Consider the following 288,358-nt stretch of genomic DNA (forward strand, 5'->3'; position numbering starts at 1 on the left):
AACAGGAGAAGAGAAGAGAAGAATAGAACAGAATAGAATAGAACAGGAGAAGAGAAGAGAAAAGAAGAATAGAACAGAATAGAATAGAACAGAAGAGAAAAGAAGAATAGAACAGAATAGAACAGGAGAAGAGAAGAATAGAACAGAATAGAATAGAACAGGAGAAGAGAAAAGAAGAATAGAACAGAATAGAATAGAACAGAAGAGAAGAGAAAAGAAGAATAGAACAGAATAGAATAGAACAGGAGAAGAGAAGAGGAAAGGAGAATAGAACAGAAGAGAATAGAACAGAAGAGAAGAGGAAAGAAGAATAGAATAGAACAGAAGAAGAGAAAAGAAGAATAGAATAGAACAGGAGAAGAGAAGAGAAAAGAAGAATAGAACAGAATAGAATAGAACAGGAGAAGAGAAGAGAAGAATAGAACAGAATAGAATAGAACAGGAGAAGAGAAGAGAAAAGAAGAATAGAACAGAATAGAATAGAACAGAAGAGAAAAGAAGAATAGAACAGAATAGAACAGGAGAAGAGAAGAATAGAACAGAATAGAATAGAACAGGAGAAGAGAAGAGAAAAGAAGAATAGAATAGAACAGGAGAAGAGAAGAGAAAAGAAGAATAGAACAGAATAGAATAGAACAGAAGAGAAGAGAAAAGAAGAATAGAACAGAATAGAACAGGAGAAGAGAAGAATAGAACAGAATAGAACAGGAGAAGAGAAAAGAAGAATAGAACAGAATAGAATAGAACAGAAGAGAAGAGAAAAGAAGAATAGAACAGAATAGAACAGGAGAAGAGAAGAATAGAACAGAATAGAATAGAACAGGAGAAGAGAAAAGAAGAATAGAACAGAATAGAATAGAACAGAAGAGAAGAGAAAAGAAGAATAGAACAGAATAGAATAGAACAGGAGAAGAGAAGAATAGAACAGAATAGAATAGAACAGGAGAAGAGAAAAGAAGAATAGAACAGAATAGAATAGAAGAGAAGAGAAGAGAAAAGAAGAATAGAACAGAATAGAACAGGAGAAGAGAAGAATAGAACAGAATAGAATAGAACAGGAGAAGAGAAAAGAAGAATAGAATAGAACAGAAGAGAAGAGGAAAGAAGAATAGAACAGAATAGAATAGAACAGAAGAGAAGAGGAAAGGAGAATAGAACAGAAGAGAATAGAACAGAAGAGAAGAGGAAAGAAGAATAGAATAGAACAGAAGAAGAGAAAAGAAGAATAGAATAGAACAGGAGAAGAGAAGAGAAAAGAAGAATAGAACAGAATAAAATAGAACAGAAGAACAGAAGAGAACAGAAGAGAATAGAATAGAGCTGGAAGGGACCTTGGAAGTCTTCTAATTCAGCCTCCTGCTCAAGCAGGAGAACCTATATCATTTCTGTCCAGTCTCTTCTTTGAAAACAAAACCCCAGTGAAGAGGCACCCACAACCTCTGGAGACAAGATGTTCCACTGCTTAATTGTCCTCACTGTTAGGAAGTTTCTCCTTAATCCCAGGCTGCTTCTCTCCTTGATGTGTTTCCATCCGTTGTTTCCTGTCCTGCCCTCAGGTGCTTTGGAGAATAATTTGGCTTTGTCTTCTTTGTGGCAGCCCTTCAAATACTGAAATATGCTACCATGTCACCCCTTAATTCTTCTTTTCTTTAGACCAGCCAAACCCAAAAACCTGAAGCAATTCTTCATATGGTTTAGTCTCCAAGCTTTTGATCATCTTAATTGCTCTTCTTTGCACTTTTTCCAAAGCCTCGACATTTTTTTTTTTGTAGTGTGGTGACCAAAGTTGGTTGCAGTATTTATTCCAGGTGTGGTTTTCCTAGGGTTTTGTAAAGTGGCACTAATACTCCACTGAACTTGGTTCTATGCCTCTGTTTATACAACCTGGGATTGCAGTAGCTCTTTTGGCTGCTGCAGCACATTGCTGGCTCATATACAGTAGTTTGGTTTTTTTCCCCCTCCTTTTTGGGGTGTCCTTGATGCTCCCTCAAGATGGTTGTCTTCTTGAAGATGTTTCAGGACCCAGCTAAGTAACATAATCAGTGCTAGGAGATAGCGTGGCAAGACAAAACCGCGCTCGACTAAGCCGCGCCCGATTAAACCGCGTTGCTGACGTCATCAACAGGGCGACAACAGCGAGCACGGAGAAAGAAGGGCGCTTTAAATAGCGCTTTGAAAGCAAGCCGATTCAACTTAAGGTAAGGGTTAGCTTTAGGGTTAGCTTTAGGGTTAGGTTTAGGGTTAGGTTAAGGGTTAGGATTAGGTTTAGGGTTAGGTTAAGGGTTAGGGTTAGGGTTAGGGTTAGGGTTAGGATTAGGTTTAGGGGGGTTAGGTTTAGGTTTAGGGGTTAATTTTAGGTTTAGCGTTTACAGCGTGCTTTTTTCTCCGCGCTGTTGTCCGCTGTGATGACATCAGCTACGCGGTTTCGTCGAGCGCCCTTTAGTCGAACGCAGTTTTGTGGTGGAACCAGGAGATAGTGGGGCTTAGAGAAAGGAGGATGGCGGCGACAAAAACAAAAATTGTGCAGTCCTTGATGTTCATTGCAGACATTTCATGACCCAATTAGGTATCAGCATCAGTGCTAGAAGTGAATAGGGTTTGCTCTTTATTTATATACAAGTGGCTAGACCTGTCAGTGTTGGTGGCAGTGTCCTTAGCGGTTCCTTGATTAGGCTGCTGTTTACTGTTAGCTTGTTTGCCATTTCCTGAATGAGGTATTGTTTGCAGATAAACAGAGATTAGCAGCAAGATTAACATTAGACCAACAATGTGTGTGTGTGTGTGTGTGTGTGTGTGTTCCATTTTTGCTGATAAATAAATAAAGGGAGACTAGTATAGATCTATTTCAAGCTATTTAGCTCTCATCAGCTAGCCATACCCTTACTGGGAATTGAACCTGGGCTGTATTACATATCAGGCAGTTATGTTAGCCACTAAGCCACAGGATCTCTTCCTTTATCAGCTAGGCCAGGGAAATAGGTATGTATTAAAAATAATGGCTTTCTGTTGTGATGGCCTCTTGTGACGAGCCGATAGACAGAGAAAGAAAGCAGTAGGCTTCCTCCCATATTTGGGCATACCAGGGGTTGTGACATAATACATACCTATTTCCCTGGCCTAGCTGATAAAGATAAATATATATATTGTTCCATATATATATATATGTATATGTATATGTATATGTATATGTATATGTATATGTATATGTATATGTATATGTATATGTATATGTATATGTATATGTATATGTATGTATGTATGTATGTATGTATGTATGTATATATATACTTAAAGTCACAACCCCTGGTATGCCCAAGTATGGGAGGAAGGTCACACTTCCACTCTCTGTCATTAGGCTCGTCACAAGAGACCATCCAGACAGAAACCCAATATTTTTTACTGTTGCCTTTTTTGTTACATTTGTTATATTTATGCTGATAAATAAATAAAGGGAGACTAGTATAGAGCTATTTCTAGCTGATGAGAGCTAAATAGCTTGAAATAGATCTATACTAGTCTCCCTTTATTTATTTATCAGATATCTACAAATATCCTCTTCTATCAATTTCACCTTTTTGCAGTACGTTTTTAATATTTCCCTCTTTGGCTAATAAACTTGGATCTCCCCGTTGTCTCCACTCCAGTGCTAAGCAGACAGATAACAGAGTTGGAAGGGGCCTTGGAAGTCTTCTAGTCTATCCCACTGCCCAAGCAGGAGACTCTCTACTGTTTCAGAAAAACGGGTGTCTAATCACTTCTTAAAAACCTCCAGTGTTGGCACACCTACAACTTCTGCAGGTAACACATACACACACACACACACAAACACACCAAAAGGAAGGAAGTGTTGATCTGTCTTAATTTGGGGGTAGAATTTGAGTCAAGTCAGTTCTGGGTCCCTGATAGCTTCATGCACAATCAGTTTTAAATTGCATCCATTTGCATTTTGAAACAAGCTGTTTTAACGCTATAAATCTTTTCCAGAAATATCAAGATTTTTCCATTAGGAGAAAATGAACAATTTCTCCAGTGGTTTGTTAGTGGGTGGTGTGGGGTTTTTTTTCTCTCTTTTTTTCTTTTTGCACACATATGTTTTTCATTTGTGTAAAGGCAAGGAAAAGCAAGTCTATAATCTGGCGTCTGTGAAATCAAACCCTATTTTATAAAATATGTACGTTGTAAGCTAGGACTTCAGGCAAATTCAGAACATTTTAAACAAAAGTTGATTGGAGCTCTTCGTTTTTACGATTCTGAGTTTTATTGAGCAAAAAATTAAATCAATGCTAATAGGCATTTTTCAAAATCCTGAAATGTGTTTTATGAGATGTTGTTTAGAAATACATACACATAGTCCTTGACTTACAACCACAACCAAAATTTAGGTTGCTAAGGGAAGTTGTTAAATGGATTAAATATTAAATAATAAGGCAGGTTAGCCTGTCCCCTCACAGTGGCATAGTAACAAAACAGAAAAGTGATTTCATTAAGAAAAAAATAGCAATAGCAATAGCAATAGCAGTTAGACTTATATACTGCTTCATAGGGCTTTCAGCCCTCTCTAAGCGGTTTACAGAGAGTCAGCATATTGCCCCCAACAACAATCCGGGTCCTCATTTTACCCACCTCGGAAGGATGGAAGGCTGAGTCAACCCTGAGCCGGTGAGATTTGAACAGCCGAACTGCAGAACTGCAGTCAGCTGAAGTAGCCTGCAGTGCTGCATTTAACCACTGCGCCACCTCGAAAATAAGACCTCCCTGGATAATAAGCCCAATCGGGCTTTTGAACCACGCACCAAAATAAGCCCTCCCCAAAAAATAAGCCCTCCCCAAAAATAAGCCCTCCCTGACAATATTGCAGCACAGCAGCAGCCATGAGGTGACCACGCTCTCCACCTCCTGCACCTCAAAAATAATAAGACCTCCCCAAAAATAAGGCCAAGTGCTTATTTCGGGAGTCAGGGGAAACACAGTAGTATTTCATTTATTGTCGACTAGATAATCTCTTACAGATTGTCCTCAATTTATGCCCATAACTGGACCCAAAATGACCATTTGAAGTTACAACGACACTGAGAAGAGTGACATGACCTGTTTTCACAGTTACAACAGTTGTAGCATCTCCATGGTCATGTGATCCTAAATTCAGATGCTTGACGACTGACTCGTATTTATGATGGTTGCAGTGCCCCCTGGGTTATATAATTCCCCTTTTGTAGCCTTCTGACAAGCAAAGACAATGGGGAAACCGGATTGACTTAACGACAGTGTTACAAATTTAACAATGCATTGATTCACTTAACAATGAAAAAGGTTGTAAAATGGGGCAAAACTTACCCCATAAATTACTCACTTAGCAACATAAGCTTAATTGTCGCCAAAGGGAGAGGCCTATCTGCATTGTTTTTTTACTCCATTTACTGAAGCATGAAAATCACTGTAATCTCCATTCTAGGCTCTCTTTTGGCACAGAATTTGGGTGCTAAAGTTCTAACACATCTGGAAATATTCAGGTTAGAGAAAACCATGTTATTCTATCTTGTCTATCTAGTGTGATAAGGCCACTGTTGGGATCCTACATCCAGTTTTGGTCGCCACGATGTAGAAAAGATGTGGAGACTCTAGAAAGAGTGCAGAGAAGAGCAACAAAGAGGATTAGGGGACTGGAGACTAAAACATATGAAGAACGGTTGCAGGAACTGGGTATGTCTAGTTTAATGGAAAGAAGGACATGGAGACACATCATAGCAGTCTTCCAATATCTCAGGGGCTGCCACAAAGAAGAGGGAGTAAAGCTATTCTCCAAGGCACCTGAGGGTAGAACAAGAAGCAATGGGTGGAAACTAATCAAGGACAGAAGCAACTTAGAACTAGTGAGAAATTTCCTGACAGTTAGAACATTTAATCAATGGAACGACTTGCCTCCAGAAGTTGTGAATTCCCCAACACTGGAAGTTTTTTAGAAGATGTTGGATATCCATTTGTGGTGTAGGGTTTCCTGCCTCAGCAAGGGGTTGGACTAGAAGACCTCCAATGTCCCTCCCAACTCTGTTATTCTAATTCTAATCATTGGTTGTACGAGTGCTGTACGTTTCTCTACTCTGTTCCCCGGTGATGGGTGTTAAGATCTGGAGATCCCTCCTGGTGACATCTGTCTTTTATTAAATGGGATGTGGCTGGCGAAAGGTTTGTTCCTTCAAGTGATTCACCGTTTTGAGTGACTCAAGAGGCATTTCTTGAGTTTAAGGACCGAAAGGAAGCCCTGCTCAAAGGATCGGAAGGCTGGAGAAATTCCATGGGAGCTGTAATGTGGTTGAATTCAATGCGCATGAGCCTCATTAGCCATCAGAAAGAATGCTGCGGCCTTTGGGGAGATCCCTGACCAAGTAATGCTTCTGTCCTGGAATGAACTAACGAAGAGATCGGTCTGCTCCGGTTTGTACACAAAGTACCACAGAGAACTACTACTTTGATTGAGGAGAAGGGTGGGGAAATTTTGGACAATAGTCTTCGGGCTTCTGCAAGATTGCCATGGAACTAATTAGAGTTATAGTAGAGCAGGAGTGACAGAAGCCGTCTCTATCTTGGCTTGAGGATAAGCTGGACTGAAAATTAGAGCCATGCTTAACCAATGCGAGAAAATATTTGTACCTCAAGGTTGAACTGCAGAGTCCTTGGTGCTCTCTGAACTTGGTGGTTTTCATGCAGACATTTCGTGACCCAACTAGGTAACATCATGAGTGCTAGAAAGGAGAGGAGGTTTGTGGAGAGGAGGAAGAGTATTCTGACTGAGGTTTCCCAAGAGCATGAAACAAACTCCTTGTCCTGACAAAAAAACCCTTTTATTAATTGACTGTGAATTCTGCTCCTTCGCATCCGGCAAAGTCTTTCAAGGGAGTATTTACAGTCACAGACCTTCTCTGGCTTGGAGAGCTGCCAGGCCGATCTCTGTAGAACTTGGCAAGGAGTCTTGGAGAGTCACGAACCAATGAAACACATTAATGATCTCCTGCAAACTCCACTCCCCTTTCTCTCCTCTTTTATTCCCTCTGGGAGGGGCCATTCATCGTCCACCTTACTCCCAAGTCGATCCCTGTTGTTTAGCTGTTCCCTTCATCTGGCAACTCTGTGTATGTGCACACTGGGAACAGGCTCCAGCTGTTCCTCTGCCTCACTGATAACTGTCAGAGGGCCCTGGCCCCCTCTCTGCCTCCGACACAGAGGCCTCATCAGAGCCTTCCCCAGACTCCAGGACTGGCCCATCTTCCTCCCCAACTTCCTCACTGTCCGAATCTCCTGCCAGCAGCTGGCCACGGGCCACAACAAGGAGGGGGAAGGGGGAGGGGAGGAGGGGGAGTGACCTGAAGTATGTGTTGCCACCACCACATATATTAAAAAGAAGCAGAGCTCCAATTATGTGGTCATCAGCATCTTTTCACTTGTTTGAAGTGGAAATGATGGGAATATACATTATCTGTCCCAGATTTCCTTTTTGTTTACTTGCAAGATAAGAAAGTACCACAAAAATAATTGTGAGGCCAGAACTTCAACCACAAATGACGATAAGGGCCCCAGCTCTTCTATAAAGTTCTATACCCTCTTTTCTTCTGTGGCACCCTTGGAATTTCATTTTAAGTGACCCGTAAAAGTCGAACCACCAGATTAAACATATGGGGATGATTATAATGCTCAGCCTTGTAGAATTACTAATGTGATCCGTTCATTCTCCTCCTTTTTCATTCTCTTCGTCTCTATCTCCTTCTATTTATTCCCCTCGTTTTCCTTCTATTCTTCTGTCTCTTTGTCTTCCCCTTCTTCTTCTCTCCTAATTCTCTTTCTCTTGTCTACTTACTTTTTTATTCTCCCTGTCCTTCTCTTTATTTCTTTCTCCTCCTTTCTTTTTCCTTCATCACTCTTTTTTCTCCTTCTCTTCCTCTACCATCTCTTCCTCTTCCACTTTTTCTTTCATTTCCTTTTTTCCATCCCTATTTCTCCTTTTCTTTCTCCTTTCTTTTGCCCCCATATCTCTCCTTTATTTCTCCTTCTCTCCCTGCACCATCTCTTCCTCTTTGTCTTTCATTTCCCTTTTCCCATCTCTAATTCTCCTTCCCATTTTCCTCCTTGTCTTCATACTTTCCTTCTTCGTTCACTTCTTCCTCTTGATGTTCATTTTCTTTTTTTTTACCTCCATTTCCTTCTCCTGCCCATCTTTCCCTTCCTTCTTCTCTTTCTCTTCTCTTCCCCTTCTCTTCTCACATACACACATACAAGAATATCAATACAGGTAGTTCTCGACCTACAATGACAATTGAATTAGCCCAACATTTCTGTTGCTAAGTGAGACAGTTGTTAAGGGAGTTTTGCCCCTTTCTTGCCACAGTTGTTAAATGAATTGTGGCAGTTCTTAAGTTAGTAACCAGGTTGTTAAGTGAATCTGGTTTCCCCATTGTCTTTATTTTTATTTTATTTATTTATTTGGTTTGTCACTCATGAGCCGAGGTGGCGCAGTGGTTAAATGCAGCACTGCAGGCTACTTCAGCTGACTGCAGTTCTGCAGTTCGGCTGTTCAAATCTCACCGGCTCAGGGTTGACTCAGCCTTTCATCCTTCCGAGGTGGGTAAAATCTGGTACCAGATTGTTGTTGGGGACAATATGCTTACTCTATAAACTGCTTAGAGAGGGCTGAAAGCCCTATGAAGCGGTATATAAGTCTAACTGCTATTGCTATTGCTATGTGCAAAATAACAGGAATAAGAATAAACGCAAATAAGAACACAGGAAATAGATATAAATAAATGGGGACAGTGGAACAGGGACATTAGGCATACTGGTGTGCTTATGCATGCCCCTTGTCAGGTGACCCCAGGGACACTGCAACCGTCATAAAATGAGTCAGTTGCCAACCATCTGAATTTTGATCACGTAACCTGTAAGGGTCGTAAGTGAAAACCAGTCGTAAGTCGTTATAACTTTGAACAATCACTAAATGAACTGTTTGTAAGTTGAGGACACCTATACTTGAATCAGGTACACTACTCAATTGTGGGTCTCCCTAAAACCCCACATACTAGGACCACTGAAGAATTCAAAATCCAACAGCCCAATTTGTTATAATTTGGAATTCCACAACCCAGGAAGAAATTTCAAAAAAAGAAAAAAAAGTCAGATGGGTTTGTCAGTCTTACGGGACAGAATTAATTGCTTGTTTTACCCATTGAGATCAGGTCAAGGACATCACAATAGCTTGAAGGTTTAGAAGGAATCATCGCGAGGTTTGGCAACATGGGAAGAACTCGAGTGGATGACGGATTCCAGATGTGGAGGTAAGTACAGCAAGGATATCTTTCTCCAACATGTCCTTGCATACAATGGACAACTGTAAACATACCGAAACAGCAGATTTCCTTGACTGGAAGTTCTTCAGGATCTCCTGGCATCTACTAAGCTTCTACTTCCTCCTCCTAATCTCTTCAGCCATCCGTATCTTCAAAGCACAAGTATTTTATGAGGGACCCACATTCCATGCTTGCGTCCTGCATACTCTTCAGTGTCAATGACCTTCTCACGGCTAGTCAATTCCGGTAAATGAGTATATGGCATGTTCTTTGAGAAGGAAATACCAAAATGGCTTCCTCTCGGTTGATATTCTATCTATCAAGAAGGCCCCATCTGGTAGAATTAGCGGAAGGCCTCTTGGTCACCATCAGTATTGACCTTAATCGGCATCACAACGAAGTCCATCAAAGTCAACTTATTCTCCAAAGCAACTGAAGGCAGGACAAGAAGCAATGGATGAAGACTAGTCAAGGAGAGATGCAACCTAGAACTAAGGAGAAATTTCCTAACAGTGAGAACAGAGGAAGGGCTTCAGACATGGAGGGTGCTCCATCACCAGAGATTTTAAAGAAAAGATTGGACAACTATAAAACAAAGACAATTGTCAGAAATAGCAATAGCAATAGCAGTAGACTTATATACCGCTTCATAGGCCTTTCAGGCCTCTCTAAGCGGTTTACAGAGAGTCAGCATATTGCCCCCAACAATCTGGGTCCTCATTTTACCCACCTCAGAAGGATGGAAGGCTGAGTCAACCCTGAGCCGGTGAGATTTGAACCGCTGAACTGCTGATCTAGCAGTAGCCTGCAGTGCTGCATTTAACCACTGCGCCACCTTGGCTCTTCTGGTATAGGGTCTCCTGCTTGAGTAAGGAGTTGGACTAGAAGACCTCCAAGTTCTCTTCCAAATCTTGTAATGTTGTTATTCTGGCATGCTGGAAGATCCAGGACTCCATAAAGGTTGGAAAACCGATAGTTGGTTGCATTTGCCAAATGTGACAAGCTAGACCAAAATGGGATATAGCTTGACATGCACAAACCAGGCTATGACAATAAAGCATAATACTTTGAGTTATATGATGCTGTGATATTTCAGCATCATGCGTCAGGCAAACAGAGAAATGGTGTCTACAAGTTAATTAATTCAAACACAGTGTGTGAATTAAACTTGCCGTCATGTAGATCAGGATTTCTTAACCTTGGCAACTTTAAGATGAGTGGACTTCAACACCCAGAATTCCCCCAGCTGGCATGACTGATTGGGGAATTCTTGGAATTGAAGTGTACATGACTGAGATAGATGATACTAGAATGGTATAATTTCTAATACTTTTTGGTTTTGCTGGAAGATCATATATCAAGAAAGATGAACCAACAAACACCATCAAGGTGTCAACTTATCTATCATCCTTTTGCTCACTTAAACGTTCAGTTTTGCAAATATTTCCTGACATCAATCAAAACAATCTTCTATATATATAAAAATGGCAGTGTGTGTGTGTTCCAGTGTGTGTTCCAGCATAACTCTGGAACGCCTCAAGCAATTTCAACTAAACCTGGTCCACAGGTGGCTTACTCCATGGGGATAAGACACCTCTAACACCCCCTTGGGGAGGTGTTCTGTTATGATACAGCCTGTTGTGCCTCTAAATGGTTTCTACTGCACAGCGCTATGGAGTTGCCATGGTAACGGCTTCACAGTACTTCACAAGGGGGCACCCTCTGGCAAGGGGGAAAATCTAACATTAGAAATTATGTTTGGTCCGGACATTTTCCCCCTATAAATAAATAGCTGGGCAACGACGTGTTATCAGCGAGTAAGAAATATAAAAGGAAATGCAGAACAGCTAAGTTCCATTAGAAACATCAAGTAAAAATGGTGACTCCATCTTCAGAAGCCGGGTTGAAGAGAAAAACGTTGGTTCCTTTCCTGATGGTGGAAAGAAGATTGCCAACTGAGAAGATGAGTTCCATTGTTTGGAAGGGTTGCAGAAGGGCCACCAAGAGCTTATCAAAAATGTAAGTGAGGGCCTTGGAAGTTTCCATGCATTCGACCACCTGACGTTGACATCAATAGAGCAATGTTATAGGAAGAAGATCCTGTCCATGAGGAATGGAACACTTAGAAGTTCTGCAGAAAACCTTTGGTGTGGTTTCCTATCTACTGCAGCAAACCCACCACTACATCAACTATGCCTCTACGTTCAGGCTGCTCAGGAGGTGATCCTGAATTTCCCCAAAGGTCCTGGGTAGAAGTAACTGCTGTTCAGAAGATGTCTCTCATCAAAAATATGGCCCAGAGAAGTTCAAATTGAGATCGGTGGTCCTCTAATGGAGAAACCATAACTTCTATAAGGCTTTGTAGCTCCAGACCAACAGTGTGAATTGTGGGGACCTTGTTGCTGTTCGAGCTTGCTTGGTGTGTCACTACTGTGAATTGTCTCCAGAAAATATCTCGTTACTAGGGAAGATCTTCCAATGCCCAGTCTTCTAACATGACCAACATCTTCCAAAAAGACCAACATTTTCTGGTTCCATACTCTGATTAGTTTCACACCAACTGAAGCTGTGAGATGTTATTCAAGAGTCATTCAGTCACTCGGCAAAAAGATATTGGAGAATTGCACAGCTATGGCTGGAACAAATGGTGGGAGATCAAATTCTGTTGAAACCAGAAATTTTCCTCCTAGGCGTAATACCAGAGGATATGTATAAGAAGTAGGTGCTTTATTTAGTCATCCATGTATTGACAGCAGCACGAATAACCTATGTGCAGTGTTGGAAAAAAGAAAGTATCCCATTAGAGTTGGACACAACTAGGAAAATTTTGGCCTGTGCGGAAGCAGATACGCTCAGCCTAGAATTAAAAAATAAAGGGGGGAGTCGGAATATTATGAAGTTTGGAACAGATTTCATTATTGGGATAAGACAACGTGACAAGACTGGAACAAATTGTCAATAATGTGATTGGATAGAAGGATAGAAAATATACTAAGTAGACTGACAGTTAATGGATGAGATTATCTGTATATACTGTGATTGTAGGGCCATAACAGCTTCGCTGCGGTGCATTATTTTAAATGCAAAAACTGTACACACACACACACACACACACACACACACACATATATTAAAAAAGAGTCATTCCATGTTGGTGCACTGCACAAATACCAATCTCAATTTATTTCAGATGCTGTCATTGACACCTTTTTTTTTTTTAAATTTCCTTGGTTTTAATATATCTTAGACTGTGTTTGATAAAAAGTTATACCGTGTACAGGCTCTGGGAAGCTGGGGGGGGGGAAAGGGAGGTGGGGTCATAGGGGGGAGGGGGGAGGGGGGAAATATAGTATGTGCTAGATTTTAAAGTAACATGATTGCACTTGTATACTGTTGCCTTTTTAATTCTAGTGTAAAAATAAGAAGCTGAATATATCGATAGATAGTAGAAATACACCGAAGGGAGGAGCAGAGGGAAAGAAGAAAGAGGGGTAGAGAGGGTGGGAGAGAGGATCGGAGGGAGGGTGAGAAGGAAGGGAGGGAGTGTATTGGGAGAGAGGAGTGATAGAGGGGGAGGGGAAGTAGGAAAGGGGAATGTTGGAGGGGAGAAAGGAAAGTTGGAGGGGGGTGAAAGAAAGGGTGTATGGAGGGTTGAAGTGGTATATCCGGTTTGTATTTTGGGGAGTATTTTTGACAAGGATGGCTGTGTTTATTGCTCAATGTTATATGGCCCCGGTTATGCACAGTATACATGTGACTGTATGAAATGAAAATGAAAATAAAACATATTTGAATAAGACATGGGAGGTGAGACACATAATTAAAGAGTTTGATCAATATCCTGATGCTGCCGACATATCAAATGTTCTCTTGACTGGCTTGGACAACATCCCAAGGAAGAAACCTGACCCACTTAATACTATCAAGCTGCAAAACAGATCAGCGGGAAAGATTGAGGAACCTTCATATTTCAGGACTAAAAAGAAGCAGGAGTCCCACTGCTTCTCTGGTGGATTATTTACAGCAATTCTCTCACATGGGTTTGTATTCCTGCCAAGAATGATGGAATTGGTGGTCTTGGGTTGAATGAAGTAGAAGGCTCCTTTTTTTTTCTGTATTAAGCAAAAAAAATGTACATCGAGAATCACTTATGGGCGGCTCCATTTCCCTGAACTATTAAGAGGAGATGCTGAAACAGCATTCTTGATAAATTTGAAACACATTTGTGGGCCGTAGGAATTTGAGCAGGAGACACCTAAACAGAAGCTGTCAAAGATTAGACAGCCTCTTCCAGTTTATCTCAATTCTTTGTTGAAATAGTAAATAAAGCTAAGGAATCCTGAATCCTGTTTCTGTCTAAGAGCTTAGCCCCCCCCTCCCCCCGAAGCCCACCACCAGGAGACTTATCCTACTTCAGCCCTGCATTAGCACAAACATGTCCAAATGATACAAAGATTACCTTCTGTTTATCATGTCCTGGTTCTTACTGAATGTTTGGCAGATTTCTTAGCAGATTTCCACGTATCTAACTCAAAATGTGCAGCCGCCATTTCTAAGTTGTCCGTGAAGTTCCCTCAAGACACTGTAGGAAGTTAAAGCCCACCTCTCTGCTCGAAAAACGAAATATCCTGGGGAATGTTGAAAAGGCAGAATATTGTATCTCCCTGGATCAGGAATGGAGAAACATGTTTTTAGGCAGGAAGCAGGCTCACTCTTAATAGCCCCCCACCTTTGTCAATGGGCCATTTAAAAAAAGCCTGGGTCAATCTATTCTACATAACAAAGATATCCCCCTTCAGCTCCAGGGTGATGGGATTAAGTCATGATAGTATTATAGCCGTTTACCCATCTCAACCACAGGGCAACTGGGAAGAAGCAAGGCTCACCCAAACATGGACTCAAAACACAGCCTAGAGAGTTGCCCCTGCATGGCCCCCTGGGAGTCTGACAACCAATCAGAATACAAGCTCAAGATCAAAGGCCAGAGAGGGCATAAAACCAGGGACTTTCAGCATCTCTGCCCTCTTTTCTTCTTCCCCAAACATCTGGAAGCATCTGATCCCCCTTTTTCTGTTCAGGAGCTCAAGCCATGGGATCCTGTCCACCATTAAAATAATCTTTCCAAGCAGCCTCCATGTTTCCAGTGTCTTTCCCCCCGCTTGAAATGGAAGACTTTCCTTCCAACAACATGAAGATATATCCGTACAGAGCAGTATTTTCTAACCTGAACACCTTGAAAAATGTGCGGACTTCCATTCCCAGAATTCCCCAGTCAATATGCTGGCTGGGGAATTGTGGGAGTTGAAGTTCACACGTCTCCAAGGTGCTGAGGTAGAGAAATACTGATATTAAAGACAAGCAAAAAAAAAAAAGGACACGGGTGTTTAGTTTTTTTTCCTAAATCCATCATTGTAGCCATTTGCCCATCCACTGCAGGACGAAGGTGTCTTCTGCATGTTTTCCAACCCATTACAATCCTAAGCTTCCTTTTGACAATTGGGCCCACAGTATCTGATCTGAGCTTAGTGCGCAAGATAATCTGCCATAACGTTCTACCTGTTAATGACTAATTTTACTTCAGCCGCAATAACAGAAGGACTATATCGATAAAGATACAAACTAAATGTAATCCGCTCTAATCTTGATTGCAGGAAAAACGATTTCAGCAAGAGAGTAGTAAATGTGTGGAGCACTGCCTGGTCCTGTTGTTAGTTCCTCTAACCCCCATATCTTACACCGTGGACCTTATGCATTTCTTAAGAGGTCCCTAAGGGGACATGCATAAGCGCACCAGCGTGCCTACTATCCAGTGGTGGGTTTCAAAAATTGTTGGAACCTACTCTGTGGGTGTGGCCTCCTTTGTGGGAGTGGCTTGCCGCCAATGTGACCAGATGGGAGTAGCTTGCTGCCCATGTGACCGGGTGGGAGTGGCTTGCCACCCATGTGACCGGATATGAAATTATGAATTAGTACTTAGGTCGGTCCAAGTAGCTATTCAGAAGTTAGTAGTTAGAAGCAATCGTAGATCAAGATATGGAATTAAAATCAGAAATATTTTGTTGGCTATTTGAAAGGGAGTATAATATATATTTAATTTTACACATGTTAGCAGCTGCTGGAATTGTGTTTGCACAACAGTGGAAAAACAGAGATGTGTAAATGAACAAATATTACAATGTGCAGGAATAAATAAACTGACAATTAAAATCAAGAAGGCTTTGAATACTTTTTCACGTGGGATTGGTTTTAGCAATTGCCAACTAACGGAAACAGAAATTAGAAATCCAGAAGCATGAAAGAAAACACCAATTATGTAAGGAAAGGTCCCTAAAATGTATAAGGAAATATTACTAGATCATTATTAATGCATAGATAACTGCGGGACATTACACACCCACCAGTGATGGGTTTCAAAAAATTTTGGAACCTCTTCTGTAGGTGTGGCCTGCTTTCCGGGTCCACTGGTGGAACCTCTTCTAACCGGTTCGGTAGATTTGACGAACAGGTTCTACCGAATAGGTGCGAACTGGTAGGAACCCACCTCTGCTACTATCCCTGTCCCACTGTCCCATTTATATCTCCTCTTTTTATGTGTTCATGGCTAAGTTTTGCTTATTTATACCCATTTGTTTGTGCTATTTTTTCATGTGTTTTTCCTACTTGTTTCCTTGTACTTGTTGACAATAAAATAAAATGAAATAATTCTTTTTTATGTATATTGGAATGGAATTATAAATACCATCAACACAAAAGGGAGTTTGCTCAGAGGCTGAAATACACCAAGTGAATTAGAGGAAGAGTGGGAAGCAGAGGAGAGAAGAAAGATAGGAAGAGAGGGACAGGAGAGAGGGGGAGGGGGGAAGATGAGGTTTATAAGGAGGAGTGGTAAGGGGAGAGAGGAGAAAGGTAGGGGAAGTAGAGTAGAAAATGATGGAGGGAAGACAGGATGTAGAAGAGTGGGAAGCAGAGGAGAGAAGAAAGATAGGAAGAGAGGGACAGGAGAGAGGGTGAGGTGGGAAGGTGAGGTTTATAAGGAGGAGTGGTAAGGGGAGAGAGGAGAAGGAGAAAGGAAGGGGGAGTAGAGTAGAAAATGATGGAGGGAAGACAGGATGTAGAAGAGTGGGAAGCAGAGGAGAGAAAAAAGATAGGAAGAGAGGGATAGGAGAGAGGGTGAGGGGGGGAAGATGAGGTGTATAAGGAGGAGTGGTAAGGGGAGAGAGGAGAAGGAGAAAGGAAGGGGAAGTAGAGTAGAAAATGATGGAGAGAAGAAAGGATGTAGAAAGTAGGAGAAGAGAGGGGGAAGAAAGTGTCGTATAAGGTATAAATATGGTGTATGGAGAGCAGAAGAGCCAATAACTGGGTTTTTCTTTTCTTTTTTTCCTTTGGTAGTTGATGGTAAGATGAATTGATATAATTACTTAATAATACAATGTCATATTGACTATGTAATAGTATACATGTGATTATATGCTATGAAAATGGAAAATAAAAAAAATTCTATCTATGAAATAAATAAGTAAATAAATAAATACTTGCTGATGTCATCCTCTGTCTTGTTTTAGGTCTCTTTCACTTTTTAGCGTGGGATCGATTTTATGTGTGCCTTGATCCATCTTCCATCCAGTTCTTCTACTTCCTAAAGTAAATCGACCTACACCCGCTGTGAGTTTATACTGTATCTTCTCTCTTATCTATTATTATTTTATTTTTCTTTTACTAATTTCTTGAAATTATTTGCCACCCATCTCGTAGCAAACTATTCTGGGAGGCTCCAGCAGTAAAAAAAAAGGACAAACCTAACAATGAAATGGCTTTTAAAAAATATCATGTTGACTGTAGAAATTGCCTCTGAGAGATGGCGCAAACAATACGTCTCTGCGTTTTGCCATCCAAGATCAGCAGGATGGCTCTTTTCCTGAATATTAGATTAGTCCAGTGATGGCTAACCTTATTTTGCACCGGGCAGCGCACATGCATGCACAGCGGAGCTGAGCTGGGGCAACAGCCCACATGCCCGCAGAGAGGGCTCTGTATGCCACCTGTGGCATTGTGCCATAGGTTCACCATCATGGGATTAGTCTATCACAGGGGTCAGCAAACTGCGGCTCTGGAGCCGCATGTGGCTCTTTCCTCCCTCTGCTGCGGCTCCCTCACCAGTCGGCGCCACAATTTTGAGAGGAGCTTCCGGTAGGGAGGGGAAGAGAGAGAAGCAGAGTGCGCCAAGAGAAGACTCTATGGCAAGGGGCGGGTTTTCCAGTTGTCTCCACAATTGATAGGGCTTTCAGTTGGGACAGATAGAGGAAAAAGTATGCCGTGCTAGGAGGAGACTCTATGGTGGGGGAACCGAACTTCTGGTCAGCTCCAGAATTGAACAGGGGGCTTCCGGTTAGGACCTTTGTGGCTCCGGGTGTTTTCTTTTCTGTGCGAAATGGGTCCAAATGGCTCTTTGAGTGTTTAAGTTTGCCGACCCCTGGTCTATCAGAAAAGAGAGCAGCATGTAAAGCAATTAAATAGTAACAGTAATAGAGTTGGAAGCAGTGGTGGGATTCAAATAATTTAACAACCGGTCCTCTGCCCTAATGACCAGCTGGGTAGGCGTGGTTTGGTGGTCATGTGACCGGGTGGGTTTGGCCAATTCAAGGTCACTCAGTCGATGGGCGCTTCTCCTTAGCTGTTGCAATGTTAATAAGGGTTAACTGGTGGGGCAGTTTCTGTAAGCAGGTCAAGAAAGATGAGGCTAGAAACAACACCAGAATGTTTCCTTCCTGCCTTCCTTCCTTACAGGATTAGCCCTGGAAAGTGGAAACAAACAAAAGGAGATTTCTTCCAACAACCGGTTCTCCAAACTACTTAGAAAGTTAGCAACTGGTTCTCCCAGACAGGTGCAAACTGGCTGAATCCCATCACTGGTTGGAAGGGACCATAGAGCAGAGTTGGGTTCCTACTGTTTCAGACTGGTTCAGCTGAGTAGGTAGCAACTTGGCCTGCCATGCCCACAACCAGCTCTATTGATGGCACCATATGTGCTGCCATATTGCTTTTTTTAGTACTGTGCATGTTGCCCCCGCTCCGCCCAGTCTCTGCTCTGCAGCTTGCCTGCCTGAAGCACTGCACCCCTGATCAGTCCGTCAGGAAAGCCTGCGAGCCGTGGCTTAGCTAGCTGCTCCTGCCCCCTTCCCCACAGCCCACAGCCCTGCCGTGCTTCTCTGCCTTCCACGCAGCCTTCCCAGCAGCCCGCTGTGCCTGCTTGCCTTCCAAGATCGGCGTCCATCCCAGTCTAGCGGCCCTTGGTAGAAACGCAGATGCTGTGCTGGGGTTGAGAGGGGCGGCGGAAGCGGTGCTCCAGGAGGGCAAGCGGATGTCCCAGGGCTGCTGCACATGTACCCGCTCCGTTTCTGCAAAGACAGAGCCCCCACTACAGGATGAGCCAAAGAGTGGAGGGGAATGCTGCAGAAAAGGATGCCTTCCATCCGGGACCATGTGTCTCTAGTGGTGGCTCCACAGGGCTTCGGGCTCCGAAGCAGCCCGTTGGCTTCCCACCCGGCCACCTGCCTGCTTTCTTTGCAGATTGGCCCAGCCGGCTTCTGGCACCACTCCGGGAATTTGGTCTGTGGAGTCCGGCACTCCGGGGGAAGGAGAGTAGGCTGCCGTGGTGCTTCCCGCTGGGCTAGTGCCGAAAAATGCCTAGAGTGGTCCATATGCATAAGGCAATTGTCTGGCTCCGGCTGTACCAGAGCTGGAGCTGAAGGAGGCTGTGAAGCCTCGGGGCTCCCAGAGCGGCCCATGTGCGCTCCTCCAGCCCAGCTGGAGCCATACGGGCCACTCTGGGAGCCCCGAAACCTCAGTTCGAAGGCACGCACCCAGGCTGGAGGAAGAACTGCTGCAACCAACTGCCCATCACCAGAAAGACCCAGGGAGGGTTCCCAGCACAGGTGAGACGCACTTGGCCTGGCGGGGTGTGTGTGTGTGTGTGTGCCAGGAGCGGACGAGCATGCCACCCCACCAAGTGGAGCACTTTCCACCATTGGGTCCGTTGCCTGCAAAGGATGCTGGGCGGTACCGCCTGAACAGCCATTATCTTCCTCCCTGGGCTCCATATCGCAGACGGAGCGTCCCAGGCAGACAGAGTGAGAGCCCAGGGCCAAGCCCATTGGCCACAGCCAGGCTCGCCCCCAGTGCCGTCTGGGAGGCAACTAAGAGAACTGGCCTGGCGATCCTCCTCCCTTGTCAAAAATGTTCGCCACCATTTCAGTGAATGCAGCTTGGTGGGGGGGAGAAGGTGTCATGTGGGGGGGAGAGGGTGTCATGTGACTAAGTGTGCATAAGTGATGTCAAGTCAGCCACGCCCACTCAGTCACATGCCCCCACCTAGCCACACCCACTGAACCGGTAGTAAAAATATTTGAAACCCACTCCTGCCTTGGAGGTCCACTAATCCAATCCCTTGCTCTCACAGGAGACGCTTTACCAGTGATGACGAACCAATGTGCCAGAAGTGGCACCCAGAGCCATCTCTCCGAGAACACCAGCCATTGCCCGTTGGTCTTCCGGGTTCCGGCCCACATGCACACCAGCCGGCTGGTCTTTGTGCATGCAGGAGTGCTGGAAACTAGAAGAGCTGTCCCTGGCACACATGTGCACACCGCAGTAGTGGGTCTCGGCTCCCGTTGGGAGCGGGATGTTGCAATGGGAACCGGGCATGCACCATGAGCAAGTGTGCTGCTCACACATGTGCAACCACTGCCTGCGACGCTCCAACTGCTCGGAGGAGGGTCGCACAGGTGCTGTACGCTGTGTACGCATGCACAGATGGCCAGTTTCCTTCAAATACAGGTAAGGAATGAAGGCGGGCGGGCCCTCCAAAGCACCACTCCAGTACGGTGGCTGCTGCTTCCAGCATTCACTGGTACGTGCGTACCAGGGCGTACCGCCTGCAATCCACTACTGGCACACCAGGAAGCTGAGCTTTTGCTCAGCTTTTGGCTGATTTTCGCGCACACATGCAAGGCAAAAACCGGAAGACCAGATGACCAGCATTTATGTATGCCAGGAAACTGCTTTCCCAGTTTCCGGCACTCCCCTGTATATGGGTGCACACTCCCATTTCAGCACTCGGTGTTTGCCAATACTGCCCTATACCATTTCAGATAAGTGGTTGTCCAGTCTCTTCTTAAAAGCCTCCAGTGATGAAACAACGTCTGGTGGCAAGCAGTTAGCAATAGCAATAGCAATTAGACTTATATACCGCTTCATAGGGCTTTCAGCCCTCTCTAAGCGGTTTACAGAGTCAGCATATTGCCCCCAACAACAATCTGGCTCCTCATTTCCCCCACCTCGGAAGGATGGAAGGCTGAGTCAACCCTGAGCCGGTGAGATTAGAACCGCTGAACTGCAGATAGCAGTCAGCTGAAGTGGCCTGCAGTACTGCACTCTAACCACTGCGCCACATCGGCTCCAGTTCCACTGGTTAATTGTCTTCACTGTAAGGAAGGTTCTCCTTAATTCAAGGTTGCTTCTCTCCTTGATTAGTGTCCATATCGTATCTAATCATCTATTATCTAATTATCTATTGATCTAATGAGTGGCTTCTAAAAGCTACAGGAAAAATAATTGGTGGTCTTTGTTGCTCGAAGTGTTGTTTGATTCCCTCCTAGAGGTTACGTAGAACTTTTCTTAAATTTATCAGAATAAATTTAAATAAAGGGACCTTGGAAATCTTCTAGACCAACCTCCTGCTCAGGCAGGAAACCTATGCAATTTCAGACAAATGGCTCTCCAGCCTCTTTTTAAAAACTTTAAACATTGTTGGAGCACCCACAACTTCTGGTGGCAAGTCGTTCCGCGGGTTTATTGTCCTCACTGTCACATTTCTCCATGGTTCTAGCTTGCTGCTTCTCTCCTTGATTTAGTTTTCATCCGTTGCTTCTTGTTCTACCTTCAGATGCATTGGGGAATAAGTCAAACCCCCCCCCCCTCTTCTTTGCAGCACCACTTAGATTATGGCAAATGCATAAAACTATTTTTTTAAAAAGTGGAAAACTTGTACTTTCAAACTTGCAAGTTTCTGTTAATGCAGCCCCATAATTAAATAGAATTAACTCATTTGATCATCTCTTCTCTCCGGTCTTACCTGAGGAGCCTGGCATTCCCTGACATAATAGTCTTCTTCGCTGCCAGAGAGCGGCAATAAAATTGTCCCTTCCACATGGTTGTGTCAACATCCAGGAAATCATTTTATGACAAGGCCATAAAATCGGGTTTACGAGGTCCCAGAATAGCCTTGACCTTGACCTCATTTTAATAGGGAAGTTTGCGGACTTACAGCATCTGTTTTGATGATGCTTTTGGGGGTGGCGCAGGGAGAAAAGGAAGTTTCCTTCTTCTTGGACTAGCAACATTTAAAACAAAAATAGTAGAAAAACAATCATAGAGCCAGATAACAGGGGTGGGGTCCCCAATATCCTGAGACTTGTGAGATTTGTGGGGTTTGGCTTGCATGTGGTCCCGAGTCTTTGAAACTCAAGAGATGGATAGACGGATTCAAAAGCCAGTTGTCAGCATTCCAAATAGCATCCAAAATTAAATCAGAGTCCAAGGCAAAGTATTGCTCAAAGTCCAAATTTATGAAGAGAGCCATGTTGGCACATCTGAGAAAACCTGAATCTGAAATCTTCCCAGTTTTCCCCACCCAGTTGAAAGTTCAAGAACTTGCCCCACACACCCACCAGTCCATCACATGGGCCAATCTCCCACTGCCATGCCTGCAGTTCCATCCACCCAATTCCGGTCAGGTGCAGAGGTGCAGAGACAAAGGATGACCTTGGCTTTCTAGAAAGAATGTTGTTATGGCTACATAGCATCTAACTCCGTACAATAGAAACTCCCACAATAGAAAATGCATAGCAGAATAATAGAAAGTGTGATAGGCCTGAGATCCAAAAGAAAAGATGGCTGCAGGCCTGTTGGATCGCCTGAGACTTCAAGGTTGTCTTCTTCAGGTTATAAACCGAGGGTGCCCAAGCCCCTGTCTGTCGACACCCTCTCCCCCCCAGGATGTGGCATGCCAGAAACCGGAAGGTGCAAATAAGTGAAACCCTCATCGTGGGATGCAGTCAGGATATGAAATCACAGCCCCTATGGCCCAGGGAAAAACCATCTGACAGTTCTCAGCTGCCTTTGGAGTTGGAGATCGGTGGGGCAGAAGAACAGTTGGAGCCTGTTCCCAGTGTGTGCATGCACAGAGCTGCCAGGAGAAGGGAACAGCTAAGGAACAAGGGTTGACTCAGGAGTAAAGGCACAGGTGGACAGTGAATGGCCCCCTCTCCCAGAAGGAATAAAGAGGAGTGAAAGGGGAAGAGAATTTGCAGGAGACAATTAGATCCATTCATTCGGGGGAAGATCTGTTCCTGACTTCTTGCCAAGTAATTGCTGCTACAGCGTGGCGTTTGGAAGATATCGGCATGGCAGTTCTCCTAGCCTGATAAAGGTCTGTAGTTGTGAAATCTCATGAAGGACTATTTTCCAGGACTTTGCTGGATTTAACCTAATTAAAAGAGGTTTTACTGGGGCAAAGAGTCCACTTCATGATCTTGGGAAGCCTAGGTCAGAACAGGAAGCATGTGCATCGGCTACTTGCCTGGAACCATTCCCCCTCCCCCTCCCACCAGTGTGAAAAACTGGAAAGGTTGAAGACCCCCTGCTCTACTGCTCCTCCAGAGTGTCACAACGTTCCCTGCAAAAGGAGTCAATCTATGTCGTAGGACTGGAAATATGGCAGGTGTGCTATTCTCCTCCATAAATGGAAAAAGTTCTCCTCTGTGGAATAAACACCAAAGATAAAAACACCCAGGAACAAACTGAGCAACGGGGTATATGCAGTACAATGCAGTGAGACATGACAGATGACAGACAGACAGACAGACAGACAGACAGACAAATAGATAGGGATGGATGGATGGATGGATGGATGGATGGATGGATGGATGGAAGGGGATGTATGGATGGACAGAGAGAGAGGGATGATAGATAGATAGATAGATAGATAGATAGATAGATAGATAGATAGATAGATAGATAGAAAGAAAGAAAGAAAGATAGATAGAGATGGATGGATGGATAGAGAGAAGATAGATAGATAGATAGATAGATAGATAGATAGATAGATAGATAGATAGATAGATAGATAGATATGGATGGATGGATGGATGGATGGAAGGGGATGGATGGATGGACAGAGAGAGAGAGGGATGATAGATAGATAGAAAGAAAGATAGAAAGAAAAATAGATAGAGATGGATGGACAGAGAGAAGATGATAGACAGACAGACAGACAGACAGACAGACAGACAGACAGACAGATAGATAGATATGGATGGATGAATGGATGGATGGAAGGGGATGGATGGATGGACAGAGAGAGAGAGGGATGATAGATAGATAGATAGATAGATAGATAGATAGATAGATAGAGATAGATAGATAGATAGAAAGATAGAAAGATAGAAAGATAGAAAGAAAAATAGATAGAGATGGATGGACAGAGAGAGAGATGATAGATAGATAGATAGATAGATAGATAGATAGATAGATAGATAGATAGATAGATAGATATGGATGGATGGATGGATGAAAGGGGATGTATGGATGGACAGAGAGAGGGATGATAGATAGATAGATAGATAGATAGATAGATAGATAGATAGATAGATAGAAAGAAAGATAGAAAGAAAGATAGAAAGAAAGATAGAAAGAAAGATAGAAAGAAAGATAGAGATGGATGGACAGAGAGAGAGATGATAGATAGATAGATAGATAGATAGATAGATAGATAGATAGATAGATAGATAGATAGATAGATATGGATGGATGGATAGATAGATAGTTATGGATGGATAGATAGATAGTTATGGATGGATGGATGGATGGATGGATGGATGGATGGATGGATGGATAGATAGATAGATAGATAGATAGATAGATAGATAGATATGGATGGATGGATGGATGGATGGATGGATGGATGGATGGATGGATGGATGGATGGATAGATAGATAGATAGATATAGATGGATAGATAGATTATCTATTTAACAGAGAGAGAGAAAGAGAGAGAGAAAGAGATGGATGGATAAATAGATAGACAGAGAGAGATTATTCTTTCTCTCAAAAAAAGAACACGGAGGAGGAAGAGGGGAGCAGAGGGGAAGAACATAACAGGAGAAGGAGAAAGAGAAGGAGGGGGAGAAGGAGTACATAAGATCAAAAAGAAGAACACTGAGGAGGAGGAGGAGGAGGAGGAGGAGGAGGAAGGAAGGAAGGAAGGAAGGAAGGAAGGACGAAGGAAGAAAAAAAGAAATAAAAGGAGAAGACGAGAGAGGAGAGAAGGCTCCTAGCAATTAAAGTCTAGCAATTAAAGTCAAGAGAACCATTAGGGCAGGAATTCAAATACATTCGCAAAGGATGCCAACAATTACCAAAAAAACAGGAAGCCCATTTTGACATCGGCAGAAAATTTTTATTTGAAAAGGTCATCTGTTTCAGTTCAGCTCCATACATGCATACTGTCAGTTGGTGATGGATAGTGTTCTCAAAAACATGTTTTTATTATTATCATCATATCCAAATCCTCCTCCAAATGTCTTGGGAAAAGAAGGCTGGGCGGATGGGCTGTGTCCTCTTCTGTTCCAGGTCATTTCAAATGAGTGGATAACCTTTCCTGGGGAGTTCAGCAAACAGAGAGCCTTTAGGATCCTTGCCAGGGCCTGTTGACCTCAGGGCTCAGCATTTCTCTGCAACCTCACAAAACCTACGCGGACCAAAAATGGCTCCCCAAAGCATTTATTTTGCTTGTTCTATTCTATTCTATTCAATTCTTTATTTTCTTTCTTTATTTTACTGGGGTATTCTGCCTGCCTAGTCATCATCTGTCTGTCCCAGACTTCAAGGGATAGTTGTTGTTAGTTGCAAAGTCATCTCCGACCCATCGCGACCCCATGGACAATGTTCCTCCAGGCCTTCCTGTCCTCTACCATCCTCTGGAGTCCATTGAAGCTCACGCCGGCTGCTTCGGTGACTCCATCCAGCCACCTCCTTCTCTGCCGTCCCCTTCTTCTTCTTTTGCCCTCCGTCTTTCCCAGCATGAGGCTCTTCTCCAGGGAGTCCTTCCTTCTCATCAGGTGGCCAAAGTCTTTGAGTTTCCTCTTTAGGATCTGGCCTTCTAAAGAGCAGCTAGGATTGATCTCCTCTAGGACTGATAGTTAGAACTGCAGAAAAAACCAATTACTGCCAACCTGCCTTCCATTGAGGACCTGGACACTGCACGAGTCAAAAAGACGGCTGTGAAAATATCTACAGACTCCTCCCATCCTAGACATAAATTGTTTCAACTCCTACTCTCAAAACAATGCTATGCAACACTGCACACCAGAACAACTAGACACAAGGACAGTTTTCTCCCGAATGCCATCATTTTGTTTAGCAGAACAGTTAGTTAGTTAGTTAGCTAAACAACTAATTCCCACAACACTGTCAAATTATTCACTGTATTACTATTATCCTTCTCATCATTCCTATTACCTATATCCTTATCTTCTTATGACTATAACTTTGTTGCTTGTGTCTTACGAGTTATATTGTTATATTTAATTTCCTAGTACAATTTGTGTTGATTGCTCATTTAGTATCCTATGACTAACACTAAGTGTTATGATTTATGATGAATGTGTTTTTACGATAACCATGATTATGATTTATCACTTATATCTTTTATGTGCACGGACAACTTCTGCACGGGAGACAAATTCCTTGTGTGTTCAATCACACTTGGCCAATAAAGAATTCTATTCCTATTCCTATTCCTATTCCTATTCCTATTCCTATTCCTATTCCTATTCCTATTCCTATTCCTATCCATTCCATCTCATCTCATTCTATTCTATTCGTCCCAAGGTGGCGCAGTGGTTAAATGCAGCACTGCAGGCTACTTCAGCTGACTGCAGTTCTGCAGTTCGGCTGTTCAAATCTCACCGGCTCAGGGTTGATTCAGCCTTCCATCCTTCCAAGGTGGGTAAAATGAGGACCCGGATTATTGTTGGGGGCGATATGCTGACTCTGTAAACCGCTTAGAGAGGGCTGAAAGCCCTATGAAGCGGTATATAAGTCTAACTGCTATTGCTATTCTATTCCTATTCCTATTGTATCCCACCCCACCCCATCCAATTCCTATTCCTTTCCATCCCATCCCTCCCTCCCTCCCTCTCTCTCTCTCTCTGTCTCTCTGTCTACCTACCTACCTACCTACCTATCTATATCGGGGGGAGGGAATAAATGGAGGGTTTTGGGAAGGAAGGGGAGGAGACAGGAGGAATGCAAGGAGAGGAAGGAGGACCTCGCCTGGGAGGAAGCATGGGGAGAGGAGGTGAGAGGAAGGGGACCCAAGCCTAAGGGAGGGAAGAGTTTGAGTGAAAGAAGGCAAGCAGAGGAAACACCGAAGGAGCAGAGGCTGTGGAAGGAGATCCCAGCAGGCAGTTCAAGAGAAAGTGAAGGTAGAGGAAGAGGAAGAAACTCCAACCAGCCACCTGAATACCACCCTATCCGTGACCTGCCTGCTAAGAGGAGGCTGACCACCACCCCATCACGTGAGCCTGGCAAGTAGAAGTGCATCAGAGAGGGACCAGGTTGGACTGGCAGCCATACGAAGAGGGCCAGGAGAACCAGACTACAGAGGCACTTGCGAGGGTAAGCACTACACATATACATACATACATACAACATACATACATACATACATGCGTGTTCTGACCCCCCCCTCCGACCTGCAAATCACGAATTTATCGACTCCTTTGGCTGAAGGCCCAGACAAGACTCACATGCAAGAATAGTTGGCAGCAACCCAAAATCCAACAGGCACAGATACAAGACGGACAGAGTATTCCAATACTGTTTCAAACGGTTGTGTCCTGCAAATGTCCCCTCCCAACTTCTCCACTTATATATTCTCTTGGGAGGGGCCAAGCCACAGCCACCTGGGCTTAATTATCGTCGCTGAGTCTGCCTCCGGAGCTGCTCTTTCCGTTTCTCCGCCCGTCTTAATCGTGCGTCAGGAACAAACTGCCTTGAATCCTCCCCACTGCTCCATGCCTCAGGCGCTTCCTGGTGGCCAACCAGTCTCTCTGGTCCCTGCTCTGAGTCTGAACCCTGCCCAGGGTCCTCCACATCTTCCCTGGCAGACTCAGATGGTTCCTCGGTATCTGAGTCCATCAGTAGCTCAACCGGATCCTGCTGGGCCACAACACACATGTGTGTGTGTGTGTGTGTGTGTGTGTGTGTGTGTGTGTGTGTGTGTGTAAATTGAACCTTAAAAGAACATGAGGAGGTTAGTATTAAGACCCGTCAGTCAACTGCCTGTGCTAAAAATTTAACAGAAGATCATTTTCATCTTCTAATACAGGTAGTCCTCGAGTTACGACCACAATTGAGCCCAATATTTATGTTGCTAAGTGAAACATTCTTTAAGTGAATTTGCCCCATTTTAACTTTTTATGTCACAGTTCTTAAGTGAATCATTGTGTTCGTTAAGTGAGTCACACGGTTGTTAAGGGAATGTGAATTCCCCATTGCCTTTGCTTTTCAGAAGGTTGCAAAAGAGGATCACATGACCACAGGACATTGCACGAGTCATAAATACGAGTCAGTTGCCAAGCACCTGAATTTTGACCATGCGAGCAAAGATCATAAGTGTGAAAAATGATCATAAGTCAGCACTGTTGCAACTTTGAATGGTCACTAAATGGACTGTTGTAAGTCGAGGATTACCTTATGAATATTACCTATTTTTCTTCTTGCATTTTTTTAAGTGCTTTCGAACTGTTAGGTTGGCAGAAGTGGGACATATTAACAGCAATAGCAATAGCAATAGTTAGACATATACCGCTTCATAGGGCTTTCAGCCCTCTCTAAGCGGTTTACAGAGTCAGCATATTGCCCCCAACAACAATCCGGGTCCTCATTTTACCCACCTCCGAAGGATGGAAGGCTGAGTCAACCTTTGAGCCTGGTGGGATTTGAACAGCCGAACTGCAGAACTGCAGTCAGCTGAAGTAGCCTGCAGTGCTGCATTTAACCACTGCGCCACCTCGGCTCAACAGGAGCTCACTCGGTTACAGTGGCCCTAGAGATTCAAACCGCTGAACTTCCAACCTTTCTGATTGACAAGCTCAGCTTACAGTAGTTCATTTAATGACCATTCGAAGTTGCAACCAAGAGAGAGTTGAATCCAGGAATGCCAATTGGGTGATTCTGGTAGTCTACACATCTTAAAGCGGCCAAGTTTTGAAAAACAGTGATCCGTTTCATAAAGTCCCCTACTCCTCAGGGGGGGGGGGGGTGGCGGAATTGTGGCAGAAAATATAGAAAGGGATGGAAAACATCCAGCAGCAGAAGAAGAAGAAGAAAAAATCAGCAGAGGACAACCGGATAGACCAATATAAAAAGTGACAATCCCCTTTTGAATTCCCAGCCAGTTAAACTGAAAAGTGCTAAATTGTTCCCATCGTTGGTCATAAACAGCTGCGGGAGCATCAAGGGAAAAAAAGCCTCAGAAACTCATTTTTCTCATTGTGTTGGCAATTTTTGGGATATAAAAGGTGTCATTTTTCCTCGAAAGCGGAGCTGGCCCCAAGGACTTCAGCACTGCCAAAAATAAATTCCGTGTGCGTGTGTGTTTGTGCGTGTGTTTGTACGAAGTGTGCCTGGTGTTTACAGCCTTGCTGCGAATGTGGATCATGCCCAATGGTGAAATTTATTTATTTATTACTACCGGTTCTGTGGGCGTGGCTTGGTAGGAGTGGCAGGGGAAGGATACCGCAAAATCCCCATTCCCACCCCATTCTGGGGCCAGCCAGAGGTGGCATTTGCCGGTTCTCCAAACTACCCAAAATTTCCTCTACCCGTTCTCCAGAACCTGTCAGAACCGGCTGGATTTCACCCCTCGTCATGCCCATGCTTAGCAAAGGGACATTTCTCAGAAAGTTAAGGGCACCATAATATAATCCAAGGGATGCAGTGGCTCAGTGGCTAAGACGCTGAACTTTTCAATCAGAAAGGTTGGCAGTTTGGTGATTCGAATCCCTAGCAATGCATAACTTTTCAATCAGAAAGGTTGGCAGTTTGGTGATTCGAATCCCTAGCAATGCATAACTTTTCAATCAGAAAGGTTGGCAGTTTGGTGGTTCGAATCCCTAGCGATGCATAACGGAGTGAGCTCCCGTTACTTGTCCCAGCTTCTGCCAACCTAGCAGCTCGAAAGCACGTAAAAAAAAAAATTCAGGTAGAAAAATAGGAACCACCTTTGATAGGAAGGTAACAGCGTTCCATGCGCCTTCGGCGTTAATTCATGCCAGCCACATGACCACGGAGACGTCTTTGGACAGCGCTGGCTCTTCGGCTTTGAAACAGAGATGAGCACTGCCCCCTAGAGCTGGGAATGACTATCACATATATGCGAGGGGAAACCTTTACCTTTAATAAAATCCAAAAAGGCGAGGGACTTTTTAAACTTGCTTTCTGGTAAAATCAAGATTCCATCATCCTCAACACAGGGGTCTTTGCACAGTAAAATAGCAATCTGGACAGGTTGTCCTTGACTTACAACCATTTGTTTAGTGACCGCTCAGAGTTACAACTGCACTGAAAAAACTGACATGGCCATTTTTCATACTTACCTCCCCACGGTCACACGGTCAAAAGATCAGATGCTGGACAAGTGACTCATATTTATGATGGTTGCAGTGTCCTAGGTTCATGTGACCTTCTGACAAGCAAGCTAAGTCAACAACTGCAGTGATTCACTTAACTGTGGCAAGAAAGATCCTAAAATGGGGGGGGGGAGGAGAGAAGGGAAAGGTGAGGAGGAAGGAAGGAAGGAGAGAAGAAAGAGAAGAAAGGGGGGAAGGAAGGAGGGAAGGAAGGAGGGAGGGAAGCAAGGAGGGAAGGAAGGAGGGAAGGAAGGAGAGAAGGAGAGAAGAAAGGAGGGAAGGAAGGAGGGAATGTAGGAGAGAAGGAAGGGGGAAGGAAGGAGGAAAGGAAGGGGGAAAGGAAGGAGAGGAAGAGGGAAGAAAGGAGGGAAGGAAGGAGGGAAGGAAACAGGGAAGGAGGAGGGAAGGAGAGAAGGAGAGAAGAAAGGGGGAGGGAAGGGGGGAGGGAAGGAGGGAAGGAAGGAGAGTAGGAGAGAAGAAAGGAGGGAAGGAAGGAGGGAAGGAAGGAAGAAGAAGTAGGAATGTTGTAAGATAAGATGGAGTTATGGGATGGTAAGAAAGCAATTTCAAGTATATTGTCAACTGCAGGGGAAAAATTGTTATAAATACATATTATTAATAACAGTTATGTGATCATATAATTGTGAATGTATATATGAAATTAATAAAATTTTCAAAAATAAAATAAAATGGGGGGGGGCAGTCTCATTTAATAACTGTTTCACTTAGCAACAGAAATATTGGGCTCAATTGTGATTGAAAGTTGAGGACCACTGTAGCACCAGGCCAGCTCTTGTCTGCCGGTCGATGTATTATCATGTCTGATGGCCTCTCAAGACCAAATATTGTTCTTAAAATCGATTCCTAAAGCAAAGAAGAGCCCTTAACTATGAGCCTTTGAAAAGCTGCTTCCTCTGCACTTCATCTATCTTTTTTTAATTTAATTTTAATTGAAGAAAGTTTTACAGAATAAAAACAAAGGTGATAAGTCAAGAAGCAAATAACAAAGAAATGAAAGAGAAATTAATATATATATATATTCAGGAAGTGGCTTCCAATCTGCTGTGTTTCAGTTCCATATGCTTTAGTATTTAATTCTTTATAGTGGCTCTCTTCTTTCCATGTTCTCTCCTTTCTAATCATCGAACCCATAAATCACAAGCTCATTCCCGCCCCACATTTTCAGCAAAAAAAACTCATTAAAGGTTTCCACTCACTGATATAGTTATCGTGTTTTCTCTGATCACAAACTATTTTTCTTCTTCTCTGCTAATTGTTGTCTTTCCCAACAGTTCCTCCTTTCTGGGTATTTCAAAGACTTTCCATCCATCTTACTTCACAAGTCCTCATTGTGTTTTGTGTATGTGCTGAGCCTATTACTTGTTGCGCACTGAAAAATTCTTATTAGTGCATCACCTCCAATATTTTCTTTCAGTCATTAAGGCAGTTGTAATTTTAGCAAGGTTGAAAATCCTAAATGTTTGTGACTTTTCCTACAGTTGTATTAAATCAGCTTTTCCTCTTTCTTCCTCCCAATAAAGGCAAAGGTTCTAATCGTGCTAATCGTTCCTGACTCTAGGGGGTGGTGCTCATCTCTGTTTCAAAGCTAAAGAGCCAGCGCTGTCTGAAGACGTCTCTGTGGTCATGTGGCCGGCATGACTCAACGCCCGAAGGCACACGGAACTTTCCCACCAAAGGTGGTTCCTATTTTTCTACTTGCATTTTTTACATGATTTCGAACTGCTAGTTTGGTAGAAGCTGAGACAAGTCACGGGAGCTCACTCCGTTATGTGGCGCTAGGGATTCGAACCGCTGAACTGCCGACTTTTCTGATTGACAAGCTCAGCGTCTTAGTCACTGAGCCACTCCCAATACAGACCCACATACAAATAGGCAGTATAATACAGTCTTGGCAGTCATAAATGTGACGGGACCTGATTTTATTACCCTTTTCTTTGCTATAGTCATTAAGCAAACACCATGTCATAGTGTGAATACTGTGACATTAAATGAACGCGACAATCACTAAGCGATTGCCATGATCATTTAGTGTACAATGAAGTTGTTACAATACAATAATACAATAGCAGAGTTGGAAGGGACCTTGGAGGTCTTCTAGTCCAACCCCCTGCCTAGGCAGGAAACCCTATACCATTTCAGACAAATGGCTACCCAACATCTTTTTAAAAACTTCCAGTGTTGGGGCATTCACAACTTCTGAAGGCAACTTCTGTTCCACTGATTAATTGTTCTAACTCTCAGGAAATTTCTCCTCAGTTCTAAGTTGTTTCTCTCCTTGATTAGTTTCCACGCATTACTTCTTGTTCTACCCTCAGGTGCCTTGACTCCCTCTTCTTTGTGGAGACCCCTGAGATATTGGAAGGCTGCTATCATGTCTCCCCTAGTCCTTCTTTCTATTAAACTAGACATACCCAATTCCTGCAACTGTTCTTCATATGTTTTAGCCTCCAACCCCCTAATCATCTTTGTTGCTCTTCTCTGCACTCTTTCTAGAGTCTCCACATTTTTCCTACATCGTGGCGACCAAAACTGAATGTCATTTTGTTAAATAAAATGAGGCTATTTTTGTGGGAAACTAGCGAATAAGTACTAGTTTCTGGGGAAAACATAATAATCTGAAATAGTGTGATTTTCAGGGTGCTAAAAACAGCCATAAGTGGGATCCTATCGCTACCTCTTAAATAAAGTGAAGTGACCATAGGATGAGGACAGTGTTGGAAACTTGGAACCTAGTTCTATGTAGGTTTTGTGGTCTCAGTCATAACTCCGGCTTGTCATAAGTTGAGGAAATTCAACCTGAAATTCTCCCATGTTGTTCATTATATAGGTGGTTCTCGCCTTTTAATCACAATCGAGACCAAAATTTCTGTGTGAAGCAAAACAATTTGGCCTTCCGAAAGGCTATTAAGACCTGGCTATTCCGGCAGGCCCTGGGCTGTTGACCTCATGACTGAGATCCAGCCCCGATTAGACTGGGTGTATGTTGTGGCTTTTTAAATCTATGTTTCTTTGTTTTTAGCTTTTCGATTTTTTAAATGTATTTGTTGTAAGCCGCCCGGAGTCCTTCGGGATTGGGCGGCCTATAAATTCATTAAATCTAATCTAATCTAATCAGTGAGTTTGCCCCATTTCACCCCCTTTCCAGTGTTGAAAGAAATGTCCTTCTGGGTTCAGCTCCAAGTGGGGAAGAAGACACTGGAGACATGGAGGCTGCTTGGAAAGATGGTTTATTGGTGGACAGGACCACATGGCTTGAGCCCTGTACAGAAAAGGTGATCACATGCTTCAATGTTGATGGAGAAGAAGAGAGAAGGGCTGAGGGAGGGGCTTGCTAGGCTTTTATACCCTGTTCAGTCCCACCTCTCTGTTTCCTGTTCCTGTGTAAGAAATGTATTCTGACTGGTTGTCAGACTCCCATGGTGCCATGCAGGGGGCTACTCTCTAGGCTGCGATGAGTTCTCAGTTGCCTTGTGGTCAGTTGAGTAATATCCCTTCCCCCTACAGCTGCAGTGAGGAGAAGTCTTTATTATGTAAAGTGGGCTGGCCTGGCCATCTTAATGGCCGATTAGCTGGGGATGGGCAGAAAGCTATAGGCAACTATTCTGTCTTTTGAAACATGTTTCTTTTCACATCCAGAGAAATATTCTGCCTTTTCAATATTTCCTAGGATATTTCATTTTTCTTGGAGAGGACTGGATGATAACTTCCCACACCAGCTATAGTTGTTAAGCGAATCGGGTTTCCCCATTGACTGTGCTTGTCAGAAGGTCGCAAAAGGGGATGGGTGACCCCAGGACACAGCAACGGTCATAAATGTGAACCAGTTTCCAAGTGCCTGAATTTTGATCACCTGACCATAGTGAGTTGTAAGTGTGAAAAACGGTCATAAGCCACTTTTTTCAGTGCCCTTGTGACTTTGAATGATCACTAAACAAACTTTTTGTAAGCGGAGAACTATCTGTATTCTCAGTTGGGTCCTTGCAGACTTAGAAGCATGGCAATAAATGATGGCATCCACGCACTTATTAGGAATGCGGGTCCATGCCACAAAATTCGCCACGCGCTTAAATTAAAAACAACGGAACAGCCCCGGTTGTAAGGAAAGAGACAATTCGCCACTTGGCTGAAAAAAGCAGAAAATCAGTTATTTTTCTGGCAAATAAACTGTCTCTTTCCACACAGCGAGGAACTAGAAACTCCTTTTTTTCTCTCCCAACTGAGTACAAAACAAAAAAAACTCAAAATGACCAAACAATTCTGTTCAGTTCAATTGGTCAAAAAAAGCGCATTTTTTCCCCTTGCCTTTCGCAGCTCATAGAAATGAACCCAAGTAACAAGAACAGAGTTCACCACCATCAGGAAAATCGGGGTTAAAGAAAAGAAAACCAGGAGAAGAAATATAACAATATGCCTGGCAGTTTTTTTTAAAATCCAGGTAGTCTTTGACTTATGACCATAATTGAGGCCCAGGTTTTTGTTGCTAAGTGAGACATTTGCTAAGTGAATTTTTGCTCCATTTTAACCACCTTTCTGGCCCCCGTTGTTAAGGGACTCACTGCAGTTGTTAAGTGAGTCACACAATTGTTAAGTGAACCTGGCATCCCCCTTGTCAGGAGGTTACAAAAAGGGATCATGTGACCCTCCCCCCCGACACTACAATAGTCATAAATGTGAGTCAGTTACCAAGCAATCTGAATTTTGACCATGTGACTATAAGGTAAAGGTTCCTCTTGCATGTATGTGCTAGTCGTTCCTGACTCTAGGGGACGGTGCTCATCTCTGTTTCAAAGCCAAAGAGCCAGCGCTGTCCGAAGACGTCTCCGTAGTCATTTGGCCCCGGCATGACTAAACACCGAAGGTGCATGGAACACTGTTCCCTTCCCACCAAAGGTGGTTCCTATTTTTCTACTTGCATTTTTTACGTGCTTTCGAACTGCTAGGTTGGCAGAAGCTGGGACAAGTCACGGGAGCTCACTCCATTACGCAGCGTCTAGGGATTCGAACCGCCGAACTGTGACTATAGGGATGTGACTATAGGGATGCTGAAATGGTGATAGCTGTGAAAACCAGTCAAAAGTGACTTTTTCTGCTGCTGTTGTAAAAAAATGAACTGATGTAAGTCTAGGACTATCTCTGTAGATTCCTTTCACTTGTAGCTTCAGAGAAATCGAAGATTGTCCCCCTCCAGATTTTTCTTTCAGTGGGTCAGTTCACTTTTCCCCGACGCCAGGAATTAAATTCAGGAGGAAGAACAATTTTGATTCACGCATGGCCCACGCCTGTCCCTGTCCGAGCAGGAGTTGGACGCGATGAAAATAAAAAAAACCCCACAAAGGCATCATGTACTTCCTTAATTTTATCGCCCTTATTCACTTCATGTCATGCCAGGAAGCCTTGATTCAGGAAACTGAAATCATAAAGCGCTGATGTATTTTTAATGCTCTTTCCCCAAAGTTTGCCAAGGTCTCTGAAATCTATCCCTAGGCAGTTTAGCCTGGAACACTGAAGAAAAAAAAGAAATTAGAATAGATTCTCTTCATCTCCCTGAACTGTAGATTGGCTGGCATTTCTTTTTCTTTTTGTCATTGTGTCCTTTTTCTTTTTCTTTTGGTGAAACCATAAACACGATTAGTCTTTGTTTATAAAGCATTAAATACCTTTTTTGTCATTTTAACAATCTGTTTCCTTTCTGTTTCGGGGGACTCGGGTAGCCTGCTTTTGTAAATCAGATTATCCACTGATAATAAACACGTCTCCATAATGAGCTCTCTTGCCATATATGACCCGTAAGAAGCCGTGTGCCCAAACAATCATTTTATTTCCTTCAATATTTTTCTTTTTTTTTTTTAATGCAAACGTCTCTGAAATTCCCATCAGCCAGACTTTCCTGGACCTGCAGTAAAGCCAAATATGAAATTTAATTCCTATTGTAATCCTGCAATATTTACCCAGGCGCAGATCCCAGAGAAGTGAAAGCAGATCACATATGGTCATAAGCCTTTTTTTTTTTGTACAAAACGGTACAAAAAATGACCTATGAACGTTTTTCACACTTATGACCGTTTGAACATCCCTAGGGGTCATGTGATCAAAATTCGGATACTTGGCAACTGATTCATATTTATGACGGTTGCAGTGCCTCGGGGTGATGGGATTCCCATTATATGACCAGCAAAGTCAATGGGAAGCCATATTCACTTAACAATCATGTCACTAATTTAAGAACTGCAGTGATTCGCTTAACAACTGCGACCAAAAAGGTAGTAAAACGGAGCAAAATTCACTTTTAGAAAAATGTTTCATTTAGCAACAAAGATTTTCTGGTCCTGGTGATCGACCCAGATTGGATCCTGCAACACTACAATGGCTCGGGTTAGTTGAGAAGATGACCTAATGGAGGATTAGAACTCGCCAGCCAATAGCTCTAACCACTACACCAGGCTGCTCCTTGGTACATCATTAAAATTATTAAAACCCCTTCTGCAATTGCAATGCCATTTTATCTAATAAGACGATATGAAATGGTATATATATAATATTTCCTGCCTAAGCAGGGGCTGGTCTAGAAGACCTCTAAGGTTTCTTTCAACTCCTGTTTATTTTATTCTATATGCAAATTAAAGTTAAACATCATTATGTGTGGCCATATCAGGATTTCTTCATATGGAATCATCCAAAGAGGGCTGTCTTCGTTTTGTGGAAACCTTTTGGGAAAAGTGTACAGTATTTTTGAGGTTTGATGGCTAATAACTTTTTTTTAGAGTAGTACCATGAAATTATATATCAGTGGAAAGATAATTTAATCAGTAATGTAATGCAGTAACTTTTATGAAGGATTTACCATTAGAATAATAGTTATAAAGAAGAAAAGTGAAACATGTAGAAAAAATGAGATATACAAAAATTATCACCATGTCAGTTAATACTTAGTTGGGTAACCTTTAACCTTACAACATCTTCCCATGGAGTGAACCAAGTCTTTTAATTCTGCAGTTCTTATAATGTGAAACCAAGATTGCTCCTATTAACTGGATTTTATTGCTGGCTAAATTTGGCTATATATTTTCATAGAATACAGATAATTGAACAAACCTTGTTGCATTACATTCTTGATTAAATTATATTTCCATCGATGTATAATTTTATGGTATTACTCAAACACAAAGTGATGTTATCAGCCATCAAACCTCAAAAATACATTTTTGAGGCCATTTTGAGATTCATAAAGTAATGGAAGAAGAATCTTTGTACAGAAATTTGTAGGTTTTCCAATCCTGGAGGTATTTAAAAAGTTTTTCAAACTTTATCCAAACTACCTGGAGAAGCTGAACTGGCTGAACCAAAGCTCTCCACAAAGTTTTCTAATCAAGCAGGAACGTCAAGAATCTGTCTCTTCAGGGAAGGGGATGAAGCCGTAAATAATTGCACAATATTTAAGACGGTATAATACACCACCTAAAATAGAGAATGGAAGGGAGATAAAGAGGGGGAAAGAGGGAGAAAGGAGACAGGAGAGAGGGAAGTAGAAGGGAAGGAAAGAACAGGAGAGAGGGAAGGTGTGGAAAGAGAGGAGAGGAGAGGGAGAAAGCAAGGGGAAGTAGAGAAGAAAGGGCAGAGGGAAAAAGAAGGTAGGGAGGAGAAGAGAAGGAGAGCTGAAGATGAAATAGACTATAATATGGTGCATAGAAAGCAGAAGAGCAAATAAAATTGAAGAGGCTTAATGGCAAAAGGAATTGATATACTATTGAATACTCGAAAAATGCTTTTTCAGATGTATAGGTATGCTTTGGATTATATTATATGTATCATAAAAAAAATTTAAAAAAACTTTTGACCAACCCCACCCACCCACCCCCCCAAAAAAACAAGGAAAGCAGAGGAAGAGCTTTAAGCCTAGGACAAAGAATAGGAAAACTAACAATTAAAACATTATTTAAACATACCGAGAGTAATAAGGCCAGACTGGGTGTTGGCTGGACTTTTAAGATAAGAGGATTGTTTAAAATGTGTATAGGAAGGATAAGGAAATTTTAAGGAGAAGGTCGATGAGTTTTTTACGTGTTTTCACAATGAATGATGTGACAGGACTGCTTGTAGTGCCTTTTCTCAAGTTCCAAATAAATTGTGGTTTTGTTATGCCTGTCAACATCTCAGCTTTGGAATCTTTTAGCTGTTATTCAAACCCAAATAACCAGGACCAAATACATGTTTTATGCGCTTGGATGCGTACAAAGTTTAGGCGGGGACAGAACAAGCTTGTCCTGTACGTTCTCCCGTGCATTTTATGAATTCCTTGCGGCTTCTTTAAAAGCAGGGCAGAGAAAATCCAGCGTGTTTTCTTGCTAATGATCAAGGGGTCTGGTGCCAGGAAGGATTTTTTTTTTCAAAATTTGGAATGGAGCCTAAATCCACACAAAGACAGACGAACACGTTCCCGTGTTTTAAAGTTTGGGGGGGGTGAAAAAGAGCCTCGCCTTCAAACATTGCAAGAAGCAGCTTTTTGGCACAAAAGAAGGACTCCGTTTGCAGACTGCTTGCCAAAGGTTATCATTTTTAGCCAGATGCTTGTTCTTTTTCAAGGCTGTTTTAATTTTTATGACCTGGTCTTGGACCTTAATAAATTATTCACTGCTTCATCTCTCCTCTGAAGAGACAAATTCTTGAGATCCCTGCTTGACTGGAAAAATTCGCGGGAGAGTTTTCGTTTAAGCCAGTGCAATCTCCTCCGGGAAGTTTTGATAAAGATTGAAGACAGTGAAAGGAAAAACAACAACAACAACAAACAATTTGGAGTTGAAGAACGAGGACCAAATGAGATTTGGAGGCAGCCATGACAAGGTTCTAGTCCACAATGCTGTTGCAGTGGAGATTTCTAAATTATATCAGCAACGAAATCTGCATATCTAGAGGCAGCATATATACCATGCTTCCCCAAAAATAAGACAGGGTCTTATTTTCTTTTGATCCCTGAAACAAGTGCTTGGTCTTATTTTCGGGGAGGTCTTATTATTTTTGAGGTGCAGGAGATGGTGAACGTGGTCACCTCATGGCTGCTGCTGTGTTGCAATATTTTCAGGGAGGGCTTATTTTGGCACATGCGCTCAAAACATGGTAGGTAGTCCTCAACTTACGACTGTTGTTTAGTGACTATTTGAACTTCCAATGGATACCCTGAAAGGTACCTATTTCCCAGTTCCAAAGTTCACCCCTCTCGGTCATGTGATTATATTTTGGGGCACTTAGAAACTGGTCTCAATGTCTGTGATTTATATTTTTGCTTTTCTGGTTCCCATCAAAAACAATCCATGGTGAATGATGGGGTCTTTTGGGGGTGTGTGCGTTTTGCTTAATGGCCATGGATTCATTTAATAATGAACTGCATTCACCTAACATCCTGCTGTAAAAAAAAGGGCCATAAATACAGGTCCAGTTATCTAGTGACAGACTTATGACTGATGTGACTTATAAGCATAATGTGTAGGCCACGTTATGGTCGTAAGCCAGGGACTACCTGTATGTATAAATTGAGGGTGACCAGATTAATTGATTATGAACCATCCAGTTGTTTTCAACTCCTAGCAGTCCCATAAATTTATTTTTCCCCATGATGATTTACTCCAGGGATCCCCAAACTTGGCAACTTTAAGACTTGTGGACTTCAACTCCCAGAATTCTCCAGCTGGCTGGAGAATTCTGGGAGTTGAAGTCCACAAGTCTTAAAGTTGCCAAGTTTGAAGACCTCTGATCTAAGTGGAGAAATTGCAGAGGAAGGGGTTGCAAGAGAGTAAGTTATGCTGGCTGGAGAATTCTGGGAGTTGAAGTCCACAAGTCTTAAAGTTGCCAAGTTTAAAGACCTCTGATCTATTCCTATCTTGCTCTTTCTGGTCTCTCAACAGATACTTACCGATATTTGTTCGCTTAATAACCAAAGCCAAAAAAAGAGAGAACCAGCCAAAGTCATAACTCTACCTCTGTCACATAATGGCTCACTTCATGACTTAGGATCATAATAGGCACGCCCTATGGTTGTCATAAACCAAAGATCTGTACTTAAAAGGATGAGGTATCTTAAGTTGATTCTTTAGCACTTCCAACAATGTTGTCATTGCCACTGTAGCTGAGTCCATCCACCGAGTTTCTATTCTTCTCCTATTCTTCTCTTTCCTTCCGCCTTTCCCGCCATATTATGGACTTTTCAAGAGATCTGGGCAATTGATTGATTATTGGCCATCATCTTGGTGTCAAGTCTTGGATAGCCCCGATAGACCTTCTCCAGGCTGACCTGTCCCCAATCTGGTCCACTTCTGGTCCATTTCCAATCATGGATGCACCACCTTGTAACTGAGTCTCTCCATCTTGTTCCTCTTCTTCTCTGTCCTTCCGTCTTTTCTACCATTGTGATTCTCCTCGGAGGGCTAAGTTTTTGCATTGAAAGATTTTACCTGCCATCCAATGTGTGAGGAATCCAGCGTAGATCGAACTTCCACATGACAATCTGCCTTGGTCCTTCAAGACTTCCAATGATGCACTTACTGCTACGGTAACTGAGTTTGGTTGTCCTCTTCTGCTGGTCGTCTTCTTCTCCTCTTTCTTTCCATCTTTCCCAGCATTATGGACTTCTTAAGGGATCTGGTTTTTTTCCTAATTGATGAGTTGGAAAGTACCTTGGAGGTCATCTAGTCCATCCCCCTACTCAAGCAGGAAACCCTACACCCTTCTGGACAAGTGGTGGTCCCATCTCTTCTTGAAAACCTCCAGCGATGGAGCACCAAACACCATGAAATCAAACTGAGGTTTACTTTCTAATTCCTGCACGGATTGTAAATTGTTTTCTATGTTTACCAATTGCCTGGTAATCTTTTTTTTTTTTTTTAAATCACAAGGTATATAAAAACAGCTGCTACTACATAGGGTGTCAGTTTAAGCAGATGCCAATGGGAACATCCTCTTCCAGTGTGTATAGCAAACAGGAACTTGGTATTGTGTTTTAGCAGTTAGGGGAAGGATTGTTCTCCTACGGGTGGCCTTGGCCCTGGCCTTGACAATGCATGCAACAGAACAATTATAATATAGACCGATTCACATCATTAACTCAGAAAACAGACTAAGAGGAGAGGTCATTTGGTGGTGTGAAAACTTGCAAAGGTTTGTCTTGATGATGCAGTCAAAGAGGAGATCAAAAAGTGTCCAAGAATGCCCAAGTAAATGAGATGAAGAGTGTGAAGTAGAGGAGAGAGGTAAGGGAAGAAGAGAGGGATAGGAGAGAGAAGAGGGGAAGAGGAGAGAAGGGAGGAGTGGCAAGGGGAGAGAGGAGAAGGAGAGAGGTAAGGGAAGAAAAGAGGGATAGGAGAGAACATAGGGGGGAAGAGGAGGAGAGAAAGGATGAGTGGAAAGAGGAGAGAGGAGAAGGAGAGAGGAATGGGAAGTAGAAAGAGGACAACAGAGGGAAGAAAGGAAGAAGAAAGTGATGGATAAGGTAAAAAATATGGTGTATGGAGAGCAGAAGAGCCAATAATTGGTTTTTGGGAGTTGATGGTAAGATGAACTGATGTAAACATTTAATAATACAATGCAGTGTTGGCTATGTAATAGCATACATGTGATTTGTATGTTATGAAAATGAAAAAATAAAAAAAACCCTTTATAACAAAAAAAAGTGCAAAAATGATTTTAAGGATCAGTCATGCCAATGGTGCTGAGGACCACCGAGTTTTCAACTCAGTCTCTGCCATTTAACAGAGTTGGAAGGGACCTCAGGGGGGGCAGGAATGGGTTTCAAATTTTTTTACCTGTTCTGTGGGCTGGCTAGATGTGTGGGGGGAGCATGGGACTCAGTGGGCGTGGCCAACTTGACATCACTCACGCACACTCAGTCACATGACCCCCTCACCAAGCCACGCCCACCGAAACGGTGGTGAAAAGTTTTGACTGCATGGGAGGAGGGATGTCTCCAGCCTAATTGGAGCTAATGGAGCGTCTGCAAACTACCCAGTAAGAAAATAAAAGTTTTTGTCCTCCCCAGCCCCCAGGAACACTCTGCAGGCCTCTGCAGGGCTGGGAGAAAGGAACCCCCCCTCCTTATTGTAAAAAATGGGCAGAAAATTGGCCGTTTTTCGCAAAAACAGAGGCATTTTTGCCTTTCCCTGGCCCTGCTGAAGCCTGCAAAGTGCTGCTGGAGGCTGGGGGAAGGCAAAAACTCCTCAGTTTTTGCAAAAAATGGCCCATCTCTGGGGCTTCTCTGGTACTGGCATACACATGCCATTAAAAAAGTGGAAAAATTACTTTTTTCCCCCATGAAGTTTGTTCTGCGCATGTGCAGAACAGAAAATAAAGATGACGGTGCCCAGGATAGAACTGGTAACAGTCACGTGTCTGGCTGAGTTACTACCTATTTGGCCGAACCGGTTCAAACCAGTAGGAACCCACCTCTGCTTGGGGATCTTCTAGCCCAACCCCATCCCATCAATTCTTGAAAAGCTCTGGTGTTTTGAGATTTAATTCAACAGTTGATTCAGTCAACGTGCTCACACTGAAGTGCATTAGAGAAATAACAGCTGTGCATCGCAGATGTAAACTAGAAAGCAAGGGGTTTCTGATTGTGCAAGCTGTCAGCCAGTGAAACAGACTGCCACATGACATGAAAGAGGATTAGAAAGTCCTCTGTTTGAAGGGCTCTAACCCAATTTTATTCCAACAGGTCCAGCTTTCTGCTATAGCTACCAGCAGCTCACTTGAGAGACCGCCTGCTGCCAATTACCTCCCAAAGACCCATTAGATCACACAGGGTTGGCCTCCTCCGGGTTCCGTCTACCAGCCAATGCCATCTGGCTACCACCCGGGGGAGGGCCTTCTCTGTGGCAGCTCCGGCCCTTTGGAACAAACTCCCCGCAGAGATCCGGACCCTCACCTCTCTCCAGGCCTTCCGAAAAGCCGTTAAAACCTGGCTGTGTCGGCAGGCCTGGGGTTGATGAGTTCCCTCCCCCTCTCGACTTGTGTGGCTGTGTGACTCTTGGCTATTTTAACTACTTGTATTGTACTTTTGTGTTCCCTATCCCCCTTGAGTTGTTTGCCACCCTGAGTCCCGCTGGGAATAGGGCGGCATATAAATAAAACAAACTTCAAATCTCAAATCTCACTTAACACGTTTGTTATGTGAATCTGGGTTCTCCTTCTGACTTTGCATGTCAGAAAGTCACAAAAGGTGATTACATAACCACAGGTCATTAATTGAGTCAGCTGCCAACTGACTGAATTTTGATCATATGATCATGGGAATCCTGCAATAGTTGTAAATGTGAAAAACGGTCATATCACTTTTTCAATGATGAAACTTGATAAAACTGCTGCGGTAAACTTGAATGGTCACTAAGTGAAATGTTGTAAATCGAGGACTATCTGTACCACTCTGTAATGCCTTGGTAAGCCCACACTTGGAATATAGTCATCACTATATAAAAGAGATATTGATATTCTAAAAAGAGTGCAGAGAAGAGCAACAGAGAGGATTAGGGGACTGGAGGCTGAAACACATGAAGAACGGTTGCAGGAACTGGGTATTTCTAGTTTTATGAAATGAAGGACCAGGGGAGACATGATAGCAGCCTTCCAATGTCTCAGGAGTTGCCACAAAGAAGAGGGAGTCAAGCTATTCTCCAAGGCACCTGAGGGCAGAACAAGAAGCAATGGGTGGAAACTAATAAAGGAGAGAAGCAACTTAGAACTAAGGAGAAATGTCCTAACAGTTAGAACAATTAACCAGAAGTTAATTGCGTCCAGAAGTTGTGAATGCTCCAACATTGGAAGTTTCTAAGAAGAGACTGGATGGCCACATGCCTGGAATGATATAGGATCTCATACTTGAGCCGGGGGTTGGACTAGAAGACCTCCAAGTTCCCTTCCAACTCTGTTATTCTGTAAACTTTGTGGGCATTTGAGACCAGTAATCCAAATAGCATTTTTCAAACAGGATTTTCCTAAACAGGCAAAAGTTCTCTGTTAGGATTTTATGAATCAACTCTAGGAATAGCCTGAAAAAAGTTTTTTCTGGGCACTCTAAAACTGGGCTGGATGGATTTTAATCTCAGCCTTCAGAATGTTGGGGGAGCCCAGGGTGTATTTCGTGTCAAAACAGTCAAGATGGCAGCCATGACTACAGAGATGAAGCCCCTCCCCTCTTCCCCTGGGCTTCAGTTGTGCAGATGTAGCAGCCATCTTGACTTTTTTGACCTTGCTCCCCTCTACAGCCACCTCTAATCGGGTTTGGGATTTGTTTTGTGTGAGAAAAAGAAAAAGAGAATTTTTTTTTCCATATTAAGCCTTCTCTTTTTATTTACTCCGTGACACATAATAATCCTTACATTCGTTTTAAGTCTACAATAATGGGGAGGGAAGGAAGATCCAGGAAGCACCACTTACATCCGTGTTTCTCAACCTTGGCAACTTGAAGATGTCCGGATTTCAACTCCCAGAATTCCCCTGTCAGCGAATGCCAAGGTTGAAAAACACTGACTTACATTATACACAACAGTCTTGCAATCTGTTTAACATGCTCATGACAGCTGATGGGGGAAAAAAGAATTTTAATCTTACTGAAATAAGAAGTTCAAGACAAAATCTGATTGGAAAAAAAGAATCCAGAGGCAACCCTACTTATTGTGGTTCTGAAACTTAAGGCACAGAAAGGAGCATAAAATCTAGTTTTTTCCTATCTTGTCCCTTCTCGAAATCAAATTAGGTCTCCAATCATGGGCCCCAAAATTCCTAGCATTTTTTCGGGCTATCAGTTGATTGATCTGCGAAATATGTCAACATTTGCATGGTGACGAAGGAAAATTGGTAGTTTGTGGCATAATTTCCATTATCAACTTCATCACTTCAATGGGGAATGGATTATCCTGGATAGTGTTTCTCAAAACTTTGGGAATTTTTAAGATGGGTGGACTTCAGCTCCCAGAATTCCCCAGCCAGCATGACTAGACTACAATTCCCAGAATTCCCCAGTCAGCATGAGTCGGCTTCATTATTTGAACTGGTGAATTCTGGGAGTTGAAGTCCACACATCCTTGAGAAACACTGCCTAAATAGTGCAAACTCATGTAACAGAGAGAAACTCAGTATGATATATTCAAATAGAAACCACTGTTTCTCCACAGAGATAAAATAATAAACAGACGGCAGGCCTTTTATTTCTAGAACACAGAACTATAGGTCCAGAATTGTCTTGGCAAACTAGATTTTGAGTCTAAAAACCCAAGCTTCGGTTACAGAAATTAAAAGAAGAGATAGCCCTACCGGTTCAGTTCTCTGGTAGCCGAGAGTTCCAAGGACTGAATTAAAAACAGATGACAATTCAATTTTTTAAAACAAAATTTTTTTTAAAAAGGAAAGGAAAGAATCGGCAGTGATGTTTTTGGTCCCAAACTATTTTGGGAGACCCAAAAGAAATGTCCTTGGGAACCAGAGCTTAATTGCTCTCTTTTTGTTGTTGTTGTTGTTGTTGTTCTGTTTTTTGCTTTAATTTTGGCTTTCTAGCTTTAAAATGGACCCAGGGATTGTTATCATCACTTGTTTTGGTTTTTTTTTTTAAAACAAGAAAGGGGGCTGCCATCGGTATTGTTCAACTAATATAATCACAGGATGTGGCAGGGATTCAGCAACGGAATTTGATGGGATGTCGACAGATTTACTATTCTCTCTTTTTTTCCCCCCTTCTTGGTTCGGGGGTGAACCTTCCCATTTCCAAATGTTGGAAGCTCCACGGAGAAATCGAGCCGTCTTCGGATAAGCCTCAAGGAAGGGTGTGAGGAGTCACGATGAAGGTGGGTTTTGCATCCAATCGGGCCAGGGGACGAGAAACGCCCGGGGCTCCCTCTCCGGGGGTGAAACCTGGCTTTGCTGGGAGAAATCGGTCACAAGATGGGTTCTGTGCCATTCCAGCTGACCACGGCTCCTTTCCACCTGGAACACCCAAAGAGGCAGAGTTTCATTTTTTGGTGGTTTCCCCAAAAGAACAATCCCTTTAAAGCTAGAATCAAGAAAGTCTTAAAAGCGGGCAGGAGTTTGTAAGAGGCTGCTGGCTGTAGTCAAGAAAGTAGAAGGGAGATACGGGCAGCCCCTTGACTTTCGACCACAACTGGGCCCAAAATGTACGCCGCTAAACGAGGCAGTTGTTAAGTGAGCTCTGCCCTGTTTCTTGCCACAGTTGTTAAGTGAATCATTGCCAATTGTGAAGTCAGAAGCACGGAGGTTTCCCCTTTGACTTTGCTCATCAGAAGGTCACAAAAAGGGGACCACGTGACACACACACACACCCCCGCCCAGACACTGCAACCGGCATAAATATGAGTCAGTTGCCAAGCCTCTGAATTTTGATCACGTGATCATGGGAAATGCTGCGATGGTGGTAAAACGGTCATAAGTCACTTTTTTTCAGTGCCCATTGTAACTTTGGTCACTAAATGAACTGTTGTAGGTCGAGAACTACCTGCATACTGTAATATCATTTAAAAAAAAAAAAACACAAGAAAATCACCCAGTTGTTGGGGAAGGTTGTGTGCACCACAGGCTGTTTCTTGTGGGCAGTAATTTTTGGACTGCCTATGGGACTCCCCTGCACTCTGTCATCCCAAGGTCACTCCCAAGAAGGGCAACAATGCGCCCTCTAAATCAGCCCTCGTAGACAAGTAGTCCTCAACTTACAGCGATCGCTTAGCGGCTGTTCCAATGCGCCCGCCTGCAGTCTAGAGACATGGATTTGAAGCTACGACAAATCGGGATCTCCCCTGCAGTCACATGACCAAACCCCAGACGCTCAGCACTTGGACCGCCCTTAGAGACGTCCGCAGCAGTCACATTTCGCGCCAGTTTTACCAAAACCCAGCATTTATTCCCAGTTTTCGGCAAAACGAGTAAATAACTGGTTCGCTTAACAACCGTGGCATTTGCTTTACAACTGCATTATTCACTTAGTGGCCATTACAAAAAACTTCATAGAGATGAGCTGGTCTGTTTCCTGACCACCACGACATAGAATAGAATATAGAATAGAATAGAATATAGAATAGCATAGAATTACAATAGAATTAGAATAGAATAAAATATCAAATCGAATCAAATATAGAATATAGAATAGAATTACAATAGAATATAAAATATAAATAGAAAATAGAATAGTAGAATAGAATATAGAATACAATAGAATAGAATATAGCATAGAATAACATATAATATAGAATAGAATAGAATATAGAATAGGATAGAATTACAATAGAATTAGAATAGAATAAAATATAGAATCAAATAGAATAGAATATAGAACAGAATATAGAATAGAATATAGAATAGGATAGAATATAGAATATAGCAGTGTTTTTCAACCTTTTTTGTGCAAAGGCACACTTTTTTCATGAAAAAAATCACGAGGCACACCACCATTAGAAAATGTTAAAAAAATTTAACTCTGTGCCTATATTGACTATAGGCGGGTGTTTTTCCCACGGCACACCTTACACTATGTCACGGCACACTAGTGTGCCGCGGCACAGTGGTTGAAAAACACTGGAATATAGAATATAATTAGAATAGTATAGTATAGAATAGAATATAGAATCGAATATAGAATAGAATTACAATAGAATAGAATAGAATATAGAATAGTAGAGTAGAATAGAATTACAATAGAATAGAATAGAATATAGAATAGAATAGAATATAGAATATAGAATAGAATTATAATAGAATAGAATATAGAATAGAATATAGAATAGTAGAGTAGAATAGAATTACAGAATAGTAGAATAGAATATAGTAGAATAGAATTACAATAGAATATAAATAGAAAATAGATTAGTAGAATAGAATAGAATAGAATTCTTTATTCTTTATTGGCCAAGTGTGATTGGACACACAAGGAATTTGTCTTTGGTTCATAAGCTCACAGTGTACATAAAGAAAAATAAAATAAAATACATTTATCAAGAATCATAAGATACAATCCTTAGTGATAGGTTAGTAATAAGCAATCAAATCATACTAGAAAACAAATATAAATTGTAGAGATACAAGCAACATGGTTATAGTTATAAGCGGGAGGAGATAGGTAATAGGAAGAATGAGAAGAATAATAGTAATACAGTCTTAGTACGTAATATGACAATGTTCTGGGAATTAGTTATTAAGCAGACTGATGACATTCGGGGGGGGGGGGAAACTGCCCTTGTGTCTAGTTGTTCTTATGATCCTGATGGGCAGTTTTTGTTACAGTCATAAATCGAGGACTACCTGTAATTTTCAACACACACACACACACACACACACACACACACACACACATGGTGGGTTGCTCCGGATCGGCCGAACAGGTCGTAGCGGTGGCAGGAGGCTCCGCACATCCACCCGAATGCTTCTGCGCATGTGCAAGAAGCGTTCTGAGAGAGACAGCGAACCCGAAGTAAAAAAAAAAATTGGAAATCCTCCACGGACACACACACACACACCCCTAGATGTTTCTTCTGAGCAAGGAAAGATCCTCACAGGGCTTGTTCTTTGGACAAACAGACGTGATATAAATCTTGCACACTGTGTTCCTGGCTGGCCCTTCCTCTCTTCCATGGACCGGGAGTGAAAACTCACGGTTGGCCTCCGCAGAATCCATGATGGCGTCTGCAACTCTCAGCAAGCCTGTTTTTTTTAATGATTTTTGTAAGGCAACCAGGCCTCTGGAAGGAACAACTAGCAGCCGTTTAACAGCCCAGCTTCTGTGTCTCGGGCCGGGACAATGGGGCTTAGTTGGCATCTCCTAATTGGCGCCCTTCGCCTGCAGGATGGAGGCTCCTAACAGCCCCGACTGGCTGTTCTCTTAACAAGCCCACCATTCATGCTTATTTATGGCCCCAGCTTCAAGCAGAGCCAAATTGACGAGAGCTATTGAAATCTTTCTTGGGAAGCAGAGAAAAGAGGAAGAAAGCAGGGCAGGAGAACGCAGTTCTCCGGAACAATATTGCTTGCCACCTTAACTGAACTCTAAGGGACCCCTCCGAAGGGGGGTCAGCAGTGGCCGTTTCCCCCTCCCCACTTGCTCCCTCCTAATTTTAAAAAGTCAAGGAAAGCCACGAAAAAGTTCAGGCCTCTTCCTGAACCCTCAGGACGGTTGCAAGGAGGGGCCGTACGCAATGATGGTGGTGTTTGTATCGGAAGGTGATTTATTTCTCCTGGAAAAAAATAGGAGTTTTAGAAGAAATGCAGAAATAATTCGGTTCCACGGCACAGATGGTTTCTTTTTTTTCTTTTTTAAACTAAAGCCAAATATATCAGTCTTATAAAGCATGCCATTCTTGGTTTTTATTTTAAAAAAAACAAAACCCTAGCCAATAACCCGGCATTGCCTGGTATTTATTTATAGGGGGAAAATGTCTGGACCAAATGTAATTTCTACTGTTGGATTTTCCCCCTTACCAGAAGGAGCCCCCTTGTGGAGTACTGTGAAGCCGCTACCATGACAACTCCACTGCACTGTACAGTAGAAGCCATTTTACGGCAGTATGGTAAAAGCCGTTTTAAGGCACAACTGGCTGTATATTAACAGAACACGGACCCTGAGGGGTTTTAGGGTGTCACGCCCACAAAAAATCATCATCTGTGTACCCCCACACACACACACTAATAGTAATAATAATAATAATAATAATAATAATGGCACAAACCAGCAGTGATAATTCCAGTGGTAATCGGCACACTGGGTGCTATTCCAAAAGCACTGGAATTACATTTAAAACAGTTAAAAATTGACAAAATCACCATCAGTCAAATGCAAAAAGCTGCACTGCTTGGATCTGCACGCATATTACGAAAATACGTTACGACGTCCGAGACCCCTGGGTGGGGCCCGACTAGTAACCAATTGCCAAATCCGGCGAAACAACTGGCCGCTGTGATACAATTGTATAATAATAATAATTAATTGAAAGCACAAAAGAATTCAGCCAAGACATTGGTATGCGGTTTGGAATTGACAAATGTGCAGCAATGGCAACCAAAGCAGGCAAGAGGATAGAAGATGATGGAACAGAACTTGAGAATGAAGAAATGATAAAGGCAATAAAACCAGAAGAAGGCTACAAGTAGTTGGGGATTTTAGAGGCCTCTGACTTAATGCATAATAAAGTCAAGGAATTAACTTCACCCAAGTACATTCGACAAATTCGCAAGATATTAAAGACCCAATTGAATGGAGGAAACATCATAAAAGCCATAAATACCGGGGCTATACCTGTGATTCGATACTCTGCAGGAATAATTGACTGGACCCAGATGGAGTTGGACAATTTGGACAGAAAAACAAGGAAGCTTATGACAATGAATCATGCTTTGCACCCTAAAAGTGATGTTGACCGATTATACCTGCCAAGAGCAGAGGGTGGTCGAGGACTCCTACAAGTAAAACAGACTGTGGAAGAAGAAAACACAGCTTGAATGATTACATCCAGAAAAGTGAAGAACCAATGATTAAGGAAGTAAATAAAGGAGGCCTTTTAAAGACAACTAAGTCAAAAGCTGAATATAAGAAAGAAGTAATTGAGAAACGAGCTGAAAATTGGAAAAACAAAGCTATGCATAGCCAATACGTGAAAAGTATTGAAGGCAAAGCTGACCAAAAGCTAACTTGGAACTGGTTAAGATCAGGAGCACTGAAAAAAGAAACAGAAGGCTTTATTTTGGCAGCTCAAGAACAAGCCTTAGCCACAAACTGCATGAAGGCAAAAATTCAACATGTTACCACCAACAGCAAATGTCGCCTCTGTAATGAGAAAGACGAGACAGTCGACCACTTGATCAGTGGGTGCAGCAAATTTTCACAAACTGACTACCTACAATGCCATAACTGCGTAGCTAAGATCATTCACTGGAAATTGTGCCAAAAGTTTGCATTTGAGTGTACAGCAAAAACCACTGGGACCATCAGGTTGAAAAGGTTTTAGAGACTGAGAAAGTCAAGATCTTGTGGGACTTCAGAATCCAGACCGACAAGCACTTGGCCCACAACACACCTGACATAATAATAGTTGAAAAGAAGAAAGTATAGTTCATTGACATTGTAATATCTGGAGACGCACGAATTGAAGATAAACAGCAAGAAAAAAGTCACAAAGTACCAGGACTTGCAAATTGAAGTTGAGCGACTGTGGAAAAAGAAATTGTGTGTTGTCCCGATTCTAATTGGAGCCCTTGGAGCAATATCTAAAGGCCTACCTCTCTATTTGGAAATTCTAAATTTATCAGACTTGAATATTCTGGTTCTACAAAAAACCACCCTACTTGGAACAGCTTATATCCTCCGATGTTACCTTAACAGTTCCTAGGTCCTTGGTTAGGACTCGAGCTGTTGAGCTACCAACCAGCCCCAAAGGCTGTGAATCTCACCAAAGATTAACCACATAATAATAGTAGAATTTTAAAGCAAAAGATAAAAACTAACAAATGCTGAGAATGAAAAAGAAAAGGAAAAGAACAAAAGTTCAGAAATCAAAGAGAAAGGGAACATTAAAAAATGATGTCTGGTTTTCTTTTGGAGAAACCAGTGGAAGAGAATTTGCCTTTGAAGGTTGTGGGAGCTTCATCCCTGGAAGCTTCTAGACTGTGTTGAAATATTCATGATTGGGAGAGACATGGGAACAAGGTCAGCCAATGAATAGGCATAGCAGCTAAGTTAGCCAAAGGGAGCTTAAGCAGATCTGTGTCTATGCAGAGAATTGAAACAGAAACTTAAATCTGCTGCTCTGAGAAGTAAACTAGCAGTCAGTCTGAGCTTGTCTGCTGAAATGAAACTAACTGCTCATGTTTCCTGTAGCTCTCCTGCCTTGTGTTTACTTGGAAGAATCACCTGTTGGTATTGTACATTTATTCATCTATTCTTATGTAGATAAAGAAGTTAATGAATCCAGTTGAAACAGTTATCTGTGTGTGCTTTCTGGATTTGATTTTTCTGCAACAAACTCTGGACTGCCATCTGTCAGAAATGGTGTAGGATCTCCTGCTCGGATCTCCGAAGGGGTTGGATTAGATGACCTACAAGGTCCCTTCCAACTCTGTTAATCTCATCTGATCTTTTACAGCAGCCATAAGTATAAATATAAATTCATACAAATCTCTGTGGCTACAACATCGTTTAAGTCTTTTCTACAATCTCTTTTTTTCCTAATCATGAAAACCATGTATAATTTCATTTTTTTTCTATTTTGTGCAAAAAGATCAATACGTGAGCATGCATAAATTCCCAGAATTCCCCAGCCAGAATATGTGGACATCAATCCCAGAATTCCCAAGGCATCGTGTATAGACCAACTCCTAGAATTCCCTGGACAGAATGTGTGAACATCAATTCCCAAACTGATCCTTTTAACTCCCTAAATTCCCTGGGCAGCAAATGAGGACTTCAACATCCAGAATTTCCCAGTGTTCTTGAAATTCCCTAGCTAGCATGTTCAAACTTCGATTCCCAGAATTCCCCAAAGGTTACCTGAAGGGAGAGAATAAAAATACGCAAAGTGTAATTTATTTAGGTGCTATTGATCATCCATAAAGCCCTACATGGCAGTGGATCTGGATACTTGAGAGACCGCCTTCTGCCAATTACCTCCCTACGACCTATAAGATCCCATAGATTAGGCCTCCTCCGCATTCCATCGGCCAGCCAGTGTCGGCTGGCAACCACAAGGAGGAGGGCCTTCTCAGCAGTGGCCCCGACCCTTTGGAACGAGCTCCCCGTAGAGATTCGTACCCTCTCCACCGTCCAAGCCTTCCGCACAGCCTTGAAGAACTGGCTCGCCCGTCAGGCCTGGGGATAAGGATTCCTACCCCGCCCGAATGTTGTATGCATGTTGCCCATTATTTTATTATGTGTTGTTGTCTCAATGTTGTATTTCCCCCTTCCCTGGTTTTCTGTGAGCCGCCCTGAGTCCCCTCAGGGAAAAGGGCGGCCTACAAATGCAAATAAAACCTATTAAACCTAAACCTATCTGGTTTTATTAAACACTGCTAGGAAGCATCAGCCATCAAATATATATTTTATTTCATTTTATCTTTATTTATTTTTTCCCTTTAAGGTCTGTGAACTTTGGTGGGAATTTTTTTATGGAAGATAACATGTATTGTCCCTGAAAACAAATCTTTGCATCGAACAGATTTGAATTCAAGCAGAGTGGATAAAAATCGGATTTTTAATTTTTAAATGGGATTTTTTTTAAAAAAAAACTTTTTATCACATTTATTTTAATAAAATGCCTTTGGAGTAAAAAAAAAATCTAAAGATAGTTTTCTATTTAAGATATATTAATAATTTAGTTTATTGGGCATGAAATGGAGCTTAGTTATGTAGCACGAGGCTGCAGATTCTGCAATATTTACATTTTGGTTAAACCCATTCAATGACTCCAAGCTCTGCAAACTGAGATAACATGCATTGCATTGATGAATTCACACAATTTCACAGTAATCATCAGATAAATCATAAAACAAAATCCAGGAATATTCCTTCATCCCGTTGCTTTGCAAATCTATGCACACTACAAACTCTGTGATTGTTTGAAGAGAAACGCATCTGTTACCACCACAGGCTCTTAAGAGTGAGGAGGAAGGGAAAGCAGTAAAAATGAAAGTGAAACCTTCTCAGCAGCTTATAAATATAATCTTAAAGAGCACCTGTCATTTCAGGTCCATCATGGGCAGCCCCTGTTAGCGGACATCCACTCACCTGCTGCCTGCCACGCAGGGGTGGGCTTCAAAAATTTCAGCAACGAGTTCTCCGCCCAGTTGCTGGGTGAACATGACCATGGGGGGGGGGGGGCATTTTCACCTTCCCCAGGCTCCAAAGGCTTTCTCCGAGCCCCTGGGAGAGCGAAAACTGCCTCTCCCATGCTTTGGAGGCCTTGCGGGAGGCCTGTTTTTCCCTGGGAGAGGCGGGACGGACGGGGTAGGATGGGATTTGGAGGTTCTCTGAATCTGCCCTAATGTTAGCTACGGGTTCTCCCGAACTTTTGCAACCCGTAGCAGCCTACTCCTGCTGCTACGTCCCTCACCGTGTGGTGTCACTGCCACATCACCAGCCGTCCCTTCAAAGTGAATGGGTCTGTCGGTGAGTCAAAGGAGGTCAAGGGAGGAGCCAGTGTGGGACAGAGATGACAGCCGCTCTTTAAAAATTATGATTTAATACAATACAACACAATAGCAGAGTTGGAAGGGACCTTGGAGGTCTTCTAGTCCAACCCCCTGCCTAGGCAGGAAACCTCTAAGATTTCAGACAAATGGCTATCCAGCATCTTCTTAAAGACTTCCAGTGTTGGGGCATCCACAACTTCTGGAGGCAACTTCTATTCCACTGATTAATTGTTCTCCCTGTCAGGAAATTTCTCCTCAGTTCTAAGTTGCTTCTCTCCTTGATTAGTTTCCACCCATTGTGCCCTCAGGTGCCTTGGAGAATAGCTTGACTCCCTCTTATTTGTGGCAGCCCCTGAGATATTGGAAGACTGCTATCATGTCTCCCCTAGTCCTTCTTTTCATTGAACTAGACATACCTAGTTCCTGCAACCGTTCTTCATATGTTTTAGCCTCCAGTCCCCTAATCCTCTTTGTTGCTCTTCTCTGTGCTCTTTCCAGAGTCTCCACATCTTTTCTACATCGTGGTGACCCAAACTGAAAGCTGTATTCCAAGTGTGGCCTTTCCAAGACCTTATAAAGTGGTATTAAGCCTTCACATGATCTTGATTCTATCCCTCTGTTTATGCAGCCTAGAACTGTGTTGGCTTTTTTGGCAGCTGCTGCCCACGGCTGGCTCCTATTTAAATGGTTCTCCACTAGGACTCCAAGATCCCACTCACAGTTCCTATTGTTGAGCAAGGTACCACCTATACTGTACCTGTGCATTTCGTTAAATCAACTTAAATCAAGCCTTTTTACCAGTGATTTAAATCGTGATTTAAATTGACTTGATTTAAAATCAAACCCACCTTGAGTTCAAGGCAAGATAAATGCTAACAGAGGCAGGTCTTCATTTTGGGAGTGGGGGAGTGGGAGGGCTGGCGCTTTTCGAATGCAAGATTGAGAAAAATAAGCAAAAAAAAACCCTCTGTCTGGAGAGGGTAGGGTTAACCCAAGTTATTTCCTCCACCGGAGACAGAAAACAAGGAAGGATTAAGAGGGCAAGACAAGTCTTCCTTCGGGGCAACGAAATGTATTCGCCCGACCAAAAAAAATAATAAAAAAATAAAAAGATCAAGGAAACCCACATTCCATTTCCCCTTCGATCTTAATTCAACTTCTTAACGCATATTTTGGAGACTTGAGTTAAGAGGGGCAGCCGAGAATCTTAAGCCAAGCAGCCTTAAAGGAATGTGAAGGTGCTAAATGACCTCGCCATGGTGAGCCCAGGAGCCCAGGGGAAATGTTTCTGAAAGGTTATCAATCACAAGGAGAACAAAAATTAAAAGTTTCTCCAGGCAAAGGTGCCGCAGACATTCCAAAGTAGTGTTGGGAAAGAAAAACACCCCTGTTTTAAAAAAACATAAAAATGCATTCTGCAATCTGTAAGCTCCGGAGGCCGTTAGGAAATTTATGACATCCCCACCACCACCCAAAAAAAAATCAGCCGCAATTGCTAAACGGGCCAGCAATTTCCACCCCTTTGTAGGATTTTAAGTAAACAAAAAACAGGAAATAATTGGTAATAGAGGTGAATGGAGCCATGCAGCTTCTCAGTTGTCATAGAAGCCTTTTTTTTTTTTTTAATGGTAGCTATAGTGTCGGATGTATATATCTTTAATGTATATGGGGATTTACAATGAGGGAAAAAGATCTATTTATCTGCACCCACGTTTGCAAGGGAGGGAGGGTGGGGGGGGTTTGGCCTGGAAAGCAAGAAGGGACTTGCGATTGTGTGACCTACATCGATGCTGCGCGCTGGTACAAAGGGACAGGGCTTTAACTGAATAGATGCAACAGTGTAGTAATTGCATAGTAGTAGGCTGCAGAGCAGAATAGATATTCTGCAGAAGGGCACTTTTGGAAGAAGAAAAAAAAAAAAGGAAAAAAATATGCCCTCGACTTAACCACCACAATTTAACCTAAAATTTCTGTTGCTAAATGAGACATTTGTTCTATGGATTTTGCCCCATTTTACGACCTTAAGAAAACAAACTGTTGTAAGTCAAGGACTACCTATAGTAGACTACAGAACAGAAGAGAAATTCTGTATAAGGCCATGGAATACACACATACACACACAGAGAGAAACACACATATAGGAACACACACACACGCACACACAGGGAGGGAGGGAGGGAGGGAGGGAGGGAGGGGGAGAGAGAGAGATATATTATTCAAGCAAAGAAGAGGGGCAGAGAAGAGCAACGAAGGTGATTAGGGGACTTGTTGTGGCCCAGCAGGAGCCGTTGGAGCTGCCGCCAGACTCCGACAGCGAGGGGACTTATGAATCGGCCCTGGAGGAGGTGGAGGACCCTGGACAGGGTTCCGACTCCGAGCAGGGCAAGGAGAGACTGGTTGGCCACCAGGTGACGTCTGAGCCTTGGATCAGTGGAGACAAGAGAGAGTGATCCAGAAACCACCTGTGAGTTGTTCCGGGATGCACGCCGTCGAAGGGCTACTCGGCGTCAAGAACAACGGCGTAATTACAAGAGGTGATTACGCTCAGCTGATGCTCATTAAGATCCTCTCCTGATTATAAAAGAGACTGCTTGTGCCACGCCTCTCTGCAGAAGTCAACGTTAGGGATTAACAAGAAACAAACCTGGCAGGCTGGATTGCTGCCAGAGTTTGTTTGCATTGCTGCCAAGTTTTGTAGGACTTGCTGCCAGAGTGCTTATCTCCTTGTTTGTGTGGCTTGCAGCCAACGAGAGTCTGGACTGATTAAAAGGAACATTCTCGTTTACGTTGGTTTCGGCTTTCGTTCCTGGACGGAGGGGGGGGGGTCAGAACAGGGACTGGAGGCTAAAATATGTATATAATGAACGGTTGAGGGCACTAGGAGAAGGACTAGGAGTTGACACCGTAGCAGTCTTCCAACATTTGAAGGCTTTTCACAAAAAAAGAAGGGGTCAAATTATTCTCCAAAGCCCCTGAAGAAGGCAGGAGAAAAACCAACGGATGGGAACTAATCAAGGAGAGAAGCAATCTAGAACTAGGAATTTCCCGAACACTGAGAACAATTAACCAGGGAAACAGAAGTTGCCTCCGGAAGTTGTGGGTCACTGGAGGTTTCTAAGAAGGTTTCTAAGAAGAGACAGACTGGGCCGCCATTTGCCTAAAAGGATGGATGGCTAACTTTTTTGTCCTTGCATGACGAAAGCCGGTATGTGCGCGACCACACCCATAATGCAATGCGCACATGGAACACACACCCATGTTCCCCCCTCCCCCATGCCTGCACGTGTGATGCCTCCCCCCAATTCTGGACCCAGCAGGCCTCCCTGCAGCCCCGTGGGACAAAAACAGGGTGTGGGAAGTGCACCACACACATACACCCCCACATATGCGTAGGCAACCTCCCGCGGATGCACGCATGACCACCCGACCCCACGCATGCACGCACATCTCCCGCATGCGCACCAGAGACCCAAAGATCAGCTGGCTGGTGGGAGGCATGCAGTCATGTGGGGTGGAGCTGAAGGTTGGACTAGAAGACTTCTAATGTCCCTCCCAGCTCTGTTGTTCTCTTAAGCTAAAGCGGGGGGCGGGCACTTACTTCGTGCGAATGCAATGCTCCAAAGGGGAAACGAGGTCATTCTCTGGGTTTCCCACGTACAGCTGCGAGGTGTCTGTGGAGAGAAGGAAGGTCAGCATTCATTCCCATCAATTAACGATCCTATTTTGACCCATCTGCCCACAACGACATGGAGATGGACGACGGAATTCACTTCACGGCCATTTAAAAGGAAACTTGGGGGGGGGGGGACGACTGGAATGTCAGCGGTTATAAACCTGGATAGATATACCGGTAATCCTTGACTTAACAACAGCTCCTCTGGTGACGGTTCAAAGTTACGGCACTGAAGAAAGTCACTTATGACCGTTTTTTCACACTTACGACCGTTGCAGCATCCCCATGGGCACACGATTGAAATTCAGGCGCTTGGCAACTCACTTGTATTTATGGCGGTTGCAAGTGTTCCCGGGGCGGGGTGGGTGGGATGGGGGGTGTCGGTTTCGCGTAATCCCCTTTTGCGACCTTCTGACACGCAAACTCAGTGGGGAAGCCAGATCCGTTTAACGACCGCGTGACTAACTTCACAACTGCAGGGTTCAATTAACACGTGTGTGGGGGGAAAGTCTTAAAATGGGGGCAAAACTCACTTAACAAATGTCTCACTTAGGACATAAATGTTGGGCTCAGTCGTGGTCACAAGTCAAGACTCTAGAAAGAGTGCAGAGAAGAGCAACCAGGATGATTAGGGGACTGGAGGCTAGAACATATGAAGAACGGTTGCAGGAACTGGGGATGTCTAGTACAGAAGTCGGCAAACTTAAACACTCAAAGAACCATTTGGACCCGTTTCCCACAGAAAAGAAAACTCCGGGAGCCACAAAGGTCCTAACCGGAAGCCCCCTGTTCAATTCTGGAGCTGACAGGAAGTTCGGTTCCCCCACCATAGAGTCTCCTCCTAGCGCGGCGTACTTTTTCCTCTACCTGTCCTAACCGGAAGCCCTATCAATTGTGGAGACAACTGGAAAACCCTCCCCTTGCCATAGAGTCTTCTCCTGGCGCACTCTGCTTCTCTCCCCCCCTCACCCCACCGGAAGCTACTCTCAAAATTGTGGCGCCGACCGGTGACGGAGCCGCAGCAGAGGGAGGAAAGAGCCACATGCGGCTCCAGAGCCACAGTTTGCTGACCCCTGGTCTAATTTAATGAAATGGAGGAGTAAGGGAGACATGATAGCAGTGTTCCAATATCTCAGGGGTTGCCACAAAGAAGAGGGAGTCAAACTATTCTCCAAGGCACCTGAGGGTAGAACAAGAAACAATGGGTGGAAACTAATCAAGGAGAGAAGCAACTTAGAACCGAGGAGAACTTTCCTGATAGTTAGAACAATTAATCAGTGTAGGATGGATCCTGAAGTTGAAGCTCAAATATTTTGGTCACCAAATGAAAAAGAGGATTCCTTGGAGAAGACCCTGAGTTGGGAAAGATGGAAGGTGAAAGGAGAAGGGGCTGGCAGAAGATGAGATGAGAGACAGTGGAAGACACTGGCATGTCCTGGCATGAAAAGATGGTCACCTTTTTCATAAGACACTTTTCAGGAACTTTGACTGGTCACCTGTTGTAAACTGAGGATTACCTGTAGTCTGTCGTAACTTTTGACCCTCACTCAGCGGTTATTAAGTGAGGACTTCCTGTACTTTTCATTAACTTCAGCTGCTCTGTCTCCCCCCACCCTCGCCGTACAATCTTCGCGTTGTGCATAACCAAAGGTGAGTTTGGCCAAGAAAGCATCTTTTAAGAGTCGCGGTGGCGCAGTGGTCAGAGTGCAGTACTGCAGGATACTTCTGCTGATCACCAGCTACCAGCAGTTTGGCAGTTCGATTCTTACCAGGCTCAAGGTTGACTCAGCCTTCCATCCTTCCGAGGTGGGTAAAATGAGAACCCAGATTATTGGGGCAAATAGGCTGACTCTGAAAACCACTTAGAGAGGGCTGTAAAGCACTGTGAAGCGGTATATAAGTCTAAATGTTAGTCCTTCCTTCTTTCCTCCTTCCCCCCTTCTTTCCTTCCTTCCTTCTGTGGTGGCGCAGTGGTTAGAACGCAGTATTGCAGGCTAATTCTGCTGACTGCCAGCAGTTCGATTCTCACCAGGCTCAAGGGTGACTCAGCCTTCCATCCTTCCGAGGTGGGTAAAATGAGAACCCAGATTGTTGGGGGCAAATAGGATGACTCTGTAAACCGCTTAGAGAGGGTTGTAAAGCTCTGTGAAGTGGTATATAAGTCTAAGTGTTAGTCCTTTCTTCCTTCTTTCCTTCCTTCCCCTTCCTTCTTTCCTCCCTTCCTTCTGTGGTGGCGCAGTGGTTAGAATGCAGTATTGCAAGCTAATTCTGCTGACTGCCAGCAGTTCGATTCTCACCAGGCTCAAGGGTGACTCAGCCTTCCATCCTTCCGAGGTGGGTAAAATGAGGACCCAGATTGTTGGGGGCAAATAGGATGACTCTGTAAACCGCTTAGAGAGGGTTGTAAAGCTCTGTGAAGTGGTATATAAGTCTAAGTGTTAGTCCTTTCTTCCTTCTTTCCTTCCTTCCCCTTCCTTCTTTCCTCCCTTCCTTCTGTGGTGGCGCAGTGGTTAGAATGCAGTATTGCAAGCTAATTCTGCTGACTGCCAGCAGTTCGATTCTCACCAGGCTCAAGGGTGACTCAGCCTTCCATCCTTCCGAGGTGGGTAAAATGAGGACCCAGATTGTTGTGGGCAAATAGGCTGACTCTGTAAACCGCTTAGAGAGGGCAGTAGAAGCACTGTGAAGCGGTTTATAAGTCTAAGTGTTATTGCTATTGCTATCTTTTGAGGGACAGGAGATGCTGGGAAAAGATGAATCACACAACTTCTGGCCCGAAGGTTGCCCCAAATCCAGGAAGGAGGAGAACCAATTGCAGCAGCAAAAAGCAGCAAATTCCACCCCCATTTATTTCAAAACAAGTTAATGCCACACACACACACACGTATATCAGGAAGTTGTGGGGAGAGGAGGGAGACATAAGGCATGGTTAGGTCTGTGAGTATCCTGGGAAAACAAAACTTTTAAGCTGTCACAGATGACAATAGGCTAACCAAGTGGGGGGGGGGTGCTCAGGGGCGCAAGGAAGATGAAAATGTCAGGCCTCTCCCCAGCTCTGCAATTACACCGCGGAGGGTGAGAAATAAACAGGAGGGCCAGGAAGGAAAATAAGAGGGGGAAAACGGGGCAAGAAAGACTTGATGGCGTCCCGCATTGTAAATGTGGCGGTTTTTGATAAAAGGGCCTTTCAAACAGAGCTCCTGCCTCTTTGGAATTGAGAGCTAATGGACAGCGGAGGTTAAAGAAATAAAAATAAAACTGCCCGAAATTTACTACAATGGGCATTTCTTTTGAAAATTTAATGGCGTGCCATTTTCCTGCAATTTCCGTAAGTTCTTGAGTTAGCGGCCGTGGCTTGCAAATTGGCAGAACTTCCAGAAAGCGATGGCCCGGTCCGATTCCGTTCGTTCTATTTATTTATTAAATGTTTATGAACCCCCCCACCCCGCCTCCGCTGTAAGGAGACTACAGGGCTCCATTTTATGACTTCTTTTTTTTTTTTTTGCCACGGTGGTTGAGCAACCCATTGCAGTCGCTAAGTGAATTAATTCCCTGGTGTTTAAATGAAGGGGGTCGCAAAATTGTGTGGTGGAATTGTGAGAGTAGCGTTTGCGACCCTAACCCAGCTGATTTCTCACACGTTGGTGAGGAAGTCAGGAGGGAATTCACCCGTTGCCATCATGCAGTGTCTTGCTTAATGACTCTGGCGACTCGCTTAACAACTGTGCTTAAAAAGAAGCTGGTAAAACTGCAGGACAGCTCACTTAATTACCACACAATTATAAAGTTTTGGTCCCAACTGTACTCCTCGACTTACGACCACAGCTGAGCCAAACATTTCTCTTGTTGAGGGAGTTTTGCCCCATTTTACGACCTTTCTTGCCTCAGCTGTTAAAGTGAACCATTGCAGTTGTTAAGTTGATAACACGGTTGTTAAGCGAATCTGGATTCCCTCACAGACTTTGCTTGTCAGAAGGTCGTAAAAAGGGATCACGTGACCCTTTTTACACTAAAATTGTCACAGGTATGAAAAGGTTGCCAAGCATCTAAATTTTGATCATGTGATAACAGGAATGCTGCAACGGGCATAGGTGTGAAAAACAGTCATAAGTCCTTTTTTCAGTATTGTAATTTCAAACAGTTGCTATACGAATAGTTCTAAATTGAGGAATAGTTATATTGATAACTTGCACCTGTTGACACTCATATACATAAACAGGAGAGAGAGAGAGAGAGAGAGATGGAGAGACAGAGACAGAAAGAAGAATAGATACAGAGAGAGATTAGAGAGAGAGAGAAAGAAACAGAGAAGAGATGATAGATAGACAGACAGACAGACAGACAGACAGAAGGATACAGAGATGAGAGAGAGAGACAGAGACAGAGAGAGACAGAAGGAAGAGAAAGATACAGAGAGAGATGGAGAGACAGAGACAGAAAGAAGAATAGATACAGAGAGATATTAGAGAGAGGGAGAGAGAGAGAGAGAGAGAGAAAGAAAGAAAGAGGATAAAGACGGAGAGAGACAGAGAAATAGAAGATAGACAGAACGAGAAGATAGAAAAATGATAGAGAGAGAGAGAGAGACAGAAAGAAACAAAAGATAGATACAGAGGGAAAAGAGAGAGAGAGAAATAGAGAGATTCACTTAACAATTGTGGCAGGAAACATTGTAAAATGGGGTAAAATTTAGGTAGGCGTGTTTGTGTATTGATTTGACTGAAGTAAAAGGATGAAATGAAATTAAGACTTGTTGGGGTGTTGTTATTGTTATCCCCCCCCCCCCCCTGGCTCGCTCCTTTTTCTTCATTTTCTTTAGAAAAATGCCCCTGGCATTTCATTCGAAGGCTGAGTGTTCTAGATAAAAATGCAGATCGCAGCATAACCGGATTTTGCCCTCCCCCCAAATATTTCACCTGGAATGACCTGTAATTTTGGTGACCTGTAGTTTTGTTTTCATAACTGTCCCAGGGAGTGAAGATGTATTATTATGATTAATGAAACGTAGAGAGTACTCTAAACAACTCTGGGTGGCTTACACTTAAAAAGTTAGTGCAGAAATAAACTGGCTAAGGGGAAGAGAAAGAAAGTAGGCAAAAATCATTTCTCTGTCTAAAGACTCCGGAAGCTAATTAAATGCCTTCCTATCAGTAGAAGTGTGAGGTCCTCGGTGCTTTGTGAGTTCAGCGGTTTTCTTGCAGACATTTCATGACCCAACTAGGTAACATTATCAATGCTGGAAGGGAGGGAAATTTGCAGAGAGGAGGAAGATGAGGACTGTGGAGTCCTTGGTGCTCTCGTTTGCTTTCCTGTAGACATCTCAGGACCCAACTAGATAACATCATCAGTGCTAGAAGGAGGTGGCATTTGCTCTATGCTTATATACCAGTGAGTTGCCTCTCAGTGTTGGTGGGAATATTTCGTTCTTGGTGATCCTTGATTAGGCTTTTGTTTACTGTTATCTTGTTTATCTGAATTGGTAGTTTCTTTATTGGGGTATTGTTTACTTTTTGCTTGTTAGCCAATATTAATCTCTAGATTGTTCCATTACCCCTAGTTGGATCATTGTCTGCAAGAAAACCACCACCAAGGATCTCACAATCCTCCTCCTCCTCCTCTCTCCAACTTTTTCTTCTCCTCCTTCTCCCTTTCTTCTTCTCTTCCTTCTCCTGCTCCTCCTCTTTCTTCGCCTTCTCCCTCTCTTTCTTATCCTCTTCCTCTTTCTCTTTCTTCTCCTTCTCCCTCTTTCTTCTCTTCCTTCTCTTCCTCCCTTTCTTCTCCTTCTCCCTTTCTTTCCTTGTCTTCCTCCTCCTTTCTTCTCCTTCTCCCTCTTTCTTCTCCTCTTCCTCCTGTTTCTCCTCCTCCTTCTTCTTTCTCCTCTTCCCTCTCTTCCTCCCTTTCTTCTCCTCCCTGTCTTTCTTGTCTTCCTCCTGTCTTCTCCTCCTCCCTCTCTTTCTTCCCCTCTTCCTCCTTCCCTCTCCTTTTTCTTCTCCTCCTTCTCCCTCTCTTCCTTCTCCTCTTCCTCCTCTTCTTTCATCTCTTTCTCCCTCTGTTTCTTCTCCTCCTCCTCCTCCCACCCTGTAGCACTGATGATATTACCTAGCTTGGTAATGAAATGTCTGCAAGAAAACCCTCACGCTTAGAAAGTACCCAGGGGACCCACAGTTCATTCCCAAACTACAAATATTTTGTTTTATCCATATGAATAATATCTGTGGAAACCACAACTTCCAGAATTCCTGACTAGCACGGATGAAATCTGAGAAGCCTGTAAGTCAGTGGTTCCCAAACTTGGCAACTTTAAGACTTGTGGACTTCAACTCCCAGAATTCTCCAGCCAGCTCCAGCTGGCTGGAGAATTCTGGGAGTTGAAGTCCACAAGTCTTAAAGTTGCCAAGTTTGGGAACCACTGCTGTAAGTGATGCTACTAATAAGGAGGAAGAAAATTATGGATTATGACCTGCCAAGCACACAGGGAAGGCTACATTGGTCACATGTTCAACACTCCCTGGACCTGGTCCATCTTTCTTGAAAGGTTTTTTTTTAATCTCCTACCGATGGTTAGGCGGATCTCCTCTTGCTGATTGGCTAAACCGTCGTAATAATAGAGGTCGAACCGCCGCTCCGTCCTCCAATCCCCCAGCAAATCCTTCCGCAAGCAGAAGAGGACGCTGAAGTGGCTCTCACTGCACACCACCCAAATTGGAAACCGGGGGGTCTTCAGGTAACAGCCCACCTGAGCAAAACGAAAAGAGGAGGATGGGGGAAAAGTGTGCTTCTTTAATTGTCTGTGGAGATTCTCAGCCATCCAGTTGTTTCATAGGTGCACAACATGGGACAGTGATGATGTAACCTTTTTGCCATCGCATGCCAAAAGCGGGGGGAGCATGGTGTGTGTGTCATGTGCATGCGTGCCCACACCCATAATTTTATGCGTCCTCTTCCTGCGTATGCGCAGAACCCCCCACACCATGTGTGCAGAACCCCGGCGCATGCGCATGCAATTCCCCCAACCCTCCAACCAGTCCCCACAGCACTCTATAAGCCTCCATAAGGCCATGCGTGGAATTTTGTTTATAACAAACGGGCCAGTTTTTGCGAAAAAAGGGCTGTGTTTGCTCATTTTTGCGGGGGGGAGGGGCAGAAGCACTCTGCAAGCCCCCCCCCCCCCCCGGCAAGGCTATTCATGCCTTTTTTTGGGAAAAAAGCAGGCTCGTTTTTGCGAAAAACGGACCATTTTTGGGAGGTTTTCAGAGTGCAAAAAAAAAAATCCTTTTGGAAAGCTTTTTAAGTGATTGATGAGAATTATATTGATCAAGCGCTGTGCCAGCAGAAAAAAGAGGTGGTGCAGATTGTCAGCTATTTCCTTCTCCATCACATGGATAAATACACCTGGAAGCATCTACCTACCTATCTATTGACTCTCTCTCTCTCCCTACCTACCTACAATATTTCTCTCTCTTTCTTTCTCCCTCTATCTACCTACCTACATACTCTCACTCTCCCTACCTACCTACTGTATTTCTCTCTCTCTCTCTCTCTCTCTCTCTCTCTCTCTATCTATCTATCTATCTATCTATCTATCTATCTATCTATCTATCTATCTACTCTCCCTCTCTCCCCCTCTATCTACTTATATACCTACCTATCTACCTAACTACTCTTTCTCTCTCTTTACCAACCTACTGTATTTTTCTATCTTTCTCTCCCTCTCTATCCCTCTACCTACCTACCTATTTTTTTAAAAAATTGCCCCTTCAAAACCTTGGTGCATCTTATACTCCGGTGCGTCTTATACTCTGAAAAATACGGTATTTTAAAAGCCATTATTCAACTCTCCCCAATTATTCTAGTTTGTTTCCTGGGTTGCATAAATTCTTGGTGAAGAGAGATCCCAGTTTAGAGTGATGCTCTCCAAAGGGGGAAAAAGGGGCTTGTTCAGCTGGGGAAGATAAAATCGGACGGATTTCCTTTCTAAGCGCTGGCAGGGGGTAACACTTTGCAAGGCGAAGGTGGCCTTCTGGCTCCCTTGTGCCCCAACCTCAGATTCTCTTTGATGTCCAATTAGAAACACACTGGGGCATTTCTTTGGAGGGAAGCCAAACTCTGCATGCCCCATTTTTCACGAAAAACGAGATGTGCAGAGGGTTTGGGAGGCCTGCAGAGTGCAAAAACTTTTCTTATTTTATTTACCTCTTCAAAATCTTGGTGCGTCTTATAGTCTGAAAAATACGGTATATGTTACATATGGGCCACTTGGAAACATCTAAATCTTCCTCCAGGAAGTGTTGACAGGTGAGTCTTATGTCCACAACTGAGCTGAACGTTTCCAATGCCAAGCAAAGCAGTTATTAAGTATTATCCCATTTCACAACCCTTTTTTGTCATGGTAGTTAAGTGAGTCATTACATGAATCAGGTGGTTGTTAAGCGGATCTGGCTTTCCACGGTGACTTTGCTTGTCAGGAGCAGCCTAGCGGTATTGGTTTATACCCGTGTTTTTCATCCTCAGCTACTTTAAGATTTGTGGACTTCAACTCTTAGTATTCCCCAGCTGGCTTCTTGAGTTTTGGGGTGTTTTGTGGGTTTTTTAAGAGAAACCGGCCCTAAAACCAACATTCGTTTTGATCCCCAAAGGGTTACAATTCTAGAGAGAAGATCCAGAGAGCGATATGCGTGTCAGGCGCCGAGAAGAGGGGGAAAAATAGGATACGGATGGAAATCAGATCACGGCAGAACAAAATGTACACTAAGGAATAAACTAGAGTAAAGTAAATTGTAAAGTATAAATTAAAAGTAAAAAGTAAAAACTCAGCAAAGGGTAAAGTAAAGAATAACATAAACAGTGAAGGAAAGAATAATGTAAAGAGTAAAAAGTAAAGTAAAATAAAGAGTAATATAAACAGTAAAGTAAAAAAGAAAGTATAAAGTAAAAGGAAAGTAAAAAAGGAAAGTAAGAAATAAAGAGTAAAATAAAGAGTAAAATAGAGTAAAGAGTAAAATGAAGAGTAAAATAGAATAAAGAGTAAAATGAAGAGTAAAATAGAATAAAGAGTAAAATGAAGAGTAAAATAGAGTAAAGAGTAAAATGAAGAGTAAAATAGAATAAAGAGTAAAATGAAGAGTAAAATAGAGTAAAGAGTAAAATGAAGAGTAAAATAGAGTAAAGAGTAAAATGAAGAGTAAAATAGAGTAAAGAGTAAAGTGAAGAGTAAAATAGAGTAAAGAGTAAAGTGAAGAGTAAAATAGAGTAAAGAGTAAAATGAAGAGTAAAATAGAGTAAAGAGTAAAATGAAGAGTAAAATAGAGTAAAGAGTAAAATGAAGAGTAAAATAGAGTAAAGAGTAAAATGAAGAGTAAAATAGAGTAAAGAGTAAAATGAAGAGTAAAATAGAGTAAAGAGTAAAATGAAGAGTAAAATAGAGTAAAGAGTAAAATGAAGAGTAAAATAGAGTAAAGAGTAAAATGAAGAGTAAAATAGAGTAAAGAGTAAAATGAAGAGTAAAATAGAGTAAAGAGTAAAATGAAGAGTAAAATAGAGTAAAGAGTAAAATGAAGAGTAAAATAAAGAGTAAAGTGAAGAGTAAAATAGAGTAAAGAGTAAAGTGAAGAGTAAAATAGAGTAAAGAGTAAAATGAAGAGTAAAATAGAGTAAAGAGTAAAATGAAGAGTAAAATAGAGTAAAGAGTAAAATGAAGAGTAAAATAGAGTAAAGAGTAAAATGAAGAGTAAAATAGAGTAAAGAGTAAAATGAAGAGTAAAATAGAGTAAAGAGTAAAATGAAGAGTAAAATAGAGTAAAGAGTAAAATAAAGAGTAAAATGAAGAGTAAAATAAAGTAAAGAGTAAAATAAAGAGTAAGTAAAAAGCAAAGTATAAAGTAAAAGTAAAGAATTAAGTAAAAAGCAAAGTAAATAAAGAAGTAAAGAGTAAAGCAAAGAGTAAGATAAAGCAAAGTATAAAGTAAAATAAAGAGTAAAGAGCAAAGAAAGGAGCAAAGATTAAAGTAATGTAAAGCATAAAGTTAAGAGAAAAGCAAAGAGTAAAGTAGAAGAGGAGCGTTATGGAGGCCGCCTATTGTTGCACAAAGTAAGAAACACGCAAAGTGGAGGAGAAATGATTCACCTCAGGGGTTTTCCACTTTCTAGAACCTGCAGTATTTCTCTGGGGATTTAATCTCTTTTAGCTTTGGACAAGAGGAATGTCTGCATTTCTGGGTGGATAATTGCGAGGGATTGGATTCCACCTTGGCTTCTGGCCGTGCCAACATCAACACAAAACAGCTCAAAAAGGGTATTTCCGAGATTTTTTTTTCCATGCTCCTCCAGCAAATAGAGTTGCCCTCCCTCACTTCAAAACCCATCAAAATACAGGCAAAGCCCTTAATTTTTTTTAAAAAAAATATTTTGTTATCTCTTCTGTGTACAGAGGTACATTTCAAACCAAGTCCTATTAAGAATACTGGCATGCTTTCAGTTACATTTTGTGTTTGTGTGTGTGTGTGTGTGTGTGTGTGTGTATTTCCGTCTGTCTGTCGGTCTGTCTCAGCATAACTCTAGAACGCCTTGAGCAATTTCAACCAAACTTGGTACACAGATAACTTACTATGTGGAGAAAAACACTGTGGGAGTAAGACACCCCTAAAACCCCTTGGTGTGTGTGTTCTGTTAAGATAGAGCCTGTTGTGCCTTAAAATGACTTCTACCGTACCGCCATAAAATGGCTTCTACCGTACAAGTGCAGTGGAGTTGCCATGATAATAATGGCTTCACAGTACTCCACAAGGGGGCTCCCTCTGGTAAGGGGGAAAATCCAACATTAGAAATTACGTTTGTTCCGGACATTTCCCCCCTATAAATAAATATCTGGGCAATGCTGGGTTATCAGCTAATTAATTATAAAGTTCTCATTTAGGGAGAGAAAGAAACCGGAATGACTGACAAACAATTCCCCGAAGACTCAAGCCTTCAAAATCAATGTTTCTTTGGCAACTTGAAGATGTGTGGACTTCAATTCCCAGAATTCCCAGTAAAGCTGGCTGGAGAATTCTGGGAATTGAAGTCCACACACCTCCAAGGTAAGAAGGCTGGGAATCGTTGCTGTCGAATACAGATTGACGTAGGAACCGTTTTGATTCCAATTTTGCAATTTATAAGTAATCTTCGACTTCCAACAATTCGTTTACCGATTGTTCGAAACTATGACAGCACTAAAAAAAAAGTGATTTATGACCATTTTTTCACACTTACGACCGCTGCACCATCTCCATGGTCACGTGGTCAGAATCCAAATGCTAACCATCTGGCTCATATTTATGACGGTTGCAGTGTCTTTGGAGGGGGTGGGGGGTCACGTGATCCTCTTTTGCGACTTACTTGCAAGCAAAGTCAATGGGGGAAGCCAGATTCACTTAACAACTGTGTTACTAACTTAACAACTGCAGTGATTTACTTAGCAACTGCGGCAAGGAAGGTCGTAAAATGAGGCAAAACCCATTTACAAGTGTCTTGTTTAGCAACATAAATTTTGGGGCTCAGTTATGGTTGTTATAGCGAGGATTAGCTTTTATTAGAAAACAGTTAAGTTAGTTCAAATGGAATTAAGGGAAAAACTGGCATACAGAACAAGGTAAAAAGACAGAGAGAAATGTTGGCCAGGAGAACCGATGTTTGTGTTGACTTCAGCGGCAACCGAAATCTTGTTCGCTCGACTCAAATGAAGTCCTCCTTTTGAATTCCCTGATGGATTGATTTGCTTGGGATAACAGAATAACAGAGCTGGAAGGAACCCTGGAGATCTTCTAGTCCAACCCCATTGCTTAGGCAAGAGTGCATGGGCGCACTGGGCCAACTGGTCTTCGGGTTTCTGGCATGCACATGCACGCTGGCCAGCTCGTCTTTGGGGAGCACCAGAAAGTCAAAGACTAGCTGGCCAATGTGGACATGCCTATTTTTGGGGCTGTTATAGGTTCACCTTCAGGCCCTATTCAATTCCAGACATATGGCTATCCAACATCTTCTTAAGGACTTCCAGTGTTGGAGCATTCACAACTTCTGGAGGCAACTTCTGTTCCACTGATTCATTGTTCTCCCTGTCAGGAAATTTCTCCTCAGTTCTAAGTTGCTTCTCTCCTTGATTAGTTTCCATCCATTGCTTCTTGTTCCGCTCTCAGGTGCCTTGGAGAATAGTTTGACTCCCTCTTCCTTGTGGCAGCCCCTGAGATATTGGAATAGCAATAGCAGTAGACTTATATACCGCTTCATAGGGCTTTCAGCCCTCTCTAAGCGGTTTACAGAGAGTCAGCATATTGCCCCCAACAATCTGGGTCCTCATTTTACCCACCTCGGAAGGATGGAAGGCTGAGTCAACCCTGAGCCGGTGAGATTTGAACCGCTGAACTGCTGATCTAGCAGTAGCCTGCAGTGCTGCATTTAACCACTGCGCCACCTTGGAAGACTATTATGTCTCCCCTAGTCCTTCTTTCTATTAAATTAGACATCCCCAGTTCCTGCAACCGTTCTTCATATGTCTTAGCCTCCAGTCCCCTAATCCTCTTTGTTGCTCTTCTCTGCAGTCTTTCTAGAGTCTCCACATCTTTTCTACATTGTGGCGACCAAAACTGAATGCCATATTCCAAGTGTGGCCTTGTCAAGGCCTTATAAAGTGGTATTAACACTTCACGTAATCTTGATTCTATCCCTCTGTTTATGTAGCCTAGAACTGTGTTGGCTTTTTTGGCAGCTGCTGCACATGGCTGGCTCCTATTTAAATGGTTGCCCACTGGGATTCCAAGATCCCTATAAACTAGACATACCCAGTTCCTGAAACTGTTCTTCAACTCCTGATCGTCTTTGTTGCTCTTCCCTGCACTCTTTCTAGAGTCCTTTTTTATGTCATGGCGGCCAAAACTGGTTGCAGTATCCCAAGTTTGGTCTTGCCAGGGCCTTATAGAGCTGTAACATCCCTTCACAAGATTGCAGGCAAAGGGGCGTTAATACCAACTTTCCCCCAAGCCTTCTCCATACCTGGCAGACGTCATAATGCTCAAAGAGGGACAGTAAGCCGATGTTGCTGCGGCCAGCAATGCCTTTCAGGATGGTGATGTTTCCGTTTCCTGAGTCCAGCTCCATCACATCGTTGAAGACGTTGGAGGCGGCCTTGCCAGTCAGTAGCAAGTTGACCAGTTCCTAGTTTCAGGAGAACAAAAGGGTGGATGGATTAGGTCAGTGATGGCATGTTGGTTTTGTTTTTAATATGTTGTCTTTGTCTCGTTTTCCCCCTTTCCCTTGTCTTTTGTGAGCCGCCCGGAGTCCTCCGGGAGTGGGCGGCATACAAGACAAATAAATAAATAAATAAACATTTCTTGTCCTCGCATGCCGAAATCGCGCATGCGCATGGGCTAGCACATACGTGCCCACACTCATAATGTAATTTGCCCCACAACCCCCCCATTCTCCCCCCACCCTGTGCATGTGCATGCCACCCCTGCATTCCCCCACGCATGTTCGTGATTTCCCCCCCCACCGTGCTTCGTTTTGGGCTAACAGGCCTCCCTGAAGCCTCCTGAAACCAAAAATGGGACATGGGGGGCGCCACACCCCCATGCCTGTTTCCAGCCTCCGGAGCCCAGGGGAGACTGTTTTCGCCCTCCCAGAGGTGCAAGGAAACCCTCCGGAGCCTGTGGAGACCAAAAGCGTCATCGCGCTACCCTGCCATGGTGCAGGAGTCCGACTAGGCCACGCCCACCATGGCCACACCCAGCCAGCCACCAGGTGTCAGGCCGGCTGCAGCCATCTTTTCTTTTAAGTATTTGGTCTGCCACACTGTTATGCATTTTCTATTGTGGGAAAATGGGAGGGGTGATTGTATGGAGTTAGATGATATGCAGCCATAACAAAATCCTTTCTAGAAAGCCAAGGTCATCCTTTGTCTCTGCACCTCTGCACTTGACTGGAATTGGATGGGTGGAAGCTGCCAGCGTGGCAGTGGGAGATTGGACTATATCAGTGTTTCTCAACGTTGGCAACTTGAAGATGTCCCGACTTCAACTCCCAGAATTCCCCAGCCAGCGAATGCTGGCTGGGGAATTCTGGGAGTTGAAGTCCGGACATCTTCAAGTTGCCAACGTTGAGAAACACTGGACTATATGATGGACTTGTGGGTGTGGGGGGCAAGATCTTGAACTTTCAACTGGGTGGGGAAAACCAGGAAGCTTTCAGATTTGGGTTCTCCCAGATGTGCCAACATGGCTCTCTTAATAAATTGGAACGTTGAGCAAAATTTTGCCTTGGACTCTGATTTAATTTTGGATACTATTCGGAACCCTGAACACCGGGCAGAGAACTGAAAGAGTTGCTGAAATTTTTGAAGCTCACCCCTGGTTCTGATTCAGAAAAGAAGTATTAAAAATAGTGACATCCAACTTTCATCACAGCAGATACACACAACCCCCCCCCCCCTAAACCTTAGTAATCCTATATTCCTAAAAGCTACAAGCATCTTCTTCCCATAATCCACCCCACATCAAAATCCACACATTTTTTTCTTTTCCTCTTTCTCATTTTTTACTTTTCTCTTCCCCTTTTCTTTCTTTCTTTTTCCCTTTCCTTCCTCCCTACCTCCCTTTTCCTTCTTAATTAACTTCATGTTGCATTTTAAAAATGTTTTTAATTCAATTGAATTATTCAATTGATCAATTGATTCAAGTGATCTCCAGGCTGGAATACTGTAATGTGCTCTACATGGGGCTGCCCTTGAAGAGCATCCGAAGACTTCAGCTAGTCCAGAATGCGGCCGCGCGAGTGATCGTGGGCGCACCACGGTTCGCCCACATAACACCGATCCTCCGTGAGCTGCACTGGCTACCTGTTGATCTCCGGGTGCACTTCAAGGTCCTACTCACCACCTATAAAGCGCTCCATGGTAGTGGATCTGGCTATTTGAGAGACCGCCTTCTACCAATTACCTCCCTGCGTCCCATCAGATCGCATAGAGTTGGCCTCCTCCGTATTCCATCCGCCAGTCAGTGCCGACTGGCGACTACTCGGAGGAGAGCCTTCTCTGTTGCGGCTCCGACACTATGGAACAATCTCCCCGTGGAGATTCGTACCCTCACCACCGTCCAGGCCTTCCGCACAGCCCTCAAGAACTGGCTAGCCCGTCAGGCCTGGGGATAATCTTATTTTTGCCCCTCCCGAATGCTGAGTGAATGTTGAGTTTTACTGTCTAATTTACTTTGTGCACATTTCTTTTTTTGTATTGTCCTACACTCCCCTTCCTTTTTTGATTGTAAGCCGCCCTGAGTCCCCTCAGGAAAAAGGGCGACCTATAAATAAATAAATCCAAATCCAAATCCAATTCTTTTGAAAGAAAGAAAAAAGTTATGTCTGCTTCTATTCATGTAACAAGTAAATCAAAATGTATCAAAAGGCATGATTGATGTAATTGTTGATGTGTGAAAGACAGAAGGTATTAGCGAAAGACAAAAGCGTGCTGAAAAGTTACAAATCTGCGACAAATTGATTGATTGATTGATTGGCTGATTGCAGGGGGTGGATGCATCAAGACCAGATTTTGGATTTTGGGTTTTCTACCAAGAAAGCAATTATAACACAAATACTACAGATAAAAGATTGTACTACTACTGGATGGATACAGGATGATGTAATGAAATGCTATAATAAAAAAATAATTTAAATTTACTTAAAACGTGGAATACACATAAAATGAAGTAATAATAGTTATAGTGAAATAAATGATTAACAATAATAATAATGTATACATATACATATACATATATACATATACTAGATTGATAATATGAGATTTTATATAAATTGTGAGGACTATGGAAAGGATGCACAAAAGTTTTGTAACGATAAACAATTTTATACAGAATATAATGTAAACATGTATTCTACTATTGAATGGTTTTAGGATGATGTAATGAAATGCCATAATATAAATTTATTCCAAATTTAGAATATCTCACATAAAAGGAAGTAGTAATAGTTATAGTCAATTAAAGGCTTAACAATGATAATAATTGTACACATATATAGCAGATTGATAATATGAGATTCTATATAAATTGTAAATGAAGACTATCAGAGCACAAAAGTTTTGAAACCAATCGACACACTATATGTAACTGGAAGATGGTTTTATGTTTTATGTTTGTCTGTGCTTGTTTGTTTAAAAATTAAAAAATATAATATAATATATAATATAATATAATAAATATAATATAATAAATATAATATAATATAATATAATATAATATAATATAATATAATATAATATAATAATATAATAATATAATAATATAATAATATAATAATATAATAATATAATAATATAATAATATAATAATATAATAATATAATATAATATGTGTGTGTGTTGCATTTGTGCTGATAAATAAATAAAGGGAGACTAGTATAGATCTATTTCAAGCTATTTAGCTCTCATCAGCTAGCCATACCCTTACTGGGATTCGAACCTGGGCTGTATTACATATTAGGCAGCTGCATTAGCCACTAGGCCACAGGTTCCTCCTTTATCAGCTGTGTATATACATACATAGATACATACATAGATACACACACACACAATATATATATATATATATATATTGTCAGGCCTGCAATTATATTCCTTTTAGAATTTTGGCCTCCTACACTCTCTCTTATTTCATTATGCTGTTTCATTAGTGTAGTAATTGGGAGGGAGGAATAGAAAGGAGTAGGATTGTGGAATGTGTTGTTGTCATTCTTTTCTAGAAGACCAAGGTCATCTTTTGTCTCCGCACTTTTACACTTGATGGGAAGCAGCTGGGTGTAGATACCAGCATGGAAGATTGGACCATGTGATGGATTGTGGGGGTGGGGACAAGATCATGAACTTTTAACTGGGTGGGATTCTGATGTCATTTCCAGAATTGGGATTAACACAGATGTGCAAAGATGTCTGCTTTATTACATTGGAACTTTAAGGATCGTTTTGCCTTGGACTCTGATTTAATTCTACTTGATACTTGGAACGCTAACACACACACACACATATGTGTATGTGTATGTGTATGTGTATGTGTATGTATATGTATATGTATATGTATATGTATATGATGTATATGTAAAGACCAGATCTTGGGTGATAAAATGGAAGAAAAGCATAGAAGAAATTAAAATGAAAGTGGAATTACAGGTATTCCTTATAGCAATAGCAATAGCAGTAGACTTATATACCGCTTCATAGGGCTTTCAGCCCTCTCTAAGCGGTTTACAGAGAGTCAGCATATTGCCCCCAACAATCTGGGTCCTCATTTTACCCACCTCGGAAGGATGGAAGGCTGAGTCAACCCTGAGCCGGTGAGATTTGAACTGCTGAACTGCTGATCTAGCAGTAGCCTGCAGTGCTGCATTTAACCACTGCGCCACCTTGGCTCTTTCCTTGACTTACGATCACAATTGACCTCCAAAATTTCTGTTGCTAAGTGAAACATTTATTAAGTGAATTTTGCCCAATTTTACGACCTTTCTTGCCACAGTTGCTGAGTGAATCCCTGCGGTTGATTAATAATTAACCCGATTTCTATCTGAATCTGGCTTCCCCATTCACTTGGCTTGTCAGAAGGTTGCAAAAGGGGACCACATTATTTCAGGACATTGCAATCATCATAAAAGTGAGTCAGCTGCAATGGATGAAACTCTGAAAAATAGTCATAAGTCACTTTTTTTCAGTGCCCTTCTTATGCTGAACGGTCGCTCAATGAGTCACTGTTGCAAAATGACCTGTTCTGCAGGATGGGTAAAGCTGACTTTAATCACTCTCCCTTAGCCTGACCAACCTTAAAGGGTTAGTTGTTGTGGGGAAAATTAAGAGGAAAGTGTGTTGGATATGTTTATCACCTTAAACTATTCCTAAAATGCTAAAGTGGAATATAAAATGTTTAATGTGAAAAATAATAAAATAAAATGGAAGGTAATATAAAATAAAATATTAAATGAAATAATAAAATGAAATAAAATGTTAAGCAAGAAAATAAAATAAAAAATAGGAAGATAAAGTAAAATGTAAAATAAATAAAATATAAAATAAATTATAAAAGGAAATAATAAAAGGAAATATTAAAATAAAATTTAAATAATAAAAAAAATAAAAAAAAATGTAAAATAAAATAAAAGGCAGGTCAGACCTTAAGTTCCTAAAAATGTGCCACAAAGAAGCCATATTTGAAACTTTCGGCAAGTAGGAAGGCGGCTGACTGACATGTTCCACAGAAAAGGGCCACCACCGAGAAGGCTGCGTTATGGGCCCCTATGGGCTTAATCGCCTCGAGGACAGCTCAGTGAGTTGATGACCCTTCCAGAGTGACACTGATCAGGTAATTTACCCTCATGTGGGACCTGGGACCTTGACTTGACCCCTTGGTAACTACCGTGTTTCCCCCAAAATAAGACAGGGTCTTATTTTCTTTTGAACCCCACAATAAGCACTTTTGCCTTATTTTCGGGGAGGTCTTATTATTTTTGAGGTGGCTAGTGTGGTCACCACATGGCGGCTGCTGTGTTGGAATATTTTCAGGGAGGGCTTATTTTGGGGGGAGGGCTTATTTTAGCGCATGCGCTCAAAAGCCCGATTGGGCTTATTATCCGGGGAAGTCTTATTTTCAGGGAAACAGGGTAACAACTCCGGAGGGACAGGTTCTTTAGTTGCACCTTCCAACTCATGGTCCCTGCTCCGCTGTGTACCTGCGTGCAGTATCCGTGCGCCCCGATCAGTGTGTTTGTGGTGACGTCCACATCTCCACGGACTCTGTTGGGGAGAAAAACAAGATCCTCATCAAAATTAAATTGACGAAACTGGTGTGCCTTTCTCCTTTCCCTGCTTGAAATCTGGTTATCTCCCTCGGAAGGTGAACAGAGCACAGAACAATGAAACAGTGAAAACGAAATGCCAGGGGAAGGATAGAAGGAGAAAGATGCTGTATCAACACAGAGAGTCCTCGACTTATGACCGCAATTGAGGCCAACGTTTCTGTTGATAACCAAGCCAGCTGTTAAGTGAGTTTTGCCCTCTTTCACGACCAAGCAATCAGATTTTGATCACATGACCACGGGGAATGCTGCAACGGTCGTTAAGTGGGAAAACAGTCCTAAGTCCCTTTTCTTCAGTGCCATTGTAACTTCGAATGGTCAATAAACGAATGGTTGTAAGTTGAGGACTGCCTGTAATGATGGATGACCTTGAGGGATGTGGGAAGGAGATACTGCAGAGAAAACAATCAGGTAAAGAGCCTGCAGTCACTAAACCGTGAGAGGAAAAAACTTGGGAGATCTCACCCCAAGCAGTTAAAATGGCGGAGGGAAGTTTGCATTATCAGACCTCCAAGATTTTTGTTAATGTAGCCTTGCAATGAAACAGATTATTATAAATTACCAGCCGATAACTCAGGATTGCTTCAGGTATTTATTTATAGGGGGGAAATGTCCGGACCAAACATAATTTCTAATGTTAGGAGCCGCCTGGTGGAGTGCTGTGAAGACGTTACCATGGCAACTCCACTGAGCTGCATAATAGAAGCAGTACAGTAGAAGCCATTTTATGGCAGTACAGTAGAAGCCATTTTAAGGCACAACAGGCTGTATCTTAACAGAACAAACACCCCAAGGGGTGTTAGGGGTGTCTTACCCCCCACAATATTTTTTTCCAGAGAGTAAGTCATCTTGTGTACCAAGTTTGGTGGAAATTGCTCCAGGCGTTCTAGAGTTATGCTGCAACATACAGAGAGAGAGGGAGAGAGAGGGAGGGGGAGAGAGAGAGACAGCCATTTATATATATATATATATATATATATATATATAGATATAGATATAGATATAGATATAGATATAGATATAGATATAGATATAGATATAGATATAGATATAGATAGATAGATAGATAGATAGATAGATAGAGCTAGAGCTAGAGCTAGAGCTAGAGCTAGAGCTAGAGCTAGAGATATATAGATATTTAATCCCAGGGATTTGGGTTTTACTTGTGAGAGGGCAGATTCCTGTTAACAGCATCTTGTTAGTTCTGCCATCATATCAAACAATCAATTCCTGCTTAAATTGCAAGGAAGTATTTTGGGGTTTTTTTGGCTTGGATGTCAGGAAGAAGGTAAGCAACTATCATAGTTCTCAGGTTATGATTGCCCCATGCGGAAAGCCCTTTCGTTATTTTTTTTTTAAAAAGAAATTAAATATTTAAACCTTTTCACTCAAAAAGAAAAATGAATCCAGACCACAGGATCCATTTTCAAAAGTCAACTGGACTTCCTGGGAGTTTTTTTTTTCCCCTTCCCTGAAGACATTTCTCTTCTCATCCGAGAAGCTTCTTCAGTTCTGACCGAATGGTGGAAGTTGAAGCTGCAACAACTCTCAGAGAGAGCGCTAATGACCAGGTGACTGCAAGGAGTATAAATCCCCCCCCCGCAATCCTCCACCATTCAGTCAGAACTGAAGAATCCTCTTGGATGAGCAGCGAAACGTCTTCAAGAAATAAAAACAAGAATGTCCAGCTGACTTTTGAAAAGCAACTTTGAGGCTAACGGAGTAGACTGCAGTTTTTGTTCAAATTTGGCAACTTTAAAATGGATGCATTCCAACTGCTGGTTGGGGAATTCTGGGAGTTGAAGTCTACCCGTCTTAAAATTGCCAAGATTGGGAAACATCTCATAAAAGTATTCCCAACCAGCGCTGAATGTACATACACACCAGAGGTGGGTTCCTACTGGTTTGGACCGGTACAGCCGAACCGGTAGCAACTTGGCGGCCTGGATCACTGGAACCGGCAGCGACCCTGGCAGGCCTGCCACGCCCCCAAACCAGTTCTCCTACGGCGGCGCCATCTTGATTTTCAGTTCTGCACATTCACAGAACATTTTTCCCTACAGAAATGTAATTTTTCCTCTTTTTCTAACTTTTGCGCATGCGCATATCTTTTGAATTGCAAGTGTGCACGCACCCAATTTTTTTTTTGGCGTGCCGAACCGGCAGTAATGCCAGCAGCAACGCACTCCTGATATACACAGAAGTCCCACATCAAATCCCATCAAATTTCTGAATAATTCTCACAATGCAGTGAAATCTTATCCAATCCTTTTGACTTCGGCCCGCTGCAGCTCATGTTCACAAAATGAAATAGAGGTAACTTGGGACCACGACTGAGCCCAAGATTTCTGTTGCTAATTGAGACATTTGTTGTTTTGCCCCATTTTACGGCCTGCCTTGCCACAGTTGTTAAGTGAATCACTGCAATTGTTAAAGTTAGTAACACAGTTGTTAAGTGAATTTGGCTTCCCCCATTGACTTTGCTCGTCAGAAGGTTAGAAAAGGGAATCACATCACCCGGGACACTGCATTGTCATAAATATGAGTCAGTGGCCAAGCGTCTGAATTTTGATCATGTGACCACATGGGGATGTGGGGGGGGGGGTTGATACTGCAATGGTTGAAAATGTAAAGAACGATATGTCACTTTTTTCAATTTCCATTGTAACTTCGAATGAGCCCGGAACAAACTGTTCTAAGAACTACTTGTAATAACGTTACGGAAAGCTTTCAGTACATTTTGATCCTCTGGCTGCTGCAAGTCCTTTTGTTATTTTTTTAAAAAAAAGAAATTAAATATTTAAACCTTTTAACTGAAAAAGAAAAAAAAATGAATCCAAACCACAGGATACATTTTCAGCGGCCATATAGGTCTCCCCCTAAAATCGAAGGAGTTTAACTAGTATTTGAGCTAAAAGAGAGAGAAAAAAAATAACATCTTAAAGTTAAATAGTAATATATATATATATATATATATATATATATATATATATATATATATATATATATATATATATATATATATATATATATATATATATATATATATATATATATATATATGACTCCTTTATCAGCCAGCCAGGGTGGGAGGTATATACTTAAAGTCACAACCCCTGGTATGCCCAAGTATGGGAGGAAGGTCACACTTCCACCCTGGAAGTATATACCTCCCACCCTGGCTGGCTGATAAGGAGTCGTTCTCTGTAGCTCAAATGGTTAACTCCCTGCCTGGGAGGCAATGGAGCACAGGTTCGATTCCCAAACTTGGGTATGGCTAGCTGATGAGAGCTAAATAGCTTGAAATAGATCTATACTAGTCTCCCTTTATTTATCAGCATAAATATAACAAAAATGTAACAAAAAGGCAACAGTAAAAAATATTGGGTTTCTGTCTGGATGGTCTCTTGTGACGAGCCTAATGACAGAGAGTGGAAGTGTGACCTTCCTCCCATACTTGGGCATACCAGGGGTTGTGACTTTAAGTATATATATATATATATATATATATATATATATATATATATATATATAGATAGATAGATAGATAGATAGATAGATAGATAGATAGATAGATAGATATAGATATAGATATAGATATAGATATAGATATAGATATAGATAGATAGAGATAGAGATAGAGATAGAGATAGAGATATAGAGATATAGATATAGATATAGATATAGATATAGATATAGATATATAGATATATAGATATATAGATATATATATTTAGTGTCACAATCCCTGGTAAGCCCCAATTATGGGAGGAAGCTAACTGCTTCCATCATCTGTCAATCGGCTTGTCACAAGAGTCCATCACGACAGAAACCCAATATTTTTACTGTTGCCTTTGTTATATTTGTGTTTTATTTGTGCTGATAAATAAATAAAGGGAGACTAGTATAGATCTATTTCAAGCTATTTAGCTCTCATCAGCTAGCCATACCCTTACTGGGATTCGAACCTGTGATGTATTGCATCTTAGGCAAACGTCTTAGCCATTATGCCACAGGTCTCCTCCTTATCAGCTGAAGCCAGATCTATACTAGTCTATACTAGATCTATACTAGTCTCCCTTTATTTATTTATCAGCACAAATAAAACATATATATAGGCTGATAAGGAGTCGAGCTCTGTAGCTCAATGGTTAACACATCTGCCTAAGAGGCAATAGAGCACAGGTTCGATTCCCAACAAGGGTGTGGCTAGCTGATGAGAGCTAAATAGCTTGAAATAGATCTATTCTAGTCTCCCTTTATTTATTTATCAGCATAAATATAACATATATATATATATATGTATAAAAACATATATATATATATATAAACATATATATATATATATATATAAACATATATATATATATATATATATATATATATATATATATATAAACATATATATATATAAACATATATATATATATATATATATATGTTTTTATATATATATATATATTTGATTGCTTTAAAAAAAACTTGATTCTAAAAATAAAAGCAAGGAATAATTGTGATTGTTCCCTGGAATGCTTAACTCGGCATATCAAGGAAGTATTTGGACTAAAAAAAGCTTTTTAACTGTGGCCGTGAAAAGCAAGTTGATCTCACTAAAAAGGGTTTTATATTAATAAACTGCCATCTTCAAAGAACAATTCCAAGAGTTGATTTATATTAGGGACTCTTTCAAAGAATGTCAAGTCCCGAACATGACCGGAAGAAGAAGAAGAAAATGGAAAGTTGGTGAGATAATATTGAGTATCGGTCGGCCACTGGCCATTTTTTTCCCTGAATGACCGGCACTGTGGAATTCCCATGGCTTTGCTTGAAGCCAAATCACGGATGAAATAGACGTCAGACGGGAGCTCAGGGACATCCAGTGTGGACAATAGAAGGAAGTTCTAATTCCATCCATGGTTGCGAACGTTCTGGGAACGCCGAGTTGAGGCTAAGATATTGCAGGAGGAGCAACATCTGTGTTTCCCATCATTTTTCCTAGAGAGGAAATAACCTGCATTTCCAGAGGTTAGAAAGCCTCTTTCCAAAGGAGGTCAACCAGTGCATTTGAATGAGGAGGACCTCAAGAGTTTTGGACCAGAGCGGGGCCAATGGGAATTGTTGTTGGAAGACGTTGAGAAGAAAATGGAGGAACACATGAGCTACAGAAACTTGCAGAAGCTCGGTGTGACAATCTAATCGATTGATTGATCGATTAGGATAGAGCTGGAAGGGACATTGGAGGTCTTCTAGTCCAAACCTCTGCTCGAGCAGGAGGCTCTATACCATTTCAGACAAATGTCTGTCCTGTCTCTACTTAAAGACGCATTGTTCCCATCATCCATCTCCTCCCACTTATGACTGCAGGACTGTGACTCTGCCTGTATCCTTACGGTTTATATTGATATTGTTTCCTGGTTGCTTATTTGTACCCTACGACTATCATTAAGTGTTGCACCTTATGATTCTTGATGAATGTTATTTTATGTACACTGAGAGCATCAAAAGAGAAATTCCTTGTGTCCCCAATCACACTTGGCCAATAAAGAATTCTATTCTATTCTATTCTATTCTATTCTATTCTACCCTATCCTACACTTCTCTACTCTACTCTACCTAATCCATGTTTTCTATTCTATTCTATTCTACCGTATCCTACACTTCTCTACTCTACTCTACTCTACCTAATCCATGTTTCCTATTCTATTCTATTCTATTCTATTCTACCATATCCTACACTTCTCTACTCTACTCTACTCTACCTAATCCATGTTTCCTATTCTATTCTATTCTATTCTATTCTACCATATCCTACACTTCTCTACTCTACTCTACTCTACCTAATCCATGTTTCCTATTCTATTCTATTCTACCATATCCTACACTTCTCTACTCTACTCTACCTAATCCATGTTTCCTATTCTATTCTATTCTATTCTATTCTATTCTACCCTATCCTACACTTCTCTACTCTACTCTACCTAATCCATGTTTTCTATTCTATTCTATTCTATTCTATTCTATTCTATTCTACCATATCCTACACTTCTCTACTCTACTCTACCTAATCCATGTTTACTATTCTATTCTATTCTACTCTACCTAATCCATGTTTACTATTCTATTCTATTCTACCCTATCCTACACTTCTCTACTCTACTCTACCTAATCCATGTTTCCTATTCTATTTTATTCTATTCTATTCTACTCTACCTAATCCATGTTTCCTATTCTATTCTATTCTACCCTATCCTACACTTCTCTACTCTACTCTACCTAACCCATGTTTTCTATTCTATTCTATTCTATTCTACCATATCCTACACTTCTCTACTCTACTCTACTCTACCTAATCCATGTTTACTATTCTATTCTATTCTACTCTACCTAATCCATGTTTACTATTCTATTCTATTCTACCCTATCCTACACTTCTCTACTCTACCTAATCCATGTTTTCTATTCTATTCTATTCTATTCTATTCTACCATATCCTACACTTCTCTACTCTACTCTACCTAATCCATGTTTCCTATTCTATTCTATTCTATTCTACCATATCCTACACTTCTCTACTCTACTCTACCTAATCCATGTTTCCTATTCTATTCTATTCTACCATATCCTACACTTCTCTACTCTACTCTACCTAATCCATGTTTCCTATTCTATTCTATTCTATTCTACCATATCCTACACTTCTCTACTCTACTCTACCTAATCCATGTTTCCTATTCTATTCTATTCTATTCTATTCTATTCTATTCTACCCTATCCTACACTTCTCTACTCTACTCTACCTAATCCATGTTTTCTATTCTATTCTATTCTATTCTACCATATCCTACACTTCTCTACTCTACTCTACCTAATCCATGTTTACTATTCTATTCTATTCTACTCTACCTAATCCATGTTTACTATTCTATTCTATTCTATTCTACCCTATCCTACACTTCTCTACTCTACTCTACTCTACCTAATCCATGTTTCCTATTCTATTTTATTCTATTCTATTCTACTCTACCTAATCCATGTTTCCTATTCTATTCTATTCTACCCTATCCTACACTTCTCTACTCTACTCTACCTAACCCATGTTTTCTATTCTATTCTATTCTATTCTATTCTATTCTACCATATCCTACACTTCTCTACTCTACTCTACTTTACCTAATCCATGTTTCCTATTCTATTCTATTCTATTCTACCGTATCCTACACTTCTCTACTCTACTCTACTCTACCTAATCCATGTTTCCTATTCTATTCTATTCTACTCTACTCTACCTAATCCATGTTTCCTATTCTATTCTATTCTATTCTATTCTATTCTACCGTATCCTACACTTCTCTACTCTACTTTACTCTACTCTACTCTACCTAATCCATGTTTACTATTCTATTCTATTCTACCCTATCCTACACTTCTCTACTCTACTCTACCTAATCCATGTTTCCTATTCTATTCTATTCTACTCTACCTAATCCATGTTTCCTATTCTATTCTATTCTATTCTATTCTACCGTATCCTACACTTCTCTACTCTACTTTACTCTACTCTACTCTACCTAATCCATGTTTACTATTCTATTCTATTCTACCCTATCCTACACTTCTCTACTCTACTCTACCTAATCCATGTTTACTATTCTATTCTATTCTATTCTATTCTACCATATCCTACACTTCTCTACTCTACTCTACCTAATCCATGTTTACTATTCTATTCTACTCTACTCTTTCTAATCCATGTTTTCTATTCTATTCTATTCTACTCTATCCTACTCTACTCTATTAAAAACCTCCATAGATGGAGCACCCCGAACTTCTGAAGACAAGTTGTTCCACGGGTTAATTGTCACTGTTAATAAATTTCTCCTTCATTTCAGGTTGCTTCTCTCCTTGGTTAATTTCCTTCCATTGTTTTTTGTCCAACCTTGTGTTGCTTTGGAGAACAGATTGAACCCCCCTCTTCTTTGTGGCAGCCCCTCAAATACTGAAATGCTGCTATCATGTCTCACTCAGTCCTTCTTTTCCCTAGACTAGCCAGGCCCAGTTCCTGCAACTGCTCTTCCTATATTTCCGTCTCAAGGCCTTTGATCATCTTAGTTGATCCTCTCTGCCCTTTTTCCAAAGTCTCAAAGCCCTTTTTTCCCCCCTAACGTGGTGACCAAAACTGGATGCCGTATTTCCAGGTTTTGCCTTTCATCCAAGATGGTTCTACTTTCAAGCCACCAACTCTGGAGAGATTTAACCAGAAGAAACAAATTTTGGAACTGGCTGAGAACTTCCCAGCCATGTCTGTCTCTTGACCTGCTTGAAACGCTGACCCCCCCCCCTCCCTTTCACAGGAGAATCTCAGGCTCTTCACCAAAGAGGCCTCTTAAAATCTGGATGACTACTTGTGGCGGGAAGCTCCTTTCCTTATCATCACCTGGAGTTCAACAACCCAAATCTATCCAGCCCTGATTAAAAAAGGGGGAGGAAGGGAATGTATTATGAGAATGTGTCTCTTTCATTTGTGGTGAAGCCATAAATACCTGAGGCTATGACATAAACGACGTTGGTGTTGCAAGCCGCCCAGAATTGCCTCCCAGCGAGATGGGCAGCAAACAAATCTAATTAATTAATCAATTTATAAAGTAGGAGCCAATTTGGTATCATGGTTCAAGGGGGCAGAGTGTCAACTCACAAAGCATCCCTGGTCTGCTCTGGAGTTACAATAGGCAGGAGGGAGGATAACTGACAGAGCAGCACAGCAGCCACAACAAGGTAGCACATTCCACGCACACCTCTCTCAAGGCTGTCTCCCAGGATACCTGCAATAGTCAGAGGGGAGTAATCTCTACAGACCATGGAAGTGCTCCATTGGAGAATGTGATTTATGACACACCCTGGGAGGAGTGGGGGGGGGGGGGAAACAGGGTCATAGTTGGGCAGAGCTGGCTTCACTTGGGTACCTGCTGGCATGTTGCTCCGAATAAATAACTTGATTTCCTTTGAAGCCTGACTCAGGACTCATGATTTAATTAGGGCATCCATAGGAACCCTGACACAGAGACCAAGAGACCTTTGAATTCTAGTACTGACTTAAGCATGGATGCTAGCTGGATAACTTTGGACTTGTCCCTTCTCTTAGCCTTTAACTAGGCAACATAGTGGTTAGAGATGGTGAGTAAAAAGCCAAGAAAGCATGAGTTCTACTTCATCCTTAGGCACAGATGTTCCAGAGGTGATGATCTGCTGGCTCAAGAGTTGACCAGGAATTGGGAGATCTGGATTTTAGTCTCTCCTCAACAATGATAGCTCCGTGGGAGTGACTTAGGGCCAGCCCCTCCTTCACAGAGGTTACTTGGTGCAGTGGTTAAGGTACCAGGAGAAGCCAAGAACTTGTGAGTTGTCCTGCCTTGCCACAAAAGCTTTCTGGATGACCTTGGGCCAATTACCAGGAGACGTAGAACATAGATTCGTAAGCAGGAAGGGAACTCAGAGATCTTCTAGTCCAGCCCCCTGCTCAAGGTCAAATAGTTCTAATCTACTTTGTTCTTGAAAACTTCCACTGATGAAGTGACTTCTAGTCCCGCCTTAAGCATAAAAAACCAACTGAGTGACTTTGGACCAATCACCAGGAGGCAGTGAGTTCTAGTCCTGACTCAGGCATGAAAGCCAACTGGATGGCTTTGGGCCAATCACCAGGAGATGGTGAGTTCTAGTCCCACCTTGGCCATGAAAGCTGACTGTGTAAACTTTTGGCCAATCACCAGAAGACAGTGAGTTCTAGTCCTAGCTTAGGCATGAAAGACGATTGTGTGACTCTGGGCCAGTCACCAGGGGACAATGAGTTCTAGTCCCAACTTAGGCATGAAAACTGGCTGACTAACTTTGGGCCAATCAGCAGGAGACGGGTGAGTTCTAGTCCTGCCTTACACACAAAATCGACTTGGGGCCAGTTCTTCTCTCTTAGCCCTTAGGGCACCGATGGTAAACCTTTTTGGCTGCCGTGCCAATAGCGGGGGGAGCACAGGGGGGTCATGTGTCGGCGTGCCAAACCCATAATGCTATGTATGTGTGTCCCCCCAGTCTGCACGCATGCGTGTGATCAGTGACAACCCCCCCTGCTTTTAACACGTTTTTTTCCTCCTTTCTCAGGCTCCAGAGTCTTTCTAGGAGCCTGGGGATGGTGACTTCCGGCTTGTCCGTAGGGCCAATTTTCGACCTCCACAGCCTTCAGGAGGCTTCCCTGAAGGCTCTGGAAGTCAAAAATCAGCCCTACAGACAAACTGGAAGTCACCATTCCCGAACTTCTGGGTTCCCCATAGGGCCAATTTTTGACCTCCGGAGCATTCAGGGGCCTTCAGAAGGCTTCCCTAAAGGCTCCGGAGGGCAAAAAACGGCCCTACGAGCAAACCAGAAGTTTGTTCCAGTTTGTCTGTAGGGCCGATTTTCAACCTCCGGAACCTCTTCAGGAGGCTTCCCTAAAGGCTCCGGAGGGCAAAAACGGTCCTACAAGCAAACCAGAAGTTTGTTCTAGTTTGCCCATAGGACCATTTTTTTTTGTGCTTTGGAGGCTTCAGGGAAGCCTCCGGGGAGCGAAAAACAGTGCGCGCTGGCCAGCTGACAGGGCATCGCCTCGTGTGCCCTGAGAAATGGCTCTATGTGCCACCTGTGGAACGCATGCCATAGGTTCTCCATCGCGGCCCTAGGGAGAAGAAAGCTAGAGCAAACCACTTCCAAACATATTGCCAAGAAAACGGTAAGGCCTTATCCAGACTGACTCAAAGATTTGGGAGGGAAGAGGGAGAGGAGTTAAGAATGAACAAAAAAGAAAAGTCTATAGAACTTTTCTCTGACTGTTAGCAGAATGCAGTGTGAGTCAGAAACGGAAGTTAAATCTAACTTGGGAATGAAAGAAAAAAGTATACCAACTGATTAGAAAATATTTTTTTTGAATAGAAAGCCACTGTGGATATGAAGGGATGGGGGGAGAAGGACCCTGACTTAGCATTTGGGCATCTCTATATATATATTCTAAAGCTTATTAGTCATATATTTTCACCCACCTCCTTCTTATAAAAGAGTCCGAGCAGCTTTTCAAAATCCATCTCCGGATCCTTAACCTTTCAAACGTCTGTCTTAATATCCTCAATAATTCTCCTTCTTTGTTGGGTTAGTTTAATTTTCTAAATTTTGCTGTGCGATTATTTGGAGGACTGCAATCAAATGTCCATCTGGCTGGCTTTCTATTTCCTCCTCTATTTTATTAGGCAGCTTAGAAGTTACTTTTTTTAAAGTTCAATATTTTTTTCTGTTATTGTGTGACTTTATATAACTCCCGAGTTACATAAAGGTTTTACAAAAAAAAAAAAATGTTGATAAACACATGAGGTTTATCTGGGAAGGACTTTGATGAAGTTGAACAGATTTCAAGAGAGAGAGAAAAGATTTTTTTTTAAAAAACAACTCCATTAAAATAGTTTTCTAAAAGTTTTATTTAAATCACCAAGTTATTCAGGAGAGTTGGAACTGTATTCCAATACATAATGCTTTCCTGTGCTGGTTTTCTATTTGCATTAAGTATTGATTAAAGAACTTAATCAAGGCTTAATTGGATCTGGCACTGTTTATTTTATCACCAAATTTTTACTGCATGATATCTGCACTTTTCTGCAAAATTTGCAAGATGCAACCTCCCATCTTTGGTATGACTTGTGATAAAGCAAAGAAATACTGAGGCCAGATTTTTGCTTTAATTCCAAAGATTCTTAAAGCAAAAATAAAACTGGAAACCAGAATATTTTTCTTTTAGGACTATTGGACAAACTAGAAAAAATAAATAAATCTGAACATTACCTGTGGGGACTGCAGTGAGAATCATATATGCACAAAAATGGAAAGACAAATTGCCTATGAAGATTCTCAGTCATGGTTGTCCCAAAGGTGCTTTTTCAAAAGGCAACTGGACTTCCTTTGTTTTTCCTCGAAGACATTTCACTTCTCATCCAAGAGGCTTCCTCGGTTCTGACTGAATGGTGGAGGATGGAAGGATTTGTGTTCCTTGCAGTCATCTGGTTGTTAGTGCTATCTCTGAGGTTCGTTGAGGCCACTTCCATCCTCCATCATTCAGTCACGACTAAAGAAGTTTCTTAGATGAGAAGTGAAATGCCTTCAAGGAAAATTCAGAAAGTCCAGTTGCCTCTTGGGAAAAAAAAAAAAAACACCTTTGGGAAAGACAAATTTGAAGATTAGATGGAAAAAGTGACGAATGACCTGCTTTAATTCAAGAAAAGAATTCATCCTGTTTTGTTTCCACTTAGATACCACTTCTGGACTTTAAACTTGGAGCAGAAAAAAAATGAAACTTTGATTTTAGGTTTAGACGATTAAGCTAACTTTGCTGTTATAGAAATGAATAGTACTCTCTAAATGTCTAAAAAGCAAAAAAAAGTTTGAGGTTATAACTATGATTTGTATTCTACTGCACCAAAAAAACAATTGGAAGTCACTATTTTTCCTCTCTTTTCTTTACTTTTCCCTATTCCCTTTGCTTCTATTTGTATAATAAACTTGAATAAATCAATAAAAACCTCACACTTTGCAGGGAAGTTCTCAGAAAAAGGTAGCAAAGAGATCTAACATTTCTGAAATATCAAAATGGTCACAGAAGGATGGTGTTAGTGACAAGGAGATGGCACAGAATAACAAGGTTGGAAGGGGCCTTGGAGGTCTTCTAGTCCAACCCCCTGCTCAAGCAGGAGATCCTACACCATTTCGGACAAATAGATGTCCAATCAATCTCTTCTTAAAAGCCTCTAATGACAGAGCATGCACAACTTCTGGAGGCAAGTTGTTCCGCTCATTCATTGTTCTAAGTGTAAGGAAATTTGTCCTCATTTCTAGGTTGCTTCTCTCCTTGATTAGTTTCCATCCATTGCTCCTTCTCCTGCCTTTAGGTGCTTTGGAGAAAGACTCTTTTTGTGACAAGCCTTCAAATATTGGAAGACCACTATCGAATCCCTCCTAGTCCTTCTCTTAGTTAGACATATCTAGTTCTCTCAACCCTTCATCATATATTTTAGCCTCCAGTCCCCTAATCATCATTATTGCTCTTCTCTGCTCTTTCTAGAATCTCAACATATTTTTTTTAATTATGTTGACATTCGGATATTCTAAGATAGCCTTGCTGGAGTAGAACAGAATAACTGAGGTGGAAGGGACCTTGGAGGTCTTCTAGTCCAACCCTCTGCTCAGGCAGGAAACCCTATATACCATTTCAGACAAATGGATATCCAACATCTTCTTAAAAACTTCCAGTGCTGGAGCATTCACAATTTCTGAAGAAAAGTTGTTCCATTGATTAATTGTTCTAACTGTCAGGAAATTTCTCCTTAGTTCTAAGTTGCTTCTCTCCTTGATTAGTTTCCACCCATTGCTTCCTGTCCTGCCCTCAGGTGCCTTGGAGAATAGTTTGACTCCCTCTTCTTTGTGGCAGCCCCTGAGATACTGGAAGACTGCTATCATATCCCTCCCCAGCCCTTCTTTTCGTTAAACTAGACATACCCAGTTCCTGCAACCGTTCTTCATCTGTTTTAGCCTCCAGTTATGTTGTTAGTGCTATATAAAACAATACTATTGTGATCTTAGTGCTATCCCTCTGTTAATGCAGCCTAGGACTGAATTGAATTGTGGCTCGGCGTTCAAGTTTGTTAGAATCAATGGCTGGTTAGAGAAGGAAGGACAAGACATCACAAGACTTTGCAAGAGGGACAAAGCTGAAGTTTGTTCTTCAGCTGAGGGAGACAGATGGGCCGTGTGACTTAAAGGTAACGAGGTCCGTGAGAAATGTGGCATCTGGAGCTTGTAATCTCAAGGTAGAGAGGTTGATTAGGCTGAATTGCTTTTTCCATAGATTTGAATAGATTGATTTTAATGGCGCAAACAGCCTCCTCTTTGACCTTCGGTATTCCCTAAACTAGGTTGTTTTTTCAGTACTGTTGTTTTTTTCCCTTTTCCAAAAAAAAGGGGGGGGGAGGGGAATGGGATTTTAAAAAAAGCCAACATTGTTTCCTTCAACTATTAACAAAATAAAAGCACAAGTTTAAAACCTTTGGGGGGGGGGGAAAGCACAAGTTTAAAAACTTTTGAGAGTTTTTGAGACACTGATCGGAGATCTATATCTTTATTTAAAACCTTCACCGAGGTTGCTGGCGGCCAATTTCCTAGCTGAAAATTATTATCCCCTTCGCTGTCATATACTGAGCACTTTTTGCTCCAGAAATACTTTAGGGTTGCTCCTGGGTGGTTAGAGTTTAGGATCCTACACTTAGGTGCAACTAGCTGGTGGTGTTCCCTGTTGGACAGTGAGCAGAATGTTTTAGAATGTGGTGGCCTCACCAAATGGAGTTGGTTATTAGGTGTCCGCGTGAGTTAGCCTTTCCCAATTGTGCAACTTTTTAGAATTGTGGACTCCAACTCCCAGAATTCCTTAGCCAAGATGTCTCTTGTCGAATAGCTCCCTTGTCACTGAACGCATGGCAGAATGTTTGGGGAGATAATCATGGTTTCCTGAAAGATGCTTTTGGAGGCAACTGGATTTTCTTGGGCTGTCTTTTGAAAACGTTTCGCTTCTCATCCAGGAAACTTCCTCGGTTCTAATCTCAATTCTTCATTTCCCAAATTCTTCATTTTGAACTGAAGAAGCGGCTTGGGTGAGAAGCGAAAAGTTTTCGAAGAAAAAGAAAAAAAACCAAGGAAGTCCATCTGCCTTCCTGGAAAAAGCATTTTCAGGCGAGGGAATAGCCATTACTCAAGGGCTACTGACAGCTCTTTCCATTCCAAGATCATTTCAAAATACGTACTCAGTAGTGGTGGGTTGCAAATATTTTCACTACCTGTTTGGGCACGTTCTTGCACACATGTGCAACATTTCTGCGCATGTGCAGAAGCATCCGGGCGGGGCCTCCCACCACCGCTACTACTGGTTCAGCCGAACTGGGCCAAACTGGGAGCAACCCACCGCTGCTACTCAGGGAAGAGTTACAAGCAATCCGTGACCCAAGGCCACAACTGAGCCAAAAATTCTGTTGTTAAAGGGAGACATTTGTTAACCAAGCTTCGCCCCATCTTATGACCCCTTTTTTTGGCCACAGCTGTTAAGCGAATCGCTGAGCTGATAAGTTACCAATTCAGTTGTTCTGCGAAACTGCCTTCCTCATTGACTTTATAGCAATAGCAATAGCAGTTAGACTTATATACCGCTTCATAGGGCTTTCAGCCCTCTCTAAGCGCTTTACAGAGTCAGCATATCGCCCCCACAGTCTGGGTCCTCATTTCACCCACCTTGGAAAGATGGAAGGCTGAGTCAACCTTGAGCCGGTGAGATTTGAACCGCCGAACTGCAGATAACAGTGGCTGCAGTACAGCACTCTAACCAGTGCGCCACCTCGGCTCTTCTAAGACTTTGCTTGTCTGAAGGGGATCATGTGACACCCCCCCCCCCCAAGATACAGCAACCGTTGTAAGTATGAACCAGTTGCCAAATGTCTGGATTTTGATCCCATAACCATGGGGATGCTTCAAAGGTTGTAACTATGGGGAGCGGTCCTAAGTCACTTTTTTCAGCACCGTTGTTACTTAGAACGGTCTCTAAACTGAAGGTTGTAAGTCAAGGACCACCTGTAGAATGGAAAGTGTCTATGATTAGACTCTCAGTCGCTCAGGTTTTATTTGTCGAGCCGAGGTGGCGCAGTGGTTAGAGTGCAGTACTGCAGGCCACTTCAGCTGACTGCTATCTGCAGTTCAGCTGTTCAAATCTCACCGGCTCAAGGTTGACTCAGCCTTCCATCCTTCCGAGGTGGGTAAAATGAGGACCCGGATTGTTGTTGGGGGCAATATGCTGACTCTGTAAACCACTTAGAGAGGGCTGAACGCCCTATGAAGCGGCATATAAGTCTAACTGCTGTTGCTATTGTTTTTTCAAGAAGCAACTGCACTTCCTTCGTTTTCCCTTGAAGACGTTTTCCTTCTCACCCAAGAAGCTTCTTCAGTTCTAATGGGACGGTGGAGGGTGACAGTGGCTTCAACGACTCTCAAGAGAGAGTCTAATCTCACCGGCTCAAGGTTGACTCAGCCTTCCATCCTTCCGAGGTGGGTGAAATGAGGACCCAGACTGTGGGGGCGATACTGATGACCAGATGGCACTAAACAGTTGTAAGTCGAGGACTACCCCGTACAGTGTGACCCCCCTCCACATATTTTGAGGCTTCCCCCGCAACTGACTTGACTTAATGTGCCATCAATCTGGTTTTGTTTTTTTTAGCAAATCGCACCCAGAGACTTTCTCTGGGATGGAGATGTTTCCAACCTGCCTTTCAGAAATATTTTCCCATCCAGGGCAGATGACGGAATTCATCCACCCTTTCTGGCCTTTTTTGACTGACGGGAAAGGTTAGGTTAGCCTGACATTTGGATCTTGGAGGCTTTAAGGAAGAACAGAGTATTCTCTCCCCCCCCCCCCCTTGCCTCTGCTGGCGTTTCCTTCTCCTGAGCGATAAGGTAGATATTCAGAGCTGCTGTTGCTGAACATAAACAGAAGATAAGAACCGGGCCAAATTAGTTCCGGTGTTTGTTCCCTCTTGTTGAGGGGCTCAGGGGTTTTGAGCTAACAGGTTCAGGTTTTGTTTTGTTTTTTAAATTTGCTACTCTAAAAAAATAATAATAATCCACTTGGCATATGGTTCCTTAGTCCCTTTAGTCGTAATTTCCAGTAAAGCCAGAGGTAAAGGTAATCCTTGACTTACAACGGTATGTTTAGCAATCTTTAAAAGTTACAACAGAGGGACGCAGTAGTGGCTCAGGGGCTAAGATGCTGAGCTTGTCGATCAGAAAGGTCAGCAGTTCGGCGGTTCGAATCCCTAGCGCCGCATAACAGGGTGAGCTCCTGTTACTTGTCCCCAACTTCTGCCAACTTAGCAGTTCGAAAGCACGTAAAAAATGCAAGTAGAACAATATGAACCATCTTTGGTGGGAAGGTAACAGCATTCCGTGCGCCTTCAGTGTTTAATCATGCCGGCCACATGATCACGGAGACATCTTTGGACAGGGCTGGCTCTTTGGCTTTGAAACGGAAATGAGCACTGTCCCCTAGAGTCGGGAACGATTAGGAAGCATGTGCGAAGGGAACCTTTACCTAAAAGTTACAGAGGCATTTTAGGAAAGTGATTTATGACCCTTTTTCACAGTTACGATTGCATCTCTCATGGTCATGTGGTTAAAATTCAGACACTTGGCAACTGATTCATATTTATGACGGCTGCAGTGTCCTGGGAGGGTCACGTGATCCCCTTTTGTGACCTTCTGACCCGCAAATTCACTTCTGCAGCCGTGTTATTAGCAATTGCAGTGGTTCACTTAACAACTGTGGCAAGAGAGGCTGTAAAATGTGGGACGCAGATGTGGGGACAGAGTGCCCTTAAAACAGCACATGAAATAGGCTTCAAGATTTAGCACCATGGATTTTTGCTTGATGTCTCGGAGTTTACATGCTCCAGAATCAGGTACCAGAAGACACTGAAATGGTCTCAATGTTTGCCAAGATGCCAGCTGCATAATTTTCTTCACACAATGATGTCACAATGGCTACAAGTACCCAATTGACACTAGACCAGTGTTTCTCAACCTTGGCAACTTGAAGATGTCCGGACTTCAACTCCCAGAATTCCCCAGCCAGCATTCAGGAGGCCAAAGCAGACCCCAAATCAGAATTTCTGCCCTCCTCCGACCCCTACAAAAAGACCCCAAAGGGGGAGACTCTCTGCAGCAACACAAGCGTTCATTGCACATATCCTGCCCAGGGGCCATAGTTTGAAGACCCCTGATTTAGTGCAATATAAAAAATGCAAATAATTTTTGTGAGGACCACCAGAATTTTCTCAAGGACCCCCCCCCCCAGTTGGTGACCGCTGGTTTACAGAGTATGCTCCAGTGGTAGGTTGCAGGCGGTACGCCCCGGTACGGACGTACCGGATCCTGCCTGGAGCACCCGGTACCATTCCAGTATAGTGCTCCAGAGGGCCCATCCGCCTGCCCGCGCTCCTTACCGATGCTTTATGCTGCCGGTACTTCCGCGCATGCGCATGGCACGTAGGGCGCCTGTGCGATGCTCCCAGGAGCAGCTGGAGCGTCACAGAGGTTTGCGGAAGCGTCATTTGACGTTAGAACACATGTGCGCGCCACGAGCATACATGTGGTTAACTCCGGGGCCGTTCCAACCGTACCGGTTGGAACGGAATCCGGAACCCACCACTGGTATGATCCCATGCTCCACGGCATTGAAATTTTGCTGAAGATGCATTCCTCTAGATGTGAATGCATACGTGTTTAGGGCTAAGAATCAGCCTGGATGTTTCCCCGAGAAGCCCAAAGAATTCCATCTCTCGTAAGCAGAAACATTCTTTGAAGCTTTGGCCTTTAGGTGCTTCTTTCAAATGTATATACCAGGGGCTTAAGCGCTAATTTACGACGTTCTGAGAAAAATACAAACATACTCACCGGTGGATGGATCTTGACAAGATCACTGACAAAGTCAGAAGAATGCAGCCATGGGGACCAGCCTCAAACTGAAAGGCAGGAGAAGAGGGGAGGTGGAAAAAAATATTGGAGTCATGACTAAAATAGGGACTTCCCCAAGTTCCCCCCAAAAGTTTTTGGTTGACCAAAAAAAAAAAAAAAAAAAATGTGTGTGTTGGTTGTTCATCATTTCTGGAATATTTTAGATGTTTCAGCTATTTAGAGAGGCAGTTTGGTCTAGTGGTTAAGGAGATGGTGAGTTCTAGTCCCACCTTAGGCATGAAAACCAAGTGGAAGACTTTGGCCAATCACCAGGAGATGGTGAGTTTTAGTCCCACTTTAAGCATGAAAGCCAGATTGAAGTCTTTGACCAATCACCAGTAGACGGTGAGTTCTAGTCCCACCTTAGGCATGAAAGCTGACTTTGGACCAATCACCAGGAGGCACTGAATTCTAATCCCACTTTAGACGGTTGTAATTTATGACAGTTTAGACACTTATGACTAAATTGAGTCATTTTGGAACAAGCCTAATTTTACAATCTTTTTGCAGAACCCGTTAATAGAAGGCCACGTTTTTTAAGCAAACCAATAGTTCGTTACAGATACAGTTGCTGGTTTTCAGGCAAATTTGTCGTAAAAATGAGGTCATGTTGATTGTAGGGTGCTACAAACAGCCACAAGTGTTGCCTGGTTGTTGAGTTCCTGAGTTGTGATCACACAACTGCAATTGTGTTTGTGTGTGATTAGCAGAACTTTGAATCCAGATCCTAAGTGTCTCCAGGAAAGTCTGCCGCAACTTCGAACAGTTGCTAAGCACCCGGTCCTAAGTCAAGAATTACCTGTTCAACATATTTAATGAGAGTACTATGGTTTTATTCTTAATTTTTAGACACTGTCCAGAAATTACCGTATTTTTCAGAGTATAAGACGCACCAAGGTTTTGAAGAGGCAAATTTTTAAAAAAGTAGGTAGGTAGATAGAGGGAGAGAGAGGGGAAATACAGTAGGTAGATAGGGAGAGAGAGTAGGTAGGTAGATAGAGGGAGAGAGAGGGAGAAATACAGTAGGTAGGTAGGTAGGGAGAGAGAGAGTGAGTAGGTATGTAGGTAGGTAGGTAGGTAGGTAGGTAGGTAGGTAGGTAGGTAGGCAGATAGAGGTAGGGAGAGAGAAATACAGTAGGAAGGGAGGGAGGGAGAGAGTAGGTAGGTAGGTAGAGGGAGGGAGGGAGGGAGAGCGAGAGAAATACAGTAGGGAGGGAGGGAGAGAGTAGGTAGGTAGGTGGAGAGAGAGGGAGAGAGAGAAATACAGTAGGGAGGGAGGGAGAGAGTAGGTAGATAGGTAGATAGAGGGAAAAAGAGAGAGAGAGAGAAATACAGTAGGTAGGTAGGGGGAGTGAGTGGGTAGATAGGTAGGTAGAGGGAGGGAGAGAGAAATACAGTAGGTAGATAGGGAGAGAGAGTAGGTAGGTAGATAGAGGGAGAGAGAGGGAGAAATACAGTAGGTAGGTAGGTAGGGAGAGAGAGAGTGAGTGAGTAGGTAGGTAGGTAGGTAGGCAGATAGAGGTAGGGAGAGAGAAATACAGTAGAAAAGGAGGGAGGGAGAGAGTAGGTAGGTAGGTAGGTAGAGGGAGGGAGGGAGGGAGGGAGAGCGAGAGAAATACAGTAGGTAGGTAGGTAGGGAGAGAGAGAGTGAGTAGGTAGGTAGGTAGGGAGAGAGAGAGTGAGTAGGTAGGTAGGGAGGGAGGGAGGCAGATAGAGGTAGGGAGAGAGAAATACAGTAGGAAAGGAGGGAGGGAGAGAGTAGGTAGGTAGGTAGGTAGGTAGGTAGAGGGAGGGAGGGAGGGAGGGAAGGAGAGCGAGAGAAATACAGTAGGTAGGTAGGTAGGGAGAGAGAGAGTGAGTAGGTAGGTAGGTAGGGAGGCAGGTAGAGGTAGGGAGAGAGAAATACAGTAGGAAAGGAGGGAGGGAGAGAGTAGGTAGGTAGGTAGGTAGGTAGGTAGGTAGAGGGAGGGAGGGAGGGAGAGCGAAAGAAATACAGTAGGTAGGTAGGTAGGGAGAGAGAGAGTGAGTAGGTAGGTAGGTAGGGAGAGAGAGAGTGAGTAGGTAGGTAGGGAGGGAGGGAGGGAGGCAGATAGAGGTAGGGAGAGAGAAATACAGTAGGAAAGGAGGGAGGGAGAGAGTAGGTAGGTAGGTAGGTAGGTAGAGGGAGGGAGGGAGGGAGAGCGAGAGAATTACAGTAGGGAGGGAGGGAGAGAGTAGGTAGATAGGTAGATAGAGGGAGAAAGAGAGAGAGAGAGAAATACAGTAGGTAGGTAGGGGGAGTGAGTGGGTAGATAGGTAGATAGAGGGAGAGAGAGGGAGAAATACAGTAGGTAGGTAGGGAGAGAGAGTGAGTAGGTAGGTAGGCAGGTAGAGGGAGGGAGAGAAAAATACAGTAGGGAGGGAGGGAGAGAGTAGGTAGGTAGGTAGGTAGAGGGAGGGAGAGAGAGAGGCTGATGTTCCCACCAATTTGTTGCTGTTTTAATATTATAATTTTTGCACAAATTCCAATGGATCATTTGTGCTACTGAATTGTGCCGCAATTTATAATCAGTCTGCGCGATTTTTTTACAGCAGCTGAGTATGTGATCAACAGTTTCGTCAGCTTCTTTGCAAAGTCTGCATTTGGCATCATCAGAGGATTTTTCGATTTTGGCCTTAATGGCATTTGTGCAGATAGCTTGTTCTTGCGCAGCCAGGATTAGTGACTCTGTTTCTTTCTTTAATGTACCTGTTGTTAACCATAACCAAGTTTGTTCACTGTCCACTTTATCTTTTATTTTTTCCAGAAATTGGCCATCCAGTGCTTTGTTCTGCCAACTCTCCATTCTTGATTTTATCACATCTTTTCTGTATTCTTGTTTCGTCTGTTGGGCCTTCAGTAGATTTTTGTTCTTTACTTCGATTAATAGATGTTCTTGACTTTCTTTTAAATAATCAGCCAGTGCATGTTTTTCTTCTTCAACTGTTTGCTTCCCTTGTAATAATCCTCTGCCACCTGATTTTCGGGGCAGGTACAGTCTATCAGTATCACCACGTGGATGTAAACTGTAGTGCATTGTCATTAGTTTCCTGGTTTTTCGGTCCAAAATGTCCAAATCAGCTTGTGTCCAGTTAACTATGCCAGCTGTGTATCTTATAACTGGTATTGCCCAGGTATTTATGGCCTTGATTGTATTTCCACCATTCAATTTAGATTTCAAAATTTTCCTAACTCTGTTGGTGTACTCTCGCCTGACAATAGTTTTTACTTCTCCATGCTTGATGTTATCCAACTGCAGAATGCCTAAGTATTTGTAGGCTTCATTTTCGTTGCATTTAATTAGTTGGCCATTGGGCATTTCAATTCCCTCACATGCAGTGATTTTGCTCCTTTTTATGGATACAGTGGCGCATTTTTCCATGCCAAACTGCATTGAAATATCGGTGCTGAATACTCGGACTGTGTTTGTCAGTGATTGGATTTCTATTTCTGACTTTCCATAGAGTTACAAATCATCCATATATAGTATTATTATTATTATTATTATTATTATTAATAATAATAATAATAATAATAATACATTTATATTGTGTGTGAACATAGTTGATTCTGGGTATCATTTATATTAATCCAATTCACAATAACAATATTAGTAATCTCTATCACATTTCTCAAATATAAGTAATAGGTTTATATTGTTCAAACATATACGTATATTCAAAAAAATGCCTAACTCCTCATCTTTATCTCTATCTTCATCAATATCTTTCTTCTTCATCTAAATATTTCTCTATTATATATAAACAAATTTAACTAAGTTTCATTTATACTGATCCAGTTTATCCTAACATTGTTAGTAATCTCTATCACATTTACCAAGTTTATAAATTTAAATTTTGGGCTCCGTTGTGACTGTATTTTTTTGAGGACAACTTGTTTCTTTGCATTGCAACTTGTGTGTGTTTTTGTGCTGGAGAAGAAGTCTGTCCAACTTTGCTCTCCACTTTTTAAAAGCAAATAAGCAGGTTGGCTTCGCAAGAGAATGGCAATTTTGCAACGGCATAAACGCAATCCAGCCCCTTTCTGGCCTACAGCGGGAGCCAACCGGGAAAATCTCCCTCCTTCCCACCCACCCTCGGTCCTAATTAGCCTGCCCTTTCTTAATTTTCAAATCAAAATAAGTTCGGCGAATGCCGTTCAGGTCAGGAAAAGCCATTAAAAACTCATTCATCCTGTTCCATAAACATCATTCTTTAAGTACCACTCGAAACAAATTCTCAGTTAGGGAGAAAAAAAAAAGACTTACCAAAAAAAAATAAGGCCATAGAAATCTTAGATGGGCTTTTTTTTTTTTTTTTTTTTGATGAAGAAAAAGATTGGTTTGGTGATTTATGCATTTGGATTTTTAAAAAAAAAAGTTTCTGGGGGAAATGGAAAAAGTGAGATGTCAAGTGTTCGGTTCTATTATTCCGTTATTTAGCAGAACGAAGGGACGAAGGCATAATTTTGTGCTTTCCGTCTTTTTTTCCACTTTTTCCCCCCCCCACTTTCCTGACTTCTTCGTTTGCCTTAGTTTTTCTTTATTATTTTAAATAAATATTCCCCCTCGTATGTATGGGCTGGTCGTTCCTGACTCTAGGGGGCGTTGCTCATGTCCGTTTCAAAGCCGAAGAGCCAGCGCTGTCCGAAGCCGTCTCCCTGGTCATGTGGCCGGCATGACTAAACGCTGAAGGCGCATGGAACGCTGTTAACCTTCCCACCAAAGGTGGTCCCTATTTTTCTACCTGCATTTTTACATGCTTTCGAACTGCTAGGTTGGCAGAAGCTGAGACAAGTCACGGGAGCTCATTCCATTACACGGCGCTAGGGATTCGAACCGCCGACCTTTCTGATTGACAAGCTCAGGATCTTAGCTACTAAGTTACCTTTCCATTATAATACCTAATGTTAAATCTTAATCGTAATAAAGGCAGGATTTTTTTTTTTAATCTAAATAAAATAAAGCAAGCCGGAGGGCAGTTAAGAGCCGCATCTAATCCACACACACACCCTCTCTGTTGTGTCTTTCCTACACAACATGGCAGCGGTGCTTTTAAACGCACAAGGAAAAACGGCGTTAAGAAGTGAAGTATAATTGGAGAGCCCCGACCAGAAGTGACAGCTCCCTTCCCAGCCTTGTTACCTGATGGATATTTTGTTGTAGGAAGATCAGCAGGTCTTTGAAGTTTGTGATAGTGTGCAACAAGAGCTGCAACGAAGCAAGAAAGAGAGGAAAAATGAGATCCTGCAGGCAAATGGAAGACGTTGATATCTAGGCGACAAAATCACCCACAGGACAGACTTTTGAAGAAGTGAGTCCCAAATTCTGCTGGGTTGGAAGAGAAACACGGGGCTGGCTTAGGAATTCTGGGAGTTGAAGTCCACCTCTCTTAGTCTTGGCGAACCTTTTCAGCACACGTGGGGGGGGGGAAACAGGAACCGGAAGGGCAGCTCCTTGGAGCGTATGCGCGCACTGGGAAGCTGAGCTTCCAGTTTCTAGCATGCACATACGTGCTGGTCACCTCGTCTTCCGGTTTTTGGTGCACACATGCACATTCAAAGATCAGCTGGGCAGCACACATGTGTGCTCCAGGACCCGGAAGAACAATAGGCAACGGCTGGCGTGCCCAGAGAGACGGCTCTGCGTGCCACTTCCGGCACGCGTGGAGATAGGTTCTCCGTCACCGGCCTATCTTAAAGTGGCCAAAATTGGCATGCACACTGGATTACAGTGTCACGTACTGCAAACCAGGTTTCTGAATCCAGGAGGGCTTTTTTCCTTTCTCACCAGTGTTCAGATATATGATTTTTTTTTCTTTTTAAAATTAATGAAACAGCCACTTCGCACTGGCTGTGTCTGCTTCTTTAGGCTACCCGTCTGCCAGGGACATCTGGACTTAACATCATCCAGGAGTAAAGAAAGGGAAAAATTCAGAGCATCTGAAAGGGTGTCCCCCCCCCCCCCCGAAAACTGGGATGAAGGGAAACAGGGAGCGTTTCTCATACACGTACCAACTCCAAACGGCCAGTCCCAAAGGGTTTAAGTTACTAAGAGGATAAGCCTAAAGATTTATTTATGCTTATCTGGCTACTCGCTGACTTCCAGACATAGAACATTATCTTTTTCATTTCGTTTCTCTTTTTCGCTCCTCTCCTCTCTCTTTTCCTTCCTCTTTCTTTCCCCCTCTCTCCCTCTCCCTATTTCTCTCTTTCTCTCTCCCCTCCTTTTCCTTCTCTCTCTCTCTCCCTCCTCCCTCTCTTTCTCTCTCTCCTCTCCCTCTTTCTCTCCCTCTTCTCCCCTTCCTTCTCTCTCTCCCCCTCCTCTCTCTCCTTCTCCCTTTCTCTCTCCCCTCCCTTTCCTTCTCTCTCTCTCCCCTCCTCCCTCTCTCCCTTCCTCTTTCTTCTCCCCCTCTCGCCTCTCCTTCTCCCTCTTCCTCCTCTCTTTCTATCCCACTCTCTCCCTCTCCCTCTTTCTCTCCCCCTCCCTTTCCTTCTCTCTCTCTCCCTCCTCCCTATCTCTCTCTCCTCTCCCTCTCTTCCTCTCTCTTTCTGTCCCTCTTTCTCTCTTTCTCTCTCTTCTCCCCTTCCTTCTCTCTCTCTCTCCCCCTCCCCTCTTTTTCTCTCCCTATTTCTTTCTCTTGCCCCCCCTTTCTTCTCATCTCTCTCCTCTCTCTCCTTCTCCCTCTTTCTCTCTTTCTCTCTCCTCTCCCCTTCCTTCTCTTTCTCCCCCTCCTCACTCTCTTTCTCCCCCCTCCCCCCTCTCCTCTCTCTGTCTCTCTCTCTCCCTCTTTCTCTTTCTATCGTTGTCTCAATGGGGGGGGCAGAATAATGTCTTCCTTTGAAAAAACTTCAAATCTTAATTAAGATTTGAAGCAGTCAGGGACATCTCATAGATTGGAAAACATTTGTTCAAATTTGGATATAGTATAAAAATATAATAATTATACCTCTACCAAGGAGGGAAGGAATGGAGGGAGGGAGGAAGGAAGGAAGGAAGGAAGGAAGGAAGGAAGGAGAAGATAAGAAAGTCAGAGAGGGGGCAGGGAGAGAGGGAAGTGGGGAGGGAAGGGAAAGGAAGGGAAGCAGAAAGGAAGTTGCCTCTGGGGATGTGGACAAGGCCATCCGAGCTGTGCCTCCACTTGTATTCTGGACCCGTGTCCCTCCTGGCTGGTGGCTAACAGCAGGGAGGTGACACATGGCTGGATCCAGGCGGTTGTCACCGCCTCCCTTCGGGAGGGGCACTTCCCCGCCGTACTCAAAACGGCGGTGGTGAGACCCCTCCTAAAGAAACCATCGTTAGATCCAGCCATCTTAAACAACTTTCGTCCTGTCTCCAACCTTCCCTTTATCGGGAAGGTTGTTGAGAAGGTGGTGGCCTTTCAGCTTCGACGGGCCTTGGAGGAAGCTAGCTATCTTGACCCCTTCCAGTCCGGCTTCAGACCTGGTTACAGCACAGAAACCGCTTTGGTCGCATTGACCGATGATCTCTGGAGGGCCAGAGATGGAGGCTATGCGTCCATCCTGGTTCTCCTTGACCTCTCAGCGGCTTTCGATACCATCGACCATGGTATCCTTCTGCGACGACTGCGGGAGGTGGGAGTGGGAGGCACTGTTCTGCGGTGGTTCTCCTCCTACCTCTCGGACAGGTCGCAGTCGGTGTTAGTCGGGGGGCAGAGATCGTCCCTGAGGCCCCTAACATGTGGGGTACCCCAGGGTTCGGTCTTATCCCCCCTACTATTTAACATATACATGAAACCGCTGGGCGAGATCATTCGGAGGCACGGGATAAAATACCATCAATATGCGGACGATACGCAATTGTATCTGTCCGCCCCGTGCCAACTCAATGAAGCGGTGGACGTGATGAACCAGGGTCTGGAGGCCGTTAAGGACTGGATGAGTGCTAACAAACTGGTGCTCAACCCGGATAAAACCGAGTGGCTGTTGTGTTTCCCCCCCAATAATTTGGCTAATACACCAACGCTTAGGCTGGGGGGTCAAATTTTATACCCCTCAGATAGGGTCCGCAACTTAGGAGTCCTCCTGGATCCACAGCTGACTTTTGACCACCAGCTGTCAGCTGTGACCAGGGGGGCATTTGCCCAGGTTCGCCTGGTCCGCCAGTTGCGGCCCTACCTAGATCGGGGGGCCCTCACAACAGTCACTCGAGCCCTTGTGATCTCCAGACTGGAATACTGCAATGGGCTCTACATGGGGCTGCCCCTGAAGTGCATCCGGCGACTACAGCTAGTCCAAAATGCAGCCGCGCGAGTGATAGTGGGCGCACCTCGGTTCGCCCACGTTACACCTGTCCTCCGCGAGCTGCACTGGCTACCTGTTGGTCTCCGGGTGCGCTTCAGGATACTAATGACCACCTTTAAAGCACTCCATGGTAGTGGATCTGGGTACTTGAGAGACCGCCTTCTGCCGATTACCTCCCTAAACCGACCAATTAGATCGCACAGACTAGGCCTCCTCCGAATTCCATCAGCCGGTCAATGCCGACTGGCGACCACACGGAGGAGAGCCTTCTCTGCTGCTGCCCCGACCCTATGGAACGAGCTCCCCATGGAGATCCGCACCCTCACCACGATCCAGACCTTCCGCGCAGCCCTCAAGATCTGGCTCTCCCAGCAGGCCTGGGAATAGGTTTCCAATCACCCGCCCGAGTGTTTGATTGCTGAATGAAAGTTGTGTTTTATCATTTTTCTTTTGTTCACTAATTGTTTGTTTTGACCTTGCACTTCCCCTCCCCTGTGGTTGTAAGCCGCCCTGAGTCCCCTCAGGGAAAAGGGCGGCATATAAATCCCAATAAACCTCAAACCTCAAAGAATTGATGATGAAGAGAAACACAGGGGAAAGGCAGGGAAGGAGGGAGGGAGGGAGGGAGAAGTCTAAATGAAAATGTACCATTTCTAAGATCCCATCTGGCTTATATTTTCCTGCAGGCATGAACTGCTGTGTTCCTGTAGCCCTGAAAAGGTCAGGAAAACAAAACATTCTGATTTTCTTGAATGCAGGGGCAAAAAAGCAATAACTTGTGGGTGATTCAGCAGACCTAGTTAGTGTACTCTTGCTATTTTGAAGTTTTCACTATTTTCATATTTCCTGAGGGCTGGCTGATAGGAGTTGCAGTTTAATATGAGCTCCCCACACCCCCAAACCCCCTGCCCCTCCAAAGCCTTCAGATGACCTCAATGAACACAGTATTAAGTTAGTACTGATTAGATATGGGACGTGTGTGTGTGTATGTGTAAGTAAGTGGGGATACAACATCAGTAGCAAACAGAGACCATGGTCAAACTGTCCAAATTAAACTTTGAATGGGCACGCTGGAACACAGAGCTCATTCTCAACATATAACCAATTGTGTAGTGCAGGGGTCACCAAACTTTCGGACCTCAGGGACCCTTAATTTCATCATTTTAAATCCTGCGGACCAGTAATAGAGATCTGCCTAATGACCGGCTGGGTGGGCGTGGCTAGCTGGTCATGTGACTGGGTGGGCGTGGCCAACTCGATGTCACTCATATCAAGGAGCGCTCAACGGCCCCTATTAGCCCCTCCCCTCCCAGCCCCTCCTCAGCTGTCCGCCCGGGCTCCTTAGGGCCCCAACAGGAAGCAGTTGCTGGAGCTAAGCAGCCACCAGGAGGAAGAGTTGGCAAAACAGGTCAGTTCAAATTGGATCTGACCGAGGAGGAGGCTCAGTAGAAGCACCTTACTGAGGACTAGGAGCATGGGCTTTCCAAGCAGAGGGAAGACCTGCAGGAGCGCAAGGCCAGGTCCTGGCGACTGGAGGCTCCGTGGGCTGAGATGGTCAGCCAGTTCCAGGCCATGATGCAGTCCCACTGGAACGAGGCCCTCTGGCTCTTCACCCAGCCTCCGCCCAAAGCCCCCCACCAGGAGGCCGAAGCAGACCCCAGGTCGGAATTTCTGACCCTCCTCTGACCCACACAAAAAGACCCCAAAGGGGGAGACTCTCTGCAGCAACACAAGCGTTCATTGCACGTATTTTGCCATAGTTTGAGGACCCCTGATTTAGTGCAATATAAAAAAATGCAAATAATAAAATAAAATAAACCAACATTTTCTAATGGACCACCAGTAGTCCACGGACCACCAGTTGATGAACGCTGGTTTAATGACTGTTTGAAGTTACAACCGAGCTGGAAAAAAGTGACTTATGACTGTTTTCACACTTACGACTGTTGCAACATCCCCATGGTCACGTGATCAAAACTGGCAACTGGCATGTATTTAACGATGGTTTCCGTGACACCCACCCCCCCTTTTGCAACCTTCTGACAAGCAAAGTCAATGGAGTAATTAATTCACTTAAAAACCGTGTGACTGACTTAAACAACCGGAGTGGAAAGAAAAGTCGTAAAATGGGGCAAAACCCACGTAACAAATTTCCCGCTTAGCAACATTCATCTTGGGCTCCACTGTGGTCATAGGCTGAGGACCGGTGGGGATGAATGAGGGTGGAGCCTGCAATTTTGGGGGTGCTTTCTGCAGTTCCAAGGTCTCCCATCGGAGAAGGAGAAAATAGGATTAGATGGGGGAGACGGCAGGAAGAGCCTGTTCCATGGACATTGTGATAAGATTTATTATCTTTTTTTTAAAAAAAAAGATGTACCTCTCACTTACAAAGTCAACACCACTTTCTCGCTGCCCCCTGCACGCCATAAAATACCGGCGAGAGCCAGAATAAGGCACTGGATCCTTTCGGTGTCAGACGGCCGAAGGCACCTGCAGGTTATAGAGAAAAAGAGAGAGATGAAAACAACACTGTAATATAAACAGAGAACAAACCCCCTTCTCTTCTGGCATTGATGACGTTCCCTAGTTGGGTCACGAAATGTGTGCAAGAAAACAACCAAGCTCAGAGAGCACCAAGGACCCCACAGTCGTCCTCCTCCTCCTCCTCTTCTTCCTCCTCCTCCTCCTCTCTTCAAACCCAATCCCTTCTTACAGTGATGATGTTACCTAATGGGGTCATAAAACACCTGTAAGAAAGCAGCCAAACTCAGGGAGCACCAACCCTGAGGTGGTATATATAAACTGCTATATATAAACCTAGAGCAGAGTCCAATACAATACAATAGCAGAGTTGGAAGGGACCTTGGAGGTCTTCTAGTCCAACCCCCTGCCTAGGCAGGAAACCCGATACCGTTTCAGGCAAATGGCTATCCAACATCTTCTTAAAGACTTCCAATGTTGGGGCATTCACAACCTCTGGAGGCAAATTCTGTCCAACTGATTCAGTGTTCTAACTGTCAGGAAATTTCTCCTCAGTTCTAAGTTGCTTCTCTCCTTGATTAGTTTCCACCCATTGCTTCTCGTTCTACCCTCAGGTGCCTTGGGGAATAGTTTGACTCCCTCTTCTTGGTGGCAACCCCTGAGATATTGGAAGACTGATATCCTGTCTCCCCTGGTCCTTCTTTTCATTAAACTAGACATACCCAGTTCCTGCAACCGTCATAGAATCAAAATCAAGTGAAGTATTAGCACCGCTTTATAAATCTCTCCCTCCCTCTGGGGGGCTGGGGGAGACCATTTTCACCCTCCCCGGGCTTCAGGAAAGCCTCCGGAGTCAGGGGAGGGGTCATGTGGGCAGGGCGGATTAAGTGGGCATGTGTGCATGTGCAACAGAGCACGTGCCCGCAATTTTGGCAGGGCATTAAGAAAAAGGTTCCCCATCACTGGTATAGGGCCTCTGGCTTGAGGTTGGACTAGAAGGCCTCCCGGGTCCCTTCCAGCTCTATTCTGGACTGAACTGAAATCCGCATGACTTCCACGGGTTGCCCTTTCCGACCCCACCAAGGAGGTCAAAAGTGGGATCACCCCCGTTTCCCCCCCACAACAATAGAGGGGGGGGGGCGGAATTTCCCTTGAAGGAGAATGGAAAACCATTGGAGCCCCTCGGGGAACGTAGACGACTTACCCAACTGCGTTGTTCCGGCTACTGTCACCGAAGATAAGATGTTGGAGGACGTGGGCTTGAACGGCTGCCAGGACCCCGCACGGCCCACCCTGGAAGAGGCCAGGAAAGAACGGAGGGAAACAATACGTGTGAAAAAAATATATATTCCTCTGCAGCCTGGATCTCTTTCACCTGGCTGACGGCCCCCCGCCCCTGGCCACGGCTGTCCTTGGATGTTCCTCCGGTGACCCTCGTAGATACAATGAGTTCTGACCCTGCCAGGTTCTTAATTAAAACTTCAGGTCCCTGGACCTTTTCCTGAAGAGGCCGAGCCAGGGTGGTGGTGATACGTGGTGGCTTTGTCTTGCATCCAAAACTGAAAACATTGACGTTTTCTAGCGGTCGAAATATTAAGGGGGAGAGAAATAGCCACAGAGGATGGGGTCCCCCCACCCATGTTTCATTTACTGCATTTTTTGGAGTATAAGATGCCCCATTTCCCCCCCTCCCAAAAAAGAGCATGGAAATGTTGGTGTGTCTTATACACCGAATACAGCCATTTTTGGCCTCCTTGAGCCCCGTCCCCGCATCCTTTTTTTTTTTTTTTTGCAAAAACTGAGGTGTTTTTGCCTGCCTCCAGTCCACTCTGGGGCACTCTGCAGCCTTCAGCAGGGCTGAGGGAAGGGGAAAATGACGTTTTTGTGAAATATGGGTGAAAAAGAGGCCTTTTTTTTTTTTTTTTTGGTGCAAAAACTGAGGCATTTTTGCTTTCCCCCAGCCTCCAGAAGCACTCTGCAGGCCTCAGCAGGGCTGGGGGAAGGCAAAAATCCCCCTGTTTATGGAAAAAATGCCCATTTTCTACTCGATTTTCGTAAAAATGGAAGCGTTTTTGCCTGCCTCAAGTCCCCAGGAGCATTTTGCAGCCTTCAAGAGGGCTGAGGGAAAGAGAAAATGACGTTTTTGTGAAATATGGGTGAAAAAGAGGCCTTTTTTTTTTTTTTTTTGCAAAAACTGAGGCATTTTTGCTTTCCCCCAACCTCCAGAAGCATTCTGCAGGCCTCAGCAGGGCTGGGGGAAGGCAAAAATGCCCCCGTTTATGGAAAAAAATGTCCCATTTTCTACTTGTTTTTCATAAAAACGGAAGCATTTTTGCTTTCCCCCAGCCCTGCTGAAGCCTGCAGAGTGCTCCTGGGGGTGGGGGGCAAAAACTTTTTTTTCTTACTTATCTCTTTGAAATCTTGGTGCGTCTTATTCACTGGTGCGTCTTATAGTACGAAAAATACGGTATTTTATTTATATTACCTTTCATTTCCAACAAACAGTGGGAAATATGGTTCCACCTATTTGTTATAATATTCACCCCAACACTATTAATAATATAACTATATATCAATACAATTACAATAGCACTTAACATCTTCATCATCAAATTCTCTCCACGTTTGGTTGATGGTCTTAAAATCCTGTTAAAATGGGGTCAGGTTGTACAGTAAAACTCGGTTAGAATTTGGAAGGTTTGGGGAGGGGAGAGAAGGGGAGGGGGTTGGAAGGGTTCCTCCACCCAATCTCCCACCCCTCCTGGCAGGGCATTTATTGGTCCATTAAAAATGCTTTTGGATGGAAAAAAAAATGGATGTGCAGGTATACATCCTCGACTTACAATTGAGCCCAACATTTGTTAGGCGGGACAGTTGTTAAATGAGTTTTGACCCACTTTATGACCTTTCTTGCTGGTGTTGTTAAGTGAATCACTGGAATCAGTCACAGGGTTGTTAAGTGAATCTGGCTTCCCCAGAAGATCGTTAAAAAGGGGATTGCGTGCAATGCCGGGTTTCACATTTTGTTACCTCCGGTTCGCCACGCATGCGCCTGGCCTCCCACGCATGCGCTTTGCTTACACACGTGACCCCGGGATGCTGCAACCGTCATAAATATGAGCCAGTTGCCAGGTTTCTGAATTTGGACCACGTGACCACGGGGGGCGCCGCAATGTTCATTAAGTGCGTGGAGCAGACATAAGTCACTTTTTCCAGTGCCATTTTAACTTTAAATGGTCACTTAAAGTAAATGGTTGTAAGTCAAGGACCACCTGTGCAATGGAAAGCGTCTATGGTTAGATTCTCAGTCGTCCAGGTTGTACTTGTTGCAAAGGTGTTTTTTAAAGAGGCAATTGCACTTTCTTTGTTTTTCCTTGAAGACGTTTTAATTCTCGCCCAAGAAGCTTCTTCAGTTCTGACAGAATGGTGGAAGTTGACAGTGGCCTCAACGACTCTCAGAGAGAATACTAATGACCAGATGATTGCAAGGAGTATAAATTATTCCGTCTTCCACCATGTGGATCTGAGGATGCAGATAAGCCTCCAGGTGGCCTCAATGACTCTCTAAAAGGATGCAAATGACCAAGATGACTGCAAGGAGTATAAATCCTTCCATCCCCCATTATCCAGTCAGAACTGAGGAAGCTTCTTGGATGAGAAGCGAAACGTCTTCAAAGAAAAAAAAACAAGAAAGTCCACTTGAATTTGTACAATGGAAACTCTCTTGCAGGTGACTTTTATCAGCTCCGCTCGGCAAATTCGGGAAGGAACTGATAGGAACTGGTTACCTTTTTCTGCACGATCCCATATTTCAGCTCCGGGTTTTCACTGAACGTGAAACTCTGGATTTTCCATTCTTCGTTGAAGCATCCAAGACTAGAGCCGAAAAGCAGAGTTTTTAGGTCCTGTATTAACAGAAAAAAGAAAAAAAAATGGGTGAGGCAATAAGAGGAACGGCAAAGATGGAGGAAGAAACTGCTATTTTAATTTGGGAAATACATAAAATGACATGACAGAGACTGAGGTACGCCATTTTAAATCAGGGTGTCCACTCCCAACATTGTCATAGAGAGAGAAGGGGGGAGAGTGCTTTCCACGCATACTGTCAGTTGAAGTCGGATCTCAGATTACTGCAGAAGGCTTGGGAGGTGTGCACCTCATAGAGGAATGTGATTAATGACACAGACTGAGGGGAAGGAAGGAACAGGGGTGAAGTTCAGCCATAAATCAAACAAAGCTTAGACCTGGCTGTCTATAAGGTTTCCTAAAAATGCCCTAATTGATTCATGAGTCTCGAGCCAAGTTTCAATACAAAACTAGTCAGTTATTAGGAGCATCATAGGCAAGGTCTTTTCGCAGTCAGGTCTGAGCTTTGTTTGATTTATGGCTGAACTTTACTCCTGTTCCTTCCTTCCCCTCAGTCTGTGTCATAAATCACATTCCCCATTGAGTTGCACCCCCTCCCAAGCCTTCTGCAGCAATCTGAGATCCGACTTCATCCAACAATCTGCGTGGAATGCACTCTCCCCCTTCTTCTCTTACTATGACAACATTGGGGGTTGAACACAGGGAAGATAAAGCTGGAGAACATACATCTTGACTTACATTAATTCATTCAAAGTTACAACGGGACTGAAAAAAGTGACTAGCCACTTTTCACACTTACGACCGTTGCAGTGTCCCCATGGTCACGTGATCCAAATTCAAACACTTGGCCACTGACTCGTACTTGCGACGGTTGCAATGTCCTCAGGTCACGTGATTCCCTCTGACAAGCAAAGTCAACAGGGAAGAAGACAGACTCGCCTAACACCTGGGTTACTGATTCAACAACTTTGGTGATTCATTTAACAACTGTGGCAAGGAAGGTCATAACTGACTCGTATGTATGACTCATATGTATGACGGTTGCAGCGTTCCCAGGGTTAGGTCATCACCTTTGGCAACCTCCTGGAGAGCATAGTCAACAGAGAAGCCAGATTCACTTAACGACCAAGTTACTAACTTATCAACTGCAGTGATTCACTTAACAACAGCGACAAGAAAAATGGGGTAAAACTCACTTAACAAACGTCTCACTTAACAACAGAAATTTTGGGGTCCATTGTGGTTATAAGTCGAGGACTACCTGTAGCTCGATTTTTCAGAACTCAGGCTGTCCTCAACCTACAACCACCATCGAGCCCAGAATTCATGTTGCTAAGTGAGAAATGTATTAAGTGAGTTTTGCCCATTGCACGACTTTTCTCAGGAATGCTGCAACCGTCATAAATATGAGACAATTGCCAAGCGTCTGAATATCGATCACATGACTATGGGGATGCTGCAACGGTCATAAGAATGAAAAATGGTGATGTCACTTTTTTTCATGGCCTTTATAACTTTGACCCGTCACTAAACAAACTGTTGTAACTCAAGGTTGCAACTATCTGTATTAGCTTCAACAGTGGCGCCAAATTTTAATTTGCTGAATAGCCCCCATGGATGAGCTCCCATGAAACTCTCTGATTTAGAAGGTAGTCCTTAGCTTATGGCTACAATTGAGCCCAAAATATCCGTTGATAAGCAAGGCAGTCCTTAACTGAGTTGTGCCTCACTTTGCAATTATTTTCTGATATGGTTGCTAAGTGAATCACTGCAGTGGTTAAGTAAGTCATGCACTCAGCAGATCCGGCTTGTGGGAATCCAGTTGGGAAGGTTGCGAAGGGTGATCCCTGGGGACAACGCAACTGTCATAAGTACATGCCAGTTGCCAAGCGCCTGAATTTAGATCACATGATTGTGGGAGTGCACCAGTGGTGGGATTCAAATAATTTAACAACTAGTTCTATGCCCTAATGACCAGCTGGGTAGGGGTGGCTCGGTGGTCATGTGGCTGGGTGGGTGTGGCCAACTCAACGTCACTCACGTCGATGGGCGCTTCGCCTTAGCTGTTGCAATGTAATAAGGGTTAACCGGAGAGGCAGTTTCTGTAAGCAGGGCAATAAAGATTAGGCTAGAAACAACACCAGAATGTTTCCTTCCTGCCTTCTTTCCTTACCCTGTAAAGTGGGGAAAAAAATAAACTAAGATTTCTTCCAACAACCGGTTCTCCGAACTGCTTAGAAAGTTACCAACCGGTTCTCCCAAATAGGTGCGAACCGGCTGAATCCCATCACTGGAATGCAGCTATGGTTTATAAGTGTGAAAACTAGTCAACACTCGCCTTACCCTCCCCGCCCCCCGGCGCCGTTGTGACTTTGAATGCTCGCTAAAGAATATAATTTTAAGTCGCGGACTGTCTATAAAGGCAATTTGTCAACTGGTATTTACAGGCCAATTTTAGTCAGGAAGAAAAAATTAGAACCACATTCAGTTCCAGTTAACATGACTTATTTGATCGTTCCTATTCACAAGAACCACAAGGGTCAATCAGTGGTCAGAAATTCGTCACTGGATAAAAGTCAACGGAATTCAAGAGGGATTAGCGGCGGCGGGGTTAAAAAAATGTTAGCAACCGGTTCTCCGCCCTGGTTGCTGGGTGGGCGTGGCCATGGTAGGCGTGGCCTACTCCGCCTCCTGAACCACGGGGGTGAGGGAGGGCGTTTTCGCCTTCCCCCAAGCTCTGGGGGCTTTCCCTGAGACTCCTGGAGGGCGAAAACGGCCTCCCTGGGCTCCGGATATCCGGAACTTCCAGAAGGCCCATTTTGTGTCATCCCAGACCCTCTGCTGGGCCTTGTACTTACCCAGCAGGATTAACGGGGCACATGGAGAGATTCCTGGGGTCGGTGGAGCCAGCTTGTCCTTCCAACAACTGGTTCGGCGAACCAGATGCAAAATTAGCATACGGTTCGCTCGAACCGGTCCAAACTGGTTGAATCCCACCCCTGGGGATTAGGCTTAAACCTTTTGTGATAACGTAATGATTCTAGACTGATGAGTTGCTTGACTCCTCCCCCAGGGTCTGCTTGCTCTTCTCCTATAATTTGGCACATAATTTAGCAGATGTTTGCAGATGTTTCATGACCCAGCTAGATAACATCATCCGATTAGTGAGTTTGTGGCTGCTCATTGTTTGTATACAATAGCTTGCCCTGGTAGTGTTGGCAAGGGAGAGGCTTTCTCCTTGATATTAATTAGGGTATTGCTTTCTGCATGACTGTTTGTCTGGTATTAATCCCTGCTTATCTGTTGTTAGATGCTAGAGAAGCTAGGTTTTTTTTCTTTTTGTCTTTTTGTTTCCTTCTTGGCTTTTTATTCTTTCTTTTGAATGGTGTGTAAATATTATTTACATCTATGTGTCCGTTGATAGTTGATGGGTGTTAAGTGCCTAACTTCCAGAAATCCCCTATTCCCCTCCCCACATTCAAATTCTGTCCTGTCCTCTGCCAAACTTAATGCACAGCTCACCTTTGCAAGATTGAAATCAATGGGCCTGGTTGTCACTTGGCAGGTATATAGAGTCAATGATTCAGGGCCCTCCCCAACATCCTCCCAGCTTTCTTCATCCTCGATATCAACTAGTAGGTGAAAATAAGAGGTCAACAGTAATCTAGTAGCATCTTATGGCCTATTAAGAGCATGAAATTCTACTTGTACTCTGTACATTAAAACCACTCCATAATTGAAACGCCTTCAATATCCAAGGGTTTGCATTTTAATATTCAAAGTTAAAAATAGCCTTTTTTTTAAAAAAAACTAAAACTTGATTTTCTTTATCTCCTTGAGATGAAACACACTTGGGTAAAATGGGTAAAATGAAACAGGTTATGACATCCTTAGCTGCCTTAGTTAATATACCAACAGCAGAGTTCCAGCAACACGGATAGCCATAAGCTATCCCTTATATGTCATTTGCACAATAGACTAGGCCCGTGATGGCAAACCTATGGCACGCATGCCAGAGGTGGCACTCAGAGCCCTCGCGGTGGGCATGCGCACTGTTGCCAGCTGCTCTCCTGTTTCCGGTGCATCTGTGCAGGCACCGGAGTGCCTGAAAACAGGCCAGAAAAGAGCCTGAAAATGGCCCGAAGAACAGCCGAGAAAATGGCCTGAAAACAAGCCAAAATGGCCTTTTAAAAGGGCCAAAGAAGAGCCTGAAAACAGCCTGAAAAACAGCCTGAAAACAGCCCTGAAAAAATGGCCTGAAAACAGCCTGAAAAAAGAGACTAATAACAGCCTGAAAACAGCTCGAAAAATGGCCTGAAATCAGCCCAGAAAATGGGCCGAAGACAGCCTGAAAAAGAGCCTGAAAACAGCCTGAAAACAGCCCAAAAAGGGCCTTAAAAAAGGCCCGAAAGAGGCTGAAAATGCCCTGAGAACAGTCCCAAAAAATGGCCAAAAAACCAGGCCTCCACATGCGGGACAACTGGTCTTCAGATTTCTGGCACTCCGGCACACGCACACACATTCACGCACCTTCCAATTTGGGTGCTCAGTGCCGAAAAAATTCGCCATCCCTGGACTAGGCTGAAAACGAGAATATAGTCTGGTTCAAAAGGCCCATGGAAATAATGCAAATATGGGAGTTTGCTTCTGAAAGAATTTCACCTGGTCATTAACTGAATGGTTGCAGGTCGAAGACGTACCTACTACAGATCCTTTTATCTGAATTTATCTACGGTGTTTTCCCCAAAATATGACAGGGTCTTATTTTTTATTTATCTACAAAACATGGCTTTGGCTTTATTATGGGGGGGGAGGGGGGTTTATTGTTTTGGGGTTGCCGGGCGGCTGCTCTCTTGCGAGTGGGCTCCCAAAGAGCCGGGCACAGCCTCATGGGCGAAGGTCTGTGTTGCGCTGTCGCAGCAGCGCAACACAACAGCCATGAAGTGACCACGCTCACGAGGAGCCACCCGGAAAACTCCCTTTGCAGCCGGGCACAGCGCCATTCACTGACCTAGGGGTATCGCCAAGCCACGTGAGTGCCTATTCACCGCCACCTGGTTCCTGCGGCTTGGCACCTTCCAAATGCCAGTGAATGGCGCTCTGCACGGCTGGAGAGGGGGTTGCACAAGGGGCTGTTCTGCTCTCGCTCACCTGCCTCCCAGCCTCACGATGCATGGCCCAGCTCTCATTACGGAGTCAGGGCACCTCCACCACTGCCGCCATCCAAGCCTGGCTTTTTCCGCAGCTTCCAACCCGAGTCTTTTGGCAGTGGCCCCTCTGGGCACAAGCTCTATGGTTGTGGACCAGCTGCCTGCAGAGCGTACAACCATAGAGCATGCGCCCAGAGCAGCCACTGCCGAAAGACTCGGTTTTACCTTCCTTCTTTCTTCCCTCCCTTTCACCTTCCCTTCCCTTCCCCCTTCTCCCTTCCTTGTACCTCTTTCCTCCCTCCCTCCTTCTTCTCCCTCGCTCCTCCCTCCCTCTCTGTCTTCTTCCTAAAACCCTGCTTTTTCTTCCTCCCTCCCTCCCTTCTTCTTCCTCCACACTTGTTTTCCCTTCCTTCTTCCCTCCCCTCCCTTTCACCTTCCTCGTACCTCTTTCCTCCCTCCATCCTTCTTTCCTCTTTCTTCTCCCTCCCTCTTCCCTCCCTCTCTATCTTCTTCTTCCTCCACCCTTGCTTTTCCTTCCTTCCTTCTTCCTTCCCTTTCCACCTTCTGTCTTCCTTATACCTCTTTCCTCCCTCCCTCCTTCTTCTTCCTTGCTCCTCCCTCCCTGTCTTCTTCTTCCTCCACCCTTGCTTTCCCTTCCTTCTTCCCTCCCCCTTCTTCCTCCACCCTTGCTTTTCCTTCCTTCCTTCTTCCCTCCCTTTCCACCTTCTGCCTTCCTTGTACCTCTTTCCTCCCTCCATCCTTCTTTCCTCTTTCTTCTCCCTCCCTCCTTCCTCCCTCCCTGTCTTCTTCTTCCTCCATCCCTGCTTTTCCTTCCGTCCTTCTTCCTTCCCTTTCCACCTTCTGTCTTCCTTATACCTCTTTCCTCCCTCCCTCCTTCTTCTTCCTTGCTCCTCCCTCCCTCTCTTCTTCTTCCTCCACCCTTGCTTTCCCTTCCTTCTTCCCTCCCTCTCTATCTTCTTCTTCCTCCACCCTTGCTTTTCCTTCCTTCCTTCTTCCCTCCCTTTCCACCTTCTGCCTTACTTATACCTCTTTCCTCCCTCCATCCTTCTTTCCTCTTTCTTCTCCCTCCCTCTTCCCTCCCTCTCTATCTTCTTCTTCCTCCACCCTTGCTTTTCCTTCCTTCCTTCTTCCTTCCCTTTCCACCTTCTGTCTTCCTTATACCTCTTTCCTCCCTCCCTCCTTCTTCTTCCTTGCTCCTCCCTCCCTCTCTTCTTCTTCCTCCACCCTTGCTTTCCCTTCCTTCTTCCCTCCCTCTCTATCTTCTTCTTCCTCCACCCTTGCTTTTCCTTCCTTCCTTCTTCCCTCCCTTTCCACCTTCTGCCTTACTTATACCTCTTTCCTCCCTCCATCCTTCTTTCCTCTTTCTTCTCCCTCCCTCTTCCCTCCCTCTCTATCTTCTTCTTCCTCCACCCTTGCTTTTCCTTCCTTCCTTCTTCCTTCCCTTTCCACCTTCTGTCTTCCTTATACCTCTTTCCTCCCTCCCTCCTTCTTCTCCCTTGCTCCTCCCTCCCTCTCTTCTTCTTCCTTCACCCTTGCTTTCCCTTCCTTCTTCCCTCCCTATCTTCTTCTTCCTCCACCCTTGCTTTTCCTTCTTCCTTCTTCCCTCCCTTTCCATCTTCTGCCATCCTTATACATCTTTCCTCCCTCCCTCCTTCTTCTCCCTTGCTCCTCCCTCCCTCTCTGTCTTCTTCCTCCACCCTTGCTTTCCCTTCCTTCTTCCCTCCCCTCCCTTCCACCTTCCTCGTACCTCTTTCCTCCTTCTTTCCTCTTTCTTTCTTCTCCCTCGCTCCTCCCTTCCTCCCTGTCTTCTTCCTCCATCCTTGCTTTTCCTTCCTTCCCTCCTTTCGGAGATGGAATGCCCCATACTCAGAGGGGCATTCTAGGAATTGAAGTCCACCATCTTAAATTTGCCATGGGAGAGCAAAAAAGCAGCAACAGATATTTTATCAAAGCAGAACTGACCTAGTTCCAGAATGTCCTTGGGCAAATTTTCTCTCCTGGAGGCGGTGGTGGGAGATCTTCTGAAATGAAACAAGATGGAACAACCATATGGTCAAATGTGATCACAGGCTTGGGTAGATTTAGGTGAATTTAATCAAAAACAAATGGAGGCTCAAAAACTAAAACTCAAAACATCCGGTGAGCCAATTTCAGAGACTGGGACTTTCGATGTTGAAGGCAGGAGTGAGAAAACCTAATTCCCAGAACTTCATACTCACTGTATAATGAAACGTCAACCAGGTGGACCTCAGCCCATGGGCAACTACTAATGTAGCAGTTACTCCTAGAAAATCTCTTTGGAAGAAGGCGATTGGGTTTTTTGGGGGGATGTTAAAGTGTTCCAACTTTCCAAAACTTTCCAAATCAATTCTGTCTGTACATTTGCAATTCGTATTTTAACCTTTGTGAAAAAGTTGCCAGTCCTTGTTGACTTTTGTTGTTCTTAGGCTGTCTGAGCCACTTCCAAATATGATCTGGTGGATATCGGCTCCCATTGCCTTAGTAACTAATCTCGTGTGTCTCGAAGTCAAAATGATCTTCCTTAAGGCTCTCTATTCAACGTGCCCGGAGGTTGAGTCATGGCAAATGAGCTTATTTCTTTGTGGAACTGAGAGGTTTCGCTGCCCCTTCAAACAACTTCCTCGGTCAGAACAGATTAGCTAGCTAGGGAGTTGTTGGGACATATCAACTCCAAAAATCAAGTCCAAAAGCAGAGATACATCACCCTGCCAACAAAAGTGCCTATAGTCAAGGCGATGGCTTTCCCTGTTGCAATGGATGGCTGTGAAAGTTGGACCATAAGGAAGGCTGAGCACCAATGGAGGCCTTTGAACTCTGGTGCTGGAGATGAAGACTCCTGCATTGAGCCCCTTGGATCTCATCCTCTGTCATCCCCTTCTCCTTTCACCTTCTTTCCCAACCTCAGGGTCTTCTCCAAGGAATCCTCCCTTCTCGTTTGGTGGCCAAAGTATTTGAGCTTTAGTGTCTGTCCTTCCAAAGATCAAAAATCAGAGCTGATTTTCTTCAGGATTGACTGATATGATGTCCTTGGAGCGCTTCAAGGTGCTACTTACCACCCATAAAGCCCTCCATGGTAGTGGATCTGAGTACTTGAGAGACTGCCTCCTGCCAATCACCTCCTCTCGACCCATAAGATCTCACAGATTAGGCCTCCTCCGAGTCCCATCCGCCAGTCAGTGTCGACTGGCAACTACGCGGAGGAGAGCCTTTTCAGTAGTAGCTCCGACCCTTTGGAACGATCTCCCCGTGGAGATTCGTACCCTCACCACCCTCCAGACCTTCCGCACAGCCCTTAAGACCTGGCTATCCCGTCAGGCCTGGGGATAAAGATTGTAATCCGTCCCCACCTGAATGATGAATGAATGTTGTATTCTATTTTTACTTATGTATTGTTTATGTCTTACTGTCTTGTATTCCCCTCCCCATAAATTGTAAGCCGCCCTGAGTCCCCTCAGGGAAAAGGGCGGCCTATAAACAATAAATAATAATAATAATAAACCAAGGGACTCCCAAGAGTCTTCAACAACACCACAATTTGAAAGCATCATTTTTATTTTTATTTTATTGTATTTGCTATCTAAGGATGGATGGCTGTGAAGGTTGGACCCTAAGGAAGGCTGAGGGCCAAAGAATGGAGGCCTCTGAACTCTGGTGCTGGAGAAGACTCCTGCACTGAGTCCCTTGGACTGCAAGGCCATCCAACAGGTCAGTCCTGGAGGAGATCAACCCTGGCTGCTCTTTAGAAGGCCGGATCCTGAAGATGAAACTCAAATACTTTGGCCACCTGATGAGAAGGAAGAAGGACTCCCTGGAGAAGAGCCTCATGCTGGGAAGAAGAGAAGGAGGTGGCTGAATGGAGTCACTGAAGCAGCAGGAGTGAGCTTCAATGGACTCCAGAGGATGGAAGAAGACAGAAAGGCCTGGAGGAACGTTATCCATGGGGTGGCAATGGGTCAGACACAACTTTGCAACTAACAACAACAACCAACTCCCCCTACACAAAACATGTTGTTTTTCGCCAAAGTACAACACCTGTACAATGTGGTTCCACCACAAAACCGCGGTAGACAAAAGCGCGCTCGACGAAAGCGCGTACGTGATGTCATCACAGCGCGACGAAAACATCACGCGAAAACATCGACGAAAACATAGAGCCAAGGTGCCGCAGTGGTTAAATGCAGCACTGCAGGCTACTGCTAGATCAGCAGGTCAGCGGTTCAAATCTCACCGGCTCAGGGTTGACTCAGCCTTCCATCCTTCCGAGGTGGGTAAAATGAGGACCCAGATTGTTGGGGGCAATATGCTGACTCTCTGTAAACCGCTTAGAGAGGCCTGAAAGGCCTATGAAGCGGTATATAAGTCTACTGCTATCGCTATATTGCTATCGCGCTGTGAGCGGTAAATTTAAAATTAAAGTGAAAACCTTACCCTAACCCCTCCAAACCTAACCCTAAACCTAACCCTAAACCTAACCCTTAACCTAACCCTAAACCTAACCCTAAGCCTAACCCTTAACCTAACGCTAAACCTAACACTAACCCTTAACCTAACGCTAACCCTAACCCTAACGCTTAACGTAACCCTAAACCTAACCCTAACCCTAACCCTTAACCTAACCCTAACCCTAACCCTTACCTTTATGTGAATCGGCTTGCTTTAATTTTATTTTATTTTAATTTCAATTTAATTTATTTTTATTTTTTTTCGTCGCGCTGCTGATGACGTCAGGTACGCGCTTTCGTCGAGCGCGCTTTTGTCTACCGCGGTTTTGACGGGTCACGGTACAATGTTTCTTCATTATCCTGGAGAAACACAGCCGACTTCTTCATGCTAGCCCTAACGTCCTCGGATGCTGGACTGGTTCAAAGCATATTTCGGAATGGGAGTTACAGCAAGTCCTCGACTTACAACAGTTCGTTTAGTGACTGTTCAAAGTTGCAACAGCACCAAACATAAAATGGTTTGTGACCATTTTTCACACTTACAACCAACACCGCACCCTTGCAAGTTATCTGATCAAGATTCAGATGTTTGGCAACTGACTCACACTTATGACGGTTGCAGTGTCCCCTTTTGCGACCTTCCGACAAGCAAAGTCAATGGGGAAGCCCAGATTCATTTAATGACCGTGTGACTTGCTTAACAAACCGCATTGATTCACTACTTAATAAATGGGGCAAAATTCACCTAACAAATGTCTCGCTTAGCAACATAAATTTTGGGATCATTGGGTTCAAAGGTCAAATGGCTACCTGTACAGGTACTCGACTAACAATCACAATAAGGGCCTGAATTTTCATGGCTAAACAAGGCGGTTGCTAAGTGAGTTGCGCCCAGTGTTATGACTTTTTTTTTTGTTTTAGCCATGGTTGGTAAGCAAATCCAACTTCTCCCACTGTGTTTGCTGGCTGGAAGCCAGCAGAGAAGAAGGTTGCGAATGGAGATCACGTGACTTCGGGGTATTGCAAATGTTGTAAACTGAGGTCAGGAGCCAAGCGCCCGAATTTTGATCACGTGACCATGCAGGGAGGCTGTGACAGCGGTTAAGTAAGGAAACAGTCCTAAGCCACTTTTATTTTCAGTGCTGTTGCAACTTCAAATGGCCACTAAGTGAACCGTTGTAGGTCGAGGACTTGCAGTAACTCCCATTCCGATATATGCTTTGGACCAGTGAGGAAAACAATCCGGCCTGTAGTTGTAAGTCACTTTTGTCAGCGTCATTCTCACTTTGGTCACTAAGCAAGTAAGTGATTGTAAGTCAGCGACTACTTGGTATCCTGGGCAGTTCAAATTTGGACACTGTTTACCCAAATTATAATCGTTCTAGCTCCATCAGGGAGGGAGGGTGATAGAAAGGAAGGAAGGAAGGAAGGAAGGAAGGAGGGAAGGAAGGAAGGAAGGAAGATGAGAGAGGGAAGGGAAAGAAGATAACATACAAACACACACAGAGAGAAAATAAGATAATGAGGAAGGAAGGAAGGAAAGAAAGAAGGAACAAAGGAACAAATGAAGGAAGATGAGAGAGAGAAAGAAAGGGAAGGAGGGAGGGTGAGAGAGAGGAAGTTAAGAAGAGTGAGAGAGGAAGGGAGGGAGGAAGGAAGATGAAAGAGAGAGGAAGGAAGATAAGAGAGAAATGAAGGAAGGGAGGATGAGAGACAGGAAGGAAGGAAGGAAGGAAGGAAGGAAGGAAGGAAGGAAGGAAGGAGGGAAGATGAGAGAGGGAAGGGAAGGAAGATAACAGACACACACACAGAGAGAGAAAATAAGATAAGAAAGAGAAAGGAAGGAAGGAAAGAAAGAAGGAACAAAGGAACAAATGAAGGAAGATGAGAGGGGGAAAGGAAGGGAGGGAGGGTGAGAGAGAGGAAGGAAAGAAGAGTGATAGAGGAAGGAAGGGAGGAAGGAAGATGAAAGAGAGGAAGGAAGAAAGATAAGAAAGAGAGATGAAGGAAGGGAGGGTGAGAGACAGGAATGAAGGAAGATAAGAGAGAGGGAAAGGAAGATAAGAGAGAAAAAGGAAGAAGGATAGATGAAGAGAGAGAGGGAAGGAAGGAAGGAAGGAAGGAAGGAAAGAGAATTAGAAAGAAAGAGGAAGGGAAGGGGAGCAAAGGGGAGCAGTAGATGATGAAGAGAAGGGGAAAAACAAGGACGGAGGGAGGGGAAAGTTTAAAAGAAAATGTGCCATTTCTAAGATCCCATCAAGGTAACCTACTTTGCTGACAGCCAGGAAAATATAAGGAAAAGAGTCAAGAAAAAATGACTCAGATTGAAAATAACTCCATGTACAGCCCAGGATGGAGACTGACTCACTGGTATTATGGGATGACTCAGGGCTGAAGGAACAGCCCAACATGGTGTGGAAAAGCCCCATCATGATGAGCTGGAGGTAAGATGATTGACACCCAAGTTTCGCTGTGAGATGCCACCCATTTCTAATCCTGGCGCTGTGGGCCGTAATCTAGAAATTCAGACTTCCCTTGGGGATGCCTGTTTCTTAGCCAGCTGTTCATTTCCACAGTTCTGTTTTTGTCCTTGCTGCTTCACTACAAGGACAAAAATAGGAATGGCGTTCAAGAAAAGAAAGATTCAGACCACCAGAATAGAGCTGGAAGGGACCTTGGAGGTCATCTAGTCCAACCTCCAGCATTGAAGGATCCACAGCTTCCGGGGGCAGCTTCTGTTCCACCGGTTAATTGTCCTCACTGTTAGGAAGCTCCTCCTTAATTCCAGCCTCCTTCTCTCCTTGATTAGTTTCCATCCGTTGCTTCTTGCCCTGACAGGCCTCATTGTGAAATAGAAATAAATATATCCGGAACTCCACTTTGATCACCGTTGGCATTGACAAAATTCCCATCCGTCAATTGCAAAACGCAGCTTGTTTCGGCAGAATGACAGAGCGGAAGGGACCTTGGAGGTCTTCTAGTCCAATCCATGCTCGGGCAGGAAACCCTAAACCTGTGACAGCAAACTGTTCCTGAACTTCCAGTTTGCGTGTTAGGCCATCTTTCGCCCTAGAAAGCCTCTGGAGCCTGGGGAGGGTGAAAAACAGACTTACTGGGCCCACTGGAAGTCGGAAAACGGGCCGTTTCTGGCCTCTAGGGAGTGGGGGAGGCCATTTTCGCCCTCCCCAGGGTCCAAGAAAGCCGTGCGCGCATGTGTGAGGCAGTGGGGTGTATGTGTCATGGGTGCATGTGCAGGGGCATGGTGCGTGGGGCATTAAATTATGGGGATGGGCACGCGAGCAAGCGCAATAGCACATGCGCGGGGCTTTTTGGACACCCAAAAAGTTCGCCATCATTGCCCTGACCCAATTTAGACAAATGGTTGCCCAACTTCTTCTTAAAAATGTCCAGTGTTGGGGGTTCCGGATTGGGCGTGGTCTGAGAGGGGTTGTTCTTTTTAACAGCTCCGGATCCTTGGCTACGTTGAGCTGTCTAAACAGTATCCATCAACTGTTTGACAGTTTGATTACCTCTTCTCAGGGGATAGGAGGAGGAGGCGAGTAAGCTATGTTTGGGCAGCGCTCCATTTAACCCCCCCCAGAACATAAATCTGGGGGTGGAAAGAGGGAGCCGCCCAGTAACACAGTGGATTCTCCGCGTCAAGGACTTCTGCCTTTTTTGCAGAATGAAGGCATACGTTCACCCTCAGCTCAAGGATTGATTTATTACTGATTCCAATACGGGCAGAGATGATACTGGAGAACTTCAATGTCCAGTGTTGGGAGCACAGCTTACATCCTGCGATAAAACCTTTAATCCACCAAACAATAATGTTTGCCTAACATATAAGTCCTTTTGAAAGACTCAATAGGTGGACAAAAAAAAAAAAGGCCAAATCCAGTCTTAACTGTGGCTGGGCTACCAAGCTGTGGGTAGCTCAGACCATCCCTGGAGTTTTCAAGAAAAGATTGGACAGCTGTTTGACCTGAATGCTATAAAGTCCAGGGAGCTGGACTAGAAGACCTCTGGAGTCCCCTCCAGCCCTGGGATTCTATATTTTATGCTCTGTCTGAACTAACCCACATTAGAAGACGACAGCCTTCTAAGCTTGAAAGTATGATTCTGCCACGCAAAGAGACTAGAGAGGATCTATTCCAAGATGATGGAGGAGGAGCGGGGAGAGGAGAAGGAGGACGAGGAAGAAGAAGGAAGAAGTAGATAGAAAGAGGGAGGAGAAGGGAAGGAGAAGAGGAGGAGGAAGAGGAGGAGGAAGAGGAGGAGGAGGAAGAGGAAGAGAAAGAAGAAGAAGAAAAGAAGAACAACAACAACAGCTAGTAGTAGTAGTAATGTTTCAAAGAAAAAGTGCAAACAAGAGAAACTTCCTAACAGTGAGGACAATTAACCAGTGGAACAGCTGGCCTCCAGAAGTTGTAGGTCCTTCAACGCTGGAGGTTTATAAGAAGAGACTGGACCTATCTGAAATGGTAAATACTTGAGCAAGGGGTTGGACTAGAAGACCTCCAAGGTTCCTTCCAGCTGTCTTCTGATTAATTGATGTTTGCCCTGACTCCATTTCTCCAATAGGCTTAGCTGCCCCTTATTCCAACATTTCCGGGGCTCAACCCCTTCCCCAAGTCGTTCCCACGTGCGACCACTACGATCTTTTGAGCCCTTCAAGTGATGCTATTCTTTGTCTGCCTTTTGCTAACTATTGTTCTCTTCCACCACCTCCTCCTCCTCCTCCTCTTCTTCCTCCTTCACCTCCTCTTCCTCCTCCCCCTCCTCTTCCTCCTTCTTCTTCCTCCTTCCCCTCCTCCTCTTCTTCCTCCTCCTCCTCTTCTTCTTCCTCCTCCTCCTTCTTTCTCCTCCACCTCCTCTTCCATCTCCTCTTCCTCTTCCTCTTTCTCCTCCTCCTCCTTCCTCCTCCCCCTCCTCTTCCTCCTTCACCTCCTCTTCCTCCTCCCCCTCCTCTTCCTCCTTCTCCTCCTTCTTCCTCCTTCCCCTCCTCCTCTTCTTCTTCCTCCTCTTCTTCCTCCTCCTCCTTCTTTCTCCTCCACCTCCTCCTCTTCCATCTCCTCTTTCTCCTCCTCCTTCTTCTTCCTCCTCCCCCTCCTCTTCCTCCTTCTCCTTCTTTTTCTTCCTCGTTCCCCTCCTCCTCCTCTTCTTCCTCCTTCTTCTTCCTTCTCTTCCTTCTTTCTCCTCCACCTCCTCCTCTTCCTCTTTCTCCTCCTTCTCCTGCACCTCTTCTTCCTCCTCCTCCTTTCTCTTCCTCCTCCTCTTCTTCCTCCTCCTCCTCTTCCTCCTCCACCTCCTCTTCCTCCTTCTCCTCTTCCTCCTCTTTCTTCCTCTTCTTCCTCCTCCTCCTCCTTCTCCTTCTAGGCCTGCTTGCCTGCAAGGAAAGGGACTATTGGCTTCCCTTCACTAGAGGGTACCCAATTACCGTACACGCCGCAGACCCTGCCATGCTGTGAGAAGGAAGCAATCCATCATCCTAGCTGAAAGGGACCGGAAAAAATAAGGCCGCATTGTATAAGCAACCCCAACTGTGCTCCCTCCGATTGTCCAGTCCTGCCTTTGATCTCGAGATATACCAGGGAGGCCGCCTTTACTGGAAGCGCAGGGCTGGGTGGCGGAGAAACTCCTCCGTTTCATTCACAAAGGGACATTTCCTCCATGGCTCCTGCAGACAATAGTCCCATCTTGCCGAATGAGGACACGAAGGGAATCCCAAAATAAGCCGCGGTGGCTAGCCAACGTTCAGCTGAAGGCGAGGGGGATGGCTCGGACTTTCCCAACTGAGGGGCAGAAGGACTGGACGAAGATGGTTGAGGATGCTTTCCAACACTGGAAGATTTTTTAAGAAGAGGTTGGAAAAGAGCAGGAGGTGGAAGGAAGAGAAAGAAAAAAAGAACGAAAGAAGAAAAAGAGGGGAGCGGGAGGGAAAGGAAGGAAGGAAAGGAAAGGAAAGGAGGGAGGGAGGGAAGAAAGGAAGAAAGAAAGAGAAAGGGAAAAATAAAGAAAGATAGATGGATAGAAAGAAAGAAAGAAAGAAAGAAAGAAAGAAAGAAAGAAAGAAAGAAAGGGGAATAAGGAGGGCTTTGAATCTTCTTATAGATAACCTTTATTGTAATTTTTCACTGTGAACACAAAGTCACGCATTAAATATGAAATTCTGTTGCCTTTCCAGAGTTTCTCAGCCAGGACAACTTAAAGGCACATGGGCTTCAACTGCCCCCCAAAATCCGTGTTGATTCTTCCTTTTTAAATCTGCAGCACTAAAACTAAGTTTTATCTTAAAGATCAGGAGGATCCAGGAAACAATAGGAAGCATCAGAGGAAGGAAATGCATAGGATGCCTATCTCGTGTCGAGGCCATGATCCTGGACCAATCCAAGGACAATGGGTTTAAGACCTCCGGACTTCTTCCGAGAAACCTCGGAGTCAAAGAGGAAGAAATAAAACCTATCTAGCCAAGGAAGAGAAAACGAGGCTGGGGAACATGAAGATGTGTCTGCTGTTCTCACATGCTCTGGTTACATGCCTTGCAAATGGTTTTTGAGACCTTGATTTCAAACACCGACTTTTCCCCTGAAACTGGGAAGGCCTGGGGTTTTTTTCTTTCCTCCAGATTTTCACAAGGAACCAATCAATCAATAAAAATATTCCTGACTCAGCCCTACCTTCGAAAATTGGGGAAAGGGAGCGGGAAGAATTATTTCCAGACCCTGGGAGTTTCCCCCCCCCCCCCCCCAGCCCTTGTCTAAATAAAAATCCAGCAGGATTTATGTATGTATGTATGTATGTGTGTGTGTGTGTGTGTATGTGTGTGTATATGTGTATATGTGTATATGTGTGTATGTGTGTATGTATGTATGTATATATATATACACACATACATACATACATACATACATACATACATACATACATACATACATATATACATATATTCCTGAAATGTGATTATTTTTGCAATGAAGTCCTTTGTAGACACAGAGAACGATGGAACAACTATTCAAGTACACTGAATGGAACAGATTAAGAAGACAATATTTCACAAATATTAATATAGCCAGTCCTCAACATAACGACCACAATTGCACATAGAAGTTATGTTGTTAAGTGAGACATTTGTTAAGCGGGTTGAACTGTATCCTGTTTTCCTTGTGCAAATAAGGCAAGGGGCACAGCTGGAAGGGGAATTCTGGGAGATGAAGTCCAACCGCCTTAAAGCTGACAGATCTTCCTCCCTCCTCTACACTATACAGGAAAGCTCCCGATGTACATCAGATTCATTTAGTGACCGTTCGAAGTTACAGCATTGGAAAAAAGTGAATCTGGGAAAAGCTGCAGGGTCTCTGCGGTCACATGGCAGAGGTGGGTTCCTACCAGTTCGCACCAATTCGGTAGAACCGGTTCGTCAAATCTACTGAACTGGTTAGAAGAGGTTCCACCAGAAAGCAGGCCACACCTACAGAAGAGGTCCCAAAATTTTTTGAAACCCACCACTCACACACACACATACACACACACACACACACACACAAACACACACAGACTCACACAGAGAAAGAGAAAGAGAAAGAGAAAGAAAGGAAGAAGAAAATGAAGAAGAAAAGAAAGAAAAAGTGAGAGATGAAAGAAAAAAAGGAAAAAGGGACAGAGAGACAAAAGGAAGGAAAGAGAGAGAGAGAGAGAGAGAGAGAGACAAAGAGAGAGAGAAAACACATGGCTGGCAAGCCACTCCCACCAGGTCACATGGCCGGCAAGCCACTCCCACAAAGGAGGCCACACCCACAGAGTAGGTTCGAAATTTTTTTGAAACCCACCACTGTCATATGGTCAATGCCAAGAATGCTTGGCAACTGGCATGTACTTGTGCCGGTTGCAGTGTTCCGGTTGGGTCACGTGATTCCCTTTTGGCGACCTTCTGACAAGTGAAATCGATGGGGAAGCCGGATTCATTGAACAACCGGGTGACAAACTTAAAAACTGCGGTGATTCACTTAACAACCACGGGCAAGAACGTCATAAAATGGGACAAAACTCACTTAACAAATGCCTCACTTGGAAACTTGAATTCTGGGTTCTGTTGTGGTCATAAGTTCAGGACTACATGTATAGTGCCAAGGTAAATCTCTGACTTAATGTTGTTTTGTCAGCATATTTCTTTTTAAAAACAGAAAATTCCACAGCCTCCCATTATTTTATATATTCAGGCCCCTACTTGTGTGTTTTCCTTCCAATTTGTTCCACACGGAGAGGAAGAATGATTGCCCAAAGTCTTCGGCTTTGAGCAGTATCAAAATGCAGGATGTGGCTGTTGTTGTTGTTGTTGTTGTTGTTTTTAAGGGGAAAACAGGAGCGAAGAAATAAAGGAGTCTTGAATGGGGCTTACGAAAGGGAAATTCAGAAATCCCAGCGAAGGGGAACAACCTGGAAGCCGATAACAAAAGCCCCTGAGCCCCAGGGGATCCTTTCTGGAAATACAAAACGGATTTGGGGGGGGGGGTAGCTTTAATTGGGCTCTTTATCTTGTACAGATGGTCCTCAACTTACAACCGCAATTGAGCCCAGCGTTTCTGATGTGAAGTGAGGCATTTTTAAAGTGCGTTTTGCCCCCCATTTTACGACCTCTCTTGCCAAAGTTGTTAAGTGATTTGCTGCATTTGTTAAGTTAGTAACATGGTTGTTAAGTGAATCACTGGAATAGTATAGTATAGTGTAGTGTAGTGTAGTGTAGGGTAGGGTAGGGTAGGGTAGGGTAGGGTAGGATAAATGGAACAGAACAGAATCTAACAGAACAGATTAGAATAAAAAGAACATGTAATGGAATGGGACGAAGCAGAGTGAAACAGAAGGGAATGGAATGGAATGGAGTAGAACAGAATGGAATGGAACAGAGCAAAATGTAGAATAGAATAGAACAGAACCACAGAATAGAATAGAATAATAGAATGGAATAGAATAGAATAAGAATACAATACAATAGAATGGAATGGAGCAGAATGGAACGGAATGTAGAATAGAATAGAATTACAGAATGGAATGGAATAGAATAGAATAATAGAATGGAATGGAATGGAGTAGAACAGAATGGAATGGAACAAAGCAGAATGTAGAATAGAATAGAACAGAATTACAGAATAGAATAATAGAATGGAATGGAATGGAATAGATAGCAATAGCAATAGCAGTTAGACTTATATACCGCTTCATAGGGCTTTCAGCCCTCTCTAAGTGGTTTACAGAGTCAGCATATTGCCCCCAACAACAATCCGGGTCCTCATTTTACCCAACTTGGAAGGATGGAAGGCTGAGTCAACTCTGAGCCAGTGAGATTTGAACCACTGAACTGCAGAATTGCAGTCAGCTGAAGTAGCTTGCAGTGCTGTATTTAACCACTGTGCCACCTCGGCTCTATATTGTATTCTATTCTATAAGAATAGAATACAATAGAATAGAATGGAATGGAGCGGAATGTAGAATAGAATAGAATAGAATTACAGAATGGAATGGAATAGAATAGAACAGAATAATAGAGTTGGAGGAGACCCTGGAGGTCTTCTAGTCCAGCACCCCAGCTCAGGTAGGAAATCCTATACCATTTCAGACAAATGGCTATCCAACATCTTCTAAAAGACTTCCAGTATTGGAGCATCCATAACTTCTGTTCCACTGATTCATTGTTCTCACTGTCAGGAAGTTTCTCCTTTGTTCTAGGTTGCTTCTCTCCCTGATTAGTTTCCACCCATTGCTTCTTCTCCTGCCCTCAGGTGCCCCGGAGAACAGCTCGACTCCCTTTTCTTTGGGGCAGCCCCTGAGGTATTGGAAGCCAAGGTGGCGCAGTGGTTAAATGCAGCACTGCAGGCTACTTCAGCTGACTGCAGTTCTGCAGTTCAGCTGTTCAAATCTCACCGGCTCAAGGTTGACTCAGCCTTCCATCTTTCCGAGGTGGGTAAAATGAGGACCGGATTGTTGTTGAGGGCAATATGCTGACTCTGTAAACCGCTTAGAGAGGGCTGAAAGCCCTATGAAGCGGTATATAAGTCTAACTGCTATTGCTAACCGGTAGTAAAAATAAATAAATCTGAATCCCACCACTGGCCGGTTACCAAGCATCCAAAATGTAATGTTGTGATGCTGGGAAGGGTCATTGGAACTTTGAACCCGGGTCTAAAGTAGCTCTGGTAAAGTCCAGGATCAACTTTGAATAGTTGCTAAGCAACTGGTCATAGGTTAAGGACTATCTATAATCCTCCCTTTTTTTCCTTATAACTTTGCAAATCCTCTGTCCTGCTGTTATCTTGTTTTTTGTGTGAAGTTCTTGATCCTTCAGATCTTCTGTGGTTTACAGGAAAAGGTTTATTGCCGTTTATTACAATTTTAAGAGGAGCTTTTGCCCCACATTGGATGCACGATTTTGGGCCATAAATCTCAGTTGCTACCGACTCAGACAAACTTCCAAGAAAAAAGAGGAAATTATTGTGAGAAGACTGCCCTCTGGTGGTCCTCCTAATACACGGCATCCCCTCAAATATCCTGTGTTAGGAATGCAGGTAGTTCTCGGTTTATGACTACCGTTGAGCCCAAAATGTATATTGCTTCTTGAAAAAAAGCACCTTTGGGCCAACCATGACCTGGATGGCTGAGAATCTCCATAGACATTCAGGCCCAAAATTTCTGTTGCTAAGCGAGACAGTTGTTAAATGGGTTTTGCTCTCTTTTACGACTTTTCTTGCCACAGTTGTTAAGTGAATCCCTGCAGTTGTTAAATTAGTCACATGGTTGTTATGGGAATCCAGCTTCCCCATTGACTTTGCTTGTGAAGACAGTCGCGAAAATCACGTGACTCCAAGACAATGCAACCGTCATAAATGTGAGTCAGTTGTCAAGCACCTTAATTTTTGACCAGGTGGCCACGAGGAACGGCCAGATGTCATCTAGGTGGAGGGGGGTGTCATGTGGTCACCTTTTGCAGCCTCCCCAGCTGGCTTCTGACAAACAAGGTCGATGGGAGAAATGCTGGGTTCAGTTAACGACCATGAGTTTCACTTAACAACTGCAGTGATTCGCTTAACATCGATGGCAACAAAAAAAAGATCAAATGAAACTCTCATAACCACTATCTTGCTTAAAAATGGAAGGTACCGTATTTTTCAGAGTGTAAGACGCACCAAGATTTTGAAGAGGCAAAAAAAAAGGGGTTTGCACTCTGCAGACCTCCCAAAAATGGCTTGTTTTTTGCAACAACAGACCTATTTTTGTCAAAAAAAGAGAAGCATGCATAGCCTTTAGGAAGCTTCCAACGTGCTCCTGGAGTCTTGGGGTGGGGGGACAAAAACGAGCAAAAAACGGCCTGTTTTTCACTCATTTCTGCCCTCCCCAGCCCCCAGGAGCAGTCTGGAAGCCTCCTAAAGGCTCTGCACAGCCATTTTTGTGAAGGGGGTGGGGTTTTATGAGGCCATAAATGCTGTGTTCAGTGTATAAGACGCACCCAGATTTTCACCCTCTTTTTGGGGGGAAAAAGGTGCGTCTTATACTCCGAAAAACACAGTATATCCCAATTATGGAAAACTACCTATATTCCCTCTCAGCCTTCCCAGGCACTTGCAGGATTCGGCCCGTGATGCAGCCAGCTGCATTGTCCAGTAGCACCCAACTGACCCTGTTGGTGTTTTGCATAGGGTTTTTTGGTCCATGCAGTGCAAGGGTCAGCTTCCTCTTAGAGGAGGGGGTGTGAAACTCAAAGCTTGCCGGCCGGATCTCATCTGTAGAATGTTTAGATCTTGCCCGCGTTGCCTCTGGCAGTGAAAATGGAGCTGGGGGGGCGGATGTGTGCCCCCAGCTCCATTTTCAGTGGCAGAGGACTGCAGGAGGCTGTCCCGGATGAAAGTGGAGTCCAGGGCAGGCCACGCACGAGTGCCCCCTCGAGCTCCGTTTTCACTGGCAGAAGGCTAGCAAAACAATCTGAAAGCAAAACAAAAGGAGAAATGTTTCCCCTTTGGCATTTGAGCGTCCAAGAAGGGTTAGATTTATTAACATTTATTAACATAGGAAAGGAGAAAGGGAAAGAGGAAAGACAAAGGAAAAGAAGGAAAGATGGGAAGAGAGGAAGGAAGGAAAGAGGGAGGAAAGAGGGGAAGGAAGGAAGGGTTGGTTCCTCCCCTCGCGCATATGTGTATAGTGAAGGCTAATCTTTTTCCCCCTCACTTGCCAAAAATGGGGGGAGTGCAGGGGGATTGTGCGCGGGTGTGCCCACACCCATAATTCTATGTGCGTGACCCCTGCCCTCCCCCCCCCCCGCACTTTTGGTGTGGGATGGACCTGTTTTTCGCTCTCCCCAGGCTCCAGAGGCTTTCTAGGAGCCGGGGGGGGGGCAGGGGGAAGCCTCCTGAAGGCTCTGGAGGGCGAAAAACAGCCCTACGGGCAAACCGGAAGTCACTTCCTGAACTTCCCTACTGATATCCGACTCCGAAGGCAGCTGATAACTGGCATACAACTCTGGCCCCCTCTCTGCCTCCGACACGGAGCCCTCATCAGAGCCTTCCCCAGACTCCAGGACTGGCCCAGGTTTCCCCTCAACCTCCTCACTGCCCGAATCTGCTGCCAGCTCCGTTGGCCACTGGTGGGCCACAACAATGCCACTGTAACTTCAAACCGTCAATAAATGAACAGTTGTTAAGTCGAGGACCTGTATTCCTTATGGGAAAAATTTGTTTGGTACTCATTGTTTTTGGTACTCATTGCTCTCCTTAAATAATAGGTTCGCTGGAAGCCCTACCTCGACTTTCACCTATTCATTCAGTGACCATTCAAACTTACAACAGCACTGAAAGAATGACTTATGACCATTATTCACACTTATGACCGTTGCAATGTCCCGGGGTCACGCGATCCCCTTTTGCAGCCTTCGTACAAGCAGGACTCACTTAACAGCCATCTTGCTTAGCAGCAGAAACTTTGGGGCTCAATTGTGGTCGTAAGTCAAGGACTACCTCTGCTTGCTTGCAGAAAAACTGGTGGCAGCCAACTATGGCAATTTTACAACTTCAAGAATTTTGTACACAAATGTTTCACGCGCACAGCCCCGTGTGAGTTCTCGGCCAGGTGTGTTACATGCATGCCTACATTTAAAAAAAACAAAAACGCTTCACTTAACAGAAATCTCACTGGGAGCTGACCTGATGTCTGTAAACGAGGAATCATTTTTCTGCGAGGACTTCACAACACTCTGATTTCCCGCCGCCGTTTCCTTCCGGAAAACCTCCACTGGGCGCCTTTTTTCATCGCCAGACGCATTTTTCTTTCCTTCAGCCGGCCTTTCCAGGACCGTCTTGGTCAAGGGGTCATCTCCAGAACTGGCTGCATTTCGGATTGTTGAATCGTCTTTCTTGGCACACCGAGTGGAGGGGGAGTTGGGAGAACCGTTCTGACGAAGGTTGAGTGGACACTCCGCGAGGGCAGACAGGAGTTCGTCCCACTGTCTGGGAGTTGTGGTTTTCTCGAAGGAGTGAGCTGGAAGGACTGTAGAACTCTTAAAAGTGGCTTCCTGGCCAGGTTCGGCCGGGCTGCAAATTCCAGATAGCCGCCTCTGGTGCCTTCTTTTTAAGGAATCCTGTAGGAAACACCAAAGTCTCATGGAAGGTACCAGCTCAAAACATTATGTTCGAGTACAAAAAGACGGACAGCAATTGGTTGGAGGTGTAATAAGGGTAGTGCTTCTTTAAAACATATGCTTTTAAAAGGTACGTCAGCGCAAAAGAGGTCGTGACTTGGAAGAGACATGGTAACAAGATCAGCCAATGAATAGACGTGGCAACTGCGTCAGCCAATGAGGGCTGTTTGGAAACTGAAACAGTATTTGCTGTCTGAGCGGTTCCACCACAAAACCGCGGTAGACTAAAGCGCGTGTGACTAAAGCGCGGTGACAAAACTGCACCATCAAAACCGCGCGACAACAGCGCGCCGACAACAGCGCGCCGACAGAAGCGCACTGTAACATAACCCTAAACCTAACCCTAACCTAACCCTAACCCTAACCCTAACCCTAAACCTAACCCTAAACCTAAGTCTAAACCTAACCCTAAACCTTACCTTAAGTTAAATCTCGCTTCTGTCGGCGCGCTGTTGTCGGCGCGCTTTTGACATCGCGGTTTTAGCGCCGCGGTGTTGTCGGCGCGCTTTTGACGTTCGCGGTTATGTCGTGCCACGGTGTGAGCAACAAGGAGACAGCAAGGAGCCTGGGCATGGCTTAGCTCTGCAGTTCTGAGTCTGTGCTGAGCTCTAAACAGGTCTGCTGCTCTGAAGTGAAACTGAAAACTGTTCTCTCCTCTGCCTGTGTCTGCTTGTATTTACTACCATATTGGAAAAACCTGCTTTTGATATTGTATATTTACTTCAAGTGTCATATTATATAGAGAGAGACTGAATCCTGCTGAATCAGTTACGTGTGTGTGCTTTCTGGATGTGATTGCTGCAGCAAACTCTGACAAGGTAGTCCTCCACTTACAACGGTTTCTTTAGAGACCGAAGTTACTAGGATACAGGTAGTCCTCAAATTACAACAGTTCATTTAATGAACTGTTCGCTAAAGTTGAAGTTACAATGGCACTGAAAAAAAGTGACTTAGGACCATTTTTGCACTTATGACAGTTGAAGCATCCCCAAGGTCACGTGATTTACATTTTGATGCTTGACAACTGGTTCATGTTTATGACGGTGGCAGTGTCCCAGGGTCACATGATCATCTTTTGTAACCTTCTGATAAGCAAAGTCAAAGGGGGAAGCTAGATTCACTTAAGGACTGGTTAGAAATTTAACGAGGGCAGTGTTTAATGTAAATGTATGGCCCCTTTTACCCAATGGATTGAAGAGAGCCAATCTGTTGTATTGTAGGGCTGGCCCAGAAACCAGGAGTTGGTGAGTTCTAGTTCTGCATTAAGCATGAAAGCTGGCTGGGTGATTTAGGGCCAATCACTGGGAGATGGTGAGTTCTAATCTCGCATTAGGGAGTAAAAGCCAACTCCTGGTGATTGGCCCAAAAATCACCCACCCGGCTTTCATACTTAAGGCAGGACTAGAACTCATAGACACCTGGTGACTGGCCCAAAGTTACCCAGCTAACCTTTGTCCCTCTGGCAGGGCTAGAATTTAGCATCTCCTTGTGTCTTGTTCCAGATCAAATCAATCTTTATTATAGTCAAAGACTAGCCTAAGGATAGTGGCGTACAGAAAAAAAAAAAAATATAAAAAATGTAAGTATTAAATTGGATTAAACCGTAAAAAAATCTAAAACAAACAAATGCGGATTAAAAACAAAAAATGGACATATAAAAAAATACGATGAACTAGGGGGAAAAGGAGCTAATGTCACGCAGGTACGACGTGCGATCTCAGAGCTCTGAGATTGCAGTCAGCATTTTTGCCGCTGGATGGTCCATTCGGACCTAAACCGTCCCGAAGAAATGGTGACAGGGAAGAGTATGTCTTGCTGATCTCAGGTAAACCAAAAAGTCCCTGATTGATCCAAGAGAATCTCTTCTTGCTGGCGGCAATAAGCATAGCCTCAAGCTGCTGAAGTCGGGACAGCTCCGCAACGGGAGGAAAGCGGAATGAGAAAGTGTGTCCATCTGGTGAGGAAATCTTATTTTTATAAAAGACTGCCCAAAAAAGATTGAACTTAAATTAAACTGATAAAGAAAAGGAAATAAGCGGCGAAATTAAGCATTATTGGACAGTGTGTTATCTTTTTTTTTTTTCTATGGATGGAAGTTTTGTAAACATTTTTTACTTTTCAAAGTGAAAGTATCGGATTGTTTTCTTCTATTTCTTTTTTTACCTATGGATTAAATCTTTTCCTTTATTTCTACAATACTGGTTGTGATAGATTTTTTCTTTTTATTTTGTTTCATTTAAGAATTTTGTTTCTTCTAAGCCTGAAACATAAAGAAGATATAAAAGGAATATAAAAAGGGCAGTAATCTTAGAGGGAAAAGAAGTTACACTGCCACTTGGAGGTTGGAGGTTGAGACCTGGAAACATTGCTTTTTCTTTTTTCCCTTTGATCATTTTGACCTTGCACTTCAAAGTCTTCAGCTTGTTTATAGAAGAAATAAGGAGAAGAGCATGGGTTGTTTACACAGGTGCTCTTTGGATGCTTGTTGGTAACTGGAAAGAAGTGAAAACAAAGATTTGTTTTTAAACTAGAGTGGCAGTGTTTACTAATTGGAAGGATGGCACGACATCAGAAAGAAACCATAACATTACAACAGATCAGAGACGTGCAGTCACTGGAGGCAGGGGAGGCGGGGCCTCACCAGTCTCATGAGGAAAAGGGAAGATTTTTTTAAAATAATTAAAAAGGCCAAGGTAGTTGCTGCCAGACTCCAAGTCACAGTGACTCTGAGTCTGCTTAGTGCTAACTGTAGGGGGAGGCGAGAGAACTATGGGCCTCCTTTGCATAAGGAATTTTTCGCCTTTTAAGAGTTAAGCAAGGGTTAAGAAGCGAAAAATTCCTTATGCAAATGAGGCACGTGATTCTATCGCCTCCTCCTGCAGAGGGCACTTTTTTTAGAGGCTTTTTTAAAACATTTAAGCAGAGTCATCCACATGGTGACTCTAGCAGCAATTATCCTAGCCTGTCTGGGCCTGGCTAGACCAAATTTTGCATTTTTGACGCAGCTGGAAGGTATGTGGGTCAGAGGGAGGGGGCAGGGGGGAAGTGTGTGTGTGTGTATGTGTGTGTGCGTTATTTTTTAAAGTGCCTTCCGGGCCGAGTGAAGCAACAACCTTCGGACAGAAAAGCATACAGCTTGTTAGAGAGGTAGATTTTAAGGGGGGTTTGAAACAATAGCAATCTTACAAGCTCAAAGTTGGCACATTAATACAAAGTTTCTTTGGCTCCAAGCCATCTTGTTTCATTTCCATATTCAACATAATCAGCTAGGGAAAGTTGTTAGATCAAATCAGAGAAAAGAACAGACTTTCTGTGGTCTGAATGGATTTGTACTTGATGAAACGCCTGTTAATAAAGGATCGTGATGTGCATTTTGAAGGCAAAACTGCTTCAGATCAGCTGCAGCTTGGGGAAAGCCAGGGCTTGTGAGTTTGCCAATCGTGTGTGTGTGTGTGTGTGTGTGTGGCGTCGGGACAGAGTCTGACCCTCTGAAAACCTAGTTGGAAAAGGGTGGGGGGGAGTGGAAAAACAAGAAGCGGTTTGAGCCCAATCTAACGGGTTGTGGGGACGAGGAGGAGAGTCGCCTCTTCCTTTAATTTGCTCTGTTTCCTCCCCACTCCATAATTGGCAAACCGCATCTTCACAAGCCAGGACCGCGTGGTTCTCTCAGGGAGAGAGAGAGACGGAGAGAGAGGAGGGCGCCTTTGGAAAGGGGGCTGCTGACGCAGAAATCCTCCCTCCCATCTCTCAGGTCTCTTTCCCCACCCCATTTCATTTCATTTCATTTTATTATATTTATATGCCGCCCTTTTCCCCCGAAGGGGATTCAGGGCAGCTAACAAATCAAATCAGAGAAGGGGGGGTACAGACAAAAAATAAAAAAACGAAACATAACAATACATAATTTAAAAACACACAACAGTCATACCATTTGAAACGGGGGCAGCAGCTCTTTAGCCCCCGGCCTGTCGGAACAGCCAGATTTTAACGGCTTTGCGGAAGGCTTGGAGGGTGGTGAGGGTTCGAATCTCCACGGGGAGTTCGTTCCAAAGGGTCAGAGCAGCCACAGAGAAGGCTCTCCTCCGGGTAGTCGCCAGTCGACACTGGCCGGCGGATGGAATTCGGAGGAGGCCTAATCTGTGGGATCTAATCGGTCTAGTGGAGGTGATTGGCAGCAGGCGGTCTCTCAAGTACCCAGGTCCAATACCATGAAGGGCTTTATAAGTGATGACTAGCGCCTTGAAGCGTATCCAGAGACCAACAGGCAGCCAGTGCAGCTCGCGGAGGATAGGTGTTACGTGGGTGAACCGAGGTGCACCCACAATCGCTCGCGCGGCTGCATTCTGGACAAGCTGAAGTCTCCGAATGCTCTTCAAGGGCTGCCCCATGTAGAGCACGTTGCATCCATCCCTCCGCTCCCTACAAAATCCACCCTCCGCCTTGCCAAGCTGCCGCGATGTCCTCGGAGAAAACAGGTGAAGAAGCGCCCTGGAGGCATGGGGGGGGGGGAAGAGTGGGAAAAAACACGCGGGGGAGGGAATTGCACGTGTGTGCGTGTGCCACGGAAGTCCCTCATCTCCATCCACCCTCTCCAAACCCGGGAGGGGGGTGGGGTAAACCAGCCGGAGTGCGCGGGGCTAGCAAAAATGCCACGCGTGTAATTCCCACGCAAGTCCGGAGATGCATTGGCGAGGGAGGAGAGGAGAGAGAGCATGCACAAGGGGAAAGAGGCGATGCTGAGTTGCAAAAGGGTGCATTTGAAGTGGGATTGGGAAGAGGGGGGCCATCTGCTAAATGCCCCATAAAGGGAAGGGATCGACTCTCGGTCCCGCAGATGGTTTGGGATGCAGCTACGTTGCATCTCGGCAAGGATTGCATCTCTGCAAGGATGTGCCGCATGTGGCCGTGCAGGGATGTCACTCCAGGGAAAGCGACTTGGGGGGTGTGTATGTGGAGTACAGAATATCGGCCAGCCGCCTCCACCCCCCTCCTCCGAAAAACCAGGATCTGCGAAATGGATAAGGCCCGACCAAGTGGAGAGGGGCAAGGCGTGTTTTGGCCAGATCTGGAGCAGGAAAGTTTATGTGTGGTGCGAGGGGCAAAGTTGAAGTCTTTGGGAAGGGGGTGGGTTGGGGTGAGGGAGGGAGGGAAAGAAGAGCCGCGTTTTTTCTTTCTCGTTCTCTCTGCCTCACCAGCCATGAAACTCACCGCACATCACTGTAACAGATTATGTTTGGAATTCAAAAATTATTAGAAACAACAGAGAGAATTGAGAAGAGATGGGAAAATATTGAAAATATAAATTGTAATGTGATAAAAGCTGATGGAAAAATGGAAGATATCCAGCAAATGGAAAAAGTGGAGGCTGGAGTCCTAAAAACCCAAGGGAAAAATGAACAAAGAGGCAAGATAATCATGGATATTGACAGTGAACTGAGTGTGGTTGGAGAAGGAAAGAATGGAACAAGGAAAGGGGAGATAGATGGAAAGGTGCTTTACTCCAGATTTCAAGGTATAGAAGAAGAAAAAAGAGAAGAATTGATGGACTTAAGGAGAGAAACTTTGACAAAAACACTACTGATAACTAAAGATAAGCTGATTAAAGAAGCTGATGGAGGATTTCGAGATTTTACAAGATATGTAACAAGCAACAAGTTGCGAAGAGAAGTCCAAACAAATTTGATTAAGGAAATAACCAGAGTAATTCCACAAATGGCAAAAGAAATAGGACTACACTATTACGTGTATATAAGACACAGGTTGAGATATGAAAATTAATAATAAAACACTAGTTAAATTTAGTTAAAATTAGAGCAATATATTAAAAATGTAGTGATAATGGATAGATAAATAATTGATAATGATAACAATGTATACATATGTATTGGTTTGATAAGAGGAAATTTGGTATAAATTTTAAATGGTGAAAAAAGGGGGGAAAGTAAGTTAAACTTAGTCAAACTATTGTTAAATAAGTGATTGATAAGGATAATAATGTAATAATTTGTATTGAGTTGATAAAAGGGAAACTGGGTATAAATTGTAAGCAATGATTAAAAAAAGAGGTCTAAAAATTTTGTTATTAAACATAATTAATTTTTATTTTGAATGTGTTATAAAGATACAATGTGGCTGGATGATATTGAAAATAGATAAGGGAATGCCATTATGTTGTTTTGTTTTAAATTTTGGAATGTTTGTTATAAAGGGACGTTAAAACAACTATGGTCATGTGAAGGGTGAGGTATGATGATAGCAATATATATAAATATATTTGATGTAAAATATATAACTTGATATGAATCATAGGTGATGACTGTGGAAGGGATGCACGAAAGTTCTTTGTAACCAATTGACACACTTTCTACAATTTGTAATGGAAGATGATTTTAAGGTGTTTGTGTTTATTCAAAAAATTATATATATATTTAAAGTCACAACCCCTGGTATGCCCAAATATGGGAGGAAGGTCACACTTCCACTCTCTGTCTTCGGCTCGTCACAAGAGACCATCCAGACAGAAACCCAATATTTTTTACTGTTGCCTTTTTGTTACATTTGTTACATTTGTTATATTTATGCTGTTACATTTGTTATATTTATGCTCCCTTTATTTATTTATCAGCATAAATATAACATATATATGTGTGTGTGTGTGTGTGTGTGTGTGTGTGTTGCATTTGTGCTGATAAACTATATATATATATATGTGTATGTGTATGTGTATGTGTATCTGTATCTGTATATCTGTATCTGTATCTATATCATCTATATATCTATATCTATCTATCCATCCATCCATCCATCCATCCATCCATCCATCCATCCATCCGTATCTGTATCTATATCTATATCATCTATATCTATATCCTCTATCTATCTATCTATCTATCTATCTATCTATCTATCTATCTATCTACGGCAAAATAAATCTATCTAATACAGTAACAATAACAGTAATACAGTTGGAAGGGACCCTGGGGATCATCTAGTCCAACCCCTGTCCTCACAGAAGACTGATACTATTTCTGACAGATGGCTGTCCAGTCTCTTCTTAAAAGCCTCTATTGTGAATACGAATCAGTTCCCAAGTGTCAGAATTTTGATCAGGTGAAATTTGCCGCAAATTTCAGGTGAAATTTGCCGCAATGGTTGTTATGTGGGGAAAAAATGGTCACCGTGTCCCTTTTTCCACTTCTATTGCAACTCTGAACAGCACCTCTGAGCTATTGTTAAGTCGAGGACTTAATAAAGTTTTTAAACAAATGGATTTAAGAGGGGAGAAGAGTTACAACGGCAGTGAAAAATGACAATTTTTCACACTTACAACTGCACTTACAACGAACTGTTGTACGCCGAGGACTACCTGTAAAATAAAGTTTTTGAAAAAATAGATTTAAGAGGAGGGAAGGGGGAGAAGAGGAGGAAGGAAGGAAGCGAAAGCAGTTTAGGCGAAAAGTCAAAAACCTCTTGAGATGCGTCGGTGAAAGCGGCCATCCTTCCGTGAGATGGAAGATTAGGCTGGCCTCGCGATTTCTCCCTCGAAGTCATTTTGCTCTCCGTAGACAATTCTCCCGGAATCTGTACCCCATCCAGGAGGTCGCATAGTTTCTTCTCTCCTTCGACCTGAGCATCCAACATGGTCCTGGCCTTGCCCTTCTCACTTGGCTTGTGACAATGCCTTCTGGATTGGCAGCTTACTCCCTCGTTGATCTCGTAGCTAAAAAACCCAACGACGACAAAGTTGGAAGGATCAGTGGAGAAAAAAATAATAAGCCACGCATCTCCAGAAAAGCTCAAGGCAATGAAGTTTCAAGAAAGGTTTGCTTTAGATAAAGAAATTAATTCAAAATTGTAAAGGTAACATGTGCTAGTCATTCCTGACACTAGGGGACGGTGCTCATCTCTGTTTCAAAGAGCCAGCGCTGTCCGAAGACGTCTCGGTGGACATGTGGCTGGCAGGACTAAACGCCAAAGGCACACGGAACGCTGTTCCCTTCCCTATTTTTCTACTTGAATTTTTTACATGCTTTCAAACTGCTAGGTTGGCAGAAGCTGGAAGAAGTAACGGGAGCTCACTCCATTATGCGGCGCTAGGGATTCGAACCACCAAACTGCCGATCTTTCGGATTGACAAGCTCAGCGTCTTAGCCACTGAGCCTTCATGTCTCTATCAGTGGTGGGTTCCAGCTCTCGTTGTAACCGTACCGGGCTCGGTGTGCACCCCATGAAGGCGGCCAGCACACTCATGTGTACTTACTTCTCGCAATGCCTCTGCTAGCCTCCGTGATGCTCCAGCTGCTTGGGGGAGTGTCGCACAGGCGCCATGCGCGTGCGCGGAAGCCCCAAAGAGCTCAAATACAGGTAAGGAGCTCGGGCGGGCGGGTGGGCCCTCCGGAACACCATATCGGAACGGTATCTGGTGCTCCGGGCAGGCACTGGTATGCCCGTACTGGGGCATACCGCCTGCAACTCACCACTGATCTTTATAATGAAAATTATAATTAAAATATACTCTTAAAATAACCTAACTAACACCTAACATGTGGTATTCAGGATATAAACTGTATTGAGTTATAATGTAAACACTAAATTGCCTTAAATATGACATCTAAAATTACAGTAAAGCATTTAATAGGCATCCATGCTGGCTGAGGAATTTTGCGAGTTGAACCCCACAAGCTGTGAAGTTGCCGTAGCTGCTGGTGTACAGGTAATTCTTACAAGTGTTCACTTAGTGACCGTTCGAAGTGACAATGGTACTGAAAAAAGTGACCTATGACCATTTTTCACACTTACAAGCGTTCCAGCATCCCTGCGATGACATCATCATGATACTTGGCAAGTGGCATGCACGTATGACGGTTTCTGTGTCCTGGGTCATGTGATCTGACAAGCAAAGTCAATGTGGGAAGCCAGTTTCAATTAAGAAATTTCTTACTTTTGAGCCGCGGTGGCGCAGTGGTTAGAACGCAGTACTGTAAGTTAGCTCTGCCGATTGCCAAGGGTTCGATCCTGGCCAGCTCAAGGTTGACTCAGCCTCCCATCCTTCCGAGTTGGGTAAAATGAGGACCCAGATTGTTGGGGGCAAGAGGCTGATTCTATAAACCTCTCAGAGAGGGCTATAAAGCCTTCTATCCTTCCTTCCTGTCCTCCCAGTGGTTAAAATGCAGTATTGTAGGCTAATTCTGCCCATTGCCAGCAGTTCGGTCCTGTCCAGCTCAAGGTTGACTCAGCCTTCCATCCTTCTGAGGTCGGTAAAATGGGGACTCTGATTGTTGGGGGCAAGAGCCTGACTCTATAAACCTCTTAGAGAGGGCTATAAAGCAGTGCAAAGCAGTATATAAGCCCAAGTGCTAATGCTACTTTTAACAGTTGATTCGCTTAACAACTGTGCAAAAAAAGTGGAGCAAATCTCTTTTAACAACTGTCTCACTCAGCAACAGAAAGGTTGTGCTCCATTGTGGCCAGTTGACAAGTACCTACAAAAGATGTTAATTGATGTCCAACTCTATTATTAAACTATTTCTCAAAAAGATGTAGTTGCCTAGATTCTGCCTGTCAAGCAGAAGTTCAACAGGGAGAACCTCCTCTATAATATTTTGAGTTGGAACAAAACTTCCACCTGTAGCTTCTCCACTTGCAAAAATTTTAAACATCAAGGTGAAAAGGGTTAGAACAGGGCTGCAATGCTACACAAAAGCCTCAAGGCGGCAGTAAAGAGCCCAAGGAATCATCATTCGCGTTTGCGCAGAGAAAAAAAATCTCTTCACTTCCCAAAGCTCTCACCATAAACAAACCAGAGCGTCCCACCTTCGGCGCTTCCCATTGGCTGCGCTGAGGAGGGTGGGGCAGGAGAGGAAATCTACTGTATTTACCCTCACGTTCTTCTGGGGAGGCACCCAGAATTCGGAGGGGAATGCGCATGCTCGGCCGAGGACTATAAATACGAAGCGCCTGAAGATGGACGCTCCATTCCGTGCCGCCCTCTGGTCGCGGCAAGAGGAGGGTGGGGAGGAGGGGCGAGCGAGGCTGCGTCAGAAAGGGGTGGGGCTGTCTCTGTTTATGAAGCTATTCCGCCTTTTTTACAAGCCTCCCTGGGTGGCTGAAACTCGAAAGGGCTTTCCTTTGCATCTTTGATGTTGTTTTTTTAATTTGCAACCGCGAGGTCGCTTTAAAAGACTTCCTTCTCTCCAAAGGGAGACTCTTTGCTTGCAGAGGCAAAAAAAAAAAAAAAAAAGCATGCATTTGCACTCTAGACAAAAGCCCCCAGCCCTTAAATGCTACATAATAATAAATGTGTGAATAATCATAATCACCATTTAACAGTGATACCCATTGTCATCGGGGCACTTGGCACCATGTCCATGACTTTTACAAGATATATCCACAAATTGCAGCTTCCTGCAATAACACCAGCGGAACTGCAAAAAACTCTGCAACTCAGAACATCTTATATTTTAAGAAGATCCTTGGTTGATACCTAGGAAGCTGGCAGCAAACCGTATCAACGGTATCGTTGGCACCAATCAATAAAATTTGTGACACATCTTTAAATGTTCACTTGACTGAGTTTCATGCTTAATGAATAAAAGAAATAATAACAACAACAACAACACCCATTGTCATCGGGGCACTTGGCACCATGTCCAAGAATTTCACAAGATACATCAAGAAATTGCAGCTTCCTGCAATAACACCAGCGGAACTGCAAAAAACTGCCCTACTCGAAACATCTTATATTTTAAGAAGATCCTTGTCTGATACCTAGGACGCTGGCAGCAAACCATATCAACCATTAGCACCAGTCAATGAAATTTGTGACACATCTTTAAATGTTCACTTGACTGAGTTTCATGCTTAATGAATAAAAGACAATAATAATAATAATCGTCATTTGGAACATTACACGCCAGATATCACAGTTGTCAAAAACCGAAACGTCCAATTTCTTGACATCGCTGTACCAGGAGATGCCAGAGTTGAAGAAAAAGAACTGGGGGAAAAAATCATGAAATACCGCAACTTGTCCATCCAAACTGCGTGATTATGAATGAAACATGTAACAGTGATACCCATTGTCATCGGGGCACATGGTACCATGTCCAAGAATACATCAACAAATTGCAGCTTCCTGCAATAACACCAGCTGCAAAAAACTGCGCTACTCAGAACATTGTACACTAAGAAGGTCCTTGGTTGATACCTAGGACATTGGCAGCAACTCGTACCAACCATTAGCACCAGTCAAATATCACCAGGCTCAGGGTTGACTCAGCCTTCCATCCTTCCGAGGTGGGTAAAATAAGGACCCGGATTGTTGTTGGGGGCAATATGCTGACTTCTGTAAACCGCTTAGAGAGGGCTGAAAGCCCTATGAAGCGGTATATAAGTCTAACTATTGCTATTGCTATATGTGATGCATTTTTAATATAAATAAGGCATATAATAATTAATAATAATAATAAATGTGTGCATAAGTGCACCAACTTGCCTACCATCCCTGTCCTACTGTCCCCACTTACTCGTATCCATTTCCTGTATTCATAATCGTGTTTATACTTATATCTGTTATCTTATACATGCTTGACAAAATAAATAAATTAAAAATTAAAACCATGCAAGGCCATTCATAAAATACCATTCATAAACTGGGGCAGACAAACTTGGAATCTAGGACTGTCTTTTCTGTTCCCAAGGGGGTATAGCGTTCAGAAGGTGGCGTTACGTAGACTTAAAATCGGAAACATTCCTCTTGGGGATTTTACCAGAAACATATAGTAAAGAAAATGTATATTTGTTTATCCATGTTATAACAGCAGCTAGGATTGTATTTGCATAAAATTGGAAAAGCGAAGAGATTCCTGGAGAGGAGAATGCGATTAGGAAAATATTAGAATGTGCAGAAATGTACAGATTGACATTGGCAATTAAAGAGAAAGAAGAAACTGGTTATTATACTATATGGGAAGCATTTCATTGATGGTTAGAGGGTAAATATAAAAATTAGAAGTTAAATTAGCTGTGTTAAAATATTAGAGTTAGTATAACTAAAAGAGCTAAGTAAATTAAGAGGATTGTTATGGTAGGAATAGATAAAATAATCAACATGATTGTAAAATTTAATTGTTATTGCACAAAATATTTGTACCCAGACGACGCACTGCTTAATGGACTGTTTGTACTTTGTATTAAGGTAAAATAAAAACTTTACCAAAAAAAAAAAAAAGATGGCATTATCCCCAAAACAACCCTGTGAGGTAGACTAGGCAGAAACAGAGATCTTAGAACCTCTGCTGTTGAGGGGGATCTTGAATCCAGGTCTCTCCGTAGTCTGAAAAGGCTAGAGAGGAGTTTGCTTGGAATAATGTGGGGATTCCTTTACAGTACTGGGGAAGGGTTGGACTAGAGGACCTCTCGGGTCCCTTCCAGTCCTATGATTCCATGATCTACTGCAGGACTTATACTGGTGTTTCTCAACCTCATGAAACTTAAGATGCGTGGACTTCAATTCCCAGAATTCTCCAGCCAATCATGCTGGCTGGGGAATTCTGGGAGCTGAAGGCCATGCCGCTGATTGGAGAATTCCTGGAGTGGAAGCCCACATATTTTAAACCTGCAGAAGTTGAGAAACGACATTCACATTAAGGATCAGGCGATGGATCTCAGTTCTGAGTATTTACATGACCATCTAAGTTGTTCAGACTTAATCCGCAAAGAATGAAGTAGTTTAGAGCAATCGGTATTTGAAAAATATACCACAGGCATCGCCTTATATCCCACCTCCCATTCCTTTCCTATAATAACAGCATCTTATAATCTTTTAATTGGCGATCACACATTTTAAGCTTCAGGAATGCCATTTCATGTATCATTAACCTTGTAGAAATAACAGGAAAAGTTCCATAGCGCATCATCTGACATTTTATTAAAACGCAGGTTTCCAGAAGGTTCTGGAAACATGCCTCTAGCTTTTCAGGGGCTGCAAAAAAAAATGGTTTTAATACATGTCTGAATACACGCGGTCCTCGACTTACAACTGTTCATTTAGTGACCAAAGTTACAACGGGGCTGAAAAAAAGTTACTTATTTTTCATACTTATGACTATGACAGCATCCCCGCGGTCATATGATCAAAATTCAGGCGTTTGACAACTGACAGGTACGTATGACGGTGTCCCGGATCACGTGATCCCCTTTTGCGACCTCCTGACAAGCAAAGTCCATGGGGGGGGAAGCCAGATTCACTTAACAACTGTTACTAACTTAACAACTGCAATGATTCACTTAACAACTGTGGCAAGAAAAGCCGTAAAAATGGGGCAAAACTTGCTTAACTAATTTCTCACTAACTTCAATTTTGGGCTCAATTCAGTGGTGGGTTTCAAAAAAAATTTAAATCCTCTTCTGTAGGTGTGGCCTGCTTTGTGGGAGTGGCTTGCCGGCCATGTGACCGAGTAGGAGTGGCTTGCCGGCCATGTGACCGAGTGGGAGTAGCTTGGCAGTCATGTCACTGGTGGGCGTGGCCAAATTGTAAAATGTGGTGAAACTCACTTAACAATGCTCTTGCTTAGCAACCAAAATGTTGGCTCAGAAACTCTGGCATTTGAAGCACGCAAGTCTTGAAGCTGCCAAGTTACAAGACCCCTTTGCACCTCTAACCCTTTAGAAAAAAAAAACCCCAGGGGTGTTCAAACTTGACAGCTTTAAGACTTGTGGACTTCAATTCCCAGAATTCCTTCTCCAATCATGTTGGCTCAGGAACTCTGGCACTGAAGTATGCAAGTCTTAAAGCTGTCAAGTTACAAGACCCTTTTGCACCCCTAACCCTTTAGAAAAAAAAAAAAACCAGGGATGTTCAAACTTGACAGCTTTAAGACCTTAAGGTTTAGATAGGACTCTCAAGAGGCGGACGGGGCGATTGATGAGCCAGCCAATCAGTGAACGGCAGGCGGGGCAAGAGTGGAGCGTTCAGGCAGGGGGAGGGAGTTGGAACCGGTTCTAAATGGCATGGTAGATTTGTGGAGGAGGTTAGAACTGGCAGGAACCCACCCCTGGCTCAATTGTGGTCGTAACCCAAGGACTATTTGTATGCCTGCTCTCGGGTGAACTGCCTGGATACAAGAAGATATTTTTTATAGCTGACAAAGAGGAAATGAACCATTTCTGTATCACCTAGTTTTGATTAATTTTCTCTATCCTGGACAGTCCTGTCCCTGTCGGTGAATAACCACAACAAACCACAGGTCTTTTGAAGTTTGAACGCTGTATTCTTTTGGCGTTTCAGGAGAGGAAGCAACAGATATGTTTATCTCTTACCCATCTCCGTTTCAAAGCCGAAGACCCAGCGCTGTCCGAAGACATCTCTGTGGTCATGTGGCTGGCATGACTAAAAACCCTGAAGGCGCACGTGGAACGCTGTTGCCTTCCCACCAAAGGTGGTCCCTATTTTTCTACTTTACATTTTTTAAGTGCAGATGTTGGGCAACTGGCATGTACTTATGACGGCTGCAGTGTTCCCGGGGTCACACGGTCCCCTTCGGCGACCTTCTGGCAAGCAAAGCCAATGGGGAAGCCAGATTCATTTAACAACCCATGAGAACTAACTCAACCATGGCAGTCCTTCACTTAACAACTGGGAAAGGAAGAATAGCAATAGCCATAGCAGTTAGACTTATATACCGCTTCATAGGGCTTTCAGCCCTCTCTAAGCGGTTTACAGAGTCAGCATATTGCCCCCAACAACAATCCGGGTCCTCATTTTACCCACCTCGGAAGGATGGAAGGCTGAGTCAACCCTGAGCCGGTGAGATTAGAACAGCCGAACTGCAGAACTGCAGTCAGCTGAAGCAGCCTGCAGTGTTGCATTTAACCACTGCGCCACCTTGGCTCTAGTAGGGTTGGGTTGGTCAATATTTAGTTTAGAGACAACTTGGCAATACAGAATTGGAATCTGGATTTAGAAGTTTAAAATTCAAGACTAAGACGTGGAAAGCAAAGATGATGACAATCTGTTTCTGCACTCTTGCTTTTGTCCCCCTCCCCTAAAAAAACACCTATAAGACCCAAAGCCAACCAGAAACATATTGAAATAAGTCCAGATCTCCTAGCTACCTTCTGTGCTTTGACATCATCCTCTTCTTAGTAGCCATGAGGTCAGTCAGTCAATCAATTTCCAATTCCCAAATCAAGAGATGTTTTTTTTAAATAACAGATTTCTAATTTTCTAATAATAAGAACAAAAGAAATGGGGCCAAAAACTCACTTAAAAACCATCTCACTTAGCAAAAAACGAATTTGGGGTTTGATTGTGTTTGTAAGTCGAGGACCACTTGTACTTCCGTTTTCCAGCCCAAAAACAAAACAAAATCAGCCATTGCAGACCGTGGATTCACTTTATGGCAAGAGTGTTTGTTTAATTACCACCGTATGCACTGTATGACTTTCTCTATGCAGTCAATGACTGGTTAAGATTCAGGATCAAATTCGGAAAAGTCATATATACCTGGGAGTTCCTTTTCTAGATTTTTCAGCTGCTGTCTGCCTTCGAGTGGCTTCCCCAGAGAGGAAATTCTTGGGAGGTAAACTCTCCGTACTTCTTGTGGGGCAAGCTTTATTTTCCAGAAACGAGGAATTTCCCAGGAAGGTTTGGTTACCCTGGAGCTCCAGGAAGTAGCTCACCATGATTTCCAGAATGGTTTTTAAAGGCGTCTCTTTGGCCTGCAGTAGAAAAAGTAAGATAAAGGGGCCATTAGAATTAGGCTGACTCGATTTTACGGTTTGCAAAAGACAGAGAGAGTTGGAATTGGAATTGGAATTTATTGCATTTATATGCCGCCCTTTTCCCCGAAGGGGACTCAGGGCGGCTCACAATCCAAGTCAGGGAAGGGGGTACAGACAAGGGATAAAAAAGACGAACAGAACAATACACAATTTAAAAGCACACAACAACCATACCATTAGGGGGGGGGGGGCAAAAGCTCTTTAGCCCCAGGCCTGTCGGAACAGCCAGGTTTTAAGGGCTTTGCGGAAGGCCTGGAGGGTGGTGAGGGTACAAATCTCCACGGGGAGCTCGTTCCAGAGGGTCGGAGCAGCCACAGAGAAGGCTCTCCTCCGGGTAGTCGCCAGTCGACACTGGCCGGCGGATGGAATTCGGAGGAGGCCTAATCTGTGGGATCTAATCAGTCTATTGGAGACAATTGGCAGCAGGCGGTCTCTCACGTACCCAGGTCCAATACCATGAAGGGCTTTATAAGTGACGAAGTTGATTTCTAGCCTACATGTTCTAGGCTCAAGTCTCCTGCTTTGTGATATTTTAAAACAATATTTAAATTAAAGGTTCCCCTCGCACAATCAGTATATGCTAGTCGTTTCCAACTCTAGGGGGCGGTGCTCATCTCCCTTTCAAAGCCGAAGAGCCAGCACTATCCAAAGAAATCTCCATGGTCATGTGGTCATGTAGGGACGCAGTGGCTAAGACGCTGAGCTTGTCTATCAAAAAGGTCGACAGTTGGAATCCCTAGCACCGCATAATGGAGGGAGCTCCCGTGACTTGTCCCAGCTTCTGCCAACCTAGCAGTTCGAAAGCACGTAAAAATGCAAGTAGAAAAATAGGAACCACCTGTGGTGGGAAGGTAACAGCATTCCATGCGCCTTTGGCGTTGAGTCATGCTGGCCACAAATATATGTACTATTAGAGCAGTGCATTTATGAGCATTTATGCATTCTTTTTTCTTCTTTTCTCTCTTTCCTTTTTCCTTTCTTTTTCGCTTTCTTTCTCTCTTTCTTTCTTTCTTCCTTCCTTCCTTCCTTCCTTCCTTCCTTCCTTACTTACTTACTTACTTACTTACTTACTTACTTACTTACTTACTTCCTCGTTATGTACAGGTAGTCCTTGACTTACGACCACAATTGAGCCCAAAATTTTTGTTGCTAAACGAGACATTTGTTAAGTGAATTTCGCCCCCATCTTATGACCTTTCTTGTTACAGTTGTCAAGTGAATCACTGCAGTTGACAAATTAGTGACATGGTTCTTAAGTGAATCTGGCTTCCCAATTGTCTTTTGCTTGTGAAAAGGTCACAAAAGGGGATCACATGACTCCCTGGGACACTACAACCATCATAAATATGGTGGACAAGCGTCTGAAATTTGGTCACATGATTATGGGGATATTACAAAGGTTGTATCTCTGGAAAATGGCCGTAAGTCATTTTTTCCCCAGTGCCGTTGTAACTTTGAATGGTCACTATGTGAACTTTTATAAGTTGAGGACTATCTGTACTAAATAACAGAGTCAGATCTTGAAGTTCTTCTAGTCAAGCCCCCACCTCAGGCAGGAGACCTTATACCAGTGGTGGTGAACCTGTGGCACGTATGCCGGAAGTGGCACGCAGAGCCATCTTTCTGGGCACGCGAGCTGTCTCCCGTTACTCTTCCGGGTTACAGTTTGCCAGCCAGTTGGTCTTCACATGGGCGGGAATAACGGAAACTGGAAGATCAGCCACCCGGTGCGCATGCACACGACGGGAAGATGACCTCCCAGTATACGCGTGCTCACCAGCCCCCTGGTCTTCTGGATTCTGACATGCATGCATGCACAAAGATCAGCTGGGCGATGCGCATACGCGCACCACAAACCAGAACATCATCTTCCTATCACAGATGGCTGGCGCACCGGGACCCATAAAAGCATGGCCAGAATGCATGGCTCGCGTGCCCAGCTTCCCTCCCTCCCTGCCCGAGCGGGCTTCTTGCCCGGCCCCGGCCCTCTAGCCTGCGACACCAACACGCACCTGCGGTCTGGAGCGCCTGCCCTTCTTGGGTGCTCCAGAATACGAGTAGCAGGGCTGCGTAGGAGCTAAGTCCGTCGGAGAAATATCTGTCTGGCACCAGAGTAAGTGGCGCTCCAGCCGAGAAGCGGCCCCGCGCCCTTGGCAGAAGCGGCAGGAGGAGGGGCGCTGTGGTGGCTTGTTCTTGGTGGCGGGCTGGTGGGGGCTTCATTGACTCTTCCAGTTTCCGGTGTGCATGCGTGCTCTGGAAACCGGAAGGTTGTTTTCCCGGTGCTTGGATGCGTGCCAGATGGCTGCTCTTCTGGTTTCCAGCACATGAAAAGGTTCACCAACCTTACACCATTTCAGGCAGTATTTTCTTAAGAGCCTCCAGTGATGAAACAGCTACAACTTTTAAAGCACCCATTGATTGATTGTCCCTGAGATCGTGAAACGCTCATTTTAAAGAAGAAACCGAAAATCCACCAATTATGAAAGTAGTTGCTTGTGCCCCCTGCAGGGGATTAGCCTAGATGACCTTTACAGGCCCCTTCCAATTATATAATTCTATGACTCTAGCTCGAACGGGTTTGTCCCCGCAAGACTTATAACTTCCTAGAAACCTTGTGCAAAAATGCAGGAATGTCTGTCCAGTTTTTACCTTGTTTTGTTTGTATAAAGACTGGAGGTGCAAAACGCTTCGGAGTTCGTTCCTGTTGTTGATGCTGAGCGCGGTACGGGGAAATTCTTCGTCCATCATGATACTTGTCTTCTTTAAGCCCTGGGTAGGAAAGAGATAATGCTATGAATCAGTATTAAAAAATAACCTCAGTCTTCACACCGCTGGTTAACTTAGAAGTCGGTGTAATAATAATATTCAGAGAAGCTGTCGGCACTGTGTTTCTCAAGCTTCATAACTCTTAAAGAGGTTTAAGATGTGTGGACTTCAATGCCCAGAATTCCCCAGCCAGCATGCTTTAACATAATTGACTTCAACTCCCAGAATTGCTCAGCCGGCATGGTTGAAAATGCACAGTCCAATTCCCAGAATTCTCCTGCAGGGTCATTGCTGAGAATTTCCGGGAATTGGAGTCCCTGTACAAGTCATAGTTGCTGAGACTGGGGAATACTGGGACCTCTTTATGGACTTTTGCTGAAAACAGGGGGGGAAATGAACTTGTGATTTATGGATAGGATGCTTAGAAAGGATAGAATAAGGAAAGAAGCGGGGACAATATACCGTTTAGAGAGAAAGGGTAAGATATTAATACAATTATCACTGCTGTAAAGGCAACCGGATTTCATATTTAATGTGTGCCTTTGTGCTCACGGTAAAAAATGACAATAAAGGTTATATCTGTAAAAAAGATTCAAAGCCCTCCTTGTTCCCTCTTTTTCTTTCATTTTTCTTTCTTCTTTCTTTCTCACTTTCCTTTTTATTTCTTTCCTTCCATGATTTCCTCCCTCCATCTCCCTCTCTCTCTCTTTTTTCTTTCTTTCTGTCTCTACTCATCCCTTTTCTTTTACTTCTCCAAGTTCTTTTTTCTTTCTTTTCTTTCTTTTTTCTTTTTTTCTTTCTTTTTTCTTTCTTCTTTCTTTCCTTCCCTGATTTCCTTCCTCCCTGTCTGACTTCTCTTTCTTTCTTGTTCTTTCTGTCTCTACTTATCCCTTTTCTTTTACTTCTCTAAGTTCTTTTTTATTTCTTTTCTTTCTTTTCTTTTCCTCTCTTTTTTCTTTCTTTCTTCCCTGATTTCCTCCCTCCCTCTTTCTTTCTTTTTCGTTCTTTCTATCTCTACTTATCCCTTTACTTATCTACGCTTCCTTTTTTCTTTCTTCTTTCCTTTCTTCTTTCTTTCCTTCCCTGATTTACTCCCTCCTTCTCTCTTTTTCTTTTTCTTTCTTTCTTTCTTTCTGTCTCTACTTATCCCTTTTACTTATCTACGCTTACCTTTTTCTTTAAATTTGTATTGTTTTTGCTCTGAAAAAAAAACTTCTTTAACTAAAAGTTAATTGCAAACATATTTAACAGTTTGCCTATGGGAAGGAGGAAAATCTTTCTCCGCCTCGCCATCCCCCCCCCCAAATGCATTGTGGGAAATGTAGTCCCCGGAGGGGATCCGGGGCTCTTCTCCAGGTTGGGCACCAGAGGGAGGGGCGCCCCGAGGCTTTTTCCTCCCCCCTCCCATCCTTTTCCTCTCCCAACCCCCCACTCACCTTTTTGCTCAGGAACTCTCGCACTAAAGATGCAGCCACCTCTTCCACGAAAGACGTTTCCATGGGTGGTCCTGCAGCATGCAACGAGGTCTGATTAGCAAATAAAACAAAATGCAAAATTTAAAATATATGTATATATTTTCTGCTTGGTCTCTCCGCCCTCCAACCCGTCGCGGGGGGCTTTTTGCTCAAATTGCAGCTGGCGGGCAAGGCGGTTGCATTACAGTTGGCGGGTTGTCATGGCGATGACGTCACGCGCCGGGAATTCTTTCTCCGCCTCCAGGGTGATCCCAGATGAGGATGCAGAGTGCAGACCTATGGGGGGGGGGGCTTAGAACGGGGAGGACCGGGGAATTCTGGGAGTTGAAGTCCACGCTTCTTGGACAAGGATTGGGGAAGTGGGAAGGAAGTTGGCGGAGTGGCTGCAAGAAACAGTGCTTGCAAATTTCTTTTTATATCGGCTTGTAAGCGATTTGATGTTTTTTTTGTAGTAAATATTTTCTCTCTTTTTTAAAAAAAAAAGTTATTTTTGAGAAAGAAGGGAGGAGGGAAGGAAGATGAGAGAGGAGGAATAGAGGAGGGAGGAAGGAAAGAAGGAAAGGCAGGGAAAGAGAAATAATAGAGAGGAAAGGGGAGGAAGGAAGGAATAGGAGGAGAGAAAGAGGAAGAATAGAGAAGGTGGGAGAGGAGGAAGGAAGGAAGGAAAGAAGGAAGGACAGAGAAAGGAAGAATAGCCTGCAGAGGAGGAGGAGAAAGAAAAGGAAGGAAAGAAGGAAGGGCAGAGAAAGAGGAAGAATAGAGGAGTAAAGAGGAGGAAAGAATAGGAGGAGAGAAAGAGGAATAATAGACGGAGGGGGGAGAGGAGGAAGGAAGGAGAGACAGAGAAAGAATAGAGGGAGAGGAAAGAGGAGGAAGGAATAGGAGAGAAAGAGGAAGAATAGTGGTGAGGAGAAGAGGAACGAAGGAAAGAAAGAAGGAAGATGAGAGAAGAAGAATAGAGGAAGGGGGAGGAGAGGAAGAAGGAAGGGAGAAAGATAAGAGAAAGAAAAAATAGAGGGAGGAAGGGGAGAAGTGGAAAGGAAGTAAAGAAGATGAGAGAAAGAGGAAAAATAGAGGGAGGGGGACAAGCAGGAAGGAAGGAAGATGCATCAAAATGAAAGAAAGAGGGAAGAAATGAAGGGAAGGATGTGAAAAAGGAATGAAGGACAATTAACACTATCCACAATAATGCACCCATTTGGCATTCTTCCCGCAAAAACCAGCAAATTCCTTGCACACTAAGCTAGGAATGATTAAGTCAGTTGTGCCAGATTTTACCATCTTTTTTGGCTAAATCCCTGAAATCGTCAAGTTAATCATGTGGCCATTAAGTCCGGCTTGCCCCATGACTTTGCTTGTTGGGAGCTGACTGAGGAGTCACCAGTGGCTGTGCAGTTTTTACACACCATTATAAGCTTTTCTTTCAAAAGGGAATTTCAGAAGCGTTTATGAAAACTTGCAGGGCAATGTATTCTTTATAAGGGATGCGGTGGTAGTTCAGTGGCTAAGCTTGTCGATCAGAAACGTTGGCAGTTCGAATCCCTCGTGCCGCGTAACAGGGTGAGCTCCTGTGACTTGTCCCAGCAGCTTCTGCCAACCTAGCAGTTTGAAAGCATGTAAAAAATGCAAGTAGAAAAATAGGAAACACCTTTGGTGGGAAGATCACAGTGTTCCGTGCGCCTTCCGGCGTTGAGTCATGCTGGCCACAAAAAATATGTACTATTAAATTAGAGCAGTGCATTTATGAGCATTTATGCATTCTTTTCTCTTCTTTTCTCTTTCCTTTTTCCTTTCTTTTTCTCTTTCTTTCTCCCTCTTTATCTTTCTTTTTCTTTCCCTCTTTCTTTCTTCCTTCCTTCCTCATTATGTACAGGGAGTCCTTGACTTAATGACCACAATTTAGCCCAAAATTTCTGTTGCTAAACGAGACACTTGTTAAGTGATATTTTGCCCCCTTCTTATGACCTTTCTTGTTACAGTTGTCAAGTGAATCACTGCAGTTGACAAAATTAGTGACATGGTTCTTAAGTGAATCTGGCTTCTGCAAGTAGAAAAATAGGAAACACCTTTGGTGGGAAGGTCACAGCATTCTGTGTGGCTTTAGTGTTCAGTCATGCTGGCCACGTGAGTACAGAGACGTCTTCAGACAACGCTGGCTCTTCGGCTTTGAAATGGAGATGAGCACCGCCCCCTAGAGTTGGGAACGACTCTAGCACATATGTGAGAGGGGAACCTTTGCCTTTATATTCTTTATGAAAAATGATTTTCCATTGTTTAAAGAGTACAGTAGTCCTTGACGTATGACCACGATTGAGTCCAAAATTTCTGTTGCTAAGTGAGACTGCCGATTTTACAACTTTTCTTGCCACTGTTGCTAAGTGAAACACTGCAGTTGTTAAGCTAGTAACACGGTTGTAAAGTGAATCTGGCTTCCCTATTGACTCTGCTTGTCAGAAAGTCGTGAAAGGGGAATCACGTGACACTGCAACCGTCGTAAGGCCGAACCAGTTGCCAAGCATCCGGATTCTGATCACGTTGAGCGTGAGGATGCTGTAACAATCATAAGCGTGAAAAACGGGCGTAAGTCACTTTTTTCAGCACCATTGTAATCTGTCACTAAATGAACTGTCGTAAATCGAGGACTAGATGAACTATTCCCAATCACAAAAGCAAACCTTGGAGAAAGGAATGAAAGGCATGTAGAAATATGAAAGTTAAGATATACCTGATGAAACTGGGCATTTTTGTTGCAATAAAATAAGGCATTTGCACCAAATCACAACTTTCTGCTTTTTCATAACAATCTCTACAAGCCATTTCTATAAAGACCCATCAATCTACTCAGTAAAACCCAAAATCAAAGTTCCATTCTTTTCCACTTCAAGCAGGAAGTTCAGAAACGGTATCTGCATGTAAATAAAAGTACTTACCGTTCAGTGGTGGGTTTCAAAAATTTTTGGAACCTACTCTGTGGGTGTGGCCTCCTTTGTGGGAGTGGCTTGCCAGCCATGTGACCTGGTGGGAGTGGCTTGCCAGCCATGTGTTTTCTCTCTCTCTCTCTCTCTCCTTCCTTTTGTCTCTGTCCCTTTTTCTTTTTTTCTTTCAACTCTCACTTTTTCTTTCTTTCTTTTTATTTATTTATTTATTTCTCTCTCTCTCTCTCTCTCTCTCTCTCTCTCTCTCTCTCTCTCTCTCTCTCTCTCTCTGTGTGTGTATCAATGGTGGGTTTCAAAAATTTTTGGAACCGCTTTAGGTGTGGCCAGCTTTCCGAGTCCATTGGTGGAACCTCTTCTAACCGGTTCGGTAGATTTGACGAACCGGTTCTACCAAAAAGGTGCGAACTGGCAGGAACCCACTTCTGTAACCGTTAATATTCTTTTCTTTAATCAAAATAGCCAATTTTGCCATTTGAGCCAACGCCATCAACTTCTGCAACTATTTGTCCATAGTAGAAATCAAAGTGGAACTCAATGCCATTTTTTTTCTTACCCTTCCACACTTCTCCCCCCCCCCTTCTTCTTTCCTCACTGCTTTTCTATTTACTATTGTATATCTTATAGTGTTTTTATAACTCAATAAAAATGTTAAACGGATGAAACCGGGCATTTTTTAAAATTTCGTTTCATTTTCATTTCAAGTGCCGCGGTAGTTAGACTGCAGTATTGCAAGCTAATTTGACTGCCCACCGCCAGCAATTTGGCTGTCTCCTGACCGGGTCAAGGTCGACTCAGCCTTCCATCCTTCCGAGGTCGGTAAAATGAGGACCCCGATTGTTGGGGGCAATAGGTTGACTCTGTAAACCGCTTAGAACACCGTGAAGTGGTGTGTAAGTGCTATTGCTATTTTTGAATGGCATTATAAGACAGCAAATCATACAATGTGTCAAATGCAATCAAAAGCCTTTTGGGAGTTTTCTGGTGGTTGGCAGGTTGTAGCATCTTCACCCGCGTGAAACTTTCTTGAAACTTAGGGAGACTCAAGGTTAAAACACATAAAGAATGGTTGCAGGAATTGGGTATGTCTAATCCGCCTACTGCCAATTACCTCCACTAGGCCAATAAGATCCCATAGATTAGGCCTCCTCCGAATTCCATCAGCCGGCCAATGTCGGCTGGCAACTACCCGGAGGAGAGCCTTCTCGGTAGCTGCTCCGACCCTCTGGAACGAACTCCCCGTGGAGATTCGTACCCTCACCACCCTCCAGACCTTCCGCAAAGCCCTTAAGTCCTGGCTGTCCCGACAGGCCTGGGGCTAAAGATTTCAACCCCACTCGAATAGTATGACTGTTGTGCTCTTTTAATGATGTATTGTTTTCGTGTTTGTAACTTGTTTGTCCTCCCTCCCCCTGAATTGTGAGCCGCCCTGAGTCCCCTCAGGGAAAAGGGCACATACAAATAAAGTATCTATCTATCTATCTATCTATCTATCTATCTAAAGAAAATAAGGACTAAGAGTGACATGATAGCAGTTTCCCAATACCTCGGGCTACCCCAAAGGAGTCAAAACACCTGAAGGCAGAACAAGAAGTGGTGGATGGAAACTAATCAAGGAGAGAAGCAACCTAGAACTAAGGAGAAACTTCCAGACAGTGAGAACAATTAATAAATCAATTCCTTCAACCAAATACACTCATACCTTCCTACTTGGCTGCTTCATAACTCATAGAATTCAGCACATTTTAATGTGAACATTTTGTACTTGTCTGGTATGTGACACGGAAGCTAGAACTTCTCAGCGTCGGCTGACTCATTACCCCGCAAAAAAGGGTGATGTGTTACATGGTTTGTTTGACACTTAATTATGTTTTAATGCTTATCATGCCTCCTGGAGCCAATTAATGACAAGTACTAAGATGCTAATAGACTTGGTGGCAGCTTTTCTGGCCTTTCACTTGGGTTGAGATTGCTTGATAAGCTAACAATGATGACTATTTAACTTCAAATGTCATTTAAACTCAGCCATCCATCTATCATTGGCCTAATTCCTAATTCACAAATATTTTGGCATTTCCCTCATTCTTTGGCCCTTCCTTCCTTCATTCCTCCCTCCCTCCCTGTCTTTGCTCCCTTCCCATTCCTATAAAGCTAAGGCTGCAACTAAATAATCATTGTTGTTGATGCCAAATGTTCATAGGTTATAAAATTACCTGTTCCAATAGCATATTCCATTACTCCAACATATCACTCATTCCAAAACGGTAGAAAAACCACAACAGAAAATACTTGCTGATATGTTTCCAGTTTATTTATTTGGTGATGCCAGTAATACTGGAAGCGGCAGATAGGAGGGACACATCTATACCATAGCAGTATTCACTTCTAGCTTTAGACCAAGAATTCAGACTGTCAATAGGCAGTAAGTCAATAGGTTGGAGGGCAGAGATCGACCCCTAGGCCCCTGAATTATGGGGTGCCACAGGGTTCGGTCCTGTCCCCCCTCCTGTTCAACATCTACATGAAGCCGCTGGGTGAGATCATTCGACGGCACGGGATAAAATATCATCAGTATGCGGACGATACACAATTGTATCTGTCCGCCCCGTGCCAACTCAGTGAAGCGGTTGACGTGATGTGTCAGTGCCTCGAGGCTGTTAGGGTCTGGATGGGGATTAACAAGCTTGCACTTAATCCGGATAAGACTGAGTGGCTGGTGTGTTTCCCTCCCACCAATTGGCCAAGTATTCCATCTCTCAGGCTGGGGGGTTAACCGTACGCCCCTCAGACAGGGTTCGCAATTTGGGAGTCCTCCTGGACCCACAGCTGACTTTTGAACATCATTTGTCGGCTGTGACCAGGGGGACATTTGCCCAGGTTCGCCTGGTGCACCAATTGCGTCCCTACCTGAACTGGGAGGCCCTCACCACAGTCACTCGTGCCCTTGTGACCTCTAGACTGGACTACTGCAACGTGCTCTACATGGGGCAGCCCCTGAAGAGCATTCGGAGACTTCAGCTTGTCCAGAATGCAGCCGCGCGAGCGATCGTGGGTGCACCTCGGTACACCCACGTCACACCTATCCTCCGCGAGCTGCACTGGCTGCCTATTGGTCTTCGGATACGCTTCAAGGTGCTAGTCGTCACTTATAAAGCCCTTCATGGTATTGGACTTGGGTACTTGAGAGACCGCCTCTTGCCAATTACCTCCCAAAGGCCCATTAGATCCCACAGATTAGGCCTCCTCCGAATTCCATCCACTGGCCAATGCCGATTGACTACCACCCGGAGGAGGGCCTTCTCTGTGGCTGCTCCAGCCCTCTGGAACGAGCTCCCCGTGGAGATTCGGACCCTCACCACCCTCCAGGCTTTCCGCAAAGCCCTTAAAACCTGGCTGTTCCAACAGGCCTGGGGCTGATGAGTTCTTGTCCCCGCTCGAATGGTGTGGCTGTTGATTGTTTTTAAATTGTGGTATTGTTTTGTCCGTGTCTTTTTTTATCCTGTCTGTATCCCCCCCCCCCCCCTGACTTGGTTTGTGAGCCGCCCTGAGTCCCTCTGGGAATAAGGCGGCATAGAAATACAATAAAATCGAAATCGGGAAAAAAAATCAGTACAATTGTTGAAAAAAATGAAATAGCACTATTAACTTAGCAAGTAGGAAACAATGTACAAAATATATTCTCCCCCCTTCCCGCATTTTTCTATTTGCAGGAGAATGTGGAATATAATATAATCACTGTGACTCAGGATTGAACGGTGGAGTCCTTTGGAGTTCTCTCCGAACTTAGTTCTTGCATGCGGATGTTTCATTATTTGACGGGGTAGTAGCATCAAGGGTGAGATAACAAAGAGAGCTTTTTCTTCCTCGCCCTGCAAAAAAGTTAGTAAGGTCTGAGGCCCAGCTCAGTCACCACGCAGTACAGCCTAAAATGTACATAGAGAGCAGAGAGGAGCACCGCCAGAAGGATGATGACTCCAACCGTCTTCAATATTTCTTCCCACTTTTTTCTGAAAAGGGCAGAGAAAAGAGAACAGCTTGCTAGGAGAACAATGGCTAGTTCACGATGCTCCCTAGCCTTTCATTAGCCGGGTGTTTTCGAAACTGTGTCATCTCTACTCAAACGAGCCCTGTTGCTTAAGGAATCCTTGGAACTGTCACCCAGCTTATCTAGCGGATATCAGGTGTAGCCTGTCCAAGAGATTCTCAAACAACTCCCATCCTACAGGGCACCAGAGGGGAAGGTTGCAGTGGTGGGTTCTGGATCCCGGTGCAACAGGTACAGGGCAACGGAGCCAAGCGTTCACCACATGCACGTGCGCAGCGCACACATGCTTACTTACCGCCTGCAACGCTCCAGATGCTCGGCGGAGCGTCGCGCAGGTGCTGTATACTTCGTGTGCATACACGGATGCCCCGATCGGCTCAAATACACGTAAGGGGCGTACCAGTCATATCCCACAACTGAAAGGTTGGCTCTCTTCAGATATATTTGGGGGCCCGCTGGGATAGGAAGTGACACATCGGGCTGCGAGGAGGCCTCAAGAGCAATAATCAGCTCATCTTCAGAAAGGGCACTTAGCATCAAGCAAGGAGTGGCATCACTCATGGGCAAAAGTGAGTTAAGGGGCAACAACACTTTCCTTTCCGATCCAGGCCTTTTAAGGGATACATCCATTTCCAAATACTTAAGAGGGAAAGGGAGGGAAATGAAGGGAACGGAAGGAAAGAATAATCACCTTGGGTGAATTAAATCTATCTACCGTGTCTCCTTGAAAATAAGTCAGGGTCTTATTTTCTTTTGACCCCTGAAACAAGTGATTGGCCTTATTTTCGGGGGGGTCTTGTTATTTTTGAGGTGCAGGAGGTGGCGAGCATGGTGGTTGCTGCTGTGTTGCAATATTTTTGGGAAGAGGGATTATTTTAGCGGATGCACTTAAAACCCTGATTGGCCTTATTATCTGGGGAGGTCTTATTTTCTGGAAACAGGGTACAAAAACTGCCTATGTTGATTAAAATAAGACATACCTGCATCTGCATCTCTCCTTTCCTAGATTCCTCCTTACAATCTGGAAGCCATGAGGGTCAAATAACAAAACAATATGTGAATAGGTTTCCAGGCACATCTCTGACATTAATAGGTTTATTGATTATGGAGTCATTGCCTAAACTGCACAATTGTAGGAAATAATTGAAATGCATCAGATTTTGATTAGCAAAACCCCTCCAAGTCACATGGGTGCCACTCATCTAATTCATCTTTTCCAGATATATTTTCTTTCTTTTTTAAAATAATAATAATAATCTGGTCCCATTTCTCCAACTAGTAAGTATTATTAAAAGGCTAGTTTTTTAAAATGCATTATTCGGAAAAGCTTGTTGCAGGGTCTGACACGGCTATTCTTCTACGGTCTCCAATAATTTTTTTGCAACTCTTTCCCAAGTAAAAGCAATATGCAAATTATATACATGCAGCTCTATTCTCTGAAATGCAAGACTTAAAATAAGAAATGCGAGATTTCGCTGATTTGCGAGCTGGCCTGTTTTACTTCTAATTCCTCAGATACGTTTTTTTGTATTATTAACCCAGTACCACTTTTCCAACAAGCAAATGTTATTAAAAAGCTAATTTTTTTTACAAAAATCTGTTATTCAGAAAAGCTGTTTCCAGACTCTTAACCCAGCTCTCCTTCTCTAATGTCCAATACTTTTTTGCAACTCTTGTGAATCTTCCCAGCTAAATACAATATGCAAATTATATACATAGAACACGATTCTCTGAAATGCGAGACTTCAAAAAAGAAAGAAAAGCTAGATTTCATTTATTCGCAAGAGGACCTGTGATAAACTTCAGATCCGTTCTAATTCCTCAGATACGTATCATAGAGTCTCTATAGTCAAAACGTTTTTATTTTATGATCAACCGATAATAGTTGAATTTCTCTCCACTTTCTCCCTCTCTCTAAATCAGCCTTTCTCAAGTTTTTTACCTGGAAGACACAATTTCCATAAAAATATTATATGTATAGTTGGCATTGCATGGTGCACAAAGTTTAAAAAATTATATATATTTTATGGACCCTGATGAAACCCTTAGCGATCCCGTTTGAGAAAGGCTGATCTAAATGATGGGCTGTAGGGCTACTGATTCTCCAGTGGGATTCAGGATGTCCTTCACAAGGTCTCTTTCCTGAGGGATGAAGCTCCAAAATACCCAGATGGAGCCACGTGAAAGTGGTGTTTCCATCACTCCTGGGGAAAAAGAGTACAGTATTTTTCAGATTATAAGACGCACCAGAGTATAAGATGCCCATTAGTTTTTGGTGAGGAAAATAAGAAGAAAGATATATTCTGCCTCTGCCTACCAGCATCCATGGTATTCATCTGGCTAGCGTCCTGTCAGTGTGTGAGAGAGTTGAGGGCTGTTGGGAAACAAACTGTATTTGCTGTGTGAGCAACAAGGAAGGAGACAGCAAGGAACCTGGGAGTGGCTTGTTCTGTATTAAAGCTGCATGCTGTGCTGATATCTGAAACTAAAACTGAAAGTGAAACTTCTCTCCTCTGCTGAACTACCACGTTGGAAAACCTGCTTTGGGTATTGTATATTTACTTAATGTGTTATATTATATATAGAGAAGCTATTGAATCCTGATGAATCAGTTACTTGTGTGTGCTTTCTGGATGTGATTGCTGCAAAAAACTGACACATCATTGCAGCAAATAGCGAACAGCCAGATCAGCTTCAGCACATTATTACAGTCTGATTCAGCATGAGCAGCTGATTGGCGGGTGGATTGGCTTCCCGGAATACCCCCATTCACCTGTTCCAAGCTGCAGGGATTGCCACAGACCATCACGTCCTCCGTGCCTCACGTTCGTTTTTGGCTACATTCTGTGTATAAGACACACCCAAATTTTTACCTTCTTTAAGTGGGGGGGAGTGCGTCTTATACTCTGAAAAATACAGTAACTTCTCTTCTTAAACGAAAGGTTTCCCACCCTGATTGAGCTCAGAGTTCAAAAGACAAAGGTGCAGCATTTATCCCTGAGACTTCTGGTGTGGAATACAGGTAGTCCTTGACTTACAACAGTTCATTTAGCGACCATTCAAAGTTACATCGGCCCTGAAAAAAACGACTTATGACTGCTTTTCATGATTACGAACCATCGCAGCATCCTCACGGTCATGTGATCTAAATTCAAACACTTGGCAACTGACTCGTATTTATGATGGTGGTGGTGTCCCAGGATGACGTGATCCCCTTTTTCTTTAAAAAGTCAGTGAGAAAACCGGATTCACTTAACAACTGTTTTACGAATTTGACAACTGCGGTGATTCACTTAACAACGGTTGCAGGGGAGGTTGTAAAACAGGGCAAATTCACAACAAATGTTTCACTTAGTAATGTTGGGCTCAATTATGGCGGTAAGTCGAGGACTACCTGTATATCAGGCATTCTTGCTCCTCACTTTGAGCATTAATTAGTTCATCCCCTAATATAAATATTTACATTACATTAAGTAACTATTATCTATTAAGCATTTATGCTCTTCATATACCTGTTTTCCTTGAGAAGGAGTTCCTTTGGAAAGCAATTCTCTGCTCCGCACTTCAGAATCTTCCCTTCCTGTCATCTCTTTAAATATTTCCTCCCGCAGACCTTGGATAGATGTTTCCAGCCACTCCTCCACGCTCAGATGGGGTGTTTCAGGCCCCACCTCTTGGAGGTGGTTTTGGGATATCTCAAGCCACTCCTTCACGTCTTGCCTGGATTCCTCCGGACATCCTTCCTGAACGTTTTGTATGGATTCTTGGAGCCATCCCTCCAGGTTTTTCCTAGATCCGTCCGAGGTCTCTCGTCTGAGTTTTCCCAGAGATGCTTGTAGCCATCCTTGCAATCCTGTTCTGGATGCAGTGGATCCATGGTCTCTGGAATTTGCTAAAGCAACCTGGAGCCATCCACTGCTTAAGGTTTTTTCAGAGGAGGCAGATATTATCCGAAGCACTCTCTCACTGCTCTCTTCCACACTTCTTCCTTTGGAGTATTGTTCGTTCAAATCCTGGATGCCCTTAATAGAGGCTTCCAGCCACTCTTGAACATCTAGATGGGATGCCTCGGGGCCTTCCTCTTCCAGGCTGCTTACACTTGCCTGAAGCCACACTTTGACATCTTGATTGTCTATTTCAGAGCTTTCCCCTTCCAGGTTGTTCAAGGAATCTTGAAGCCATTCCTCTAGAACTGGTCTAGTTTCAGTAGAAGACGAGAGTTTTTCTAAGGATCTTTGAAGCCAGGGCAGTACATTGTCCACAGGTCCTTCCGAATATTGCTTCCTGAGGTTCTCTATTGATTTTTCAAGCCATTCCTTCTTTAGGCTGCTTCGAGAACCCGACCTGGACTTTTGTAGATCCTGAATGCTTTGGATAGAGGCCTCAAGCCATTCCTGAACGTCTAGATGGGGTGCTTCCGATCCTTCCTCTTCTAGGTTGTTTATAGATGTTTGAAGCCATTCTTTGACATCTTGGTTGTCTACTTTAGAACTTTCCTCTTCCAGGCTTTTCAAGGACTCTTGAAGCCATTTCTCTAGAACCGGTTTCGATTCAGTAGATGCCGAGAGGCTTTCTAACGATTTTTGGAGCCACGGCAATATATTGTCCACAGGTCCCTCTGAATATTGCTTCTTGAGGTTCTCTATTGATTTTTCAAGCCATTCTTTCTTTAGGCTGCTTCGAGACTCCGCTTCGGGCTTTTGAAGGTTTTGAATGCCTTGGATAGAAGCCTCAAGCCATTCCTGCACCTTCAGAAGGGATGTTTCTGGACCTTCTTTCTGGAGTTGATTTAAGGACATATCCAGCCAATCGTTCACATCTTTCCTGGATGCTTCAGGAGATTCCTTCTGAAGATTTATCAGAGATTCTTTAAGCCATGGTTTCAGGCTGAGTCTCGATGCCTCTTTTAGGTTTTTCAAAGATTCCTGAAGCCATTCCAGGACGTTTTGAGTGGATTCTTTGGACTTTTGGGTTTTCAGGTTCTCTAGAGAAGCTTTAAGTATGTTTCCCAGGGACTGAGATTTCATCTTTTCCAGATTATCTTCTGGCTTTGTATCCTGTCCACTTGTTTGCCAGATACTCACAAAGCACCTTTTGTGCTCTCTATTCAGAAGTGATGTTAATTGGTCTCTGCACAATGACCTGGAGCAGTCCCTCCTCCGTTTTCTCTCTCTAGAAAAATCAGAATGTTAGATATGCATCTGAACAAAAAACAAAATAGTCTTAGCGAACTCTAATGGAGTTAATGAGACGCATCTCTAATTGGACGTGGTGGCTCAGTGGCTAAGACACTGAGCTTGTCAATCAGAAAGGTTGGTAGTTAGGTGGTTCGAATCCCTAGTGCCACATAACTGAGTGAGCTCCCGTTACTTGTTCCAGCTTCTGCCAACCTGGCAGTTCGAAAGCACGTAAAAAATGCAAGTAGAAAAATAGGGACCAGCTTTGGTAAGGTAACAGGGTTCTGTGCACCTTCGGCATTGAGTCATTCCGGCCACATGACCACAGAGACGTCTTCAGACAGCACTGGCTCTTCGGCTTTGAAACGGAGATGAGCACCGCCCCCTAGAGTCAGGAACGATTAGCACATATGTGCAAGGGGAACCTTTACCTTTACATAACTAATGAGAAGTGCTTGTTGTCAGGAAACTCTCAGTCTAAAAGAAAATCATTATTATTTTGACAGTGGAGAGGTGGAGAGTTTAAAAAACCTACCTTATACATATCTTTGGGAAAGTCCTATTCAGTTCCTTGAGACTTACTTATGCATACGGAGGATTACAACTGCAATGAATTGTAATTCATTAATTTTGTTCTCTCTTTTATCTTTCTTGTGGGAGAGGGCTATTACTTCAATATTGTGAATTTGCTGGAGTGGTGTATGTAACATTTAGATAATAAGAATGTTACATTGTCTTAAAACATCCATTGTAATTTTATCTAAATGTTCATAAGATGGAATTTATATTTAACTGTACACAAATGTCTATGGAGAGTCTCAGCTGTCCAGGTCACGGTTGTCCCAAAGGTGTTTTATCCAGAGGCAACTGGACTTTCTGGTTTTTCTTTGAAAATGTTTCACTTCTCGTCCAAGAAGCTTCTTCAGAGCTGAAGAAAAGGCTTTTGAAAAAGCATCTTTGGAACTGTACACAAACTTTTTAGTCTTACTAAATAGGTTTGTGTATAGAGGCACAACAATAGTAATAATGTCATTATACAAACTAACATTTTTTGGAATTTTTTTTTTACAGAATTACGGATGTTTACATTACAACAATATTTAATAATAACTGCTCATATGTAGCCACCAGAATAATGAATTGTCAGGCTCTGGATTACGGGAAGTGATGTTTAACCTACTGCAATAATCAGCTGGATTAGTGCCTAGTAATATGAATTAAAAACAGGAATTTTTTTTTCTGTTGTGAGATTGTGCTGTGGATGTGAAGTTTCAATTTCATTTATTTGTTTATAGCCTGATTGTCTATAATGCGAAGAAAACTATAGGAAAAGAAGAGGCAGAACTGGAAGGCAGAATTAAACGCATCATTAGTTTAGAGGCATTGCTGCAAGAGATCCAGAAGTAGCCTGCAGGACTGCACTCTAGCCACTGTGCCACCGCAGCTCATTATAGCTCTTATGATCCTGATGTTACAAGTAAAAAGGCCCTTGAAATGATATATTTGTGTAGCTGGTCTGTTTTGGCCAGTGGTCCCAAGATGAAGGTCCCTAAAAGAGAGAATAACTATGGAGGAAGATATAAGAGCAGCTAGGGGTCTGAATTAGGGGTGGATAACCACCAGACCACATACAGATGTTGGGAGAAATATCCATCTGGTTCAGTTCCAATCGGGGAGAAAGACACTGGAAACATGGAGGCTGGCTGGAAAGATAGTTTAATGAAGCAGAACCACCAAGCACATGGTCCTGGTGCAGCTGAGCACATGGAGTTATTTACAACTTCCCTTGAGCTTCCTGTTCCTGTGCAAGAACATGTACTCTATTGACTGTAGTCAGACTCCCATGGGACCATGTGGGGTCATGTTTGTCTGAAACAATTTTGGTTGAAGCCTGGAGGGTGATGCAGTGTCCCCAGGTGATTGAGCCAGGTGATGAGCCCTGCTCCTATAGATAATCTATTATCTCCTGGACAGTGGTGGATTGCCATTATTCTTACTATTGGTTCACTCCGTATTCCATCGGCCAGCCAGTGCCGGCTGGCAACTACAAGGAGGAGGGCCTTCTCAGTAGTAGCCCCGACCCTTTGGAACGAGCTCCCCGTGGAGATTCGTACCCTCACCACCGTCCAGGCCTTCCGCACAGCCCTTAAGAACTGGCTAGCCCGTCAGGCCTGGGGACAAGGATAGCCGCCCCTCCCGAATGATGAATGTATGTTGCTTATTACTTTTATTATATGTGTCTACGTTATTGTTTGTATTCCCCCTCCCTGATTTTATGTGAGCCGCCCTGAGTCCCCTCAGGGAAAAGGGCGGCCTACAAATGTTAATAAACATCTAAACATCTAAACACTCATGATTGCGTGCGTGTGACACTTCTGCACGTGCACAGAAGTGTCCGGGCAGGTGGGTGGAGCCTCCCGCTGCTGCTACTACTGGGCCGAACTGGGAGCAACCCACCTCTGGTCCTCGAGGGTCATGTCTTAATTCCATCACCCTGGAGTTGAAGGTCTTTTTGTCTTGTAGATAGGCCGGCCCAGTCCTGCTGGGGCTATTAACAAAGGTGGGGGCTGCTTTCCAAGAGAATGTTTCCCCTTTAGGGAACTATAATATTCTGCTTTTTATAATATTTCTCAAAGCATTTCATTCTTCTAGGAGAGGGGTGGACCCACCATTTTGCAACATGCACATCCACTGGGAATCATGTATGCTTTCCCCACCAATGATCTATATAAGGAGTGAAGGGGAGGTTAATTTATTTATTTTAAAATATATTTTATTTCCCTCCCAACAGTTTTTCCAGGCAATGGAATTCAACCCAGAAGATTGAATATCGTATATGTCCAGGAGAAGGAGCTAAATAGGATTTAATTTGAAAATCGGGGGGTGGGGGTGGGGGAAGAGGGGGAGTCACGATTGCTATTTCAATTTCAATTTCAATTTAATAAAATTTGTATGCCGCCCACTCCCTTGGGACTCTGGGCGGCTTACAGGCAAGATTAAAAAAAAACATTTAAAAATTAAGATAAAAGATACAATTATTCAAATTACACACCATCCATCTGTCTAAGTGGGGCTGGATATTGATCAACAGCCCCAGGCCTGCCGGAACAGCCAGGTCTTGGTGGCTTTATGGAAGGCCGGGAGAGTAGTAAAGGTCCGGATCTCTACGGGTAGATCGTTCCATAGGGCCGGCGCAGCTACAGAGAAGACCCTCCCCCGGGGGGTCGCCAGCTGCCATTGTCTGATCGACGGCACCCGGAGGAGGCCCAACCTGTGCGATCTTGTTGGTCATTGGGAGGTAAGTGGCAGGAGGCGGTCTCTCAGGTAGCCAGGTCCTAAACCATGTAGGGCTTTAAAAGTAACGACTAGCACCTTGAAGCGCGTCCGGAGACCAATGAGGAGCCAGTGCAACTCGCGGAGGATGGGTGTAACATGGGTGCATCTAGGTACACCCAATATCGCTCGCCCGGCTGCATTCTGGACCAACTGCAGTCTTCGAACACTCTTCAGGGGCAGCCCCATGTAGAGCGCGTTACCGTAATCCAGTCTTGAGGTGAAAAACAAAATGTCTAAAAATGTCTCACCTGCTTAATTCTTTGTCAAAATATTCGCAAAGTCGCTCTTTCTCTCCTCGCATTTGGAGACCAACTCCTACAAGCTCCTTGTTCTCACATGACAACAGGTCACAAATTATCATCTTCTGGCTGCAAAAATATCAAGACCTGACTAAAATTAGCCCCTTATTTTTTTTTCCCCTTGAATAATCAAACTTGTTTTAAAAATTTTTAAACATCCCCCGTTTCCCCTCAGCATTGTTCCAAGCAGTGGAGTTCAACACAGAACTATGCATAATATACGAGCAGGAGAGGGAGCTGAAGGGAATTTAATATGAAACTCTGGAAGAGAAAGTCAGGGTTGCTATCTACAAATTTCTCACGTGCTCAGTTCTTCCACAAAATGTTCACAGAGTCTCTGTTTTTCTCCACATCTTCTCACAAGCTCTTTGTTCTCACGGTTGAGCTTTTCTCTGACCAGCAAGAGATTTGAAATTATCGTCGTCTTTCTGCAAATTATGAAGATCACAGTGAAATTAGGTCTCTTTTTTTACTTAGATCAGCTACTTCTCAAATTTAAAATAAAAATAAAAATACCTTCATGTTTGTACATGTTTATATATTGATATATTTATCTGTACAATTTAATTCAGTTTTGCCTTTTCTCTTACAACAGCCAGCAATCTTTGCTAATAGGAAACATTGCTTTAATCAATTATTGTGTGCTAGCCGATAACCCGGTGTTACCTGGGTATTTATTTATAGGGGGGGGAATGTCCAGACCAAACATAATTTCTAAAGTTAGATTTTCACCAGAGGGAACCCGCTTGTGGATTACTCTGAAGCCGTTACCATGGCATCTCCACTGCGCTATAGTGTAGAAGCCATTTTACGGCAGTACAGTAGAAGCCAGTTTAAGGCGCAACAGGCTGTATCTTAACAGAATACACACCCCGGGCAGTGTTAGGGGTGTCTTGCCCCCACCAATATTTCTTTCCAGAGGGAAGTCATCTGTGTACCAAGTTTGGTTGAAATTGCTCAAGGTAATCCAGAGTTATGCTGGAACGAACACACACACACACACACACACCCCACACTTTTATTTATATAGATATCAGAATTCCTCAGTAAAAGTAACAAATCAGTAAATTTCCCCTGACTTCATTTATATCTCGATCGTATTGTTAAGGGATTTGATTAGCTACTTCAATATTATGGTGATGTCACTATATTTGTTGGATAATTTAAGAACAAATTAATAATTTTTAATTCAGTATTTAGCATTACTATTTATGTTACCAAGGGGTCTTTAGATGTAAACCAGAGGTGGGTTTCTCCTGGTTCACACCGGTACGCCAGAACAGGTTTGTGAAATTTAGCGTATCTTTTGGAACCCGTTCGTCCGGTGGGACAGTACCAGAACGCTCCCGTCCGCCTGCCCCCACTCACTCGCTGCCCGCCTGGTCGCTGCTGGATCTCTCTCTCTCTCTCCCCGCCTCACCATGCTTGCAAAGCGTGGCACGAGGGGCAGAAGCCCCCGAACCCAGCGGGAAGCCTAAGCAAAGGAGGAGATGGGCAAAAGAAGGGGTAAACCCTAGCGAGGGCTGCCTGTCGCCAACTTAACTCCACACAGAGCGGGCTGCAGAGCGTGCCATAAGGCAGGTTGATCAGGGCAGCGTGCTGCTGCAATAAGCCGTGCTGCTACTGCTGAAGCTGTGGTGCTTACAACTTTGGTTGTAAGTCAAGGACTTCTTGTACATTTTATAACACGCGTTATAGAGAATTTAATATGAAATTCTGTGGCAGAAAGTCAGGGTTGTTATCTAAACATTTCTCACCTGTTTAGTTCTTCCTCAAACTGTTTGCCGAGTTGTTTTTTCTCTCCACATATTATCACAAGCTCCTTGTTCTCACAGTTGAGCTTCTCTTTGTCCAACAACAGATTTGAAATTATTGTTGATTTCCTGTAAGTTATGAAGACACAATGAAATTACTTCCCTTATCTTTTTACTTGAATCAGCAAACCTTTTCCAATTACAAATATTAAAAAAAATACCTTCATATATGTGTGTTTATGCATTTGTCTGTGTTTGGGTGTCTACACTGAAATTTGATGAAATTAATTTTAATCTAACTCATTTCAGTATGATCTATATGAAACATTTAAACCTTCTCTTAAAACTCCTTGGACCGTGGTGATGAACGTCTGGCACACATACCCAAAGTGGCACATGGAGCTATGTTGCCTGGCATGTGCGGCATCAGCCGTTCCTCTTCCAGGTTTCTGGTGTGCATGCGTGTGTGTGACTATCAGCTTGCCTTTCTGCATACGGCAACTGGAAGAGCTGGTCTGTGACCATGTGCGCTGGCTAGCTGATCAGTGTGTGCACATACATGTCAGTAACCAGAAGACTTTCCGGCCAGTGCACAAAACCGGAAGTAGATTTTTCGGGACACGCATGCTCCTTGGGCAACTCCTCTTCCTGCCTGCGGCCCAGACGAGTGTGCACATTCGCCATCACTGTCCTAGGATATTCAATCATTCAGTTTGGATTTAATCTAGTTATCAGTATCGAAACTTGATGAAATTTCTTTTAATCTTAAATTATTTCAGTATGATTTATTTGAGGAAATTGGAGTTCCTTCCTTAAAACAACCAGGAGAGTCGATCATTCAGTTTGGATTTAATGTAGTTATCAGGCTAAAAAAATGGCTGCCATTCACTTAACTTTGGTACTTGATGGAGGTAAGGAATTTAATACAAAAACGGGGGAAATTTTGGGCGATTGAAAGTGCACCTTTGCAAGCTGAAAGTCCATCACATAAAGGCATTTATGACCATGCCATGACTTACTTAAAATCCAGGTCTTTTGTGTTCTTTAGCTCCTCTTGCAGCCACTTAATTTTCATCTGAAGGGTCTGGAAAAGTCAAAATACATCACAAGTGAAGTGTAAGTATATATGTGTGTATGTATATTCTCCAGTGCGCTGCTTAGAGAATCCAAACGAATGGTTAATTTCGGTCTGCTTGCCTAGAGACTGAATTGAAGAAACTTGGCCACGCCTCCTCTTTCACTTGCTAGTTCAGTTTTTTCAATTCAGTCTGCCTAAAGAGACGCGATCACAGTTCAATTTTTTTTTTTAGATTTCTTCTTCCTTTGGATTTTCTTTGCAGCACAACAGGTATTTTTCATTTATTTTTAGTCAGTTGTGTTTGTAAGGCTATGATTGCAGGCGAGCTGGTTTCCCCGGTCCACCGAAAAGAACCGCTTGCAGGGAATTCCCTCCTCATGGGAGAGGAGAAGCCTATAATGGGGCATCTTTGCCTGATTGCTCAGGCAAACATTTTTGCCGCGGATTTACTGGCTTGAGGGCTGTGAGTTCGGTGCGCCGTTCTTGAGTCCCTTTTTAGCGCACTTGGCGGCTTGGTTTGCCATCTTCCTGTCGCCTCCTTCTACTTTGCATTTTCTGGCAGCGGGCTGGGCCAAGAGCCACGCGTGGCTTGACCTATTGGCCACATTTTGAATTTCCCGACAGTTTATTTGGCCGCGAATCAAGCTGCTCAGTAGCACCAGCCATTTTCTTTGCGCAAGCCTCATTGTGAGCAAGATAGGAGATCAGCGGCGTGATTATGATCTTGCTGAGTCATCGCTTTTCTCGAGTTTTGGAGTGACTTTCTGTGTGCAGCTTTATTGCTGACTGATGCTTCTACTGAGCATCTAGGATCGCTGGGGTTCCTCGCAAGTTTGCCCTGAAATTCCCCCACTGTGTCACCTCGACGGGCTTCCAACTTTATTATGGCAGAACGTGCCACTGGCCCAACATCTAGGGAGGGGGCCTACCCTGGGAGTTTGCGCTTAGAAGCTTCCCCTTCCAGCAGAGTAGGAAGGACAGCCAGCAGGAGTGCAGCTAGCAGATCCAAGTCCAAGTCCAAATCAGCGGCAGCTGATAAGGATGCCCGTCGCAAGCATCGGGCTTTGGACAAGGTGTCCATCAAGACTACTAAGGCAGCGGGTGTTGTGTCCTCGGAGATACGACTGGTGGCTGCCGAGGGACACGGGAGAAGCCGATTAGATGAGATGCGCCTGCCGGCTGGCGGGAAAATTACAACCCTCTCATTGGTTCCCCGCTTGACAGCCACACATATAAATAGCTATCAGGCACGGCTTGCCTCTCCGTTCTATTCTGTTCTATTCCAACAGCTTTGTGTTAATAAATAGTTATTAGAACCTGTTGCCTCCTCAGTCATTGCGTGCGTCTGTAGAAACTATAAAACTGGCGATGAAGGTGTTTGATTTGGACCCGACTCAAGTGCCTGATATGGCCACCACGACTGTGTTTGCCGCTTTTCGCCCTAAGGCAGAATCCTAGGACACGTTCCTTGAGCGCTTCGAATGTTTCCTTCAGGCTCACGATCTCACCGGGCTCTCCCTTGAACGGAAGTGGCGAGTTTTGCTCAACTACTATGGCCCCGAAATGTTCGCCATGGCTCGGGCATTATCCTCGCCGACCCCAGTACACACAATGCCATGGGACTTGCTCCTCACTAAGCTAAAAACTCATTACGCTCCTACACCGTCCCGCTCGGCGACAGTTTTTCCGTAAATGTGTACAGGCTGAGGGGGAATCGATCAGCCACCACATCGCTTCCCTCAAAGTGGCTGCCATCCATTGCAAGTTCGCTGACTTGGATGAGATGCTCCTGGAACAATTCGTTTACGGCCTAAAAGATCTAAACCTCCACTGGCAAATTCTAGCCCGGTCAGAACTCTCTTTGAAAATCGCTGTGGATGAGGCTCGCGCCTCCGAGATGGCTGACCAGTCCACACCAGACCTCCACAGGTTCCACCAGGCAAATGCCTCACTTCCCCCTGCGTCCTTGGTTCACTACCAACCAGATCCTGATGACTTCAAATCTGAAGTGGACCTAGGCATAGACCGCCTCAAGCTATTGACTTACAATAACACGGCTACTCAAAAAGATGGAAGAAGCTGTCTGAGCTGCGGGGGGGAAGCATTTGCATTCCACCTGCAGGTTTAAATCCGCCGTTTGCCGAAAATGTGGAAAGAAGGGACATATCACATCTGTCTGCCTTTCTGGGGCTGCTGAGACTCAGAGGATACCCGTTCTGAGTCGGCCATTGACTCTGCCTCAACTCCCCTGGGAGGTCATGGTAAGCTGCACTCCAGATCTCCTTTGAAGGCTAGTCCAGCTCCATGGAACTGGACACAGGCTCCGCAAGGTACATCATGTCTTGGGATACCTTGCACAGCCTTCTAGCTCATCTCCATCGCCATCAGCTGCGTCCGTCCACCTGCCGCTTGAGAGACTATCAGGGGAACCCCATCCCTATAGTCGGCTGCAGCCGTTTCCTGATACAATATAGCAGTTTCAAGGGGTTTCTGTCCCTCATAGTCGTGCGGAACCCTCTCGCTTCCTTACTAGGACTTGATTGGTTCCGTGCTTTAGGGCTGTCTATCTCGGGTATTCATTTGACACTACTGGGGAATGAATTCGACTCCCTGATCCAAGAATTCGCTGATGTTTTTGACCCATCCTTAGGCACTTACAAGGGCACCAATGTTCCCTCTAAGCTGCACGGGTGCGCGGCCGCGCACGTGGCAACAAAACACCGCGCAGCAGTTTCCAACTGCCGCCCAGTGATTTTTGTGAGACGCCTTCCACGATAATAGGAGAGGAGAGCCAGCCTGGAGACAGCAATCTGTTCTAGGTCCACAAGGCAGAAAGTAGCTGAGAAAAGGGGTGTGGGGGTTGGGAGAAGGCATGGGACAGGCTCCCAGCAGCGGCTACTCAGATTTGCCATTTGAGAGAGAGAGAGGGAGGGAGGGAGGGGGAGAACGCTAGTGTGCGTATCCCTCTTTCCTTCAGCCCAGCACTCTTGCTGGCATTCTGGCCAGGCGAGAGGGACTGCAGAGGGTCTCCTCGAGTCTAGGGCAGCGAGTCATTTGATGGGAAAATTGCCTCTTGGAAGGAATGACCCGCTTGGCTCCCGCTTCGTCTCTCCTGCCTCTTCGATTCTCCGTTCGGTCGTTGGGCGGCAGATCGAAAGCGGGAGCCAAGTCAGGTCAGTCCTTCCAAGAGGCAAGTTTCCCATCGAATGACTCGCTGCCCTAGACTCGAGTAGACCCTCTGCAGTCCTTCTCATCTGGCCGGCGCAGCACCACCTCAGGGGCCACCATTCAAATTTTGGACAGCCTATTCACCACAGACAGCCTTCCGGACATTCTGGTCTCAGATAATGGCCCTCAGTTTACATCCAAGGCTTTCCAGACTTACTTAGCTGGCCTCGGCATTCGCCACGCTTCAGTCGCCCCATTTCACCCTGTGGGAAACGGCTTAGCCGAAAGCATTGTGCATTCGTCTAAGGAGGCTCTAAGCCGCATGGGTCCTCTGCCATGGTCCGCCAAAATTTTGACATACCTACAAGCTTGGCATTCCACGCTGTGTCCGATGTCTGGGAAAAGCGCAGCCAAGATCTTGATGGGCCGCCGACTCCACACAACATTAGATCGCTCCACCCCTCTTACTCCCGACTTTCACTTTATGGGAAGCCCCAGGTCATTCCTGGTGGGGGAGGGGGTGTTTGCCCATAACTTTGCAGGTAACCCCAAATGGCTACCAGGACACATTACGGAGATAACGGGGCCCTGTTCTTACAGGGTCCAACTCGCTGATGGGAGACATTGGCACTGCCATATAAACCAACTACGTTGCCGCAAGACAGAGAGGGTTCCTAACCTGCCGGCCGCACCAACTCCTGTTGACTTTCCTGACACCACCTGCCAGCCAGAAGTTCCAAAAACTACCGTAGCTAACCAAGTGTCACCCGTTGTGGCTGTCTTACTGTTTAAAGCTGGCCCAGTGTTCGGGGAAGGGCCTCCTGCCCGCGCCTCGTTGCCTATTCGACCGCACGACGAGACTGGCACTCCTCCTCAGTCGGTGGACACACCCATTGAAAGGCGATCTCAGCGCACGCGCCAACGGCCAGGGTACCTATGAGATTACGTGTGCGCAATCCGGGGGGAAGGAGTGTTGTGTCCTCGGATACGACCGGCGGCTGCCGAGGGACACAGGAGAAGCCCTGATTGGATGAGATGCGCCTGCCGGCTGGCGGGAAAATTACAACCCTCTCATTGGTTCCCCGCCTGACAGCCCTACATATAAATAGCTGTCAGGCGGGGCTTGCCTCTCCATTCTGTTCTGCTCTATTCCAACAGCTTCGTGTTAATAAATAGTTATTAGAACCAGTTGCTTCCTCAGTCATTGCGTGTGCCTGTAGAAACTATAAAAGCAGGGCGACCAGTTTGTCTCTACCAGTGAAGTTGGAAGGATTCCCCTCCCTTTCCATTCAGGGATCCCCTCCAGGGGCTGCTAGGGACTGGTCCCTGGACAAAATCCAGATGCAGGGCATCTCCGCTGAGGATGTAGGCCTAGGTCCGGGCTCAACCCTGAGCGCATCAGGCCTGAGCATGATACAACTCTCCCAAGCCAGGCATTCTACCCCTGAGGCTAGGCGATCTTCATTTGAAGCTACCTTCACCCCCACAGCTGCAGGGCTCTGTGGGGAGTATGGTCAGATCCTGAACCTCTCTAAGGAATTGCATGTCATTCACACATCCAGGCAGCCCTCCACCACACGGGTGTATAACACAATGTGGTTGGCATTCTGCAGGTCGAGCCAACCTCTAGGTATTACTCCCAAGAATGCCTCGGTCGCTCAGGTTCTGGAGTTTCTCCAGGATAAGGGACAGGCGCCAAACACCCTACGAAGGCACTTAGCAGTGCTCTCTACAGTACTACACGGTGGGGCCGGATGCTCTCTGACACATCACCCCAGGGTTCATTCTTTCCTGAGAGGAGCCGCCAACCTCAGGCCACTGACGGTCCATCATTACCTGTCTTGGGAGTTGCCCATCATCCTTGAGATGTTAATATTGGCTCCATTCGAACCCATTCGATCTATCAGCCTCTGTTTTTCTGACTTTTAAAGTGTCCTTTCTCATGGCCATTACTTTAGCCAGGAGGATCTCGGAGCTGGCAGCCCTATCTATCCGTAGCGACCTCTGTCTTTTCCATCCTGACAGGGTGATCCTCCGTCTCGACCCTTCATTTCTCATAAAAGTCAACTCCTGATTCCACAGAGCCCAGGAGTTTGTGCTACCAGGCTTTTGTCCCCATCCCACACATCCTGTCAAGAGAAAATGGCATCACTTCAATGTTCGACAAGCCCTTCGCTGCTACATCAATTCCGGAGATCGGAGGCCTTGTTTGTCGCCTTTAACCCTGGCTCCATGGGCCAAAAGGTGTCATCAACCACCATTGGTTGATGGTTAAAGGCCTGTATCATCACAGTATACGAGAACCAGGCCCGACCTTTGCCCCGGTACATCACGGCCCATTCTACCCACAGTGCAGCCACAATTGTGACCTGGGCCACCCAAGCTTCAATTGAGGAAATATGCAGGGCGGCAACGTGGTCATTTCCATTGCCCTTCATCAAACATAATAAACTGAACGTTTATGTATCAGCTGAAGCTTCCTTCGGGCGAAGGATGTTGCAGGCAGTTCACTCGGACTCTGACTCCCTGGACCGGTCGACAACCAGCCCTTAGGTCAGTATGCTTAAGCATATCCCATTCCTTTGGATTCTCTAAGCAGCGCAATGGAGAAAGACCATTGACTTACCTGAACGGTGGTTCTCGGTGCGCTGCGTGAGAATCCAAACACGCCCAAACACGCCTCGATCCAGGATCGCTCAGGTGCTTTCATCTCATGAAACTACCATGCCTTTCATTGAAAAAACTGAGCTACCGAGTGAAAGAGGAGGCATGGGCAAGTTTGTTCAATTCAGTCTCTGGGTAAGCAGATCGAAATTAACCCATTCCTTTGGATTCTCACGCAGCGCACCGAGAACCACTGTTCAGGTAAGTCAATGGTCTATTTAAATAACATGTACTGACAGTAGTTTGTGGCGGTGCATAGCAGTGGTGAGATTCAAAAAATTTTACTACCGGAAGTAATGCCAGCAGCAATACATCCCTGCCCCGCCCCCATCTATTCTCTGCCTCCTGAGTCCCAGCTGATCAGGAGGAAATGGAGATTTTACACTATCCTTCCCCTGCCCCACCCACCATATCACACCCATCAAGCCATGTTACATCCACCAAGCCATGCCCACAGAACTGGTAATAAAACTTTTTGAATCCCACCACTGCCCAAAAGGTGTTTTTTTAACAAGAGGCAACTGGACTTTCTGGTTTTTCTTTGAAAACATTTTGCTTCTCATCCAAGAACCTTTTTTAGCCCAACATTTGTCTGAAATGTTATAGGATTTCCAGCTTGAGCAAAGGGTTGGACTAGAAGACCTCCAAGGTCCTTTCCAACTCTGTTATTTATGGTTAATGTATATGGTATACCTCAATCAGTCTCTTTTGTTCTATCAAATCTCTTTGTATTACAAGGTGTTCTTCCTGCAAAGTGGACAAAATACACCATTTTAAAATGACAAGCTGTCCATCAGCAATTAAAGACACTGATTTTTTTTTCTAACAACTTGGATAGTGGGGTAGGCAATGTTTACCATTATGTATGTCTTCATCCTTCAATCTTAGGTGCCAACTAGTACCACTGGTATCTAAACTCTGCACACTTGCCTGGAAATACACATCACCTAATAAAATAAGATTTATTCTGATACTGCTCTGTCTGTACTGACACTGGAACTGCAATCCTTGCTGGCATCATTTATTTTCATCTCCTATTTTTTACATCCTGATGGGCTGGGAGAATTGGGCAGCCTGTTTACTATTTACTATTTTGTGGCATTGTGGGTTTTCTCAATAAAACCACTTATTCCTTAATTGGGAGGCGAGGGGGGGGCACGATGGCTCACTAGTTAAAATGCTGGGCTCGTTAGCTGGGTTCAAGACCTGAGAGCTGCGTGACTGGGTCAGCTCCTGTTACCCCAGCTCCTGCCGACCTAGCAGTACATAAGCATGCAAATGCAAGTAGATAAATAGGTATCATTTCAGCAGGAAAGTTACTGCATTCCATAATTTAATGCTGGCCATGATGGAAGTGTCTCTCAGACTGTGCAAGGTAACTTTGGCTGAGAATCAGGAGACTGGACAGAGGAAACCTTTAAACCATTACTCCTGAAATAATTATTGTTTTCCATTGCAGTCTTTTTCCCCCACAATCACAGAAGTAGAAAAGAGAAAATTTTATTTTTGACAAGTTCATTTGCAATCATAAAATGCATTAAGGATAAAATTACTCCAGATCTCATCAATAGTAGATCACATTGTTCCATTTTTAAACTTAGCTTCTAAAAATGAGTAAATCAGTATGATACTTTTGGTGTCAAATCCTACCAGGAAATGAAACGCAACTGATTTCAAAGGAAATTGGACAGTAAAAAATGAAAACCGGATTGCAGATCACATTCTTAATAAATTTGAATTGTTTTCTTAATTAAGAAGGCTTTCATTTATCAGATTTATGACACTATTCACTGATCTATCTATTTGTCTGTCTGTCTATCTACCTCCCTACCTCTCTATCTCATGATGTCATGAAATAGGTTGTATTATTTCCATCGTTTTATTAAAAAGAAATTGTTCTTGAAAGTGAATGTAGCTGGTTTAAAGCCTTATAATAAATCCAGGATAAAACTGCAAATCCATAACCCAACTCCAAATGGGATCGTTAACCATTTATTTTGGATCCAAATTCTGTGTGAAAAGCTATAGTAAGGGAATTACTATATGTTTAGATAAAGTCCCTTTTATAAAGTGGGCTTAATTAAGGAATATAATAAAGACACACAAACGTAGATTCACTATTCAGTCACAGACAATGCCAGATGGTTAAAGCAGCATTTTCATCTTATTTTTGTTGGCATTTCCAAGCTTCAACTCTAAAAACAAGAAGTAGATGCAGGTCTCCTATATAAGTCCTTGACTTCTGATCACAATTGAGCCCAAAATGTATGTTAAGAGAGACGTATTGCTTCATTTTATGACTTAACAGTTAAGTGATGTATATTAAGTATGTTTTAGTCCATTTTACAGCTTTTCTTATTACAGTTGTTAAGTGAAGCAATGCAGTTGATAATTTAATAACCCCATTGTTAAATAAATACATCTGGCTTTGCAAAGCCCCATCGGCTTTGCTTGTCCGGTCGCAAAAGGTGACCTTGGGACATAGCAATGGTAACCAAATGTTTTGGTTTGGGGTTAAAAAAATGGGTATTATTAGAATTCAGTTCTTATTAGTATATATAACAACCCTCTTCCCCTCCCCCGTGTATGGCTGTTCAGATGTCAATCGCATTGAGATATCTCTAATGCTACAGAATTAGTGAATATATCCTTATTATCTTATCATCACATTGATCTCTCTAAGAGATCATGGCAACCAAACATTCTGTGGGAATGTTTGCTTTCTCAGATGCTGGCAAACCACACTGAAGAATGCAACTGTCAGCACAATGCTCCTTAATGATTAATAAATGTGAGACATGAGATTTGGCACATAGGCACATTCCATCACTTGCAACAACAAACCATGAGCTTGTCCATTAACCTTCTCAACCATAGTTTGGACTTTGTCTAGCTAATCCAATCAGTGTACTTTGATCAATGAATCAGTTTCTGCCACGGTAGCTGTATATGACAATAAAAAGGGAGCTCTCACGAGCTGTTCGGAGTGCCTTCCCATTAACCTTCCTGTGCATCTTTCTTCATCGCAACAACACATTTCCTTTCTAAAAACCAGCCAGTCACGTATGAAACTCCTTTGCATTTCTTGAGAACATACACTCAACAGATTCCCCAGGTGACAGATTGCTTACCTGGTAGCGACGTATGGTGAAACGTAAATCATGATCTCCCTCTTCCTCACGGAGCACAGGTGCGGGGGTTTCTTCCAGGTGCTTGGAAAACTGACAGTGGTGTGATGTATAGAGCTGGAAAGCAATTACTTTAAGGATCAATAAAATATGTTGGTAAGTGTAATGAAAGATTCAGGATTTGTAAGTTGACTCTACCACAATTACCGATAATGCCACTAATAATTAAATATTAAACAATTCATTATTGGTTTTGACCTCTTTGTTGTCAGTAGAAACTGACATATCAGAGTTATCAAATGAGATTTCCTCTGTCACTTTCCCAACAGGTAGTAAGGGGGCACCAACCAGAATTGAGATCAGATTAACTCAGTGTACTCTGGAAGTTAAATATCTTTGATAAATGAGAATATATGAAGATGCTCAAACTGGTACGTGCCTTAGCAAATAACCACAGTAACAAAAACATTGGTGAAGGGGACCACACATTTTTTTTAAAAAATGTACTTTCCATTCTGGCACCTTAAGTATAGACTCTGATTTAATTTGTAAATCTGGTAATTTACAGGTAATCCTTGATTTACAATAGTTCATTTAGTGTCTGTTTGAAGTTATAACGGCATTGAAAAAAGTGACTTATCACTGTTTTTCACACTTACGACCATTGTAGCATCTCCATGATCACATGATCAAAATGGTCACAGATGCTTGGCAACTGACTTTATTTATGACATGTCATGGGGTCATGCGATCGACCTTCTGACAAGCAGAGTCAATGGGGAAGACAGGTTCGCTTAACAACTGTGTTGTTAATTCTCATTTGAGCCCAACAATCATGGTTGTAAGTTGAAAACTACCTGTAAAGATAATCAATCAAGGGGATCATATTTACTTTCATTGTTAATGTTTAGGTTACCTATTACAACCAGTGGTTCGCCGCATGCATGCATGCTCACCCTTCCACACATGCGCCAGGCCTTCTGCACATGTGCTTTGCTCATGCACACACCTTCCACCCGTGTGCCCAGCCTCAAAAATGTACCTAAAAAGGACGGCATGGAGTCGGGGGGGGCACCCCACCCGCGATTTCCGCTACCAGTTCAGGCGACCTAGTCCGAACCGCCTGAATACCATCTCTGATTACAACCATATATTCTATATACCTCAGCACGTCTCCTTTCTGCCACTGATGGTGTTACTTTGGGAAGTCTTAGTAGTTCTTCCTGCAACATTAACAAAATGCACTATTTTAAAAAGATAAACTTGATGTTAGCAATTAAAGACACAAATCTTTCTAACAATGATTTGTTTGGGAGGGAGGGGATGATCTTAATCATTGTTTCTCTCTCCTCAAATCTTTTTTTTCCCAACTTTTTTATTTTCCATTTTCATAACATACAATCACATGTATACTATTACATAGCCAGTATCCTATTGTATTAAGTAGTTATTACATCGGTTCCTCTTGTCATCAACGCCCCAAAAGATAAAAACCCATTATTAGCTCTTCTGCTCTCCATACACCTCTTTCTTCTACCTCCCTCCTACCTCCTTTCTTCCCGCCATCATCCTTTCCTACTCTACTTCCCCTTCCTTTCTCCTTCTCCTCTCTCTACATTCCACTTCTCCTTATCCTCATCTTCCCCCCTTACCCTCTCTCCTATCCCTCTCTTCCCATCTTTCTTCTCCCTTCTGTTTCCCATTCTTCCTCTCCTTAGTGTATTTCCGCTTCTGAGCAAACTCCAATCTATGTTGATGGTTATACTTCCATAACAATATACTTGACATATCCTAGTTTTAAAAATAAGAGAAAACAGTATACAAGTACAATCATAATACATTAAAACCTAACACCCCTCGTCATATCCCTCCCTCCCACCCTCCCCCCCCCCAACGCCCCTCAGCCTTCCCTCCCCGGACTTCCTAGAACCCATACACGGTATTAATCTTTAACAAAAACAATCTAAAATATATTGAAAAAAAGAATAAAAAATTGATAACATCTTTACATTGAACTTAGCTCCTCCTTGCTAAGCTAACTTTAAACAACTTATATCATTCTTGATCTTAATCATAAGCTATCTGGAATTTCTTAGTCCCGTATTTATTTTGTATATAATCAATCCATTTTTTCCAGTCTCGTTTATATCTCTCGTTTGAATGGTCCTTAAGATTGCAACTTTGTCTCTCTCCTCAAATCTTAAGTGCCATCTGATATCGCTGGCATCTAAACTCTGGACATTTGCCTTGAAATACACACCATTGAATAAAAGAAGTTCTATTTTGATATTCCTGTCTGTACTAGCATTTAATTCAGACTCTGTAGCTAAGTCTCTGATGGCATAATTTGTCTTTCCTCTCCTCACCTCTATTATTTTACAACCTGATGAGCTGGAGCATTAAACAGCCTGCTGTTTTGTGGCATTTTAGTCATGTTGATAAAATGATTTACTCCTTAAATTATCATTTCCCATTAAAGTTTTTTTAAACTCACAATCAACAAGTAGAACAGCATACTATAGAGCAGTGATGGCGAATGTTTTTCTTATGGTGTGCCAAAATTGCACCCGTGTGCTATTGTGCACATGCCCAATCTCCCCACCCACCTGCGCACGACACCCCATGCATGCACATGTGGGGAAAAAAAACCAGGCTCCGGGGACTTTCCTAAAGCCTGGGGAAGGCGAAAAATCATTTGGCCAGCGCATGCATGCACACCAGAGCTGGCAGCTGGCGTGCCACCAAATATGGCTCCATGTGCCACCTGTGGAATGCGTGCCATAGGTTCACCATCACGGCTATAGAGTCTCAGAGTCTCTCTCTTATTTTTCCTTCCATTCATTTCATTTGTGCCTGAACAAATCCCTGTTGTTGGTGGTGGTGGTTTTTTTCAGAAGCTGTTTGGCATTGTGTCCTTCCCAGGGCTAAAAGAAGTGACTGGTCCAAGGTTATCCAGCCAGCTTTATGCTATAGGAAGTTATCACCCAGCCCTCTCTCAGAAAAATGAAATATCGTAGGAAAAGAAAGAAACATGTTTTAAAAGACAGAATAGCTGCCTGTAGCTTCCTGCCCATCCCCACTTTGTTAATGGGCCATTAAGAAGGCCAAGCTAGTCCACTTTACATAATAAATGCCACCTCGGCTCTTACATAAGAGCCGAGGTGGCATAGTGGTTAAATGCAGCACTGCAGGCTACTTCAGCTGACTGCAGTTCTGCAGTTCGGCTGTTCAAATCTCACCGGCTCAAGGTTGACTCAGCCTTCCATCCTTCCGAGGTGGGTAAAATGAGGACCGAGATTGTTGTTGGGGGCAATATGCTGACTCTGTAAACCGCTTAGAGAGGGCTGAAAGCCCTATGAAGCGGTATATAAGTCTAACTGCTATTGCTATAATAAAGACTTCTCCATTTCAGCTACAGAAAAGCATGATAATATTGGCCCCAACTGACCACATGGCATCTGAGAACTCAACCAAACCTGGATTCAAAACACAGCCTGGAGAGTTGCCCCTGCATGGGAGTCTGACAACCAATCAGACAGAATAAGTTTCTTACACAGGAACAGGAAACAGAGAGGTGGGACTGAAAAGGTTATAAAAAGCTTAGCAAGCCCCTCCCTCAGCCCTTCACTTCTTCTCCACCAGCATTGAAGCATGTGATCACCTTTTCTGTTCAGGGCTCAAGCCATGTGGCCCTGTCCAACAATAAACCATCTTTCCAAGCAGCCTCCATGTCTCCAGTGTCTTTTTCCCCACTTGGAGCCGAACCCAGAAGGACATTTCTTTCATCAATGCCTAAAGCTAGACGAGAATTCCCAGTATCCCCATTTCCGGACAGCATGATTAAGGCAACTAACATAAGCTAAGAATGTATTTTAAAAAATAAAGCACAGAATCAAAATCTATAATGGCAAACACAAACCACAAGGAATGGATGGGCTGTCTACTTGGGTGACAGTAGCATTTAATGTGAGGGATGATTGAAGCATTTTCCCTACCTCTTCTTGGAGACGCTTCATAGCGTTTCTCATTCTTCGCTTGAAACTCGCTTCCATCATTCTATAACGATGATTAATGGCTAAAAGACACAATAGTAGGTGAGTGTAGGAAGTTAGCACCAATCCCTTTTCTAGGAAAATGAAATATTTTAGGAAATATTAAAAGGGCAGAATATTTCCCCTAAAATGGAGGCAGAAACTCACACACCCCATCTTTGTCAATGGGCTATTAAGGCCTGTCTATTCTACATAACAAAGATCTACCTCCTTCAGGCAGAGCCATAATAGGAATCCCAAAACCCTTTCATTACATCATCACTCAGCAAGAGTCAACCAAGCTTGGGACTCAGGACAGCCTCCAGAGTTGCCCCTGCATGGCCCCATGGGGAATCTGACAACCAAGGGGTGAACTGCTAACCGCAAAGCAAACCAGTAGCAGACTTAAGAGCATTTCACCGCTGCTGATAACAAATCAGAATACAAGCTTATATTCAGAGCCCAAAAGAGGGTATAAATCTACTTATCTATCTCTTACCCATGTGGCATTTTTCCTAGGAGCTCAAATCATGTGATCCTGTCCATTAAACCATCTTTTCAAGCAGTCTCCGTGTTTCCAGTGTCTTTTTACCCACTTGGAACTGAACCCAGATGGACATTTCTCCCAAACATGAGATAGTACAATAATATTAACATTTCTTTTGGAAAATCAGAACATAGGTTTTCGGAGACAGCACCCAGAATAGGGCATAACATTTTTTAATGTATTTGTCCTCCAGTTCTGAATGATCCTTCCCAACAGACCAGGCCAATTTATAAATTTCAAGTACCGTAAAAAGATAAGCAAATAAATAATTTCCCTTCCCTTAAGGAACTAGGGGAATAGTTACAATTGAATTTGGTAAATTAAAATCCAAACAATAAAACCATTGGCCCCCTAAAGCCCAGACTGTAAATAAGTGTTTTTAAATGTATTTTGTAAAGCTAGAGAGAGCAATAGGCAAAGACAACAAGAGTCCTCCAAACTCTGGGAATGATGCAGGAAAAGGCAATCTTCCACCTGCCTTATACCATCAGTCTCAAAAAGCCACACAGCTTCTGGGTTTCTCCTGCAGATTTCCTGCTGAAACACTTTATCCTGGGCAGTCAGGTTTTTTAAAAAAAGTCTGTTCCCCTTTACACCTCCCCAAATCAGCAAGGGAGAAATCCATCCAAGATTTCTGGACCGCTTCAGGCTGCCCATCCTTGTCCAGGACTTTTCACCTTCTTCTTTTGTTTTAGCTGAATATTTGGTATTTGTTTTCCAATTGATAGACCCCCGGGGAGCTCTGAGCTACTTTTCAATATCCTATAAGGGTCAGGAGATTTTTTTTCCCCCATGAAACCAGATGGGTAAGCCAAATACACCCCGTGGATGGGAGATATTCCTGTTTCCCCCCAAATGATTTTCACCAGCTAAATTAGGGGAAAGAAGCTACAACCTACATTTCCAATTGCAACAAAAGCACATCTAACCCCTACAGAATTAAACATCACTATTTAATTGTTTGGTTTTTTTTAACTTCTATCCCACCCATCTGTTTTAGATTCTAGGTAGCAGACAAAATTCCTTCGGGCCGGTTTGGCCGAATAGGAAGCAACTTGTCAGCCCATGGCCATGAACCGGTTCTATTGGTGGTGCCGTAGACACCGCCATCTTGTTTTTTGCTTCTGCGCATGCACAGAAGCCATTTTTTTCACGATTGCAATGCGCAAATAGCATGCATCGTGCTGTTGAAAGAAATGTCCTTTTGGGTTCAGCTCCAAGTGGGGGAAAAAAAGACACTGGAGACATGGAGGCTGCTTGGAAAGATGGTTTATTGTTGGACAGGGCCACATGGCTTGAGCCCTGACCAGAAAAGGTGATCACATGTTTCAATGTTGATGGAGAAGAAGAGAAGAAGGGCTGAGGAAGGGGCTTGCTAGGCTTTTTATACCCTGTTTAGTCCCACCTCTCTGTTTCCTGTTCCTGTGTAAGAAATGTATTCTGACTGGTTGTCAGACTCCCATGGTGCCATGCAGGGGGCTACTCTCTAGGCTGTGATGAGTTCTCAGTTGCCTTGTGGTCAGTTGAGTAATATCCCTTCCCACTACAGCTGCAGTGAGGAGAAGTCTTTATTATGTAAAGTGGGCTAGCCTGGCCATCTTAATGGCCCATTAGCTGGGGATGGGCAGAAAGCTATAGGCAACTATTCTGTCTTTTGAAACATGTTTCTTTTCACATCAAGAGAAATATTCTGCCTTTTCAATATTTCCTAGGATATTTCATTTTTCTGGGAAAGGGCTGGGTGATAACTTCCCACAGCGCACCCCAAGCAAGCAAGCGGCTGAAGCGCCGCCCTGAGAGAACCGGCAGTAAAAGGACCCACCTCTGGGTTGGGCGATACTAACATGGATCTCCTTAACTATTTGTAATGATTTATACAGTCATTAAGGTTTTTACAAAGTAAGAGTCTACATTTGGGCAAGAAAAATAAAATGCACAGGTACAGTATAGGTGGCACCTTGCTCAATAGTAGTAACTGTGAGAGGGATCTTGGAGTCCTAGTGGAGAACCATTTAAATAGGAGCCAGCCGTGGGCAGCAGCTGCCAAAAAAGCCAACACAGTTCTAGGCTGCATAAACAGAGGAATAGAATCAAGATCAGGTGAAGGGTTAATGCCACGTTATAAAGCTTTGGTAAGGCCACACTTGGAATACTGCATTCAGTTTTGGTCACCACGATGTAGAAAAGATGTGGAGACTCTAGAAAGAGTGCAGAGAAGAGCATCAAAGAGGATTAGGGGACTGGAGACTAAAACATATGAAGAACGGTTGCAGGAACTGGGTATGTCTAGTTTAATGAAAAGAAGGACTAGGGGAGACATGATAGCAGTTTTCCAATATCTCAGGGGTTTCCCCAAAGAAGAGGGAGTCAAACTATTCTCCAAAGCACCTGAGTGTAGAACAAGAAGCAATGGATGGAAACTAATCAAGGAGAGAAGCAACTTAGAACTGAGGAGAAATTTCCTGACAGTTAGAACAATTAATCAGTGGAAAAGAAGTTGCCTCCAGAAGTTGTGAATGCTCCAACACTGGAAGTTTTTAAGAACTGAAATGGTATAGAGTTTCCTGTCTAGGCAGGGGGTTGGACTAGAAGACCTCCAAGGTCCCTTCCAACTCTGTTATTCTATTCTATTCTATTCTATTCTATTCTAAACAATTGGCTATGAATATTCCCTGTGAAGTGTCTGTAGATCCAAAAGAAGTTTTTTTTTTCTCTTTCAGACCACAAAAGACACAAACAATTCCTAACACTTTTTAAAGCTAAAACTTTGGCTGTGTGGGAAACAGTCTCAGCTTCTTCCCAAATGCCAACCTGTAAAGATAGCTCAAGAGGCTGCTTTCTCACAGTTTAGGCAGTACCTTGTCTGTGAAGTCAGAGGTCACAACTGTATCCATAAAATCTGCAAATATCATGGGAGGCTTCATGTAGAAAAGAAACTCAATTGTTGCTGTTCCCAGTTTTTTCTTCCCCCAAAGTTTCATCAGAACAGGGGTCTCCTTAGTGTTCCACATCCCTTCTACAATTTATCTGCCTTGAAGATGGGGATCGGCAACCAGAGTTTTCCAGACACCCATCAAGGGATCTGCCACTCAATCTGGAATGTAAACACCAAATACCCAAAGCAAAAATGTAATAAAGACTTGGGGAGCTGCAAAGCAGAATTCCAGTCTCTGCTTCCTTTATTTCCATGAATGTTTCTGTGGCCTGTAGGAGCATTATTAGGAAACACAGGGTGGGGATTGCAGTTATCTCAGTGGTTTATTTAGAAGTGAGATTCCTGCTGCTTTTCCTCCTCCACACCAAGGCGGCAAAGGACCCATGGCTTAGGACAGTGGTAGCGAACAAAGTGCCGAAAAAGGAGCATGTGCACACACAGCACCGAGTCTTAAAAAGGAAACACTTTGCACACGTGTGCACAAGCTCATCTGGGCTGCGGCCAGGAAGAGGAGCTGCCCAGGGAGCATAAGCATGCCAGAAAATGAACTTCCGGTCAGCAAGACTTCCAGTTATTGCCGTGCATGCGCATGCGCTGATCAGCTGGCCAGCACGCATTCTCCCGCCGGAAGACAGAAGGCCAGCTCTTTCGGTTTCTGCAGGCACAAAGGCCAGCTGATGGTCACGCACACATGCGTGGAAGTAACCCAGAAGAGGAATGGGCAATGCTGTGCACGCCATGCACCTACAGCCGAGGTGGCGCAGTGGTTAGGGGTGCAGTACTGCAGGCCACTTTAGCTGACTGTGATCTGCAGTTCAGGGGTTCAAATCTCACCGGCTCAGGGTCGACTCAGCCTTCCATCCTTCCGAGGTGGGTGAAATGAGGACCCGGATTGCGGGTGCAAGTTGCTGACTCAATTTGCTAAAAAAAATTGTAAACCGCTTAGAGAGGGCTGAAAGCCCTATGAAGCGGTATATAAGTCAAATAAATAAATAAATAAATAAACAAACAAATAAATAAATAAATAAACAAACAAACATGGCTCCCTGTGCCATTTTGGGCATGCATGCCATAAGTTCATTATCACGGGCTTAGGAGACCTTCTGGGCAAAGAAGGATGGACTTGAATCTTTCCTGTTTTAAGTATTATGAACAAGCAGATTGGAAAAAAAACAATTGGAGATCTATTCCTTCACTTGATGACAGCTTCAATGATTGTACTTGCCAGGCATTGGAAAGAAGGCTGTTGAAGAATGGATTAAATGAAATTCAGAAGGACCAGGGAATAAAAGGTTTAAGACTCAAAAATGAAGAACATAAGGCCCAAGCCTATGCCGATGACTTAGTATTTGTTCTTGAGGACCCATTAGAATCCAGCCTGAAATTAATTCAAAAATTAGAAGAATATGGCCAAGTGGCAGGACTAAAGATCAATGAAGGCAAAACAAAAATGATAACCAAGAGCATGACAAAAAAGCAAGAAGAGGAACTGGAAGTAGCAACCAGAATGCAAATAACTAAGAAAGTGAAATACTTGGGGATTTGGGTGTCAGCAAAATGTTCCACAATTAAAGACAATAATTATAATAAATTAGTGATGGAAATAAAGATTTAGAAAATTGGAAAAATATTCAGTTAACACTCATGGGACGTATGGCGACAATTAAAATGAATATTTTACCAAGAATCTTATTCCTGTTATAAGCCGCACCTATTAATCCCGGATTTTAAAATTGATTGAATTAGCAGAGGTGGAGAAATTAACTGCTTTGATCAGAGATAATGGACTAGACAGCTTTATACGAGCCTGGAAACCCATCGTGGACTTTTTTATGTGCCAAATACAATAATAGATGTTTACCTGAGGGATCTGAAGAACAATATCATGTTTAGCTTAACCTGTTGACTGCTCTTTTCTTTCTTTTATTTTTTTCAGTGTGCAGCTGGGGTCGATTCTGTATGTTAAATGTTAAATTTATTTGGCATTTGAATCACCTTTTGCCCTCTTTTTTTTGTATAAGAATTTTTTTCCCTTCGTTGTTGTTAGTGCTGAATGTACTGAATTTAAGTATTTGTTTTGTTTTTCTTTTTGCATTTTACCTTTTATGATTGTAGGGAGTTAAAATCCATCCCTCTCTTAGAAGAATGAAATATCCTAGGAAATACTGAAAAGGCAGAATATTATATTTCCCTGAATGTGAAAAGGGAGAGAAACATGTTTTAAAGACAAAGTAGCTTCCTACCCATCCTCCTTTGTCAATGGGCCATTAAGATGCCCAAGCCAGTCTCTTTACATAATAAAGAGTTCTTCCCTTCAGGTCTAGGGTGATGGGATTAAGGCATGATTAGCCTTTACCCAACTCCCCTCATGGCATCTGAGAACTCAACCAAATCTGGATTCAAAACACAGCCTAGAGAGTAGCCCCTGCGTGGCCCCATGGGAGTCTGACAACCAATCAGAATACATTTCTTACACAGGAACAGGAAACAGAGAGATGGGGCTGAATAGAGAGTATAAAGCCAGGAACTTTCAGCCCTTCTTCCTCTCTTCTTCTTCACCCAACATTGAAGCATATGATCTTCCTTTTCTGTTCAGGACTCAATCCATGTGGCCCTGTCCAACAATAAACCATCTTTCCCATATCTTAAAGACCACTCAAATGAGAGATATAAACGAGACTGGAAAAAATGGATTGACTATACACAAAACAAATACGGGACTAAGAAATTCCAGATAGCCTATGCTTAAGATTAGGAATAATTTAAACTGCTTAAAGTTTGTGCAACAGCAAGAAGCTGAGTTCAACGCAGAGATGTTATTGACTTTCTTTTTTTTAAAATTTCCTTTGCCTTGATATATTTTAGACTTTGTTTGTTAAAAAGCTACACCGTGTACGGGCTCTGGGAAGTCGGGGGGGGTGAAGGGAGGTGGGGTCCTAGGGGGGAAGGGGGGAGGGGGAATATATAGTATGTGCTAGATACTAAAGTAACACGATTGCACTTGTATACTGTTGCTCTTTAATTCCACTGTAAAAATAGGACAAGCTGAATATATTAATAGATAGTAGAAATACACCGAAGGGAGGAGTAGAGGGATAGAAGAAAGAGGGGTAGAGAGGGTGGGAGAGAGGATGGGAGGGAGGGTGAGAAGGAAGGGAGGGAGTGTACTGGGAGAGCGGAGTGGCAGAGGGGGAAGGGAAGTAGGGTAGAGGGGAATGATGGAGGGAAGATGGAAAGTTGGAGGGGGGCGAAAGAAAGAGGTGTATGGAGGGTCGAAGAGGTACATTGGGTTTCTATTTTGGGGGGTATTATTGACAAGAGGAATGGCTGTGTTTATTGTTTAATGTTCAAATGTTTTATTTTCATTTTTTCATTTTCATTTCATACAGTCACATATATACTGTGCATGATTGGGGCCATATAACATTGGGCAATAAACACAGCCATCCTTGTACTCCCCAAAATACAAAACCAATATACCACTTCAACCCTCCATACACCCTTTCTTACTCCCCCCTCCAACTTTCCTTTCTCCCCTCCAACATTCCCCTCTCCTACTTCCCCTCCCCCTCTGTCACTCCTTTCTCCCCCTCCCTTCCATCTCACCCTCCTTCCGATCCTCTCTCCCACCCTCTCTACCCCTCCCTCTTCTTTCCCTCTGCTCCTCCCTTCGGTGTATTTCTACTATCTATCGATGTATTCAGCTTCTTATTTTTATACTAAAATTAAAAAAAACAACAGTATACAAGTACAATCATGTTACTTTAAAATCTGGCACATACTATATTTCCCCCCTCCCCCCTATGACCCCACCTCCCTTCCCCCCTCCCGACTTCCCAGAGCCCGTACACGGTATAGCTTTTTATCAAACACAGTCTAAGATGTATTAAAACCAAGAAAGTTGGGGGAAAAAAAATAATAAAGAGAAAAAAAAGGGGGGGAAAGAAAAAAGAAAGAGAAGAAAAAAAGTCAGTAAAATCTCTGCGTTGAACTCAGCTTCTTACCATTACACAAACTTTAAGCAGTTTACATTGTTCCTAATCTTAATTGTTTGATTACCTGCAGGATTTCTCCAGAAGTTATTTGTTGATTCAACTTTTGCCTGTACTCTTCTCTAGCTAGAGGCCTTATCTCTTTATCTAAGTATCTGCCTGTTTCTAAACCCTTAATTTTGTCCCCTTTGTGCCTCCTTCCTCTATAACACAATTTAGATACATTTCAAATTTTTCTTTTGGTATCCTCTTCCAACTCTTTTCGTTTTTACCCTTGTTTCTGTCTATATATTTTTTTTGTATTCATCAGTACTCCTCTCATATATGCTTTACTTACATCTCCTACAAATTCCCTGAATATACCCTTATTCGTATTCAGAAGAAAGTATTCAGATAGCAATTTTTTACAATCATTAATATACTTTTCATATCAAAATAAACTCCCATTCGACCTCCAAAACCTTCTTGCCTGCACTACCCTTCCCAATTCCGTCCAGACTGGGTTATGATCCAAGAGAACCCTCGCCGCAATCTTTGTCTTCTTCACCCTAGAAGATAAATCATTAGTGATTTGTATAAAATTCAAAGTTGTCCATCAAGTCTTTTTCCCTTCTAGAATTAGGTCTAATGCGATATATCTTCCAAAGGGATCTGCTTCAGTTCACTCAGCCTCAATGTCTTTTCTTAAGTATACAACTATACCATTTTTCTTTTGCGTAGCAGAGGTCACAAAATATTGACCAAGTTCGAGGTTGAACAGATATTTTGGATCAGTTAATTTAATATGAATTTCTTGCAGACAAGTTATATCGTTCTTGAACTATTTGAAATAGTAAAATATTTTCTTTCTCTTCTGTAAAGAGTTCAGACATAACTCCTTGATCAGTGGCCGATGATTATTGAGGTTGTTGCAATCTGCCTTGTTGCCTTTATTGTTTAATGTTATATGGCCCCAGTTCTGTACAGTATATGTGTGACTGTGAGAAAATGAAAATGGAAAATAAAACTATCTATGGAAAAAAGAAAAATAAATAAATAAATAAATAAACCATCTTTCCAAGCAGCCTCCATGTCTCCAGTGCATTCTTCCCTACTTGGAGCCTAACCCAGAAGGACATTTCTTTCAACATTTGGCACCGCAGATGGGACGGACCGGGACATTTCTCCCAACATGATAAAATATAGCGAAACAGAATATCTGCTGTCATTAACCTTCATGTTAAATGTCTTAAGAGAACTCGTGACCCATTGAATCTTCCCTTCAGAGCTGTTTCCTTACCGAGATCCTCGGGGCCTTTGCAAGGACAGACGCCTTCACTCCAGAAGCTGGCCTGCACTCAGAGATGTCCCCTCTTGAGTGACAGTATATATGGCACAGTCCAATGACAGCACAGGGCATGTTTCATGACATTTTGTATTATGACATGGTCTTTGATCTAGCTGAGGACATATGGTGGATGTGCACTCCCAGATCCCACCAGTGGTGTTGTTGAAAGAAATGTCCTTCTGGGTTCAGCTCCAAGTGGGGAAGAAGACACTGGAGACATGGAGGCTGCTTGGAAAGATGGTTTATTGTTGGACAGGGCCACATGGCTTGAGCCCTGTACAGAAAAGGGGATCACATGTTTCAATGTTGATGGAGAAGAAGAGAAGGGCTGAAGGAGGGGCTTGCTAGGCTTTTTATACCCTGTTCAGTCCCACCTCTCTGTTTCCTGTTCCTGTGTAAGAAATGTATTCTGACTGGTTATCAGACTCCCATGGTGCCATGCAGGGGGCTACTCTCTAGGCTGTGATGAGTTCTCAGTTGCCTTGTGGTCAGTTGAGTAATATTCCTTCCCCCTACAGCTGCAGTGAGGAGAAGTCTTTATTATGTAAAGTGGGCTAGCCGGGCCATCTTAATGGCCCATTAGCTGGGGATGGGCAGAAAGCTATAGGCAACTATTCTGTCTTTTGAAACATGTTTCTTTTCACATCCAGAGAAATATTTTGCCTTTTCAATATTTCCTAGGATATTTCATTTTTCTTGGAGAGGACTGGATGATAACTTCCCACAGTGTATTAACCATTAAGCAGACTAAGCAAGTGAGCACCACAAAGTTGAGGGGGAAAAAAACAAATGAAGATTTCTACAGTATGTAGACAGGGGGGGGGGGGGGGGAGACCAAGATTTGTCAGTGCTTAGGGCACCAGCAAGCCTTAATTCGCCACTGGATCCCACATAGTAGCTTTAGAATGAGAGGTTGCAATCTAAAAACAGAGAGTCTCCGATGGCATCTAAAGACTTTGTTTTCCAGATATTTGGTCGCAGGTTTTCAGGATCTGCCATTTTTCAAAAGCACTCAATCGGGGGGTGGGTTCCAGCTTCTGTTACTGTAAAGTCCTCGACTTGCGACCGGTCGGAAAGTCCTCAACTTACAACCAGGCGGCTGGCAACGAATGGACAGCTGTGATTGGCTACGGCGCACCTGGCTCAAAGAGGGACTTTTGCAGTTTTGCAGTGTCTGCTCTGCTTGAACAGTTCCTGTATAAACAGCTGTCAATCAGAGCGCGAGGCTGAATTACTTGTTTTCTTGTTAGCTTCCTGTTTAAAATAAAAGTTAACTTGTTCCACAGTTGCCTCACTTGTTAACTGCTTCACTACAGTTTCTATACCCTGACGAACATTTGCCAGCCTCCAAGCCACCAGAAAAAGACAGTGATGGTACTAGTTGGTAAGGTTAACCCTTTGCTTCCAGTACATAATAGTTTCTAGATCAGTGTTTCTCAACCTTGGCAACTTGAAGATGTCTGGACTTCAACTCCCAGAATTCCCCAGCCAGCATTTGCTGGCTGGGGAATTCTGGGACTTGAAGTCCAGACATCTTCAAGTTGCCAAGGTTGAGAAACACTGTTTTAGATTATTTCTTTAAAAGGAGCTGCTGATCTGGATTCTTTTGAACATGTCAAGGCTTCTACTGCTGCTGTTTTTTCTAGATTACTTTTCAGATTATTTTGAGTAGTGTTTTTGCTGCCAGTTTTTTTCACCCCCCCCCCGCACCGCCCCCCGAGCCTCTTTGGTTATGGTTTTCCATACAGGAGCCGAGGTGGCGCAGTGGTTAGGGTGCAGTACTGCAGGCCACTTCAGCTGACTGTTATCTGCAGTTCAGCGGTTCTAATCTCACCGGCTCAAGGTTGACTCAGCCTTCCATCCTTCCGAGGTGGGTGAAATGAGGACCCGGATTGTTGTTGGGGGCAATATGCTGACTCTGTAAACCGCTTAAAGAGGGCTGAAAGCCCTATGAAGCGGTATATAAGTCTAATTGCTATTGCTGACATTCAGAATAGGAATGCTAGAAAAAATAAATAATAATAAACGCTAAATATTACTAGAGATTTCTATATCTAGCAGATTGATGTAATCATTGAACATCGTTGCAAAAAAAGAGGCAGGAAGGTTTTGCTCCTATTTCTAAAATGTCTACAAAATCTTTTTAAGGGCAAATATTGTATATATATATCAGCTGTGTGGGTATATAGACGTCTCTACAGAGGCTTCTCCACTGAAAGTAATTTAGAGGACAATATTCTGCTTTGAGTTCAGCAATGAAAAAGAATTATCCACCATTATTAGAATAGCAAAAGACACAAGGCTCACTACATCGCACAGCTCCCTGGAGCATCTCAATCACAAAACCCCAGAACGCTATAAAAATCCATTCCTTCTCCCAGCCAATTTATCAGAAACATGTTGCTATTTACAAACGTTTCTGGCATCCAAATAAACAGATACCTTTTTTTTCTCTCATTCGCCCTCCATTTTATTTCCAGTATCTTTCTCCCAGCTTGGAACTGGACTGGATTTTTCTTCCAGCAAAAGAATATAATGATGTAAGCTATGTACATAGCAGAGAGTCTGATTTAAGAATTATTTTATGTTTTTATTATAATATTTATTGAACTATTTTCTTCATTTTGTATCTCAATCTTTTACAACATTCCAGTAGATAGGTACACACAAGTTATTTCCATTATTTTCCCTTTTCTTTTATGAACGTATCTATTTTCTATAGCATGCTATTATTATAATTACATCACTTTACATATATTACTTAGTTTACTTTAACATTCTCAATCTTTAGTTCTATTCTCTAACTAATTATACCACGTGCCCCAAATCAAATAGTATTGTTTCTCCTTTCTTTTATTTCCATTGTTAACCTATTCACTCTGCACATTCTAACAATAATTTTAGTGTTGTTATTGAACCTGTCTACCTGTATAGTTTGCATAACAAAACATACAAAGAACATTTTTTTTTCTTTTTCTTCGATTTTTTCTTTCCCCACTGGTGTGGGCATGTATTGTTTAAGAAACAAAAATTATTATTACCATTATCTTTTTAAAAAAATAATAATTATAGTCAAATGAAAATGGATATATGATGATGTATGAATATTTGAGTTAAAATGCTCGAGCTAACATGAACTATGTTTCTTGACTGTGGAAGAGATGCGCAAAAGTCTATTTGTAACCAACTGATACATTCTCTATAGCATGTAAAGAATGATGTTGTATTTGTTTTAAATTAAAAATTAAAAAACTTTAATAAAAAAAGAACATTTTTATTGTGTAAGAAAAGTCCCCTGTCCAGTTAAGGATTGTAAGAATTAAAACACCCAATAACGTCAGCATTTAGGGTTGGAAAGAGCACTTGAATTCTGAAAAGTAAAAGAAGCATTTGCAACAGAAAAAAAGGCCAGAATGGGCATGGATAAAATTGCAATTTCAGCATTTCCCAACTTGAGTTTATATACTGAGAAAACAAAACTTTTGATCTACAGAAGCTTTCTTGCCATGACTTGTTATTCTAAAAGGGGGGCTTTTCTTGAAAATTGAGGCTTATGGTGAATTATTAGCAATACATTTTTAAAAAGTCAAATTTAACATAAAGGAAACCCATGTTAATTAAGCAGTGCAGCTGTACTACAAAAACCATATTGCAAGGTACTACAGAGTCCATGCTGTGCGGCCCTGAATAGGCCATAAAAAATAGGAACCATTTTGAGTTTTATGCTTCGACATTTTCAGGGCCCTTTGGTGAGGTGGGAGGAGAAGGAGGAGGGGCCTGGACTTCCATGAGGGACAGGCCTGTTGCTCAATCAGAGGAAAGAGTGTAATCAGGCCACTCTTAGCCAGCCAATCATAGGAGAGGGTGGGGCGGAGAGATTTCCCCCCTCAGAATTTTCCTCAGTCGTTTCAGTCTTTTGTCTGGGGAGGTTGGGGGAGAATGTGGGGGAATTCCTGAAGCATTTTATTTCTTTTTCTGAATTCTTTAGGCTGCCCCCCCCCCCGGATTTATATAGTTATCAGTTCCTTGCCTTATCTGTTTTATTTGAGAGTCAGTCTTCATCCCTGGCAGGTTTTCAGAAGGGGCTTGCCAGGCCTTCTCCTTCCTGGGCCTGAGTCATTGGGCCTTCTCCATCTGAATTTCATGTTTTCCCTCTTCCTGCTCTAAAGCCCTTCACCCCTCACACCACCAAATTAAGGCAGGGCGTAAAGTGAGATTTGGACATAACATGAAACGGGCTCAGACCTCCTGGGAGCCCCGTCTATCCCTTCTATTTTGTTATACATTTATTGAATCTTGAACCAGAAACTTGAATTCTGGTAATACAAATGTCAAACCACAACATGTGTTCTAAGGAGGCCAAGTCAGCCAGAGGTCTCACCTATGAGTCAGGCATATAGCTTAACCATATATGTCAAAATGAAACCAGTGTTTCCTGTATGCTTTTCTGCCTAAAAATAAGGAAATTTAGCCAGTAGAAATGATTTAGCACATTTCCACATTTTAGCTGCTTTGAGGAAGTTACAAGAACACGCTTCTTAAGAACCTCGCTCAGATGTCAATTGTGGGTTTACACCATCTGAGCCATTTGGCCAAACAAAACTATTTCTTGATCTCGCAGTCCAAATCTGATTTTCTGCAACAAAATGGCTTCTTAAGGTGACTGCAAGGTCCATTTCTTGCTGGACCTTCATAAGACAGTGGCAGATTTAAAAGCTTGCCTAGGAAAAACACTGGCTGTTTCAGGCTGGCTAGCATATGCAGCCCTGAATAGCTGCCCAAAGACATTTTGCACAGTAAGATGGGCAGCATATCAATTTAATAAATATTTTCTCAGATTCCCCCCCCCCCTTTTAAAAAATAGTTTTGTGATTTGTCTTCCAGGAACATAACTGGAGTTAAGTGCTAAAATGTTTTCTTGCTTGTCCGAGGATTACGCCTTCTCCAACGCCATGACTCAAACCAGCCATTTTTCTTCCTGTCTTTCAAAATCCAGTTTTCACAACCATAATTAGCTATAGGGAACATCTTAGAGCGGATTAACCTACATTTGTACCAAATTTCTGCTATCAGTGTGCACTGTTATCCCTTAAGTGCAATAAGTAACTGCGAAAAGGAATGCAAGTTTAGGATTATTTTATTTTAAAAACTTCATTATTAGGGATGGTTATGACAATTGAAATGATAGTTCCACTTCTTTTTTCTTTTCTCTCTTTTTTTTAAAGTAAAACAAACTTTAAATATAGTAGTTGCAACCAAATAGGAAATTGAGGAACCATTTTGCGTTTAATGCCTTGAAATTTTCAGGGCTCTTTTGTGAGGTTGGAGGAGGAGAGTCCTGGACTTCCATGAGTGACAGGCCTGACGCTCAGTCAGAGGGAAGAATGTAATCAGGCCACTCATAGCCCCCCAATCACAGGCAACAATGGAGAAATTTTGGGGTATAGTTACTTTTACCCTCAGGATCACATATTTTATCTTTTTACTGGGTAGCTTGTGGAAGAACGAGAATTCCTAAACCATTTTTATTTATGTTTTTGAATGTTTAGGTGCCCTATTCCCTGCACTTAGGTACTTATATTTCAACCTTAAAAATTCTACAGTATACTCAAGCATGCCACCCCCCACCCGCCAATCTTGGGATCTCTCTCTTTTTCAAAGTGCAAGTTGGGAAACTCTTTAAGCTCCTTCTCATTCTTTTCTTTAGGGAAGGAAGAAGATTTAGAGAAAGAAGGAAGATGTGATTTGAATTCATTTAGAGTGAACAGGTGTTCTCTTACCATTTTCTTGCCTATTTTAATTTGTATTCCTAGTCAGTCTTTTATGGTTAGGTTTGCTAGCTGAACCAACTATTTAATTAACCATCAAACTGGTAAATATTTAGATATTTTGTGCTGTGTATTGGACTCAATGGAATTTGTCTATTGATTCATGGACAAGTTTTTTTACATTATTATTTTAGCTGGCCAATTGTTATTTTGATCGGACTAGCTAATGTTTCAAGATTGGTAGTAAATTGGTTTTAAAAAGGAATAATAGCTACGAGGGAAATCCCCTCTAGAATTTTTAAATCTTAGGTGAATTCATCAGCCATATTTTTAACAGTAATTGCTTTTCTCCAATTCTTTCTATTTAACATAAGATTATTTAGAAACATCCAGCTGTTTATGTTTAGGTCTTACATTTTGTGAAGAATTAATTTAGAATACCCATTTTGTAGCTATTTCTTAAAATGGGCCAATTTACTCCAAAGTTATGTTTGCTGGAAGTAAATTGCATTAACTCAAATCTGTCCTATTGAAAAGGAATAAATTAGTCTAACAGCATTTGTCCACTAGATGGTAGAAAAAGACCAGCAAATATCTGAAGAGTTTAGAGAAGAAATATGCCAGAAATGAAAGCGTTTAGAGGGCTGTGCAAAATATTTGAAAGACGTGGTTCACAAATCTGTTAGAAAGAACAGAGCGCACCTCATTCACTCATGAAATCATTTTCATATTTTGCAAGGCTTGTGCAGCTGCTTTGAAAACTGATCCCAATTGTGTGTGCTTTTTTTTCAATGCTGGTTCCAGATGAAATATTGTGAATGCACATTTGGTACCACAGTTTGGCAACCAAGTAAAGCTTTTGAAGCAGTAATGCAGTGCAATTCAGTCTTTTAAAGAGAGGTTTTTAATGCATTAATGTTTTTTTTTGCAAAGCACCTCCTTTATTGCTTTATACTCTCCTGTTACAAAAGGAGGGGTTGTGCCTATAGAATCAACAAGACTAGAAGGTATCTTGGAGGTCTTCTAGTCCAGCCCCCTGCCCAAGGCAGAAGTCCTTATATCATCCCAGATAAACTGATGTCCAATTCAGTGTTGACAAAAGTTCATTTCTCATGATAACGTTTCATATCTTCTGGATTTTTGCAGTAGGGTTGATCCAAATTTAATCATGAACAACTATTAAAATCAGTAGAATTTGGACATTTTTTTGCGGGGGGGGGGGAGCTTTCTTTTTCTTCAGTAGACATTTACAGGCTTACTATTATTACACTTACTACTTATAGGAAATTTTAAGGTCATTATGAAATCAAAATACGTTGAAAATAATGTGTACGCTCTAGCTATAATAATGATGGTAGCAAAGTGGATTGAATTAACGTTTGTTGGTATGGAATAAGTCTTCCTTTCATTCAAAATCCAGAAATATATCTAAATAATGAAAGCTATATTAATTGGAAACAATGTTGCCACCCTGAGAACAATGTTTGCTCCGACCAAATTGAAAAATATATGTAAATAACGAAAGAAACTTAACTAGCTCAAAAATGTTATTTTGCCTGTTAACATGGGCATCCTCAGAAGAAATGGAGATAAAATGTGTATTGTTAGGCAAACGATGTAATTTATGTTCTTGAACATGACATAAAGACACAATTACAAAAGGCCATGTCAATCCTGTTACAATTTTTTATTTTGTATCATTGCAATTTTCCTGAGCCATATATTTTGGGAACAGATCTGGGAACCATAAAAATGGTATTGGGGAGTGGTGGGTGTTGCCTACTCCTGGTCAGAAGACTGAGGGGAAAAATTACAGCAGTTTGGTGTAGTGGTTAATATGCTGGCCTGGAAACCAGGAGTTTAAGGACAAATTCTGCTTTAGACAAGAAAGCTGGCTAGTGACCTTAGGCCAGTTATTCTCTCTCAGTTCAGCCCACCTCACAGGGTTCTTGATGTCAAGAAAATAGTAGAAGTACTTGTGGAATCTTTTTATTATGGCTAAGGCAGCTAAAGCCTCTTTGTCCAGCTGGCTATAGTTTCTCTCAGCTGCTGACAATGTCCTGGAATAATACACAATTGGGGCCTCAGTCCAATTTGGAAGTCGATGGCTCAGGACAGCTCCTACTCCAAATGGGGGAGGCGTCACATGTGAGAACCAATGGGAGATTCTCACTATATTGGATCAACACGCTCTTGGATGACAGTAGATCTTTGACAGCTGCAAATGGGGTGGCTCCTTCCAGCCCCAGGTCCAGTAGCTGGTGCAATGGTTCGGCTACTGAAAACGTGGTAGAAAAATACTATAAAAGTTCAATAGGCCTAGAAATGCATGGAATTCTGTCTTTGTTTTTGGGGTAGGGGTAGGAGCTTCCTATATGGATCATACTTTTCCTCAGTGGGTGTAAGCCTGAGCAATCTATCAGGTAGTCCAGGAACTTGACCCGTGGCAGTGTTATTTGGCACTTTTCTTTTTTGACTTTCTTGCCCCACCTTCTGAAATCAGCTTAAAACTATTCTCAGTTGATGAGTTCTTCGATGTTATTTGCTGAGACTAATAGTCATCATAATCCAGAACACAATTATGGAGGACCCTGTGTCCACCACATAGCATGGGAAGCCCTTGATTAGTACAGTGACATGTATTCGAGTGGTCTTGGATGGTTTGCCCAATGATCTTCTGTGCCTGATATGTGCCCTTGGATACTGCAAAACATTCTTCTCCCCAACATTGCTGCTTATATTGTGCTTTCTTGGGCCCCGTCTGTGTGGCAGGTTGATTGGAGCAACAGGCCCTTGCTATGTGTCCTTTTCTATCACACCATTGACAAATTGCGTCTTTAAACCTGCACACTGATCTGCCACCGCAACCCATACACACGATTTGCCTTTTTTCCATTGGGTTTTGTCTTTTAGCTGAACGGAGTCAGCAGATCTCCCCCTCATCATCAGTGGATTCTTCTTGCTCCACATTGTCATGGTGGACTGCAACAGCTCTGCGTGAGGATGGTGGGCTAATTGCTTTTTGAATTGTCATTTTGGGTTGGTTTGATGTTTCTGCGGCTTGGGCTTCGTCTAGTAGTGTTATCTGCAAGTTTCAGTTCAGCTTGACCCAGGAGATGCCTTTGTAGATTAACGTGTGTCACACCACAGACGATCCTATCAAGTAGAATGTCATCAAGCTCTGAAGTCACAAAATAAAGCAACTTTCCGAAGAGCGGCAACATTCTCATTTATTGATTTGCCCTCTTAATTCCATCGTAATGCATGGTGCCAAGCAATTTTTGATGGTGTGGGCACATAGTGTGCTCTGAGTGTAGCCTGTAGTGTGATCCACAGTACGGTTTGCACTGCTGCTGGGGCGAAGTGGGCTCTGACTATCTAAAAGATGTCCAGGCCACAATAAGTCAGGAATAGTGCCCTTTTCCTGCTATCAGAAAGTTCTGTAAAATCATTTGCTTCTAGGAAGCACTTGAACTGGACAATATAGGTGCCCCATTTCTCTGATGCTGCGTTGTATGTGGTGAACGGAGCAATGACAGCCATCTTGAGTAGACCAAAACAAATCAGTGATTAGCGGATGCATTGATGGTCAAGGAGAATGGGCTGCAGCAAATGACAATTTGTCTTTGTGTTCCTCTCCAGCTGGGATTGCGATCAGCTCTTTTTTATTTTATTGTTCTTCTGATCCCACCTTCGTCGCCAGTGTTAGATAGTGAGTTGAATGGAAGAGATAGAGATCTGATGCAACACTCTATTAACAATCAATAGAGCCCAGCAATTAGTCTGGCTGACAGCTCGCCTTTTATAGGGAGCTGTCAGCCATTTCAGCCAATAGGAACAAACCATTTTTCTTTCCTTTGAAGCCTTATTTTTGAAGATGTCCGTAGCATTTGCACAAGCTTGATCCAGCCAGTGAAAATGATTTTTCTAGGGCATAGCAGGGGTGTAACCTGTCAAGGTTGGTCCTCAACCGTCAGTCCATTGAGAGCTTCGTCAAGGGGCAAGGCATGGCATGCTGTACTGACAGGTATTGAGCTATCTTTGCTTACCAGTCCCCTGGGTCCATTGTGGCTAGTGCCTCCTTAGTGGAGCGCATTTGCACCACCTGCACATTGCTGAAGGGGTGAAATGGAGCTATCAGGGCGTGCCTGATTCCATGACCATATAGAAATATTTTGAAAGGTGCCAATGTTAACTGAAATGCATTGTTGGACATCACGATGTCTGGTAGTCCATGGGTAGTGAGTAACTTTCAAAGGGCCATAACTGCGGCCTCACTGTTTGATAACATAAGTATTACTTATTACCATTTTGAATACACGTCTGCCACCACCAGAAAGGTCTACCCCTGGAATGGACCTTTAACTCTATTTGGGACCATGGTGTTTGGGAATTTTCCATTCGCATCCTGGAGTGCATTCAGTTGTGGTAGATGTCATAAATAGTTTTATCCAACGTGAATAGGCGTCTACGTCCACCAGGAAATTCTGACTATGGAAGGGACCCCAAGTGGATGCAAGACCAAGGACCCCTAGGAATGTCCCAGTCCTGGACAGGTGCAGCGGAGGGAGAGGGACGGGATACCTGGCAAGAGGTGCCGTGGCTCACCCATGATGTGATTTTCTCATCCATCCGGGGCCACCAAACATTGCTGCGAGCCAAAGCTTTCATGCGAGCTATGCCTGGGTGATCCCGATGAAGGCGGTCAAGTACCTGATGGTGGAGGGAGGGGGGAATGATGACCCGGTCACCCCAGAGTAAGCACCCCCTGTGGAGGGAGAGCTCCAGCTGGTGGGTCTTAAAAGGGTGGAACGCCTTGGACACCTTCCCCAAGGGCCAACCCCTCTACACCCAAGTGAAAACCTGGGAAAGGACGGTGTCTGCCAGGGAGGGGGCCGCTATATCAGTGGAGGTGAACAGCAGGCCCAGAGAGGCGATAGAATAGAAGTGGATGGGACAGGGTGAGGGTCAGTCACAGAGGGGGCAGCAGCTGAAGGCATCTGCATGCCCTAGCTGCTTGCCCTGACGGTACTGCAGCATATAAGAGTACAGCATGAGGAATTCCGTCCAGCAGGTCATTCTAGGAGAGCAAATAGGAGGTGTAGGATGGTCACTGGCCAGAAGTCCAAGGAGAGGCTTGTGGTATAGAGTAAAATGCCATCCGTACAGGTAGCCGTGAAACTTTAATTCCAGACACAGCAGCCAGAGCCTCCTTTTCGATCTGGCTGTAGTTCCTCTCAGCGGAGGAGAGTGTCCTGGAGTAAAAAGTTATGGGGGCTTCTGATGGAATACATGACTCAGAACCGCCCCCACACCAAAGGGGGAGGCATCACATGCTAATGTCAGGGGCAGCTTGTCACTGTATTGGACTAACAGCTGTTCACGTAAGCATGGTTTTGGCAGCCACAAATGCATGCGCCTTGCAGCTTCCCCAACACCAGACCACAGATCGGTCGAGTAACGATACAGCAGCTTGACTACTGATGCCTTGTGCGGAAGGAAAGGTGCATAGAAATTCTAAAGGCTGAGGAACGCCTGCAGCTCCGCCTTAGAGGTTGGCGTTGGGGTGTTCCTGACGGCAGCTACTTTGGCAAGAGTAGGATGGACCACTAAGAAGCCCAGGAACTCCACCCTGGACATAGCAAATGAACATTTGCTGCACTTTAATTTCAAGCCCGTGCCCCTGAAACATTCAAGGACCTTCCGGAGGACTTCGATGAGCCTGATCGACTGTAGTCAGCGATCAGGATGTCATCGAAGTAGGGAACTACGCCTGGGAGCCCATGGAGCAAGCGCTCCATGAGGCTCTGGAAGATCCTCGGGGCAACAGAAACGCTGAATTGTAAGCAGTGGCAGCGGAAAGCCCCTTGGTGGGTGATGATGGTCTGGGCAGCGGTGGCCTCTTCATCCACCAGGAGCTGCTGATAGGCCTGCGCCATATCCAGTTTGGCAAAGATGCAGTCCTGCCCCAAGGAGTTGAGCAGGTGCTGCACAACAGGGACTAGATATGGATTTGCCTGGAGGGCGAAGTAGTTAATGGTTGGCGCAGATCCTGATAGACCCGTCGGCCTTAACGGGCACCACTAAGGGGATCTCCCATTTTGAATGGTTGATGGGCTCCAGCACTCCCTGCACCAATAACTTGTACAGTTCGATATCAACCTTTGGCCTCAAGGCAAATGGCACCTCTGAGTCTTTAGCCGGATAGGGGCAACCTGGGGGTCTAGATTTAAAGAAATAGGGGAGCCCCTTTATTCCCCTAACTTACCGTCGAAGATGTCAATGAACTCAGATGATGTCCTCCACGGTAGGCGGACGGCCGAGGTTTGGTAGACCCCAAGAGTGACAGGCCCAGCAAGAGGAACCACTCAAGCCCCAATAGGGCGGGCAGGGGCTTCCCAACCACCAGGATGGGGAGTTTCCCATGGAAATTCCCATAGTCAACCCAAACGGCATAGCTGCCCAGGATGGGAATGTGAGTCTCCTGGTAATCCTTTAAAGGCATGTCAGGAGGCATCAGCTGGTACGGCACATTTTGGACAGGGCACTCCAGGAAAGAAGGGAGCGGGAGGATCCCGAGTCCACCTCCATAACGCACGGAACACCTTCAATGAGCAGGGACGCAGTAAATTTTTTTTGAGTCAGCTGAGGCCTTGCTGACCGAGACGGTGGGGACATCAGCAGGCTTTTGGTGACAGCGTAGCAGTTGTCCCTTAGGGGCAAATGTCAATGGTGGCGTCGGATGGGAGGCCGCTTGCAGTGGCAGATGGTAGTCGGCTGGCGGCAGGGTAGCCCAGCAAACGTGAGACAGGTGCCTTTTTTCGAGCAGCAGCGGCAAGTGGCTGCCCTGAATGGGCAAGTGGCTGCCCTGAATGGGCAAGTGGCATGAGCATAGTTGCCACGGAAGCCTTCTGGGCTGAGCTCTGAGGCGGTCAACCTGATCTTCCTCTAGGTCATCCAGGGAGACCAGTTCATCAATGAGGCAGGTTCTCTGTGGAGGGGCGATTAGTTGTTGGCAGTGCTGCATTTCTGCCATGGATTGTTCTGACAGCTCGGTGGCTCTGGCTTCTTCCACCGCCTGCTGAAAGGTGATGTTAGCCCGGGCGAGCAATCTCTGCTTGTGGTGGACATCATGAACACCACAGGCAAATTGCTCGACCAAGGAATAGTCAAGGTTGATGAACTCACATTGTATAGCCGCCGTTCTAAGAGACTGCAAGAATTTTTTGTGTTTTTTGGTTGAGGGAAGACGCAGGAGCCATGGAACAGAGAGCAATGATGTTTATTAGAAGATGTCAGCGATTCAGATTCCGTTACAAACGGTCACGGTATTTATACTCTCAGGCACCAACTGTCATTTAACTGTCACTTCAACATCCAATCACAGGCTGTGCTTCGTCCCAGCCAATCAGGGCGCAGCACAGGCTGTTGCTGGGTATACAATACTCCTTCCCCCCAGTTATTTGCATAATCACCATCTATTTGTGTGTTATCTACAGGGCGGGGCATAACCTTTTCCTAGGGGGTCACAGCAACACTTGTAATAACAACACAAATAATTCATACACCATTCGAAAGCCCATCAAAAACTGAGTTTATTGACACGATTTAATAGTCAGTATGACCACCATTAGCCCTTCGAACAGCATTCAAACGAGGTGGATAAGAACACAACAAATCTTCAAACAGTTCCGTTCGATTTTCCAGATTTTTCAACACAGTTTCCAAATTCATTCTCAAAGTTTCAACCGAATATCGATTTTGACCTTGCTCCTGAATCATCAGAGCTTCCACTTCATCCTTAATTATGGCCCCAATGTTCTCTGCCGGATTGAGATCTGGCGAATTTCCCGGCCAGACGTCATTGCCCCAAAATTCGACATTGTTTTCCTTTAACAATTGCTGAGTCGCATTTGCACGCATGCAAGGAGCTTTGTCATGAAGAAAGACAGCCTCACCAACCACCAAGACATTGTCTGGATCACTGAGAAATGGAATGACATTCTCCAATAAAATTTTCTCACGGAAATAACTGCCATCCCAGGATTCCCCTTTATCCTTCAAAACCCAATGCAGTTTCTTGGCTGTGAAAATGACGAAAATCCCGATGCAAGTCGGATTGCGAACGATTTGTCGATATCGTTCATGTTTGGCGATGTCATCGATGTCTTTAGCCCAAATTCGATCGTTCTGGAAATTCGGTTTTCGAATGGCATAAACGAAGAATTCATCAGATGGCGCCAAATGAAGAAAATCTTCCTCGGTCCATTCAGACAACCAATCGCACAACCAAAGCCGATCTTGAACGTGTGTTTGAGTTTTCAATGGTTTGCAAATGACGTGGAATGGCTTCAAACCTTCTCGTTCTCGATATCGGCCGATTGTCCTTTGATCAACTCATTTTCCACGAATTTGAAGGATTTCTTGGGCCACTTTTCGGTTTCCTTTTCGTTGTTTGCGACTGCCAGTTGCAATGATGGCTTTGCTTTCTTGGGACAGTTGCAGAGGACGCCCTTCTCCAAATTTTGTGAAACATTCTTGGGCTGTTTTGTTCCAATTATCAGTAACCCAATCCGGATGACATTTCAATTTGTTTGCAATCCATTTTCGATTGATAAACGTCGCTCCAGCATCGCGAGCCTCTCGAAAGGCAATGCATTTTATTCTGTCAATGATCCTTTGTTCTTCCGAATCGAATTTTCCAGCCATTCTTAAAGCAAATTTAACATTTAATAGCTCATTCAATTCAGTTTTTTATGGGCTTTAAAATGAGGTGTCGCGGAAGTTGTAAACTGCTGTCGATCTTGCTGTGACCCCCTAGGAAAAGGTTATGCCCCGCCCTGTATTTGCGTGTTGTTTCACATTCAACATTTACAATTCTCTCCTTCCCCCCAGTTATTTGGATATTCCCAATCCAGCCAATTGCACATTCAGATTCCATGTTGTTTCACATTCAACATTTACATATACGTTATTTGCATATTCACCATTTACATTCCCCCCTCCAGCTCTGCGCATGCGTTCTGCGCCTTGACGTTGCTGCGGCCCACAAATTGGCTCAGGACCTTCAATTGAACTCTGGCTCGTTCCTGAGTTTTAAAGAGGCCAACGGAATAGGACAGTGGGGCCAGCAGCGGCAGGGAGGCAGTATAACGGAGAGGTTTGTTTGTGTAGGAGGAGATTGTGAGCGGCTTTGTAGATTGTGAGCGGCTTTGTGGATTGTGAGCGGCTTTGTGGATGTGGCGGCGGCGGCTCCTCGGCTCCTCGATCGGAATGCAGGCAGGTTCCGCTGTTGCTGATAGGTTCGGCTGACAGGAATTTCTTGCTGGCGGTTGCTGCAGAGAAGGGTTAGGCTGACCGAGCGGAGCTGACTTTGAAGAATGGCGGCGGTTCTTGCTGGCAGGAGGCAGACTTCGGAGACGCTGTAGAACGCAGCGGTCGGACTTCTGGGCTGCTTTGTATTTTTAGGCGGCTAAGCGAGCGATAGGCTGAGGCTAAGGTAGCGTAGCAGGTTTCGGAGACTCCTGGTAGGCAGGCAGCGGCCCAGGTGGAACAGCGGTTGGCTCCAGGCAGCAGCAGCGGCGGCTGGCGGCGGCGGCTTTGGAGGAGCTGCTTCTCGGAAGGCAGGTAGAGCAGGCTTGTCAGGAGCTGCTGCAGGGCAAGCTACAGTCTCATCAGGGACTACTTGGAAAGATTTGTCAGTGGTTTGATGGACATCGATCCACAGCAGAGACTCTTTGCAAGAGCAGATGGAGGCAGGCAGAGCTTCGCAGGCAGAGCGGCTGAGCTGAATTCCTCAACTACAGCTACAGATCCAACGTGGTTCGGTGGAACAAGTAGTGGCATTCAGATACTTGGCGGCCTGATAGAGACGGAAGGAAGCGGCAGTGGCCAAGCTAGTTGTGGCCATGCACTTTGTATTTGTGAATTGGAGCTGGTTGAGGCGACTTCAATTCGAACGCAGTTTATATTTGTGAAGTAGAGCCGGTTGACGCGACTTCTAATCGAACGCAGTTTGTTGGACGTGTTTGGCAGCAGTGGTGCCGTAATGACAGCTGACAGGCAGGCAGCTTCAGCCGCGGTGCGGTTGAGCCGTCGTGATTCGTAGCTCGTCCCTGAGCAGTGGCGGCGGCTCCAGCTGAGGTTAAGCGCGGGAGCCCGTCCCTCTGTCTGATGGAGGCCGCGCCTGAGGATCTACTCAGGTTGGCGTGATCAGAGGCGAAACCTGAGGCGGTGGCAACTGCTGCTGCAGCTCTGACAGGTCTTCAATGCATTTCTTCGCGTTCGCTTGGTTGCGTTGCGACTGGCTTATTGTCTATTATTATTCCAGGCTCTGCGGAATCGCGATCCCACCCTCGTCGCCAGTTTTGTGTTTTTTGGTTGAGGGAAGACGCAGGAGCCATGGAACAGAGAGCAATGATGTTTATTAGAAGTTGTCAGCGATTCAGATTCCGTTACAAACGGTCACGGTATTTATACTCTCAGGCACCAACTGTCATTTAACTGTCACTTCAACATCCAATCACAGGCTGTGCTTCGTCCCAGCCAATCAGGGCGCAGCACAGGCTGTTGCTGGGTATACAGTAGAATTGACTTACAGTCTCAGTGTCCTTTTGTATGCACTGTCTGACCTGACTTGACTTAAGTCTTTAGCGTCGGCACGGCATTGCCAATCCCTTCGCCGGGCCCAAGAGTCGACAGAGCCCCTTCTGTTGAAAACAGTGGGCACCTCGAGAAGGCAGGGGTTGTCTTGATAATGAGAGGCTGTATTTTCGCGTCAATTATCCTTGTCCACCATGCACTGTCTGAAAGCATACCTGCGGGCTATTCGAGATGGAGTTGGGGCATAATGGTTCCTGAGTTTTCCAATGTGTTTCCCAGTTAAGCTTGTACACGGCCAAGGGGAAGTGAGAGCCCTGGCAATGTTGAACATCTCGGGACCACATGAGCTCAGGAAAAACTGCATTTACCGTCCAAAGGTAATTGATGATAATTGTTTGTGATGAGGAAACACTCAAATCGCTCTAGGAAACCAGCCCAGGATTCGGTCGCAGACCTGAAGGGCGCGAAAGGCAGCAGCGAAACTGAGGTTAAAAACATCCTTTTTCCGTAGACGAGAGGAAATTAATTGAGTTTCCTTTTCTCGTAGCTGTTCAGGCTGGGAACCTTCAGCATCCCACCTTCGTCACCAGTGTTAGATTCTGAGCTGAATCAAGAGGTGTGAGGCAGCTGAGATAAGTAGAACAGCTATTTATTAAACAGAACTAGCAAATAGCAACTATGTACATAATTCAGCACCTCTCCCTGCTTTACAGCTATTTATACTAGATCTGTCAAGCAGGGCGACCAATGGGAGGACTGTAGACAGCCCGCACTTAGCCAGCCGTGCCTTAGCCAATCAGGCGCGGCTGAGCTGTTGCCGGCTGTCACTCGCGAGTCGAGGACTTGCAGCCGGTCGTTAGTCAAGGACTTTAGGACCGGTCGCAAATCGAGGACTTAGCAGTGGAGGGATGACTACTCTACTTCCCCATAATAGCCCTGCTGAGGAGACAACTTGTGCTGCTGGGCTTTGAATGGTTGGAATTCTGGGTCAACAATTCCCTGTGGCCATCAACATCACACTCACTCCAGTTCTTGGGCTATTACCTTGTCCCTTGCTGAATGTTCGGCAATATTGGCTGTTACTGGAAACTGGATACCCTCGATGAGGACAGAGTTTGCTGGGGCAGTATGTTTGACGTTGGTTGGTAGCGGGCAGTGGCTCAAGGTGTTGGTGTGACTCTGGTGTTTACTTGGGTGGTGTGACAGCAAGTAGGTTTAGGCTGCTGGAAAGCCTGTCAATTGAGACATGCGGGGAGATAGCACTTGACTTTGGCGGTCGCCAGCAAGCAGTCCTAAAAGAGGTTTGTGTTCGTGACTAGTTTGAAGTGGCGGCCATAGATGTATTCATGGAAGCACTTGGCGCTGGCCCCAGCCGCCATGACTTCCTTATCAATTTGACTGTAGTTGCACTCTGTTGAGGATAAAATTCTGGAGAAAAAAGCAATTGGGACTTCAGAATCATTAGGCATTTTGTGGCTTAAGACAGGTCTGATTCCCCTATGGGGACGCATCGCAGGCTAGTGCCCATGGAAGGCTTTTGCTGTACCTGTCTGACAAATTTCTTGAATTCTACTCGGGATCGGGATGTTCTTTCCTTGGTAGTCCCTGAGTTTCAGGTAGCAGGGTTTCAGCCGCTTCTTCACGATTACGGGCACTATGCAGCAGGGGGCCCTTTCTAGCTTGACCTTGAGGTAAATTTTCTTTTTAAGGGCAAGGCTGGTGTTGGGGTTCCAAAAAGCCTCCTCTATGAAATAATAGCTCGAGGCAAGAAGTTCCTCAAAACACCAATTTATTAGAAGAGCCATGTTGGCACATCAGGGAAAACCCAAATCTGAAAGCTTCAAGGGTTTCCCCACCTAGTTGAAAGTTCAAGACCCTACCCCAACACCTACAAGTCCATTACCTGGTCCACAGTCACTTCTGTGGATGAAGATTCCTCCCATCCACATTCATCCAGGTGCAGGGATGAGGTGACTTTAACTTTCTGAGAAGGAATGTCATGGCTACACATCTCCCAAGCTCCGTACCATCCCCCCTCCCAGTTTCCCATAGTAAATTTTGAATATGTGGCAGACTTGAGGCTCTATTCCCCTGATAGCTTCCAAGCCTGACAGCTGGCCTGTCCAATGACAGTTTCAATAGTTTGGTAGCCTTATGGCAAAGCAGTTTTCCTCTTGCCTTGGCTGCTTATGTGGAGGTTTTGGCATAAGACTGCGCTGCTGACGGGACTGCCACTGGCTGGACTGCCAGCAAACTCTGGACAAGTGACTCTTCTTTCCACTATGCTGACATTTGGCATTTTTGAATCTGCAGGCTGCTCACGGTTGATTCCCACCACAGCCCACACAAGCCACTTGTGGTATTTTCTTTTCACTAGCCCAGCCTTTCCATTTCACAGCCTTGAGGTGGTAGAGGTCATTGCCTTTGGACTCTATCTCATTGTGATGGACGGTGACTGCTTTTCTCGTTGTGGTTAGACTATTTGCCCTCTGGAACTCTGCCATTGATTGATTTCAGTGGCATGGGCTTCATCTAGTGCAGTTTGACGGGTTAGATCAGTCTTGGCCAACAGTTGGCACTACAGCCAGAAGTCTTGCACTCCACATACCACTTGATCAAGGAGGACATCATCTAGGTCCCTGAATTCGCAGTAGAGGACCACTGTCCTCAGGGCTGCCACAAATTAATTGATGGATTCGCCCTCTACATGGTTCCGATGGAATGAGTGACGGCAGGTGATTCGTGAGGGCAGGGGTACATAGTGGTTCCTCAGCTAGCAATGTATCCCAGGACACTGACTATACCTTCGGGGGGGGGGGTCGAGGAGAGCTCTCACAGTCTCAAACATTTTTTCCCTCAGAAGCTTAAGAAGTAGGCTCTTTTCCGGTTGCTGGAGAATCCTAAGTAGTCATTTGGCTCAAAGAAACACTCAAAGTGAGTGATGTAGGATTTCCATGTTTTCAAGGCTAGATTGAAGGACACAAAGGTGGTTAGCACAACCATTCCTGTCAGACTTGGGTGGATGCATCTGCAGAATTAGGCTTGTAACATCACCTCGTCCCTGTTCAGTGTTTAGTGAGCAGGTCTTTTATAAAATGTTAAAAGATTACTTTGTATTCTTTTACAATGCTAAATTTATAAGCCATTATGTTCTTGTGTAAAATGTGTAATAAGTTACTGTGCTTTTGTTAACCACAAAATGTGTTCATAAACAGGACAAGATAACCTCTGTTACTTACACGTAAACACGGCTTGGAATAACAGAGGTTATCTTGTCCTTGAGCCATCTGCTCAAATGAAAGGCACCGGAAAAAACCAAATAAGAGATAGGGGCCTCTCAAGAAATTGTCAAGTTGACCCTTTACAGTATGGGATGATGAAAGAAATTACATAAGTGAATGTCCAGGAGAGGAGAGTTTCTTATGAGTGGAGTGTATAAAATATACTCTGAATGCTGTTTTGCTCTCCTTGTACTCAATCCACTTGGAAGAGACTTGGAGGCCACCTTTGCAAACACGTTAAACCTTTTTGAATTGTGAACCAGATTTGTCTCTGTTGAGAGGATTTAATAATTGGGTTTTTATCTCACAACATGATAACACTGTTTTTGCTGGTTACCCCCAGGATTCTGCAAAAGATTATATGTGGGGCAAAGAAGCTTGTAAAGAACAGGATAGGTCTAAAATTCCCATCTAGATACTCAGCAATGGCTGTGTCCAGTTTCTGAAATATGCCCTAATTGATTCATGAATCTCGAGGCAAGTTTCAAAAGAAAACTACCATATTTTCTGGCGTATAAAGTGACAACGTGAAGGAATTATGGATTTAATAGTTTATTAACATAAACATACATAATCAAAATCCTCAACTATATACAATATACTTAAAGTATATATACATATATATACATATACAGTATAATAATTTATATACAGAAGTTTACCCATAAATATTGAAAAATAGGCTTTAACTTCAACAAGTACTCTTCCATAAATAACATGTTATGTATTGTGAGTAAAATAATATGGAAGACTGTAATTTTAAAATGAGGTGACAAACAGTGGTTTAATACTTAAACTACTACTAGCTCCTGAGAGGTTTGTGTACCACTGTATGTTAGCAAACAAGATACTTAGTGGTACTCAGGAGTAGTTACAGAAGTTTGATCTTGCAAATGATTTGAACTGCCCGGTGGTGGCAAACCTTTTCGGCACTGGGCCGAAACCAGAATGTATGCACATGCCAGAGCAACAGAAACTCGAAGACCAGCTGGTCTTCGGGTTTTCACTGCACTGGTGTTCGGGCGTGCTCGAAAACCAGCTGGCTGGGACACATGCATGTCCCGGAAACCAAAATAACAGCTGGCAATGGTAAGCGTGCCCACAGAGAGAACTCTGAGTGCCATCACTGGCACGCGTGCTATAGATTCACCATCACAGCTTTACACCTTGGGGGTTAAAATAGTATAATTAATATGTGTAGTAATCAAACTGGAACATGATTCTTCTTCTGGCAAATGTTGCAAATAAATCTTGCAACACAGATTTATTATTACAAAGAATAATAGAGAAGAGTTTACTCTTTTTCCCAATTGACAAATTCATTAAATATCTCTTTAGGTTGTTATAGAAATGGGAAGTATGTATGAATTCCCCATACAGCTCGGAGAACCTCCAAATCCCACTCCTGGCTGGCCTCACCCTACCCCAGGAGTCCCCATGGTGCCTGTTTTGGATGCAGGTAAGTGCAGAGCATACATGGAGGCTCAAGGAGGGAGAAAATAGGCCTCCAGAGCCTGGGAAGGCCATTTTCGCCTTCCCAAAGACTCAAGCCTCCAGAGCCTGGGGGAGGGCAAAAACGCCTGCCCCAGCTGTGGTACAGGAGACAACTAGACCACGACCACCATGGCCATGCCAACCCAGCAACCAGGCAGAGAACTTGCTAAAATTTTTGAAGCCCAGCCCTGGAGAGAGAGGTGCCAGTTTATATGTTCTACGAATGCTTATACTCTGTGTAATATTTGTTGTCTAATCAGGGCAGAATCATGTTCTGGACATCTACTGTACATCAGTGGTGGGTTGCTACAGGTTTGGCCTAACGGTAGTGGCGGCTTGGGCTACTGGAATCAGCAGCGACCCAGGCTTGCTACGCCCCTGAACTGGTTCTTTGGGCAGCGTCATAGGCGCCGCCATCATGCTTTTCATTTCTGTACATGTACAGAACAATTTTAATTGCACTGTGCGCACAGCATGCACATGAGGGAACCAGCAGTAGTGCCTGCCAGAACCCACCCCTGCTATACATGATCTATGGTTGCTACCCTACTGTCCCAATAATACTGAGACCCATTCATTTGTGTGTCTGTGTGTGTGTAGTTAATCACTAGAAATCCAGTTATTTTATGAAAAGAATTTTGTTACAAGTAACGGTCTGGTTCAATTATGCAACATAATATAAAATATTAATAATAAATGAAAACTGTCTGAAAAATTCCACACTATCTGTATACTTTATCTCCAGTAAACTATAGAATGACCTGAATATTCTATATACTAAAAAGCCAGATTTTTTTGCTAGGAACATCAACATTATCTAACAATTTACTGTGCTTTGGTAAGATGTCAGTTCAAGATAGCCAATTAAATATTAGTTATAATATTTTTAAAAAATAAGCTTATTGAGATGAAAAAATATAATTTTACGAATATGTCTCTGTAGACAGGCAAACATTTTGAACTGAGGTTATTGATTAAACAATATAGTGACTTCTTACCCTTATTTGGATCTCTAACTTATAAAATGGTTTCTTAAAAGTCAAAATAGTGCTTTTGAATCCATAGTTATTTGGTATAAAAATAATAATTGTTTTTTCCCCTTGCTTTTAATGGCTAGCTTAGAAACCTGCTGTAAACTAATTTACTTCTCACATTAGGCACATTCAAGTAAATAATAAAGAACCCAAGTAACAATATCCAAAGCCAAACATGGCTTGATAAAATTTTATAGAGTGAGCTGTCCATTCCCTGGAATGGAATTTTTAAAAAGTCACTTCACTCAGCCAAATACTCGGCTGAGTTGATATTAGTATCTACTCTTGTGCAGAATAGTTTCTTTTGCTTTTCTTTCTTTAAAATCCATCTGTTCTACTGTTAAAAGTACTAGCATCAAAGGAAGCAGAGCTGCAAACATAGGCAGAAGTTTTTTTTCTCCAAGAAGATGGCAGAATGAAGACTAATGAATAAATCAGGTTAATTGTTGATCCAATCCATAATGATTAAGGTCATACTTCCAATCATCACCACTATGCCACTTAGCAGGAACAGGAGAGCCTAAATAAATAATATACAAAATACTGAATTTATTTTGTCAGAAACAAGGGCATGAAAGAAAAAGTCTTTTATATAAAAAAGTCAATTTTTTTTTGGCCAGTTTTCAAAACTGCATCATTCAAAGCCAAGATGAAAAACATTGAACACATTCTGCCTTTATTTTTTGTGGAAGGCTAAGAAAATTCAGGCCAATATGCTAGACTTTTAAATATGGATATGTTATGCCACTTAATTTCCAAAATGATTTTCAGTGACTTACAGGGATGCAAAAAAAGTAAAATAAAATAAATAAAAATGAACATTTAAAGAAAAAAAGAGGGGGTGAGTTAATGAAATGGCATCAGTACAGTTAATGCAGACATTCATGCCAATTAAGAAAGCTTTATAATCAAACATTGAGAATAAGCTAATCTATGAATATCAAAAAACATTCCCTTTTATTAGGTAATTATAAGTACCTACCCCGATTTTTTGCACGGATTGCATGGATTCTTTTTTCACAAGTTTAATGTAGAAAGCTGATGGAAGTATAAAGATTAGCATGGCAGCAGCAGAGGCACCTGAATAAACCATAAAGTTTAATTAGACTGCTTATTTTTTATTACATTATATAAACATTTTTAAAACTATAGATATTTCAGACAAGTAACAAACAATCCTTACCAATGAATCCAAATATGTCTCGAATTGTAGGAACAAAAATGACAAGAATGTTGGTGCATACCAAAATAATTCCTGTGATAATACAATGACGCACCCAACTAAATTCTTTGCCTGTACACAGTAATTGTGTGATGGAACTGCGGATCTGTAAAATACACATTAATTAAATTACTTAATGTTAATAAAGACCATTAAAATTTATGACCTCCCAAAAGTTTTGATTTATACTTTTAAAACATAGAATTTATATTGCCTTCCAACAATATTGATTATACAAAGATGAAAAAAGGAAAACAAACTGAACACAGACATGACAGCGGATTTAAAAAAAGGAAAATGATAATTGGAACTAAATGCAAGCATCAAATAATTGCTTTCCAAAATTCAACATAAATTAACATTCTCATTAAGTAAAGTTTACTCACTGGAAAAACCACAACTGGAACAGTAAGAATGACTGCCATCAAGACTGCTAAGCGCACAACCAAAAGGAGAGTATCAGTCCCAAGCACTTTTGAATAAGTGTGGAGCAATTCGGCTTCCACATTTCCTGGAAAGAGATATTTGTTAACTTTTAATATTCACATAATATAATAAACAAGATTCTTGTGCATGTTTTTAAAAGTTTACAATTGATTTGCAAGCGGAATTGTGTGACTACAGCTTTGTAATATAGAAATTTATTTAAATAGTGTTCTGAATTGGCTGAATTCCAGAAACTTGTATTTCAATCTAAGATTCCCATTAATGTCATTATGGTATTTCTATTGTTGCACATCACATTGTGTATTGCAAAAGCTGCAAAGCTTGCAAAGCTAAAAGCAGTGATACACTGTTGAATAAACAAAGTGCCATTAAATTATAGAGCTGTTGCCTGAATGAAAGTTACTGACAGTCTATAATATGAGTCAGACTTCGGAACTCTTCCTCCTTATAACAGCTTTGATTAGAATGGAATGCCACATGGAACCAGGAATAGAGTCCCCATCTTGCCCTTCGCAGGTAATGGACTCTTTGTTTTCCTTCCCCAGAAGTCAATCAGTCACAATGTGAGTGTGATTCAGTATAACTTTAACAAAAAATTCACAAATTGGTCTTAACCTCCCTGACAACCATTTAAATCTGTGTGTGGCCATAATATGGTCTCAAAATGACTGACAGGTTTGCTATTAATAATTGAAGAGCCTTTTTCATGAAATCTCTACAGGAAATACATGTATTATTCTAGTAGGACTTGCTTCTTCTTAGTAACTAGCTGATAACCAGGTGTGGTCCAGGTATTTATTTATAGGGGGGGAAATGTCCGGATCAAATGTAATTTCTAATGTTGGATTTTCCCCCTTTCCAGAGGGAGCTCCCTTGTGGAGTATTGTGATGCCATTACCATGGCAACTGCACTGCACTGTACAGTAGAAGCCATTTTAAGGCAAAACAGGCTGTGTCTTAACAGATCACCTCCCCCCACCCCCAAGGGGTGTTAGGTCTTACTAAAAAATATTTGTGGAACTTATTTTTCTGCAGAAGGAAGTAAATTGCCTTCTTAATAAGAACATACAAATGCTACAATGGAGCACATGTTTACATAAAGATAAAACAGCGTGATCTTGCTTTACTCTATAGTTGATCTCTTCATACTGCAAAGATATATAAAAAATTAACATGCAAAACTTAAAATAGAAGAGTTGCTTTTTTACCATAAAATGTCAAGTATCCAAAGAGAGCAGCCAAAAGATACATGAGGAACATGGCAAAAAATGAAACATTGGATACTTTCATCATTCTTCTGCGGCTTCGGCTATTAAAGAAAAACAAATAAATTTCAATGAATATTTATGAAATGCATCATTCCATATGTATATGCAATTCTTTGAAAACACAAGAATACACATGGCATACCATTTCAGTTCTTCATAAATAGGGAGAATAGCAGGATGACAGACAAAAGAAAATGTCAGGATTGGTACAGCATAGACGGTCTGGAAAATATAAAAATAAACGTATGACTATTTCTATATTAACTTAAAAGACACACATAGTTCCTTCAAAAACTAGAGCTATAATTCTAAACAGCATGTTTTACATTTTTTTTTCATTCACATTGCTCCTTATTTTATGTACAGTTCAAACTATTATCTATAATTGCCCTTTCTATTTATCAACCTTTCCATATGAAAAAGATTAGGTGGAAGAGAAGTAAATACCCTGAAGGCAATTGGAACTTTTAATCCTACTCAAATAGGCTAAATATTAGAAAAGTATTCGTTAGTACACAATTGTTAATCACATCCACTTTTATTTAAGTCACCAAGCAGGTTAACAACTCTCTTCATTTGTTAAAAAAATATAATTGTAGAGATGGCACTGCATTTTATGCACAGCATGGGACTATTTAGCATTGAAATAGAATTTTAAAGGTTTCACTAAATGAGTATGAGAGCAGGGAAGGAAAACTCCAGCTGTATGAGATGATATCTGGTTATACCACACTGGTATAATATGGTATCATCATTAGTTTATGCTTGAAATATTCTGTTTGGTCAAACAACTGGGTAAAGATGAAATTGTTCCCTCACCCATACTTATATTCAAGTTAATTCAAGGACAATAAGCAAGATATTGATCTTAGTATTGCTATAATAGCTTTTATAGAGTGAACAGGAAATTTCATGACTAGTTAGACTTTGAAGAAGTCACAATTATATTTACTTAGTTTAATTATTACCTTTGAGTTGAAGATAAAATATTTTGGTACACAGGAATCGTAAGTTGCATTAATATTTGTTTCATTTGCAAGCAACAATTGCTCCATGGTAATGTTCGCAGTTGCGTTAATTAGATCAAGTTCTGCTCCACAGGGAATTTGAAATTTCTTGCAAATGACCTAACATAGGATGACCACAGTTAATTTCACATGACAAAATCAGTTGTCATTATAATTATAATTACAAGACATGACTACAAGTTTCTGTGATAGCATTTGAATTAAGATTCTAAACACTTAAAAATATAGATAAATAAACAATGATACCTACCACAATAAGGAAGAAGACCATGCACAATAAGGAAAATCCACTGGTGTAGCCTAGATAACCTACAATGGTAAAGGAATGTTTTAATTTAAAGCATGCAGTACATATGAAAAACAATATGTTCAGCATTTTGAACTGTTATACCATCCTGTTCAGTAGGCATTAGTAGGAATTGTTATCAGAAATATTTTAATATCCACTTACAAATCACCCAGTACACTTTTAATCAAGTAATCAGTATTTCCTTTCCAATGCATGATTAGTTCAAATTATTCCAAATGATAAATAGTCTAATTTAGCAAGTTAACTATTGGCATATATCTACTAAGAATATACTGTAGCCCATTTAAATTCAGACAATATATTCCAAGTTAAGCCATCAAAATCTGTCACTACCTCCATTTCTTTCCCCATCTATTAGCCAGGAATTAAGAGGGCCAGATGCCATGATCTTAGTTTTCTTAATGTTGACTTTCAAGCCAACTTTTGCACTCTCCTCCTTCGCCACATCAAGAGACTCTTTAGTTCCTCTTCACTTTCTGCCATTAGAGCAATTTTTGATCTATCTAGCCTTGCCTTTCTCAAGATGTGCTCTACATATACGTTAAATAGGCAGGGGGACAATATACAGCCTTGCCCAGACTCTTTACCTGGTTTTGAACCAATCAATGGTTCCATGTCCAGTTCTCACTGTTGCTTCTTGACCCACATATAGGTTTCTCAAGAGTAAGTAAGCAAGTTAACCATTGTTTTTCTTGTTTATTCCACTTTAATATCAACAATAAAAACCACTTACCTAAAGTTTTTAACAATGACAAAGGAAGAATGAGCACCAAGGATACCAATATAACCAAATAATCGCCATTAGTATACCAATACCATTCTCTAGAAGGAAAAGGAGAATGTACATGGTGAAATCCTTGCAAGGTAATCTGGTTTAACAATTTAAAAATCATCTAAAGCTAAGTGTCTCTGGCCAACCTGAGCTGGTGCCAGACCTGCAGTCATATTCCTTTCTGGATCGTTGGCCTGCCACACACGCTCTCATTTTACTATGCTGTTTCATTGGGGGGGAGGAATAGTAAGGAGTGGAATGTGTTGTCAAAATAAAAAATTCCTTTCTAGAAGCCCAAGGTCATCTTTTGTTCTCTACACCTCTGAGCCTGACAAGAACTGGGTGGGTGGAACTGCCAGCGTGGCAGATTGGACCGTGTGATGGACTTGTGGGTGTGGGGCTGCAAGATCATGAACTTTCAACTGGATGGGGACCCCCGCCCCCCCCCCCCCCCCCCCGGGAAGCTTTCAGATTCGAGTTTCCCACAGATGTACCAAACATGTCTCTCTTAATGAATTGGAACTTTGAGGAAAACTCTTGCCTTGGACTCTGATTTAATTTTGGGTGATATTTGGAATGCTGACACACTGGTTTTGAAAACGTATTGCTTAGCACTCGAATAAGAAGCTTCTAAGGAACTCAAGGGCTCTAACATAGACAAGGAAGTCACAAAGACTTGTCAGAGGGAAATGATTAATTAACTCCTTCCTTCTTGCTGCCAATAAAACCATAGGGACATAACAGAACACTGGGAGCTGAACTTCAAGTGAAGATTTTATATTTTGAGGATTGTTTTCGATTATAATGCAGGAAGCACAATGATTCCATTATGGAGTCTCTTCTACACATAGTTTTCCATATCTGATTATTTTTATTTATTTATTTATTTGTACCCCACCCTTTACTAGTTTTAGAAATAATTCAAGGAGACAAAACACATTCAACACACCTTCCACTTCTTATTTTCTCAACAACAACAACCCTGTGAGATGGCTTGGGCTGACAAAGAATGACTCGGCCCAGAGTTACTCAGCTGGCTTTCATGGGCCAAGGCAGGACTTGAACTCATGGTTTCCTGCTTTCTAGCCTTAACCACTAGACTTTCAAACAGACCTCTCCAGAGTCAGGAAAGCATAACTGGAATTTACTACTTTATCTTTGTTTAAGAACTTTTAACCTGTTTCAACAGAAGTCCTCAAATATCAACGTCCCTTTACGTGTTCCCATGAAAATAATTTCTACCAAGCAGTTCTAGGACTTACCCTGAATGCTCTTCAATGTTCAAAAATGTTTTGATGACCAATGGTAACTCATATTTCACGATGTAGAGATAGCTTGACATAGCTGCAAGTGAATAATATTGTAGGTAATTACAATGATAAGATTTAAAAAATTACAAAATACAGTTTCTAATGACGTGATTGAATATTGTTAATGAAAACACGTTTTCTGGGGGAAAAAAAGTTTTTGGAATAAGACGAATGTTTCTAGGGTGTCTGAGAAGGATCTTACCTCCAATGTTCTGCATTGTAATTGATACAGATGCTGCAATTTTTCCAGGCATGCCAAATGCTTTCATTCCCAATTGTTCATATATTAAAGATCCTATAGGAACAGAGATTTGGAATAATGAAATTTAGAAAGAGAAAAAAGGGGTTGAATCTTATGATTGACAAATAGTTAACAGTCGTTACCTCCTTCGTTGGAAGTCTTCAAAAGAAGATGAACAGAATATAGAGAAAATATTGACACGAAGACTAAGAGAATTCTAAAAAGCAAATACAAATACAAATGTAATGTTTTGTTTTGAAATTGAATATATAAATAAAAAGTATCAAGATCATATAAATTTATATACATATTTCTGTCCAGTGAATTAAATTAGAATTATCTGAACACCCTTAAATTCTTTATTGACTATAATGGCTTTGAAAAATGAATAAATTTAACAGGGTCACATCATTCCCAAAGTAAACAATGAAACAACATAAATTTAAATGCAGTGAATATATTAGGAATATTTACTGTGCTCAGGGGACAAAGAACAGTCTAAGAAGGATTAAAAAGAGCCCAAATGCCACTTTTAAAAACTTAAATCTAGCACAAATCATTTCTAGATTAGGGGGGATCTCATGGTAATTCCTGCTCAGGTACATTCTGCTAGATTACTGCAATCCACTATATATCAGGCTGCTCCTGAAGACTATCTGGAAACTTCATTAGATGCCAAATGTAATGGTGCAAGCAGTTAAGTTTGTTTCTGGTAGAACAAATGTCACACCTCCACTTTGTGAGGTGCATTGCTTACCAGTGTGTTTCTGGGTCCAAAGCAAGGTGTTGGTGTGTTGACCTTTGTTATGTTCCCATCTACCATGCAAAAAGGGCATGTTATAGGTTCAGTTACCCATGGAGCTACATTTTGCAAGCCCTTGGCAGTGAGTCTTTTCTGCCTTGGGGCTTTTGCTGTGAAATCTTCTCCCTTGATACAAGGTTGGCCTCATCACTGTTGGGCTTCTGGAGGTCCCTTAAGACCAGTTCATGCCTGCAGGCCTGGGGATTCTAGGAGAGTAAGGTAGCTCGGCTACTTCTAACAGTTTTTTGTCTATTCTTAATTTTAGCTTAGTTTTAAGCTTTAAAGTATTTATTTAAATGGTTTTTTTTTTGCTCTGTTATATGCTGCGCAGAGCACTTGTTTTGTGCGTGGGAATCTATATAAATTGGTTAGAAAACATCTGTCAAGATTTAAGCCACATCAGATTCAGGCGAGTTATTTTATAAGCTGATCAACATTGCCTACTCAGTTGTTTTTATAGTCTGAAATGTTTATTTATTCCAAGAAGAAATAAAATGGTATTTACTTTTTTTAAATTTTAGTCCTTGCTTTACAATATATTTTAGGTAAATTAATTTCCAATAGAAAAGATAAACAATTTAAGAAAAAACAACAACACCATAATGTTAGGTTACATTTTTATATCTGTCTGCAAGCCTCAGTGGACTCATTCTTTATTCTAACATACTTAACGCTGATATAAAATGTACTGACAAACGTGTTTGTGTGCGTGTTTGTATATGTGTATTTCCTCTGACTTAAATGTGCTTTTTGTCAAAGAGAATCCCACTAGCATACATTATGCTGACTACTTTGTAACCACTGCAAAACTTTTTTGGAGCATGAATGGCACAATAAAATACAATTATTTATTATGTTATTTCCATATTTCTTTGGTTTCTATTAATAGTGAACATATACATTCCACTATATATGCAGTCCTTTAACTTTTCAGACTTAAAACAGCCTTCTAACAGAAATACATCTCTCTGCATCTCCTTGCTTTTCACACCAATGGCTACAGAGCTAAATTCTACTCAGGATCTGTTGCTCTCTGTGATATAACAGACAGATGCCCTTTTCTTATTTAAAGCAGGATCAATAGCAAACTCTACAGCATATGATGTTTTTAAATGAGAAATTATCAAGGAAAAAATTGATGAATGTTTTATGATGCTATAGGCAAAATGTAGGGTGGCAAATAGTATCCAAATTTAGTTTGTTTCTCATTTTTATAAATAACTCAAGGTGATGAACATACCTAATACTCCTTCTTCCTATTATTTTCCCATAATAACAGTCCTATGAGGTGGGTTGTACTGAGAGAGAATGATTGGCCCAAAGTCACCAGCCAGTTAAGTTGTGGAACATTATAATCCAGAAATTAAAATGGATAAATTGAAGTATTTCTCCCACTATTTGAGAAAACTATGTGATATTTATATTAATGTAAACATCATTTTTGAGGAAAGACACAGCATTCAAACAAAACAAAAGGCAACCTAACAAATTATAACTAAAACGTTAAAAGAGAGTGCAATTTCATTTTTATAGTCTATAAATTCAAAAATTTCAAAGTCTGTTTAACTTCCATTGCCCACAAAAAAGAAAGATGTATAAGCTATTCAAACCTAAATGTTTAAAATCTTAAAAATCTTTTAAGATTTTTAAAAAATTTAAAATCTTAAAATCTAAAAAAAATTTAAAATCTTAAAATCTAAAAGCTGCAATAGGAAAAATGTAAACACGAGCTGTATTCTTCAACTGAAATTACTGGGTCATAGACTTGCCACTTAAAACAATTTACTGTGAGTTCAAGTTTTATTTCTAGATAAATGTTCACTAGTTCTTGCCTCTAGCAATCTCAATGGGATTAAAATGGCTTGTGCTCAGATATTTTAGTAGAATTATGTTTTAGATTTGAAGCAAACGCCTACAAATATTTTCCTAAAACAATTGCATATTGCGATTTTATTGCATTCGAATACTTACATAAAGAGGGCAATTCCTGTGTTTGCCATAGCATAAGAAAGTCCAAGGATGCCACTGCCCACAATAGCATTGCTCAGGTTAAATACCGATATTCCAAAGGAAGTTGTACCTGGATTCTGCTGTAAATAATAAGAATGGTGAAAAGCTCACAATTTGCTCTTACTTGTAAGAGGTTTTATAATACAATTGATTTACTTTATAAAAACACTTAGCACGTGCTTACATATTCAGTTTCATATTTCTTCTTCCCTTGGTTGGGTTCAAGTAAAAAGTTTTGGTTTTCTGGATCCATGTCCCCATAGTGGCTGTGAAAGGAAGGGGGAAAGAGGAAGTTTAAATACTACTGTAAAATTCCACTCGTTTTTAACTTGTTGTTATAAGCGTGTCCACAAGGTGCAACGTTTTCTTCTTTTTTCCTGGCTTGTGATATATGGTCATTTTGAAATATTTTTTCCTTTAGTGGGGGAGATTCCAAAAAAATCAGTCTACCTACCTAGCTACCTACCTAGCTACCTACCTACCAATCATCTATTCTACTTCCCCCCTGTTCAGGACAGGGGTATTTGAAGAGGATGCTGTACTTATGGCTCAGAGTAAGGCAGAGAAATCTCCCTGACCTCTTCATCGCAGCTGATTTGGTGGGGTAGTTATAGCTGAAGTTGTTGCTGCTGGCGCTGCTGCTGCAATCCTCCTCTCTGGTGCTGTTCAGCTTGGCTGTTTCAGCTTTGGTCATACTGGGATCTTCTTAGGGAAGCGGGTCAATCAGGCCAAAAAAATTATTTGGGTTGGGAGGGGTCGCCTGGGATCTTCGCGATCTTTTGTCCTTGGCCGCGGGTCCTGCCTTGTCTGCGAAGGTAAGGGGAAAAACGTCAATACTGCAGTAATCTTCCGAAGTTGGTCACGTGAGATGCTGCTTCGGAAAGCCGCCGCTGCTTGCTCACTGCAGCCTGATTCAGCCCGGGCGGAGTGGAAAACTACCAGCAGAGAAGGAAGGGCGGGATAAGCGAAGAGGGGCGAGGAGGGGAAGGAAAAGTACTGGGAGGGAGAACAAAGATATCTCCAGCTAGAACACTGGGAGGACACATTATCTGAAAATATGGGGTGGCTGGGGAGAACAAAAGATCTACGGTGGCCAGCCCAGAGTGACAGGGCAAAAGAAGGCTTCTCTGCCCAGCCAATTAGATAAGCAAAGAGCCTTCGCCACCTCTTCCCCATTTCCATCCATCCAGAGACTGGGAAACATTCGCCGCAGGTAGATTTAAGATTAGGGGACCTTTATCAATACACGCCCGCGCGCGCGAAGCACGACATGGTTGCGTAACCAAGATTGGAAAGCGAATGAACTTTACACATCCGTTCTCCTTTTTCTTTACCCGGAACTTCGCATGATGCAATCTAAGTAACCGATTGTCACAGTCTCCCTTTCTAACGTTAAACTGATTGCCACCCAGAAGCGGGATCGGGCGGCATATAAATGTTATTAAACTTTATTAGTTTCTAACTATTTCTCCTCCTCAGGAATTCTTCCTTCCTGGGAATTCTACTTCAGAAAATGTAGGCAGCAATGCAAATCAATGGCAAGACTGTATCAAACAGCGACGTCTTTTGTGGGGAGGGTTTGAAAAAGCAGAGGGGGGGGGGAGATCCTTGATGCCCTGCTGTGATACAGTAAGGCTGGTGGATTCTCCCCCCCCCACCCCAAATGCTCCTTCCCTATTCCGCTCACACCTTAATTAAGTCCCCACACATTCTTACATTTTAAAAAATCACTAACATTTACATTTAAATTCTTACATTTATATCACTAGCAAGCCACTCAGACAGCTGTTGATATCTTCTTCGAGCCTCTTCCCCCCCCCCCCCCGCCTCCCCCAAACCCAAAATTAAATATTTTACCTCGATTTACAAAGCTTGAAACTTGCAAACTTCCGGAGCTTCTGGAATTTCTTTCTTCAGTCGATTTCTCTCTTTTATATCGAAGCAAAAAACTGACAGTCCGAAGGACCGGTACAGGAAACAATTAAACTAAACAATTAAATATAATAAAAACCAGAATTGTAATATTTCAAGTCTACAGAAAACAATAAGTTAAGGTTATTTCTGGTGAAAACTGAAAAGGCCCCCCCTGCACAGGAGAGAAGCGCTGGGGTGAACGAGAGAGAGGAAAAGACGCTTTCGGAACAGCACGCTCGGTTCTAAGTGACGCGGGCTGATACCTCTGCTTTTGGGCAGAAGCCTGTGGTGACGTCAAGAGCCGAGGTAGCAAGGGGAGGGGAGAATTCGCGGCAGCGTGCAAAGACTTTACTGTGTGTATCAACATTGGGCTGCGTGGCTCCACCCCTCCCCAAACACCCTTCCGGTCCTTGTCCAATAGGAGAAGATCTCTCAAGCTGACTGTGCTGCCCCAGCAATCTGTAGCTAGTGTAGGAATTAAGAACCTCCTTTAAGGAGCTATCTCATGGGAAATGTAGGCAGAGGCTGCCTTGTGGGAAATGTAGTTCCATGACATGTGGTCACATCTCTGTTTCTGATTGGCTACTGGGACGTTCTGCTTGCGTGCAAAGTTTATAGCAGGGCAGTCTAAATGCCTTTGTGAATCGGAATAGTAGTAATGTGGGAAGCTACAAACACCCCCCCCCCAATGAAATATTTTAGGAAATGTAAAAAAAATAGGCAGAATAAATTAGTGGACCACTAATTAGTGCCGTTGATATAGTTTACTTGGACTTCAGTAAGGCATTTGATAAGGTAGACCATAATCTACTACTAGATAAAGTAGCAGGATATGGAACAGAAGTTGCCTCCAGAAGTTGTGAGTGTTTCAATACTGGAAGTCTTTAAGAAGATGTTGGATAGCAATTTGTCTGAAACATATACAATTTCCTGCCTAGGCAGGGGGTTGGACTAGAAGACCTCCAAGGTCCCTTCCAACTCTGCTATTCTATTGTATTGTATTGTATTGAATATTATATTTCCCTAAAAGAGAAATGGGGAAACGTGTTTTAGAGGCAGAAAGTAGCACCCAGTCTTTCTTTATAGCCCGCAGATGCTAGTGCTTAAGGAGATAAATAACTTATTGAAAGAGGAAGCCAACTGTTGGAAAAAATGTCCTTCTGGCTTCAGTTCCAAGTGGGGGGAAAGACACTGGAAACATGGAGGCTGCTTGGAAAGATTATTTTAATGGTGGACAGGGCCACGTGGCTTGAGCTCCTGAACAGAAAAGGGATCAGATGCTTCCAGATGTTGGGTGAAGAAGAAAAGAGGGCAGAGATGCTGAAAGTCCCTGGTTTTATGCCCTCTCTGGCCTTTGATCTTGTATTCTGATTGGCTGCCAGACTCCCATAGGGCCATGCAGGGGCAACTCTCTAGGCTGTGTTTTGAGTCCACGTTTGGGTGAGCCTTGCTTCTTCCCAGGTGCCCTGTGGTGAGATGGGCAAAGGGCTAATACTATCATGCCTTAATCCCATCACCCTGGAGCTGAGGGGGGATCTTTGTTATGTAGAATAGACTGGCTCAGGTATTTTAATGGGCTAATGAGAAAGGTGGAGGCTATTAAGAGTGAGTCTGTTTCCTACCTAAAAACATGTTCCTTCATTTCTTATCCAAGGTGATGCAATATTCTGCCCTTTCAATCTTTCCCAGGATATTTCATTTTTCTAGGAGAGAGGTGGGGTGCTAACTTCCTACGCACCCAAATTCCAGCACAGGATGAAAGCCATTAGCCACAATAAGAATTGCCCAACATCCTTTCAGAACACCAAGCCCCTTGATTCCACAACCCTCCATTAGACTGTATTTCAGGAGCTGTATCAAAATCCATGTACTTATCAAATCAGTTGTTCAGTGGCCCCGGAACCACAAACTAGCTCTGTTCACCAATAAATGGACCTTCTTTCCAATCAGCCTTTCTCTTAGCTTGGAGTTGGGTCTGGATTTTTCTTCCAACAGTAGGTTAAAACATAATAAATTATAGGGATACACCTCGCCTATGGAAGTTTTGAAAATTTTTCAATTATTAATTTATGTGCAGATTACAATAGATTTTATCACATAATAAAGGTACTCCATTCTGTTTTTCTTGTTCTATATATCAAATACTTCAGAAATACATTGTTTTGACCAAAGAGCTGAAGAAAACAGGTTTTCCATCCCACCTTGTATATCGGATTCCTTTCTCTTGTGTAATCTTTTTTGTAATATTCCGTTCTTCAGAGTTTAAAGAGCCGAGGTGGCGCAGCGGTTAGGGTGCAGTACTGAAGGCCACTTTAGCTGACTGTTATCTGCAGTTCAGCGGTTCTAATCTCACTGGCTCAAGGTTAACTCAGCCGTCCATCCTTCCAAGATGGGTGAAATGAGGACCCAGACTGTGGGGGCGATATGCTGACTCTGTAAACCGCTTAGAGAGGGCTGAAAGCCCTATGAAGTGGTATATACAAGTCTAACTGCTTTTGCTATAGTTTTGCATTTGCACTTCTCTTTTTATTAAACTTACTCCTTCCTATGTTCTTTCAGCTGCTTTTCTGTCTCCAAATTTAAAACATGATATCCAAGATTTGCCACTTGGGAACAACAGACTGCTTGTCTATGACTTGCCTAGTGTTAAACATAGCACCATTAAAAAGGAATTATTTAGAATTATGCTGAAGAGGTTTGTCGTCTGGGTGCTTAGGCATTATACCTTATTAAGATATATAAGCGAATGGCTTTATTATAGAACGAAAGGCGGAAGGATGATGTCTCACCTTCGTTGCCGGCCACCTCCCAAGCAGCTTCGAAATATTTCTCTCTATAAAATATATCCATTCATTAATAATGGGTGTTTTGAGCTGCCTCTCCTTATGTAAGGTACTGTCTCTGATGAAGTAGGGTGGGTGGGTTACACGGTGTGGCCACAACTATACTCTAGACAATATTTTCCCACCTTCGTTATGAATTCCTCACTGTTTGGTCTTCAAAAAAGCAGGCAGGGGAATGGAAAACGCCCCTCTTTCTTTCACCTTCCTTTCTTCCCTGTAGGTGCCGCTATAAAAAGGCTATAAAATACATCCGAAGTAGATCCCCTTCCTACTTTCCCAAATATTCTAGAATCTAGATGCAGAAGAGAGGTAAAAAGGGGGGGGGGAGTATTGTTAGCTGCAATCAAATAGAAAAATGTGCACTATTGCGGCTGGAAAGACTATTGATGTGCCTCTCTGCCCCTGGGAGAGGAGAGGCGGAGGTAGCACAGGTTGGTTCAAAGCCTTTCACGGCCACTTAGGGAGGAGAAGGGATGGAAACGCTTGACAGTACGGTTAATTATCAAAACCGCTAATGGTGAGAAAAAGGCAAGCGCCTTGTGGAGGTTGCGGAGGTGGATCTTCTCTGTGCAGGCGGACGCCCCGCTAAAATCGCCTTTCCCACTTCATAATCTCATCACAGCATCTTCCAGGGACTATATAGCCAAGCTGCTTGCCCATCTGGGTTCAGTTCCCAGGCTGCTTGGAAAGCTGTTTTAATGGAGCAGAACCATTTAAGCACATGGTTCCTGGTTTAGCTGAAAACATGGGAGTGGAGAAGGGAGGGTTATTTATAACCCTCTCCTGGGCTTCGAACTTGAGCTTCCTGTTTCCTGTGGCAAGGGCAGGTTTTCTATTGGTTGCTGCAGGGTTCATGTGCAAATCCTAGGAATTTGTCTGAGATATAAGTCTTGGTTGAACTGTGCTGGCTGATGTAATGAGCGGGCTTGGTCGTGCCATGTGGTGAGTCCTATGGCTAGTTGGTAGAGGGCTAATCCTATTATGTCCTGAGGGTCAGCCTGGAAGTGAGGTCTTTTGTTTGTAGGGTTAAGGGGCAATAATAACCCAGACTTAATGTGCACCAAATATCTGCTGGGGGCAGGAAGCTGCTCTTTGTCTTTAAAAACTTGTTTCTCCTTTTCTCATCCAGGGAAATATAATATTCTGCCTTTTTAATATTTCCTAAAATATTTCATTCTTGTAGGAGGGGTGGGTGCTAACTTTCTTCAGTTTATAAAGTCTCCTTAAAATGATCCCTGGAGATTTAACTAATGCAGCCATTTAGTTTGCTTAGCAAAAGCACAGATATGGTTTGTTAACATTTTTTCCAGCAGTTTTATAGTCTAAACTGCAATCCTAGTAAATCCCAGTTGGTTGTTCCTCCCAGTTCTCCCTGCTTAGTTTCTGAGTTCAAAAAGGTCAGCCAGATATTGACTAATTGGCAGTGACGTGTGGTGAGGTTCACGGCCGGTGAGGCAAGTGGGCAAAAGCCGCCCAATGTCGTGCCAGCACCAGCCGCCTACGTCGGGGCTTCGGGGGCGGCTTCAGCGGGGGGGGGGGAGAGAAAGAAGGGGAAACCCGGGGCTAGGCAGTCTGTCCGTTCATACACACTTCCCCCTTTGCAAAAAGTCAAAGTTGAAGCAAAAGCGGGGAAAGCAGAGCCAGACCCGAAGGCGGCTTGAGGGGATTAAAGAGAAAGCGAGGGGCCGGAAAGGAGCAGGGTGCAGCGCTTCTTACCCGGCTTGGAGAGGCACGGACAGTGGGGTGGGGGACCCCGGCTCGGTCCTCCTCCCTCAGCGGCCTCTGAGTCAGGGCGGAAGGGAGACTCGGGCGACAACAGCGCTCTGAGAAGCAGCAGCACAAGGGGTGCCCCCGCTGCCTTCCAGCCTCCCTCCATCCGTCTCCTCCCAACTCACGTGGCGAAAAGAGGGTTTAAAGGGACCGGCAGGCGGCGAAAGAGAAAGCATCCTGGCACTTTAAAGTGCATGCCGCCTTCTGGCCATATAGCAGAACACGTCCCACTTTATGCCCAAAAGCCTCGACACGAGCGCCAATGATGAAAACAGCCTTGACACCTAGGAATGCCGCTCGCCCTCGCCACCTCGATTATGCACGGAACCCGCAACTATTTCCATAATATCCGTGCAGCGCCGGCCTAGCAATACACACAAATGCACATGCGCACACACTGAGCATGTTCTTCCTGCCCGGCAAAGGCACTCACAACACCGGCGCTAGATACCTCTTCCCCACTACCCACCCAAAAAAGCCAGCGTCCCCTCAGCAAACCGCCACCCATACCTGGTCCCATATATATATCGAGTGCCCCCGGCACTCGAAGCCCCAACCGCCTGTCCTTCGTCATCAGTCCAAGAAAAGCTAACGGGCACCTCGTCCTCAGACCTGCCCGTTTCCCCCCCTCACCTGCGAAAGAGACCAAGTGGCCATGGCACTTGGGAAGCGGACTCGGTGCAAACCGCAAGAACTCGTCCGCACACTCTTGGGAGTGGCGGAGGCAACAGCTCGAGACTGGCCCTGAACCAGGCCCTCTCTCTGTTGCTGCCACGTCCCTGCCGCTGCCATGCTCCACAGCCTCGCCCCTCCTCCGACTCCCCCCCCCCCACTGTGTCCAACAGGCCAGGCGTCTCGCGTTTATGGCGGACATAAACGTGAGACGCCTGGCCTGTCGGACACAGCGGGGGTGGGGCGAGGCAGCAGCCTGCAAAGAAAGGAGAGAGGAGGAGGAGGAGGAAAGGGAGAGGGGAGCAGGACGGGGTTCCCAGTGCGGGGGAGAGGGCTGTCCCTCTCTTCTTGAGAGTTTGTTTGAGTGAAGAAACACCCGGACACAAATTACTCACAATAAAAAATTACAAATTAAATTACAATAATTTTGAATTCCCCCTCCCTCTGTCCGATCCACAAACCTTTTCCAGCTGTGGATTTCAACTCTCCTCTTGTCTGCACGCCATGATGAAAATGTAAAAAATTAAATAAAAAAGCAACTTAGGCAAGATTTGCTGCTGCCAGATCAGGAGGCGGGAGAATCACGTGCCTCCTTTGCATAAGGAATTTTTCATCTTTTAATCCTTGCTTAACTCTGGGCAAGGGTTAAAAGGCGAAAAATTCCTTATGCAAAGGAGGCCCGTAGTTCTCTCGCCTCCCCCTGCAGTTAGCACTAGCAGACTCAGAGTCATCCACTATGACTCTGGAGTCTGGCAGCAACTACCTTAGCCTTTTTAATTATTTTAATTATTCTTTTCTTTTCCTCATGACACTGGTGAGGCCCCGCCTCCCCTGACTGCACATCCCTGGCAATTGGGTAATCCAACAAATGTGGATTTGAAATTACTCTGTAAGAGATCCAAGGAGGTAAAAAAATTGTTGCTCATATCCTCATACGGTGTCTTTTATATGATGGCCTAAAATGTGCTCTGATTTTCCTGATCATTTCCAAATACAAAAACCACACTTAAGAAATTTTATGTTTATTACTTTTTATCAGAAGGCCGAGTATATTCACCAGGTTATAGAACTCCGTGAAACTTTTAGATAATGCCATTTTATTGTCTTTTTTCCCCTTTCTCAATAATGAACTGTTGTGTTAAATGATTTCTCTTTTTTAAGGTAAAAAGATAGTAATAAAGACATTTAAATTTGAATTTACTCTTTTTTCCCATTTTGATTAAAGAAAAGAACCTAATAATAAAAAGGGATGGGTGATTCCTAAATATCTGAGATTAAACCTGGAAATCAGCAAAAGATATCTGGTTAATGCCACGCTGATATGTTTTCCTTTTTGAGTTGATATTTTTATTATAAAGTAATATAAAATACAAAGTAAATAGGAAAGCAGTGGAGAGGGAAGGGAAAAAGGAAAGAAAGAAAGAAAGAAAGAAAGAAAGAAAGAAAGAAAGAAAGAAAGAAAGAAAGAAAAGTGTTGACTTCCAAATCTCTCTGTTACGGTAAAATAAGGCATTAACATCAAATCACAACTTTTTCTTTTTCATGATAGTATAATTTATACTATCAATCTAATCTAAATTACAGTATTTTCTGGCCTATAAAGGCGACTGGGAATATAAGACGACCCCGTATTTTTCCTGTTAAAATACAGGGTTTGGGCTATACTTGCCGTATAAGACTACCCCTCTTCCGAGGCACACCAAATAAAAATTAAAAGAACATCAATATGGTAATTTTAATTCAAGTGGTTATGACATGCAGGTATTAATGCAGGAAAACTGTCACTTACAAACATAAGGCTGTTAGTCATCAAACGTGTAATATAAAACATTGCAAGTGGGTTAAAACTTTCCCTACTTCACTCTAAAAAGCTGAAAGGAAGGATGATAAATCCAGGGAGGTGCCATGCTGTTTGTTCCTAAGCTGTCAACCAAACTGAAACTGATGATAGGAGGAAGATGAGAAACAATAGTGAAGGGAGAGCAACTCCCTGGGAGTCAGTGGTGCCTGTCATATAATTGAAAGCTGTTTTTACAGGTTTGCTGGCGTGACCGTTTCCCTTGAAAATCCTCCTGCTCATCATCTGATGTCATAACTTCATCGATGACATCTTGTGATACATTTGTAAGGAAGTTATCGTATGGATCTAATTCCGTATCAGATGGTGTGGTCTCAGCTTCGGCTTCCCCTTCATCTTGCCACAACTAGTGGCATCTAACGCCATACCATCTAATGAATTTGATATGCCACTCTTCTTGAAAGACTTTGGTTACTGTTTCTGCATCAACGTCATCCCCTGGCTTTTATGGCAAACTTGCACAAAAACGTCCAACTGCGAAGCACGCATGTTTCCTCCTTTTGGGAATGATTTTTCGCCGCTAACCATCCACTCATTCCACTGTTCTCGAATGCTATCTTAAAATGGCTTGTTTAGGCACGCATCCAGTCGCTGTGCCAACGACGTCAATCCTGCAGGAATAACGGCCGCATCTGTGTTTATTCTTGCTAGCCTTGGGAGTTAAATGAACCCTGAACATATCCTACCCACACCAGTAGGCTACATTTTTGAATAGGTCCACCTAGTTGCCTGCTCCATACATCTTCATCCATCCAGCCTTTTTCATTCACACGTACAAAACAACCAACAAGGGGAACTTGAGTTTCGGCATTGTTTTTCTTTTAAAATTGGCCTCAGTTTGGTGCCATCAGCTGTGCGTGCTAGCACCACTGTAAAACTGGACTTTCTCGTGTCCTGTTGTTTTAATTAAGATTGTTTTTTCACCTTTTGGATGGGCAGTTCTATTTCCAACCATGTCAAAATTCGTTGGAGTTTCATTCATGCTGTATTTCCGATACTATTTAACGCATAGCCATGTTTATTGCACTGTTGTATTACACATCGATGGAAACCACTTACTTTGTCATTGAGATCTGCAGGTAATTTTTGTGCCTTTCCAAGGATCTAGTACATCAGGATACAGCGCCCTTAAATCTGTTGCTGTGGTCTGGGTTAGATTTGGCCCACTGAAGTGCAAACAAGCGTATTTTGTTTCGGGTCACCATATAGCCATTTTGGCGATGCTCGTTCACCATCGTTTTTCGGGTTCCGGCCAATGTGGGGTACAACTTTTTAATGCACACTTACCCCTTGGCATACTCTTTAATGCACTTTCATTTGCTTTCCAGTCCTGAACCATCTTTTTTGTTGCTCCATATTGTCTTGCAGCAGGGCAGTTACTACGTTCCTTGGCAAAGTTTACAACTTTTAAGTTTGAAACTGGCTTCATATATTTCTTTCTTCTTGCTGGTGGAGCAATGATGTGGGGGTCTTGACTGTTAGCCATTTGTATTCCATACTGTTGGCCTTTCAGGCGTTGGCGTTGCAATAATACTGTCAGGTCAGGGATCGCCATTCCAGTATACAGTGCCTAGCCAATCATAATGAGCGATGTATTTTCTATTAATTAATATAATACAAGGCCTGCTCGGATTGGCAAAGGGTTTGGCATCAGCCTGTTTTCCTGACTCCAAGACAGTCCAGCAGGCCGGCTCATAGCGGTATATGCTATGTGGAAATTGCCGGCTCAGCGCTGCCCGCATAGAAAATGCAGCTCAGTACTGCAGCTGCAGCGGTACTTAACAGCATTCAGACCGGCTTGGAACTGGTAAGTTTCAGCTCGCCATATACCCAGCGTAGAAGACAACCCCCGATTTTTGGAATGATTTTTATAGGCTTAAAAGTTCATCTTATACGTTGGAAAATACGGTAGTCATTTATTAGGCACACCATTTTGGCAAGACCTTTTTTGAAGTCAGATTTGAGCCTCATTTGGATTATGGCTGAACTTTACCCCTGTTCCTTCCCTCCCCTCAGTCTGTGTCATAAATCACATTCCCCAATGAGGTGCCACCCCTCCCAAACCTGCTGCGGTCATCTGAGATTCGACTATTTGCTGCCACGATTTTATTGAGATCCTGATGAGTTCTGGCATCGTCCACCAGAATTCTCTCTGGCGACTGCTGCAGCCAGAGGAGGCTTGACCAGGAGAAAAACCATGCCGCCGTAGAAGCCTGAACCGTCCACCCTGCCGCCTGGTGTCCCCTTTGCAGGGTTGCGCCGGCTTTCTTGTCCTCAGGCTTGAGGGACTCCTCCTGCGACTCCGGCATGGTGGTGTTTGTGTACAATGCGACAATTGGTGCATCGATGGTGGGCAATTGGAGCAGTTTGTCAAGCTCATCCGCTAGTAGGGGCTAGTGATATCTTTCTCTATACATTAAAAATAGTAGCCTCCTAATCATTTGGGCACCAGGGACCCTGTTCGTGAAAAAAGGTTTTTCTGCAGATTGGAAGGGATGTGATTTTGCACGCCACGAACTTTTGCTGGTCCATGGACAAAGGGGTTGGTGACTCCTGCACTAAAATATTTCTCCCCACCCCCTTCCACTTGGCTACAATGTGCTTGCTTAATCCTTGTTACCAAAGCCTCCCAGTTAGGAATCTGGAAGGCAAATAGGATCCCAAAGGAAATTTGCTTAAAGGCAGGAGCATGCTTTTAGGGATATCTGGTGCAAGAATGAGGGGGAGGTCAGGCCAAAGTCTTGTTTCCTAGTAACCAAGCTATATATTTATATTTATTTTATGAGCTGCGATGGCGCAGTGGTTAGAGTGCAGTACTGCAGGCTACTTCTGCTGATCACTGGCTGCCAATAGTTTAGCAGATTGAATCGCACAGGCTCAAGGTTGACTCAGCTTTCTGTCCTTCAGAGATGGATAAAATGAGGACCCAGATTGTTGGGGGCAATATGTTGACTCTAAACCGCTTAGAGAGGGCTGTAAAGCGGTATATAAGTCTAGGTGTTATTGTTATTAAGTATTAATGTCAATAATATCTATATGTATATATTGATATTTTTAAATTCAATACATCCCTTGTGTGTTGCAACGGACATACTAAATGAATCCGTCTGGCTGACCATCTTAACATCTTATTTTTGGGATAGGGCTTATATTATGAGCCATCCTGAAAAATCATGCTAGGGTTTATTTTCTGGATAGCTCTTATTTGGAGGGAAATATTATCTAACATGCAAGTAAAATATTTTCATTGGTTTACAAGGACCTGTGAAAAAGCTCAAATCAGTTTTACTTCTAATTCCTCAGATATTTGTATTGCTAAGTCTCCAAATTCAAACTGTCCTTATCTTATGATCAGTAATAGGACTTGAATTTCTACTTTTCTCTCTCTAAATCAGCCTTTCCAAACCCTTTTACCTAGAAACTCCCTTGAAAGAATTTTCAAGTCCTTCGCAAGGTCTATTTCCCGAGGGTTAATTCATGGTAGCCAAATGAAACCATCTGAAGGTGGCATTTCCACTACTCCTACAACCTAGGAGAAAAAAATAGAGTAACAGTTGGATGGGACCTTGAAGAGGTTCTAGTCCAACACCCTGCTCAAGCAGAAGATCCCATACCATTTCTGATAGATGGCTGTCCAATCTCTTCTTGAAAGCTTCCAGTGATAAAGAGTAACTGTCCCTCTTGAGCAGTGATGGGTTTCAGGGGGTACGTCCCGGTACGGGCGTACCAGTGCCTGCGCGGAGCACCAGTTACCATTCTGGTACGGTGCTCCGGAGGGCGGGTACGTGCATGCACATGGAGCGCACAGCACCTTCATGACACTCCATCGAGCAATTGGAGTGTTGCAGAGGCAAGAGGTATAGGAGCCAAGGTGGCACAGTGGTTAAATGCAGCACTGCAGGCTACTTCAGCCGACTGCAGTTCTGCAGTTCGGCTGTTCAAATCTCACCGGCTCAGGGTTGACTCAGCCTTCCATCCTTCCAAGGTGGGTAAAATGAGGAGCCGGATTGTTGTTGGGGGCAATATGCTGACTCTGTAAACCGCTTAGAGAGGGCTGAAAGCCCTATGAAGCGGTATATAAGTCTAACTACTACTATACTATTAAGGACGCATGCACTGCGCACGTGAATTCATGTGGTGGGTGCCGGGCCCCATTGCACCGTATTAGTTGCAGCGGGATCCGGAACCCACCAAAGTGAAGAGTCTCCCACCCTGATTGGGCTCTTGGATGAAGTGTTCAAAAGAGAAAGATTCAGCATTTATTCCTGCGACCTTTGGCGAGGAGTATATCAAGGATGCTTGTTCCCCAATTTGAGTATCAGTCCACCTTTAATACAAATATTTATGGTACATTGAGGAGACTACTGTTATCTAGAAAGAATTCTTCACATTAAAGCATCTTCCCTTGTGGTCATCTGTTTAAATATTTTCCTCCCAGAGACCTTGGAGAGATGCTTCCAGCCACTCACTCCTCCATGCTCATATGGGATATTTAAACGCCCTTCCTCTTGGAGGTTATCGAGGGCCCCTCGTGCTCAAGGTTGTTTGTGGATACTTTAAGCTGTTTTTTTGGCATCTTGTTTAGACGCCGCGGGAGTTTCTGTCTCTAGGTGTTCCAAGAAATCTTCACACCATTTCTCTGGAAGTGCTCTGAATTCTTCAGAAAATTTCAGGCTTTCAAAAGATCCTTGAAGCCATTGTAATATATTTTCCATGGGTCCTTCAGAGATTCTTGCAGTTTTCTGCTGATTTTTTTAAATACATTCCTTACTTAAGGTTTTTCGAAATTCTGCTTTAGGCTATAGATGCTGCAATCCTTTAATAGATGGTTTAAGCGCAGTGGTGGGGGCCCTACCAGTTTGGGCAAGTTCAGCCAAACTGGTTGTGGTTTGGTGACCTGGATAGCTGGAACCGGGAGTGACCCAGGCCTGCCATGCCTCCAAACCGGTTCTCCAAGCAGCTCCATCTTTGTTTTTCACTCTGCACATGCGCAGGACAATTTTTTATTGCACTGTATTTGCACGCACAAGTGCATACGTGAACAAACTGGCAGCTATTCCTGAACACATGATGGGGTGTTTTCTCCCCAAGGGTCTTTATACATATTTTGAGTCATGTTTCATGTCTTGTTCAGATGACTCAGGACCTTCCCTTTCCAGCTTTTTCAAGGATTGTTGAGTCCATTTTTCCCCAGAACTGGTCTACGTTCTGTAGGAAGTTATAACCCAGCCCTTTCCCAGAAAAATCCTAGGAAATATTGAAAAAACAGAATACTACATTTCCCTGGAAATGTGAAAAGGGAGAAACATGTTTTAAAGACGAGAGTAGCTCCCTGCAGCTTCCTGCCCCACCCCCACCCCCTTTTGTCAATGGGCCATTAAGATGCCCAACCCATTCCCTTTACATAATAAAGAGTTCTCCCCTTCAGCTCCAGGGTGATGGGATGAAGGCATGATTAGCCTTTCCCCACTCACCACATGGCATCTGAGAACTCAACCAAACCTGGATTCAAAACACAGCCTAGAGAGTCTGACAACCAATCAGAATACATTTCTTTCACAGGAAAAGGAAACAGAGAGATGGGACTGAACAGGTTATAAAAAGCCAAGCAAGCCCCTTCCTCGGCCCTTCACTTGTTCCTCACCCAAGATTGAAGCATGTGATCACCTTTTCTGTTCAGGAACTCAAGCCATGTGGTCCTGTCCCCCATTAAAACCATCTTTCCAAGCAGCCCCCATGTCTCCAGTGTCTTTTCCCCCCACTTGGAGCCGAGCCGAGAAGGACGTTTCTTTCAACAGTTCCTCAGAAAGTTAAGCTTTCTAAGGCTTCTTGAGATTCTCAATTGATTTCTCAAACCACCCCAAATCAGGCCCTGATTTCTGTAGATCTTGAATGCCTTGAATGGATTCTTCAAGCCCCTCCTTTCTTGCACATTCAGATGGGATGTTTCTGGCTCTCCTTGGCATTAAAGGACCCAGCAACACACCCTATTCCTTAAAAACTGGTTCAGGGATTGTGGAGGTGGTGGCAAAGAACGGCGTCTGGTTACCGAATCGAGTTCACACGTGGAAAAACATGCCCGACGTTACCAACTCCTATTGAATGCAACCAGATTCCTGAACATAGATCTGGAATCTCTACACCATATGCAGTAGTTTGCCACCCAATATTTGAACCACACAGTTTGATTCCCTGGCTCAGGCAATCTTGTGCCTGAGATGCAAGTTCTGTGTTTCGGGCTACAGCTACATCAGGGCTGGGTTCTGGCAGACACTACTGCCAGTTCGCTCGTGCGCGTGCTTCATGCGCAATGCAATTAACATAGTTCTGTGCATGCACAGAACTGAAAAATAAGATTGTGGCGCCGACGGCAGGGCCCGGGGAACCGGTTCAGTGGCATGGCAGGCCTGGGTCACCGCTAGTTCAAGCGACCCAGGCCGCCAAAACCACTATCGGTTCGGCCGAACATATCGGAACCCACCACTGAGCTGTACTTGCTTGGAAAGGATTTAAATCGGCTTTTTAAAATTGGGAGTAGAAATGCAAAACTGGAGTTTCAAAAGAGGAAGGAGCCACCTAGTGTTCACAAAATAAATAGCATTTTTGTTGAAATATGCTATAAGGGCTGCGTTTTTTGTTTTCAGTGGAATCATGGATAAAGATAGAGCTTTTGATGAACAAGTGTCTGCGTGAACTTCGTGACTCAGTGGGGAACAATTCTTCAACTTACCCTAAACTAAAATTCTAACCATCAGCCTGCATTCCATCCATATTGAGCAGGAAACATTAATTACATAGGCACATTTTTTATTTTGTTACAGATAGTTCTTGGCTTACAACTGCAATTGAGCCCAACATTTGTATTGTTAAGTGAGACACTTGTTAAGTGGGCTTTGCTCCGTTTCATGACCTTTCTTGCCACAGTTATGAAATAAATCTCTGCAGTTGTAAATAAGAAAGTAACATGGCTGTTAAGTGAATCTGGCTTCCCAGATTCTTGACTTTGCTTGCCAGAAGGTCACAAAGCGGGGTCTACAGGACCTTGGGACACAGCAACAGTAATAAATAAGAACCGGTTGCCAAGCATCCGAATTTTGATCATGGGGATGCTGCAAAGATCGTAATTGAAAAATGCCATTTTTTTTTCCAGTGCTGTTGGTTGGTCGCTAAATGTATTGTTGTAATTCGAGGACTGCCTGTATATCCTGCTTTTATTATCAAAATAGCAAGCATATCTAATACTTGTTCCTCCTCCTATTTTCTCTGCATGGCGGGGGGGGGGGAGGTTGACTGATAGCCTTCATGGGATTAGAATTCGCCACCTGGTGGTGATTGGCCCAGTTACACAGCTGGCTTTCATTCCTAAAGTGGACTGGAACTCTCAGCCTTCTGGTTTCTAGCCTGATGCCTTAACCATTAGACAAAATACCCGTATATACTCGAGTATAGGCCGACCCGAATATAAGCCGAGGCACCTAATTTTACCACAAAAACTGGAAACGTTATTGACTCGAGTATAAGCCTAGGGTGGGAAATGCAGCAGCTACCGGTAAATTTCAAAAATAAAAATAGATACCAATAATGTTTTTGAATATTTATTTCAAAGAAAAACAGTAAACTAGCTCTGTAAGTGGAAAAGAGGGTCAATAAAAACAATATGGTATCAACAATAACTTTAACAGTACAAAAACCTTAGCTCATTCAGCAACCAAGCTAAAACACAAGAGTTAAAATCCTTCAAAACTGGATTCCTCCTCATCATCTGTATTGTAACGTGTGGGTTGTGAGGGAAAGACACGCAGGAGCCGTGGATGCAAGACAGACCTTTATTAAGACAGAGATGACAGCGATTCGAACTTTCCCTGAACGGTCAGGGTATTTATACTAGCACTCAGACCAACTGTCAAAATGACCAGCCAATCAGGTCGCAGCTGGTATTTGCATATTGAATATGGAACACTCCTTCCCCCCAGTTCTAAGACTAAATGACCAGCCAATCAGGCCGCAGCTTGTATTTGCATATTCAAACTCAGACTCTCTCCTTCCCCCCAGTTCTGCGCATGCTCGGCCTCGCTGTTGCAAGATGCTGGTGAGTCCTTCGTAGCGAAAAGTTTTTTAGTTTTAGGCAGGCTCTCGTTGGTTTTTTAGAGTCTCGGACGGCTCTCGCTGGGTCGAGAGGCAAGCGGTGGCCGCGTAGAGAGAGCTTCAGTCGTCCTGGGCTCCTCGAGTGCTCTTTTGAATAAGCGGCGCGGAACTAGGCTTTTGAAGAGACTAGCGGCGGAGCTGTAGACGGAGGCAAAACGGAGGCAAGCGGATTGCATAGGAGTAGAGTGCTCAGGTGTAGAGGCGTGCGAGCGGCTTTATAGTTAGGTCTGATAGTGTAACAAGGAGTGGCCAGAGGAGTAGGACAGTGGTGTATGTAGTGAGTGTGCTAGTGTTGGAGAGGCTGTACGGTTGTTAGCGGGGATCGGTCGAGCGGCTGCTACCAGAGGGCAGACTTCAGATGGTGTAAAAAACGGTTACTGGTGGAAACTTCGGTTCTTCAAATTTATGCAGGCTGAGCCCCTTCAAATTTAGACAGGCTGAGAGAGCGTAGCCGGTGCGTGCTAGGTGGCAGCTTGGAGAACGAGGCTCGGAGAACGAGGCGGTTGCTTGGAGAACGAGGCGGTTGCTTGGAGAACGAGGCGGTTTTCTGAACGCGGCAGTGTTTTCTGAACGCGGCAGTTGGAACGAGGCGGTTGGTTGAACGTTGGTTCCTTGGGCCTCTCGACAGCCATGTAATGCTGAGAGTGCCGTAGGAACAGCTGGCGGCAGGCAGGCAGCGGTCCCATGCGCGGTTTAGCCGTCACGGTCCATAGCTCGTCCCTGAGTAGCGGCGGCGGCTCCAGTCGAGGTTAAGCGTAGGAAGCCCGTCCCTCGGATGGATGGAGGCCGCGCCTGATTGCTTACTCAGGTTGGCTGAAACCGGAGGCCCACGGCGGTGGTTACTGCTGCTGACGCTTGCTGGCCAAGGCGGCGGCTCTGACAGGCCCTCAATGGAGTAAAGAACAGAAATTTTCTTCTGCGTTCACGTTGGCTGATGTTGTTCCTCGCTTCTGTCTTAGGCTCTGCGGGAATCGCAAATCAATCCCATCCTCGTCGCCAGTATTGTAACGTGTGGGTTGTGAGGGAAAGACACGCAGGAGCCGTGGATGCAAGACAGACCTTTATTAAGACAGAGATGACAGCGATTTGAACTTTCCCTGAACGGTCAGGGTATTTATACTAGCACTCAGACCAACTGTCAAAATGACCAGCCAATCAGGTCGCAGCTGGTATTTGCATATTGAATATGCAACAATCTGTATGTCCAAACAGAGCTGTCGTTCTCATACAAAGCGCTGTCTTCACTGCCATCCATAGCATTACTAATGCCACATTTCTTGAAGGCGCGTTGCACCATGTCCTCTGGAATCTTCCCATGCATCACGAACCCACTTTGCTATCAATTCTATGTCGGGCTTCATCAGATTTCCACCTTTTGTCAGTCGGGCTTGACCAGATGACATCCATTCATGCCACGTTTTTAAAAGGTTTATTTAAACACACATCTAGCGGTTGCAATACAGATGTAAGCCCACCTGGAATAACGGCCAAAGTAACTTGAGAAGATTTTGCCATTTTTTTAATGTCATCAGATGTGTGGGCTCTGAACATATCCCAAACTAGCAATGATGGTTTTTTCTTTAAGGCTGCTCCTGGTCGTTCTTTCCAAATTTCTTCCAGCCATTTTTTTGTTCCGTCTTCATTCATCCAGCCTTTAATATGTGCGCGCACTGTAATTCGTGGTGGGAATTTGACCTTTTTAGGCAAGGTCTTTCTTTTAAAAATGACAGGCCGCAGCTTAGTTCCATTAGCCAAACATGACAGAACAACTGTGAAATGTTTTTTTTTCATTTCCTGTGGTTCTGAGAAAAATAGTTTTGTCTCCCAAACTTGCCACAGTTCTGTTGCTTGGAAGATCAAAGGTCATAGGTGTTTCATCCATATTTCCAATATCTCCCAGGTCATAGTTATGGATCCTTCTTTGTTTTATGATGAATAAATGGAATGACATCACTTTTTCATCAAGGTCTTTTGGCAACTTCTGTGAAATCTTTGTTCTTTGCCGCAAACATAGGGCAAACCTATTCATGAAGCGGGTACACCATCCTGCTGACGCAACAAATTTTTCAATGCCTGGTGCTTTTAATTTGTCATCTTGTGCCATTTGAAGGGCACGTAAGCGAATTCCCATGCGTGTTACGCAGTAACCATTTTGACGACACTCCATAACCCATTTATGCAATTCAGTCTCTAGAGCCCCATATGAAGTTGTTAAACCACGTTGAGCTTTTTTTGCCTTTGGAATCTTTTCCAAGTCAGCTTTCTTTTTCCGCCATTCCCTCACTTGTTTTTCATCAACACAAAATTCCCTACTTGCAATACTGTTATTGCTTTCTTCTGCTCTTGACACAACCTTAAGTTTGAAACCAGCTTCGAATGACCTGCGTTTTTCTTTTGGTCCAGGATTACCGGTAGAAGTATTGGGATCCATTTCTAACAGTATTTTAAAAAAAAAGAAGACTTGTTCGGGTACCGTATCTTTTGAGGCCTAATGCAGGCTGATATTACAGAAAGTGATGACATGACTGTTTTCATAGAGCAGCCTGTGTTAGGGCTCATAATATACATGTCCTGCCTGTGCCCATTAAATATACAGCCTGCCCTGTGTCCATTAATTATACAGCCTGCCATTGCCCATTGAATAACATATACAGCCTGCCCTGTGCCCATTAAATATACAGTAGCCATTGTAATAATGCTCTGAATAACACATTAGACAGCCTGCCATTGCCCATTGAATAACATATACAGCCTGCCTGTGCCCATTAAATATACAGTAGCCATTGTAAAAATTTGCTCTGGATAACAAATTATTATCACACAATACCAGTGTATTCAATGAAATACTTCACTCACCTCATGATGCTGATGTCCCGCTGTGATGATGATGTCCCGTGCAGCCGCAGGAGCGATGTCCCGCCTCCTATGACACACAGCACAGTGATTCCTATCATTGGATCACTGTACCAGAGGAGGTGGGACATCGCTATGTGGCTGCTTGCCATAACAAGGAGGAGGTGGGACATCGTTGCAGAGCGGCAGGAGGGGGAGGAAGGGGAATCGTAAGACAGCCCTGCATTACATTAGAACGTGAGGAGGGGGGATGGTGCGGTGCGCGCTGCGCGGCAAACTTATTGTAACTTAAGACTTCCTTGTCCGGAAGTGGGCAGCGATTAAGGGCATCTGCATGCCCTATTTGCTTGCCCGGACGGTAGCGTCAGGCGTAGGAGTACGCCACTAAGAACTCCGTACAGCGGGTCATCCTTGGGGACAGGATAGGAGGGGTCGGCCTATCACCAGCCAGAAGCCAAGGAGTGGCTTATGATCCGTGAATAGGGTGAAATGCCGCCCATATAAGTAATCATGGAACTTTTTAATTCCTGACACTGCAGCCAGAGCCTCCTTGTCAATCTGGCTGTAGTTCCTCTCTGCTGAGGACAGTGTCCGGGAGTAAAAAGCTATGGGAGCTTCTGAGCCATTGGGCAGGACGTGGCTCAGAACAGCCCCCAAACCCACGGGGGAGGCATCACAGGCTAGAGTTAGGGGCATCTTGTCGCTATATTGCACTAAGACTGCCTCTGATGTCAGCAGGGATTTGACAGCCGCGAACGCATGCGCTTCGCGGCTGCCCCATTGCCAAGGCGCGGATCGGTCGAGCAACCAATGTAGCGGCTCGGCTAGTGATGCCTTGTGGAGAATGAAAGGTGCGTAGAAATTTAAAAGCCCCAGGAACGATTGTAGCTGCGCCTTCGATGTAGGAGCAGGAGCGTTCCTGATGGCTGCCAATTTAGAAGGGGTAGGGTGGATTCCCTGGGCATCAATTGTGAAGCCCAGGAAGTCCACTTGGGGCACAGCAAAGAAACATTTGCTGCGTTTTAATTTGAGTCCCATGCCCCTGAAACGGTCGAGGACTTTCCTTAATACTTTGATGAGGTCTGAGCGGCTGTTTGCAGCGATCAGGACGTCATCAAAGTACGGTACCACGCCAGGGAGCCCATGGAGCAGCCGCTCCATGAGGCTCTGGAAAATCCCCGGGGCAACGGATACGCCGAATTGGAGGCGGCGACAACGGAAAGCCCCCCGGTGGGTGACGATGGTTTGGGCAGCCGCCGCATCGTCATCCACAGGAAGCTGCTGGTAGGCCTGCGCCATATCCAGTTTGGTGAAAATACAGCCCTGCCCCAAGGAATGGAGCAGGTGCTGCACCACAGGGACTGGGTAGGGGCTTGCCTGAAGGCCAAGGTTGATGGTCGACTTATAGTCGGCGCAGATCCTAATGGAGCCGTCGGCCTTCACAGGAATGACAATGGGGGTTTCCCATCGTGAATGGTCGACGGGCTCCAGTATGCCCTGCGCCACAAGCTTGTCGAGCTTGGCTTCAACCTTAGGCCTTAAGGCAAAAGGCACCCTGCGGGCCTTCAATCTGATTGGGGCAACCTGGGGATCCAAGTTGAGGGAAATAGGGGCTGCCCTTGTATTGGCCCAGCTGCCCATCGAATATGTCAGCGTAGTCTGACAAGACTGCTGACACATCAGAAGGCGTGTCCGCAGTGAAATGAATTCCCTGTAGGGAAAGACCCAATGGGATAAACCATTCTAACCCTAAAATTGAGGGTAAGGGTTTCAGGACAATTAATGCAGGTAAAATGGCGCAATGCCTGCCATATGAAACCCTTAAGACGTAGGAGCCGAGAATGGCAATGTTGGATCCCTGATAATCCCTTAGGATGGCATCAGGGGGTGACAGATGGCAGCGTTTTACATGGGGGCACAACAGGGAAAATTTGTCCCAAGACAGTAGCGATTTGGAGGATCCGGAGTCCACTTCCATTTTGCATGGTTGACCTTCAATCAGTGGGGTGATAAAGATTTTGTCCGTACCCTCTGAGGATGAGTTGATTGAGATGTCAGGAAGAGGCGAGGAATCTTGAGTGACGTTAAAACAGTCTTCTTGTCGCTGTGTAGGCTTGCGGGGCTGAGAACTTCTTGGAGGAGGTGGAGGACCATAAGGTGGCGGTGGTTCAATAGCTGCAGCAGGAACAGGCAGGGAGGCTCTGCAGACTTGGGCTAGGTGTCCCTTCTTCCCGCAGCGGCGGCAAACCGCTGCCTTAAAGGGACAGGTCGCTCGGGTGTGCGCTCCGCCGCAGCCAAGGCAGGTAGAAGAGCTTGCAAGAGGCCGGCTGATGGCTTGAGTTGAACGAGGTTGCTGACGGCGGGGCTGTGCCCCAAGTCTGTCCACTTGGAATTGGCGTAAGTGATCTGGCAGAGGAGCGAGTTCATCAATGAGATTTGTGATGTAAGATGGTTGTTGCAGAGGAGGCGGTGCCAAAGCGGTTGAGGCTTGCGCGGCGGGTAAACCGCCAGTAACTGTCAATTGCGCGAGGTAGCGTTCGATTTCAGTTGATGAGGAATCTGCTAACTCTGCGGCGCGAGCCTCATCTATAGCGTATATCAATGTGACTTTAGGCTTACCTAAAAGTCTGCGCCTAAGGAAAATGTCTTTCAGGCCACAGACAAACTGTTCTGCTAGGTTTGCCTCCAAATCAGGAAACTCGCATTGCGCTGCGGCGACTCGCAGAGCCTGCAGAAATTGATTAACTGTTTCTGAAGGCTTTTGAACACGCCTGCGGTACGCAAAACGTCTTGCAATTTGCGAGGGAGTAGGAGCATAATACGCCTGGAGACCGTCCGTTAGCTCCTGCCAGGAGAGGTCGTAAACTGCTCTTGGAGCGGCAAAAGATCTTGCAGTGGCAAACATCTCTGAACCACAAGCAGTTAGGAAAAAACCACATTTTCTTGCTTGCGAGTAGCCCTGACGGTTATTCGCAATCAGGAAGCATTCAAATCTTTCAAGGAATGCTTCCCACGTCTCACTTCCCACCCCAAAAGGGGCAAAAGTTGGCATGCCAGCCATTACAAGGGAAAAAATAAAATAAAGAATTACTTGGTTTGAAGAGAAGTGTCTGTTGAATTTTCTTCCGGTTACAGGTCCCCAGTCCTCGTCGCCAGTATTGTAACTTAAGAATGAAGACAGAGGCTCTGGTTCGGTAACGCTGTAACCAATTTAATATAACAGTAACTATTAACAAAGTATCTAAGGAAGACCGGCTGTGAGCACGGTAGAAACAATTGTAACAAAGATTAGACCTGTAGTCTGTGGAGAAGAAGCAGCGAAGCAGTTCCAGGTAGACTGGTATGTTCGGCTGCCAGTTGAAGAATCAGTTGACAGTTGGAAGAGCTTGCCTTTTATATACCAGCAGCAGACTCGCGCTTGACAGCTCGGCAACTGACAGGCGCGTCTGATTGGCTAAGACGCGCCTGGCTACTACCGAGCTGTCATTCGTAACTGCGAGGACTTTCTTTCAGTATACAACAAAACTGACACGGAGGGAGGGGAAACTCACAGGGGCGCCGGGCCATTCACGAGCGTCACCCAGCGGCATGGCCCCGCCCCTTTTTCTCCTCCATTTCGGGCAAATTTTTCACTGACTCGAGTATAAGCCGAGGCGGCTTTTTTCAGCCCAAAAAGTGGGCTGAAAAACTCGGCTTATACTTGAATATATACGGTAACATGGCTGTTAAGTGAATCTGGCTTCCCAGATTCTTGACTTTGCTTGTCAGAAGGTCACAAAGCGGGGTCTACAGGACCTTGGGACACAGCAACAGTAATAAATAAGAACCGGTTGCCAAGCATCCGAATTTTGATCATGGGGTTGCTGCAAAGATCGTAATTGAAAAATGCCATTTTTTTTTCCAGTGCTGTTGGTTGGTCGCTAAATGTATTGTTGTAATTCGAGGACTGCCTGTATATCCTGCTTTTATTATCAAAATAGCAAGCATATCTAATACTTGTTCCTCCTCCTATTTTCTCTGCATGGGGGGGGGGGAGGTTGACTGATAGCGTTCATGGGATTAGAATTCGCCACCTGGTGGTGATTGGCCCAGTTACGCAGCTGGCTTTCATTCCTAAAGTGGACTGGAACTCTCAGCCTTCTGGTTTCTAGCCTGATGCCTTAACCATTAGACAAAATATGCTTTCCATCTTTAACCTCTAGTGAAGAAAAAGGCCTTCTTGGGGTTTTTCTTGCTTGATCAAAGCTGGGCTGAAGATCAGCATTCAGAAAGGAGAAGGGAAGAAATGTCTGCACCGTGCATTTTTTTTAAAGCCTTTGCTCACTAATGAATGTGTCCGTGTGTAACTTGTGATTCAGTGCAGAACATCTGGTTGAATTTATGTAAAATTCAGTCGTAAACTAGATTCATTACATAGGCTATTTAAAAAAAAACAAATTGGCTTATCGAGATGCATCAGGCTATTTTTATCAAATATAAGATAATTGAAAAATAAGATTTCTGGGGAGGATGGTAGCAAATGATTGTATACCAACTCTGAACCAAACCTGCTGAAGGCATCTTTTGCAGCCTCATAGTTGCCACAAACCCTGAGAGGGGGAAGGTGGGGGTGGGGGCATCCCTGTGAAAATCAAGTAAATAGACAGGCCAACAGTCAAAACAAAAAGTTTTGTTGTGGGAACCAAGGTCATCTCAACAGGTGGCAGTTGAAGGAGGAGAGGAAGTGACCAAGCAGCCTCCCAGCTACTTTCATTGGACAATGTGACCGGTGACATCTGGGAGGGGGAACATTTGCTATTTTAATTAGAGGGAAACCCTCGGGAACTTTTAGAGTTGGTTTTCTGGCTGTGCTGATATGATGTATCCAATAGACATGTTATTTGAGGAATCCACCTCGGAGTTCTGCTTTTGGTGGACACATTACTTGGAACGCTGACATTAAACCAATTCTCCTAATTTTCCCTTCTGTCCTGAGCCCTGGCTGCTCCCCCAACCTTTTGAAGGAGCAGAGAAAACTCAGAGAACTCCGTGGAAATAGAGGAAGAGGGAGAAGGAGCAATTGACACAGTCCCTACTGAAAAAAAGCGAGGTTCCAAAGTCTGGGGCCCAGGGAAACATAGAACCCCTAATAGATTCAAGAGACATTCTTTGCCTAATCAGTTTCCAAACTGTCCTGAAGCTAGGGATGCAGGTCAACAGATCACTGATAGGGGGAGCCCCTGCTACTCTCCTCACAGAACCAATAAGGCTGGAGATGGGCAAGCACTGGGAGATCATTCATTTTTTAGAAGACCAGCCCTACTGAGTGACAGCTCACGCTGTCTGGGTTTGAACAGCCTGAACTCCGGGTCAGTTGGCCCCTAAGGCCACCCAGTTCAGTACTTGGACCAATATCCTGTCCCTTGCAGTGTTTTGCAACGTCCACAGCCGTCACTGGGACTTGGAGTTTGTTGACTAGTAGCACCGAGTTTTATGGATTGGGGTGAAGGAACGCAGGAGCCATGGATGTGAGGAACACGTTCTTTATTGTGAGCAAGATGACAGCGATTCAAAATAGGCAAGCTCGCGCCAGGGTATTTATAATAAGCATGTAGCAAGTTAAGCACCAATCAGGGGCCGAGTACTGCACAGCAACTGCTGATGCAGTACCTCGGCCAATCAGGACACGCTGGCTGGTTAGCAACAGTCTATGCTGCGTCCCAGCCAATCAGGGCGCAGCATAGACTGTTGCTGGCCCTTTAGGATAGTTTAGACTATTCTGGATATATAACACCCCTTCCCCCCAGTTCTGCGCATGCTCCCCGGGTGGAGCATGCGTGGTCGTCGTTGTCGACGTAGGGCCTGGTGGTGAAGCTGCTGGCGCGCTGTTCGAAGGAGACGCCCCCTCGGGAAGGTAAAGCACGTAGGAAGCATTGTCCTTAGAGTTCAGGACCACCCCAGGGAATGGGACAGGAGGGCAGAGAGTCAGTGAGGGGAAAACCCATAGAAGTCCGTGAGTCCGCTTGGTGGGGGAAGAGCCCGGCCTCGGGGGCCGGCCAGCGGGTGAAGGCAACAGCGTCGGGCGGCTCTCGCGGCGCGGCCGAGTCATAGGGAAACAAGGCAGCGGTTGAAGGCAACGGCCTTCCCGGGCTAGGCAAGCTGAGCTGAACCGGCCCTGGAGGCAGCGGCTTCTTTAGGAGGCTTGAGAGCGGAGACTGTGAGCGGAGCCGGCGCTGGTGGCGTTGAAGTTCTTGGCTCGATCGGGGGGGTCTCGTCCCAGCAGGACAGAAGAGGATGGCAGGGACATGTCGAAAGGATGGCAGGGACATGCCGTGAATGGCAGGGACATGCCGCTTTGCCTTCTCCCGAGGAGCCTCTTCCTTTCCCCCCTCTCTCCTGGCCGGCTCCCCGGGGGCTTCTCGCTCGGAAGGCAGGCAGGCGGTGGCCAGGTGGAGATGGGGGTGCCCTTGTAGCAGCCTAATTGGCCATAGAAAACGTCCGCGAATTCAGACAGGATGTCTTCTAAGGAGGAGGAAACCACCCGATGCACCCCCCCTATGGACAGACCCAAGGCAGGGAACCAGTCTAGACCTAGTAGGGCAGGTAGGGAGTTTCTAACTACTAGGATAGGCAATTTCCCATGGAAGGAGCCATAATCTACGGAAATGGGAAAAGACCCCAGGGTGGGGATAAGGTTCCCCTGATAGTCCCGTAGGGTTGTATCGGCCGGCATGAGTTGGGCTTGGGAGACCTTGGGGCAGAGGCGGGAGAAGGCAGCCCAGGAAAGCAGGGAGCGGGAAGAGCCGGAGTCCACCTCCATCCGGCAAGGCTGACCTTCCAGCTGGACTGAGGCAGCGACTTTCCGAGCTCCGGCGGAGGCTTGGCTCACTGTGCCCTCAGCGGCGTGCGGCTGGTAGATCGTGTGGCAGTCTTTAGCCCGCCGAGCGGGCCACAGTGGTTGACGGCGCGGCTGCACTTGGGGCCGTGCAGTAGCTTGCAAGAAAGAAGGAGCAGGCAGGGAGGCCCGGCACACTTGGGCGATGTGCCCCTGCTTATTGCAACGGCGGCAGATCGTGTTGCGGAAAGAGCAGGCTGTGCGGGCATGGCAGCCGCCACAGCTAAGGCACGCAGAGGCAGCGGCAGGAGACGCAGCTGGTGGTGGTGGAGGGTTGCGCCTTGGCTGTGCCCTCAGCTGCCCCACGACTTCGTTCGAAGGGTCTTCCGGGGGTGGCAGCTCGTCTACTAGGCAAGTCTGTGGAGGAGGAGGAGGAGGACCAGCGGACACCTGGGCAGGCATTGGCGAAGCCAGTTGTAGGCGCTCAATGTGAGCTGTGGACTGTTCAGAGAGCTCGGCTGCTCTGGCAGTCTCCACGGCCTGCAGCAAGGTGATGTCCTGGTGTCTGAACATCCGGCTCCGCAGGTTGACGTCCCTCACGCCGCATACAAATTGCTCCACCAGGTTCTCTTCTAGATTTTGGAAATCGCACTGCGCTGCTGTTGTGCGAAGCGATTCCAAGAACTGGCTGATGGATTCATAGGGTTTCTGTACGCGGCGACGGAAGGCAAAACGGCATGCAATTTTAGATGGTGTAGGGGCGTAGTGGCTCTTGAGCTTAGCCATTAGATTGTCCCACCCCAGTTTGTAAGCGGGCCGCGGGGCGGCCAAGGCTCTGGCCGACGCGAACATCGCGGGGCCGCAGCAGGAAAGAAAAAAACTGCACTTCTCCTCTTCTGGCTGGCCATGGTTCTTGGACGCGATGAGGTAGCACTCGAAGCGCTCCATGAACCCTTCCCAGGTTTCCCCAGCCGATCCGAAGGGTGCGAATGGAGGTAGTGCTGATGCCATGGTGGCACGTAGAGTAGCACGGAGCAGAGAGAAGGGCAGAAAAAAAATTCACTTCCACCAGCGTTCGCGTGCCGGCGAGAAATCGCGGCTTGTGCGGCTGGCTAAGATTCTTCTCTTGCTTCAACCTAGGCTCTGCGGGAATCGCTGTATCCCACCTTCGTCGCCAGTTTTATGGTTCGAAGCAGGAACGACGCGAGAGCCAGGTCTAACAATAACAACAGCTTTATTCAACAAGAAGGAGAACTGACAGCGATTCAAAATAGGCAAGCTCGCGCCAGGGTATTTATAATAAGCATGTAGCAAGTTAAGCACCAATCAGGGGCCGAGTACTGCACAGCAACTGCTGATGCAGTACCTCGGCCAATCAGGACACGCTGGCTGGTTAGCAACAGTCTATGCTGCGTCCCAGCCAATCAGGGCGCAGCATAGACTGTTGCTGGCCCTTTAGGATAGTTTAGACTATTCTGGATATATAACACCGAGCTTGCGTGGGCCTGACCGGGGACCTGGGCCTACTGGCCGATCTGGGCCTTGTAATCTGGGCCTGCTTCTCAGGCCTGGTAAAGGTTTTCTCCAGGGGCCTTCTGTCTCCTCACATCCTCTCTTGTTGTAGCCCTGGAGGGACGCTGGGTCACCAAGGGTTTGGTTGTAGCCACCCTGGTTCTGGGCCCCTGGCCTTGGTCTTCCCCAACCGCCATAGAGGCCTCTACTGGGCTCTGGGGTAACTCTGATCTCACCGCCATTGCCCCACTCACGCGTCCAAAGAATAGGCCTTTAGCATAGGATGGCTGGGACGTCTCGGAGGAAGTGGCAGAGTGACCCCTGCAGACTTGTGCCAGGTGCCCTTTCTTATTGCAGTGGCGGCACATGGATGCTTTAAAGGGGCAGGATGCCCGGGCATTGTTGCCTCCGCAACCAAGGCAGGTGGCTGCTGCTGCAGTGGCACAGGACAGCGCTTGTGGCTGTCGTCTCGGAATGGCTCTCAGGTGGTCCACCCGGTCCTCGTCAGTGTCAGGCAGCGGAACCAGCTCCTCTATCAGGCAAGCCTGTGGCGCTGGCAGATGAGGCAGAGATAGGAACCTGGCCATCTCAATGGTAGACTGCTCAGACAGCTCCGCTGCCCTAGCCTCGTCAATGGCTTGTGGCAGGGTAATGTTTGCTTTTGCTAGCAGCCGCCGCTTGAGGCGGATGTCCCGCACTCCGCAAACGAATTGCTCAAGAAGGTTGTCATCCAGGTCGGGAAATTCACACTGAATGGCAGCAGTTCTGAGGGACTGAGGAACTGGCTGACTGATTTAGTCTCTTTCTGCACTCACTGCTAGAAAGTGTAGCAGCGTACAATTTTAGAAGGGGTAGGAGCATAGTGGTTCTTCAGCCCAGCCATCAGCTCATCCCAACTCAGTTCGTAGACTGGCCTTGGAGCCGCAAAAGAGCGGGCTGTCCCGAAAATTTCGGGACTACAGGTACAAAGAAAAAAACTGCACTTGCATGCCTGCGAGTATCTCTGCCTGTTGTTCGCTATTAGGAAGCACTCGAGGCGCTCCTGGAACCCGGCCCACAACTCGCCGGCGGTTCCAAAAGGAGCGAACGGGGGAATAGCGGCCATGGTTCTAGTGGCTAAGGTCTCGGCAGCGCGGAGAGAAAAAAATACGAATTCTCTGTCTTAGGCTGTTACTCAGGGCCTGTGGATCCCACTTTCGTCACCAGTGAAGTGGGTCGAGGAAGAACGAGGCAGGAGGCTCCTGAGGCAAGTTAACAGCGCTTTATTTAACAGAAGTGGACAGTGGACAGACTAGCGGTAGATCAGCTATTTATATGGAGCTGTCAAGCAGGGAGGCCAATAGGCGCGCGTCAAGCTCGCGCTCAGCCATGCTGCTCCTTAGCCAATCGGGCGCGGCCTGGCTGTTGCTGGCTGTCAGTCGTAGCCTTGAGGACTAAAACATGCCCCACCAGTGCCTGGGCCTGCGGGAGCAATGAAAATCTGTTGGCCTCAATTGGCTTCTCCGCCCTGCAACTCTTCGGGCAACCACGCAGTTGTTACAGGCCTGCCGCACGTGGCGCTTCCAAGATGGCTACCGGAACTCTGGCCGCGGGGAGGGAGTTAATGACGGACGTGACTGGCTTTAATGGGCTCCTGCAGTCACAAAAACTCCAGGCTTGCCTGAGATGTAATTAGGGACGCGGGCCCCTTGATGGCTGGGACAGCACGGCGGTCAGCAGCTGTCTGAATTGGCTCTGCGGACTCTTCATGTGCTTCCCTGCGAGCGCCAGCAAACTTGTTGGCGTTAAATGTATAGTCCGCTCCTTGAAAGCTCCCGAAGCTGTGCTTCGGAACCCGTCACCCCCGCTGGCCTGGGGATATGAAGAAGAGCTCCAGGTCCGCGGAGAGGGAGGGTAATGCCTCAAGGGGCTCTTCCTGACCGTGCGAGGCAGAAACGACTCTCACTTCGGCCGCAGCAGAAAATTTTTAAATTTAGAGTTTCCACTTAATTAAATTACACAATCCAATTGAATAAAAAGAATTCCTACCTAATAGGCTAAATAACAGTGCTTGGACCAAAAGACTGAGAGGAAACTGGGAGATAATGGGAAGGAAGGAGTATTTAAGAAGTTTCCCTCAGTTTTTGGACCAATCAGGCTTTCAGAATGTCCCAGGGAATGAAGGATATGGTTGAACTGCAAGGTTTTATTGATGGTGCACTTGTAGTCAGTGCATATCCTAATAGAGCAATCTCCTCTGATCCTCTGCAAACGGGCTGTAAACCAATTCACTATAATTTGGTTGTTTACAACTTGACACTTTTATTGCTTGGCTGTATTGGTATAAGATCTGATAAGATTGCACAGCTCCCAGCCTGCTTTGATTTGCAAATACCTCAGAGCTCTTAAAAAATACTAACTGCGTACAAACATGGTGTCTATTCAAGCGTCTATTCAAATGATTTTTTCAGCACTACAGAAATTATCTGCCACACAAGATAGAATTGAGAGAAAATTGGATTATTTGGTGTTTTTAGCAACAAAATACAAGGAAAAAACTGAGAATGTTCTTCAAATACAAACTAAGGATGTCAGAGATAAAGATTCTCAATTTGCTGATATTCGGGGCAACTGGTTTACTTCTGAGGGAGAAAAAGAAGGAATGTCTGAAGGGGAAGCAGCCACACAGAAGATTTATTTCAAAAGACAGGGCGCAGGAGGAGTGAGAAGCATTAAAGAATGCATACTTTATGAAATACCATCTGCAAAACATTTGATACCACCACTGAGAATTAAAGACAAGCTGATAAAGGAAATAAAAAGAGGGCGGCAGCATTATATGAGAGGCACCATAAACAAAAAGGTGCAAAGATTTCTTCGTATGGACTTGCTCATAAAGATGTTTGGAGAACTGGACCTACGAATGGCAACAGATTTAAGGCTGTTCTGTTACTGGAGAGACACAGGCTGATAGATGGAAGAGTATAATTTAAAATTAGCTAAACCTAGTTAAATTCATTTGTAATAGGTATAGTTGAATAATAATTGATAATGATAGTAATGTATATAATGTTGAGTTGCTATGATAAATAATAATTGGATATGAGAAGGGAAGGTTAGAAATATCTTTGGACTATATATAAAGGTTATTAATCACAATAATAATTATTATAAAAAATAAAATAAACTATATATACAGTTAAATATTAACTAATGGGGGAAATGTTATGATATAGGATATAATTAAATAAAGGAGAATGATAATAAATTATATACACGGAGGATGAAATTTTTGGTATTAAATATGGATGTTCAGCTAAAACAGGATATGAGGATTTGATGTTAATGGAGGATTTTATAAATAAGTAAATGAAATGCCAGCATGTGGTTATGGATTAAATCTTTGGTATAGTTAAGGATGAAGGATTTAAATAACTGTAGTCAATTAAAAGTGGAGGTATGATGATGTTAATATAGTAAACACTTGAGTTAAGATATTTGAATTAATATGAATTAATGGAAGAGATGCACAAAAACTTGTAACCAGCTGATATACTTTTTTATAGCATACTTTTTTTTGTTGCTGTGAGTGTTTTTCTTTTTTAATTGTTGTGTATATACAAAGTGTATCTGTGGGGGGAAATATAGTTAGGATAAACTAGTAAAGGTAAGGGAATAAGAAATGATACTAAATTATACCTATTAAATGAAATAATAAATGTATAAGAATGATAAATGTTAAAACACCTGTAACCAAATGACATGCTATATGTGATGATGGTTTTTTTTTCTTTTTCTCTGTTTTGTTTCTTGTTCCTTTTTGCTTTGTTTTTTTTTTCCCACTGTTGTGGATATGTGTTGTTTATGTAACAAAAAATAAAATAATTTAAAAAAAAAAAAGAAATAGCCTTGCTTGTGTCCACTTGACAGCTCCATGAAGCCATTGGCTTATAGGAAGCACTCAAACCTCTCCCAAGTATGCAACACAGATCTCAGTTGCTGGACTAAATGCCATGAATGCAGGTATGGCAACTACCCTGACAAAGGTGGTCAATTGAGGAGATTGCCTTAGTGCGAACGTCCCGTTGCCTGTCGGAGGGTAGCACTCAGCTCTGTCTCAATGGCCTCGTTCAGGCAGTTTCCTTAGCTCTATCCCACCTTCATCGCCAGTGCTCTGTATGGAGAACCAGGAGGATAGAAACTGAGGCAAGCCAGGTTGTGAACCAACAACCATTTATTTGCTAACAGAATAGGCTAACAGTAAGGCAACTCCAGAAACTGGCAACAACAATATCCTGTCTGACAGCTCTTTATTTAGCAGCTGTCAGATGGAGCAACCAATGGGAGCGCAGCATTCTCCTGCTAGCGTGCCATAGTCAATCAGCACCGGCATCTGTCCGGCGTGTTCTTGGCAGCAGTGTAACTGCGAGGACATAGCACTGGTAATAGCTACTTGACTAGAAGATCCAAACTTTAGTAACTCTTCGCACGTATAGATTAGTTTTTGCCTACATATTTCACTGTGACACCAGGAGCTGAAAGCTGCAGCGTCTATGCGCACCGCCATCTTGGAATAATCTGAGCACCATTATGCTGAGCACCACTGATTCAAACCAGTCTAGCCCTAGCAAGTTAGGAAGGGTGTCATTAACTACAATTAGTTGAACGCGGTGAGGGTAGTGAAGTTATTGCTTTCAACCTGGAATTTGCTACTTTCTAAAATGGAATGTGATTTGCCTTGTAAGTTGCAGGGCTTCAGGCATCTTTTGGACATTATGGGCACCAATCTCTTAAGGGTGCTCCACGAGACTATGGACTTCGAAGAGCCGGTGTCCAGTTCCCATTTGGCAAGGGGCTCCTTCTATTTTAACTGTGAGGTAGATCTTATTGCTTGAGCCAGTGGTGGCGTGGCTGATAGCTACCTCAGTAGGGCATTGGTCGCGGGAGATGACAAAGCAATTCTCTCCGGTTCTTGCCTGCCTTTCACTTGACTCTCTGGCATGGGTAGTGGCCAGCAGGGTGGCACGGCAGATCTTAGCAAGATGGCCCTTCTTCCCGCACCGATGGCAAATGGCGGTTTTAAATCTGCAGGTTGACCTGAAATGGTTTCTGCCACAATCCAGACACGGTGCCTGAGGAAGCTTTTCTCCTGTGGCCCATCGTTTCTTCGGGGTTGATTTGAGGCGGCTTATGTCGTCATCATCGTCCGTTGTATCATCTGGGTCAACCTCATCATGGTGAACGATTATAGTTCAGCTAGCAACAGTCAGATTTTGAGACTTCTGTATTTCTGCTGTGGACCTGTTGGACAATTCGGATGCTCGAGCCTCATCCAGTGCAGACTAGCTAATAGGCGGCATTGCAACCGCATATTCCTCATACCGCACACCAGTTGGTCAACGAGGACAAAATTGACAATATAGTGCGGCTGTTCTGAGGGAGACCATATATTGATTAATAGACTCTCCCTCCTCCTGGTTCCTTTGACGAAATGTGTGTCGCCAGGCTATACAGAACAGAGCTGGCACGTAGTGGCTCTTCATCTTATCGAGCAGGGTCTCCCCAGGGTATGAGTGGAATGGATGAGGGGCAACTAGAACTCTGGCTGTCTCAAAACATCTCATCACCCCGGAGGAACTTAGGAAATAAGCTCGCTTTCGGCCACTTGATAGCTCTGTGTAATCATTCCCCTTGAGGAAACCCTCAAATCGTTCCACATAAGAGTCCCATGTCTCAGTTGCCAGATTAAATGCCGCGAATGTGGTCAGGGAAGCCATCCTTAAAAGGACAGGATGAGGAGATTGCCTTGTAACACGATCTGATTAAAGCACATTGTTCAGCTGCGTTCAGTCAACACGGCTCTGCTCCATCAGCGACTTAATTTATCCTGTCACCTCAGCCCTAAGATCCCACTTTCATCGCCAGTATTATGTTAAAGCCTTTATTTAGCTAACCCCAGATAACATTAGGAGCAGGCAATTCAGGGACTGGCAAGAGGCAACTTTCCATCTGACAGTTCTTTAAGTAACAACTGTCAGACGTGAGGCTTCTTTCTCCCGCCAAGTGGCTGTCAACAAGAGGCGCATCCACACCGGCATGCTAGGGGGTCAGCGGCGTAGCTTCAAGGATGTAATAAAAAGAATCCTAGACTCGAGACTGGAAAGGGGGGAGACTACAATACCTATTGCAGTGGAAGGGATACTCATTGTCCGAGACTACATGTGTAAAACGTTGGGATGTAAAAGCAGATAGACTGACTAAGAAATTCCATGATAAATACTCTCAAAAGCAAAAGGAATCTCCAGGGTGGGTGGGAGTGGTGGCTGATGAAAGACGGATTCGTTTTCTGTCTGAATTTTCCAAAAATTGCTCTCGTTAAGGGGGATGGTCCGACTGTCAACTCTGAAACGAACTGGCTGAAGCCATCTTTCGCTGCCTCGTAGTTGCCATGAACTCTGAGAGGGGGAAGGGAGGGGGGGAGTAAATAGACTGGCTAATAGTCAAAACAAAATGTTTCCTTGTGAGAATCAAGGTCATCTCAACAGGCGGCAACAGAAGAAGAAGAAGAGGAGTGACCAAGCAGCCAGCTATGCTCATTGGACAATGTGACAGTAACACCACCTGGGAGGGGGAAATTGCTCTTTTAATTAGGGGGAAACCATGTTGGTTTTAGAGTTGGTTTTCACAGACTGCTGATATGACATATCCAATAGATAGGTTCTTTGAGGAATCTACCCACCTTGGAGTTCTGCTTTTGGGGGACACACTACTCGGAACCTGGCATATTGCTTTAGGAGGAACTTTTCCCTTTTGCATACCACACTATATATACGTGGAGCATATATATATTTAAATGCTTGGCAATTGACTCCTTTGTGACATTTGCAGTGTCCCAGGATCATATGATCATCTTTTGCAACTTGCTGATAAGCAAAGTCCAGGAAAGCAAAGCTCATTTAACAACCATGTCACCAACAACTGCAGTAATTCCCTTAACGAATATTGAAAGAAAGGTCATAAAGTGGGACAAAACTCAATGTCTCAGTAACAAATTTTGAGCTTAATTATGGTCGTAAGTTGAGGACTACCTGTAATCAGTGTTCTACTAGCCAAAAACACTTTTGCTCCAAAATGTGTCCTTAACGAGCAGATATTTCAAAGCAGCATCAACTGAAAATATCTGTTGCAATGTAAGATATAAATTCCTGCTCAGTCTGCCATTGCCCTAGTTTTCTTCGGCGTCAAAACAGTGGGAAAATGAAACACTGGTCAGTTTTTATATGACTCATGTTTCCTTTCTCCCCCGTTCGTCTTTGGGCTTCCTTTTCGCCCTCCAGCTATTTTTAACCCTGCTCTCTCCATTCCCATTGTTTGAAAGGGAGATACTCATCTTGTCATGCTTCCTTGCCTAATTTGCCCCAGCTAATGTGGCAAATATCCCAAGCGGCTTCATCATCTAAATAAAGAGGAGTTTATAAATAAAGAGTTCGTTCAACTCACATGTCTGGCTCACATCTTCTTTGGCCAAAAGGACTCACACAGGAAACCTCTAGGGAGAAAGACATTTTTTTTCTAGCTGACCACAAACTGGTGTATCTCAAGATTAACAAGTGCCATGCTTTGGGGGGTCTTTAAGCACCATAAACCATGATTGCTCATGGAAAGAGTCCGTGCTCTGAATGTAGGGTTTCATTCTTCCAGTACCAGTCAGCAAGCAATCTCCTGCACAGTCCAGAAAAACGGGGGCCAGTTACTGCAGAGAATGGTGAAAATGGTATAAACTGGAGTTTTGTTCTAAAAGCCATATTAATAAGGTTTAGGCATCCCTTAAACTTCAATCCAAACTTCATGTGAGTCTGAACCAAACCGTGTTAGGACTTAGCGGGATGTGAGAATACAACCAATTATGGTTTATTAAACAAATCACAGCTCTGTGTAAAATGGTGTAAAGTGAAGGGCAATTGACCTTATGAACGGGTGGGATTCAGCTGGTTCGAACCGGTTTGGGAGAACTGGTTGTTCTAGTGATCAGCTGGCCCTGCCCACCCACCCCTGTTGTATCCCGTACTACAGTGGTTCCCAAACTTGGCAACTTTAAGACTTGTGGATTTCAACTCCCAGAATTCTCCAGCCAGCGAAGTCCACAAGTCTTAAAGTTGCCAAGTTTGGGAACCACTGCCATACTATATTACCTTTGCTTGAAGCCCATCTTATTAGCGCAGCAGAGCAGTTTGCCGCATCTCAGGTGTTTTACTCACTGGGGCTGCAGGAAAAGATAAGATTTAGTGCTCTGTAGTAAGTTGCTACGAATTCCCGCTACAACTGTGATATGTCCTCGACTTGTAACCGGTTGTGGGTCCTTGACCTACGACCAGCCGCAAGTCCTCAACATACATCTGACAGCCTGGCAACCAAAGGCTCGCGCTATTGGCTAAGGTGCGCTGGGCTAGAAGCGGGCTTTTCTGCTGTTCGCTATTGGCTGCCATGCTTGGCAGTTCCTGTATAAATAGCTGTGATGCAGGGCAAGGTGCTGAATTGTAAATAATTGTGTTTTACCTTGTTCTTGTCAATAAATGCTGTTCCTCGTTGCCTCAGCTGTCTGCCTCACAGTATTTTACACTGGTGACGAAGGTGGGATAGTGAGGGACGACTGACTGAGTAGCTAGGGAAGAAGAAGAAAGATTTTTTTCCCCTCTACTTTTTGTGACATTTCCCCCCCTCCCCAAGCTGGTTATACTTGGTTATACTTGGTTCTCTTCCACACTTTGCACCATTCGGCTCCGCTACAGAGTCATGGGACGGCTTCCTCGAACGTTTTGAATGTTTCCTGATAGCCAATAACTAACACCAGAGGACAGAAAATGCGGATTTTTCCTCAGTGTTAAACATCTCTGGCCCACAAGAGCTCTCGCTTCACGGGGGGAGGTGGTGTTGTGGGGGGACCCTGCTCATGGCGTTCATTGAGGCAACCATCCAGGAGCTGTGGCGCATTTTCACCACTCATGGGCTGCCGGACACCCTAGTGTCTCATAACAGCACCCAGTTTACCGCCGCAACCTTCCAAGAATTTCTAGCTGGTTTGGGAATCCGCCATGCTCTCACAGTCCCCCATCACCCTGCTTGTAATGGTTGAGCAGAATGCGCTGTCCCAAGGGCGAATGGACTAAGGCTGGCCGGACAAAGTGGCAGCTTAACTCCTGGGTCAGCATTCCACCCCGTGCCCCCTTACCAATAAAAGCCCCATGGAGCTTCTGATGGGCTGGCTCCTGCGGACCACTTTAAACAGGCTGCATCCACTCTACAGAGCCTCGCAGCCTGGAAACGTGGGGGTGTCTCCATGTCAATTTGGGGAGGGGGACCTGGTATATGCCAGAAGTTTCTCAGGGGACCCAAGGTGGGTGCCTGCCACCATCACCCAAGTAACTGGCCCCTGTTCTTATAGGGTCGGCTTCCAGATGGGAGAGAGTGGCGGTGCCACATGAATCAAGTGAGGCACTGCCTATCCACCGAGGCCTTCCCCCAGTCAGGCCTGCCCTACGAAGCTACCGCCTTCCGGCAGCCAAACCACACCCATCCTCAATCTGCCACAACTGCTCGCCAAGACTTACCTGAAGAACCAAGCCGGCCTGCAGAGTTGGCCCGAGGTAACGTCACCAGAGCTCCACTCCTGCGGGGGAGGAGGTACCACAGGGATGACCTACACCTCCATCCGCTGAGCCGCAACTGAGGCATTCTGGGCAGGTTCAATGCCACCCCACCTATGTATATGAGTACGTATGCGCTACCATTGCGCATGCGTCCTCCCTGGGGGCAAAGGAGTGCTCAACTTACAACTGCCGCAAGTCTGACAGCCTGGCAACCAAAGGCTCGCGCCTATTGGCTAAGGCATGCCGGGCTGGAAGCGGGCTTTTCTGCTGTTCGCTATTGGCTGCACTGCTTGACAGCTCCTGTATAAATAGCTGTCAAGCAGGCATGGTGCTGAATTGTACATAGTTGTGTTTTACCTCGTTCTTGTCAATAAATGCTGTTCCTCGTTGCCTCAGCTGTCTGTGCCTCATCTGTCGTCACAATATTTTACAAGCTGCAGTTGCCTCTATCTATCTGGCTATAATTCCTCTCAGCCTTAGATAAAGTGCGGGAGAAGTAAGCAATGGGTGTTTCCATGTTATTAGGGAAGCTGTGACTCAATACGGCTCCTATTTCATAAGGTGAGGTGTCACAGGCCAACATCAATGGCAGCCTGTCACAATATTGGACAAGGACTACCGATGACATCAGCACGTCTGCCAGGTTGTTGACCTGACTGCAGGGGCTAGGCTATGGAGGTCTTGTGTGGTAAAAATACTGCTTAAAAATTGAACAGGCCCAGGAACGCCTGTATCTCCGCCTTCTTGGTTGGAGTTGGGGGCCTTGATGGCCTCCACCTTAGAGGGGTTTGGATGTAACCCCTGGGCATTGATTAGGTAATCAACGAATTCGACCGTAGCATCCCCAATCTTACATTAGCTATGTTTTAACTTCAGCCCAGCCTCCTGAAACCTGGACAACACACTTCTCAGCTTTTCGAAGAGTTCTGACCAGCTGCTAATGACGATCAGAACATTGTTGACCCAAGCCAGCCAATGGAGCAGCTGATCTATGAGGCTCTAAAAAATCCCTGGTGCCATGCTCACTCCAAATTGGAATTGGCACCACCAGAAAGCCCCCCTATGCATAATGATAGTTTGTGTGTTAGCTGTCACGCTATCAACCGGAAGCTGTTTATATACTAGAGCCAGATCCAACTTTGTGAAGACACTTCCTCACTCTAGAGTGCAGAAGGTGTTGGACCACGAGGACCGAGTAGGAGTTGGCCTGAAGAGCTTTATTAATTGTTGACTTATAGTCTGCGCATATACTAATGGATCCATTGGCCTTAATTGGTATGACAATGAATATTTCCCATTTAGCATGGTCAACAGTTTCCAGTACGCCTTGAGCAATTAATTTATCTAATTTGGCTTCTACTTTAGCTTGTAGGGCAAAGGGAACCCAACAGGCTTTTCAACAGATGGGTGCCACTTGGGAATCCAGATTAAATGATATAGGGATCCCCTTATATTTACCCAAAGAGTCCTCAAAAACAGCAAACTCCCTGGCCAGTTCGTCGAGGTCATTGAAGGGTGTTGTCGTGTGGACGCCAGTAATAGAGAGGCCCAGGGCTCCAAACCGGGCTAACCCCGATAGGCTGTTATTATTGATTATAATAATAAACAGTAGACGGCCTTTGAAAGTGGCATGTTCCACCTGGAATGGATCATCAGCTGTGCGGTGGTGCGCTCTGAGCCAAACTTTCACTCTACGAATTGGGTCCCATCTCTCAACAGGTATTCCAACAACACTTATCACCATCAGATTAGTTATGTTTGGAACAATTAGGCGTTTTCTTTGCTCTGAACATATGAGGTTCATTTTTGAGAACCCCCTTTCTGCCTCTGCTGAACGAACAGCTATTGTCCTGACGATATCTCTAGCTTTTCTGATACTGTCAGGAATTTTGTACTTCTCTGGATTTTTCAGCACATTTTTCAAAAAATCTCTGTAGTCGTTCAAATTAATTTCATAATTAAAAATACTGGCAAATGCAACCAATGCTTCCTCCGCCTCAGCCCATGGAACGACTACATCTTTAATGTTCCAGTAATCTGGCTCCAAATATGTGATAAAGAGTAACTTGTTTGCGGCTGGCAATAGGCTACCTGTTCTTAGATGGTCGCAATCCATCAGCCTTTTCTTCGAATTGGTGATGATGCTTTCCAAAAGTTTTCACAAGGAAGGGCAACGAATTGTTGATTTGGAGCTAAATTGATGTTTTTGAAGGCTTGTGTTTTTAGCAATTCCACAAGTTGTTTTTCGTATCTGCCCTTTTTCTGTCTAAGCACTTCAAAAGCACTGATTGTTCGCAATACTAACTTTTCAGCCACAATGATATTTATCTCTCTCCCCTTTAGGGCATTTGACGGAAGAGAAATCTCATTTAGGATGTCGATCATTAGGGCCAAATCCTGCAAGAAATTTAAATTTTCAAAACGGGAAGCCATGCCTGGGAACCTTTCACTGCCTTGGAAAAACTGATGTAGCGCTGGATAAGCACGCCACACAGCCATGGTTGCCCTTAAACTACAGGTAGCCCATCTTGGTCCCAAAACTCTGCCAATCTTCACAATTTCTATGCCCAATTATTCGGAGATTTGGAAGAGGTCATTCTGGCTCTTGCAGGATTTGTGGAAGGTGGTATGCACTTTATCCAGGAAGATCTTGAAGTGGTTGATCTGCTTCATTTCTCTTATTGCATCATCCAGCACAAGTTGCAGGCGGTGGTTCAAGCAGTGCCAGGTGATGATGTTTGGGAAGTCTTGAGCTATTCATAATGTTGGCACCATCGGAGCAGAAAGGGATTAAATTCTTCTGTAGATATTCGGTGGTAAATCCAACTTTATGCAAGCTTCCCATCGATGCGGAATATATGGTCTCCGCATCTTTTTTCTGTAATTCCAGAAGCTCAACGAAAATGGTTGCTGGGCATTGTGGATCCTCAACTCTAACAAAAACCATCAGCACTGCTTTCATTAAATGTGTTGAGGCTTCATCGATTATTAGGCACACCTTTTGATCATTTGCAATAGTCCTTGAAAGCACACGGTGGTCTTGATTTGGTTTGCAACGATTTTCACTGCAGATCTCCATGAATGCAAGCCAACTCCCAGGTCCACTCCAACCGTATTTAGCAAATTTACTTGCGCTTCGATGTCTGAGAATGGATCACATCTTTGTGCCAGATCGTAAACAGTAGAAAATATTGGGCAAGTACTGGATAAATATTTCTCAGTTGACTTACCCAGATTTGGTTAAAGCTTCCTGCTCCCATTGCTTAATGCTCTCCACGCAAATAAGGTGTACTTTTTTTTAATGCTTTAATAATAAACCATAAAGTAAAAAATTTCAAAACTCTTAGCTTAATCGCAATAAAACTCGTCACCTAATGCTAATACTAATAATGAATAGTGCCAATAATGCCAATAATGCTAATAATATTAATAATGCTAATAATGCTAATACTAATAATGTAAAACCCCAGATGACGCAAGCCACTACCAACCCAAAAGTTAGGAGGGGTGGCAGGAAGGTCTTCTCCCAAGGCGTAGCAGTCGGCTCGGCGGGTCTGCTGGCGACGGGGCAGCTGGTTCCTGGCTGGTGCAGGCGGACCGTAGGCCGGTAGAGACGGGTCGGATTGAGTTGGAGGTGGCAGGGTGGCCCGGCAGACTGGGCCAGGTGCCCTTTCTTGCCACAACGGCGGCACATCGAAGCCTTGAAGGGGCAAGATGTTTGGGTATGATTGCTGCCGCAGGCGAGGCAGGCAGCAGCCGCTGCAGCGGTTCAGGCTTTTGGAGGCTGTTGCCGCCGGGGAATGCTCGGAGGCGGTCGACCTGGTCCCCGTAGATTGGATCCGGCAAGGGGTCCAGCTTGTCTATCAGGCAGGTCGATTGTGGGGAAGGCAGGGGAGGCAGGTAGCTGGCCATCTCTACCGTTGACTGCTCCGAGAGTTCCGCAGCCCTAGCCTCGTCAACTGCCTGTGGCAAGGTAATGTTTGCCCTGGAGAGGAGGTGCCGCTTGAGCCGGATGTCCTTCACCCCGCAGACAAATTGTTCAACCAGATTGTCCTCCAGATCCGGGAATTCGCATTGAATGGCGGCAACCCGTAGCGACTGGAGGAACTGGCTGATCGATTCGGATTCTTTTTGGACACACGGGTGAAAAGCATACTGGCGTGTGATCTTAGAGGGAGTTGGGGTGTAGTGATTCTTTAGCCCCTCCATGAGCTCGTCCCAGCTTAGTTCATAGATGGGTCGCGGGGCCGCGAAGGAGCGGGCCATCCTGAACATCTCGGGGCCGCAGGTACTGAGGAAGAAGCTGCACTTCCGAGCCTGTGAATACCCCTTGACTTGACTTACTTGACTTAAGTCTTTAGCGTCGGTACCGCATCGCCAATCCCTTCGCTGTAGAGTCGCATGCATCCCGAATCAACGGGATCCATGATTCTAGGCTGAGTACTACTTGAGCTCGCCGGGCCCAAGAATTGACAGAGCCCCTTCTGTTGGAAAAACGGTGGGCACCTCGAGAAGGCAGGGGTTGTCTTGATAATGAGAGGCTATATTTTGTGCGTCAATTATCCTTGCCCACCCTGTGAATACCCCTGCCGGTTATTAGCGATAAGAAAGCATTCAAAACGCTCCAGGAAGGCGGCCCATGACTCGTCGGCCATCCCGAATGGAGCGGAGGCGTTGTGGCCATAGTTAGATGTCGTTTAAACGATACCAAGAGGCGGTGTCCGGCAGTGCGGAGTGCCTAACAAACTACGCTTGCTTGCCTTTGTAGGTTGTAGCTCAGACCCAAAATCCCACCAGCTCATCCCCAGTGTTGTCGTGTGGACGCCAGTAATAGAGAGGCCCAGGGCTCCAAACCGGGCTAACCCCGATAGGCTGTTATTATTGATTATAATAATAAACAGTAAACGGCCTTTGAAAGTGGCATGTTCCACCTGGAATGGATCATCAGCTGTGCGGTGGTGCGCTCTGAGCCAAACTTTCACTCTACGAATTGGGTCCCATCTCTCAACAGGTATTCCAACAACACTTATCACCATCAGATTAGTTATGTTTGGAACAATTAGGCGTTTTCTTTGCTCTGAACATATGAGGTTCATTTTTGAGAACCCCCTTTCTGCCTCTGCTGAACGAACAGCTATTGTCCTGACGATATCTCTAGCTTTTCTGATACTGTCAGGAATTTTGTACTTCTCTGGATTTTTCAGCACATTTTTCAAAAAATCTCTGTAGTCGTTCAAATTAATTTCATAATTAAAAATACTGGCAAATGCAACCAATGCTTCCTCCGCCTCAGCCCATGGAACGACTACATCTTTAGTGTTCCAGTAATCTGGCTCCAAATATGTGATAAAGTGTAACTTGTTTGCGGCTGGCAATAGGCTACCTGTTCTTAGATGGTCGCAATCCATCAGCCTTTTCTTCGAATTGGTGATGATGCTTTCCAAAAGTTTTTCACAAGGAAGGGCAACGAATTGTTGATTTGGAGCTAAATTGATGTTTTTGAAGGCTTGTGTTTTTAGCAATTCCACAAGTTGTTTTTCGTATCTGCCCTTTTTCTGTCTAAGCACTTCAAAAGCACTGATTGTTCGCAATACTAACTTTTCAGCCACAATGATATTTATCTCTCTCCCCTTTAGGGCATTTGACGGAAGAGAAATCTCATTTAGGATGTCGATCATTAGGGCCAAATCCTGCAAGAAATTTAAATTTTCAAAACGGGAAGCCATGCCTGGGAACCTTTCACTGCCTTGGAAAAACTGATGTAGCGCTGGATAAGCACGCCACACAGCCATGGTTGCCCTTAAACTACAGGTAGCCCATCTTGGTCCCAAAACTCTGCCAATCTTCACAATTTCTATGCCCAATTATTCGGAGATTTGGAAGAGGTCATTCTGGCTCTTGCAGGATTTGTGGAAGGTGGTATGCACTTTATCCAGGAAGATCTTGAAGTGGTTGATCTGCTTCATTTCTCTTATTGCATCATCCAGCACAAGTTGCAGGCGGTGGTTCAAGCAGTGCCAGGTGATGATGTTTGGGAAGTCTTGAGCTATTCATAATGTTGGCACCATCGGAGCAGAAAGGGATTAAATTCTTCTGTAGATATTCGGTGGTAAATCCAACTTTATGCAAGCTTCCCATCGATGCGGAATATATGGTCTCCGCATCTTTTTTCTGTAATTCCAGAAGCTCAACGAAAATGGTTGCTGGGCATTGTGGATCCTCAACTCTAACAAAAACCATCAGCACTGCTTTCATTAAATGTGTTGAGGCTTCATCGATTATTAGGCACACCTTTTGATCATTTGCAATAGTCCTTGAAAGCACACGGTGGTCTTGATTTGGTTTGCAACGATTTTCACTGCAGATCTCCATGAATGCAAGCCAACTCCCAGGTCCACTCCAACCGTATTTAGCAAATTTACTTGCGCTTCGATGTCTGAGAATGGATCACATCTTTGTGCCAGATCGTAAACAGTAGAAAATATTGGGCAAGTACTGGATAAATATTTCTCAGTTGACTTACCCAGATTTGGTTAAAGCTTCCTGCTCCCATTGCTTAATGCTCTCCACGCAAATAAGGTGTACTTTTTTTTAATGCTTTAATAATAAACCATAAAGTAAAAAATTTCAAAACTCTTAGCTTAATCGCAATAAAACTCATCACCTAATGCTAATACTAATAATGAATAGTGCCAATAATGCCAATAATGCTAATAATATTAATAATGCTAATAATGCTAATACTAATAATGTAAAACCCCAGATGACGCAAGCCACTACCAACCCAAAAGTTAGGAGGGGTGGCAGGAAGGTCTTCTCCCAAGGCGTAGCAGTCGGCTCGGCGGGTCTGCTGGCGACGGGGCAGCTGGTTCCTGGCTGGTGCAGGCGGACCGTAGGCCGGTAGAGACGGGTCGGATTGAGTTGGAGGTGGCAGGGTGGCCCGGCAGACTGGGCCAGGTGCCCTTTCTTGCCACAACGGCGGCACATCGAAGCCTTGAAGGGGCAAGATGTTTGGGTATGATTGCTGCCGCAGGCGAGGCAGGCAGCAGCCGCTGCAGCGGTTCAGGCTTTTGGAGGCTGTTGCCGCCGGGGAATGCTCGGAGGCGGTCGACCTGGTCCCCGTAGATTGGATCCGGCAAGGGGTCCAGCTTGTCTATCAGGCAGGTCGATTGTGGGGAAGGCAGGGGAGGCAGGTAGCTGGCCATCTCTACCGTTGACTGCTCCGAGAGTTCCGCAGCCCTAGCCTCGTCAACTGCCTGTGGCAAGGTAATGTTTGCCCTGGAGAGGAGGTGCCGCTTGAGCCGGATGTCCTTCACCCCGCAGACAAATTGTTCAACCAGATTGTCCTCCAGATCCGGGAATTCGCATTGAATGGCGGCAACCCGTAGCGACTGGAGGAACTGGCTGATCGATTCGGATTCTTTTTGGACACACGGGTGAAAAGCATACTGGCGTGTGATCTTAGAGGGAGTTGGGGTGTAGTGATTCTTTAGCCCCTCCATGAGCTCGTCCCAGCTTAGTTCATAGATGGGTCGCGGGGCCGCGAAGGAGCGGGCCATCCTGAACATCTCGGGGCCGCAGGTACTGAGGAAGAAGCTGCACTTCCGAGCCTGTGAATACCCCTTGACTTGACTTACTTGACTTAAGTCTTTAGCGTCGGTACCGCATCGCCAATCCCTTCGCTGTAGAGTCGCATGCATCCCGAATCAACGGGATCCATGATTCTAGGCTGAGTACTACTTGAGCTCGCCGGGCCCAAGAATTGACAGAGCCCCTTCTGTTGGAAAAACGGTGGGCACCTCGAGAAGGCAGGGGTTGTCTTGATAATGAGAGGCTATATTTTGTGCGTCAATTATCCTTGCCCACCCTGTGAATACCCCTGCCGGTTATTAGCGATAAGAAAGCATTCAAAACGCTCCAGGAAGGCGGCCCATGACTCGTCGGCCATCCCGAATGGAGCGGAGGCGTTGTGGCCATAGTTAGATGTCGTTTAAACGATACCAAGAGGCGGTGTCCGGCAGTGCGGAGTGCCTAACAAACTACGCTTGCTTGCCTTTGTAGGTTGTAGCTCAGACCCAAAATCCCACCAGCTCATCCCCAGTGTTGTCGTGTGGACGCCAGTAATAGAGAGGCCCAGGGCTCCAAACCGGGCTAACCCCGATAGGCTGTTATTATTGATTATAATAATAAACAGTAAACGGCCTTTGAAAGTGGCATGTTCCACCTGGAATGGATCATCAGCTGTGCGGTGGTGCGCTCTGAGCCAAACTTTCACTCTACGAATTGGGTCCCATCTCTCAACAGGTATTCCAACAACACTTATCACCATCAGATTAGTTATGTTTGGAACAATTAGGCGTTTTCTTTGCTCTGAACATATGAGGTTCATTTTTGAGAACCCCCTTTCTGCCTCTGCTGAACGAACAGCTATTGTCCTGACGATATCTCTAGCTTTTCTGATACTGTCAGGAATTTTGTACTTCTCTGGATTTTTCAGCACATTTTTCAAAAAATCTCTGTAGTCGTTCAAATTAATTTCATAATTAAAAATACTGGCAAATGCAACCAATGCTTCCTCCGCCTCAGCCCATGGAACGACTACATCTTTAGTGTTCCAGTAATCTGGCTCCAAATATGTGATAAAGTGTAACTTGTTTGCGGCTGGCAATAGGCTACCTGTTCTTAGATGGTCGCAATCCATCAGCCTTTTCTTCGAATTGGTGATGATGCTTTCCAAAAGTTTTTCACAAGGAAGGGCAACGAATTGTTGATTTGGAGCTAAATTGATGTTTTTGAAGGCTTGTGTTTTTAGCAATTCCACAAGTTGTTTTTCGTATCTGCCCTTTTTCTGTCTAAGCACTTCAAAAGCACTGATTGTTCGCAATACTAACTTTTCAGCCACAATGATATTTATCTCTCTCCCCTTTAGGGCATTTGACGGAAGAGAAATCTCATTTAGGATGTCGATCATTAGGGCCAAATCCTGCAAGAAATTTAAATTTTCAAAACGGGAAGCCATGCCTGGGAACCTTTCACTGCCTTGGAAAAACTGATGTAGCGCTGGATAAGCACGCCACACAGCCATGGTTGCCCTTAAACTACAGGTAGCCCATCTTGGTCCCAAAACTCTGCCAATCTTCACAATTTCTATGCCCAATTATTCGGAGATTTGGAAGAGGTCATTCTGGCTCTTGCAGGATTTGTGGAAGGTGGTATGCACTTTATCCAGGAAGATCTTGAAGTGGTTGATCTGCTTCATTTCTCTTATTGCATCATCCAGCACAAGTTGCAGGCGGTGGTTCAAGCAGTGCCAGGTGATGATGTTTGGGAAGTCTTGAGCTATTCATAATGTTGGCACCATCGGAGCAGAAAGGGATTAAATTCTTCTGTAGATATTCGGTGGTAAATCCAACTTTATGCAAGCTTCCCATCGATGCGGAATATATGGTCTCCGCATCTTTTTTCTGTAATTCCAGAAGCTCAACGAAAATGGTTGCTGGGCATTGTGGATCCTCAACTCTAACAAAAACCATCAGCACTGCTTTCATTAAATGTGTTGAGGCTTCATCGATTATTAGGCACACCTTTTGATCATTTGCAATAGTCCTTGAAAGCACACGGTGGTCTTGATTTGGTTTGCAACGATTTTCACTGCAGATCTCCATGAATGCAAGCCAACTCCCAGGTCCACTCCAACCGTATTTAGCAAATTTACTTGCGCTTCGATGTCTGAGAATGGATCACATCTTTGTGCCAGATCGTAAACAGTAGAAAATATTGGGCAAGTACTGGATAAATATTTCTCAGTTGACTTACCCAGATTTGGTTAAAGCTTCCTGCTCCCATTGCTTAATGCTCTCCACGCAAATAAGGTGTACTTTTTTTTAATGCTTTAATAATAAACCATAAAGTAAAAAATTTCAAAACTCTTAGCTTAATCGCAATAAAACTCATCACCTAATGCTAATACTAATAATGAATAGTGCCAATAATGCCAATAATGCTAATAATATTAATAATGCTAATAATGCTAATACTAATAATGTAAAACCCCAGATGACGCAAGCCACTACCAACCCAAAAGTTAGGAGGGGTGGCAGGAAGGTCTTCTCCCAAGGCGTAGCAGTCGGCTCGGCGGGTCTGCTGGCGACGGGGCAGCTGGTTCCTGGCTGGTGCAGGCGGACCGTAGGCCGGTAGAGACGGGTCGGATTGAGTTGGAGGTGGCAGGGTGGCCCGGCAGACTGGGCCAGGTGCCCTTTCTTGCCACAACGGCGGCACATCGAAGCCTTGAAGGGGCAAGATGTTTGGGTATGATTGCTGCCGCAGGCGAGGCAGGCAGCAGCCGCTGCAGCGGTTCAGGCTTTTGGAGGCTGTTGCCGCCGGGGAATGCTCGGAGGCGGTCGACCTGGTCCCCGTAGATTGGATCCGGCAAGGGGTCCAGCTTGTCTATCAGGCAGGTCGATTGTGGGGAAGGCAGGGGAGGCAGGTAGCTGGCCATCTCTACCGTTGACTGCTCCGAGAGTTCCGCAGCCCTAGCCTCGTCAACTGCCTGTGGCAAGGTAATGTTTGCCCTGGAGAGGAGGTGCCGCTTGAGCCGGATGTCCTTCACCCCGCAGACAAATTGTTCAACCAGATTGTCCTCCAGATCCGGGAATTCGCATTGAATGGCGGCAACCCGTAGCGACTGGAGGAACTGGCTGATCGATTCGGATTCTTTTTGGACACACGGGTGAAAAGCATACTGGCGTGTGATCTTAGAGGGAGTTGGGGTGTAGTGATTCTTTAGCCCCTCCATGAGCTCGTCCCAGCTTAGTTCATAGATGGGTCGCGGGGCCGCGAAGGAGCGGGCCATCCTGAACATCTCGGGGCCGCAGGTACTGAGGAAGAAGCTGCACTTCCGAGCCTGTGAATACCCCTTGACTTGACTTACTTGACTTAAGTCTTTAGCGTCGGTACCGCATCGCCAATCCCTTCGCTGTAGAGTCGCATGCATCCCGAATCAACGGGATCCATGATTCTAGGCTGAGTACTACTTGAGCTCGCCGGGCCCAAGAATTGACAGAGCCCCTTCTGTTGGAAAAACGGTGGGCACCTCGAGAAGGCAGGGGTTGTCTTGATAATGAGAGGCTATATTTTGTGCGTCAATTATCCTTGCCCACCCTGTGAATACCCCTGCCGGTTATTAGCGATAAGAAAGCATTCAAAACGCTCCAGGAAGGCGGCCCATGACTCGTCGGCCATCCCGAATGGAGCGGAGGCGTTGTGGCCATAGTTAGATGTCGTTTAAACGATACCAAGAGGCGGTGTCCGGCAGTGCGGAGTGCCTAACAAACTACGCTTGCTTGCCTTTGTAGGTTGTAGCTCAGACCCAAAATCCCACCAGCTCATCCCCAGTGTTGTCGTGTGGACGCCAGTAATAGAGAGGCCCAGGGCTCCAAACCGGGCTAACCCCGATAGGCTGTTATTATTGATTATAATAATAAACAGTAAACGGCCTTTGAAAGTGGCATGTTCCACCTGGAATGGATCATCAGCTGTGCGGTGGTGCGCTCTGAGCCAAACTTTCACTCTACGAATTGGGTCCCATCTCTCAACAGGTATTCCAACAACACTTATCACCATCAGATTAGTTATGTTTGGAACAATTAGGCGTTTTCTTTGCTCTGAACATATGAGGTTCATTTTTGAGAACCCCCTTTCTGCCTCTGCTGAACGAACAGCTATTGTCCTGACGATATCTCTAGCTTTTCTGATACTGTCAGGAATTTTGTACTTCTCTGGATTTTTCAGCACATTTTTCAAAAAATCTCTGTAGTCGTTCAAATTAATTTCATAATTAAAAATACTGGCAAATGCAACCAATGCTTCCTCCGCCTCAGCCCATGGAACGACTACATCTTTAGTGTTCCAGTAATCTGGCTCCAAATATGTGATAAAGTGTAACTTGTTTGCGGCTGGCAATAGGCTACCTGTTCTTAGATGGTCGCAATCCATCAGCCTTTTCTTCGAATTGGTGATGATGCTTTCCAAAAGTTTTTCACAAGGAAGGGCAACGAATTGTTGATTTGGAGCTAAATTGATGTTTTTGAAGGCTTGTGTTTTTAGCAATTCCACAAGTTGTTTTTCGTATCTGCCCTTTTTCTGTCTAAGCACTTCAAAAGCACTGATTGTTCGCAATACTAACTTTTCAGCCACAATGATATTTATCTCTCTCCCCTTTAGGGCATTTGACAGAAGAGAAATCTCATTTAGGATGTCGATCATTAGGGCCAAATCCTGCAAGAAATTTAAATTTTCAAAACGGGAAGCCATGCCTGGGAACCTTTCACTGCCTTGGAAAAACTGATGTAGCGCTGGATAAGCACACCACACAGCCATGGTTGCCCTTAAACTACAGGTAGCCCATCTTGGTCCCAAAACTCTGCCAATCTTCACAATTTCTATGCCCAATTATTCGGAGATTTGGAAGAGGTCATTCTGGCTCTTGCAGGATTTGTGGAAGGTGGTATGCACTTTATCCAGGAAGATCTTGAAGTGGTTGATCTGCTTCATTTCTCTTATTGCATCATCCAGCACAAGTTGCAGGCGGTGGTTCAAGCAGTGCCAGGTGATGATGTTTGGGAAGTCTTGAGCTATTCATAATGTTGGCACCATCGGAGCAGAAAGGGATTAAATTCTTCTGTAGATATTCGGTGGTAAATCCAACTTTATGCAAGCTTCCCATCGATGCGGAATATATGGTCTCCGCATCTTTTTTCTGTAATTCCAGAAGCTCAACGAAAATGGTTGCTGGGCATTGTGGATCCTCAACTCTAACAAAAACCATCAGCACTGCTTTCATTAAATGTGTTGAGGCTTCATCGATTATTAGGCACACCTTTTGATCATTTGCAATAGTCCTTGAAAGCACACGGTGGTCTTGATTTGGTTTGCAACGATTTTCACTGCAGATCTCCATGAATGCAAGCCAACTCCCAGGTCCACTCCAACCGTATTTAGCAAATTTACTTGCGCTTCGATGTCTGAGAATGGATCACATCTTTGTGCCAGATCGTAAACAGTAGAAAATATTGGGCAAGTACTGGATAAATATTTCTCAGTTGACTTACCCAGATTTGGTTAAAGCTTCCTGCTCCCATTGCTTAATGCTCTCCACGCAAATAAGGTGTACTTTTTTTTAATGCTTTAATAATAAACCATAAAGTAAAAATTTCAAAAATCTTAGCTTAATTGCAATAAAACTCATCACCTAATGCTAATACTAATAATAATAATGCTAATAATGCTAATACTAATACTAATAACGTAAAACCCCAGATCACACAAGCCACTACCAACCCAAAAGTTAGGAGGGGCGGCAGGAAGGTCTTCTCCCAAGGCGTAGCAGTCGGCTCGGCGGGTCTGCTGGCGACGGGGCAGCTGGTTCCTGGCTGGTGCAGGCGGACCGTAGGCCGGTAGAGACGGGTCGGATTGAGTTGGAGGTGGCAGGGTGGCCCGGCAGACTGGGCCAGGTGCCCTTTCTTGCCACAACGGCGGCACATCGAAGCCTTGAAGGGGCAAGATGTTTGGGTATGATTGCTGCCGCAGGCGAGGCAGGCAGCAGCCGCTGCAGCGGTTCAGGCTTTTGGAGGCTGTTGCCGCCGGGGAATGCTCGGAGGCGGTCGACCTGGTCCCCGTAGATTGGATCCGGCAAGGGGTCCAGCTTGTCTATCAGGCAGGTCGATTGTGGGGAAGGCAGGGGAGGCAGGTAGCTGGCCATCTCTACCGTTGACTGCTCCGAGAGTTCCGCAGCCCTAGCCTCGTCGACTGCCTGTGGCAAGGTAATGTTTGCCCTGGAGAGGAGGTGCCGCTTGAGCCGGATGTCCTTCACCCCGCAGACAAATTGTTCAACCAGATTGTCCTCCAGATCCGGGAATTCTCATTGAATGGCGGCAACCCGTAGCGACTGGAGGAACTGGCTGATCGATTCGGATTCTTTTTGGACACACGGGTGAAAAGCATACTGGCGTGTGATCTTAGAGGGAGTTGGGGTGTAGTGATTCTTTAGCCCCTCCATGAGCTCATCCCAGCTTAGTTCGTAGATGGGTCGCGGGGCCGCGAAGGAGCGGGCCATCCTGAACATCTCGGGGCCGCAGGTACCTAGGAAGAAGCTGCACTTCCGAGCCTGTGAATACCCCTGCCGGTTATTAGCGATAAGAAAGCATTCAAAACGCTCCAGGAAGGCGGTCCATGACTCGTCGGCCATCCCGAATGGAGCGGAGGCGTTGTGGCCATAGTTAGATGTCGTTTAAATGATACCAAGAGGCGGTGTCCGGCAGTGCGGAGTGCCTAACAAACTACGCTTGCTTGCCTTTGTAGGTTGTAGCTCAGACCCAAAATCCCACCAGCTCATCCCCAGTGTTAAATTCCCTAGAAAAACGAGGCTGGAGGCGTCTGAGGTAAGTTGAACACAACTACTTTATTAACAGGCATTTGCAAGCCATGTACAAGTAGACCGGCACCCCCTCCCTGCTTGACAGCTATTTATACGGAGCTGTCAAGCAGGGAGACCAATAGCCGCACGTTTGACAGCCCGGCAATGGCAGCTCATGCCTCATTGGTTCCGGCGCGCCTGGCTGTTGCTGAGCTGTCATTTGTAGGTCCAAGGACTTAACAGACCCCTTGTGTGCAGGCTTTGATGAGGCTCCAGAGGTGTGGGGGGGGGGGGAGTCTCCACCGCAGCCAGAAGGCCAGGCTCCCCCAGAACTGCTTCTTGAACCACGTAAGGGTTGACTCTGGCAAGCTGCTGTCAGCCATGCTGCCCAGGGAGCTGTAATAGGCTTCCAAATGGTGCCTGTGAGTGGCTGCTAGCCCTGACTCCGTCCCCTCTTCAAAATGGCATTCGCGCCCTTTTCTTTCTGTAGGCCCCTAAGAGGCCTGCGCGCTGTTTCGAGCGGGCCGCAGCCTCCCCACGTCTCTTTTTGCTGCCTACCACGTTTTTAACCATCCGCTGCCTCTGGGACAAGGTCGCACACGCCGCCTGAAGGTCGCACACGCCGCCTGAAGTAGTCCGAAGAATAACAAGGCAGGAGGCTCCCATGGTAACTCTAAACACCTTTATTCAAACAGAGAGGAACACAGAACTAGTAGGTAGTAGATCGGGACCTCGCCCTGCTTGACAGCTATTTATATGGAGCTGTCAAGCAGGGCGACCAATAGGTGCATGTCTGATAGCCCGCCCTTAGCCAACCGCGCCTTAGCCAATCAGGCGCAGCTTGGCTCTTGCTGGCTATCGTTGTACGCGCGAGGACAAAACACTTCTTCCCCCCTAGCAAAGCGCATGTGGAAATGTAGCACATGCGTAATCTCAAAGATAGGCTGGACGGCAGTGGACATGCCCCAAATGCCTCAGTTCAGGAGGCGGCGCTGGAGAGGTAAGACGTCCCTGTTGCAACTGCTCCCCGAAGGGAGTGGAGCTCCGGGTGACATCATGAAGGCCTGGTCCGGAGGGCGGAACTACAGAAACAAGTAGGCCGGGCGTCAGAGGCGCGGCCTGAGGAAGCGGGTTCAAACAAACTTGCCGGTATGCGGTGGTTGAGTGGGGAAGGCCTGACTACGGAAAAGCCTCTGGGAGAGGTAAACCGGAGGGTGCAATGTCGGACTGAGCTGGAAAAACAAATGGTTGCTGGGAGGTGGCAACTGGGTAGGAGAGGCCTGACTGGGGGAAGGGCTCACAGGGAATTGAGGCCGAATGCTGCGGCGGGCAAGAGGCTGGCTGCTGGGCGATGGTGGCCAGCCTCGGTGGGTCGGTTTGAGTCGAGGCCTCAGGTGGTAGGCGGCGCCTTAGTTGGTCCATATGGCGCTGCCACTCGGTGCCATCTGGTAGTTGGACCCTGTAAGAACAGAGACCAGTTATTGTGGTGACGGTGGCAGGCACCCACCTAGGATCCCCGGAGTAATTCTTGGCTCAGACAAGGTCCGGGGCGCCGGCCCATCAGGAGCTCCATGAGGCTCTTCTAATTTGGCTTCTACTTTGGCTTGTAGGGCAAAGGGAACCCAACAGGCTTTTCAACAGATGGGTGCCACTTGGGAATCCAGGTTAAATGATATAGGGATCCCCTTATATTTATTAGCGTTATTGGCATTATTCATTATTTGTATTAGCGTTAGGTGATGAGTTTCATTGTAATTAAGCTAAGATTTTTAAATTTTTACTTTATTTAAATTTTTAATTTGAGACCTGCGCCCCTAAAACGGTCGAGGACCTTCCAAAGTACTTCGATGAGCCCTGAGCGGCTCAGGACATCATCAAAGTAGGGGGTGATGCCACGGAGCCCATGGAGCAGCCGCTCCATGAGGCGCTGGAAGATCCCCGGGGCAATGGAAACGCCGAATTGGTGGCGGCGACAACGGAAGGCCCCATGGTGGGTGACAATGGTCTGAGCAGCCACCACATCGTCATCCACTGGGAGTTGCTGGTAGGCCTGGGCCATGTCCAGTTTGGCAAAGGTGCAGCCCCGCCCCAGGGAATGGAGCAGGTGCTGCACCACAGGGACTGGATAGGGGTTTGCCTGAAGGCCAAGGTTGATGGTCGACTTATAGTCGGCGCATATCCTAATGGACCCGTCGGCCTTGACCGGGACCGCTATGGGGTGTCTCCCATCTAGAGTGGTCGACAGGTTCCAGGATGCCCTGCGCCAACAGTTTGTCGAGTTCCGCATCCACCTTGGGCCTCAAGGCAAAAAGCACCCTGCAGGCCTTCAGCCTAATAGGGGCAACCTGGGAGGTCTAGGTTAAGGGAGATAGGGGTCCCCTTGTACTCCCCCAGCTTACCATCAAAGACGGCGTAATCTGCCAAGACGTCTTCAATGCCTGGGGACGTGTCCGCCATGAGGTGCACCCCAGACAGGGATAGGCCAAGCAGGCAAAACCAATCTAGGCCCAGCAGAGCTGGCAGCAGCTTTTGGACAACAGAACAGCCAGACAGCAAACAAATTCCCTATATTCCACCTGCACCACATAGCAACCCAGGGTGGGAATTTGAGTCCCCCGGTAGTAACGGAGAATGGTGTCCGGCGGAGACAGCTGGGCCTTGGAGATGCCGGGGCAGAGTCGGGAAAAGACCCCGAGTCCACCTCCATGGTGCAGGGCGACCCTTCGATGAGAAGGGACAGAATTATTTTTTTAGAGCCGGCCATCACCTGGCTGACCAACTCTGCAGGGGTGGTAGGGAGACTTGTCCATGGCGAAGCAGTCATTGCGTCTGTGTTGCTGACGGGATTGCAGGGGCCGCAGTTGCACCGGTTGACTGTAAGGCAACTGAGGGAATTCGGGCTGTGGACGCAGTGGTAGAATGGCCTGGCAGACCTGCGCCAGGTGTCCCTTTTTATTACAGTGGCAGCAGACAGATGATTTAAAGGAGCAGGTGGCCCGGGCATGGTTGCCACCACAACCCAGGCAAGCGAGCGATCTTGGAAGGGGTAGGCACGTAGTGGTTCTTAAGACCCGCTATTAGTTCGTCCCAGCCAAGTTCGTACACTGGCTGGGGAGCCGCCAAAGCCTGGGCAGTGCCAAACATTTCAGGTCCGCAGGCATTGAGGAAAAAACTGCATGTGTGCGCCTGCGAATAGCCTTGTCAGGTGTTCGCGATCAAGAAGCACTCAAACCGCTCCAGGAACCCGACCCATGACTCCCCGGCGGTTCCGAAAGGAGGCATCGAAGCCATTGTTCGAGCGTGTATTGCGATTTCTCCGCGGGTCGCCCATGAGGCCAATGATTAAGGAAGACACGGACATGAGTCTACTCTCGGGATGAGACGACCCGGAACAGAGTCCGGAGGCCTCTTTTATTGAGCATACACAAGAAAAGGGTGGAGTCACATGGTCTATGTGGACCAATCATGGTTGTACAAGTCTATGGTATATGGTAACTCATTCACTTCCATTTAGATCTCTGAACCTAGAGAATGCCCATAGTCAGCAAATAAATCTTTTACTAGCATGCAAACTTCTGACCCCTAGTTAATGCTGAGAGTTAAGCAGTTGTGACCTCTGACCTACTTAGTGCTGAGAGTTAACAGGTTGTGACCTCTGGTCTTATGGTAAATGATTACTGCTGTTGTACACGTGTTCCAGCATAGCTATGCATGCCTACACTTATGTTACAACATCTCCTCCTTTGTTTTAAATTTTGAGGAGTCAGAAAGGAGTATCGTCTTCCTCTGGACCTTCATCGGTGAAGGCTGTTAGCAGGGCTTTGTGTTGCGAATCAAAGGTTGCTGTGTTAATGTTTTTGCTCTGTGTCATACTTTCTACTGTGGACTGAATGATGCTTCGGAGCACTGGGATTAAGCAGGGCAAAAGGAGAAACCCTAGGAGCGCCATGCCTGCTATGAAGGCGGCTTGCTTCCAATTGCGAAAAATTCCTCCCAGTAAACCTGCATCATCCATTAATCCTGTCCACTTTTGCACGGGTACGTGTACCAATTTCCGCAAGTCCGCAGTAAGATCGGCCACTACCTTGCCAGTTTTGTCAATTTGAAGACAGAAATTTGTAAGATTAAATTTCCCACATACCCTCCTTTTTTTGTTTTTCTTCAAAACATGTGAGTGGAATGCACATGTTTTGACAAAAGATTAAAATTGGTCAGATCAGGGAGACTTAATTCTTCTGATGAAAAAGCATTGAGAGGGACACTAGAAGGATCTCTTCAGTGGCTCCCAGATAGCTTTCAACCATGAAGGTCTAGCAACCGGGGCACAAATTTCTTGGAAAGAAATTTACAGTATCCAATTTTCCATGCCAATTAGTATCAAATATCACTTTCTGTGAGCTTTCAGACAGGTTTTAAACAAGCAGAAATCCCAAAAATTATCCACAGCCATGCTTTCCCTTTAAGTTACAGGCTGCCCATTTTAAAAGGGATGGTTCTTCAACCTGCCCTGGCTCTTATTTTAGTGAGGCCAAATTGAGTTTAGCTAATGTGCAATCCAGGCTTTTGTGCCAGGGGCAAAAATCAACCTAGGAAAAACTGGAGGAGATAGTTTTAATCTAATTCTGAATAGGCTCTTCTCTCTCTCTCTCTCCCTCCCTCTCCTCTCTCTCTCTCTCTCTCTCTCTCTCTCTCTCTCTCTTTCTCCCTCCCTCCCTCCCTCCCCCCCCCTCTCTCTCTGTTTTTCTTGGTGTGTGTGTGTGTGTGTGTAGCTGCTTCTACAATACAGAAAATACAGACATTTTGGACAAACTCTCCCTCCCACCAGACATAAATCTTAAGGTGTCCAGAATTGCCGTGCTTCTCAAATACAATTCTTACATGAATACATTAAACTGATTACAATATAAATGAGAAAAGAAAGAAACCTTACAATGAATTTTTGTGAAGGAAGCAAAGAAAGAAAACTTTAGGATCAATTTTCACCCTCCCCTATAGTCTTTACAGCTGTCTTCTGGGGATGGAAGAAAGTCTTTCGGTCTTTACTTCTCCATCTCAGAGTCCATTCTTTCATATCTGCTGGATGGCATTAGGCTTAGCTTGCTGATAAGAGTGGTCAGTCAGGTAGAGTCTGTCCCAGGCTTGGCTAAGTTTTTTTTTTCTCCTCATGTCAGATTTTATCAGGATGCAATCACCAGCAGCCAATTCAAGAGTTAATGTTTGAGCTAGCAGTCCTTTGTTTCTGAGGTGAAGAAAAAGAGAGGCCAAGTATACAGTTCTTTACAAACATATCTTTAGTCTCATGTTGTGGAATCTCACCCATGCTGTCCAAATGTGGAAATTCAAACATTATTCCAGAAGGCAGGCGATGTAAATTTCATGGAACATGACATTCCCACTGCTTCTATGATTGAAACACTTTTGCAGTAAGATGAGTAAATTTTCAAAAGGAACAACAACTTGTGTTGCAAACAAACAAACAAAATATCATAGGGTAGAGCACCTTGACTCACAAGCTTTAAAAATGCACTCAGGTGTAAAAGAGAAAGGGAAGAAAAACAGCTTTTTTAAAAAATGCAATTAAAAAAAAGAGGTACTTTGAGTCAACACTCCAAAATATTAGATTCCATTCAGATGGAAGCAAATTCTCATCAAGTGTGTTAAAACATTTACAAATGTAAACAAAATATCTCAAAATCATTTCTTTTTATAGGTTTAATTAAGCATTTTAAACCTCAAAAATTTCCAGAAGGAAAAGAGAAAAAATCAAAATTGTATTCAGAGCAGAAAAGGAAATGTAATTGCATAACTTTTATAGATTAAAAGATAACAGTGAAAGGTAAGGGTGAAGGAGCAAGTCACCCATTTACTCCAAATTTCTCAGAAGAGAGAGGGAAAAAAATGGTTAAAATGAGCAGAAAACTTCAGCCGCCCTTCAATGACCCAAAAGGAATGAGGGAAAGAAAAGGGGGGGGGGAATGCACAGAGGCATTCACAGGTATCTCTGGGGGCATTTCATACACATGTTCACTGTAAAAATGAGCAGACACACACTCTCCCCACCTTTCCTGCTTCCCTCCAAAGAATGACCCAGAGGGAAAAAAGGGGGGGGGGATTCACGCAGGCAATCACAGGTCTTTGGATCTCTTCAGTCATCACTTTCTGGGGCATTGGGGACATATACATTCATACTGCAATCAGAGCTCATGCTTCCTCATGCCAACCAATCATTATAACTATTTCAGGAAGCTTTTTCACAAGCCACCAAGCTTCATTTTATTTATTAGAGGATCTCGCCCTCCCTTCAGGTTTGGAAATGATAACACACAAGCATTTTGATTTTGATTTTGATTTTATTGGAAATTTATATGCCGCCCTTTTCCCTGAGGGGACTCAGGGCGGCTTACAACAGTGAAGGGAAGGGAGTGCAAGACAAGACTTTAAAAAAAAAGGAACCGTGATTAAAAGAAAATTGGTCATAAAAACACAACATTCACTCAACATTCGGGCGGGGTGAGAGTAATCCTATCCCCAGGCCTGACGGGATAGCCAGTTCTTAAGGGCTGTGCGGAAGGCCTGGACTGTGGTGAGGGTACGGATCTCCACGGGGAGGTTGTTCCATAATGTCGGAGCAGCAACTGAGAAGGCTCTCCTCCGCGTAGTCGCCAGTCGGCACTGACTGGCGGATGGGATTCGGAGGAGGCCTACTCTGTGCGATCTGATGGGACGCAGGGAGGTGATTGGCAGGAGGCGGTCTCTCAAATAGCCAGATCCGCTACCATGGAGCGCTTTATAGGTGGTAAGTAAGACCTTGAAGTGCACCCGACGATCAACAGGTAGCCAGCGCAGCTCACGGAGGATTGGTGTTATATGGGCGAACCGTGGTGCGCCCATGATCACTCGCACGGCCGCGTTCTGGACTAGCTGAAGTCGCCGGATGCTCTTCAAGGGCAGCCCCATGTAGAGCACATTGCAGTATTCCAGCCTAGAGATCACAAGGGCTCGAGTGACTGTTGTGAGAGCCTCCCGGTTCAGGTAGGGCCGCAACTGGCGCACCAGGCGAACCTGGGCAAATGCCCCCCTGGTCACAGCCGACAAGTGGTGGTCAAAACTCAGCTGTGGATCCAGGAGGACTCCCAAGTTGCGGACCCTATCTGAGGGGAATAAATTTTGCCCCCCCAGCCTGATTGGTGGAACGTTAGCCAAATTTTTGGGAGGAAAACACAACAGCCACTCGGTCTTTTCCGGGTTGAGTACCAGTTTGTTAGCTCTCATCCAGTCTTTAACAGCCTCAAGGCCCCGGTTCATCACGTCCACCGCTTCATTGAGTTGGCACGGGGCGGACAGATACAACTGAGTATCGTCCGCATACTGGTGGTATTTTATCCCGTGCCTTCGAATGATCTCGCCCAGCGGTTTCATGTATATGTTAAATAGCAGGGGGGACAGAACCGAACCCTGCGGCACCCCATAGGTTAGGGGCCTCGGGGACGATCTCTCCCTCCCCACCAACACCGACTGCGACCTGTCCGAGAGGTAGGAGGAGAACCACTGTAAAACAGTGCCGCCCACCCCCACCTCCCGCAGTCGTCGCAGAAGGATACCATGGTCGATGGTATCGAAAGCCGCTGAGAGGTCGAGGAGAACCAGGATGGACGCATAGCCTCCATCTCTGGCTCTCCAGAGATCATCGGTCAATGCGACCAAAGCGGTTTCAGTGCTGTAACCGGGCCTGAAGCCAGACTGGAAGGGGTCAAGGTAGTTAGCTTCCTCCAAGGTACGCTGAAGCTGTAAGGCCACCACCTTCTCAACAACCTTCCCCAGGAAGGGGAGGTTGGAGACTGGACGATAGTTGTTAAGAACTGCTGGATCCAAAGACGGTTTCTTCAGGAGGGGCCTCACCACCGCCGCCTTAAGCGCGGTGGGGAGGTATCCCTCCCGAAGAGAGGCGGTAACAACCGCCTGGATCCAGCCTCATGTCACCTCTCTGCTGTTGGCAGTCAGCCAAGAGGGACACGGGTCCAGTATGCAGGTGGAGGAACTCACAGCTCGCATAGCCTTGTCCACATCCCCGGAGGCAACATCCTGAAACTCAACCCAGAGATGGTCTACCAAGTTATTCCCCTGTGTCCCGGCTGGATCTGCAGGGGTGGAGTCCAGTTCCGATCGAAACCGAGCAATTTTGTCCGCCAAGAACTGACTATATTCCTCAGCCTTACCCTGCAGGGGGTTCCCCGTCTCCCTCCTATTTAGGAGGGAGCGGGTTATCCTGAACAGGGCGGCTGGGCGAGACTCGGCGGACGCTACCAAGGAGGCAATGTGTGATCTTTTGGCGGTTCTCAATGCCCAAATATACTCCTTGGTGCAAGCTGTCAACAATGCTCGGTTCGATACGGACCTGTCGGATCTCCACCGGTGCTCTAGGCGTCTCCTCCGGCGCTTTATCTCGCGGAGCTCCTCGGTGAACCAAGGGGGTCTCCGCGAGCCGCTGACCCGGAGGGGCCGTAGTGGCGCAATTCGGTCAAGAGACTCTGATGCCGCCGAGTGCCAGGCCGCAGCAATAGTCTCCGCCGAACTGTGGGCGAGAGCATCTGGAATGACCCCAAGCTCCGTCTGGAACCTAACAGGGTCCATCAGTCGCCTGGGGCGGAACCACCTGGTCGGTTCCTCCTCCCTACGGTGGGGGTTTGGCCTCCGGAAGTCTAGCCTCAGTAGGTAGTGGTCTGACCACGACAGGGGAATGATCTCATTTCCCCTCAGACCAAGATCATAACTCCACTGCTCCGAGAGGAGAAGCATACACACACATACCATTAAACAACCTTGCAACTTACTGTTTCTTTATATGAAAGGAATTAAAGTACATTCATACCAACTTTTACCATCGACATACATTTGCACTGCAATCAGACTGCTTGTGTAAATTAATTTCACATACAAAAATATCCCATGTCATTCTTTTTTCATACAAAGCAATTATTACAATTATTTCAGGGAGCTGTACATAAGCCAATGAGCTCCATTTTCTATTATTAAGGGATCTCAACTTCCCTCCAGGTCTGAAAATGATTACACACACACACACATGTACACATACCATGAAACAACACTTTCAGGCCTGGGGGAGGTTCTGTCACTTTAACTCTTCAAATTTCTTTCCTTGGAGAACTTGTGGCTCATTCTCCAAGCACTGGGGAAACTCAGAGAGCAGCTTAAATCCTAACTACTCTCCCCTCTCATAGCATCAACGGGAGCCAGTCAACAGACTTCTAACTAAACCCCTGGTGTACGGGGATTGCACGCCATACAGAGAAGCAGCGTTTTTAATTTCCTTAATGGTTTTAAAAGGAATGGCCCTCCTCGTGAATTTGGAGGCATTTGATAAGCAAACGCCATGTTGTTAAAATGCCCGGAGGGGCTCGGGGTTCCTCATGGAAGTAGGTGCCCAATTTTATCCATAAGGAGAGCTTTAAAGACCTCTTTTCCGGGTAGATTGGTCAATGATTTTTGACATAAGTCAATAAGTCAATTAAATGCTTTCAGGGGGAATGGGAAGCGGCTTGCCCATCGCTTGAATAATTACACTAGAAAATTTACAGATATCCCGAAGTTCATGAAGGTGCGCTACCTGTTCCTTCGAGAAACCCGACCCCATACTCACGAAATGAGAGGGTGCTCCGTTCGCCGACAGTCGTCCCTGGGTGCGAGGCTTCTCCCAGCCTGGGGGTGAGATGAGGTGGGCAACACGGATCACGTCGGGGTCACCAGATGCGATTTCTCCGCGGGTCGCCCATGAGGCCAATGATGAAGGAAGACATGGACATGAGTCTTCTCTCGGGATGAGACGACCCGGAACAGAGTCCGGAGGCCTCTTTTATTGAGCATACACAAGGAAAGGGTGGAGTCACATGGTCTATGTCAGTGATGGGCAACCTTTTTGGCGTGGTGTGTCAAAAATTGGCAAAAAATCGAGCATAACTCGCGTTGTGTGTCACTTCGACAAAAACATAATTTTGCGCAATTTATAGTTTAAACTACAAAAATGTATAATTGCAATATATAATTGTATTTAATAAACCAAAAACAAATTATTTAACATACCTGCTTAGTAACTTCTTTGTTCATCAGTCGATTTCGTATGTTGCCCTTGATATTATTGAACTTGTTTGGGGTGCCGTGAACCAGGGCTGTGGAGTCTGCTGCTTCCAGCTCCACGTCCTCATCAACATGCTGCTCCAGCCCGCCCCTGCTATGAATATTCCTAGTGACGCGAGGGCGAAGAATATGAATATTCATAGCGGTGGCGGGCCGGAGCGGCATGTTGATGAGGACGTGGAGCTGGAAGCAGCAGACTCCACAGCCCTGCCGTGAACTGAGATAAGTGAGGGGGAGGGAGAATTCTTTAACTAACCTGCCTATTAGTGACTTTTTTGTTGCTGAATTTCATTGGCTAAATCTTCAATTGAAGGTTGGTATTTTGTACACTTCAGGCCCAAGAAAGCGCTACTAACCTCATCTGTCAATCTGTTTCTTTTGTTGGTTTTGATATTATTTAATGCTGA

At 44.2% G+C, this 288,358-nt stretch overlaps 3 protein-coding genes across 7 annotated transcripts; all 3 read right to left on the reverse strand.

Moving 5' to 3' along the window:
- Window positions 1–44,430: 44,430 nt before the first annotated feature.
- Window positions 44,431–153,584, reverse strand: MINDY4 (MINDY lysine 48 deubiquitinase 4). 3 transcript variants are annotated; one of them, XM_032237264.1, is made up of 19 exons: window positions 153,338–153,584; window positions 151,785–151,904; window positions 148,858–149,072; window positions 142,152–142,241; window positions 140,820–141,072; window positions 132,859–133,292; window positions 117,174–117,232; window positions 113,563–113,672; window positions 109,962–110,078; window positions 107,378–107,466; window positions 106,081–106,182; window positions 104,341–104,404; window positions 100,574–100,639; window positions 95,352–95,419; window positions 76,680–76,743; window positions 70,953–71,114; window positions 64,485–64,665; window positions 57,855–57,927; window positions 44,431–46,063 (listed from the first exon to the last, which is right to left on the reverse strand). In XM_032237264.1, the coding sequence occupies exons 1-19, from the start codon at window positions 153,398–153,400 to the stop codon at window positions 46,015–46,017; spliced, it is 2,379 nt and encodes a 792-aa protein (XP_032093155.1). In that variant the 5' UTR covers window positions 153,401–153,584; the 3' UTR covers window positions 44,431–46,014. The 3 variants fall into 3 exon arrangements, with proteins under 3 accessions (XP_032093155.1, XP_032093156.1, XP_032093157.1); XM_032237265.1 differs by lacking the exon at window positions 153,338–153,584 and adding an exon at window positions 153,072–153,202; XM_032237266.1 differs by lacking the exon at window positions 142,152–142,241.
- Window positions 136,642–136,990, reverse strand: LOC116522303 (guanine nucleotide-binding protein G(I)/G(S)/G(O) subunit gamma-5-like). The gene is made up of 2 exons (XM_032237145.1): window positions 136,970–136,990; window positions 136,642–136,848 (listed from the first exon to the last, which is right to left on the reverse strand). The coding sequence occupies exons 1-2, from the start codon at window positions 136,988–136,990 to the stop codon at window positions 136,642–136,644; spliced, it is 228 nt and encodes a 75-aa protein (XP_032093036.1).
- Window positions 153,585–214,274: 60,690 nt separating the features above from the next.
- Window positions 214,275–227,558, reverse strand: LOC116520666 (sodium-coupled neutral amino acid transporter 2-like). 3 transcript variants are annotated; one of them, XM_032234955.1, is made up of 16 exons: window positions 227,237–227,558; window positions 225,958–226,186; window positions 225,564–225,645; window positions 225,341–225,456; window positions 222,711–222,784; window positions 222,529–222,621; window positions 222,279–222,360; window positions 220,978–221,066; window positions 220,185–220,243; window positions 219,875–220,033; window positions 219,049–219,128; window positions 218,847–218,947; window positions 217,578–217,702; window positions 217,153–217,297; window positions 216,952–217,049; window positions 214,275–216,489 (listed from the first exon to the last, which is right to left on the reverse strand). In XM_032234955.1, exons 2-16 carry the CDS (start codon window positions 226,071–226,073, stop codon window positions 216,409–216,411), a joined length of 1,500 nt encoding a protein of 499 aa, XP_032090846.1. In that variant the 5' UTR covers window positions 226,074–226,186; window positions 227,237–227,558; the 3' UTR covers window positions 214,275–216,408. The 3 variants fall into 3 exon arrangements, with proteins under 3 accessions (XP_032090846.1, XP_032090845.1, XP_032090847.1); XM_032234954.1 differs by having other exon boundaries at window positions 225,341–225,459; window positions 227,237–227,555; XM_032234956.1 differs by lacking the exon at window positions 225,958–226,186 and having other exon boundaries at window positions 225,341–225,459; window positions 227,237–227,556.
- Between the last annotated feature and the right edge of the window lie 60,800 nt (window positions 227,559–288,358).

Source organism: Thamnophis elegans, chromosome Z (assembly GCF_009769535.1).
Source record: "Thamnophis elegans isolate rThaEle1 chromosome Z, rThaEle1.pri, whole genome shotgun sequence".
Taxonomy (NCBI): Eukaryota; Metazoa; Chordata; class Lepidosauria; order Squamata; family Colubridae; genus Thamnophis; species Thamnophis elegans.

Coding starts and splice junctions, on each gene's coding strand:
- LOC116522303 (XM_032237145.1), bottom strand. CDS start 136,990: ATGCGGTTTGCCAATTATGGA. Junction 136,849..136,969: donor TGCGGTTTGCCAATTATGGA/GTGGGGAGGAAA, acceptor TTTTCCAACTAG/GTTTTCAGAGGGTCAGACTC.
- MINDY4 (XM_032237264.1), bottom strand. CDS start 153,400: ATGGAAACGTCTTTCGTGGAAGAGGTGGCTGCATCTTTAGTGCGAGAG. Junction 141,073..142,151: donor GCAGGGATGCTGGAACGCTT/GTAAGTGTGAAA, acceptor TGGGTTTTTTAG/CTACGAGATCAACGAGGGAG. Junction 100,640..104,340: donor CAGATGGGATCTTAGAAATG/GTACATTTTCAT, acceptor GCTTCGTTGCAG/CTCTTGTTGCACACTATCAC.
- LOC116520666 (XM_032234954.1), bottom strand. CDS start 226,073: ATGACCAAAGCTGAAACAGCCAAGCTGAACAGCACCAGAGAGGAGGAT. Junction 221,067..222,278: donor AACATTGAAGAGCATTCAGG/GTAAGTCCTAGA, acceptor TTTTCCTTCTAG/AGAATGGTATTGGTATACTA. Junction 219,129..219,874: donor ATTTTATCTTCAACTCAAAG/GTAATAATTAAA, acceptor TATATTTTCCAG/ACCGTCTATGCTGTACCAAT.